This window comes from Aotus nancymaae, unplaced genomic scaffold, assembly GCF_030222135.1.
Source record: "Aotus nancymaae isolate 86718 unplaced genomic scaffold, 86718_ANA_hifiasm-v0.15.2.pri h1tg000111l, whole genome shotgun sequence".
Lineage (NCBI taxonomy): Eukaryota > Metazoa > Chordata > Mammalia > Primates > Aotidae > Aotus > Aotus nancymaae.
In genome coordinates this window covers 519,545-807,902 of record NW_026988526.1, presented here as the reverse complement: position 1 = coordinate 807,902, position 288,358 = coordinate 519,545, and the positions used below count along the sequence as shown (strand labels likewise).

The 288,358-nt window shown below is 49.1% G+C and overlaps 3 protein-coding genes across 6 annotated transcripts; 2 read left to right on the top strand and 1 right to left on the bottom strand.

The window, feature by feature from the left end:
* Positions 1 to 64,126: 64,126 nt before the first annotated feature.
* On the top strand, positions 64,127 to 283,271 carry DHRSX (dehydrogenase/reductase X-linked). 2 transcript variants are annotated; one of them, XM_064370950.1, is made up of 10 exons: positions 64,127 to 64,235; positions 108,622 to 108,729; positions 119,260 to 119,328; positions 211,888 to 211,989; positions 224,667 to 224,874; positions 249,422 to 249,629; positions 270,578 to 271,609; positions 272,491 to 273,529; positions 274,679 to 276,655; positions 281,408 to 283,271. In XM_064370950.1, the coding sequence occupies exons 1-7, from the start codon at positions 64,127 to 64,129 to the stop codon at positions 270,782 to 270,784; spliced, it is 1,011 nt and encodes a 336-aa protein (XP_064227020.1). In that variant the 3' UTR covers positions 270,785 to 271,609; positions 272,491 to 273,529; positions 274,679 to 276,655; positions 281,408 to 283,271. The 2 variants fall into 2 exon arrangements, with proteins under 2 accessions (XP_064227020.1, XP_064227021.1); XM_064370951.1 differs by lacking the exons at positions 64,127 to 64,235; positions 108,622 to 108,729; positions 119,260 to 119,328; ... (1 more) ...; positions 274,679 to 276,655; positions 281,408 to 283,271 and adding exons at positions 194,681 to 194,758; positions 241,407 to 241,502 and having other exon boundaries at positions 270,578 to 271,081.
* Positions 64,719 to 79,962, top strand: ZBED1 (zinc finger BED-type containing 1). Its single transcript, XM_064370949.1, has 2 exons — positions 64,719 to 64,742; positions 75,434 to 79,962. Exon 2 carries the CDS (start codon positions 75,488 to 75,490, stop codon positions 77,591 to 77,593), a length of 2,106 nt encoding a protein of 701 aa, XP_064227019.1. The 5' UTR covers positions 64,719 to 64,742; positions 75,434 to 75,487; the 3' UTR covers positions 77,594 to 79,962.
* Positions 282,934 to 286,857, bottom strand: LOC110568173 (putative protein FAM47C). Of its 3 annotated transcripts, none has more exons than XM_064370947.1 (4): positions 286,066 to 286,857; positions 284,984 to 285,243; positions 284,085 to 284,401; positions 282,934 to 283,892 (listed from the first exon to the last, which is right to left on the bottom strand). In XM_064370947.1, exons 1-4 carry the CDS (start codon positions 286,828 to 286,830, stop codon positions 283,255 to 283,257), a joined length of 1,980 nt encoding a protein of 659 aa, XP_064227017.1. In that variant the 5' UTR covers positions 286,831 to 286,857; the 3' UTR covers positions 282,934 to 283,254. The 3 variants fall into 3 exon arrangements, with proteins under 3 accessions (XP_064227017.1, XP_064227018.1, XP_064227016.1); XM_064370948.1 differs by lacking the exon at positions 284,984 to 285,243 and adding an exon at positions 285,488 to 285,711 and having other exon boundaries at positions 282,934 to 284,422; positions 285,781 to 286,209; positions 286,246 to 286,857; XM_064370946.1 differs by having other exon boundaries at positions 284,085 to 284,252; positions 284,454 to 286,857.
* Positions 286,858 to 288,358: the final 1,501 nt, after the last annotated feature.

The window sequence follows — 288,358 nt, the reverse complement described above, 5'->3', positions numbered from 1 at the left end:
ACGTTTCTACTCCCCACAGCGCAGGTCAAATGCAAAGCCATCATCCTGTGACTTGTTCCCTCTGGCCCTTCCTCCTGCTCCCTGGACCCCAAGCAAGACGGCCTGAGTGTTATGTTTATGCCTTTGGGTGTATTTTCAGGTTTTCCCGGGACCTCCCAGAATCACTATGTCGGAAAGCAATCCAGGGATGCCTTCGTGAAGGTGGCACCGCCAACCCTAAGGCCACCCTCTGTGCCTCTCAGATTACCCCAGCTTGTTGGCCGTCTGACTCCATCTGTTGAGCGTCAGTCTCACAGAAAGACACAGTAATGGGTGGAGACCTATCCATTCCTTTTGTTTGTTTTTGTTTTGAGATGAAATCTAGCTATGTCTGGTAGGCTGGAGTGCAGTGGCATAATCTCAGCTCACTGCAATCTCTGCCTCCTGAATTCAAGTGATTCTCCTGCCTCAGCCTCCCGAGTAGCTGGAATTACAGGTGTGCGCCACCACATCCAGCTAATTTTTGTATTTTTAGTAGAGACAGGGTTTCACCATGTTGGCCAGGCTGGTCTTGAACTCCTGGCCTCAGGTGATCTGCCCGCCTTGGTCTCCCAAAGTGCTGGGATTATAGGGATTATAGACGTGAGCCATGGTGCCCAACCCCCACCCATTCTTAAAGATAAGATTTATGGAGTTACAAGTTGGGGAAAGAGCAGATGGAAAGCTGGAACACCTGGTTTGAACTGGCAAGGATTAGGCTCCTTGAGAAAGCTGAATTGCCTGGGACTGGTTCCTGGGGTTAGTAAAGTGTCATCATCATGATTACTTTGGGAGATCAACCCATTCTCTTACCAACAGTAGCAATTCAGGAGGTGGTAGATGGCATTCAGAACCTAACATTTGAGATACTCAAGTGAATGAAAGCCCTTTTTTTTCTGAGATGGAGTTTCACCTTTGTTGCCCAGGCTGGAGTGCAGTGTGTGATCTCAGCTCACTGCAACCTCTGCTTCCTGGTTTCAGTTCATTCACCCGCCTCAGCCTCCCAAGTAGCTGGGATTACAGGCATGCACCATCATCTCCGGCTAATTTTTTTATTCTTAGGAGAGACAGGGTTTCGCCATGTTGGCCAGGCTGGTCTTGAACTCCCGACCTCAGCTGATCCACTGGCCTCAGCCTCACAAAGTGCTGGGATGACAGGCGTGAGCCACCGTGCCCGGCCGGAAAGCGCTTTTCAGTAGGCTTTGAATTCTTTGAGAAAGTATCAAGGAATCCCCTGTGGCCCCAGCCGTCGTCCCAAGTGCTCAGAATAACTATCTAGTCACTTCTCAGTTGCTCCAATTGATTTCCTGGAATAAGGACAGGTCCCAAGGGGCACTGAATCTGCCTTGATGAAGAGTCTTCCTGCCGCTGTCTGAGGTGGAGGGGCTGGGGTTGAATGGGGTGGGAGGTGGAGTGGCAGCCTGCCCAGCCCGGTGTCCGTGGAGATCATGGGGCTTCTGGGAACACACCCATATGGCTGTAGCCCCACCTGGCACTCCACTGAGGTACCCGGAGCCCTGTTTCTGCATTTTCCCTGAATGACCCAGGATTTCAGGGTCCAGAACAACTCTTCCCGTTAGAAATACAATATGGGCCTGGCATGGTGGCTCATGCCTATAATTGCAGCACTTTGGGAGGCTGAGGAGGGTGGATTACCTGAGGTCAGGAGCTCAGGACCAGCCTGGCCAACATGGTGAAACTCCACATCTACTAAAAAATAATTAAAAAAAAATTAGCCCTGCGTGGTGGTGGGCACTTGTAATCCTAGCTACTTGGGAGGCTGAGACAGGAACATTGCTTGAACCCGGGAGGCGGAGGTTACAGTGAGCCGAGATCACGCCACTGCACTATTCTAGCCTGGGTGACAAGAGCAAAATTCCATCTCAAAAAAAAAAGAAAAGAAAGAAATACAATATGAGCTGGACAAGGTGGCTCATGCCTATAATCCCATCACTTTGGGAGGCCAAGGTCGGTGGATCACTTAAGGCCGGGAGTTCAAGACCAGCCTGGCCAACATGGTGAAACCCCGTCTCTACTAAAAATACAAAACTTAACTGGGCATGGTGGCATGTGCCTGTAATCCCAGCTACTCGGGAGACCGAAGCATGAGAACCGCTTGAACTCGGAAGGCAGAGGCTGCAGTGAGCCGAGATCTCACCATGGCACTCCAGCCTGGGTGACAGACTGAGACTTTATCTCAAAAATAAAATAAAATAAAATATGATCCACATAAGCAGTTGAAAACTCTTTGTTAAATACATTAACAAAGGAGTAAAATTAAAATGGTGAAATCAATTTGAATAATACATTTAGTCACTATATCAAAAGTCTCCTTTTAACAGGTATATAAATATATATTTACATAAATGTATAAATGCATATTTTATGTATTTTTTAAATTTATTAAATCTGTACAAATTTTATTACAATATATTTATATGCAAATATGTGTATTAATAACTATATAAAAGTCTCATTTTAACATGTATGTATATTTTTATATTTACTTAAATATATGAAGTTAGTTTGAATATTTTAAAATTAATTAAATATGTACAAATTTTATTAAAATGTTTTCATATATTTAATCACTATATCAAATAGTCTAATTTATATATATATATTTATATTTACAGAAACATAAATTTATAGCTTACGTGTATTTTTCATTGTATTAAATTTGTACAGAATTTTATTATAATATATTTATATATAAACATACTTGTTTTATCACTATATAAAAAGTCTCATTTCAGAATGTATATTTATATAAATAGAAAAATTCATATTTTATTTATTTTTTTAATGTTAAATGTGTACACATTTTATTAGGATATATTTCTTACTGGGCACGGTGGCTCACGCCTATAATCCCAGCACTTTGGGAGGCTGAGGCGAGTGGATCACCTGAGGTCGGGAGTTCGAGACCAGCCTGGCCAACATGAAGAAACCCATCTGTACTAAAAATACAAAAAATTAGCTGTAATCTCAGTTACTCAGGAGACTGAGGCAGGAGAATCACTTGAACCCAGGAGACGGAGGTTGCAGGGAGCTGAGATCACGCCACTGCCCTCCAGCCTGGGCAACAAGAGCAAACCTCCGTTTCAAAAAATATATATATATTTCTGTATAAACATATATTTATAAATGTCATAAATGAATATGCATATTTCATAAGCATATAAAATACTTATATACATATACACATAATTTATTTCAAATTTATATTTTTGAAATATATGTGTAAATATGTTTAGAATTGTATATATAAGTAGCTAGAATTATTTAGAATTGTATATATTGTTATTTACAGTATATTAGAATTGTATATATGGTTATTTAGAATAGATTTTGGAATTGTACATATGGTTATTTAGAATAGATTTAGAATTGTACATACAATAGATTTAGAGTTGTATATATCATTATTTCGAGTAGATTTAGAATTGTATATATCGTTATTTACAATGTATTAGAATTGCATGTGTAGTTATTTAGAATAGATTTAGAATTGTATATATAGTTATTTAGAATAGATTTAGAACTGTATATATCGTTCTTTAGAATAGATTTAGAATTGTATATATAGTTATTTAGAATGTATTAGAATTGCACATATAGTTATAAGATAGTGTGCATTCTTTTCTCACACCAGTTCTTCAAACCCAGTGTGTATTGTACACTTACAGCACATGTCAGTTCAGATGAACCTACATCCTTTGGGTGTTTTTCACCCCCAAATCTCCTGTTAAATTAGCATCCCCGGCATTGCAGGAGAGGCCTGGTGGGAGGCATTTTGGTCACGGGAACAGAGTCCTCATGAGTGACTTGCTGCTGTCCTCATGGTAATGAGTGAGTTCTCACAGTATCAGTTCGTGCAAGAGCTGACGTTTTGTTTTGTTTAAGATGGAGTCTCGCTCTGTCACCCAGGCTGGAGTGCAGTGGCACAATCTTGGCTCACCACAACCTCCGCCTCCCTGGGTTAAGCGATTCTCCTGCCTCAGCCTCACGAGTGGCTGGGACTACAGGCGCGCGCCACCATGCCTGGCTAATTTTTGTATCTTTAGGAGAGACAGGGTTTCTCCATGTTGGCCAGGATGATCTCGATCTCCTGACCTCCTGACCTCCTGATCCACCCGCTTTGGCCTCCCAAAGTGCTGGGATTACAGACATGAGCCACCACGCCCGGCCGTAAGGAAGCTTTACAAAGGAACTTTTGTACTTCCCACAGTCCTGTGGACTGAACAGGAAGCATGGTGTTGAGGAGAACGGGTCAGGTATTTTGTCAAGGTGTCCCTCTGTTGGGATTTGTCTGCAGCTTTTCTCGTGGTGAGACTAGGGTGGTTGGTTTTGGGGTGGAGGGCTGCAGAGATGAACAGTCATTCCTGTTACATCATACTGAGATACAGACCGTCAGCCTGTCCTATGACTGTGGACACTGGCCATCGTGATCAGTGCTGAGGTGGTGTTTGTCAGATTCCTCCGATATGAAGTCATTATTCTCCCTCATCATGCTCTTTCAAAGGGAGTCCGTACATGCAACCCACACGTAAAGAAATGGGGAGTTATATTTCATCAAATATCTATGTAAGGCCGGGTGAGGTGGCTCACGCCTGTAATCCTAGTACCTTGGGAGGCCGAGGCAGGTGAATCATGATGTCAGGAGATCGAGACCATCCTGGCTAACATGGTGAAACCCCATCTTTACTAAAAACATAAAAAATTAGCCAGGTGTCGTGGTGGGTGCCTGTAATCCCCGCTACTCGGGAAGCTAAGCCAGGAGAATCACTTGAACCCGGGAGGCAGAGGTTGCAGTGAGCCAAGATCGCGCCACTGCACTCCAGCCTCGGTGACAGAGCGACAGTCTGTCTCAAAAAAAAAGAAAAAAAATGTACATAAATTATTTGGAACTCTTGTGCATGGTGGACTTGACCCTCCTTCACTTACGTATTTATTCAATGATTGATTGCTTTGGTTACCATCTAATATTTTATTTGATTGCCTAGACTGGGAGGTTGAGGTGGGAGGATCTCTTGAGTCCACGAGTTCAAGACGAGCCTGGGAAACTTAACAAGACAAAAAATAAAAATAAAAAATTATCCGCTTCGTGGCACATACCTGTAGCACTAACTAACAACTCAGGAGGCTGAGGCAGAAGAATTGCTTAAGCCCAGGTGTTCAAGATGACAGTCAGGTATGGTCCCCGCACTGTGCTCCAGCCTGGGTAACCGGGCCAGAACCCCTCTCTAAAAAAGTTAAACAGTGCAAGAGTTTTATTGCTATGATTGTGCCCATGCGCTCCAGCCTGGGTAACAGGGGTACACCCTGTCTCTAAAGACAGCAGAGGATGGGGGGAGGGCTGCAATCCTTCAGATCGCCATTCGTTTTTTTTTCTTCCTCTTTTTTTTCCCTTCTCTTTGCATCTGCTTAGGTCCCCTAAGGCGCTGGAGAACGCTGGCGGCTGTGGAGTCTCAGGTGCCAGCCGGGGAGCTGTGAGCCCACCCGCTGGTAAGCCAGCACCCACAGGCCAGGACTGTGGCGTGGAGGGATGGATCTCTGAAGGTCACTGCTCCGCCCCGCTCTGAAGACCGTCCACCAGCATGTCAACCCAGCTGCCCTGCGGGGGTTGAAGGGTGGGAGGACTGTCAGTCAGGATTAAGGCCATCTCCCCTGCCCGTCACTCCTTCTGCCAAGCCATCACCGGGCAGCCGGGACTCACGGGCAGCATCACCTCCGGGGCCATGCTGGCATCTGTAACCTCCATCCACCCTCGAGGTCCCATCCAGCCAGCTCTGCCCACCTGCCTGGCCCAGTCTGTTGTGAAGTTTTCACGCTCCTTCCTCTTATGCAGAGTCGGAATTCACAGGGGTTGCCATGCCGACAGGTATGCCAGTGGAAGCGTTGACTCTCATTACCGGCTAGACCCATCCAGAGGACAAATCAGCTTCAGATTATGCCATCGTTAAAGTAGGTGCACCTGGGGGGGTGCAGTCCACGCCATCAACCTGATACAGACTCCGTCCCCTGCGAGATCGCTTCCTTGAGTGCAGAGCAGATCCATATTCCTCTCCTGCCTGCTGCAGGAGAGGAGAAGTCACGTCCTGGAAGAACAGCGTTGCCCTTCAGATATAGACGAGACACTCTGCACCCAGAACAAGAGTCCCGGAAACTTCCAGAAGCAAATCTCACACTCGTGACCATCAGACTCTACCCGATGCCTAACGCACCTTCTCAAATCTCATCACCTGTGACAGCCACAACGCCCAGTCCAGCGGCCGCGAAGGACTCTCCGCTGTGTTTCTTCTGCTTCCTTTGACACACGAGAGTGAAGGGTGAGGATGAAGGCGGGCCGTGCACTGGTCTCTCTGAATGCCCTGGGCAGACGGCAGCCCTGGACGCCCGCTCCCCATCCTGTCCATACGCGCCCTGGTGAGCGTTTTCTGGAAGCTCCCATTATTCCGTGTTTGCAGGTGTGATGTGGTTGTCATAGCTTACGCCTCCTCTGTCTGCAGAGAGGCCACAAAGACAGAGCTGAGAAATTATGGCTATTCCAGAAAATAAAATATTTTTTGAAACGACACGGCACAGGTGTGGCTCTTTGTGTCATTGTGAAAACAGAACCCTCAATACTGTTAGCTTGGTAGCATTTGCATGACAGACAGAGTATCCGCTGGCCCTGCAGAGAAGTGCAGGTGGAAACGCGTTCATCACCTGAGGTTGGTGCATTTTTTTTTTTTTTTTTTGGAGACGGAGTCTCGCTCTGTCGCCCAGGCTGGAGTTCAGTGGTACGATCTCAGCTCCCTGCAACCTCTGCCTCCTGGGTTCAACTGAGCCTCCCGAGTAGCTGGGATGACAAGCTCCCGCTATCACGCCTGGCTAGTTTTTGTATTTTTAGTAGCGATGGGGTTTCACCATGTTGGCCAGTCTGGTCTCAAACTCATGACCTCAGGTGATCCGCCCACCTCAACCTCCCAAAGTGCTGGGATGACAGGTGTGAGCAACTGCGCGTGGCCTATGCCTGCATCTATAGAATGACATGCCTCTCACGTGTTCTCTATAGGTGTGGGAAGGGATGCTTTCTCTTAACAACTAAAAAAGGGACTGTCAGAGCTCCCATGATGATTTCAACACCCAAGCTCTTCTGAGGTCATTTTCCTAAAGGAGGTCTGCTTTCTCCGTGTCTGAGAAGGACTCGGGAAGTATTCTCACCCTATACACAGAGGAACACCACACTTCACCCTCGCAGGTCTCAGCTTTCCCTGGGCAGGGTCTCAACGTGGGAGCCCGATCACAAGGCGGAAAAACCCATCTTTTTCTTTCTTTCTTTCTTTTTTTTTTCTTTTAAGACGGGGTTTCACCATGTTGGTCAGGCTGGTCTTGAACTCCCAACCTTAGGTGATCCGCCCACCTTGGCCTCCAAAGTGCTTGGATTACAGGCATGAGCCACCACGCCCGGCCTCTAAGTACAATCTTAATTGCACTTGTGATTAAAAAATAACATGCTCTTGTTTTTGTGGGTTTTTTTTTTTTTTTTTTTTGAGTTAGAATCTCACTGTGTCACCGAGGCTGGAGTGCAGTGATGTGATCTCGGCTCACTGCAACCTCCACCCCCTGGGTGGAGGTTGCAATACTGAGCATCACTCACTGTTTAATCTCAGTCTAGTTTCCAACAACTGCAACACATTCCACACCAGAAATTCAGAAAATAAAGAAGTAATATTTATACTCTAGTGTTGACAAGTGTTTGGATGGGTCTGGAGTACTTTAAACACTAAATATTGCTCATTCTGTGCTCCCTGGAAGATCGCATGCATTTCTTTACAGAAATAAAAATAGATCTTTATATTAATATCTTTGGTTTTAGAATGTCCACCCTAATGTGTTTTTTTTCTTTTTTATTATTGCATTTTAGGTTTTGGGGTACATGTGAAAAACATGCAAGATTGTTGCATAGGTGCATGAGTGGCATCACTGGTCATTAGAGAAATGCAAATCAAAACTACATTGAGATACCATCTCACTCCAGTTAGAATGGCAATCATTAAAAAATCTGGAGACAACAGATGCTGGAGAGGATGTGGAGAAACAGGAACACTTTTACACTTTTGCTGGGAGTGTAAATTAGTTCAACCATTGTGGAAGACAGTGTGGCGATTCCTAATGTGTTTTTTTTTTTTTTTTTTTGCCAGTGCCAGTAAGTTGAAATAGCCAATTGTCCTGGGTGAAATTAGTCATTTAGTACCACTGAGGCAGAGGGATGTTGAAAAGACATTTTAGCACCTAGATGCTAGGTGATTTCAGCGTCACCTATCACCTTTGGCAAGCACTGACCTTCAGACTTCTCTTTTTAAACCTGAGCCCCCAAGCCCTCTGGGCAAACTCACTTCTCCCAGTGCGTAGTGCAGCTACTGTCTTATCCTCCAGATAAATCCACAGGGAGCCACAAACACCAACTTTGCCTCTACCAAGAACGAGTTCTAAAGGCATCGACTTAGCAAGACTCCCTTTTTTGTTTCTTTCTTTATTTTGGAAATGGTCTCTCTGTGTGACCCAGGCTGGAGTGTAGTGGCACAATGCAGACTCCACCGCCGGGCTCAGCTTACGCTTTCAGCTCAGCCACCAAGTCTGAGGCTCAGCTAATCTGTTTTCTTCCTTCCTTTCTTTCCCTTCCTTCCTTCCTTCCTCCCTCCCTCCCTCCCTCCTTCTCTGTCTCTTTCCTTCTTTCCCTCTCTCTTTTTTTTTTTTTTTTTTAAGGTTTTTTTGTTTTGCTTTGTTTTGTTTTGTTTTTGAGACGGAGTTTAGCGCTTGTTACCCAGGCTGGACTGCAATGGCGCGATCTCGGCTCACCGCAACCTCCGCCTCCTGGGTTCAGGCAATTCTCCTGCCTCAGTCTCCCGACTAGCTTGGATTACAGGAACCTGCCACCACGCCCAGCTAATTATTGTATTTTTAATAGACATGGGGTTTCACCATCTTGGCCAGGCTGGTCTTGAACTCCTGACCTCGTGATCCACCTGCCTCAGGCTCCCAAAGTGCTGGGATTACAGACGTGAGCCACCACACCCAGCTCCCTTTCTGATCTTAATGTGGACCACTCAGGGATCTTGTCAACTACAGAATCTGCTTCCTCAGCTCCAGTGGTACCAAGGCACCCTGTTTCTAACCAGTTCCCAGGTGGTGCGGACGTTGCTGGTCTCAACATCACACTTTTAGCTACAAGGTCAAAGGTGCTTTTCAGCACTGTGATCTATACCTTTTTTTTTCTTTTGAGACAGAGTCTTGCTCTGTCGCCCAGGCTGGAGTGCAGTGGCGTGATCGTGGTTCACTACAAACTTCATCTCCTGGGTTGAGGTGATTCTCCTGCCTCAGTCTCTGAAGTAGCTAGGATTACAGGTGCCCGCCACCATGCCTGGCTAACTTTTGTATTTTTAGTAGAGATGGGCTTTCACCCTGTTGGCCACGGTGGTCTCGAACTCATGACCCCTGACCTCAAGTGATCCACCCACCTCAGCCTCCCCAAGCGCTGGGATTACAGGTGTGTGAGTCACTGCACCCGGCCAGTTTTTTTTTTTTTTTTGGAGACAGTCTCGCTCTGTCACCCAGGCTGGAGTTCAATGGCACAATCACGGCTCACTGTAAACTCTGCCTCCCGAGTTCAAGTGATTCTCCTGCCTCAGCCTCCTGACTAGCTGGGATTACAGATGTCCGCCACCATGCCCGGCTAATTTTTGTATTTTTAGTAGAGACAGGCTTTTTCCATGTTGACCAGGCTGGTCTTGAACTCCTGACTTCAAGTGATCCACCTGCCTCAGCCTCCCAAAGTGCTGGGATTACAGGCATGAGCCACCGCACCCGGCTGGTTTTTATCATTTTAAGTGTACTTATTTCTCCAGGATTTCTTAGGTCTGGCATCTCTGGAAACTTCAATGGCAGAGTCTTAACTCATTCATAAAGAGCCAGGAGTTTGTCAAGTTCCTAGAAAACACTGATGGTTGCCGGGTGCAGTGGCTCATGCTTGTAATCCCAGCACTTTGGGAGGCCAAGGTGGGTGGATCACAAGGTCAGGAGTTCGGGACCAGCTGGTCAAGATGTTGAAACCTCGTCTCTACTAAAAATACAAAAATTAGCTGGGTGCGGTGGCGGGCACCTGTAATCCCAGCTACTCAGGAGGCTGAGGCAGGAGAATCGCTTGAACCTGGGAGGCAGAGCTTGGAGTGAGCTGAGATCACGCCATTGCACTCCAGCCTGGGTGACAGAGTGAGACTCCGTCTCAAAAAAAAAAAAAAAAAAAAAAAAGAAAAGAAAAGAAAACACTGATGGTTTTCCTCAATTACTTTATAATTTATGCATAAGCGGGTGTGCCAGTCTTCCCTGTTAACCTCTAACTGTATGTAGGTCCTGACAAGTAAAATGATTAGAAAACTAATCATTAGAGTTTTGCCTTGGCTGAAGTCTAAAATCCTCAGAGTGTGTAGTTAAGTTCAAAAATTTGGCCGGGTGCAGTGGCTCACACCTGTAATCCCAGCACTTTGGGAGGCCAAGGCAGGCAGATCACTGGAAGTCAGGAGTTCAAGACCAGCCTGGCCAACGTGGTGAAACCCCATCCCTATTAAAAATAACAAAAATTAACCAGGCGTGGTGGCAGGCGTCTGTAATGCCAGCTACTCTGGAAGTTGAGCCAGGAGAATTGCTTCAACCCGGGAGGCGGAGGTTGCAGTGAGCTCAGGTTGTACCACAGCACTCCAGCCTGAGTGACGGAGCAAGACTCCATCTCAAAAAAGCAAAAACAAGGCGGGCGCAGTGGCTCGCACCTGTAATCCCAGCACTTTGGGAGGCCGAGGTGGGTGTAAGGCTGGGTGCATCACCGAGAGCTCGGACACACCCCCTACACTCGCGGGGAGCTCAGACACGCCCCCCCTCCCTCACGGAGAGCTCGGACACACCCCCTACCCTTGCGGGGACCTCGGACACGTCCCCCTCCCTTGCGGGGAGCTCAGACATGCCCCCACTCCTTTGCGGGGCGCTCAGACACGCCCCCCTCCCTCGCGGAGAGCTCGGACACACCTCCTTCCCTAGCCGGGACCTCGGACACACCTCTCCCCTGCCCCCTCAGGAACCCGGGAAAAAAAGCCCTGTCAGGACCTACCTGAGAGCATTTTGTCCCATCCAGGCCCCACTCCGTGCCTGCCATTTTGTCCTATCCGGGCCCCACTCCGTACCTGCCATTTTGTCTTCCTGCCTACCATTTTGTCCTATCCAGGCCCCACTCCGTACCTGCCATTTTGTCCTATCTGGGCCCCACTCCGTACCTGCCATCTTGTCTTCCTGCCTACCATTTTGTCCTATCCAGGCCCCACTCCGTACCTGCCATTTTGTCCTATCTGGGCCCCACTCCGTGCCTGCCATTTTGTCCTATCCAGGCCCCACTCCGTACCTGCCATTTTCTCCTATCCAGGCCCCACTCCGTACCTGCCATTTTGTCCTATCCGGGCCCCACTCCGTGCCTGCCATTTTCTCCTATCCAGGCCCCACTCCATACCTGCCATTTTCTCCTATCCAGGCCCCACTCCATACCTGCCATTTTGTCCTATCCGGGCCCCACTCCGTACCTGCCATTTTGTCCTATCCGGGCCCCACTCCGTGCCTGCCATTTTGTCCTATCCGGGCCCCACTCCGTGCCTGCCATTTTGCCCTATCCGGGCCCCACTCCGTGCCTGCCATTTTGTCCTATCCGGGCCCCACTCCGTACCTGCCATTTTGTCCTATCCGGGCCCCACTCCGTGCCTGCCATTTTGCCCTATCCGGGCCCCACTCCGTGCCTGCCATTTTGCCCTATCCGGGCCCCACTCCGTGCCTGCCATTTTGCCCTATCCGGGCCCCACTCCGTGCCTGCCATTTTGTCCTATCCGGGCCCCACTCCGTGCCTGCCATTTTGCCCTATCCGGGCCCCACTCCATACCTGCCATTTTGCCCTATCCGGGCCCCACTCCGTACCTGCCATTTTGTCTTCCTGCTTACCATTTTGTCCTATCTGGGCCCCGCTCCGTACCTGCCATTTTGTCCTATCCGGGCCCCACTCCGTGACTGCCATTTTCTCCTATCCGGGCCCCACTCCGTGCCTGCCATTTTGTCCTATCCGGGCCCCACTCCGTACCTGCCATTTTGTCCTATCCGGGCCCCACTCCGTACCTGCCATTTTGTCTTCCTGCCTACCATTTTGTCCTATCCAGGCCCCACTCCGTACCTGCCATTTTGTCCTATCTGGGCCCCACTCCGTGTCTGCCATTTTGTCCTATCCGGGCCCCACTCCGTGCCTGCCATTTTGCCCTATCCGGGCCCCACTCCGTGCCTGCCATTTTGCCCTATCCGGGCCCCACTCCGTGCCTGCCATTTTGCCCTATCCGGGCCCCACTCCGTGCCTGCCATTTTGTCCTATCCGGGCCCCACTCCATACCTGCCATTTTGCCCTATCCGGGCCCCACTCCGTACCTGCCATTTTGTCTTCCTGCTTACCATTTTGTCCTATCTGGGCCCCGCTCCGTACCTGCCATTTTGTCCTATCCGGGCCCCACTCCGTGACTGCCATTTTCTCCTATCCAGGCCCCACTCCATACCTGCCATTTTGTCCTATCCGGGCCCCACTCCGTACCTGCCATTTTGTCTTCCTGCCTACCATTTTGTCCTATCCAGGCCCCACTCCATACCTGCCATTTTGTCCTATCCGGGCCCCACTCCGTACCTGCCATTTTGTCCTATCCGGGCCCCACTCCGTGCCTGCCATTTTGTCCTATCCGGGCCCCACTCCGTGCCTGCCATTTTGCCCTATCCGGGCCCCACTCCGTGCCTGCCATTTTGCCCTATCCGGGCCCCACTCCGTGCCTGCCATTTTGCCCTATCCGGGCCCCACTCCGTGCCTGCCATTTTGTCCTATCCGGGCCCCACTCCGTGCCTGCCATTTTGTCCTATCCGGGCCCCACTCCGTGCCTGCCATTTTGTCTTCCTGCCTACCATTTTGTCCTATCTGGGCCCCACTCCGTGCCTGCCATTTTGTCCTATCCGGGCCCCACTCCGTGCCTGCCATTTTGTCCTATCCGGGCCCCACTCCGTACCTGCCATTTTGTCTTCCTGCCTACCATTTTGTCCTATCCGGGCCCCACTCCGTACCTGCCATTTTGTCTTCCTGCTTACCATATCCAGGCCCCACTCCGTACCTGCCATTTTGTCCTATCCAGGCCCCACTCCGTACCTGCCATTTTGTCCTATCCGGGCCCCACTCCGTGCCTGCCATTTTGTCCTATCTGGGCCCCACTCCATGCCTGCCATTTTGTCCTATCCGGGCCCCACTCCGTGCCTGCCATTTTGTCCTATCCGGGCCCCACTCCGTACCTGCCATTTTGTCTTCCTGCCTACCATTTTGTCCTATCCGGGCCCCACTCCGTACCTGCCATTTTGTCTTCCTGCTTACCATATCCAGGCCCCACTCCGTACCTGCCATTTTGTCCTATCCAGGCCCCACTCCGTACCTGCCATTTTGTCCTATCCGGGCCCCACTCCGTGCCTGCCATTTTGTCCTATCCGGGCCCCACTCCATGCCTGCCATTTTGTCCTATCCGGGCCCCACTCCGTGCCTGCCATTTTGTCCTATCCGGGCCCCACTCCGTGCCTGCCATTTTGTCCTATCCGGGCCCCACTCTGTACCCGCCATTTTGTCCTATCCAGGCCCCACTCCGTACCTGCCATTTTGTCTTCCTGCTTACCATATCCAGGCCCCACTCCGTGCCTGCCATTTTGTCCTATCCGGGCCCCACTCCGTGCCTGCCATTTTGTCCTATCTGGGCCCCACTCTGTGCCTGCCATTTTGTCCTATCCGGGCCCCACTCCGTGCCTGCCATTTTGTCCTATCCGGGCCCCACTCCGTGCCTGCCATTTTGTCCTATCCGGGCCCCACTCCGTGCCTGCCATTTTGTCCTATCCGGGCCCCACTCCGTGCCTGCCATTTTGTCCTATCCGGGCCCCACTCCGTGCCTGCCATTTTGTCCTATCCGGGCCCCACTCTGTACCCGCCATTTTGTCCTATCCAGGCCCCACTCCGTACCTGCCATTTTGTCTTCCTGCTTACCATATCCAGGCCCCACTCCGTGCCTGCCATTTTGTCCTATCCGGGCCCCACTCCGTGCCTGCCATTTTGTCCTATCTGGGCCCCACTCTGTGCCTGCCATTTTGTCCTATCCGGGCCCCACTCCGTACCTGCCATTTTGTCCTATCCGGGCCCCACTCCGTACCTGCCATTTTGTCCTATCTGGGCCCCACTCCATACCTGCCATTTTGTCTTCCTGCTTACCGTTTTGTCCTACCTGGGCCCCACTCCCTGCCTACCATTTTGTCCTATGTGGGCCCCACTCCCTGCCATTTTGTTCCATCCGGGCCCCACTCCCCACCATTTTGTCTCACTCACCTTGGGCACAGCTAATCAAACGCCTCCACTCCCTATAAACCCCCGTGCCTGAGGGGAGTCCCCACGACTTCTCCAGCACTTTCTGTCGGGCCGAAGATCCTCACCCAGGCACCTGAATAAATTCCCTTGCATTGGATTATTTTCGTGCTGGCCTCAGTTTCTTCGTTTTATCCTCGGCGAGAACAGACCTTACAGTGGGGGGATCAGAAGGTCAAAAGATCGAGACCAGCCTGGCCAACATGGTGAAACTTTGTCTCTACTAAAAATACAAAAATTAGCCTGGCGTAGTGGTGTGTGTCTATGGCGTGCCAGTTCCTTGGGAGGCTGAGGCAGGACAATCACTTGAACCTGGGAGGCGGAGGTTGCAGTGAGCCAAGATCGCGCCAATGCAGTGCAGCCTGGCGACAGAGGATGACTCAGGTCTCAAAAATACACAACAGCCGGGTGCGGTGGCTTACGCCTATAATCCCAGTACTTTGGGAGGCCAAGGCGGGTGGATCAGGAGGTCAAGAGATCGAGACCAGCCTGGCCAACATGGAGAAACCCCATCTCTACTAACACAAAAAATTAGCTGGGCATGGTGGCGCATAGCCGGTAATCCCAGCTACTCGGGAGGCTGAGGCAGGAGAATTGCCTGAACCCCGGATGTGGAGCTTGCGGTGAGCCGAGATCGCACCATTGCACTCCAGCCTGGGTAACGAGAGCGAAACTCCATCTCAAAAAAAAAAAAACAACAACACAACAACAACAAACAAACAAGCAAAAAAGAAAGCCACTTGTTGAGAAAGCAGTTTGTCTTCTGGTTTAATTTTTTTTACAATAACATACAGCCTCTCATTCCATAAATAAAAATAAGCCTCATTTTTATTTATATGGCAAACTCAGATAACGCAGCACTTGGCGTGTGAAACATTTCACCCATACACGTACGAAACTCAAATCTTGTGTTTCACGGAGGGTGAGGGCATATTTATACTGCACCATCCACTTCCTTGGAGAAGGCTTAGACTCTTGCGCCAAGTGGTTGTAACTAGTACATTTTATTTTATTTTATTTATTTATTTATTTATTTTGAGACGGAGTTTCGCTCTTGTTACCCAGGCTGGAGTGCAATGGCGCGATCTCGGCTCACAGCAACCTCCGCCTCCTGGGTTCAGGCGATTCTCCTGCCTCAGCCTCCTGAGTAGCTGGGATTACAGGCGCGCACCACCATGCCCAGCTAATTTTTGTATTTTTAGTAGAGACGGGGTTTCACCATGTTGACCAGGATGGTCTCGATCTCTTGACCTCGTGATCCACCCGCCTCGGCCTCCCAAAGTGCTGGGATTACAGGCTTGAGCCACCGTGCCCGGCCCTATTTTATTTTTTTACAATATCATACAGCCTCTCATTCCCTAAATACAAATAAGTGCCTTAAAAAGCATCTTGCTACGTGCCGTGCTCATTCCTATAATCCCAGTACTTTGGAAGCTGAGATGGGAGGATCGTTTGAGCCCAGAGGTTCAACGTGAGGCTGCGCAGCATAGTGACACCCCATCTCTACCAAAAAATACCAAAATTAGCCGGGTGTGGTCGTGCACACCTGTCGTCCCAGCTACTTGGGAGGCTGAGATGCGAGGATCACCTGAGCCTGGGAAGTGGAGGCTGCAGGGAACCCTGATCACGCCAGTGCACTCCAGCTCTGCAGCCTAGGTGACAGAGGGAGACCCTGTCACAGAAAAAAAAAGCAAGGAAAAGGATCTTGCACAAACTTCCAATGCACGAAACGGCGGTGCATGAAGCCTGTCTGTGAGCTTATCACGAAGCCGTGCATAGCTTCATAGCCGGCTCCCACTGCTCTCTCTGACCCTTTTGCATAAGTCTAATTGCATGTGTGTCCTTCAGAGCTGCCCGGGGCCACCACTTCCTCAGCCTTCAGCATTTTTCCAGGAAACACTCAACCTCTTTCCGAGGGTCCCCCTGGACTCTGTGTGCACGTCTTCCAGCATGTGAGCTGCTTGACGTGTACTTGTGTGGGAAGTAGAAAACTCGATTTTTAAAGTTTCCTTTCCTGTTAAAGAATAAATCAGCTGGGCGTGGCGGCTCACACCTGTAATCCCAGCACTTTGGGAGGCCGAGGCGGGTGGATCACGAGGTCAAGAGATCGAGACCATCCTGGTCAACATGGTGAAACCCCGTCTCTACTAAAAATATAAAAAATTAGCTGGGCATGGTGGTGTGTGCCTGTAATCCCAGCTACTCAGGAGGCTGAGGCAGGAGAATTGCCTGAACCCAGGAGGCGGAGGTTGCGGTGAGCTGAGATCGCGCCATTGCACTCTGGCCTGGGTAACAAGAGCGAAACTCCATCTCAAAAAAAAAAAAGAATAAATCAGCCGGGCGTGTTGGCTCACGCCTGTAATCCCAGCACTTTGGAGGCCAAGGTGAGCGGATCACCTGAGGTAGGGAGTTCAAGACCAGCCCGACCAACATGGTGAAACCCGGTCTTTATTAAATTAAAAAAAAAAAAGAATAAATCATCAGTGTGCAAACAAGTCTACTAAGCCGTATCCTATGCAGCTGTTAGATGTACCATGCTTACAGGCACGTAGTACATTCTATGGCCTTGTACTTTAACCAAAATAACTGTGCTGGACGTGCTCACAGGCGTGTCCCAATTCTCTATTGCTTTTACCTGGTAAGAAGAGTTTTAAGTTATTAGCCAATCAGGTTTTAGTTTAGATGGTGAGGTCTGGCTCCGGCCCACGGAGATCAGACACGGCAGGAAGGACGACCCCAAATGCGTCAGGGATAAGTGTGTGTGTTTTCCTTTGTTCATTGTACTCTCGTGGCACGATGGCTAGTGACAGTCTCTTTACTGCAGTCGAGGAAGTAAAAATTGTAACGTGTTAATTATGATAATATGTATTGGAAACAGATGCTCGGTGCCCCAAAGAAAAATCAGCACTGAGACAAAGGATGTTTCAGCAACGCAGTTTTTACTTCCCGCACTTTTCTAAGGAGCTGCTTCTCTCCTTTCTTATGTCTCTTAAACTTTCCAGTCCTTAATCCACCTACAGGTGTCTGTGTCCCGAATTCTTTCTGGTGGCCAGACAACGAACCCCATGGTTTATATACCCCAGACAATGTAGCTGTTTCATCCTGAGGACAGTCACGTGCAAAGCAAGGTGGTGATACCTGCATTTGCCCAGCGGCTCTGCAACCAATCCACTCAGGACCTAGAAGAGAGCGTATTCAATCTGAGACCCTCCATGCTGCACAGCTGTCTGATGAGAGGGCTTACTGGACAATCGGGATAAAGTATGGTCAGAGGCGTTGTTGGAAATAGATGCTCAGTGCTGCAAAGAAAACTCAGCACTGAGACAAAGGATCTTTCAGCCATGCAATTTATACTTCCTGGGCTGCAGGGAGGGGACCCTCACTCGCCATCGTGCCACCAGAGTGCAATGAACAAAGGAAAACACACACATTTATCCCTGACGCATGTGGGGTCGTCCTTCCTGCCGTGTCTGATCTCCGTGGGCTGGAGCCAGACCTCACCATCTAAACTAAAACCCGACCGGCTGACAACTTAAAACTTTTCTAAACAGGTAAAAGTCATGGAGAGCTGGGACACGCCTGTGAGCACGTCCAGCACTGATATCTTGGTGAAAGTACAAGGACGTAGAATGTACTATGTGCCTGTGAACGCGGCGTGTCTAACAGCTACTTAGGATGGGCCTTCACAAAGTTATCAGCACACTTATTCTTCAACAATAAAAGAAACTTTAAAAAGGAACTTTTCTACTTCCCACAGGTGTTTGAACCAGAGCAACTCCATCTTGAATAGGGGCTGGGTAAACGGACGCTGAGACCTACCGGGCTGCATTCCCAGGTGGTCAAGGCATCGTAAGTCACAGGATGGGATAGGAGGTTGGCATAAGATACAGGTCATGATGACCTTGCTGATAAAACAGCCTGCAGTACAGAAGGTGGATGAACCCCCCCCAAAGCAAGGTGGTCCTCACTGCTGCACTCCCACCAGCGCCATGACAGTTACAAATGCCATGGCAACGTGAGGAAGTTACCCTATATGGTCTAAAAAGGGAAGGCATGAACAATCCACCCCTTGTTTAGCATATCATCAAGAAATAACTATAAACATGGGCAAGCAGCAGCCCTCGGGGCTGCTCTGCTGTGGAGTAGTCATTCTTTTATTCCTTTATTTTCGTAAGAAACTTGCTTTCACTCTGGGCACAGTGGCTCACGCCCGTAATCCCAGCACTTTGGGAGGCCGAGCCAGGAGGATCCCCTGAGGTCAAGAGTTTGAGACCAGTGTGGCCAATATGGTGAAATCCCCGTCTCTACTAAAAATACAAAAATTAACTGGGTGTGATGGTGGGCACCTGTAATCCCAGCTACTGGGGAAGCTGAGGCAGGAGAATCACTTGAATCTGGGAGGCAGAAGTTGCAGTGAGCCAAGATTGCTCCATTGCACTCCAGACTGGGTGATGAGCAAAACTCCGTCCCAAAAAAAAAAAAAAAAAAAAAGACTCACCTGTGGGAGTGGGCCTCACCCAATCCATGAGGGCCCAAGTGTTGGAAAAAGATAGCGCAGGGAAAACTTCCTTTGTGTTTTTGAGCTGGGACCTCCAGCTCCTCCTGCTCTGGGAGAGCAGAGCTCTTGGACTCCAGGACAGACGTGAGCAGAGCCTTCCACACCCACCCTCAGGCCTTCAGATCCCAACCGTGTCACACCATCCATTTCCCTGGTTCTCCAGCTTCCAGATGGCAGGTCATGAAATTTCTCAGCCTCCATAATCACGTGGCCCAGAATGAAGCCCATCTTCCCTGGTTCTTGTCTCAGTCCGTTCTGCCTTGTGATGGCATTTGCATTTGCTCCCACAAGTGAATCAGATTTCCAGTGGTAATCTCCGACATTGGAGGAAGGGCATGGTGGGAGGATTCCCCGCTTGCTGTTTGTGGATAGCGGGTGAGTTCACATGACATCTAGCTGTTTAAAAGTGTGTCCCACCTCCCACTTCACTCTGTCTCTTCTGCTCCAGCCGTGCAAGAAATGTCTCCTTCTTCCGCCATGATCGTAAGTTTCCTGGCACCTCCCCAGCCATGCCCCTTGGATACCCTGCAGAACCAGGAGCCAATTAAACTTCTTCTCTCTGTACATTACCCAATTTCAGGTAGGTTTTTGTTTTTGTTTTTGAGACGGAGTCTTGCCCTGTTGCCCAGGCTGGAGTGCAGTAGTGCTATCTCAGCTCACTGCAGCCTCCGCCTCCCAGGTTCAAGCAATTCTTCAGTCTCAGCCTCCTGAATTGTTGGGATTAAAGGCACCCACCAGCACCCCTGGCTGATTTTTGTATTTTTGGTAGAGACAGAGTTTCACCATGTTGATCAGGCTGGTCTTGAACTCCTGACCTCAAGATCCGCCTGCCTTGGCAGCAGTGGTCCCCAAACTTCTTGGCACCAGGGACTGGTTTCATGGAAGACAATTTTCCCATGGACCAGGGTAGGGGCAGATGGTTTCAGGATGATTCAAGCATGTTGCATGTATTGTGTACTTTAGTTCTGTTATTATTACATTGTAACATATAATGAAATAATTCTACAACTCACCATCATGTAGAATCAATGGGAGCCCTGAGCTCATTTTCCTGCAACTAGATGGTCCCATCTGGGGGTGATGGGAGACAGTGACAGATCATCAGGCATTAGATTCTCGTAAGGCGCAGGCAACTTAGATCTCTTGTATGGACCGTTCGCAGTAGGGTTTGTGCTCCTATGAGAATCTAATGAGACAGTGACAGATCACCAGGCATTAGATTTTCATAAGGAGCGTGAGAACCCAATCTCTCACATGCACGGCTCACAGTAGGGTTTGCACTCCTATGAGACTCTAATGAGACAGTGACAGATCATCAGGCATTAGATTCTCATAAGGCGCAGGCAACTTAGATCTCTTATATGGACCGTTCACAGTAGGCTTTGTGCTCCTATGAGAATCTAATGAGACAGTGACAGATCACCAGGCATTAGATTTTCATAAGGAGCGTGAAACCGGATCTCTCACATGCACGGCTCACAGTAGGGTTTGCGCTCCTATGAGAATCTAATGCCACCGCTGATCTGCCCAGAGGCAAAGCTCAGGCGCTGATGACAGTGATGGGAAGCAGCTGTAAATACAGAGGAAGCTTCACTCACTCCTGCCAGGCGGCCCAGTTCCTAACAGGCCACAGACTGGTTCCAGTCTGCAGCTCGGAGTTGGAGACCCGTGGTCTATGCAAGTCTTCCTGGGGGCACTGAACACAATCAGATTGCGCTCCAGCTGCTGTGGCCACAGTGCCCTTGAACAAATCACTTGTGGGGACTAAGGATTTCCCTCCCAAGTCCCTTGCTTGTCATCCTTCTCTGCCTTGTCCACCTTGACATACAGGTGTGCTAGAAGTAGCTGGTATGGGCTCATGAGAGCAGACAGGGCATATCTCTTCCCAAATCCACATTCCATAATCTCACCTGAGCGCCTTGAAATCAACCAGAAGAGGAAAATTTACACCAGAGAACCTGGCATAGGCTGTGACCAGGCTTTCTTTTTTTCCACAGAATTCATTGTTAAAACTTTTACCAGAACACTAATGGTATGCGGCCCCATAGGAGAAAGAAAAAAGTTGGTTCAAATATATGCATTTAAAATTAATACAAAAAATGTACTGAAATGATGAACCACTCTTCAAAGGGGAACTATGAAATTCTAAGGAATAAGTGATTTCTATAACCAGGTAGGAAAAAGAATGTAGCTTTCTGTGAAGTTCCCAGCACCCTGGCAAAGCTTCCTGTTGGTGACATCTGCAAAATTCAGCACAGTGCTATCCAGAGATGCATAAGAATTGCAAGCTGGAGGCTCCATCCCAGGCAGCTTTTAACTGAGAAAACTTCTGTGTGCAAAAATGTGGGGCTAGCAGAAGCACCAACTTCTCTGTTACTAAAAAAAAAAAAAAAAAAAACAACCAGAAGGTGGAAATGTTTTGCAAACACCTGACTGCCTTATCAAGCTGAAACAGACCTTTTGCAGCACGAGGAAACATTGGTTTATTTCCAAGGTATTTTTTTCCTTTTTGGACACACACAAAAAAATCCTTCAGCTGAAGGTAAATGCATTTTGAGCATTTGGAATCAAAGTGAGATTTTGATGCCAAATTTTTTGGGGGAGTGAGAATGGACACATGATGAGTAACGTAATTATATTCAATAATTTTTCTCTTATTATCAATTTCTTTTAAAACATACATGTCAAACAAACTAAAACCACTACTAAAATTATGGCTTAGAGGTTATTTATTTATTAGTTTATTTAGAGATGAAGTCTTGCTCACTCACCCAGGCTGAGCGTGATCTCAGCTCACCGCAACCTCCGCCTCCCATGTTCAAGCGATTCTCCTGCCTCAGCCTCCCAACTAGCTGGGACCACAGGCATGCGCCACCACACCCGGCTAATTTTTGTATTTTTCATGGAAACGGGGGTTTTGCCATGTTGACCAGGCTGGTCTCAAACTCCTGACCTCAGGTGGTCTGCCCACCTCAGTCTTCCAAAGTGCTAGAATTACAGACGTCAGCCACTGCCCCCAGCCTGGAGGCTATTTTTAAAACATTTAAATTGAGGAAAGATGGTGAGTACAGACGCTTACGCATTGAGGTATTCCCATGAACGAATGTTTATTATCTGTGCAAAAGAACACAAGCATGTTAATGACATTAACATGTGGGAATTAAACAGGAACATCCGGTGAAAGAAAGAAAACGCAAGTGTCTGGGCTAGTCGTCTATCGAAAATGAAGTTCCATAAACGCCAACACATGTGAAAAACATCACATCAGGTTAAGTAAGAAGGCAGGCCGGGTGCGGTGGCTGACGCCTGTAATCCCAGAACTTTGGAAGTCTGAAGCAGATGGATCACCTGAGGTCAGGAGTTCAAGATCAGCCTGGCTAACACGGTTAAACCCCATTTCTACTAAAAATACAAAAATTAGCTGGGTTGGGTGGCGGGCGCCTGAGGCGGAAGCAGGAGAATTGCTTGAACATGGAAGCTGCATGTGCAGTGAGCCGAGATCACACCACTGGGAAGCTGAGGCGGGAGGATCACCTGAGGCCAGGAGTTCAAGACCAGCCTGGGCAACATGGCAAAACCTCATCTCCACTAAAAAAGTACAAAAAATTTGCCAGGTGTGGTGGTGGGTGCCTGTCATCCCAGATATTTGGGAGGCTGAGACATGAGAATCGCTTGAACCCTAGAGGTGGAGATTGCAGTGAGCTGAGATTGCACCATCACACTTCAGCCTGGGCAACAGAGTCAGACTCAGAAGAAAAAACAATCAGCTGGGTGTGGTGGCTCGCACCTGAAATCCCAGCAGTTTGACAGGCTGAAGCAGGCAGATCACCTGAGGTCAGGAGTTCAAGACCAGCCTGGGCAATGTGGTGAAACCCCACCTCTACTAAAAATACAAAAATTAGCAGGGCGTGGTGATGTGCTCCTGTAATCCCAGCTACTCAGGAGGCTGAGGCAGAAGAATCACTTGAACCTGGGAAGTGGAGGTTGCAGTGAGCCTAGATCACGCCATTACACTCCAGCCTGGGGGACAGAGCAAGACTTCATCTCAAAAAAAAAAAAAAAAAAATTATCCCAGTATATCTGGACTCCCCATATTTTAAAATAACTTAAAACTCATCTGAAGCTATAAGAAAAAGGAAATATCCATGAGTTGCTCTCAGAGTGAGAAAAATATAGATTTCTTTCAGCTCCCATTTTAATTTACTTTAAGGCATAGACGTCTGAGTCAATCTAAAATATCATTTTTCAATTCTAATGAAAGGATCTTGTAAATAATTCAAACCTGTGACGAATAAAAATGGGGCTGGCTTTGAGAATGAATACATACCAGCAGCTATCACAAATCTACAATTTAAATTACATTTTAGGAGCCATTATCAGTGTTCAAATTCCATGACTAATTGAACAAGGATGAAGCCACAGCTCCCTAACAGGTGACTGGAGAAAGGAAACTGAAATTAGACAGGTACCACAGCGCATCCAATGCGGAGAATTAAAAGTCTGTGGTGTAGCAGAAGACAAAGGAATTAAAACTAAAATAACAACAGAAAGAAAATGTGTAATTATCCTCTGAATTTTGCTATTTTTGCTCTTCTCTCTGCACTCCTTGGGGATGATATCTATAACATAAAATGTATGGTAATGAGGCTGGGCACAGTGGCTCACGTCTGCCATCCTAGCACTTTGGGAGTCCGAGGCAGGTGAACCACAAGGTCACGAGTTCAAGACCAGCCTGACCAACATGGTGAAAAACCATCTCTATTAAAAATACAAAACTTAGCCGGGCTTGGTAGCGGGTGCCTGTAATCCCAGCTACTCAGGAGGCTGAGGCAGGAGAATCGCCTGAACCCAGGAGGCAGAGGTCACAGTGAACTGACACCATGTGGTTGCACTCCAGCCTGGGTGACAGAGCGATTCCATCTCCAAAAAAAAGTGTATGATACTGAAACAGCAAACTTTTAGCTGCATGTGGTGTCACGTACTTGTAGACCTAGCTACTTGGGAGGCCAAGGTGGGAGGATTGCTTGAGCCCAGGAGTCCTAGACCAGCCTGGGCAACATAGGGAGACCCTGTCTCTACAAAAATAAAAATAAAAATTAGCAGGGTATAATGCAGACGCCTGTAGTCTCAGCTACTTGGGAAGCAGAGGCAGGAGGAGTATTCATGTCCGGGAGATTAAGAATGCAGCAGGCTACGATTGCACCACTGCACTCCACACGGGCAGCAAAGCAAGACCTTGTTTTAACAAATGAGCAACCGAAAAAAAAAAGAAAAAATAAAAGAAAAATATAAATGTTCCCTGTCCAAAAAAATGAAGGCCAGATTCATGCAGGTCTCCCTTCTCCCCATCTCCCCCTCTTCCCCTTCCCCCCTCCCCACCTCCCCCTCTCCCCCTCCCCCCTCCCCCAGCTCCCTTCCCCCTCCTCCTCTTTCCCCTCCCCCCCTCCCTCCCCCTCTCCCCCTCTCCCTCTCTCTTTCTTTCTTTCTTAAAAGAGTCTTGCTCTGTTGCCCAGGCTTGAGTACAGTGGCATGATCTCGGCTCACTGCAACCTCCTCCTCCCAGGTTCAAGTGATTCTCCCACCTCAGCCTCCCGCGTAGCTGGGACTACAGGTGCGCATCACCACGCCTGACTAGTTTTTGTATTTTTAGTGGAGACAGGATTTCAGCATGTTGGCCAGGGTGGTCTTGAACTCCTGACCTGAAGTAATCCTCCCCCCTCAGCCTCCCAAAGTGCTGAGATTATAGGTGGAAGCCACCACGGTCAGGCTCATGCAGGTAATTTTGGTTGGTGCGTGTTGGAAATAGATGCTCGGTGTCACAAAGTAAAATTAGCATTGAGACAAAGGATTTTTTAGCCATGCAATTTTTACTTCCTGAACTGCAGGAAGGGGACCCTAACTAGCCATTGTGCCATGAGAGTACAATGTACAAAGGAAAACACACACATTTATCCCTGACGCATTTGGGGTCGTCCTTCCTGCTGTGTCTGATCTCTGTTGGCTGGAGGCAGACCTCTCACAGTCTAAACTAAAACCTAATTGGCTGACAACTTAAAACTTTTCTAAACAGGTAAAAGTGATAAAGAGCTGGGACACGCCTGTGAGCACATCCAGCACAGATATCTTGGTTAAAGTACAAGGACATAGAATATACCACGTGCCTGTAAGCATGGCGTGTCTAACAGCTACATAGGATAGGGCTTCACAAAGTTATTAGCACACTTATTCTTTAACAAGAAAGAAAGCTTTGAAAAAGAAGACAGTGTGGTGATTCCTCAAGGATCTAGAAATAGAAATACCATTTGGCCCAGCGATCCCATTATGGGGTATATACCAAAAGGATTATAGATCGTTCTACTATAAGGACACATGCACACGAATGTTCATTGCAGCACTGTTTACAATAGCAAAGATCTGGAACCAACCCAAATGCCCATCGATGATAGACTGGACAGGGAAAATGTGGCACATATACACCGTGGAATACTATGCAGCCATCAAAAAGGATGAGTTCATGTCCTTTGCAGGGACATGGATGAAGCTAGAAACCACGATTCTCAGCAAAGTGACCCAAGAACAGAAAACCAAACACCGCATGTTCTCACTCATAGGTGGGTGTTGAACAATGAGAACACACGGACACTGGGAGGGGAGCATTACACACTGGGGCCTGTAGGGGGGTGGGGGGCTAGGGGAAGGATAGCAGGGGGTGGGGGGCTAGGGGAGGGATAGCAGGGGGTGGGGGGCTAGGGGAGGGATAGCAGGGGGTGGGGGGATTGGGGAGGGATAGCAGGGGGTGGGGGGATTGGGGAAGGATAGCAGGGGGTGGGGGGATTGGGGACGGATAGCAGGGGGTGGGGGGCTAGGGGAGGGATAGCAGGGGGTGGGGGGCTAGGGGAGGGATAGCAGGGGGTGGGGAGCTAGGGGAGGGATAGCAGGGGGTGGGGGGATTGGGGAGGGATAGCAGGGGGTGGGGGGATTGGGGACGGATAGCAGGGGGTGGGGGGATTGGGGAAGGATAGCAGGGGGTGGGGGGATTGGGGAGGGATAGCAGGGGGTGGGGGGATTGGGGAGGGAGAGCGTTAGGAGACATAGCTAATGTGGATGACAGGGGGGATGGGTGCAGGAAACCACCATGGCACGTGTATACCTGTGTAACAACCCTGCACGATCTGCACATGCACCGCAGAACGTAAAGTATAATAATAAGAAAAAGTTTAAGAAAGGAACTTTTCTACCTCGCACAGTGTGTATATAAAAAGGTGCCAAGTGCAAAAGCACTGACAATGTGTGTGCTGCAGAGGGTGAGGCTGAGGCCTGACTGCTACGGAGGCCTTCTCCTTTCTGGGTCTGCTCGGCCTTGTTTCGGCCTGGAGCACACACAGCCCCTCCTGCAGCCCGGTTCCCAGCCTACACCTGAAGCTGATGAGAACCAGGCTCTCCCGATCTCTGCTCTAGAGTAGGAAGCATTATATTTGGACTCAGGTGGACTGAACTCTTCATGCTAACGCTAATCCGTTTGCACTTGTTGTTCAAACCCTGCATTTGTGTGTGTGTGTGTGTGTGTGTGTTTGTGAGCGTGTGTGTCCACAGTATTTTTCCAGTTGCAACACCGAACCCCTGCAGTGTAGCGGCGCCATCTCGGCTCACTGCAACCTCCGCCTCCCGGGTTCAAGCGATTCTCCTGCCTCAGCCGCTCAAGTGGCTGGGATTACAGGTGCCCGCCACCACACCTGGCTAAGTTTCGTGGCCAGGCTGGTCTCGAACTCCTGACCTCAAGTGATCCACTTGCTTCGGCCTCCCAAAGCGCTGGGATTGCAGGCGTGAGCCGCCGCCTCGGCTCTCTACATTCTTTTCATTGAAGCGATGTCTTCCCTTGAATAAGGCCACCTATTCCGAGCAGCGATTTCTAAACCAACAAAAAAGACAACAAGGAGAAAGTAGCCACAAGTGTTAAAGAGACGACAAGCCCCATCTTTTGTGCTGCAGAGGAGTCTCCATCGGCCTGGGCACGAGGGTCTGAGGCGCCGTCACACACGCATCGCCACGGGCAGAGTTCTGGGGTGGAACATTCACCCACACCCGCGTTGGCAGTGATGTCACCTGGAGAACGGACAGCCCAACTCCGGAAGGAGGCCGGATTTCATGAGCTTTGCTGCAAAAGACTGACGTGGAGGAAGCCAGCGGACTTCAGTGGTTGCCTGAGACGTTTGCAGCAAGCACACTGTCCAGCGAACCTGGCGGTGAGCAGGGCGGGCCAGCACCGTACAGCAACCATGTGGCAGAACCCTCGCTTCTTCCGGGAGGATTTAATCTTACCGGAGAGTAAAGCATTGAGCTTTCTAGGGCCACACCCGCTAACACGACGCTCCAGAAAACCCCACCATCATCTATGCAACCTCTACTAATACACAATAAAACAGCCCAAGCCTCCTTTACAAAATTACCTACGAGGGGCATGGAGGCAGCAAACCACCATGGCATGTGTATACCTACGTAACCATCCTGCACGATCTGCACATGTACCCCATAACGTAAACCAAAATAAAAAAATAAAAAACAAAATCCTACCTGCTGGCAGGCGTGGCGGCTCACGCCTGTCATCCCAGCGCTTTGGGAGGCCGAGGCGGGCAGGTCACCTGAGGTCAGGAGTTCAAGATCAGCCTGGCCAACATGGTGAAACCCTCACCTCTACTAAAAATATACAAATTAGTTAGGTGTGGTGGCGGATGCCTGTAATCCCAGCTACTCAGGAGGTTGAGGCAGGAGAATTGCTTGAACCCAGGAGACAAGAGATTGTGGTGAGCTGAGATGGCGGCATGGCACTCTGTCCTGAGAGACAGAGAGAGACTCTGTGTAAAGACGAAATGATACAAAGCCTGCCTGCAATTCAACCCCTGCTTTTGTGTTAGTTATCTCTGGCTGTGGAACAAAGCACCCAGAACGCAGAGGCCGAAACAACACTCCTAATCTCACAGTCCCTGCGAGTCAGCAATGTGCGCTCCGCTGAGTCGGGTCTCTCTGCATGAAGGTTTCCCTTCAGGGCGTGCCAAGGAGTGAGCCAACCAGCAAGTCACACCCTGCGTCTTATGTAACACCGTCATGAAACTGACGTCCTCTGACTATCACTGCATGTTATTTTTATTTTTATTTATTTATTTATTTATTTATTTATTTTGGGACGGAGTTTCGCTCTCGTTACCCAGGCTGGAGTGCAATGGCGCGATCTCGGCTCACCACAACCTCCGCCTCCTGGGTTCAGGCGATTCTCCTGCCTCAGCCTCCTGAGTAGCTGGGATCACAGGCACGCGCCACCATGCCCAGCTAATTTTTTGTATTAGTAGAGACGGGGTTTCACCATGTTGACCAGGATGGTCTGGATCTCTTGACCTCGTGATCCACCCGCCTCGGCCTCCCAAAGTGCTGGGATTACAGGCTTGAGCCACCGCGCCCGGCCCCTCACCTCCTCTTCTTATAAGCAACCCCAGTGCTATATAAAAATCTCTCTGCAAACCCCAGCACTCTGGGAGGCTGAGGCAGGTGGATCACCTGAGATTGGGAGTTTGAGACCAACCTGACCAACGTGGAGAAACCCCGTTTCTACTAAAAATACAATATTAGCCAGGTGTGGTGGCACATGCCTGTAATCCCAGCTACTTGGGAGGCTGAGGCAGGAGACTCTCTTGAACCTGGGAGGCGGAGGTTGTGGTGATGTGAGATAGTGCCATTGCACTCCGGCCTGGGCAGCAAGAGCAAAAGCCCATCTCAAAAAAAAAAAAAAAAAAAATCTCTCTGCGGTTCTAACATCAAGCCTTCTAATAGCCAACCGTTTCTGGAGATGATCACAACTCTCAGCTGCGACAGTTGACTCCACATGGATTAGAGGAAATGCGTCCAGCTTGCTTTGTTTTTTAGTAAGTCTTTTAAACAATGGTGCCTGAAAGCACAGTCCATAATTAATACATTGTTTAATTTCCCTTTATGTTGGTTTTTTTTTTTTGAGATGGAGTTTTGCTCTTGTTTCTCAGACTGGAGTGCAATGGCACACTTCCGGCTCACTGCAACTTCTGCCTTCTGGGTTCACGATTCTCCTGCCTCAGCCACCAAGTAGCCGGAATTACAGGCATGCGCCACCATGCCCAGCTAATTTTGTATTTTAGGAGAGGCGGGGTTTCTCTGTGTTGGTCAGGCTGGTCTCGAAATTGTGACCTTGTGATCCGCCCACCTTGGCCTCCCAAAGTGCTGGGATTACAGGTGCGAGCCACCGCGCCCGGCCTGTTTTTTGGTTTTTGAGACAGTCTCAGTCTGTCGCCCAGTCTGGAGTGCAGTGGCACAACCTCAGCTCACTACAACCTTCGCCTCCCGGGTCCAAGCAATTCTCTTGCATCAGCCGCCTGAGTAGCTGGGTCCACAGGGCTGCACCACCATGCCCAGCTAATTTTTTGTATTTTTGTAGTGATGCGGTTTTGCCACGTTGGCCAGGCTGGTCTTGAACTCCTGACCTCAGGTAATCTAGTTGCCTTGGCCTCCCAAAGTGCTGGAATTACAGGCGTGAGCCACCACAGCCAGCCCCCTTAATGCTGGTTTCATGCATGGCCATGAGCTAGCAGGACAGCTTTGTGAAACGGTAGAGAGAGTCAGCCTAAAATCTAGCCAGCTAGCAGCTCTTTGGCTGAATTGAATTTGGTGTGACTCCCCGCTCTGACAGCTCACCAAGGTTTCAGTAGCAAAAACGATGAGTTGCCTGAGTATAAAAATAAATCAGAAAAGCCACACACCTGCACGTTGTGTACATTCAGGTCAAATATTTATACAGACGGAAGCTGAGTTCCTAACTTCAGGTGCAGCGCAGTCTCTGCTACTTAAAAAAGAAACGCTGAGTGGAAATTTAAAAAAAAAGGGTTAGTGCTCCCATTGTGTAACAAAGAGGCATTGTGGAAAATTGCAGCTGGAACAGCAGAGCTGATCTAAGACGCAGTGAGAAGCAGGCCTGCAGAGACAAAGGCTAGACGGCGTCTGGACGTTGTGTGAAACAATTCCATCCAGATGAATGCAGGGTTACCTGGTTACCAGCGCGGGTGAGAAAGGACTGGGACTTTTAAGGGATAAATACCCGTAAAACAAAAATTCCTAAATGACGAAGCAGATTATGTACGAGAAAAACACAGATGATAAAGGAAAATGAACCAGAATGAGGAAAGGGAAAGATAGGAATGTTGGTAGAGAAATAAAAAGATGTCACCCCAGAGGAAATTTGAGGGATTGGAAGCAATCGGTGTCTTCTACAAGAATTACTTTTTCTACTAAGAAAGGGAGAATGGGCCAGGCGCGGTGGCTCACGCCTGTCATCCCAGCACTTTGGGAGGCTGAGGCGAGTGCATCACGAGGTCAGGAGTTCAAGACCAGCCTGGCCAAGATGGTGAAACCCTGCCTATACTAAAATACAAAAATTAGCTGGGCGTGGTGGCGGGCGCCTGTCATCCCAGGTACTCGGGAGGAGCCTGAGGCAGAGAATCGCTTGAACCCAGGAGGCGGAGGTTGCAGTGAGCCAAGACCGTGCCACTGCAGTCCAGCGTGAGCGACAGAGTGAGACTCAGTCTCAGAAAAAAAGGGAGAATGAAGGAAAGAACAGACTCTGTTGCTGTGTCAAAGAATCTCACTGTGATTGAGTTTATTATAGTCTAAGCTTCGCATTATGAGAGTTTCACAAATTGAATTCTTAGCGCATCCAGAAGGCGTCGCATCATTAAAGTCCTCATAGATAGCACAGCAACCGGAGCCCTGATAGAGATAGTACAAGCAGATGATTTATAATCAGCTTTTCAAATGTCACCTCGTTCTAGGGAAGTAGATTTCGTTTTTTCTAAAGACTTTACTAGGTCAGAGTAATTTTAAATGTCTCTCCACTTACTCTACACCCAAAGTAGGCTCAGTTTTCTCCACACGTAGAGGTCCTTTGAACAGTGAAAATGCCCTCACCGAACTGGGAGTATTGTCAGAAATAACAACACAAAATAAAACCCTGGCATCAGCATTTCAAAATAATTTTGTGAACTGTATTTTTCAGAGCAAAGGGCATGGTGAAGGTGTCACCAGGCAAAGGCCAGCATCAAGTTGTGGGTTTTTTTTAAAGGATTTAATTTATGAGTTCTCATGATTTTGGGGGTTGGCTAAGTAGTTCTGCTTTCTTTGTTTTGTTTTGTTTTTTTGAGACGGAGTCTCTCTCGCTCTGTCACCAGGCTGGAGTGCAATGGCGTGATCTCGGCTCACTGCAACCTCCGCTTCCTGGGTTCAAGCGATCCTCCTGCCTCAGCCTCCCGAGTAGCTGGGACTACAGGCACCCACCACCACACCCAGCTAATTTTTGTATTTTTAGTAGAGATGGGTTTCACCATGTTGGCCAAGATGGTCACAATCTCTTCACCTCATGATCCGCCCACCTCGGACTCCCAAAGTGCTGGGATTACAGGCATCAGCCACTGCGCTTGGCTAAAATTCTTTTATTTTTATTTTATTTTATTTTATTTTATTTTATTTTATTTTATTTTTTGAGACGGAGTCTCACTCTTGTTGCCCAGGCTGGAGTGCCATGGCGTGATGTTGGCTCACTGCAACCTCCGCTTCCCAGGTTCAAGCGATCCTCCTGCCTCAGCCTCCTGAGTAGCTGGGATTACAGGCACGCGCCACCATGCCCAGCTAATTTTTTGTATTTTTAGTAGAGACGGGTTTCACCATGTTAGCCATGATGGTCTTGATCTCCTGAGCTTGTGATCCGCCCACCTCGGCCTCCCAAAGTGCTGGCATTACAGGCATGAGCCACCGCGCCCGGCCAAAATGCAGTTTCAACTACGTCCTTTCATCAGAAAGTTTTTAAAAAGGCACTTGACGTGATGAATCAGCAGCATCATCCGGTCTTCAGGAGGCGAATAATACTCCGAAAAGATGTTCTGCTTCTAAGTGAAGCCTGCGTTTCAGGAAAGATGTGCGTGTTCTGCTGCTGTTCTTCAACAGAAGGAGGTCCAGTAACCAGAAGCAGATTTTAGGGTGCCGAAATATTTCTGCAGAGACCGTGCGAGCCACAGAACTTGTGAAAACTATGTATTGTGCTATCTCACGTCCAACATTGGAGCTAAGTTCCACGATTGAGTCACACAGTGAAAAACCTGGTGGTCTCTTTAGCACCCAGGTGGGAAAATCTCATCAGCAAATGACGGTTTAGGTGTTTGATGGGTGGGACGAACCCTGGCCGTGAAGGAACACATCAAATGTGACAGAGCTGCGCAGGTGGCCTATTATTTTAAAAATAGAAGGATTTAAATGCACAAAAACAAAAGACAAAAAAACAAAACTCTAGTTTTAACTTGCAGTTTTAGCTGAAAGGGAAGGACATGTAAAGAAGGCTGATTTGTGTAATCCCAGCACTTCGGGAGGCCAAGGCGGGTGGATCACGAGGTCAAGAGATCGAGACCATCCTGGTCAACATGGTGAAACCCGGTCGCTACTGAAAATACAAAAAAATTAGCTGGGCATGGTGGCGCGTGCCTGTAATCCCAGCTACTCAGGAGGCTGAGGCAGGAGAATTGCCTGAACCCAGGAGGCGGAGGTTGTGGTGAGCCGAGATCGCGCCATTGCACTCCAGGCTGGATAACAAGAGTGAAATTCCGTCTCAAAAAAAAAAAAAAAAAAAAAAAATCTAGTTTTAACCTGCAGTTTTAGCTGAAAGGGAAGGACATGTAAAGAAGGCTGATTTGGCAACCAGATCTCATATAAATTGGCTCCCCTCTGTGTCCCCCCAAAAATAAATAAAACAGAACGGGAAATACACTAAGATGAATAATGTATTTGTTCAATGTTTAAAACATGTCCAGCCCTTCACGAACATGCCCTACGGATGTAGTTCAAATAATTAACCGAAGGATAAGAAGTCACACAGCATGTGAGACGGACAGACGCAGGACACAGAGATAAAATCTAGCCATGTAATGGGCATTCTCTCTGCGGAAACGTCCTGGCCTTGCAGGGGTGACGTCTGCTCCGTGGGGAAAGGTGAAATGACAGCAGGCTCCCTTCAAAATTCCCGTGGAGGTTTAATCCCCAATCCAACCGTATTAAGAGGTGGTGCCTCCAGGAAGTGATTAAGTCATGAGGTCTCTGGGTTAATGGACGGGATTAGCGCTCGGGAAAGAAGCTGGAGGGAAGAGGCCGGGCTCTGAGGCTACGTGAGGACTGAGCTACACGGTGCCAGACTTGGAAACAAAGAGAGAGACAGGCCCCACGAGTGACTCATCTCTCACACCTTGATCTTGGATTTCCAGGGTCCAGCACGGTGACCCATAAATGCCTTGGTTTGTAAGCCACCCAGTCAATGATCGTCTGCCGTTTACAAGCCACCAAGTCTATGATATTTTTGTTACAGTAGCGCAGACGGGTGATGGAATCAGGGCCCACCTTAATCCAGAGTGTTCTTGTTTTCATGTAATTAATGGTATTTACAAGGACTCTGTTTTCCTCTTTTTTTTTTTTTCTTTTTTTTTTAAGACGGAGTTTCGCTCTTGTTACCCAGGCTGGAGCACAATGGCGCAATCTCAGCTCACCGCAACCTCCGTCTCCTGGGTTCAAGCGATTCTCCTGCCTCAGCCTCCCGAGTAGCTGGGACTACAGGCGCGCACCACCATGCCCAGCTAATTTTTGTATTTTTAGTAGAGACGGGGTTTCACCATGTTGACCAGGATGGTCTCGATCTCTTGACCTCGTGATCCACCCGTCTCGGCCTCTCAAAGTGCTGGGATTATAGACGTGAGCCACCGCGCCCGGCCCAGGAGTCTGTTTTCAAAGAAAGTCACACTCATAGGTTCCGAGGGTTATCATTTTTCTGTATCTTTCAGGGAGAGGGGCTATAATTGAACCCAGAATCAGTTCATGCATCACATATTTAATTACCAGCCTAGCACCGGTGGCTCATGCCTGTAATCCCAGGACTTTGGGAGTCTGAGGTGGGTGGATGTGCTAACGCCAGGAGTTCGAGACCAGCCTGGTCAACATGGCGAAACTCCATCTCTACTAAAAATACAAAAATTAGCTGTGCGTGGTGGTGGGTCTACCTCCTGTGGTCAAGTGATTCTCCTGCCTCAGTCTCCTGAGTAGCTGGGACTACAGGTGTGCACCACCATGCCCAGCTAATTTTTTGTATTTGTAGTAGAGACAGGGTTTCACCCTATTGGCCAGGTTGGTCCCGAACTCCTGACCTCATGATCCACCTGCCTCAGCCTCCCAAAGTGCTGGGATTACAGGCATGAGCCACCACACCCGGCCAGAAGTTGCATGTCCTTTCATGCTGATCCTGTTAGCATTCAGGTCAACAATGCACAGCCTCAAATATAGATTTCGAACATGTTTTTAGGAGAATTTCCTTGTGTCTTACAATTCCCGGGAGACGTTATTTACCTGTTTAGAGTAGAAACTTTCTGTTTCATTACCAATTCTTCTGCAAAGGCTGGTTCAGGCTGCAGCAAGCCCTGTTCCAAGAGCAGTAATCACCACTTTAAAATAATTTCTTTAGTTAGTTAGTTGAGATGGAGTTTCAATCTTGTCGCCCAGGCTGGAGTGCAATGGCGCAATCTCAGCTCACTACAACCTTTGCCTACCAGGCTCAAGCGACTCTCCTACCTCAGCCCCTTCCGAGTAGCTGAGATTACAGGCACGTGCTGCCACACCCGGCTAATTTTGTATTTTTAGTAGGCACAGAGTTTCTCCATGTTGGTCAGGCTGGTCTCGAACGCCCGACCTCAGGTGATCCACCTGCCTCAGCCTCAGAAAGTGCTTGGGTGATAGGTGTCGGCCACCGCACCAGGCTATTTTTTTCAACTTTTATTTTAGAGTCAGTGGGTACCTGTGCAGGTTCGTTACAAAGGTGTATTGTGTGAGGCTGAGATCTGGAGTACGGATGAAACCATCACCCAGGTGGCGAGCGCGGTACCCAAAACATCGTTTTTTCAACCCTCATCTTCCTAGTCTCTTCCCCGCTGTATTCCGCAGTGACTACCGTTCTCACGTACATGCCCACCTGTACCCAATGCTTAGCCCCCCACGTATAAATGAGAATATATGGTATTTGGCTTTTCACCGAGGACCAGGTTGGTTGAGGAGACCCCCACCCAGGCAGCGCTGAAGGCGATGACAGGCAGACACCCAGATAAAATGGCCAAATGTGTCTATTGGGGGGCAAGCAGCCCTCAGAGCTGAGGGTCTCAGGGGCTGACGGCATTCCAGGCTGAAGGCCCCCAGCAGATTCTGACCCACGTATTCTCTGTGAACAGGTGATTCTTATTAATAAACAGGTGTTCTGTACTTACTCATAACTCAAAAATACGGCCGGGCGCGGTGGCTCACGCCTGTAATCCCAGCACTTTGGGAGGGCGAGGCGGGTGGATCACGAGGTCGAGAGATCGAGACCATCCTGGTCAACATGGTGAAACGCCGTCTCTACTAAAAATATAAAAAATTAGCTGGGCATGATGGCGCGTGCCTGTAGTCCCAGGTACTCAGGAGGCTGAGGCAGGAGAATTGCCTGAACCCAGGAGGCGGAGGTTGCAGTGAGCCGAGATCGCGCCATTGCACTCCAGCCTGGGTAACAAGAGCGAAACTCCGTCTCAAAAAAAAAAAAAAATACACCAGGTAGGCAGCTGTTACCTGCCTACCACTCATTGCCAGCCAAAAGTTATTTTCCACAAGGGAGCCTCTGGGGCAGGGTAAGCAATGTTTTCTGTTTCTGCGGTAATTGACTTGGCATCATGAACTCCGGCTCTATCCAGGCTGCTGCAAAAGACACGGTTTTACTCCTTTTTCCCCATTCTAGTAAATTTTCAAGAGTTATGTCAGTTGTAGCCAAAGCTTGCAGGCAACGTCTACAGTGACGTTGATCCTGAGGGCCGCTCTGTCTGACTTTACACTTTGACAGAAACATTTGGAAAGGAGTATTAATTAAACTCACCAGTAGGTGGGGCGCGGTGCCTCACGCCTGTCAGCCCAGCACTGTGGGAGGCTGAGGCGGGCGGATTGCTTGAGGTCAGGAGTTCGAGACCAGCCTGGCCAACAAGGCAAAACCCTGTCTCTACTAAAAATACAAAAATCAGGCCGGGTGTGGTGGCTCACGCCTGTAATCCCAGCACTTTGCGAGGCCGAGTGGGTGGATCACCTGAGGTCAGGAGTTTGAGACCAGCCTGGCCAACATGGTGAAACCCCATCTCTTAAAAAAAAAATACAAAAATTAGCTGGGCGTGATGGCACATGCCTGTAATCCCAGCTACTCGGGAGGCTGAGGTAGGAGAATAGTTTGAACCTGGGAGGCGGAGGTTGCAGTGAGCTGAGATTACACCACTGCATTCCAGTCTGGGTGACAGAGTGACTCTCAAAAAAAACCTAAATAAAAAAAAATAAATAAATAAAACTAAACTCACCAAGAGTGATGAGTCCTTAATCATGGAGAAAAGCCTGGGTTTTCTTTCTCTGTTTGGTAATTTTACCCTGAAAATCACCAGTGATGATACTGCTCTCAATACAAAGCTTTGCCTAACGCGGCTTAACTAAACGACTTCGCTGTGTTGACGTGGAAACGTAAGTTTATAGATTTTTTTAGAAGAAAAATTATAAAAGAAAACCATTGATAAGATTGGTGTCCCGGGCAAGTTAAGATATATGAAAAGATAAAAAAGATATAAAAAGATACACTAACTCATAATGCATGGGAGAATGTTTGCCAGACCGGTTCACAAGAATCTTCCAATCCTTGGGCTGAACATGGATTTAAAACTTGGAAAGGGCCGGGCTCGGTGGCTCACACCTGTCATCCCAGCACTTTGGGAGGCTGAGGCAGGTGGATCACAAGGTCGGGAGGTCAAGACCATCCTGGCCAACATGGTGAAACCCCATCTCTACTAAAATACAAAAAACTAGCTGGGTGTGGTGGCGTGTGTCTGTAGCTACTCAGGAGGCTGAGGCATGAAAATCGCTTGAACCCGGGAGGCAGAGGTTGCAGTGGGCTGAGATCTCACCATTGCACTCCAGCCTGGTGACAGAGCAAGACTCCATCTCAAAAACAAAAACAAACAACTTGGAAAAAATTTTTTAAAAAAGATTCAGACATTATTTGCAGCTATCAATGCCATGGCCATTTTTGAATAAAGTAGGGCAGAAGTTATATGTAAACAGAACTTCTTTCATGACTGAAGAGGCTCAGGAGAAAACACCTTAGCTTCCAGCTGGATGTCTGAAATTAGGCTGAGAATTGTGGTGTGAACCTTCCCCACCATTCTCACATGGAGAATTCAAATCTTTGATCATGTGATACTTCCAGAAAAGGGGAGACCAGATTTAATTTGTACAAAGATTAATAATAGAGTCTAGACATACGTGAGGCCAATAAACATATGAAAAAATGCTCATCATCACTGGTCATTAGAGAAATGCAAATCAAAACTACATTGAGATACCATCTCACCCCAGTTAGAATGGCGATCATTACAAAATCTGGAGACAACAGATGCTGGAGAGGATGCGGAGAAACAGAACACTTTTACACTGTTGGTGGGAGTGTAAATTAGTTCAACCATTGTGGAAGACAGTGTGGCGATTCCTCAAGGACCTAGAATTAGAAATTCCATTTGACCCAGCAATCCCATTACTGGGTATATATCCAAAGGATTATAAATCGTTCTACTATAAGGACACATGCACACGAATGTTCATTGCAGCACAGTTTACAATAGCAAAGACCTGGAACCAACCCAAATGCCCATCGATGATAGACTGGACAGGGAAAATATGGCACATATACACCATGGAATATTATGCAGCCATCAAAAACTATGAGTTTGTGTCCTTTGTAGGGACCTGGATGAATCTGGAAACCATCATTCTCAGCAAACTGACACAAGAACAGAAAATCAAACACCGCATGTTCTCACTCATAGGCGGGTGTTGAACAATGAGAACACGTGGACACAGGGAGGGGAGCATCACACACTGGGGTCTGTTGGGGGGAAATAGGGGAGGGACAGCGGCGAGTGGGGAGTTGGGGAGAGATAGCATGGGGAGAAATGCCAGATATAGGTGAAGGGGAGGAAGGCAGCAAATCACACTGCCAAGTGTGTACCTATGCAACAATCTTGCATGTTCTTCACAAGTACCCCAAAACCTAAAATACAATAAAATATATATATATATATATTTAGTCTGAGGAAAAATATATAGTCTGAGGAAAGTTGACGCGTATTCAAAAACACATTCACTCCTTAAATGTGTGTGTGTGTGTCTGTGTGTGTATATGCATTCGTGTGCATCTTGTGTTTTGGGGGTGATATGATTCGGCTGTGTCCCCACCCAAATCTCATCTTGAATTGTGGCTCCCATAATTCCCATGTGTTGTGGGAGGGACCCGGTGGGCGTTAACTGAATCACATTGTTCTCATGTAGTCAACAGGTCTCCTGAAATCTGAGGGTTTTATGAGCCGTTTTTGCTTTCACTTGCCTCTCATTTCCTTTCTTGTGTGTGCCATGTAGGACACACCTTTCGCCTTCTGCCATGAGGGTGAGGCCTCCCCAGCCATGTGGAACTGTGAGTCCATTCAAACTTTTTTTCTTTATAAATCACCCAGACTCTCCTGGGCACCGTGGTTTGTGCCTGTCATCCCAGCACTTTGGGAGGCTGAGGCAGGCGGATCACCTGAGGTTGGGAGTTTGAGACCAGCTTGGCCAACATGGTGAAACCCCATCTCAACTAAAAAGTACAAAAATTGGCTGGGTGTGGTGGTGTATGCCTGTAACCCCAGCTACTAGGGAGGCTGAGGCAGGAGAATTGCTTGAATCCGAGAGGCGGAGGTTGCAATAAGCCAAGATCATGCCAGTGCATTTTAGCCTGGGGGACAGAAGGAGACCCTCAAAAAAAAATTAGAATGAAAAATAAATTACACAGTCTCAGGTATGTCTTTATCAGCAGGGTGAAAATGGATTAGTACCTGAGTGAAGGTAAAGGATCCTGAAATGTAACATGTATTAATTATGACAATATGTGTTGCAAACACACGCTCGCTGCCCCAAAGAAAAATCAGCCCTGAGACAGAGGATCTTTCAGCAACACAGTTTTTACTTTCTGGACTGCAGGGAGGGGACACTCACTAGCCATTGTGCCACGAGAGTACAATGAACAAAGGAACACACACACATTTATCCCTGACGCGTGTGGGGTCGTCCTTCCTGCCGTGTCTGATCTCCGTGGGCCGGAGCCAGATCTCACCATCTAAACTAAAACCTGACTGGCTAATAACTTTTCTAAACAGGTAAAAGCAATGGAGAGCTGGGACATGCCCCTGTGAGCACGTCCAGCACAGGTATCTTGGGTAAAGTACAAGGACACAGAATGTACTGTGTGCCTGTAAGTGTGGTGTGTCTAACAGCTACAGAGGATAGGGCTTCACAAAGTTATTAGCACACTTATGATTTATTATTTAACAAGAAAGAAACTTTAAAAAGGAACTTTTCTACTTCCCACATCCTGCCTGAGTCCCCCTCTGTCTCAAAAAAAAAAAAAAATAGCGAGGAAGAGAATAAACAGTTCTGCAAACCACGGTAGCTAAATCAAGAAGTGAGGCACTGTTCCTGCTGTCCGATGCCATGCCTCTCAGGGGGATGGTTCACGTGGCCAGCTGGCAGCCGTGTTCTGATTCCCATTCATTTGAAACCTTAATGGGTCATTGTGACGAGACTTTAAGGGCTGAGGGAGAAGTAGAGTCTGGAGAATCACTTGAACCCGGGAGGCAGAGTTTGCAGTGAGCCGAGATCGTGCCACTGCACTCCGGCCTGGCTGAAAAATAAATTACCCAGTCTCAGGTGCATCTTTATCAGCAGTGTGAAAATGGACTAATACATGGAGGGAAGTAAATACGCTGAAATATAATATGTATTAATTATAATAATATATAAATAAAACATAAGGTGCCTGATGTCAATCACGTTTAAGTGTAGCACGCGGTGACTTGAATTACATTCACGCTGTTGTGAAACCATCAGTATTTTCCAAGTATTTTTCATGTAACGATCCAAGGGGCAAAAAATATGCTTGCTTTCTAAAAACATATTTGGACGAATGCTCTTAGAGAGAATGCCAACAAATCTTTCCAGAAACGATGAAATCTCGTTGGCGTCCGCTAACGTTGAGGGCCTCAGGAAGCAAACACTGCTGTGTGCTGTGTTCGCCACAGACCCTGGGTGTTTTTTTCAGGTCCTAAGTCTGCCTGGCCGTCAGACATCTCCGCTAAATGAATGAACGCTCCCCGTCCTTGCCTCCCTCAGTCCCTTCTGTTTTTCCTTTGTTACATACTAATTAGGGTTCTTTGTTCCCCTATTAAAATGTTTCAGTGGTACAAAAGCGTGGCACGTCTCCTCATATATCCGCTATCACTTTTTCCTTTTGTGTCTCTGAGTCACTTTGTACGTTTCTCCAACCTTCTCGGCCCAGGGGAGAGCAGAAGGGGGAATGGCGAGGCAGGGAGGCTGAGGCTGATGCCCAGACACTGCATGTATGAGGTTCTCTTGCCTTCTGGATTGTGGGGATCGCTCCAGCGTAGAGACCCCTAAGTGTCTCTGCCATAATGGAGTTTGAGCCCAGACACATTTCTCCCCTCCTGGATGCAGTCGAGCTAAGGGAAAGAAGGAAGTGCAAGAAGTTTGATTTTGCAGAAGTTTGTTTCTGGTTCACTGATCTAACAGTTTCGCTGGGTGAAGGCTGTGTGGTTTCACTGCACACTGTATTTCTTGAAGTTTCTGTTCTGGGCTAGTTTTTATGACTCTGTTACCAGGTACTCACTGAAGCTTGTGACTATTCGTATGACATTTGAAATTGTTACCTTTAAGATTTATACCTTGGTTTGACTGTTGTAAGATGCGATCTTGTTTCTGTGTTTTTGATTATCAGATAAGTAGAAAAGGTCACCTGTTTGTTTTATGACTTCTTGATCAATCTCTATGACAGTTGATTGTATGCTTCTCCTTTTACTAGTTTTAACTGGAACCCCAGGCTTGCGATGTTGTAACTTTCCCTTCCCTTTGTTGTAGTAACCTCACTAAGAGACTTGACGTCAGCCACTGCAGGCTGAAGGGTATATAATGAGACCCTGTGCACAAAATAAATCGCTGACGTGGGCAGTCCTCGTCAGTCCTCCAGACCCCATACTGTTCTGTCATTCTTTTCTTCCGTGCACTCTCTCTTCCAGGTATTGGGACCCTCTTGCTGGTCAAGAGACCCCCGGCAGACGTGCCATTCTCACGGACCACAACACTGGATGTCTTTTTTGGGTCTGATCCTGGGGAATCCCCACCGAGGTTGGAGACAGGAGGAGAGTAAAGTCGGAGTGATTTAGCCCTGGGTTCCGTCTGACATTGGCTTTCTCCTTTTGTTTCGTTTTGTTTTGTTTTTTGAGACGGCATCTTGCTCTGTTGCCCAGGCTGGAGTGCAGTGGCACAATCTCAGCTCACGGTCACCTCTGCTTCCCGGGTTCAAGTGATTCTCTTGTCTCAGCCTCCCGAGTAACTGGGACTACAGGCACCCACCACCATGCCTGGCTAATTTTCCTTTTTTTTTTATTTTAGTATAGAGATGGGGTTTCACCGTGTTGGCCAGGATGGTCTCGATCTCCTGACCTCGTGATCCACCCGCCTTGGCCTTCCAATGTGCTGGGATGACAGGTGTGAGCTGCCGCGCCTGGCCTGGCTTTCTCCTGTTATGCAATGTCCCAGCACCTGTCAGGTGGCCTTGGTCGTGGAGTTCTTCCTCACTGGGTTCTGCCCTCTGCCTCTTTCTTTTGCCATCATTCTCTGAGTTGAGGGCGAGCTCTCCTGTTTCTGAGCCTGCAGCTTCTGCCCCATCTCTGGATGCTTTCTGCAACCTCCTGGCTAGACTCAGGCAAAGAGTCTCTTTATTAAACCCTCCTTCTGTGCTCAGCTTCCCTGCACCACCCGCTTCCTGATACACTTTGGCGATCACTGCAACTTAACGGGAAGCTCACCGTCTTAGTCTGTTTTCACGCTGCTGATAAAGACATACCTGAGGAGACGGAGTGATTAATCATGAAAAGGAGCTGTTTTTTTTTTATTATTATTGTACTTTAAGCTCTGGGGCACACGTGCACATCCCACAGGGTTGTTGCATAGGTACACACATGCCATGGTGGTTTGCAGTCTCCGTCCCCCTGTTGCCTACATCAGGCATTTCTCCCAGTGTTTTCCGTCCCTAGCCCCCCAACCCCCAACCTACTCCAGTGTGTGATGTTCCCCTCCCTGTGCCCACGTGTTCTCATTGTTCAATGCCCGCCTATGAGTGAGAACATGCGGTGTTTGGTTTTCTGTTCTTGTGTCAGTTTGCTGAGAATGATGGTTTCCAGGTTCATCCATGTCCCTACAAAGGACATGAACTCATCGTTTTTGATGGCTGCATAGTATTCCATGGTGTATATGTGCCACATTTTCCCTGTCCAGTCTATCGTCGATGGGCATTTGGGTTGGTTCTAGGTCTTTGCTGTTGTAAACTGTGCTGCAATGAACATTCCTGTGCATGTGTCCTTATAGTAGAATGATGTATAATCCTGTGGATATATGCCCAGTAATGGGATTGCTAGGTCAAATGGAATTTCTATTTCTAGGTCCTTGAGGAATCGCCACACTGTCTTCCACAATGGTTGAACTGATTTACACTCCCACCGACAGTGTAAAATGTTCCTGAAAAAGAGGGTTGATGCACTCACAGTTTCATGTGACTGGGAGGCCTCACAGTCATGGTGGAAGGTGAAGGGCATGTTTTACACGGCGGCAGTCAAGAGAGAATGAGACCCAAGTGAAAGGGGGTGCCCCCGATAAAACCGTCAGATCTCTGGAGACTCATCCACTCCCACAAGAGCAGTATGGAAACCACACCGACGATTCAATTATCTTCCACCTGGTGCCTCCCACACCTCCCGGGAATTATGGGAGCTGTAATTCAGGATGAGATTCGGGTGGGGACACACTCAAACTGTATCGCCGACACTCTTCCATGGCCTCAAACTCCAAAGGATTTCTCCAATATGTGTCTATTCTTCCCAAGTCAAATCCAAACGCACTACCTGTGAGGCACACAGTCACCTAACTAGACTTAACTAAATGGCCTTTGTTGACTTATGTATTTATGGATTTCTAGAAAATTTTTTAAACTGCTGGGCGCGGTGGCTCACGCCTGTAATCCCAGCACTTTGGGAGGCCGAGGTGGGCGGATCACAAGGTCAAGAGATAGAGACCTTCCTGGCCAACATGGTGAAACCCCATCTCTACTAAAAATACAAAAATTAGCAGGGCATGGTGGCACGTGCCTGTAATCCCAGCTACTCAGGAGGCTGAGGCAGGAGAATTGTCTGAACCCAGGAGGCGGAGGTTGCAGTGAGCCGAGATTGCACCACTGCACTCCAGCCTGGTGACAGAGCAAGACATTGTCTCAAAAAAAAAAGTTTTGAAAGAAAAAAATATATATTCCTTTATATAAATATATTCTATAGTGTTATTTGACAAATATATATATATATTTTAAAGGAAATATATATATTTAAAGGAATATATATACATATATATGTATATATATATGGCACTATGGAAGGTAACCTAGGCATGGATGTGTGATGAAATATGATGAAATATAAGAAAATAATAACTGATTAAATATAAGAAAAAAATAACTCAGGCTGGGTGCACTGGCTCATGCCTGTAACCCCAGTGCTTTGGGAGGCCAAGGTCAGAAGATTGCTTGAGGCCAGGAGTTCGAGGCCAGCCTGGGCAACATAGTGAGACCTGTGACCCTTGTCTTTACAAAAAAATAAAAAAAAAATTAGCCGAGCACTGTGAGTGCGTCCTATAGTTCCAGTACTCAGGAGGCTGAGCTGGAAACAGGCTGAGCCTGGGGGTTTAAGGCTGCAGTGAGCAATGATGGTCCACTGAACTCCAGCTTGGTGATGGAGAAAGACCCTGTCAGCAAAGAAGCAAGGTGGGAAGGCAGGAAGGCAGGAAGGAGGGAGGGAGGGAAGGAAGGAAGGAAAGAAGGAAGAAAGGAAGGAGGGGTAGTGGGGAGGAGGAGGGAAGGCAGGAAGGCAGGAAGGAAGGAAGGAAACGAGGGAGGGAGGGAGGGAAGAAAGGAAGGAGGGAGGGGAGAGGGAGAAAGGGAGGGAGGGAAGGAAGGAAGGAGGGAGGGGAGTGGGAGATAGAAAGGGAGGGAGGGAAGAAAGGAAGGAAGGAAACAAGGAAGGAAGGAAAGAAGAGAGAGAGGGGAATGAAGTAAGGAAGGAGGGAGGGAGAGAAAGAAGGAAAGAAGGAAGGAGAGAGAAAGAGAGAGAGAGGGAGAAGGAAGGAAGGAAGAGAGGGAGGGAGGGAGAAGGAAAGGTGAGGCAGGAGAGGAAAGGGGAGGGAAGGGAAGATGAGCCCACAGCGTCTGCAGGAATAACTCAGACACTGCATGTAAGATGCCAGTAAAAGTGCTACGTACCACATTTTATTTTTAATGGGAAAATAACTACTAGAGTTATTCAACCAATTCTGAAGTGAAACAGTGACAGAGGGAGGGTGACATGGGAGCCAGGAGGGTGCGAAGACGCAGAGTCTCCACAGACCCGTGCTGCAGAGATTGCATTTGCATTATGACAATTGCATTCGGTTTTTAAAAGAACGATGTTAGAATGCAGGGATATTTTAAACGCCGGGTGATGTGTGATGCTTCTCCTATAAACTCGGTCTCACAGGAAAGCGTCTTAGCCTTCTGTGGCGTTTAGAGTGATGCAGACAGCAGCGTTTCTGCAGACAGACTCAATCTGGGGCACTGCTGCACTGAGCGAAAGATGAACTGACAGGTCGTGTCTGTATAACAATCTCCTTGGGCGAAGTCGTGAATAGGGACGTGTGGAGCCAACATCAGGCCTTCTGGGGCCCTGTCATCCTGCCGGCCGCTACAATGTTACAGATTCCCGTGCACAGAGTTAGAAGGCACCGAGGAGATCGTTCCAGGGTTTTCGTTTCTTTGTTTTTTGTTTTTGTTTTTGGAGACAGAGTCTGGCTCTTGTCACTCGGGCTACAGAGCAACAGCACGACCTCGGCTCACTGCAACGTCCACCTCCCGGGTTCAAGCCATCCTCCTGCCTCAGCCTCCCTGGACTAGCTGGGACTACAGGTGTGCACCACCACACCCAACTAATTTTTGTATTTTAAGTAGAGACGGGATTTCACCACGTTGGCCAGGCTGGTCTCAAACTTCTGACCCCAGGTGACACACTCACCGCAGCCTCCCAAAGTGCTGGGAGGACAGGCGTCAGCCACCACGCCAGGCCATTTGAGGGGTTTTTAATCAGTGCTTTATTGAGAGGAGCTTGAATCTCAATGCTGATTCTTTACCGGAGTGCAATTGGACATGTAATGTAGACTTCAGACTTTTTTTGTTTGTGTGTTTCAGAATCATTTCAGATTTACGGAAAACTTTTAAACATAGCAGAAGGAGTTCTTTTTTTATTATACTTTGAGTTCTGGGGTACATGTGCAGATCGTGCGGGTGTGTTACATAGGTCTACACGTGCCATGGTGGTTTGCTGCCTCCATCATCCCGTCACCTACATTAGGAACTTATGCCGCCATCATAAACATCTTCTACTGGCATGGTGCGTATGTGGTAATTCACCAAGCACTACTGATACATTACTATTAATCAGCCCATACCCTATTCAGATTTCTATTTTTTTTTTTTTTTTTTTGAGACGGAGTTTCGCTGTTGTTACCCAGGCTGGAGTGCAATGGCGCGATCTCAGCTCACTGCAACATCCGCCTCCTGGGTTCAGGCAATTCTCCCGCCTCGGCCTCCTGAGTAGCTGGGATTACAGGCACGCGCCACCATGCCCAGCTAATTTTTTTGTATTTTTAGTAGAGACGGGGTTTCACCATGTTGACCAGGATGGTCTCGATCTCTTGACCTCGTGATCCACCCGCCTCAGCCTCCCAAAGCGCTGGGATGACAGGCGTGAGCCACCGCGCCCGGCCCTTTCAGATTTCTTTAATTTTTTTTTTTCCTCCAATGTTTAGGATACCATCCAGGGGCTGTCAGTCAAGAAAGATTAGGAGACAAGTCTCCATCATTTTAGGAAATGTATTTGCCAAAGTTAAGGACGCACACCTGTGACACGGCCTCATGAGCTCCCGAGGGAAGGAGGGACGGAGAGAGGGATACAGAGAAAGAAGGGAGGAAGGGAGGAAGGAGTGAGGGAGGGAGGAAGGAAGGAAGGAAGGAGGGAGGGAGGGAAGGAAGGAAAGAGGGAGGGGAGGGAGGGATGGAGGGAGGGAGGGAGGAAGGAAGGAGGGAGGGAGGGAGGAAGAAGAGAGAGAGGGAGAAAGGGAGGGAAGGAAAGAAGCTGTGTGCTAGGTGGTTGGGGCACAGCTTGCTTTTATAGATTTTAGGGAGACAGGAGACATCAATCAACATATGTTAGAAGGACATTGGTTCTGTCCAAAAAGGCGGGACAACTGGAAGCAGGGAGGGGCCTTCCAGTTCAGAGGTCGGTGAGAAGCAAATGATTTCCTTCTTCTGAGTTTCTGATTTGCCTTTCCAACGGAGGCCATGAGAATATGCATGTATCCCAGTGCGCAGCGGGGTGACCTTGAAGAGAATGGGAGGCAGGTTGCCCGGAGCAGTTCCCAGCTTGGAGGGAGCCAAGATATTTTCCTTTCACCGGCCCCCCGGGGCGTTCAGTTATCAAGTCCACTTGGGGTTCTCTTCGCTGGGACAGTTTTCCACACTTGTCTTGGTTTAGATGAATGACCTTGACAGCTTTGAAAAGCACTGGTCAAGTCTTTTGAGGGAAAATCCTTTATTGGGATTTTTCTGACGTTTTCTTCATGATTAGATGGGTGTTGAGCGTACGGTGGCTCACGCCTGTAATCCCAGCACTTTGGGACGCTGAGGCGGGTGGATCACAAGGTCAAGAATTTGAGACCATCCTGGCCAACATGCTGAAACCCCGTCTCTACTAAAAATACAAAAACTACCCGGGCATGCTGGCACGTGCCTATAACCCCAGCTACTCAGGAGGCTGAGGCAGGAGAATCGCTTGAACCTGGGAGGCGGAGTTTGCAGCAAGACGAGATCATGCCACTGCACTCCAGCCCGGGTGACAGAGTGAGACTCTGTCTCAAAAAAAAAAAAAAGAAATGCTCTTAATTCTTGAATCTTACTTCCAGTCATTAAAGAATAGTGTGGTCAGGACGGGTGTGGTGGCTCACGCCTATAATCCCAGCACTTTGGGAGGCCGAGGCGGGTGGATCACGAGGTCAAGAGATCGAGACCATCCTGGTGAACAAGGTGAAACCCCGTCTCTACTAAAAATACAAAAAATTAGCTGGGCATGGTGGTGCGCGCCTGTAGTCCCAGCTACTCGGGAGGCTGAGGCAGGAGAATTGCCTGAACCCAGGAGGCAGAGGTTGCGGTGAGCCGAGATCGCGCTATCGCACTCCAGTCTGGGTAACAACAGCGAAACTCCATCAAAAAAATAGTGTGGTCAGAACATCCAGCAGATCACAAGGATAAACTCTGGATGAAGTCTTAAAAAACAAGTTGAAGACCCTTGGACTATGACCCCAAACAGGCAGAAACGTGAGCAGAGGAAGTCTTTGATAAATAGGGAACTGCCCCGTGGAAATCAGCCTTGACGCAGCGTTTCTGCAGGGGGTTCCCAAAGCCAGTTATTTCTGGGGAAGTGAGACCTTCTGCAGGTTTACCAGCCTGGAGAATCATGACAGAGCTGGCAGCTGCCAGAGACCCTGCAACAGGAAGAGGACATTTTTGTTTCTTGAGAGGGAGTCTCACTCTGTCACCAGGCTGGAGTGCAGTGGCGCAATCTCGGCTCACTGAAACCTCCACCTCGCAGATTCCGTACACTCTCCTGCCTCAGCACCCCTGAGTAGCTGGGACTACAGATGTGTGCCACCACGCCGGCTAATTTTTTATGTTTTTAGTAGAGTTGGGCTTCACTGTGTTAGCCAGGATGGTCTCGATCTCCTGACCTTGTGACTCGTCCACCTCGGCCTCCCAAAGCGCTGGGATTACAGGCGTGAGCCACTGTGCCCGAGAGGAGGAAATTTTTAAAAGGAGAATACCCAAACTCTGCGTTTGAGTGCTGCCCAGGAAAAAACGCGCAATGTTCATATTCATGTTCACAGCTCTTCGCAGTCTCAACAAATTCAGGCAGAATATGTCCATCATGATTCCTGTTATTTCCTCAGAAAAACTGATCAGAGGCCACATAATTATGAAGACTTTTCTGGCACACACAATAAAAGTGGAGGTCAAGTGTCCCAGGAAAAGAAGATAAAAAAAGCATTCAAGCTTGGTGATGATGATGATGGTGGCAGTGATGGTGGTGATGGTGATGATGATGGTGACAGTCATGGTGATGGTGATGGTGGTGAGGATGATGGTGATTGTGATGGTGAGGATGGTGACGGTGATTGTGAGGACGATGATGGTGAGAACGGTGATGATAATGGTGACAGTGAGGATGATGCTGATGATGGTGAGGATGATTGATGGTGAAGATGAGGATGGTGAGGATGGTGATGGTGAGGATGATGGTGATGATGACGGTGATGGTGATGGTGAGGGTGATGATGGTGAGGATGACGATGGTGATGGTGATGGTGTGATGGTGATGGTGATGGTGAGGAGAATGATGATGATGGTGATGATGAGGATGATTGATGGTGAGGATGATGATGATGGTAGTGAGGATGGTGATGGTGATGATGTGATGGTGATGGTGATGGTGATGATGATGACGGTGATGGTGATGGTGAGGGTGATGATGGCGAGGATGACGATGGTGATGGTGATGGTGTGATGGTGATGGTGATGATGTGATGGTGATGGTGACGGTGATGGTGATGATGTGATGGTGATGGTGATGGTGATGATGGTGATGGTGATGATGATGGTGATGGTGATGGTGATGATGGTGATGGCGATGATGTGATGGTGATGGTGATGGTGAGGATGGTGATGGTGATGATGTGATGGTGATGGTGATGATGTGATGGTGATGGTGATGGTGATGGTGAGGATGATGATGATGATGGTGATGGTGATGATGTGATGGTGATGGTGAGGATGACGATGATGATGGTGATGGTGTGATGGTGATGGTGATGATGTGATGGTGACGGTGACGGTGACGGTGATGGTGATGATGTGATGGTGATGGTGATGGTGATGATGGTGATGATGTGATGGTGATGGTGATGGTGATGGTGAGGATGATGATGATGATGGTGATGGTGATGATGTGATGGTGATGGTGAGGATGATGATGATGGTGATGGTGAGGATGATGATGGTGATGGTGATGATGTGATGATGATGGTGATGGTGAGGATGGTGATGGTGATGGTGATGATGTGATGATGATGGTGATGGTGAGGATGGTGATGGTGATGGTGACAGTAAGGATGATGCTGATGATGGTGAAGATGATGATGGTGAAGATGAGGATGGTGAGGATGATGATGATGGTGATGGTGAGGGTGATGGTGAGGATGATTATGATGATGGTGGTGGTGATGATGTGATGCTGATGGTGACGGTGAGGATGATGATGGTGAGGATGATGATGATGGTGGTGAGGATGGTGATAATGATGGTGATGGTGATGATGATAGTGAGGATGAGGTTGGTGAGGATGGTGATGATGGTGGTGAGGATGGTGATGGTGATGGTGATAATGATGGTGATGGTGATGATGATAGTGAGGATGATAGTGAGGATGAGGTTGGTGAGGATGGTGATGATGGTGGTGAGGATGGTGATGGTGATGGTGATGATGATGAGTTCAGGAGTTCGAGACCAGCCTTACTAACATGGTGAAACCCCATCTCTACTAAAAATACAAAAATTAGCTGGGTGCGGTGGTGCATGCCTGTAATCCCAGCTACTTGGGAGACTGAGGCAGGAAAATCACTTGAACCTGGGAGGCAAATGTTGCAGTGAGTGGAGATTCTGCCACTGCACTCCAGCCTGGGCAACACAGTGAGACTTTGTCTCGAAAAAGTGAAAAAAGAGAAAAGGGAAGGGAAGGGGAGGGGAGGGAAGGGAAAGGGAGGGGAGGGAAGGGGAGGGGAGGGGAGGGGAGGGGAGGGAGAGATAGAACACAGATAGGATTTTTAAATTGGAGACCAGAATGCCCCCTGAGAAATGAAAGTGAGTTCATCATTCAGACAACAATGTTTAAAGAGAAAGAACTGGGAAAGCCTAGAAGACTTAGAATGTGAGAATAAGGTACTCCCTCCATCCTTAGAATCCCGACAGGAGGAGATGATGTCTGAAAACTTAGCACTTTCTGGATTTTATACATTGAACAGATGGGAACGTAAAGCAAACGAAAACCTGTTTTTCCACCCTGATGCTTTTCCAGAACATGTAGTTGAATAGGCTCTGTGGTGGACAAGCATGCAACGCAGAAAGGAAACAGGAAGCTGGGCCGGGCGTGGTGGCTCACGCCTGTCATCCCAGCACTTTGGGAGGCCGAGGCAGGTGGAGCACGAGGTCAGGAGTTCGAGACCAGCCTGGCCAATACGGTGAAACCTCGTCTCTACTAAAAAAATACAAAAATTAGCTGGGCATGGTGGCGCGTGCCTGTAATCCCAGCTACTCAGGAGGCTGAGGCAGGAGAATTGCCTGAACCCGGGAGGCGGAGGTTGCGGTGAGCCGAGATCGTGCCATTGCACTCCAGCCTGGGTAACAAGAGCGAAACTCCGTCTCAAAAAAGAAAAAAAAAAATACAAAAATACAAAAACTAGCCGGGCATGGTGGCACGTGCCTGTAGTCCCAGCTACTGGGCAGGCTGAGGCTGAAGAATTGCTTGAACCCGGGAGGTGGAAGTTGCAGTGAGCCAAGATAGCGCCACTACACTCCAGCCTGGGTGACAGGGCCAGACTCCATCTCAAGAAAAAAAAAAAGAAAACAGAAACCTCAGGCTGGGTGTGGTGGCTCATGCCTGTAATCCTAGCACTTTGGGAGGCAAAGGTGGGAGGATCGCTTGAGGCCAGGAGTTTGAGACCAGCCTGGGCAACATAGCAAGACCCCATCTCGAAAGAAAGAAAAGAAAGAGAAAGGAAGGAAGAAAGGAAGGAAGGAAGGAGGAGGAAGGAGGAAGAAGAGAGAAAGGGAAAAAAAGAAAGAGAAATAAATAAATCAATAAATTAATCTGACCTTCTAGAGTAGAGCTGAAAGAAAAAGTCATCATTAGCTGTTAAACGTACAGTTTCTTTTTTTGTTTTTTGTTCTTTTTTTTTTCTGAGATGAAGTTTTGCTCTTGTCGCCGGGGCTGGAGTGTAATGGCACGATCTTGGCTCACTGCAACCTCCACCTCCGGGGTTCAGACAATTCTCCTGCTTCAGCGTCCTGAGTAGCTGGGATTACAGGTGCCCGCCACCACATCTGCCTAATTTTTTGTATTTTTAGTAGAGACAGGGTTTCATCATGTTGGCCAGGCTGGTCTCAAACTCCTGATGTCAGGTGATCCACCCACCTCGGCCTCCCAAAGTGCAGGGATTACAGGTGTGAGCTGTCACCCCTGGCCTTAAAGTACACTTTCAATGAAAGCATACAGATAGGTGTATGTGGGGTTTGGTGACCGGCAGGCCTCTGAATCTCAGGAAGCTTCCCGCTCTGAAGGAAGAACAGCACAGCCAGCCTGCCTTCTCTGCATCTGCTCTTACTGTCTTTCTGCTGCTTACAATGAAAGAGAATTAAAGTGGATAACAGATTTAGAAACAGATTTCAAAGGCACCGTCTCTTTCATGCCTCCCACTGCTCCGCCCAGACACTTCAGCTGTAAACATTCTGCGAGTGCCCACATCGCTGAAAAGACTGCAGCTGCTTCCAAAACTAAGGATCTGAAAAGGTCAAAAACAAAACCCAGAATACCCTGCAATGCTCACTGTGTGGAATTTGCTAAGCAGAATTGTGCAGAGCTTTTGACAGACACCGCTTCAGAAGACTGACCATTCTTGTCTCAAGTTCAGAGTAGGAACAGCAGGAGAGCCTGAGGCTGAAGAGAAGCGTTTCTTTTTTGTTGTGTTTTGTTCTTGTTTTCGTTTTTGAGACAGGTTCTCGCTCTGTGGCTCAGGCTGGAGTGGAGTGACACTGTTATGACCTCCCCGGTCAAACGCTTCTCCCACCTCCGCTTCTCAAGTGGCTGGGACCACAGGTGCATGCCACCACGCCTGGCTAATTTCTTTTTGTATTTTTCAGAGACAGAGTTCCATTCTGTTACTCAAGCTGGTCTTGAGCTGCTGAGCCCAAGTGAGCTTTCCACCTCGGCTTCCCAAACTGCGGGGAAAACAGGCATGAGCCACCGCACTCGGCCTGAAACCGAAACATTGATAATCATTTTTATCCTCCCCATGCAAATCTGGGCCCTAACGAGCATGCTTTTTTTTTTTTTTTTTTTTTTGAGACGGAGTTTCGCTCTTGTTACCCAGGCTGGAGTGCAATGGCGCGATCTCGGCTCACCGCAACCTCTGCCTCCTGGGTTCAGGCAATTCTCCTGCCTCAGCCTCCTGAGTAGATGGGATTACAGATACGCGCCACCATGGCCAGCTAATTTTTGTATTTTTAGTAGAGACGGGGTTTCACCATGTTGACCAGGATGGTCTTGATCTCTTGACCTCGTGATCCACCCGCCTCGGCCTCCCAAATCCCAAAGTGCTGGGATTACAGGCTTGAGCCACTGCGCCCGGCCTACGAGCATGCTTTTTATGCACCGATCATGAAGTCACACCACAGTCAATGGCTTTGCACATGCAGCTGCCATTCTATGATGGTGGCCTCATGGTAAAATTAGGTTTGTTTGCTGGAATGAAGAATGGGAAAAAGTCAAGGAAAACACTCCATGTTCTCACTCATGTATGTGAGAGCTTAAAAAATTCAACTCATGGGGCCGGGCGCGGTGGTTCATGCCGGCAATCCCAGCACTTTGGGAGGTCGAGGCAAGTGGTTAGGAGTTCGAGATCAGCGTGACCAACATGGTGAAACCCCGTCTCTACTAAAAATACAAAAATTAGCCGGGTGTGGTGGTGCGCACCTGTAATCCCAGCTACTCAGGAGGCTGAGGCAGGAGAATCTCTTGAACCCAGGGGACAGAGGTTGCAGTGAGCTGAGATCGTGCCACTGCACTCCAGCCTGGGCAAAAGAGCAAAACTCTGTCTCAAAAACAATAAATGAATAACTCAAAGTTATCCCTCTACTCATGTGAGACACTTGCATACCTGCCTGCTTCCTTACCCTATTCTTGTAAATTGTGTATTCAGTTAAAGGCTAGTCAGAAACTCAAAGGAATGCAACCATTTGTGTCTTAACCCGTGAGCTGGAACCCCGCTCCCTGCCTCGAGCTGTCCTGCATTCCCGGACAGGACCCATGTACATCTTACATATACTGACCGATGTCTCATGCCTCCTCAACCAAGCAGTGCCGCAAGCACCTTGGGTACATGCCATCAGGACTGCCGGAGCCTGCGTCTCAGCGGCGTGTCCTCAACCTTGGCAAAAGAAACTTTCTAAATTGATGGAGTCTTGTCTCAGGTCCTTTTTTGGTTTTCACATGTAGAATAATTAAAAATGCAAAATTAAAACAAAACAAAACTCAGAAGGCTGTCGGCAGCACTGCCGCGTGTCTGCGAGATCCTGAGGTCCTGTTTTGGAAATGACATCAGCCTCAGCATCCCCCCAACCCCCCGCACGACAGAGAGGTGCTGAGAGTTTGGTTGGTGCGGCGGTGGTGGGGTGGGAAGCGAGGCTGCTGCACTTTCTCCGTGCCCTATCTATTCGTACACTCCCCATGAGTTCTTGCGGGCAAATGAGCCATCCTGGCTCCAAACTTTGTTGGGTTTTGTTTTTGTTTGTTTTGAGACGGAGTTTCATTCTTGTTGCCAGGCTGGAGTGCAACGGCACGATTTTGGCTCACCGCAACCTCCGCTTCCCGGGTTCAAGCGATTCTGCTGCGTCAGCCTCCCGAGTAGCTGGGACTACAGGCGCCCGCCACCGCACCCGGCTAATTTTTGTATTCTTAGTAGAGACGGGGTTTCTCCATGTTGGCCAGGCTGGTCTCAAACTCCCGACCTCAGGTGATTTGCCTGCCTCAGCCTCCCAAAGCGCGGGATTACAGGCGTGAGCCGCTGCGCCCGGCTGCTGCTTCTGCTTCTGTTTTGTGCGTGTGGTCGACCGGGTTTTGCTCTGTTGTCCAGGCTGCAATGGTACCATCACGGCTCAAGCCGTCCTCCCACCTGAGCCTCAAGCGATCCCCCTGCCCTCGGCCTCCCAGACTGCTGGGATTATAGATGTGAGCCGCTGTACCACGCTGGAGCTCTGCGTCTGAAAGAACTCCCTCTAGAATTCAGAGTTAGAAACAGCAGTGCACCTTCAGCATCAGAAGGAACGCCCCCAGTTGGTGAATTTCTCCCTCCCTTGTTATAGAGTCCTTAAGAAACTGAGCTGGGGCCAGGTGTGGCGGTTCATGCTTCTAATTCTAACACTTCAGGACGAGGAGGTAGGTGGATCACCTGAGCTTGGGAGTCTGAGACCAGCCTGGCCAACATGGTGAAAACCCATCTCTACTCAAAATACAAAAATTAGCTGGGCGTGGTGGTGGGCACCTGTAATCCCATCTACTCGGGAGGCTGAGATAGGAGAATCGCTTGAACTGGGGGTGGCGGGGAGGGGGGAGGGGCGCACAGGTTGCAGTGAGCTGAGATGGTGCCACTGCACTCCAGCCTGGGTCATAGAGCAAGACTCCATCTCAGAGAGAGAGAGAGAGAGAGAGGGAGAGAGAGAGACTTGAGAACTGTTCATGTCCAGAGCTAGTGGGGACTACCAGCCAGACACAGAAGGGGAATGAAGAAGCCTGCGTCCCCCACCCTCGGGGGGACCAGCCCACATATCCTATAATAACCAGGAAGGTTCCTTTCCAGGCTGCTAGATTTCCAGGAGAATCTCAAGGGAGGGAGGCACTGAGCTATCAGGAATTTTTAGTGGCCTGAACTTTGGCCCCACAGGTTCTATTTAACAGGACAAGATTCCCTAGAGAAACCTCAGGCTGTGTCTGTTTGGAATGTGGCGGACATCACTGACGTCCTCCTGGGTGACGAAGGGCTGAGAGGAACTGACCAGCTCACCCTACGGTGATGTTTTAGGGTCAGGTCCGCTGAAGGGCCACACTGAGGGAATCTTTGCCTCTTCTGCTAAAAAAATATACCAGACATGGTGGCTCATGCCTGTAACTGAAGCTCTTTGGGAGGCTGAGGCAGGAGGATTGCTTAAGCCTGGGAATTTGAGACCAGCCTGGGCAACATAGTAAGATCCCATTTCTGCCAAAAACAAACAAAAAAACAGCGAGGCATAGTGATGTGCACCTGTGGTCCTAGCCACTTGACAGACCGCGGCAGGAAGATATTTGGGGCCCGGCGCGGTGGCTCACACCTGTAATCCCACCACTTTGGGAGGCTGAGGCAGGTGGATCACAAGGCCAGGAGCTTGAGACCAGCCTGGCCAACATGGTGAAACCGTGTTTCTGCTAAAAATACAAAAATTAGCCGGGCACAGTGGCAGACACCTGTAATACCAGCTACTTGGGAGACTGAGGGAGGAGAATTGCTTGAACTAGGGAGGCGGAGGCTGCAGTGACCTGAGATCATGCCACTGCACTCCAGCCTGGCGACAGAGCAAGACTTGCTCTCAAAACAATAAAAAAACAAACAAACAAAAAACAGATGCTTTGAACCCCGGAGGCGGAGGCTGCAGTGAGCCGAGATCGCACCACTGCACTCCAGCCTGAGCAACAGACTGAGACCTCATATATCTTACGACTGTGCTGCTAAAAAGACGCATTTTCTGGACTGTGTGCATGATTTATATTCATTATTGTTATTATATATATATTATTTTCTGATTTGAGGGACATTCACAGAAAGCATTGTTGCAGACTCTGAAGAGTTTCAGGAGCTCCTGACACTCGGCTTAGGATGCGTGGTGGGGAAGTTGGCCCTGGGTCAACCAGAAGTTCGAAGGACAAGGCTCTGACGCCGGCAATACCCTTCTCTCTTCCAGTAGGGGTAAGTCCCTCTACAGAGCACCTCCCGCCCGTGCTGTCTGTTGGAAATAGATGCTCAGTGCTGCAAAGAAGAATCAGCACTGAGACAAAGGATCTTTCAGCAATGCAATTTTTACTTCCTGGACTACAGGAAGGGGACCCTCGCTAGCCATCTTGCCACGAGAGTACAAAGAATAAAGGAAAACACACAAATTTGGGGTTTTACCATGGGTGATAGAGTGAGACTCTGTCTCAAGAAAAAAAAGAACACAGGAAAGTTTTAGTTTATTAGAAACTATTCAATTATAGGCTGGTGCAGTGGCTCATGCCGGTAATCCCAGCACTTTGGGAGGCTGAGGCAGGCGGATCACGAGGTCAGGAGTTCGAGACCAGCCTGGCCAACATGGTGAAATCCCATCTCTACTAAAAATACAAAAATCAGCTGTGCATGCTAGTGCATGCTGCAATCCCAGCTACCCGGGAGGCTGAGAGAGGAGAATCGCTTGAACCCTGGAGGTGGAGGTGGCAGTGAACTGAGATTGCTCCACTGCACTCCAGCCTGGGCAACAGAGCGAGACTCCATCTCAAAAACAAACAAACAAAGAACCTATTCTATTACAGAGGTGTAATATGTGGTGTTTGTTTTAAACTTCGCTTGCATAGGGGTCTGTCTTATCTGTGTAGAAGCTAGGTTATGGTCCATGCAGGTAAGCTGACGGGGTGACATGCATTCGTTTGTTCATTTACAAAGAGCCACCCTTTGCATTTTCGTGGCCAAGCACGTCAAGGCATGACTGTAATTATCTTTGAAAGCACACATGGTCAGGCGATATGGTGATATCCAGACATTCTGCTGTCGTCTGTGTACGTGTGTTTGCCCTGGAAGGCATTATTAAGCCATTTCTTCTGTCGTAAACATCTCATGACCACAGGCTGTGGCTGCCAAGGAATGTGACTTCCTGGATTTTAAGACGGAGTTGATTAAAATGGTGTCGCTCTGGCTCTCCGAGCTCCTGCCTCTAAACACAGCAGATGCTATGATCTGTGTGGAGTCTCGGATGCCAGGTCTGGCGTCCTCTGGGGGACTGGGTGTGGGACTGGGAGGGTTGTGGTGGGGTGAAGGTCAGGGTGTGTCCTTGTGGGTCATAGTGTGAGTCTGGGTGGGGGGTCCATGTGGGGTTTCAGCCTTGGCCCTTGTGAGGGTCTGGGTGGGGGGTCCATGTGGGGTTTCAGCCTTGGCCCTCGTGAGGGTCTGGGTGGGGGGTCCATGTGGGGTTCAGCCTGTCCCTGGTAAGTCTGGGTGGGTGACACTTGTGGGGTTCAGCCTGTCCCTGGTAAGTCTGGGTGGGTGACACTTGTGGGGTTCAGCCTGTCCCTGGTAAGTCTGGGTGGGGGACACTTGCGGGGTTCAGCCTGTCCCTGGTAAGGGTCTGGGTGGGGGGCCCTTGCGGGGTTCAGCCTGTCTCTGGTAAGTCCGGGTGGGGGACACTTGTGGGGTTCGGCCTGTCCCTGGTAAGGGTCCGGGTGGAGGGCCCTTGTGGGGTTCGGCCTGTCCCTGGTAAGGGTCCGGGTGGGGGGGCCCTTGCGGGGTTCGGCCTGTCCCTGGTAAGGGTCCGGGTGGGGGGCCCTTGCGGGGTTCGGCCTGTCCCTGGTAAGGGTCCGGGTGGGGGACACTTGCGGGGTTCGGCCTGTCCCTGGTAAGGGTCCGGGTGGGGGACACTTGCGGGGTTCGGCCTGTCCCTGGTAAGGGTCCGGGTGGGGGACACTTGCGGGGTTCGGCCTGTCCCTGGTAAGGGTCCGGGTGGGGGACACTTGCGGGGTTCGGCCTGTCCCTGGTAAGGGTCCGGGTGGGGGGCCCTTGCGGGGTTCGGCCTGTCCCTGGTAAGGGTCCGGGTGGGGGGCCCTTGCGGGGTTCGGCCTGTCCCTGGTAAGGGTCCGGGTGGGGGACACTTGCGGGGTTCGGCCTGTCCCTGGTAAGGGTCTGGGTGGGGGGCCCTTGCGGGGTTCGGCCTGTCCCTGGTAAGGGTCTGTGTGGGGGGCCCTTGCGGGGTTCGGCCTGTCCCTGGTAAGGGTCTGGGTGGGGGGCCCTGTCCCTGGTAAGGGTCCGGGTGGGGGACACTTGCGGGGTTTGGCCTGTCCCTGGTAAGGGTCCGGGTGGGGGGCCCTTGCGGGGTTCGGCCTGTCCCTGGTAAGGGTCCGGGTGGGGGGCCCTTGCGGGGTTCGGCCTGTCCCTGGTAAGGGTCCGGGTGGGGGGCCCTTGCGGGGTTCGGCCTGTCCCTGGTAAGGGTCCGGGTGGGGGGCCCTTGCGGGGTTCGGCCTGTCCCTGGTAAGGGTCCGGGTGGGGGGCCCTTGCGGGGTTCGGCCTGTCCCTGGTAAGGGTCCGGGTGGGGGGCCCTTGCGGGGTTCGGCCTGTCCCTGGTAAGGGTCCGGGTGGGGGGCCCTTGCGGGGTTCGGCCTGTCCCTGGTAAGGGTCCGGGTGGGGGGCCCTTGCGGGGTTCGGCCTGTCCCTGGTAAGGGTCCGGGTGGGGGGCCCTTGCGGGGTTCGGCCTGTCCCTGGTAAGGGTCCGGGTGGGGGGCCCTTGCGGGGTTCGGCCTGTCCCTGGTAAGGGTCCGGGTGGGGGGCCCTTGCGGGGTTCGGCCTGTCCCTGGTAAGGGTCCGGGTGGGGGACACTTGTGGGGTTCAGCCTGTCCCTGGTAAGGGTTGGGTGGGGGGCCCTTGTGGGGTTCAGCCTGTCCCTGGTAAGGGTCTGGGTGGGGGTTCTGTGGTGCTCTGGGGTTCCCTAAGGGAGTCCAGGTAAGTCTGGTTGTCTGGGGTTCCCATCCAAGGTCTGAGTACAGGTCTGCTGTCCCAGTAGGGATCAGGGTGGCGAAGGGGGTTGTTGGTGGTCCCTGAGGTAGTCTGGAGTTCTCTGCAGGGGCCGGGGTGGGGGTCTGCAGTCCCTGCAGGATTGCAGGCGGCAGGGCAGTGTAGGGATGGGTTTGGTGGGTGGGGTCTGTGGCGTGGCAGGAATTGAGGTGGGGTCTGTGGTCTCAGTAGGAACTGGGGTGTGTGGTCTGTTGTCTCTGGAGGAAGTGGGGTGTGGGTTGCATGGTCCTTGCATTTGTCCAGAGTCCTCTGTGGGAGTCCTGCCCCACAGTCCTGGTGTGGGTCTGGGTGGGGACCCACGATTCTGGCTAAGGTCCAGCTGGGGGAGTGTGGAGCCCGTAGTGGTCCTGGTCCCCTGCGGGCTCCGGGTGGGGGATCTTGGTCCCACGGTAGAGGTCCTGGCTGGGGTCTGAATGAGGTTCCATGGTCTTGGCTAGGGTGTGGGGTCCTGGCTGGGGTGTGGGGTCTTGGGGAGGTGGTCCCAGCTGGAGTCTGTAGTCCTGGGGGGTGTCCTGACCGGGGTCTGTGGTCTCGTGGGGTGCTGGCTGGGGTCTGTGGTCCTGGGGTTAGGGGGTGTGGCCTGTGGTGCTGGGGAGTTTCTGGTGGAGGCGGAGGTCCTGGGAGGGGGCCCCAGTAGCGGTCTATGATCTTGAGAGGAGTCCTGGTGGTGGGGGCCCCAGTGGAGGTCTGTGGTCCTTGTCGGGGGTGGGGGGAGGCTGGGGAGGATCTGTGGTCCTAGGGAGTCCTGGTGAAGGTCTGTGGTCCTGGAGGGGGTCCCAGTAGGAGCCTGTGACCCTGGTGGGGGTCCCAGTGGAGGTCTGGGGTTCTGGTGGGGTTCTTGGAGGGGGCCTGTGGTCTGGGGTACCCCAGTGGGGGAATCTGTGGTCTTGGATGTGGTCCCAGCAGGGTTCTGGGTCCTAGCGGGGGGATTCCTGGGAGGAGTCTGTGGATCTGGGTTGGGTGCTGGCCGGGATCTGTGGTCCAGGGGGATCATGGCAGAGGTCTGTGGTCTTGGGGGTGTCCTGGTCGGGTTTTGTCATCCTGATGGAGTCCTGGTGGGTGGAGGTCTGTGATACTGGGGTGGTCCTGTCTGGGGTTTGTGGTCCCTGGTGGGGTCTAGCTGGGTTTGGTGGTCCTGTGGTGGTGGGGGTCCCTGCTGGGGTCTGTGGTCCTGCAGAAGTCCTGGCTGGGTCTGTGGGTCTGGTGGGAGCGTGTGTGGGGTCCCTGCTGGGGTCTGTAGTCCTGCAGAAGTCCTGGCCGGGGTCTGTGGTCCTGGGGGGGTCCTGGCTGGGGTCTGTGGTCCTGTAGGGGGGTCCTGGCCGGGGTCTGTGGTCCTGGTGGGAGTGTGTGTGGGGTCCCTGCTGGGGTCTGTGGTCCTTGGGGGAGGGTCCTGGCTGGGGTCAGTATTCCTGTTGGGGGTCCTGGCTGGGGTGTGTAGTCCTGAGGGGGGTCCTTGTGGGGGTCTGTGGTCCTGGTGGGGGTTCCTGATGGGGTCTGCGGTCCTGTAGAGAGGTTCTGGCTGGGGCCTGTGGTCCTGGGGGGGGTCCTGGCTGGGGTCTGTGGTCCTATAGGGAGGTCCTGGCTGGGGTCCGTGGTCCTGCGGGGTGCTGGCTGGGGTGTGTGGTCCTGGGGGGTCCTATCTGGGGTGTGTGGTCCTGGGGGGTCCTGGCTGGGGTCTGTGGTCCTGGAGGGGTCCTACCTGGGGTCTGTGGTCCTGGGGGGTCCCGGCTGGGGTCTGTGGGCCTGGGGGGGGGTCCCAGCTGGGGTGTGTGGTCCTGGAGGGGGGTCCCGGCTGGGGTGTGTGGTACTGGGGGGGGTCCCGGCTGGGGTGTGTGGTCCTGGGGGGGTCCCGGCTGGGGTGTGTGGTCCTGGGGGGGTCCCGGCTGGGGTGTGTGGTCCTGGGGGGGGTCCCGGCTCGGGTGTGTGGTCCTGGGGGTCCCGGCTGGGGTGTGTGGTCCTGGGGGGTCCCGGCTGGGGTGTGTGGTCCTGGGGGGGGGTCCTGGCTGGGGTCTGTGGTCCTGGGGGGTCCTGGCTGGGATATGTGGTCCTGCGGGGTCCTGGCTGGGGTCAGTGGTCCTGGGGTGTCCTATCTGGGATCTGTTGTCCTGGCTGGGGTGTGTAGTCCTTCCCGGCTGGGGTGTGTGGTCCTGGGGGGTCCTGGCTGGGGTGTGTGGTCCTGGGGGGTCCTGGCTGGGGTATGTGGTCCCGGGGGGGTCCTGGCTGGGGTGTGTGGTCCTGTAGGGAGGTCCTGGCTGGGATCTGTGGTCCCGGGGGGTCCTGGCTGGGGTGTGTGGTCCTGGGGGGTCCTGGCTGGGGTGTGTGGTCCTGGGGGGTCCTGGCTGGGGTGTGTGGTCCTGGGGGGTCCTGGCTGGGGTCTGGAGGGCTGTAGGGAGGTCCTGGCTGGGGTGTGTGGTCCTGCGGGGTCCTATCTGGGGTGTGTGGTCCTGGGGGGTCCTGGCTGGGGTGTGGGGTGCTGTAGGGAGGTCCTGGCTGGGGTGTGTGGTCCTTGCTGGCTGGGGTGTGTGGTTCTGCGGGGTCCTATCTGGAGTGTGTGGTCCTGGGGGGTACTGGCTGGGGTCTGGGGTGCTGTAGGGAGGTCCTGGTTGGGGTGTGTGGTCCTTGCTGGCTGGGGTGTGTTGTCCTGCAAGGTCCTATCTGGGGTGTGTGGTCCTGGGGGTTCCTGGCTGGGGTCTGTGGGCCTGGGGGTTCCTGGCTGGGGTGTGCGGTCCTGGGGGGTCTTATCTGGGGTCTGTGGTCCTGCGGGGGTCCTGGCTGGGATCTGTGGTCCTGAGGGGTCCTGGCTGGTGTCTGTGGTCCTGGGGGGTCCTGGCTGGGGTGTGTGGTCCTGGGGGGGGTCCTGGCTGGGGTGTGTGGTCCTGGGGGGGGTCCTATCTGGGGTGTGTCGTCCTGGGGGGTCCTGGCTGGGGTGTGTGGTCCTGGGGGGTCTTATCTGGGGTGTGTGGTCCTGCAGGGTCCTGGCTGGGATCTGTGGTCCTGGGGGGTCCTATCTGGGGTCTGTGGTCCTGCGGGGTCCTGGCTGGGGTCTGTGGTCCTGGGGGGTCCTGGCTGGGGTGTGCGGTCCTGTAGGGAGGTCCTGGCTGGGATCTGTGGTCCTGGGGGGTCCTGGCTGGGGTCTGTGGTCCTGCGGGGTTCTGGCTGGGGTATGTGGTCCTGCGGGGTCCTGGCTGGGGTGTGTGGTCCTGGGGGATCCTGGCTGGGGTCTGGGGTGCTGTAGGGAGGTCCTGGCAGGGGTGTGTGGTCCTTGCTGGCTGGGGTGTGTGGTCCTGCAAGGTCCTATCTGGGGTGTGTGGTCCTGGGGGTTCCTGGCTGGGGTGTGTGGTCCTGGGGGGTCCTATCTGGGGTCTGTGGTCCTGCGGGGTCCTGGCTGGGGTCTGTGGGCCTGGGGGTTCCTGGCTGGGGTGTGCAGTCCTGAGAGGTCTTATCTGGGGTCTGCGGTCCTGCGGGGTCCTGGCTGGGATCTGTGGTCCTGGGGGGTCCTGGCTGGGGTGTGTGGTCCTGGGGGGGGGTCTTGGCTGGTGTGTGTGGCCTTGGGGGGGTCCTGGCTGGGGTCTGTGGTCCTGGGGGGTCCTATCTGGGGTCTGTGGTCCTGCGGGGTCCTGGCTGGGGTCTGTGGGCCTGGGGGGTCCTGGCTGGGGTGTGTGGTCCTGCGGGGTCCTGGCTGGGGTCTGTGGTCCTGGGGGGTCCTGGCTGGGGTGTGTGGTCCTGGGGGGTCCTGGCTGGGGTGTGTGGTCCTGGGGGGTCCTGGCTGGGGTGTGTGGTCCTGGGGGGTCCTGGCTGGGGTGTGTGGTCCTGGGGGGTCCTGGTTGGGGTGTGTGGTCCTGGGGGGTCCTGGCTGGGGTGTGTGGTCCTGCGGGGTCCTGGCTGGGGTGTGTGGTCCTGGGGGGTCCTGGCTGGGGTGTGTGGTCCTGGGGGGTCCTGGCTGGGGTGTGTGGTCCTGGGGGGGTCCTGGCTGGGGTCTGTGGTCCTGGGGGGTCCTATCTGAGGTCTGTGGTCCTGCGGGGTCCTGGCTGGGGTCTGTGGGCCTGGGGGGTCCTGGCTGGGGTGTGTGGTCCTGCGGGGTCCTGGCTGGGATCTGCGGTCCTGGGGGGTCCTATCTGGGGTCTGTGGTCCTGCGGGGTCCTGGCTGGGGTGTGTGGTCCTGGGGGGTCCTGGCTGGGGTGTGTGGTCCTGGGGGGTCCTGGCTGGGGTGTGTGGTCCTGGGGGGTCCTGGCTGGGGTGTGTGGTCCTGCGGGGTCCTGGCTGGGGTGTGTGGTCCTGGGGGGTCCTATCTGGGGTGTGTGGTCCTGGGGGGTCCTGGCTGGGGTCTGTGGTCCTGGAGGGTCCCGGCTGGGGTCTGTGGTACTGGATGGGTCCTACCTGGGGTCTGTGGTCCTGGGGGGTCCCGGCTGGGGTCTGTGGGCCTGGGGGGGTCCCGGCTGGGGTGTGTGGTCCTGGAGGGGGGTCCCGGCTGGGGTGTGTGGTCCTGGAGGGGGGTCCCGGCTGGGGTGTGTGGTCCTGGGGGGGTCCCGGCTGGGGTGTGTGGTCCTGGGGGGGTCCCGGCTGGGGTGTGTGGTCCTGGGGGGGGTCCCGGCTGGGGTGTGTGGTCCTGGGGGGGGTCCCGGCTCGGGTGTGTGGTCCTGGGGGGGTACCGGCTGGGGTGTGTGGTCCTGGGAGGTCCCGGCTGGGGTGTGTGGTCCTGGGGGGGTCCTGGCTGGGGTGTGTGGTCCTGGGGGGTCCTGACTGGGGTCTGTGGTCCTGCGGGGTCCTGGCTGAGGTCTGTGAATCTAGGGGGGATTCCAGGCTGGGGTCAGTGTTCCGCGCGGGATCCCCTGTTCCGCAGGCGTGCGGCGAGGCAGCGGGCCCGGGCGGGGGGTGGGGTGGGGGTCCCCGCCGGCCGGGACGGTCCGGGGGCGGTCCGGGGGCGGTCCGGGACGCGCGCATTTCCGCCGTCCGTCCGGGCGGGCGCAGAGTCCCGCGGGCGGCGCGGAAACGGCGGCGGCGCCGCTGCCAGGGCAGCCATGTCGCCATTGTCTGCGGCGCGGGCGGCCCTGCGGGTCTACGCGGCCGGCGCCGTCGTGATCCTGGAGCAGCTGCTGCGGCGCTGCCGCGGGGGCTTCCCGGAGCCAGGTCAGCGGGGAGGGGAGGGGCGGGGCGGGGGTCGGGGCTCCGGGGACCCGGGGGGCGCGGGGCGGAGGGGCGCGGGGGCTCCGCGTGACCTTGGCGAGGCTGAGGCGCGGCCGGTCCAGTGGGGGCGCTCCCGGAAGTGGGTCCGGGCGGGGGTCGCGGTGGGGTCGCGGGCCGGGGTCCGGGGTGGGGGGGGCGTGTGCGCCTGGGACCTTCCGGCCCCGCGCTTCCGGTCCCCCCTCCGTGGCTCCCCCGCGCTCCCCGCGCGCTTCCCTCCGCGCGCGCGTGGCCTTCCCGCCCGCCCCGGGCCGGGCTCCCACCGAGAAACCCCCGCGCGACCCCACCCCGTACCCCGACACTGCCTGGGCATGGCCGGGGCCTGCACACCCCGCGCCCCACAACTCACGCGGCTCCGCCCGCCGCCCGTAGTCGGCCGGTGACCGCGCGCCCCTCAGGCCCAGGACGGGAGGAGTGAACGACCCGGGGACCTCCACCCCCCGCCGCCCCAGGGTAAGTGAGGACGGGCCGTTCACCCGAGGGGGTGGCTTCGCGGGCACCGGGGAGCCACGGAGGTCTGGGGGGGAGCGCAGGCCCGTTAAGCGGCAACTTCGTTTGTGACTGACTGTGTAAACATCTCCTAGTCACTCCAACTTTGCAGGACCCGTTCGCTGTCTCAGCACGTCAGTGAGGCCCTTACTGTGTTTCGTCTATGCAGATTATTCAGAGATTTACATGTTCACAATTTACTTATTTTTTTTTAATAGAGATGTAGATTATTCAGAGATTTACTTGTTCAGAATTTATTTATTTTTTTAAATAGACACAGGGTTTCACCATGTCGGCCAGGCTGGTCTCGAACTCCTGACCTCAGGTGATCCACCTGTCTCGGCCTCCCAAAGTGCTGGGAAGACAGGCGTGAGCCACTGCGCCCGGCCCAGAATTTATTAAAAAAAAAAAAAAAAAAATTTTTTTCTTTTTTTCTTCTTTTTTGAGACGGAGTTTCGCTCCTGTTACCCAGGCTGGAGTGCAATGGCGCTATCTCGGCTCACCGCAACCTCCGCCTCCTGGGTTCAGGCAATTCTCCTGCCTCAGCCTCCTGAGTAGCTGGGATTACAGGCACGCGCCACCATGCCCAGCTGATTTTTGTATTTTTAGTAGAGACGGGGTTTCACCATGTTGACCAGCATGGTCTCGATCTCTTGACCTCGTGATCCACCCGCCTCAGCCTCCCAAAGTGCTGGGATTACAGGCGTGAGCCACCGCGCCCGGCCAAAAAAAAAAATTTTTTTTTAACACAAGAAGTACACACAAAGCCTTGCTGTGTTGCCCAGGCTACTGTGGAACTCCTGGGCCCAAGAGGTCCTCTTGCCTCGGCCTCCCGAAGTGCCAGGATTACAGGTGTGAGCTACCACACCCATCTAATGTTTCAAAATTTTTTCTGGACATAGGGTCTTGCTCTGCTGCCAAAGCTCGTCTGAACTTGGTCGGCTGAAGCAATCCTCCTGCCTGGCTCTTCAAAGTGGTGGGATTACAGACGTGAGCCACCACGTCTAGCCGATGTTTTAAATTTTTCATAGAGTTGGCGTCTCACCTTTTTGCCCAGGCTGGTCTCGAACCCGTGGCCTCCAGCAATCCTCCAGCCTAGGCCTCCCAAACTGCTGGGATTACAGACAGGAGCCACTTGGCCCATATTCTCAACTGACACCAGCAACCTGTAAGCAATTATTTGTGAATTGGTATCAAGGGAATGATAATTCTATATTAGGTTAAATGAGACTTTCTTTCAAAAGTAACAGTTTTCCAAAACGGAGCGGTCAGAGGGTAGTGTGGTGGAGCTGTACATTGTAGCGAGTGCCTTCAATGTCCTGCCTAAGAAGACAGCTGTTATTTCAGCTTGTGCTGATAGAAGGTTTCATGGCAAGTCAGGAGGCCTCTGGGAGACTCAGGGTTAGCCAGGTGGAAGAGCATACCTTGTTGTGAAATGACTTTTGACTTGTGCTATGTACGCACAGAGCGAACCCCCTGGGGTTCCAGGGCCACACTTTGAGAAGTGTGCCTGTAATGGATTGATTGATTAATTGATTGATTGTTTTTTTTTTTTTTGAGACAGAGTCTCTCTGTCACCCAGGCTAGAATGCAGTGACGCGATCTCGGCTCACTGCAACCTCTGCCTCCTGGGTTGTAGTGATTCTCATGCCTCAGCCTCCCGAGTAGCTGGGACTAAAAGCGCATGCCACCGCGGCAGGCTGATTTTTGTATTTGTAGTAGAGCCGGGATTTCACCATATTGGCCAGACTGATCTCGAATGCCTGACCTCAAGTGATGCGCCCGCCTTGGCCTCCCTAAAGTGCTGGCAGGGGATGTTTTTAAATGAGGCTCACTCTCTCCCGCCTCTGTAGCTAGAGAAAAAGAGCTTTAAGTTTTCTGCGAGCTAAGCTTTTGTTTTTCTGCCAGACTGGCCTTCAGTAACCCAGTTAGCATAATTAGAACTGCAGAGAAGGAGTGTAAAGGAATTGTACTCAGGCCTGGGGAGGTTGGGAGAGCGCGTCTGTTTGAAGGAAGTAATCATTTGCAAGTGAAGGGTTTACAGCGGGGGAACAATTTTGCGGATTATGTTTATCTGGGCGGTTTTGCTTACAGAAAGGTCCCTTTAAACGTCCTTCGCGGCCTGTGTGTGCCCTGGCGAAGAGGCAGCATTACACTGAGAGTCCTGGCCCCTGCGGCAGCCCACCGAAGTGCTGGCCTGTGAAAAGCTTGCTCTTTGTGCACGGGAAAGGAGGGCTGCAGGCTTCTTTTTTTCCCTCTCGGTTTACTGATTAAACAGTTGTTAAAGCTGCTGGTGAGTGAGGTCACGTGTCTGCCAGGGGACTCTGTACCCTGGGAGTGTCGGAACAGAATGGCCTTCTCTAAAGATTAACTTTCGTAGCTTGCCCTGATCCTGTCGCTTCCTGTGTATGGATTAAAAATAATTTTCGATACTGGTGGAGGAATGGCCTTCTCCTCTGTCTGCGGGTGGCTGGCTTGCTAAACGGCATTTTCCATTTGCTTCTGACTGGTAGGCTTCGCTGCTGACCAGGAAACGAACTTTGTCCAGGGCATTTGAGCTAAAGCTGTTTGAATATTCAGGAGGGCCAATTTCCCCACCGCAGACTGGAAGCCGTGGCAGTTTTTTCGTAGAATTTCCAAATGGAGTGGGATCTTAGCTATCTTATGACTTACACTGTTTGAGAAGGAAGAAATTGCCGGTGGAATCCACTCCTGAATGGTGTTTTCTTACAGCCCTCGTGGAAAAACCAGATAATTACCAATTAATCATTGATATTGGTCATGCCTTTACAAAGGGGGTTGAGAAGCAAATCCAGAATTCCTCTAAGAGGGTCTGTCTCTGTGTTTCTAAGACTATCCACGTGGCCCATTCAGTAACGTGTATCTCTCTGTTGTTGGGATTTTAAAATAGGTGATTTAATCAGTGTATTTAATATCCTAATATGGCATCAACACTTGTACGTCGACATGGCCTGAAACCCGTTGAAAATGCTCGCATTGAGTAAAGCACGTCTCTCCCCACCAGTGTTAATCACAGGGTGAACTGTTTAGGAGTTACATTTTCTCTGCCGCATCAATGCGTTTTGAAAAGCAGAGAAAATTGTTGATGCCTGTTGTGAAGTCCAGTTCCAGCACTCCACAGAATTTTTATTAAAAATCCTAGTGTGGGCCACAGAATATTCCTTCAGGTTCTGGGATGGAAGACGTAAATGCTGTGCCACGGGAGTGAGTATTTACAGAAACTATGCCAACTGGCCCACTTCTAAAGCTTTTTATAGAAGTCCTAGTTTTCAGACTTTTTTTTTTTTAACCTATAAAGGGAAAGTTAATTCTTGTTGGTTTTATGAATAGTGAACAGTGGCTACTAGAGATGAGGTAGAAGTAAAAACAGTTTTCCAACTTCTTTTTTTTTTTTTGACATGGAGTTTCACTCTTGTTGCCCAGGCTGGAGTGCAATGGCGTGATCTCGGCTCACCGCAACCTCCGCCTCCCGGGTTCAAGCGATTTTCCTGCTTCAGCCTCCCGAGTAGCTGGGATTACAGGCATGCACCACCACACTGGCTCATTTTATATTTTTAGTAGAGATGGGCTTTTACCATGTTAGCCAGGCTGGTCTCGAACTCTTGACCTTAGGTGATCTGGTCGCCTCAGCCTCCCAAACTGCTGGGATGACAGGCGTGAGCCACCTCACCTGGCCTCCAATATCTTGATTATAGAATCCTTTTCAAAAAAATGAGACAGCAGACAGTTTTTGTGGGTTATAACAGTCAGTAAGTCATCCTGTGAAGACATTAAAAAAGAAATTTAAAACATATTTAATACTTTATTTAAAAGTAATGGTAACAGGCCAATTACCTGTTACTACCAAAAAATGTATGTATATATTTATTTTTTATATATTTTATTTTTATAAAATATATATTTTTAGAACAATTTATATTTTTATATATAAAATATGAATAAGTTATCTTTATATAATTTAGAGGTAAATTAAAACAATTTGTATTTTTCTGTGAGTATATATACATGTGTACATTTATGGGGTATGGTGTGATGCTTTGCTGTATGTTTGCATTGTGGAAAATTAAATCAAGCTAACATCCATCACCTGCTATTTTTCTTTTGTGGGAACATTTAAAATCTCTTTCAGTCATTTTATGTTTTTTGTTTCCATCGGTTATTGGGGAACAACAGGCCATGTTTGGTTACATGAGTGAGTTTTTCGGTGATTCCTGAGAGTTTGGTGCGCCCGTCACCCGAGCAGTAAACACTGCACACAAGACATTGAAAATCTCTTTGAGCTATTTTGACACGTGATATGCTATTAAGCACAGCCGCCATGCTGTGCAGCGGGTCACTAAAACTTACTTCTCCTGTCTAACAGGACCTTGCTACCTTTTGACTGCATAGTGTATGTTTTTTAAATAAAAAATGACTGTAATTTCCAAAATAACAAAAACTTAGGGAGAAGCGTGGCGGAGCTGTAGGGCTTTGTCGGCCTCATGCACGAAGGGCCAGGAGGCGGCTGGCTCCTTCACGCTGGTCCCCTGTGACGTGGCGTTCTGGTGGGAGTCAGGTGAGGCACGTCCGCTGGCCTCTCTCATGGATGTGCAGTTGGGAAGGTGAAATCGCTGGCCCCCCGAGAGCGTTTTGGGCAGCGACCCTGGGGATGCTGGACTGTCCTTGAAGAATGAGGCGGTGAGAGGCTGGTTTGCAGCAATACCTTTCTTCATAGCCCCACGTGCACGGAAGCTCTGCGAGGGAGGAAGGGGAAAGGAGGGAGCGTCCTCACAGCCTCGCTTGTTACCTGGGTTCAGGTGGAGCCCACCTGCTGTGTGGACGGTTCTTTCCCTGGGAGTGCCGTGGATTCCAGCTGCAGCAGGGCAGGAGACGGTGTGGGAAGGAGCATCCCGTACCTCCATCCCGGAGTCACTCCGGTAGGGATTCGGGAATCTCTGCTCTCAGTACAAAACTTCACGCCAAATAATCGCAGTGATCATCATCATCATGTTAAAATGCAGACCTTTCTTCCAGTTCCTGGGACCTTTTAACCTAAATAACAACAATACTAATATCAGTAACAGAATATAAACCTTTGTTCATGGCACTGCAGCCTCCTTCGGCCCCGTAATAATAATAACGATAGAACATAAACCTTTCCCCAGGTCCTCGGGGACCACTTTCAGCCAAATAACAACAATAATATTAATAATAACAGGATGTAAACCCTTGTTCCCGGCCGGGCACAGTGGCTGGTGCCTGTCATCCCAGCCCTTTGGGAGGCTGAGGTGGGCAGATCACCTGAAGTCGGGAGTCCGAGACCAGCCTGGCCAACATGGCAAAACCCTGTGTCTACTCAAAATACCAAAATAAGCGGGGCATGGTGGCATGTGCCTGTAATCCCAGCTACTCGGGAGGCTGAGGCAGGAGGATCGCTTGAGCCCGGGAGGTGGAGGTTGCAGTGAGCCAAGATCATGCCACTGCACTCCAGCCTAGGTAACAAAGCGAGACTCTGTCTCAAAAAAACAAAACATTTCTTCACAATCCTGGGACCTGTTTCAGACCAATAATACTGACAGTGATAATCATTATAATGATAATACAGTATAACCTGTTCTTCTAGGCACTGGGACCTGTTTCAGCCAAATAATAATGATGACAACAATAATAATAGAACATAAACCTTTGACTCAAGTACCAGAACCTTTTTCAGAGAAATAATAATAAAATATAACCCTTTGTTCCTTTAAAAAGGATGCTGTTGGCCTGGCACAGTGGCTTACGCCTGTAATCCCAGCTCTTTGGGAGGCTGAGGCGAGCGGATCACCTGAGGTCAGGAGTCGGAGACCATCCTGGCCAACACGGTGAAATCCCATCTCTCCTAAAAATACAGAAAATCAGCCTGGCATGCTGGCACACCTGTAGTCCCAGCTACTCAGGAGGCTGACGCAGCCGGATCACTTGAACCCAGGAGGTAGAGGCTGCAGTGAGCCGAGATCGCACCACTGCACTCCAGCCTGGTCACAGAGCAAGACTCCATCTCAAAAAAAAAGTAATAATAATAGAATAAAAACCTTCACTCCAGGTTCCAGAACCTTTCAGTCTAATAATAATAGAATGTAAATTTTTCTTCCAGGTGTTGGGACCTCTTCCAGACTAACAATAATAATAATAATAATAATAATATAAACCTTTCTTATGGGTCCTGGGACCTCTCAGTCACAAAATAATAGGATATAAGCTTTTGTTCCAGGAACGGGGACCTCTTTGTAACAATAATAATTACAATATAAACCTTTGTTGCTGGTCCTGGGACCCCTTCCAGCCTAGTAGTAATAATAATAATACTGGAAGATAAATCTTTCAGGTTTCAGAACCTATTTCAGCCACATAATAATAATAATAGAGGTTGGGCACTGTGGCTCATGCCTGTAACCCCAGCACTTTAAGAGGCTGAGGTGGTGGGTGGACTACCTGAGGTCGGAGTTCGAGACCAGCCTGGCCAACATGGTGAAGCCATGTGTCTACTAAAAATACAAAAATTAGCCAGGCGTGGTGGCGGGCACCTGTAACCCCAGCAACTCGGGAGGCTGAGGCAGGAGAATCTCTTGAACCCGGGAGGTGGAGGTTGCAGTGAGCAGAGATCACACCGCTGCACTTCAGCCTGGGTGACAGAGCGAGACTCCGTCTCAAAAAAATAAAAAATAAAAATAATAGAATGTAAACTTTCGTTTAACATCGTGTGACCTCTTTCAGCCTCGTCGCACAAATAATACTAATGGAGTGTCAAGCTTTTTCTCCCAAGTAGCAAAACCTGCTTCAGCCACTCAATAATAAGATGATGGTGATGGTGATGTTGGAGGCTGTGGTACGGCTCTGGCCTGTCAGTCAGGTTGGAGTGACAAGGGATCGTTTCCAAGCGACACCGAGGCCTCTCGAGAGCTTTTCCATCTCCCTTGACTGTGGTCTAGGGGCTCCAGCCTGAGTCGGCCGCAGAAGACGCAGCTTGGGGGCTCCACATTTTCTGGAAGTCCCGGTTGTGACATTCGTTCTGCTGGCTTGCTACCTCAGAACACGCCAGGGTGCTGGCATTGGTCAGAGGAACCCCATCGTCGCAGCCCGCTCCTGGGAAGCGGTGCTGCTGGGCTGTGACGATGCCCAGCTCACCCGGCACTTGCTGCTTTCTTCCTAGAAAGCACAGGGCAGGCCGCGAGTGCACTTGAAGATGGGGAGCTGTTCTAACACCTCCAGTCATCATTTGGGGCAGAATCCACCTTCATAACATACTAGACGCTCCCCTCGTCTCCCAGCTGCTGGGGGCTCCGGCATCCCTGGGCTTGTGGCCACATCACTTCATAACACCTTGCTGTAAAAAAGTACCAGAAACCAGAAGGCTTCAAACCGGAGTTTCACGGCTGCGCTCCCTCAGGAGGGTCGTGGGGAGGATGCTTCCTGCCTCTCCCAGCTCCTGGGGGCTCCAGCATCCCTGGGCTGTGTCCGCCTCCTCTGTGTGTCTGAGTCTTAAGACCCCCCGTCTCTCCTTCTCAGGATGTGTTCAGTTCCTTCTAGAGGGTCTAGAGGAGGGTCCCTCCTACCTCTCCCAGCTCCCGGGGGCTCCAGCATCCCTGGGCTTGTGGACGCGTCACTCCACTCTCTGCCTGGCCGCCTTCTCTGTGTGTCTGAGTCTTAAGACTCCCTGTCTGTCCTTCTCAGGATGTGGACAGGTGTTTCTGGGGGCTAGTCTTGGGTCCACTGTAATTGTGTTCAGTTCCCTCTGAAGGGTCTAGAGGAGGGTCCCTCCTGCCTCTCCCAGCTCCTGGGGGCTCCAGCATCCCCGGGCTTGTGGGTGCATCACTGTAGTCTCTGTCTCCACGTGGCCTTGTCCTCTGTGTCTGTGTCCTCTTCTGCCTCTTAGGACACCTGTCCCTGTATTTAGGGCTCACCCGAACCCCAGATGATCTCATGTCCAGATCCGTAACTAATTAGAGCCACAACATTTCTTACAACCAAGTAACATCTCATTCCGGGTCCTGGGCTTTAGGCTGTGGACAGATCTTTCTCTGGCCGCTGTTCAGTCCACCATGATTTTATCCAGTTCCCTCTGGAGGCTCTGGGGGAGGATCCTTCCCGCTTCTCGCAGTTCCTGCGGGCTCCAACATCCCCTGGCTTGTGGCCACAGCACTCCAGTCTCTGCCTCCACGTGCCCTTCTCCTCTGTGTCTGCGTCTCCTCTTCTGTTTCCTATTAAGCACACTGGTCACTGCATTTAGGACCACCCTAATTAAGCATAGTCTCATGTTAAGATCCTTGCCTTAATTATTAATACATCTGCAAAGACCCTTTTCACAAACAAAATCCCGTTCACAAGCGCCGGGTGGATACAGATTCTCTTTGGCGGCGGAGGACGTTCTTCAACCCGCTGCGGTCACTACTGACATGTGCCTCCTTGTACTGGCTACATCCTGACACTGACAGTGCCTTGCTGGAGGGTTTCGCTGTTTACCCTCCTGAGCGCTGTATTGGAGACTTGCAGGTACACTCACATCTTTTCACAAAGCCCAGCTGCCATTTTGGGCAACCCAGTCACACAGGTGGCCCCTGAGTGCCAGCCGGAAGGGCCTGGGTATGTGAGCATTCTCCGTCCACAGGAACCCTGGGGGCTGGCTTCTGGGCCACCTAAGCCAGTTTCTGCACACAATGGGCATGGTGAGGGGTTCCAGGGATTGAGAAATCCATGCTCCTTCAGACTATGCTTACAGATTGAGGAGGACCCCCTGCTAAAAACAAAGCCTGCCATGTTCCACACGGCTTCATTTTAAAACGTACAGTTTGGAAGAATGAGATGCCTCTGAGCCATAGGAAAGCCAGCTTCATCCAGATGGAGGTCCTGTGTGGCCCCTTTAATGCAGTTAATGAAGCTCAGGTGGTGTTGCACAGAGATTCTTGCTGTGATGGTTGGCCGTGGGGGGTCTGCCTGGCTGCTGTGGACTCTCCTATGTAGGCAGCATCCCTGAAAAAGATGTATGCAGCTTACCAGGTGCGGTGGCTCATGCCTGTATTCCCAGCACTTTGGGAGGCTGAGGCGGGCGGATCACCTGAGGTCTGGAGTTTGAGACCAGCCTGACCAACATGGAGAAACCCCGTCTCTACTAAAAATACAAAATTAACCGGGCATGGTGGTGTCTGCCTGTAATCCCAGCTACTCGGGAGGCTGAGGCAGGACAATCGCTTGAACCTGGGGGGTGGAGGTGCAGTGAGCCGAGATCGTGTCACTGCACTGCAGCCTGGGCAATGAGAGCGAAACTCCATCTAAAAAAAAAAAAAACCAGTAAGATCTATGCAGCTTCACCATGGCGCGGGTGCTTGGCGAAGCTCTTAGAACTGGAACAATAAGCCCCTGCCATGAAAAACGCACGGCCAGGCTGGCTGCAGTGGCTCACTCCTGTAATCCCAGCACTTTGGGAGACTGAGGTGGGTGGATCACCTGAAGTCGGGAGTTCGAGACCAGCCTGGCCAACATGGTGAAACCTCATCTCTACTAAAAATACAAAAACCCATCTCTACTGAAACTACAAAAACCCCGTCTCTACTAAAACTACAAAAATTAGCTGGGCATGATGGCGCATGCCTGTAGTTCCAGCTACTCGGGAGGTTGAGGCAGGAGAATTGCTTGAACCTGGGAGTCAGAGGTTGCAGTGAGCCAAGATTGCACAATTGCACTCCGGCCTCTGTGACGGAGCAAGACTCCGTCTTAAAAAAAAAAAAAAAAAAAAAAAAGTCACTGCCATGTACACCCCCGCAAAAAACACCATGCTCACTGGGAAGCCCGTATTGTCCACACGTGCAGAGTGGCTGCATCAGACTGATGTGGAAGAAAGAGCGTGCTCCTCCACCGCTTTGCAAAAGTGACCCGCCAGGTGCTGAGACGCTGAGTGTATGATAAATTAGATTGTTTGCTGGGAGCACTGGCAAGGAAAACTGAGCCAGGCCCCCCGAGGCAGAAATCTGCTCAGGGGAAAACTCCTGAAATAGTACACAGCACGTGCCTATCACACACCCTTTACGCTAGTTCTTTTTTTTTTTTAAAGATGGGGTTTCACCATGATGGCCAGGCTGGTCTTGAACTCCTGACCTTAGGTGATCCACCCACCTCAGCCTCCCAAAGTGCTAGGATTACAGGCGTGACGCACCGCGCCTGGCTACACTAGTTCTTAAGCGCGGGATGTGTGACCCTGCCCCCGTGGCTCCCTTCTGGAGGATGCTTTCTGGCTTGTCTGATCAGCGGTGAGCGGTTACCAGCTGCCTACCTGGGTTATCTTGGTTCTGTGAGAAGACACAGGACAACCTGTTCTGGGAGAATAAACACGTGCTCGAGACCCTCAGCCCGGAATGCTGTCGGCCCCTGTTGGCCCCCTGGATAGTCTCACTTTGCTGTTCTGTCTGGGTGTCTGCTTCTTAATGCCACATCACCGCCGGGGTGGGCATGGCGAGGGCTGAGCTGGGCTTGGTAGCAGCGAGGAAGGTCCACCTGTCGGTCCCAGTGCCTTTTGCTTGAAAGCGGAGCTGCCCCGGCGCCCCGGCTGCCACCCCGGCAGGGCTCCCGCGCGTGGCTGGGTGCCTTCTTACACTGTGTTTGTCTTGGCCCGTTCCCGGCAGGTCCCCACGAATGAGCGGCAGTCCGGGCGGCAGGCTGCGGCGGGCGGAGAAGCCATGGAGAATAATAAAGGGCTGGAGAGCTCGCAGGCGGACCTGAAGCTGGTGGCGCACCCGCGCGCCAAGAGCAAGGTGTGGAAGTACTTCGGCTTCGACACCGACGCGGAGGGATGCATCCTGCAGTGGAAGAAGATCTACTGCCGCATCTGCATGGCCCAGATCGCCTACTCCGGGAACACCTCCAACCTGTCCTACCACCTGGAGAAGAACCACCCCGAGGAATTCTGCGAGTTCGTCAAGAGCAACACGGAGCAGATGCGCGAGGCCTTCGCCACCGCCTTCTCCAAGCTCAAGCCCGAGGCGTCCCAGCCGCCCGGGCCCGACGCGCTGGCCACCAAGGGTGCCCACGGCCAGGACAGCAAGAAGCAGCAGGAGCTGACGGCCGCCGTGCTGGGCCTCATCTGCGAGGGGCTGTACCCGGCCTCCATCGTGGACGAGCCCACCTTCAAGGTGCTGCTCAAGACGGCCGACCCCCGCTACGAGCTCCCCAGCCGCAAGTACATCTCCAGCAAGGCCATCCCTGAGAAGTACGGCGCCGTCCGCGAGGCGGTGCTCAAGGAGCTGGCCGAGGCCACCTGGTGCGGCATCTCCACGGACATGTGGAGGAGCGACAACCAGAACCGCACCTACGTGACGCTGGGCGCGCACTTCCTTGGCGCGGGCCCCGCCGGCTGCCTCTCCGTGGGCTCGCGCTGCCTTAAGACGTTCGAGGTGCCCGAGGAGAACACGGCGGAGACCATCACGCGCGTGCTCTACGAGGCCTTCATCGAGTGGGGCATCGGCGACAAGGTGTTCGGCGCCACCACTGACTACGGCAAGGACATCGTGAAGGCCTGCTCGCTGCTGGACGTGGCGGTGCACATGCCCTGCCTGGGCCAGGCCTTCCACGCCGCCATCCAGCAGGCCTTCCGGCTCCCGAAGCTGGGCGCGCTGCTGGCGCGCTGCCGGAGGCTGGTTGAGTACTTCCAGCAGTCGGCCGTGGCCATGTACATGCTGTACCAGAAGCAGAAGCAGCAGAACGCGCCGCCCTGCATGCTGCTCAGCAACCGCGTGTCCTGGTGGGGCAGCACGCTGGCCATGCTGCAGCGCCTCAGGGAGCAGCAGTTCGCCATCGCGGGCGTGCTGGTGGAGGACACCAACAGCCACCACCTCATGCTGGAGGCGGGCGAGTGGGCCACCATCGACGCGCTGGTGCAGCTGCTGCAGCCCTTCAAGCAGGTGGCGGAGATGCTGTCGGCCTCCCGGTACCCGACCATCAGCATGGTCAAGCCGCTGCTGCACATGCTCCTCAACACCACGCTCAACGTCAAGGACACGGACGCCAAGGAGCTCAGCATGGCCAAGGAGGTCATCGCCAAGGAGCTCTCCAAGACCTACCAGGAGGCCCCCGAGATCGACATGTTCCTCAACGTGGCCACCTTCCTGGACCCACGCTACAAGCGGCTGCCCTTCCTCTCCGCCTTCGAGCGGCAGCAGGTGGAGAACCGCGTGCTGGAGGAGGCCAAGGGCCTGCTGGACAAGCTCAAGGATGGCGGCGGCGGGGGCGGCTACCGCCCGGCGGAGGACAAGGTCCTCCCGGCCGCGGCCCCCGAGGAGCCGCCCGTGAAGAAGCTCATGCGTGCGTCCACGCCGCCGCCCACCAGCGTCATCAACAGCATGCTGGCGGAGATCTTCTGCCAGGCGGGCGGCGTGGAGGACCAGGAGGAGTGGCACGCGCAGGTGCTGGAGGAGCTCAGCAACTTCAAGTCGCAGAAGGTGCTGGGCCTCAACGAGGACCCTCTCAAGTGGTGGTCCGACCGCCTGGCCCTGTTCCCCCTGCTGCCCAAGGTGCTGCAGAAGTACTGGTGTGTGGCGGCCACGCGCGTGGCGCCCGAGCGTCTCTTTGGCTCCGCCGCCAACGTGGTCAGCGCCAAGAGGAACCGGCTGGCCCCCGCGCACGTGGACGAGCAGGTGTTTCTGTACGAGAACTCCCGTGGCGGGGCGGAGGCGGAGCCTGAGGACCAGGACGAGGGGGAGTGGGGCCTGGACCAGGAGCAGGTGTTCCCCCTGGGGGACGGCGTCAGCAGCGGCTTCTTTGGCATCAGGGACAGCAACTTTCTGTAGCGACGACCCCTCTTGTGCTACAGGTCAGCCCCGCAGGAGCCCGCTGGATGCTTTGCTGTACATACCCACCCGGATGGCTCGGTTTTGAACCTCAGAGACCATCCACCCTCTTTGATGCCTAGATGGGAAGGCAGAAAAAGGAAAGAGATGCCAGAAGTGAGAGAGGGCCGGGCTCAGTGGCTCACGCCTGTAATCCCAGCGCTTTGGGAGGCCAAAGCGGGCGGATCACCTGAGGTCAGCAGTTCGAGACCAGAGAATCGCTTGAACCCGGGAGGCGGAGGTTGTGGTGAGCCGAGATCGCTCCACTACACTCCAGCCTGGGCGACAAGAGCAAGACTCTGTCTCAAAAAGGAAAAAGCACGCGAGAGGCAGCTTTGCAGTGGTCTGCTTTCCTCACCTGTTCCCAGGGCCCTCCCGACTTCTGCTTGGGAATTGCCAGCGCTACTACTGGCTTGCCACGGAGCCTGGAGGAGGGGTTCCTTCACAGACACTCAAGGCATCGTACACCATTTCCCTTTCAGCTCCTCCCTGCGAGGGTTTCTGAGAAATGCGGGAACATCCTGGGAGGCGTGGAAGGAGCCTTTCAGCACCATCATCCGAAGGGACTTCTGCGAGCTCCTCCGAATCAGTGCATTCATGTTTACATCCTCACGGAAGCCGGGGCCTCTCCGGTCTGAGAAACGGGGAGGAGACCTTTTAGCCAAAATGCCCTTCTTGAAAAGAGAGACCTTTTTTTTTTAACGTTCGGTTAAACACATCACAGATGATCACAAGAATGCAGTCAATTATCAGAAAGCAAACAAACAGAGAAAAAAAAAATAAGAGGTGTGGAACACCTTGTGTGTTGCTCGGGTCGCTGGCAGACACTCTGTTCCTTCTCTCTGCCAAAATTCACCTTGTGGAGTTGGCCCCTGAAAACTGGTCTGGGGTGGTGGCTCACGCTGAGGTCAGGAGTTTGAGACCAGCCTGGCCAATGCCGTGAAACCCCGTCTCTACTAAAAAATACAAAAATTAGCCGGGCGTGGTGGCGGGTGTCTGTCATCCCAGCTACTCGGGAAGCTGAGGCCGGAGAATCGCTTGAACCTGGGAGGCGGAGGCTGCATTGAGCCGAGATTGCGCCACTGCACTCCAGCCTGGGTGACAAGAGTGAAACTGTGTGGCCGATGGGTCCTGAGGTTGTATCTTCTGTGTCTCAGCCCTAAGAGTCCAGTTCCCCCGTGCAGCCAGCTTTTCCACACAGACAGGGGTGTTTCTGATCTTATTCCCGGAGAGGACTGTTGAATTTTCTCTTTTAAAACTCGCTGCCATCGGGGAAAAGGATTTTGAAATATTGCCACCGCAGTTTCTCTGTGGCTGGACTATTCTAAGTGGCTTTCACTTATTCAGGGAAACACAGACATTTGCCAAGACTGACAACTACTTTTTAACCAGGGGGCAGGGTGGTGGGGGACACTTCCACGGAGTGACCGGCCCGTTACACCACGAAGCTTCGTGTGTCGCTTGGATTCCACGGGCTGTGGGTTCTCTGCCTCTGTGACGACAAGCTGGGTCTGGGCAGGTCGGGGTGCAGGAGGGATGACCCCAGTCAACTCCAGCCCGTGTTCTGCTGAGACCCCAAGAGCCCTGGGCCTCAGACGATGAAGCAGGAAGTCCCTGTGTGTTCCCGTCTGGCGGCTTCTCAGGGCCGCGGCATTTTATCCTGACGTCCTGGGCGGGTGTGTCTGCAGAAAGTTGTGTTTGGGGGAAACGCACGTAACCCGGCTTGCTTGTTATGGGAAGCGGTTCCCCTGCGAACCTGCCGCCCTCTGCTCCGGGTATTCTCAGCAGAAGGGCACTGGAGGCTCACAGTGGGGCCGGCTTTGGGGTTGGCTTCTGCTGTGCCCCGAAGCTGGACACACCGCCCCTGTGGCGGTAGGGCTCTATTCTGTAGCATCAGCAACCTTCCCTTCACGTTTTCCAGATCATTCGCTTCTCATCACTCACGGGAGGATGCGCGCTGTTCCGGCCCTGTCTTCATTTTCGTTTTTAAGCCATTGTTCCCTCCTGAACGGTCGCCTCTTATTTAACGCTTATAACTTGGACCGTTCAATACACCAGAGAAATAAATCTGCTCCCAATCTACCCGTCTGCCACGCATCCGTCTGCACTGCAGTGGCCCTGACGCCCCGACCCTGGGAGACAAGGGAGGTTTTAATTTGCTTTATCTTTTATTTTGTTGTCTTCGTTCAAAGCAGTTTTTTCCAGGGCCCCTACAGTCAGTCCTGAGGTCCCTGTTCTCGTCTGTAAATCCTCCAGTTGCGACGTGCTTTCGGGTTGTTTTCGCATCAGAATATCTGAGTGAATAAAGCTGGTTCCTGTTGAAACCGTTCTTTGGGAGCGGAGATTTTTGTGGGTTCCTTCACTTAGTGGGTGGTTTTATAAACGGAGGCCCCGCTTTCCCTCTCCCCTCCAGACTGTTTATCTCCCCAGTCTTCCTGCCTCCCTCATCGCCTCTCATCCTCTCTCCCTTCCCTCCTCCTCCCCTCCAACCCTCCCTTCTTCAGCAAACCAATCGTTCCCTCCCTTCTCTCCTCCCCTCCCTCCCTTCTCTCCTTCCCTCCCTCCCTTCCCACCTCTCCCTTCCTCCCCTCTCACTCCCTCCCTTCTTTCCTTCCCTCCCTTCTCTCCCTCCTCCTTTCCTTCCCTGAGTTGTCTCTCTCCCTCCCTGCCTTCCTTCCTTCCCTCCCTTCCCTCCATTCCTTCCCTTCTCCCTTTTTCTCCTTCTCTCCCTTCCTTTGCTTCCTCCTTTCCTTCCCTTCCTTCCCTCCCTCCCCCTCTCTCCCTCCCTTTGTTCCCTCCTTTCCTTCCCACCCTTCTCTCCTTCCTTCCTTCCCTTCTTTCCCTCCCTCCCCTTCTCCCTCCTTCCCTTCCCTCAGTTCTCCCTCCCTCCCCTCCTTTCACTCCCTTCCTTTTTTCTTCCTTCTTCCCTCCTTTCCCTTCCCTTCCCTTCATCTCTCCTTCCTTTCATCCTTCTTCCTCTCTCCTTTCTTCATCTCTCCTTCCTTCTCTTCATTTCTTGCCCCTCCATCCTTCCCTCCCTGCCTGCCTCTATCCCTCTCCCTCCCTCCTTTTGCCCCTGCCTCCCTCCCTCCTTCCATCCCTCCCTCCTTCCTTCCCTCTCTCCAGCTTGTGCTCCCTCCTAAGAAAACACTGGACCCCGAGAAACCCAGGCAGGCAGGATGCCCGTGTCCGCGCAGACCTTCTCTTCCTGCTGCTGGCTGACTGCCCATCCTTGGGCATCATTAAAATGCCCAGCTTCTTTTTCTTGCACGTTTTGGGCCGAAACGGGTTCATCTTCAGTCCTCATAACAGAGCGTTTGCATCGCCGTGCTGATTTAAGTGGGACGTGCTGACACGTTTCTCCCATGAGGAAGAGTCCCGGCGGCTGAGGATTTCTTGCAGGGACAGTTCCTTAAAGACTGAGTTCTCTGCTGCGGCCCGGGCCAGGCTCCTTCCTCGCAGGGCCGGCTTGTTTCGGTCTGGTTCTGTTTTCACACTTGGAGCCGGCTGTGCAGCCCTAACTGTGAGCTGGATTTTTTTTTTTCGTCTTTGCAGAATTGACTGTTTCAAATGCTTTCCCCAGCAGGCCTCTGAAGGGCGAGGAAAACACCAGCGTGGGGTAGAGTGAGAAGGGTCTCACATGTTTTAGCACAGGACCGGCTGGTGGGGAGGAGCCTGCCGGGCGTGTTGGTGGCACCGACATCTCGGGGGTGAAGTACCGAGACCAGCCTGGCAAACAAGACCCCCACCCAGGCGGCGCTGACGGCAGTGACAGGCAGACAGCCAGACGGAACAGCAAAGGGAACGACCGGGGCGGGGCCCACGGCCTTCCCAGCTGAGAGCGCCAGGGGCTGAGGGCCTCGAGCAGGCTCTGACCCACTCCTTCATCCTCTGAGCAGCTGATCATTATTACCAAACGGGTGTTCGGTGTTTTCTCATCACACAAAAGTGGAGCAGGTAGGCAGCTGTGGCCAGTCAGCACTGATCACACACAAACTATCCTCCACCAGGGACCACGGGGGCAGGGCCACGCGTCCCGAGCTTAAAGAACTGTTTTAACCGGTGTGTGATGTTTCCACATCGTCCGGCCGCTTTACAGTGCCACAGGTTCTTTTCTACTTGGGGGGCGGGCGGCTGGGTTCTCCTTGCCATCCTCCTTCCCAGCAAACAATGTATTTAGCGGTCACAGCCTCAGCATTTCTCCACAGTGAAGTGCATTTGCGATGAGCCCACGGGAGGCCCACAGCGCGGTCGGCCCCGTCTTTCTCCGACCTTCCTTCTTGCACGGCGTCCGAGTCTCAGAAGCGCTGGGAGTTCAGCCCTGGGCTGGGTGCATTCCCAACCTCACAGCGCATCAAGTCTGACCCCCCACCAGGGGTGCTGGAACAGACAGGGAGATCTCAGAGGCAGGTGCTGGGCAAGCGTGTCTGGGTGGCGGGCAGGGAATGGGCTTGGGTCCTGTGGGTCCCTGAGCCATCTGGCTCTTCTCCCCCTTGCCTGACGCACCCATCCTCACATCCCCATGGTTGCAATTCACATCCAACCTGAGTGAGGGCTATGGAGGGGCTGTGTGGGATGGGGGTAGCCTGCTGCTCAGAGGCAGACAGACTGTAGTCCCTGGCATAGAAAAATAAATTGGCCCCGGCTGATTTTTTGTATTTTTAGTAGAGAAATTAGGGGCTCTAATTTTGTAAAAATACAAAAAATTAGCCGGGCGTGGCAGCACCTGCCTGTAATCCCAGCTACTCTGAAGGCTGAGGCAGGAGAATGGCTTGAACCTGGGAGGCGGAGGTTGCCGTGAGCCCAGATCACGCCATTGCACTCCAGCTTGGGTGACACAGCAAGACTCGGTCTAAATGATAATAAATTAGTGTATGTCCTGTCCCAGTGAGTCGTCCTCCGTCAGGTGGGACTCAAAGTAGACTTTTGTCAGATAAACTCCCCGCGTCTCTGCCTGGGGAACAGAGAATGCAGGCTCTCCCTGGGCCGGCCGCAGACGAGAACAGCAGGTTTGCCTAACCTCTCTCATATTTTCGCAAACTGCATGGCTTCCTTTCTCGGTGGCTTCCAGGACGCTTTAAGGTTTCGGGGCTTTGAGGCGGGTTCCGTCCTAGCTGCGGCTGCCTGGGGTTTTCTGTTGCAGTCAGACGCGGGGAGTTCCCCGATGGTGCCGGTAAGGGACCGGAGAGGAAATGTTTTTGGATCTCTGGACGATGTAGTCTGGGTCTCAACAGCTTAGCTCTGCTGCTGTGTCTAAAACCATCCATCGTCAGGCGCGGCGGCTCACGCCTGTAATCTCAGAGCTTTCGGAGGCTGAGGCAGGAGGATCACCTGAGGTCAGGAGTTCCAGACCAGCCTGGCCAATGTAGTGAAACCCTGTTTCTACTAAAAAATACAAAAAGTAGCCGGGCATGGTGGCAGGCACCCGTAATCCCAGGCACTAGTAAGGCTGAGGCGGACGTTGCAGTGAGCTGAGATTGCACCACTGCACTCCAGCCTGGGTGACAGAGCAAGACTCTGTCTCAAAAAACACCAAAAGAGCTGGGCGCGGTGGCTCACTCTTGTAATCCTAGCACTTTGGGTCCTCGAGGCTGGCAGATCACAAGGTCAAGAGATCGAGACCATCCTGGCCAACATGGGGAAATTCCATCTCTACTAAAAACACAAAAATTAGCCAGGCGTAGTGGCGGGTGCCTGTAATCCCAGCTACTGGGGAGGCTGAGGCAGGAGAATCGCTGGAACCCGGGAAGCAGAGGTTACAGTGAGCTGAGATCGTGCCATTGTACTCCAGCCTGGGTGACAGAGCGAGACTCTGTCTCAAAATAAATAAATAAAAATTGAAGCCGTAAAACATGCTTAGATGGTGTATTCCAATCCTACTTCATGGACACTGAATTTTATATACATGTCGTGTCAATATTCTTGCTCTGTTGACTTTTTTTTCCGTACGTATAGAAAATGTACAAAAAAAATTCCTGAACATGAACAGTGTTCTTGGCAAGCTCTTCCAAAAATAAGAGCTGGAGTTTGCTGAAACTGCTGTACTTTTTTTTTTTTTTCCTTTTCTCTTGAGGCTGTAATTGGAATCCACTTGTTCATCCTGATTCGAGAAGCAGTTGAGCTGTAACACTGGGGACTCTGTGCTGCTTTAGGTGACACGCGTGAGGTTTCTGTCACTGTCATCCAGTCAACTGTGTTAACATCATCACAGATGAGCAGAGGGGCATTTGCGTCTTCTCAGAATTGGTTATTAGAACAGCAGCGTCACCAGGTGCTGTGTCTCTCACGCCTGTCATCCCAGCACTTTGGGAGGCCAAGGCGGGTGGATTTCATGAGCCCGGGAGTCTGAGGCCAGCCTGGGTAACGTGGCCAAACCCCACCCCTACTAAAAATACAGTAGCCAGGCAGTGCAGCGTGTCCTGTAGTCATACTTACTCACAGGCTGAGGTGGGAGGATCACTTAAGCCTGGGAGTTGGAGGCTGCAGTGAGCCATGATTGCAGCACCGCACTCCAGCCTGGGCAACAGAGCAGGAGTTGCTGTCTCTAAAATAATAATAATAAAAATTAGCCAAACACGGTGGCATGTGTGTGGTCACAGCTACCTGGGAGGCTGAGGTGGGAGGATCACTGGAGGCCGGGAAGTCCAGGCTGCAGTGAGCTGAGATTGCACCATTTTGGTCCAGCCTGGGCAAACGAGTGAGACCCTGTCTGGAGATGAATCAGTCAATCGATCAATAAGTTCATGATTCGGCAAAGTGATGCTTCTTGCGCTAGGCTTTCAGTTGGGTTCTCTGAGGAGATTTCAGTTGGGTTCTTGTGCGTTCCTACCCTGGGGTGAGGTCACTGGACTCCTGTTTTATCTGCATCTGCCTTGAGAGGCAGGAACTCGGAGAATGTACCAAACGGCCAGTTACTGCAGGATTTCTAGAATTTCCATCGCTTCCAAAACCGGACCCACAAGCTGAGAATGATGCTTAGGCTTTAAAAGTTGTTGGTTTCTTCATTACATGTCCTGTTTCTTGGGGGGAAAATCAGAAGAATGATAAAAAGTTTCATGATACAAAAATGATTTGAGGCCGGGCGCAGAGGCTCACACCTGTAATCCCAGCACTCTGGGAGGCTGGGGAGGGAGGATCACTTGAGCCTAAGAGTTTGAGATCAGCCTGGGCAACAGCGAGATCCTGTGCCTACAAAAGAAAAATGAAAAAATAGACCGGCTGTGGTGGCTCCCGCTTGTAATCCCAGCACTGTGGGAAGCTAAGTCAGTAGCATGACTTCAGCTCAGCGGTTTGAGAGCAGCCTGGTCAACACAGTGAGCCCCTGTCTCTAGTCATGATTAAAAAAAAAATTAGCTGGACGTGGTGGTGTGTGTTTGTAGTCCCAGCTACACAGGAGGCTGAGGTGGGAGGATCAATCACTTGAGCCTGGGAATTGAAGGCTGCGGTGAAACGCTTAAAAAAGCAAAAAGCCAGACATGGTGGCACACGTGTGTGGTCACAGCTGCGTGCGAGGCTGAGGCTGAAGGATTGCTTGAGGCCACAGAGGTGGAGGCTGCAGTGAGCTACGATCACTGCACTCCAGGCTGGGCAACAGCTTGGACAAGACCCTGTCTCAACCAAAATACATTTAAAAAGATAGGACTTTTCTTTATATTTTTTAGTTTACTTTAAGTTCTGGGGCACATGTGCAGAACGTGCAGGTTTGTTACACAGGTGTACACGTGCCATAATGGTTTGCTGCATCCGTCCCCCCGTCATCTACATTAGATATGTCTCCTAATGCTCTCCTTCCCCAATCCCCCACCTCCTGCTATCCCTCCCCTAGCCCCCCACCTGCTGACAGATGCCAGTGTGTGGAAATTTCTATATGAAAATCGCTGTCCCCTGGAACGTCCCATTTCTTCCCAGCTGGGCTGTTTGTGGAGTTCCGAGGGGAGGCGTCTCAGCGCAGCTCACGTGCCCTCAGGAGGACGTGCCCTGCCATAGTGTCTGTTAGGGGACATCCTGCTCTCAGCAGCCCCCCTGAGCAGGCCTGGGCCTCCGAGTCATAACTGGGAATACTCACCGCATAGTGACGGGACCTCGTGTGCTCATTGGAAACGCATCCCTTCTGGTCCAGGATGCAGTGTCCATGCATCTTTTTTTGTTTTCTGCTTTTTTGAGACATTTCACTCTTGTTGCCCAGGCTGCAGTGCAATGACATGATCTTGGCTCACTGCAACGTCCGCCTCCCGGGTTCAAGCGCTTCTCCTGCCTCAGCCTCCCAAGTATCTGGGATTACAGGCGCCTGCCACCATGCCTGGCTAATTTTTGTATTTTTAGTAGAGACGGGGTTTCATCATATTGATCAGGCTGGTCTTGAACTCCTGACCTCAGGTGATGCACCTGCCTTGGCCTCTCCAAGTGCTGGGATTACAGGCGTGAGGCAGCGCGCTGGCCAGTGTGGATACGTCTTGAGCACGTGGCTGGAATTCCTTTCCTTGGGAACTTGCAGCCCCTTGCGTCCTGGTCATATAAACTGTGTTAAGAAGAGACACTGCTAAATATGCCCTAGCAACTCGGGCGTATGTTGCTTTCTGCCCGGAAATGTGACTCATTTTTATAGAAAATTTATTTTTTAGCAAAATGCAATGTGATGTTTTGATGCAAATACACATTGTACAGTGATTAAATCAAGCTAATTACCATATAACAAGCTAATTAACACTAATTAACATATTAACAATCAAGCTAATTATCATATTACCAAAACCCTAACTCTAACTGATATCACCTCACTTTTTGTTGTGGTGAGACTATGTAAAATCTTTTAGTCATTTTGAAAGATGCGACGTATTAACTATAGTCACTGTGTGGTGTGATACAACTCTGAATGTATTTCTTTTATCTAGCTGACAAAATTTAAATTTAATGAAACTTTATTTTTTTGAGAATGTCTCACCCCATCACCCTGGCTGGAGTGCAGCGTCACGTTCATAGCTTACGGGAGACTCCAAGTCCCGGCTCAGGTGATCCTCCCGCCTCGGCCTCCCAGGTAGCTACGACTACAGGTGTGCATCACCATACCCGATTAATTTTAACATTTTTTGTAGAGATGGGGGTCTTGCTCTGTTGTCCAGGCTGGTCTTGATTTCCTTGGCTTAAGGGATCCTCCTGCCTCAGCGTCCCAAGCAGCTGGGATACAGGTCCACGCTTCCACACCCAGCTAATTTTTTGAATGTTTTTTAAGAGATGGGGTTTCATTATATTGCCCAGGCTGCTCTCAGACTCCAGGCCTCCACTGATCCTCCTTCCTCAGCCTTCCATAGCATTCTGATCACAGGCACGAGCCACTGCTCCTGGCCTCCAGCTGAAATTTCGTGTTCTTTGACAAACACTCTGGCGTTCTTACCTGGCAACCACCATTCTACTCTCTGCTCTTATGCATTCAGCCTTTTTAGATTCTACGTGTGAGATGATGCGGTATTTGGGTATTTGTCTCTCCATGCCTGGTTCATTTCACTTCACATTGTGTGTTCCAGTCTCATCCGTGTTGCTGCACATGGCAGGACTTCCGTTTTCATGGCTGCATACTATTCCATGGTGTCTGTGTCACATTTTCTTGATGTACTCATCTGTTCATGGACACGTGGCTTGATTCCAATCTTGGAAACTGAGAGTAGTGCTGCAGTGCACGGGGGGTGCAGGTGTCCCATTGATGGACTGGCTTCCTTTGGGTACACACCCAGCGGTGGGATGACCCGTGGCCACATTCTAAGGCAACATCTTCAGTGCCTACATGGTGGCGGTCCCTTGGCTGCATTCCTAGGGAATGTCATCAGTGTATACACAGGGGTGGTCCCTTGGCCACATGCTTAGGGAACATCTTTAGTGCGGTCCCTTGGCCAGGTTCTTAAGGAACGTCTTCAGTGTGTACACAGTGGCAGTTTCTTGGCCATATGCTTAGGGAATGTCTTCAGTGTGTACATGGTAGCAGTCCCTTAGCTACATTATTAGGGAATACCTTCAGTGTGTACATGGTGGCGTTCCCTTGGCTGCATTCTTAGGGAACGTCTTCAGTGTGTACACGGTGGTGGTCCCTAGGCAACATCCTTAGAGAACGTCTTCAGTGTCTACATGATGGCAGTCCCTTAGCTACATTAAAGGGAATGTCTTCAGTGTGTAAATGGTGACTGTCCCTTAGCCACATCCTTAGGGAATATCTTCAGTGTACACATGGTGGCGGTCCCTTGGCCATATGCTTAGGGACCATCTTCAATGTGTGCACAGTGGTGGTCCCTTGGCCACATTCTAAGGGAACATCTTCAGTGCCTACATGGTGGCGGTCCCTTGGCTGCATTCCTAGGGAATGTCATCAGTGTATACACAGGGGTGGTCCCTTGGCCACATGCTTAGGGAACGTCTTTCGTGCGGTCCCTTGGCCACGTTCTTAGAGAATGTCTTCAGTGCGTACACAGTGGCAGTTTCTTGGCCACATACTGAGAGAACGTCTTCAGTGAGGTCCCTTGGCCACTTTCTCAGTGACCGTCTTCAGTGCTTACATGGTGGCCATCCTGTAGCCACATTCTTAGTGAACATCTTCAGTGTGTACAGATGGCGATTCCTTGGCTGCATTCTTAGGGAATGGCTTCAGTGTGTACATGGCATCGGTCCCTTGGCCATATCCTTAGGGAACGTCTTCAGTGCGCAAATGGTGGCAGTCCCTTGGCCATACGCTTAGGGAATGTCTTCAGTGCATTCCCTTGGCCACATTTTTAGGGAACATCTAAACTGTGGTGGTGTTGGCGTACTTAATGGCGGTCCCTTGGCCACATGCTTAGGGAACATCTTCAGTGTGGTCCCTTGGCCACATTGTTAGGGAACGTGTTTAGTTCATACATGGTGGCAGTCCCTTGGCCGCATTCTTAGGGAACGTGTTAAGTGTGTACATGGTGGTGGTCCCTCGGACATCTCCTGGGTTCAGGTGATTCTCCTGCCTCAGACTCCTGAGTAGCTGGGATTACAGGTGCCCGCCACCATGCCCAGCTAATTTTTTTTTTTAATTAGAGATGGTATTTCTCCATGTTGGTCAGGCTGGTCTCGAGCTCTTCTTTAACCATCTCATCTTCTCTCAAACGAGTTATTCTCACTATTGGGAAGGACTTCTGTGGAAAGCATTGCTTCCAGGTGAACGTAACTGCACAGCCTGTGATACAACTTAAAAATAAGAGCAGAGGCCGGGCGTGGTGGCTCACACCTGTAATCCCTGCACTTTGGGAGGCCGAGGTGGGCGGATCACGAGCTCAGGAGATGGAGACCATCCAGGCCAACATGGTGAAGCCCCGTCTCTACTAAGAATACAAAAATTAGCCGGGCGTGGTGGCAGGCGCCTGTAATCCCAGCTACTCGGGAGGCTGAGGCAGGGTAGTCGCTTGAACCCGGGAGGTGGAGGTTGCAGCAAGCCGAGATCATGCCACTGCACTCCAGCCTGGGCGACAGAGTGAGACTCAGTCTCTAAATAAGTAAATAAATAAATAAGCAGAGCCCGAATGGTTCCATTGCTTGACCCATCATCTCTGCTGTCACCAGGTTGGGTGACAGGGCTAGCGTGTCACGAAAGCCAGAACTCCCCTTGGAAAATGTGTAGAGAGCAAACATCACCGGCCAAGTATGCTGTTTTGCGTGGTACCTTGACTGGAGTTGTTTGTCTTTGGTTTTCCGTAAGAATCTTGGGCTATCTGCCCAGGAATTAGAACCCCGGCCTAAAGTAAGTTTGAGGGCCGGGCATGGTGGCTGATGCCTGTAATCTCAGGACTTTGGGAGGCTGATGTGGGAGGAGAATCCCTTGAGCCCAGGAGTTTAAAAGCAGCATGGGCAGCACAGTGAGACCCCCATCTATATAAATAATTTTAAAAAATTAGCTGTGCGTGGTGGTGCGCATCTGGTCCCAGGTACTCGGGAGGCTGAGATGGGAGGATCACTTGGGAGGGGAGGCTGCAGTGAGCCATGATCGCACCACTGCACTGCAGCTTGGGTGACAGAGCCAGACCCTGCATCAAAGAAATGCAAATAAAAAGTAAAATGAGATTGAGAATAAAGAAATAAAAAGTAAATTAAATACAATTAAACACAAATAAAAAGTAAAATGAGGTAATACTCACCCTCTGCATTGACACGCACAGGAAGTCGCTGGGTTATCAGAGGTGAGAACGCCCGTGTGTGTGATGACAGATGGCGCATTGAGGGAAGCACTCCTTAAGCTGTGTTTCCTTAGGGAAAGAGGCGATCGTGTTCCCTGTTAGCGCAGAACCCTTCAGCCCCCACAAATGCCTTTGGAAAGGGAATACTCCTGAGAGCTTCTGCGTGGCCATTGACAAGCAACGCTTTTCATGTCAGATGTCTGCGTTTCCAGAAGATGCTGCTTGATTACAATTCCTGGTGTTCTTGTTTCTAGGAAATCGTGGCTGGGTTTTCCTAGAAAATAATGCGGGGATTTGGGCACATCCATGCTGGGAAGGGGATTATCGCAGGCACAGGATGCACACACATGTTGTTTACCGGCCAGCATGTCACCACTCATGACGCTGATGACCAGTGCGTTGCGTATGTACTGAGCTGTATTATTCATACCTGGGTGTAACTGAATACACACACACACACACAATAGGTATTATAGCATACAATGTAATTATATATAATATATGATTTGCATATTATATATAATAATATATAGTATATACATTATATATATCATAGATACATTATATAATATGAAATCTTTTTTATTGCATTTTAGGTTATGAGGTACACGTGAAGAACATGCAGGATTGTTGCATAGGTACACACATGGCAGTGTGATTTGCCGCCTTCCTCCCCATCACCTATATCTGGCATTTCTGCCCATGCTATCTGTCCCCAACTACTCACCCCCCGCTGTCCCTCCCCTATTTCCCCCCAACAGACCCCAATGTGTGATGCTCCCCTCCCTGTGTCCATGTGTTCTCACTCTTCAACACCCGCCTATGAGTGAGAACATGTGGTGTTTGATTTTCTGTTCTTGTGTCAGTTTGCTGAGAATGATGGTTTCCAGGTTCATCCATGTCCCTCCAAAGGACACAAACTCATCGTTTTTATGGATGAACAATATTCCGTGGCGTATGTGTGCCACATTTTCCCTGTCCAGTCTATCATCGATGGGCATTTGGGTTGGTTCCAGGTTACTGAATAAGTGTGTGGACGTACAGCGGGGCTTGGTCGCTCACCTGCAGTTGGCTCCCTGATAGCAGCCAGCGACCATCCCTAGCCCGCGTGAATCGCTGAACCAGGCGTGAGAGTGGATTTCTCTCCCGTCATTGAGTCGGGTCTGCAGGCCGGGCCTCCGCAGGTGGTGATCCATGTCCCAGCTGTGAACTGTGCACGCGGAGGACCTACGCTGCGCGCTCCTTACGAGAATCTAATGCCGGATGCCGTCACCCTGCTCCCCTCACCCCCAGATGGGACCGTCCGGTTGCAGGAAAACAAGCTCAGGGTTCCCCCTGAATCTACATCATGGCCAGTTTCATAATTACTTCATTCTATATTATAGTGTAATAATTTTTTAATTTATTCAATTTATTAGACTGTAAGTTCTGGGGTACATGTGCAGATCGTGCAGGTTTGTTACATAGGTACACACATGCCATGGTGGTTTGCTGCATCAATCCCCCCGTCATCTACATTAGGTATTTATCCTGATGCTCTCCCTCCCCTAGCCCCCCACCCCCTGCTATCCCTCCCCTAATTCCCCCTCCACACCCTGACAGGCCCCGGTGTGTGATGTTCCCCTCCCTGTGTCCCACTTATGAATGAGAACATGCGGTGTTTGATTTTCTGTTCCTGTGTTAGTTTGCTGAGAATGACGGTTTCCAGCTTCATCCATGTCCCTGCAAAGGACATGAACTCATCCTTTTTCATGGCGGCATAGTATTCCATGGTGTACATGTGCCACATTTTCTTTATCATCCAGTCTGCCATTGGTGGGCATTTGGGCTGGTTCCAAGTCTTTGCTAGTATGATAACCCTTTATCACTGTTTGTTGCATCTATTTGAATCTTCTCTCTTTTCCTTTCTATTAGTCTGGCTCGTGGTCTATGTATTTTGTTGAGCTTTTCAAAAAAGCAGCTCCTGGATTTATTGCAGGGTTTTTTGTGTCTCTGTCCCCTTCAGTTCTGCTTTGATCGTAGTAATTTCTTGTCTTCTGCTGGCTTTTGAGTTTCTTTGATCTCGCTCCTGTAGCTCTTTAAATTGTGACATTACAATGTAATAATAATACAAACAGGAAACCATCATTCTCAGCAAACTGACACAAGAACAGAAACCAAATGCCGCACGTTCTCACTCATACGTGGGTGTTGAACAATGAGAACACACGGACACAGGGAGGGGAGCATCACACACTGGGGCCTGTTGAGTGGGGGGCTGGGGGAGGGATAGCAGGGGGTGGGGGCTAGGGGAGGGATAGCAGGGGGTGGGGGACTGGGGAGGGATAGCAGGGGGTGGGGGGGTAGGGGAGGGATAGCGGGGGGTTGGGGGGATTGGGGAGGGAGAGCATTAGGAGAAATACCTAATGTAGATGACGGGGTGATGGATGCAGCAAACCACCATGGCACGTGTATACCTCTGTAACAAACCCGCACAATCTCCATATGTACCCTGGAACTTATAGTTTAAAAAATACAAATAAAGTGCACACTAAGTAGAATGCCCTTGAATGAACCCACAGTCACCCCCACCCCACATCCATGGGAAAACTGTCTTCCATGAAACTGGTTCCTGGTGTCAAAACGCGGAGGAGCGCTGGACAAAGGAACTTGGCAGAGTGTGGTTTGAAGGTCTTTGTGGACGCTTTGCTGTCAACCTTACTTTAAGATGAATGCGTATATCTATCTATCTATGTATATCCACACTGTAATGTGTGAGTATATGAAGCTGCAGCTCTCTCTCCCTCCTCCTCTGCAGTCCAGTAGTTCTGGATCTTTCTCTTTCTGAAATGAATGACCATTCACTTTTTCCCCCATGGTTATGTACCACGACAGAGGCTTGTGAAGCATCAGAAATGCATCATCTCAGGTTCGGCTGGAATGGTTGCTATATATTGTTCCGTCAGCCCCTTTTCACGAATTGCACTTTTCTTTTTGAGATGGAGTCTCGCTGTCTCGTCAGGCTGGAGTGCAGTGCTGCGATGTCGGCTCACCACAACCTCTGCCTCCTGGGTTCAAGCGATTTTACTGCCTCAGCCTCCCAAGTAGCTGGGATTACAGGCGCCAGACACCACGCCTGGCTAATTTTTCTATCTTTAGCAGAGACGAGGTTTGTCCATGCTGGTCAGGCTGGTCTTGAACTCCTGATCTCAAGTGGTCTGCCCGCCTCGGCCTCCCAAAGTGCTGGGATTACAGGTGTGAGCCACCGCGCCCAGGTAATTGGTCTTTCATTTAAATGATGAATACCAGAATCTCCAACGCTCCAGCTCCTTGCCCTGCTGTCCATGACGACGTAAGCTTTGCCTCCATTTAAATAGCTGTATTGAGAAATAATTCACACAGCATACCATCATTCACCCATGAAATTACGGAATTCAGTGGTTTCGAGATATTTGCAGAGTTAGTCAAGCACCGCCACTATGTACCCTCTGGGACGATTTTATCAACCTCAGAGGAAGCCGTGTACCCCTTAAGCAGTGAGTAGTCTGTCTGCATTCCTCTAGCCCCTCTGTCCTGACAAACACAAATCTGGTTTCAGTCTCCATGGATTTGTATCACTCAAATATTTCTCTTTTTTTGGAGGCAGTTTCGCTCTTGTCGCCCAGGCTGGAGTGCAGTGACGCAATCTCGGCTCACCGCAACCTCTGCCTCCCGGGTTCAAGCGATTCTCCTGCCTCAGCCTCCTGAGTAGCTGGGATGACAGGCATGCGCCCCCAGGCCTGGCTATTTTGTATTTTTAAGTAGAGACAGGGTTTCTCCACGTTGATCAGGCTGGTCTCGGGTGTCTCAACTCCTGACCTCAGGTCATTCACCCGCCTCAGCCTCCCAAAGTGCTGGGATTACAGGCGTGAGCCACCATGCCTGGGTCACCTGGATATCCCACAGTCTGTGGCCTTTTGTGTGTGTGCCTTCTTTACTGAGCATGATGTTTTCACGGTTCATCCGTGTTGCGGCCTGTGATGGAATTCCGTTCCGTGTTTTAGCTGCCTACGCTTACGTGTTACGGATCGACCACGTAGGATGAATACATTGTGTGTGTCCGTTCATTAGTTGACAGACTTCTCCTGTGTTATGAATAATGCTGTTCACAGTGTCCGTGTGTGAGTATTTCAGTAGAGACCGGTTTTTTCTTTTTCTTTCCGAAATGGACTGTTGCTCTGTTGCCCAGGCGGGAATGCAGTGGCACAATCTTGGCTCACTACAACCTCCACCTCCGGGGTTCAAGTGATTCTCCTGCCTCAGCCTCCCAAGTAGCTGGGATGGCAGGTGTGCGCCACCACACCTGGCTAATTTTTGTATTTTTACTAGAGATGGGGTTTTAGTAGGTTGGCCAGGCTGGTCTCGAACTCCTGACCTAGTGATCTGCCCGCCTCTGCCTCCCAAAGTGCTGGGATCACAGACGTGAGCCACCCGGCCCGACCGAGCATCTTTGCCATTGCCGACTTTAAGGAGGGAAGTTGAAGAGTAACATCCCCTTGTTTGTTATTGGAGAATGTTAACAAGCAACTGAATGAGTGAAGGAATGAATATATGACCCACATGCTTTTAGAAAACATCTGAGGCAGAGTATATATTTCTCCACAGGGAAGAAATTCTAGACATAAAAGCAAAGTCCCGAAACCTCTCTGATGGAGGGGATGACGGTGCTGCCTGTAGCTGGATGACAGATTCATGCCTGTGATTCCAGCTATTTGGGAGGCCAAGGTGGAAGGATCCCTTGAGGCCAGGAGTTTGACATCAGTTTGGCAACACACTGAGACCCCATCTCTGCAAAAATAAAAATAAATCAGTGGGGTGTAGTGACACACACTTGTAGTCGCAGCTACTTGGGGGACTGAGGCAGGAGGATCACTTGAGAACAGGAGTTTGAGATCAGCCTGAGCAACGGAGCAAGACCCTGTCTCTACAAAAATTTCTTAAGAAAAACTGGCAGACATGGTGGCACACGCCTGTAGTCCCAGCCACCTAGGAGGCTGAGGCAGGAGGATTGCTTGAGTCTGTGAGGTTGAGGCTGCAGTGACCTGTCTTCACCACTGCACTCAAGCCTGGGTGACAGAGCAAGACCCTGTCTCTCATAATAATTATAATTTGGTGCAAAAGTAATTGGACTTTTGCCATTTACTGTTGCACGAAACTAATAATAAATCGATACCTGTGCCTGCATCCACTGCAGCTTGAAACAGTGGACAAACCTTGCCCACAGCCCTCAGTATTTCATAAAAGGACCAGGCGATGGGAAGATGAGTTCAAACAGGAATCAGAAAACACAGATATTTTCAAAACAACTCGACTACGGTCAAGAAGGATAGGACTTCGGTTTTTCTTTTTCTTTATTTTTTTTGGGGGACAGAATATCGCTTCTTGCCCAGGCTGGAGTGCAGTGGCAATCTTGGCTTACCACAACCTCCGCCTCCTGGGTTTAAGTGATTCTCCTGCCTGAGCCTCCCAAGTAGCTGGGATTACAGGCATGCACCACCACGGCCATCTAATTTTTTTGTATTTTTTAGTAGAGATGGGGTTTCTCCATGTTGGTTAGGCTAGTCTCAAACTTCCAACCTCAGGTGATCCGCCCGCCTCGGCCTCCCAAAGTGCTGGGATTACAGACATGAGCCACTGTGCCGGGCCCCTGTGTTTCATATTTTTAAAGAATAATATGCCCCTAATGCTCTCCCTCCCCCATCCCCCCACCCCCGACAGGCCCTGGTGTGTGATGTTCCCCTCCCTGTGTCTGTATGTTCTCATTGTTCAACATCCACTTATGAGTGAGAACATGCGGTGTTTGGTTTTCTGTTCTTCTGTCAGTTTGCTGAGAATGATGGTTTCCAGCTTCATCCATGTCCCTGCAAAGGACACGGACTCATCCTTTTTTATGGCTGCATAGTATTCCACGGGTTCTCATTGTTCAACTCCCACTTATGAGTGAGAACATGCGCTGTTTGCTTTTCTGTTCTTGTGTCAGTTTACTGAGGATGATGGTTTCCAGATTCATCCATGTTTTTACTTTGAGATGATTGTGGATTTACAAGCAGTGGTCAGAAATGCGAAAGAATCTTGTGTCTGCTTTCATCAGTTTTCTGCCAGCGATAGCATCTTGCAAAACAATAATACAACATCGCAAGGAGGATATTGACATGCAGGCAATGACCCATCGATCTTACTGTTTTAGTTTTGTGCATGTGTGTTTTCGTATGGAGGTCTGCAATTTCCTGGCGTGTGCAGCTGTGTGAGTCCAGCACCATCATCAGCACACAGAACGTTTCTTTCAACTTCCTGTTGTTTTATTTTTAGATGGAATCTTGTTCTGCCCCTCAGACTGGAGTGCAGTGGTTCGATCTCCGCTCACTGCAACCTCCGCCGCCCGCGCTCAAGCGATTCCCCTGTTTCAGCCCCCCGAGTAGCTGGGACTACAGGCACATACCACCACGCCCAGCTGATGTTTTGTATTTTAGTAGAGATGGGGTTTCAGGATGTTGGCCAGGTCGATCTTCCAACCTCGCGATCCGCCCGCCCCGGCCTCCCAAAGTGCTGGGGTTACAGGCGTGAGCCACCGCAGCCGCCCACATTCCCATTTCTCTGTCTGCACCAACCTACATCCTCCCTCAACCTCCTGTCCGTCCCCGAACCCCTGAGAATTACTGGTCTGTTCTCTATTTCTGTAACTTTTCTCATTTCAGGAATGCCATATAAATGGAGTCATACAGAGAGTAACTCCTTTCAAATCCTAGATTTCTTTTTCCCCCACTGGCTCAAAACAATTCCCTAGAGATCCATCCAAGTTGTTGCTGAGAACAATAAGACGTTTCCTTTTATATAACACCTGCAAAAAGCCTTTTACACAATGGCAATCAAACTATTGCCGTTTTGAGTGTAAACAAGGCAGCCTCAAGTGGCTTTCGTGTGTATCTTAGCTTGTGTGTGGGAGTGTATCTGTGCAGTTAATTCTTCAAAGTGGAATTACTGAGCCGAAAGGAACGTGTGTATACATTTTCTTTTTCCTGTTTTTTTTTTTCTTTTTTAAAAAGGGACAGGGTCTTGCTCTGTCACCCAGCCTGTTGTCATAGCTCACTGCAGCCTCAACTTCCTGGGCTCAAGTGATCCTTCCCTTTCAGCCTCCAGAGTGACTGGGACCGCAGGCAAGCACAACCACGTCTGGCTAATTTATTTTTATTTTTGTAGAGATAGGGTCTTGCTATGTTGCCCAGGCTGGGCCTGCCCCTAGCCTCCAGTGATCCTCCCTCCTTGGCCTCCCAAAGTGCTGGGATTACAGGCCTAGGCTACTCCTCCTGACTGCATGTAACCTTTCAGGAGTCACGTTGAACTTATCTCTTAAGATAATACAGTCTTGCTGGGTGCATTTGAACTGAGCCTCCCAAAGTGCTAGGATTACAGGCGTCAGTCACTGCGTTTGACCCCATTGATTATTTTTCTTGTGCTGGGAACATTTCAAATCTTCTAGCTACTTTGAAATGTAGAATATATTCTTGTTGACTATCATCACTGCACTGTGCTGTCAGACACGAGAAGTTATTTCTTTGTTTTCTTTTTTTTTTTTTTTTTGAGATGAGGTTTCACTCTTTCTGCCCCAACTGGAGTGTGATGGAAAGATCTCGGCTCACCGCAACCTCTGCTTTCCGGGTTTAAGCAGTTCTCCTGCCTCAGCTTCCTGAGTAGCTGGGATTACAGGTGTGCACCACCACACCCGGCTATTTTTGTATTTTTAGTAGAGACGGAGTTTCTCCATGTTGGCCAGGCTGGTCTCGAACTCCCGACCTCAGGTGATCCACCCACCTCAGCCTCCCAAAGTGCTGGGATGACAGGCGTGAGCCACCGTGCCCAGCTTAGAAGTCATGTCTTGGCTCTAACTGTGTGTGTGCAGCCATCAACCAACTTCTTGTCACCCTCTCCACCTGCCTCTCAGCCTCTCATAGCTATCATTTTATTGCGGTTGTATCTTTGTTTTGAGACAGGGTCTCACTATGTTGTCTAGGCTGGAGTGCAGAGGCGCAATCATAGCTCTCTGCAGACTCAATCTCCTGGGCTCAAGCGATCCCCCCATCTCAGCCCCCTTAGCAGTTGGGGCTATAGGTACTCCTACCACGCCTGGCTCATTGTTTTGAATTTTTGCTAGAGATGGGGTCTTGCTATGTTGCACACACTGCTCTCTAACTCCTGAGCTCAAGCAATCCTTCCTCCTCAGCCTTCCAAAGTGCTGGGATCACAGGCATGAACGTTCTGGGGTTCGTGCAGATCGTGCAGGATTGCTGCATAGGTACATACATGGCAAGGTGGTTTGCTGCCTCCATCTCCTGGTCACCTGTATCTGGCATTTATCCATGTTATCCCTCCCCAACCTCCCCACCCCCTACTGTCCCTCCCCAACCCCCCGAACAGACCCCAGTGTGTGATGCTCCCCTCCCTGTGTCCATGTGTTGTCATTGTTCGACACCCGCCTGTGAGTGAGAACATGCGGTGTTTGATTTTCTGTTCTTGTGTCAGTTTGCTGAGAATGATGGTTTCCAGATTCATCCATGTCCCTACAAAGGACATGAACTCATCCTTTTTTATAGCTGCATACTATTCCATGGTGTCTAGCCACCACATGTTCTTTGCGCAGTCTAGCACTGGTGGGCATTTGGGTGGATTCTCTGTCGTGCTGTTGTGAACCGTGTCACTATCCTTGCAGCCTGCTACACATCCAGCCGCTGTTCAGACAGGAGCAGCTGGCACAGGGTTTCCAGTCACGGCGGGTGCAGCTGAGTTCAAGTTGCATCCAGTACTGAACCCAAAGAGAACTCGTTTCTTGACGTCAGGGGCAGAGGGACTGGCCATCTATGAGTCTGTGATGAACACATGATGAAAAGATGAAAAGGGGCCAGGTGCGGTAGCTCACGCCTGTCATCCCAGCACTTTGGGAAGTCAAGGCGGGCGGATCACCTGACGTCAGGAGTTCGAGACCAGCCTGGCCAACATGAATAAACCTCATCTCTGCTAAAAATACAAAAATTAGGCAGGAGTAGTGGTGGGGGCCTGTAGTCCCAGCTACCTGGGAGGCTGAGGCAGGAAAATCGCTTGAACCAGGGAGGCGGAGGTTGCAGTGAGCTGAGATCGTGCCATTGCACTCTAGCCTGGGCGACAGAGCAAAGCTCCATCTCAAAAAAAAAAAAAAGAAAAGGCGTAAAGGATGGGAGAAAGGTGGGTGAGGGGGACAGTCCAGGTGATTGAGAGCAATCACATCTGTGTGCAACTGGACTTTGAGGGGAGCTGGAGGGGGCTGGGATGGATTTTTAGTGCGACAGAGTCATGGAGACGAAGTGTCGGGGAGAGAGTGCACGTGACCCATCCAGCCTCTGACGGAGCTCCGCCTCCCCAGTCCTGGTGTGTGTTTGTGTGCATGTGTGTGTGTGTGCATTCATGCCTTGGCTTGTGTGTGTGTTCATCAGGGTGTTAGGGTCTTCATAAAAGGTTAATTGGAGTCGTAACCCCCAGTAACCTGTGAATATGACCTTATTTGATAGTAAGTTCACTGCAGATGATCAAGGAAAGGTCACTAGGGCGGAGCCTACTTCCACATGACTAGTGTCCTTATAAGAAGAGGGTATTGGCCAGGTGCGGTGGCTCAGGCCTGTAATCCCAGCACTTTGAGAGGCCGAGGCGGGTGGATCATGAGGTCAAGAGATCGAGACCATCCTGGTCAACATGGTGAAATCCTGTCTCTACTAAAAATACAAAAAATTAGCTGGGCATGGTGGCGCGTGCCTGTGATCCCAGCTACTCAGGAGGCTGAGGCAGGAGAATTGCCTGAACCCGGGAGGCGGAGGTTGCGGTGAGCCGAGATCGTGCCATTGCACTCCAGCCTGGGTAACAGGAGCGAAACTCCGTCTCAAAAAAAAAAAAAAAAAAAAAAAAAAAAGAAGGGGTTATTGGCCAGGTGCGGTGGCTCATGCCTTTCATTCCAGCAGTTTGGAAGGCTGCTATGGTTAGGCTACGTGATCCCACGCAAATATCAGCTGGAATTCATCTCCACATGTCCAGAGAAGGACCTGGGAGGCGGAGGTTGTGGTGAGCTGAGATCGTGCCACTGTACTCCAGCCTGAGCAACAGAGTGAGACTCCGTCTCAAAAAAAAAAAAAAAATTTAATTAAAAAATCTAGTGAAAATACCAGTATGAAACACCAGTCTGGCATTAAATAACACAAACGATTGCCTCTTAAAAGTTACACGTTCCTTAATTGTCAGTCATTACTGCATTACACAGAACTTTCTTGTCAAATTAATATGAAATATCTTGTTTATGCAGATTTAAAGATGTGTTTGGAAAGCTGTGCTGACTGAGAAAATGGTTAATTATAAAAGGATAGTAATTTATGTCCACTTAGGTTTAGAAAATACACAAAACCACGGAGAAGGACGTTAAAGTTATTCTTCTGTCCTCTGCAAAATGTTCTGCCATCATCTTAAAATATTTCCTGTTTCTGGGATTCCAATTATGTATAATATGAGATTATTTGATACTGTCCAACTCCTGGAAGCTCTGTTTTTATTTTTTAACTCTTCTTTTATTTATTTATTTTGAGACAGGGTCTTCTTCTGTCACCCAGGCTTGAGTGCAGTGGTACAATCATAGATACTGCAGCCTTGAACTCCTGGGCTCAAGTGATCCTCCCACCTCAGCCTCCCGAGTGGTGGCAGATTCAGTGTCTGCTGGGGACCTGCTTCCCGGTTCGTAGATGGCGCCTTCTTGCTGTGTCCTTTCATGGTGGAAGGGGTGAGGGAGCTCTCTTGGGTCCCTTTCATAAGGGCAGTAATTCCCAGCTAGAGGCTCCACCCTCCTGACCTCATCACCTTCCAAAGCCCCACCTCCCAACACCATCACCTTGGATTTAAAAAATATATATTAAAAATATAATTTTATATATTTTATAAAATTTTATAATTTATATATTTGTAATATATAATGAATATAATTTTATATATTTTATTAAAGTTTATTAAATATATATAATACATATATAATGTAAATAATATATAATTATAATGCATGTATTATATATACATATATATCTTTATATAATATATCAAATACACATATTTTATATTAAAATTTTATGAAATATATTTTAAATTTATAGAACTCAAAATTTATAAAATATATAAAATTTATTTCAATTATATATTTTAAATTATATAAATATATAAAATTTTTTATATATATCATATATGATACATAAATATATAAATTTATATAATTTAAAAAATATAAATGTATAAAATATATAAATTTATATAATTTAAAATATATAAAATATATTTTAAATTTATATATTATAAAATATATTTAATATATATATAAAATTTTATATATGTAAAGAAGAAATATGTTTTTTTTGGCTTAGAGTGCCGTGCACCGATTTTCTGGGTAGCATGTATGCTGTGAAATGGGGATGTTTGGGAACCTGCGTTCTGGTCCATCATGTGTTAACTGTGAAGTTTGCCTCCTTGCCTTGCTTTGAGATGACAGATGAGGACTAACCATGTGCTCAAGATCACAAGGTCAGGTGTTCGAGACCAGCCTGGCCAACATGGCGAAACCTCGTTTTTACTAAAAATACAAAAAAAAAAAAAAAATTAGCTGGGCTTGGTGATGGGCACCTGTAGTCCCAGCTACTCGGGAAGCTGAGGCAGGAGAATTCCTTGAACCCAGGAGATGGAGGTTGCAGTGAGCCGAGATCATGCCATTGCATTCCAGCCTGGGTGGCAAGAGCAAGCCTCCATCTCAAAAAAACCCAAAGAAACAAAACAAAAAAAAAACAGATCAAGCTTTCGCCTGCTTTTTCTGCTTTTTGTTTTTGACACTCAGAGCTGTGACATGTTTCATCCATGTAAAGATGTGAGCGTGCAGCGGTCCTCACGTTACACAGACGACCTTTCCCGGAGCATACAACGCATCCCAGACACGTTCCCCCGCCTTTTAACCAGGGACAAATGGAGGCTAAGTGGGTGAGGGGTGAAAGCATAGTTTGGATCACGAACCGTGGGAAGTCAGCGTCTTGTTTGCCACATTGTGGGATCCCCTCTGCCCTCCTATCTCTTAGATAACTGAGTCCTCAAGATCTCATATCTGTACAAAGAAGGTTGAGTTTGATCTAATGTTGCTGCCTGCAGTGGCACTCTGGAAAGATTTGTCGAAATCTTAGTAGCCACAAATACATTGGAGGAGAACAGCCTTTTTATTAATGTAGAACATCTTCCCAGGAAGTAAACTCGGGAAGGTAGCAGTTCCTTCTAGCAGAATCGGTTCCATCGTGTGCAGGTGCCATGGATATTCTGAAGGACCATTGCTTTGTGGTTCTATGTAGATTAGTGTAGTGCCAGCCTTGCGTGTGGCTTTTCTGATGGTCTGGAAACCAGGGACGTGAAAGGCACGATCGTCATGGTCTCTGGGGAGGTGTCTCTGTTCCAGCAGCATCCTCTGCCATTTTCTATGTAGGGTTATTTCTTCATTATATTAGCAAGCATTTCGGTGTGGACGTAAGTTACCATCCTTTCATGGTGTCTGAGGAGCCATCCCTGTTCCAGCAGCATCCTCTGCCATTTTCTATGCAGGGTTATTTCTTCATTATATTAGCAAGCATTTCGGTGTGGACGTAAGTTACCATCCTTTCATGGTGTCCGAGGAGCCATCCCTGTTCCAGCAGCATCCTCTGCCATTTTCTATGCAGGGTTATTTCTTCATTACATTAGCAAGCATTTCGGTGTGGACGTAAATTACCATCCTTTCATGGTGTCCGAGGAGCCATCCCTGTTCCAGCAGCATCCTCTGCCGTTTTCTTTGTAGGGTTATCTCTCCGTTCCATGAGCAAGCATGGTGTGCTCATGGGTGTCACCTCAGCAGACACTGATGATACCTCCGCTTATTGGAAACATGTTATAACAAGCGGATCCACTCAGGTCTCTGGCTAGGACATGGAAATTTTCACATGAGCTTCCGCCGCGCTGGCCGTCCTATGATACCTCACGGCGTGGAGGGAGCATGCCCCTGCTGAAGCTGGTACAATGAGTCATCTTGGGTTCACACTGGCAGTGTACCTCGTATCTTGAGGGTAGATTCCTAGAAGTGATTTTGCCGGATCACAGGATGAATACATGTGTCACTGTGACAGATGTTGGTCGACTTACTCCCATAGGGATTCTGCCATTTTGCCTTCCCGCCCACAATGTCTGTGAGTGCCCGATCTTCACAGACTTATCAGAGAAACTTCATGCCAGTGCTTTGGAATTTTTCTCAGTCTCATAAGAGATAATGCTTCATACCATCTGACCCAGCAATCCTGTGACTGGGTGTATACCCAAAGGATTATAAATCATTGTATTATGAAGACACATGCACACGTGTGTTTATTGCAGCACTATTTGCAGTAGCAAAGACTTGGAACCAACCCAAATGCCCATCAAGGATAGACTGGATAAAGAAAATGTGGCACATAGACGCCATGGAGTACTATGCAGCCATAAAAAAGGATGAGTTCATGTCCTTTGCAGGGACATGGATGAAGCTGGAAACCATCCTTCTCAGCAAACTGGCACAGGAACATAAAAGCAAACACTGCATGTTCTCACTCATACGTGGGTGTTGAACAATGAAAACACACAGACACAGGGGAGCATCACACACTGGGGCCTGTCGGAGGGTGGGGGACTAGGGGAGGGTTAGCAGGGGGTGGGGGGATTGGGGAGGGATAGCATTAAGAGAAGTACCTAATGTAGATGACGGGTTGATGGATGCAGCAAACCACCATGACACGTGTGTACCTGTGTAACACACCTGCACATTCATCTCAAAACTTAAAAAGTATTTCAGTACAGTCTGAATGAGCCTGCCTCTTTTTAGATAGAAAGGAGAACATATGTGTGAGGGCCATTTGAGTCTGTTCTGTATATAAACTGATATGTTTACCCTTTTCTCTGTAGCATATTTGGGGTTTGTCTGGGGTTGAACTTTTTAGTTATCTGAAAACTAGGTGTTAATATTTCTGACAGAAGTTGCATATTTTCTCCCAGCTCATTATTTGTTTTACTTTGCTTATGGAGATTTGTTTTGTTTTTTACCATGTTTTTTAGATAGTGTCTTGTTCTGTCACTCAGGCTGGAGTGCAGTGGCATGATCTTGGCTCACTGCAGCCTCCATTTCTTGGGCTCAAATGATCTCCCATCTCAGCCACCCAACTTGCTAGGACTACAGGCACACACCACCACGCCTGGTGAATTTTTAAATTTTTTTTTTGTAGACGTGAGGTCTGTCTGTGTTTCCCAGGCTGGTCTTGAGCTTCTGGCCTAAAGTGATCCTCCCACGTCAGCCTCCCAAAGTGCTGGGATTACAGGTGTGAGCCACTGCCCCCGGCCTGTTGTTTTTATCATGTGATTTTTTAAAAATGCTGACATTTATCTAACCATCTTTCTGAATTTTGGCTTCAGAAGCCTTTCCTTTCTGCGGAGGTTAAAGTATTCATGTTTTCTTATACTGTTCTCTGGTTTAACGTTGTCTTTGCTTGGAGTTCATTCTGAAGCATGCTGTGAGGTCTGGATCTAATTTTATCTCTTTCCTAATGTGCCTTCGGGTTGCCCGACACCGCTTATTAAAACGCCCATCTTTGCCGTTTTTGTCATATACTAAATTTCCTCATGCAGTTGGCCTATTTCTGGAAATTCTACCCTGTCCCTTGCTCCGTTAACGCCTTCAGCACGTCCCATCTAATTACAGAGGCTTTTGCACATGTTTTAAGGCCTGGTGTGTTCTCAGTCTTTGTCTGTATCAGAATTTTCCTCTTTGACACCCCATTTGCAAGTCTTTTCCCTACAGGAATTTTAGAATCGATTCGTCCAGTTTGCATACAAAATTCTGCGAGCCATTTTTATTAGATCGTATCAAATTTGCCTGTCGACTTGGGTGATTTGGAGACTTTGAGGGTTGTTAGATCTTTTTATCACCCCTGTAACTTATTTTAGATTCGGGGGTAGATATGCAGGTTTGTGCCCTGGGTACGTTGCGTGACGCTGAGGTGTGCAGTGCGAAGGATCCCGTCACCCAGGTAGTGAGCACAGCGCCTGACAGGTTTCCAACCCTCACCCCATCCCCTCCTCACCCACTGTATTTCTCTGTGTATGTGGTTCCTGTGAGGGTCCTTGGGTTCTTGCCAAGTTTAAAATGAAGGAACTGAGGCCAGCACAAGAAGGTCTAATGCGAATTTATTCAGCTCCGGGGCGAGGTTCTGTGGTCCGACAGGAGGGGCCAGAGAAGTCGTTTGGACTCCTCTCAGACGTGGGCCTTTATAGGAAGTGGAGGCATTTGATTGGTTGTGGGAGAGCAGGGCGTGGGCGGGGCAAGCTTGCTATTGGCAGGTAGGCAGGGTTTGAATGCTATTGGGTAGATTTACAAGACTCGACTGCTATTGCGTAGATTTACAAGACTCGAATGCCATTGGGTAGATTTACAAGACTCGAATGCTATTGGGTAGATTTATAAGACTCGACTGCTATTGGGTAGATTTACAAGACTCGAATGACATTGGGTAGATTTACAAGACTTGAATGCTATTGGGTAGATTTACAAGACTCGACTGCTATTGGGTAGATTTACAAGACTCGACTGCTATTGGGTAGATTTATAAGACTCGAAATGCCATTGGGTAGATTTACAAGACTCGAATGCTATTGGGTAGATTTACAAGACTCTAATGCTATTGGGTAGATTTACAAGACTCGAATGCCATTGGGTAGATTTACAAGACTCGAATGCCATTGGGTAGATTTACAAGACTCGACTGCTATTGGGTAGATTTACAAGACTCGAATGCTATTGGGTAGATTTACAAGACTCGAATGCTATTGGGTAGATTTACAAAACTTTTTTTGCATTTTGGTGGGGTTCTTCAATGGCTGGCTAGGTGCCGAGTGCAGAGCCTAGTGTCGAGTGCAGAAGTGGGCATGGAGTAATGACGTGGTTTCCAGGCATGGATGGGGCATGTCCGGGCTCCCGGAGAGGGAGGGGGTATGGGTGTGTCCGAGCTCCTGGGTGGTGGGGGGGGGGGTGTGTCGAGCTCACGGCGAGGCAACTGGCCTTACAGTTCCCATCTTTATGTCCATGTGTATTTGACGTTGAGGTCCCAGTAATAAGTGAGAACATGTGGCATTCATTTTCTTGGTTCTGTGTTAATTCGTTACGATGATGGTCTCCATGTGCATCTATACGGCTGCCAAGCCCACGATCCCGTCCTTTTTAATGGCTGCGTAGTATTCCACGGTATAGATGCCCCACATTTCCCTCTGTCATTTGACACAGTGATGCCATTACTGGGTATATTCCCAAAGGAAATAAGTCATTCTATGAAAAAGACACATGTACTGCCTGTTCATCACAGCACGATTCAGAATAGCAAAGACACTGAGTCAAACCAGGCTTCTGTCAACTCTGGATTGGACAAAGTTTGGGTCTTTTGTTTTTGTTTTGAGACAGTCTCGCTCTGTCACCCAGGCTGGAGTGCAGTGACACGATCTCAGCTCACAGCAGCCTCTGTCTACCAGGTTCAAGCGATTCTTCTGCCTCCGCCTCCCGAGTAGCAGGGACTACAGTCATGTGTCACCCACGCCCGGCTAATTTTTGTATTTTTAGTAGAGATGGGGTTTCTCTGTGTTGGTCAGGCTGCACTTGAACTCCTGACCTCAGGCGATCCACCTGCCTCGGCCTCCCAAAGTGCTGGGATGACAGGCGTGAGCCGCCGTGCCCGGCCGCTTTTTTGTTTGTGTGTTTGTTTGAGCTGGAGTCTCACTGCATTGCCCGGGCTGCGGTGCACGTGCCGTGGTGCAGTCACAGCTCACTGCGTGTTTTCAGACCCCACGGCACCTCCAGGGCACCACCGTGGTGCCATGACATTCTCACCAGGTCCAAGGGTGTCTTTCCATTGGCTCAGCTCTACTTGTCTTTATGGAGGGGCTCGTTTCCTGAGGCAGGTTTTGCATGCTCTCGATTACCAAGTCTCATTTTCTGTTCCTGTTGTTCCTATGTTACGAGGAGGACTGTCTCTCGTCATGCCTTTTTCTGCCGTGTGTTGTTTTTGTATTTATGGAAGCTGTTGATATTTGCCTCTGAATTCCCTGTGTGGCTGCCTTCTGGAAGTCTCTTCCTGGATTTGTTTGATGCTGATTTTGTTAGGTTTTTCCTGGCATACCGTCATATCATCTGCAAAACGTATTTTCGCTCTCCCTCCACAGTTCTTTGGGAGGCCAAGGCGGGAGGATCACTCAGGCCTCGGGGATTAAGACTGGTTTTGGCAGCACAGCAAAGCCCCATTTTTTACAAAAACAAAATAGTAAAAAATTACCCGGGTGTGGTGGCTCACACCTGTAGTCCCAGCTGCTGGTGAGGGTGAGGAAGAAGGATCACTTGAGCCCCGGAGGTTGAGTCCGCCTGCAGTGAGCCGTGAGCTTTCTTCTGAAGCTTATTCATGACTGGAAGGGGTGAGATCTGGAAAGTTCTAGATTATTGCCAAACACATCTGTGTATTTAGAGTGGATGGTATCGCATCCAGGAGAACCAAAGCTCCTTGAGGCAGAGAACATGTTTATGTGGATCTATGTGTTTCCCTGTTTGCTGGGCAGAGTGTGGGTGCTGCCACACGTATTTATAAAACAAGAAGAGAAGGGTGGAAGATGGACGGAAGGAGGAAGAAAGGAAGGAAAGAAGGAGGGAAGAAAGGAGAGGAAAGAGCGGAAGAAGGAAGGAAAGACTGAGAGAAGGAAATAACGGAAGGAAAAGTGAGAGAAAGAAGTAAAGATGAAGGAAAGAGGGAAAGGAAGGAGTGAAATAAAGAGGAAAAGAAGGAGGGAGGGACGAAGGGAAGAAGGAAGGAAAAATAGAAGGAAAGACAGAGGGAAGGGCTGAAGGAAGGAAAAACGGAAGGAAGGAAGGAGGAAGGAAGGAAAGAGAGAAGGAATGGAGAACAAATGGAAGGAAGAAAAGCAATACAAATCCCCCTCAAAATGTGGCTCCCTTATCTTACCCAGAAGTTCAAGTGAGATCTCTCTACACCTGCGGTGCCAGCAGCTATGAAGCAACCTGTAGGAACCACGTCTTTTACTTCGTGTTCTGGTGCTCGACTTCCAGGCCTTGTCATCCCTAGGGAGACTGCCCCTCCCACAGCTAGCGAACCCCACAACCCGCTTATGAGCCTGTCTTTCCTATGCAAACCCACCGATGCAGAGCCCACACCCCAACTGTCTTCATTGGGGTTGCATCCTCCACCTCACTGTCGACCTGCCCTCATCGGCCACTTTCTCCACAGCAGCGTCCTCCTCTGTCGGGTCCGCCATACGTAAATCATGAGGAGGTCTGCGTTTTCAAACACAAATGAACAAACGTGTCCTGCTCAGCGCTGCCCTGACAGCAGAGGTTATTTCAGGATTAGCGTATCCGTTCCACCCACCTTTCTGCAGCTCACATTCACAGCGGATTCCAGAACCTGCCAGGGACTCGCAGGGATTGACAGGGACTTCAGGAGGTGTTTTTTTTTTTTTTTTTCTGCACTGTCATTACTTGGGGCTAATCCACCTTAATACGTTCATGCATCCCCAGCCTGTGGGAATTCAAGGGGAACGGGAGCAGAAATAATTGAACTATCACTCCCTTTGGCATCGTGGGTCTCTTGAGGCTGAATTCCTACAAATATGTGCTTTGCTTTTAAATCTTACTTGGACCGTTTTTTTCTTCTTCTTTTTCAGTTTTTGCCCCACAAGGAGACCGTGTCGCTATCGTGACGGGCGGGACAGATGGCATCGGCTACTCCACAGCGAAGCATCTGGCAAGACTCGGCATGCATGTGATCATAGGTGAGGACTTTTACACTTAATCATGGTTTTTTTGTTTGGTTGGGTGTTTTCTGAGACAGGGTCTCACTCTGTCACCCAGGCTGGACTGCAGCCGTGTGATCTCAGCTCACTGCAACCTCCGCCTCCTGGGTTCAAGCAATTCTCCCACTGCAGCCTCCTGAGTAGCTGGGTTTACAGACATGCACCACTCCGCCCGGCTGATTGTTGTATTTTTCATAGAGATGGTGTTTCAGTATGCTGGCCAGGCTGGTCTTGAACTCCTGAGCTCAAGCCATCTGCCTGCCTCGGCCTCCCAGATTGCTGGGATGACAGGTGTGAGCCACCACACCGGGCAGTTAGCTGTGCTGTATACCTCATGCAAACGACTTGCTTGCTCATTTAGAGATGTATGCAAACGTTGACTTACATATAACAATTCAGATCCAGGAAAGTCATCAGGGTGATATTTAAGACCCGGAAAACACAGGCAGGGGTAGTACCCGCTTGGGAATAGATGCATGCTCTGCTTCTGTATTGATGCTGTGTTGTTTTCACAGGATTTACTGGGGAGAAAATCACGACATATCTTTATTAGCTTCCTAGTGGGGGGCTCTAACGAAGTATCTCAAGGAGACTGGAGGTCGTTTAAAAAGCCAAAATTTATGTTTCACGATTCTGGAGGTTGAATTCACAGTGTGGGCAGGGCTGTCTCCTCCTGAGGCCTCGCTCCTGGGCTTGGAGGCGCCGTCTTCTCCCCGCGTCCTCACAGGGCTGTCTCTCTGTGCATGTCTGTGTCCTCATATGCCCTTCTTATAAGGGCCCCAGTTCTGTTAGATCAGGGCCCAGCTAGTGACCTCATTTCACCTTGGTCACCACTTCACAAACCCTATTTCCAAACACAGTCACATTCTGAGGTCCTGGGGTTAAGGACTTCAGTTTGAGAATTTTGTTCAAACACAAGCTCGTAACAGAATCTGAACAGTTCTGTGGCATTCTTGCCTTCTCTGCCCCCATGCCCTATAGATGCTCAGTGTTTGACTGCTGCTCTTCTTTCTGAACATCTCTAAAAGCTCTTCGTGATCTCTGACTCCTCTTTAAGCGTGACCTCTTCAGGTCTTCCTTCAACTGGGAAAATGAGGACAGTTGAGGTAACCCATTCTACGTTGCTCCGCGTTCCCGGTCAGTTGCACGGCTGGGGAAGTTTAAATCGCCTAGCTTTAAAGCAGGAGTGGCAGGAAGCAGACCTCCCCAACACCGAGCTGAGGAAGGAAGTGGCTTTTTATTCCGCCGGGAGCTGCGGGAGGGCTAAAGCCTCATTCACCGAGCTTCCCGAGAAGGAGCTTCTTTCTCCGTTTATAGGCTTACAACGCCGAAGGGGAAACTGAGGCAAAACTATGTCATTGTCCACTGGCTGGGCGTCAGACCTCACAATCTTTTGGCTTCATTGACTTGCTAGTTTATATGCAGCGTGACCGGGAACAGGCAGGGGAGGGGGCTTACAGAGACAACACAAAGGCAGTAAATTACTAGCTGGCAGAGGCGTTTCCAGGAGCGGGTGTGGGTCGTGCAGACGTGGAGGACGTGACCCAGCGCCGGGCTCCGGCTGGTTCTTTCAAGGCTTATAGATAGCAGAGATGCTGAGAACCAAAAAGCCAGTCCTCTTCCCAGTCTTTGGGCCTCTTCGTGCCCTGGTCAGTGGTGTCAGCAAGTCTCCTGACCACGGATTCAAGCTCTTCGGTATTTTATTTCTTTTTCACCGTCCTTCCCATCCGGAGTGGAGGGGAGGGAGGAGGTGGAGACCAGGAAGCTGGAGGATGCGAGGGGGTCTCTCCCTAAATGATGTGTGGAGGTGACCTTTGAAACATAAAAGCTTTAATGTGTCTTATGCCCACTCTCGACACCATCTGCATTTCATTCATACATACATTTCATACATACATTCATTTCAGACAGGATGCTGCTCCATCAGTGACACCATCTGCATTTCATTCATTCATTCATTCATTTCAGACAGGATGCTGCTCCATCAGCGACACCATCTGCATTTCATTCATTCATTCATACATACATACATTCATTTCAGACAGGATGCTCCTCCATCGGTGACACCATCTGCATTTCATTCATTCATTCATTCATTTCAGACAGGATGCTGCTCCAGCGACACCATCTGCATTTCATTCATTCATTCATTTCAGACAGGATGCTGCTCCAGCGACACCATCTGCATTTCATTCATTCATTCATTTCAGACAGGATGCTGCTCCATCAGCGGGACCATCTGCATTTCATTCATTCATTCATTTCAGACAGGACGCTGCTCCATCAGCGGCACAATCTGCATTTCTTTCATTCATTCATTCATTTCAGACAGGATGCTGCTACCTCAGTGACACCATCTGCATTTCATTCATTCATTCATTCATTCATTGATACATTCATTTCAACAGGATGCTGCTCCATCAGCGACACCATCTGCATTTCATTCATTCATTCATTTCAGACAGGATGCTGCTCCGTCAGTGACACCATCTGCATTTAATTCATTCATTCATTCATTTCAGACAGGATGCTGCTCCATCAGCGGCACCATCTGCATTTCATTCATTCATTCATTCATTCGTTTCAGACAGGATGCTGCTCCATCAGTGACACCATCTGCATTTCATTCATTCATTCATTTCAGACAGGATGCTGCTCCATCAGCGACACCATCTGCATTTCATTCATTCATTCATTTCAGACAGGATGCTGCTCCGTCAGTGACACCATCTGCATTTCATTCATTCATTCATTCATTTCAGACAGGATGCTGCTCCATCAGCGGCACCATCTGCATTTCATTCATTCATTCATTCATTCGTTTCAGACAGGATGCTGATCCATCAGTGACACCATCTGCATTTCATTCATTCATTCATTTCAGACAGGATGCTGCTCCATCAGTGACACCATCTGCATTTCATTCATTCATTCATTCATACATACATTCATTTCAGGATGCTGCTCCATCAGTGACACCATCTGCATTTCATTCATTCATTCATTCATTTCAGACAGGATGCTGCTCCATCAGTGACACCATCTGCATTTCATTCATTCATTCATTCATACATACATTCATTTCAGGATGCTGCTCCATCAGTGACACCATCTGCATTTCATTCATTCATTCATTTCAGACAGGATGCTGCTCCGTCAGTGACACCATCTGCATTTCATTCATTCATTCATTCATTTCAGACAGGATGCTGCTCCATCAGCGGCACCATCTGCATTTCATTCATTCATTCATTCATTTCAGACAGGATGCTGCTCCATCAGTGACACCATCTGCATTTCATTCATTCATTCATTTCAGACAGGATGCTGCTCCATCAGTGACACCATCTGCATTTCATTCATTCATTCATTTCAGACAGGATGCTGCTCCGTCAGTGACACCATCTGCATTTCATTCATTCATTCATTCATTCGTTTCAGACAGGATGCTGATCCATCAGTGACACCATCTGCATTTCATTCATTCATTCATTTCAGACAGGATGCTGCTCCATCAGTGACACCATCTGCATTTCATTCATTCATTCATTCATACATACATTCATTTCAGGATGCTGCTCCATCAGTGACACCATCTGCATTTTATTCATTCATTCATTCATTTCAGACAGGATGCTGCTCCATCAGCGACACCATCTGCATTTCATTCATTCATTCATTTCAGACAGGATGCTGCTCCATCAGCGGCACCATCTGCATTTCATTCATTCATTCATTCATTCGTTTCAGACAGGATGCTGATCCATCAGTGACACCATCTGCATTTCATTCATTCATTCATTTCAGACAGGATGCTGCTCCATCAGTGACACCATCTGCATTTCATTCATTCATTCATTCATACATACATTCATTTCAGGATGCTGCTCCATCAGTGACACCATCTGCATTTCATTCATTCATTCATTTCAGACAGGATGCTGCTCCGTCAGTGACACCATCTGCATTTCATTCATTCATTCATTCATTTCAGACAGGATGCTGCTCCATCAGCGGCACCATCTGCATTTCATTCATTCATTCATTCATTTCAGACAGGATGCTGCTCCATCAGTGACACCATCTGCATTTCATTCATTCATTCATTTCAGACAGGATGCTGCTCCATCAGTGACACCATCTGCATTTCATTCATTCATTCATTTCAGACAGGATGCTGCTCCGTCAGTGACACCATCTGCATTTCATTCATTCATTCATTCATTTCAGACAGGATGCTGCTCCATCAGTGACACCATCTGCATTTCATTCATTCATTCATTCATACATACATTCATTTCAGGATGCTGCTCCATCAGTGACACCATCTGCATTTCATTCATTCATTCATTTCAGACAGGATGCTGCTCCGTCAGTGACACCATCTGCATTTCATTCATTCATTCATTCATTTCAGACAGGATGCTGCTCCATCAGCGGCACCATCTGCATTTCATTCATTCATTCATTCATTTCAGACAGGATGCTGCTCCATCAGTGACACCATCTGCATTTCATTCATTCATTCATTTCAGACAGGATGCTGCTCCATCAGCGACACCATCTGCATTTCATTCATTCATTCATTTCAGACAGGATGCTGCTCCGTCAGTGACACCATCTGCATTTCATTCATTCATTCATTCATTCGTTTCAGACAGGATGCTGATCCATCAGTGACACCATCTGCATTTCATTCATTCATTCATTTCAGACAGGATGCTGCTCCATCAGTGACACCATCTGCATTTCATTCATTCATTCATTTCAGACAGGATGCTGCTCCATCAGCGACACCATCTGCATTTCATTCATTCATTCATTTCAGACAGGATGCTCCTCCATCAGTGACACCATCTGCATTTCATTCATTCATTCATTTCAGACAGGATGCTGCTCCATCAGCGGCACCGTCTGCATTTCATTCATTCATTCATTCATTCATTTCAGACAGGATGCTGCTCCATCAGTGACACCATCTGCATTTCATTCATTCATTCATTCATTTCAGACAGGATGCTGCTCCATCAGTGACACCATCTGCATTTCATTCATTCATTCATTTCAGACAGGACGCTGCTCCATCAGCGGCACCATCTGCATTTCATTCATTCATTCATTCATTCATTTCAGACAGGATGCTGCTCCATCAGCGGCACCATCTGCATTTCATTCATTCATTCATTCATTCATTTCAGACAGGACGCTGCTCCATCAGTGACACCATCTGCATTTCATTCATTCATTCATTTCAGACAGGATGCTGCTCCATCAGCGGCACCATCTGCATTCATTCATTCGTTTCAGACAGGATGCTGCTCCATCAGCGGCACCATCTGCATTTCATTCATTCATTCATTCATTTCAGACAGGATGCTGCTCCATCAGTGACACCATCTGCATTTCATTCATTCATTCATTTCAGACAGGATGCTGCTCCATCAGCGGCACCATCTGCATTTCATTCATTCATTCATTCATTCATTTCAGACAGGATGCTGCTCCATCAGCGGCACCATCTGCATTTCATTCATTCATTCATTCATTTCAGACAGGACGCTGATCCATCAGTGACACCATCTGCATTTCATTCATTCATTCATTCATTTCAGACAGGATGCTGCTCCATCAGTGACACCATCTGCATTTCATTCATTCATTCATTTCAGACAGGATGCTGCTCCATCAGCGGCACCATCTGCATTTATTCATTCATTCGTTTCAGACAGGATGCTGCTCCATCAGCGGCACCATCTGCATTTCATTCATTCATTCATTCATTCATTTCAGACAGGATGCTGCTCCATCAGTGACACCATCTGCATTTCATTCATTCATTCATTTCAGACAGGATGCTGCTCCATCAGCGGCACCATCTGCATTTCATTCATTCATTTCAGACAGGATGCTGCTCCATCAGCGGCACCATCTGCATTTCATTCATTCATTCATTCATTCATTTCAGATAGGATGCTGCTCCGTCAGCGACACCATCTGCATTTCATTCATTCATTCATTCTTTCATTCATTTCAGACAGGATGCTGCTCCTTCAGCCCAGACTGGAGTGCAGTCATATAATCATAGCTCACTGCAACCTCAGGCTCCTGGGCTCAAGCAATCCTCCTGCCCCAGCCTCACGAGCCACTGCTGCTACAGGTGTGCACCGCCATGCCAAGCTCATTTTATTTATTTATTATTGTTATTTCCTTGAGACAGAGTCTTGCTCTGTCACCCAGGCTGAAGTACAGTGGTGCCATCTCGGCTTGCTGCAATCTCTCCCTCTCAGATTCAAGCAACTCTCATGCCTCAGCCTACCGAATAGCTGGGACTACAGGCATGCACCACCATGCCCAGCTGATTTTTGTATTTTTAGTAGAGACAGATTTCGCCATTTTGGCCAGGCTGGTGTCGCACTACTGACCTCAGGTGATCTACCTGCCTCAGCCTCCCAAAGTGCTGGGATGACAGGCATGAGCCACCATGCCCAGCCCCAGCTATTAAAAAAAATTATTTTGGTGGCTGGACATGGTGGCTCACGCCTTTAATACTACCACTTTGAGAAGTCAAGGCAGGTAGATCACTTGAGGTTAGGGGTTCGAGACCAGCCTGGCCAACGTGGCGAAGCCCCAACTTTACTAAAAATACAAAAGTTAGCCAGTCTTGGTGGTGGGCGCCTGTAGTCCCAGCTCCTCGGGTGCAGATACAGGGTTTCACTATGTTGCCCAGGCTTGTCTTGAACTCCTGGGTTGAAGTGATACTCCCACCTTGGCCTCCCAAAGTGCTGGGATTACAAGTGTGAGCCACTGTGCCTGGCCACCCTTTGCTTTTAACCATAGCTTTTACGGTGTCTGCTTTTATAAACATCATACTGTAGGTCTGGTTTTATTTATTTATTTTTTGGAGACAGAGTCTCGCTCTGTCGCCCAGGCTGGAGTACAATGCTGCGATCTCAGGTCACTGCAACCTCCACCTCCCAGGTTGAAGAGATTCTCCTGCCTCAGCCTCCTGAGTAGCTGGGATTACAGGCACGTGCCACCATGCCTGGGTAATTTTTGTATTTTTAGAAGACACAGGGTTTCATCATGTTGCTCAGGCTGGTCTCGAACTCCTGACCTTGTCATCTGCCCACCTCGGCCTCCCAAAGTGCTGGGATTACAGGCGTGACCCACTGTGCCTGGCTAATGTCTGGTTTTAGATATGCAGGATCATATTCACTTAAAATTTTCCAAAAACAGTGCCCACTATTGATTAAGTCTGTCTTTCTCCCATCCCTTCTTTTCCTTGTTGTAATTTATGGAAAGCTGATCATGGAGCATGAACAGTGCTCGGGACTGGACATTTCAAGACAAATTTGTCTCAGTTGTTCCTTATCTTCCTGTTCAGGACAGAGCCTTTTCTGGGCCTGGAACACCTTTGCAACAGCCAAAAAGCCTCAAGCCTAAGAGCATGATTCTGAGCGAGGAGCCTTTCTGGGCCTTGAGGGGCTGGACCTCTCAGTGCCTCATTGCGTAGGCTAAAAGTCCTCACATTATGAATCGGTTCAGGTGACATGCAGATAGAAGATATAAGGAAAGAACGAGATTGCCACGTCATCGCAGGCATTAAATCTATACCAGAAAACTGATCTACACATGCATTTAAATACCTGCTGTGATTCTGAGCCTCGTGTGTGTAAACACCTGCTGTGGTTCTGAGCCTCGTGTGTGTAAACAGCTGCTGTGGTTCTGAGCCTCGTGTGTGTAAACACCTGCTGTGGTTCTGAGCCTCGTGTGTGTAAACAGCTGCTGTGGTTCTGAGCCTCGTGTGTGTAAACACCTGCCTTGGTTCTGAGCCTCGTGTGTGTAAACACCTGCTGTGGTTCTGAGCCTCGTGTGTGTAAACAGCTGCTGTGGTTCTGAGCCTCGTGTGTGTAAACACCTGCTGTGGTTCTGAGCCTCGTGTGTGTAAACACCTGCTGTGGTTCTGAGCCTCGTGTGTGTAAACAGCTGCTGTGGTTCTGAGCCTCGTGTGTGTAAATACCTGCTGTGATTCTGAGCCTCGTGTGTGTAAACACCTGCTGTGGTTCTGAGCCTCGTGTGTGTAAACAGCTGCTGTGGTTCTGAGCCTCGTGTGTGTAAACAGCTGCTGTGGTTCTGAGCCTCGTGTGTGTAAACACCTGCTGTGGTTCTGAGCCTCGTGTGTGTAAACAGCTGCTGTGGTTCTGAGCCTCGTGTGTGTAAACACCTGCTGTGGTTCTGAGCCTCGTGTGTGTAAACAGCTGCTGTGGTTCTGAGCCTCGTGTGTGTAAACAGCTGCTGTGGTTCTGAGCCTCGTGTGTGTAAACAGCTGCTGTGGTTCTGAGCCTCGTGTGTGTAAACAGCTGCTGTGGTTCTGAGCCTCGTGTGTGTAAACACCTGCTGTGGTTCTGAGCCTCGTGTGTGTAAACAGCTGCTGTGGTTCTGAGCCTCGTGTGTGTAAACAGCTGCTGTGGTTCTGAGCCTCGTGTGTGTAAACAGCTGCTGTGGTTCTGAGCCTCGTGTGTGTAAACAGCTGCTGTGGTTCTGAGCCTCGTGTGTGTAAACAGCTGCTGTGGTTCTGAGCCTCGTGTGTGTAAACACCTGCTGTGGTTCTGAGCCTCGTGTGTGTAAACAGCTGCTGTGGTTCTGAGCCTCGTGTGTGTAAACAGCTGCTGTGGTTCTGAGCCTCGTGTGTGTAAACACCTGCTGTGGTTCTGAGCCTCGTGTGTTTAAATAGCTGCTGTGGTTCCGACTGTCATGCATTTAAATACCCCTCTCTCAATGCTGTCCCATGACTCACCCGAAAATGGAGTTTTGGGCTTGGCTCACCCTGGAAATCCGCTGACACCACATGATGCCAGCATGTTAATGAGTGATGAGGCCAAAGGAGGAAGAATTTGCCAAGCTCTTTTCCCCTAAAGAGCTGCCCCTTTTGACACACCTTACAGTCTGACCTCTCTGGTCAAAGACATTTGAAAAAATAATGACGACAAAATAAAACCATACTGTTGTGTTCAATGCATGTTCACTTTCTAAGCCATTAAAGAAACCAGGCCGAGCGTGGCGGCTCATGCCTGTCATCCCAGCACTTTGGGAGGCAGAGGCGGGTGGATTACCTGAGGTCTGAGTTCGAGGCCAGCCTGGGCAACATAGTGAAACCCAGTCTCTACTAAAAATACATATATATGTGTGTGTGTGTATGTGTGTGTACTTTTAGTATATATATGTATTTATATGTACTAAAAATAAATACATATGTATATATATAAAATTATACTAAAAATACATATATGTATATATTTACATATTTATATAAAATAGAAATATGTAAATATTTATATTAAATATAAATATGTAATTACTTATATAAATATATGTGTTATATATATTATATATAATATATAATATATATTTATATTTATAACAAATATATTTATATTTATATTTATATATATAACAAATATATAAAAATATATAAATATATATATTTACATTTTTATATAAATATGTAAGTATATATTTATACATATTTATATAAATATATGCATATATATGTGTATATGCAATATATATGTAGTATATACTACGTTATATATATTATATAATATAGACACATGTAGTATGTTATATGTATATACATCTATAATTTTATAAATATATATAATTAAATATATATACATACACATATATACATATACATACAAGTGTGTATATATACACATAAAAGATTAGCCAAGTGTAATGGCAAGCACCTTAATCCCAGGTACTCGGGAGGCTGAGGCAGCAGAATCACTTGAACTGGGGAGGCGGAGGCTGCAGTGAGCTGAGATCACGCCACCGCCCTCCAGCCTGGGTGACAGAGTGAGACTCTATCCAAAACCACAAAAACAAAGAAAAAACCTCATTGATGTTCTTTCACCCCGGATTTCCTAGTCTGTATTTGAGCTGTAACACAGCCTCTAGGCAAAACACCTGTTGGCATCCATCTAAAGGCGTGTTCCTGAAACCACAGTTGCAGAATGTCACGGCGCTGCGGAGAGCGGAATAAGCAATCCTTAGCGCGAAGCAGGAGCCGTGGCGTGTGGTCACATTCGTGGCACAGTCTGCCAGTGTACACAGCGGTGTTCCCAGAGCAAAAGCCCCTCGAAAATGCTCTTTGCATCCTCACGTTTTAATGCACATTTTAACGCTGACGCTCTTCTTGGTTCTCACGTGCAAATGATGACAGCAGGGGTCCCGCGTCACTGTCATTATTTAAAAGTAGAATGTCAAGTGCATTTGCACTTTTTGCCCATGCAAGCTTAAGAAAACGGGTCTTCAATGGATAGCTTTATTCTGGCAAAATGCCTGTCAAACGCTAGGACAAAGGGAAAACCCATCAAAGACACATTTCACAATGGTGTTATACCTCCCTCAAAAACCTCTCCCTCTCTCTTTTTTTTTTTTTTTTTGCAGTTAACAGTTTCTGGATGACTCTACCAGTCACCGTACCTTTTCCTTTTTTCCTTTTAGCTGGAAATAACGACGGCAAAGCCGAGGAAGTTGTGAGAAAAATAAAAGAAGAAACGCTGAACGTCAAAGGTATCGCGAGATGCCGCGGTGGGTTTTTCTCTTGGGACACGTGGTTTGAGCGGTTCGTGGCCGAGTTTCTGTCGTGTGCCAAGCGGCATTCGGGAGAGATGTGTCGGGTTTTCGCACTCTTGTTTCGGGGATTTCTAGTCCCACCGCGCAGAAGGAAATGGTAAAGGCGAGGCGATGAGGCATTGCTCAGCTCCGATGCCTGCTGGGAAAAGCGTGTTGGGATGTGCTGGTGGCTTGCACTCTTACTCAAATGTGTGTTCCGCGCGGATCAGGACGCATTTTACTTTCTCGTTGACCTCAGGCAACCTGCTGGGAGATGCCTGTGCGGGTTGGGACTTCTGGACTTAAGACACATCAAACCAGGAGCGTGTTTGCCCTAAGATGCTCGACAGGTAGCTAGAGCAAGTTCTGGTGTCCTCCTTCTTCCTGTTCAAACTGCGGAAGGGAAGGTGTGCACACGACTTCCTAGTCTAGGATCCTTGCAGATTCTAAATGCCGTTTCCTTGTATGTATTGGTTATTTTTCATGTGTATACGTTTAGGGAGTACAAGCAGAGCTTTGTTACGTGGGTGGATAACGCGGTGGTGAGGTCTGGGCTTTAGTGTGACTGGCACTGAATGATGTATGCTGTACCTGACAGTAATTTCTTTTTCTCTTTGCTTTCTTTTCTTTTCCTTTTTTTTTCTTTTTTGAGAGAGTTTCACTGTTGTTGCCCAGGCTAGAGTGCAAATGGCATGATAACAGCTCACTGCAACCTCCACCTCCCAGGTTCAAGCAATTCTCCTGCCTCAGCCTCCTGAGTAGCTGGGACTACAGGTGCCCACCACCATGCCTGGTTGATTTTTATATTTTTAGTAGAGACTGGGTTTCACTATATTGGCCAGACTGGTCTCTAGCTCCTGACCTCAGGTGATCTGCCCACCTCGGCCTCCCAAAGTCCTGGGATGACAGGCGTGAGCCACCGCGCCTGGCCCCAACAGGTAATTTCTTATCCCTTGCCCCTCTTCCACCCTCCCACCCTTCAGTCTCCAATGTCTCTTATTCTACTCTGTCCATGTGGGCGCATTATTTAGCTATCACTTATCAGTAATAACACTGGTATTTGACTTTGTGTTTCTGAGTTATTTCACTCAGGATGATGGCCTCCAGTTCCGTCCATGTTGCTGGGGAAGAGTGGATTTCCTTTTACATGGCTGCGTAGTATTCCATTGCATATGGATACTACACTTTCTTTATCCTTTCATCTGTCGTCGGACAGCTAAGTGGTTTCCATGTCTTGGCTCCTGTGAATCGTTCTGCAGTGTACATAGGCGTGCCGGTGTCTCTTTCACACACTGACTTCATCTGCTTTGAGTCCATGCTGAGTAGTGGGATTGCTGGATTATTTACTGCTCTGATTTTTAGTTATCTGGGGAACCGCCATAGTGCTTTTCACACTCGCTGTCCTAGTCGACATTCCCACCAGCGGTGTATGAGGGCCCCTTTCTCTACAGCCTCCTGACACTTATGATCAAGTATAAAGATCATCATTCTGGGCAAGCACCGTGACTCACACCTGTCATCCCAGCGCTCTGGGAGACTGAGGCGAGCAGACACCTGAGGTTTGGAGTTGGAGGCCAGCCTGACCAACATAGTGAAACCCCGTCTCTCCTAAAAATACAAAAAGTAGCCGGGCGTGGTGGCGGGCGCCTGTAATCCCAGCTACTCGGGAGGCAGGAGAATTGCTTGAACCTGGGAGGTGGAGGTTGCAGTGAGCTGAGATTGCACCATTGCACTCCAGCCTGGGTGACAGAGGGAGACTCCTTCTCAAAAACAAAACAAAAACAGAAATATCATTCTGGCAATCTCCATTTTAACTGGTGTGAGATGATAAGTCCTGGTGGTTTTGATCTGCAGTTCCCTGATGGTTCGTGATGCTGAGTACCTTTTCATAGAAACACCTTTTTACACACCCGTTGGGCCACACACATGCTAAGTACGTTTCTGAGCAATGTCTGTGTCTGCTACCTTATGCTAAAAAAAATGCATGTCACCTCTTCGGCTGTTTGAATTTGAGATGGTGTATTGAGAATTCCGCAAAGCAGGGGATGGGTGTACTTGAATTCTTAATTTTTTTCTTCCACATGATAAAATTTAATTTATTTGTTATTTTATTTTTTAATTTATTATGCTTTAAGTTCTGGGGTCCATGTGCAGATCGTGCAGGTTTCTTACATAGGCATACACGTGCCATGGTGGTTTGCTGCGTCCATCACCCCATCATCTACATTAGGTATTTCTCCTAATGCTCTCCCTCCCCAATCCCCCCACCCCCTGCTCTCCCTCTCCTAGCCCCCCAGCCCCCGACAGGCCCCAGCGTGCGATGTTCCCCTCCCTGTGTCCATGTGTTCTCATTGTTCAACACCCACTTATGAGTGATTCTTTGTTTGTTTTTTGAGATAGAGTCTTACTCTGTCGCCCAGGCTGGAGTACCGTGGTATCATCTTGGCTCACTGCAACCTCGGCCTCCCAGGCCCAAGTGACCCTCCTGCCTCAGCCTCCCCAGTAGCTGTGAACACAGGTGTGCAGCCACAGACTCAGCTAATTTTTGTAGAGTTGGGGTTTCGCCTTGTTGCCAAGGCTGGTCTTGAACTCCTGGGCTGAAGCGGCCGTCCATTCACCTTTGCCTCCCCAAGTGCTGGGATCACAGGCATGAGCCAGTGTGCGTGGCCTGTTTTGATTCTTTGTCGTAAGCCGTGCGAGTGAAATGAACCCTGCCCAGAGCTGAGCCTGGTCACCGCCTTTGCACACGTCTCCTCCTGGTCTACCTGAAGCTGCTGTGAAATACCTGTTTTCTCTGCCAAGGGCGGGGGTGTGTTGGAATGTCATGCCAGCATTGCAGGATCTCTTTGATTTCCAGGAACACACACGTAGGGGTTTCCCCTCAGCCAGAGCCCAGCCCAGTGTACAATATCAGCAAGTTGCAACGGGCTGGTGAGACATTTCCTTCTCATTAGGATCTCCCTTGGGGCAAAAGGATTGGTTTTGTGACAGTAAATCCCGTCCCCCGCCGTCCCCCGCCATCCCCCGCCGTCCCCCGCCGTCCCCCGCCGTCCCCCGCCGTCCCCCGCCGTCCCCCGCCGTCCCCCGCCGTCCCCCGCCACGTTGGCCCTACGTCATTTGCAGCAGTTCAAAGGAGTGGCATTTTCTTTTTCCTTTTTTTTTTTGAGATGGAGTCTCACTCTGTCGCCAGGCTGGAGTGCACTTGTGCGATCTCAGCTCACTGCAACCTCCGCCTCCTGGGTTCAAGTGATCCTCCTGCGTCAGCCTCCCGAGTAGCTGAGATGTGCGCCACCACGCCCGGCTAATTTTTATTTTTATTTTTAGTAGACACGGGGTTTCACTACGTTGGCCAGGATGGTCTCGATCTCCTGACCTCGTGATCTGCCCACCTTGGCTTCCCAAAGTGCTGGGATTACAGGCGTGAGCCACCGTGCACGGCCCGGAGTGGCATTTTCTAACACAGTGAATCCCAAAGTGCCTTCTTGGGGCCTGTAACATCAGCATCTCTGGAGAGCAGATGAGAAATGCAAGCTCCCAGGTACCACCTGTGAACCAGGGCCTCTGGGGGTGGGGGTGGGGCCTTGGCATCTGCATTCTTCTGAGGCCATTAAAGGATTTCCAGCACCTTCAAGTGGCAGATTTACTGCTGTCCTAAATGCATTCAACCATCAATATGGAACCCAAAGAGAAGGTTCTGGAAACTGACACATGAGGCATTCTTTTCTCATGACTTTCTGCTTTTAATCTGAATGGCTTCAAAACTATATAAAGAATACTTCACAAAAACTCACATATGTGACCCACCTAACCAAAATGACAGGCAAGAAACAATGATTTATAATCACACATTAATTTTATCAGATCCCAAAAATGTTTCAGATTTGGACAACATACATTTTGACCAATAACTAATATATATATATTTTGAGACAGAGTTTCACTCTTGTCGCCCAGGCTGGAGTGCAGTGGCATGATCTCAGCTCACTGCAACGTCCACCTGCCAGGTTTAAGCGATTCTCCTGCCTCAGCCTCCCGAGTAGCTGGGATTACAGACTCCCACGACCATGCCCGGCTACTTTTTTGTATTTTTAGTAGAGACGGGGTTTCGCCAGGGTAGCCAGGATGGTCTGGAACTCTTGCTGTCAGCTGAACCGCCTGCCTCGGCCTCCCAGATTGCTGGGATGACAGGCGTGAGCCACTGAGTCCGGCTGCAGTAACAAATGATTGCTGTTTTTTTTGGGAAAGTTTGTGTAGAATATTCCATCATCAATTCTTTGAAATGCAGTTTTTGTGGACGAGTAGCATAAGGAAGACAGGGTTTGTCCACACCATTAAACAAATTTCGTTTCCTTTTTTGCATATTGATACTGGTGGCTTTAAGTTTAATCTTGTAGAAAAGAACGGTTTGGGCTCTCTGTAGCTGTTTAAAAGGTTTACAAATCTTGCAAGAGGTTGGGAAGATGTGGCGTGTGGTGGAGATGCTTAATAACTACAAAAAATAGATAGAATGGGTAAGATCTAGTATTTGGTAGCACAAAAGGGTGACCACAGTCAGCAATACTTCATATCCATTCAAAACTAAAAGTGGCCGGGTGTGGTGGCTCACGCCTCTCATCCCAGCACTGTGGGAGGCCGAGGCAGCCAGATCACTCGAGGTCGGGAGTTTGAGACCAGCCTGGTCAACATGATGAAATCCCGTCTCTACTAAAAACACAAAAATTAGTGGGGCATGGTGGCAGTCGCCTGTAATCCCACCTACTCAGGAGACTGAGGCAGGAGAATCACTTGAACCCGGGAGGCGGAGGTGGCGGTGAGCCACAATCCACGCCAGTGCCCTCCAGCCTGAGCGACACAGCGAGACTCCATCTCAAAAAATAAATAAATAAATATATAAATAAGAAAATGTTAACAGGTTTGTTGTCCCTGGCATGCTCACTCCTGGGGCCTTCCCCTCGACTGAGTCTGCCTCCAGCCTCAGGAGCTCCCAGACCAGGCCTCCAGCCACACTGCAGAGTCCGCCCGCTGCCTGTGAGTGCGCTCTGTAGCCCACAGCACCTTGTAGGCACCTCTGCTCCTGCAGGCTTGCACGTCCCTGCCCCGCCGAGACCCGGGCACGTCCACCCCAGACCCAGCCAGACCTTGCTCTAAACTGTGCTGGTCCCTGGGCCTGCCTGCACCTGCTGCAACTCTGATTATTTATTTATTTATTATACTTTAAGTTCTGGGGCACACGTGCAGAACGTGCAGGATTGTTACACAGGTATACACGTGCTGTGCTGGTTTGCTGCGTCCATCACCCCATCATCTACGTGAAGTATTTCTCCTAATGCTCTCTCTCCCCTAGCCCCCCACCCCCTGCTCTCCCTCCCCTAGCCCCCCACCCCCTGACAGGCCCCGGTGTGTGACGTTCCCCTCCATGTGTTCTCATTGTTCAACTCCCACTTATGAGTGAGAACACGCGGTGTTTAATTTTCTGTTCTTGTGTCAGTTTGCTGAGAATGATGGTTTCCGATTTCATCCGTGTTCTTGCAAAGGACATGAACTCATCCTTTTTCATGGCTGCATAGTATTCCATGGTGTCCATGTGCCACATTTTCTTCATCCAGTCTATCAGTGATGGGCATTTGGGTTGGTTCCAAGTCTTTGCTATTGTGAACAGTGCCACAATGAACATACGTGTGCATGTGTCTTTATAATAGAATGATTTGTAATCCTTTGGGTATATACCCAGTAATGGGATTGCTGGGGCAAATGTTATTTCTGGTTCTGCGTCCTTGAGGAATCGCCACAGTGTCTTCCACAATGGTTGAACTAATTTACACTCACACCAACCATGTAAAAGCATTCCTATTTCTCCCCATCCTCTCCAGCATCTGTTGTCTCCAGATTTTTTGATGATCTCCGTTCCCTACCACCCCCAGTGACCCAGCGAGGACAGAGGGGGATGAGTGTGCTGCTTCGTTCTTGCTCTGCTGGGATCCCTGCGTCAGGTAACCATGGCTCAGCCACGTAGATCTGTATTTAAGCAAGTCAGCACGCGTCCTGGTGCCAGGAACACAGGTTGCTGTTGACTGTCAGGCATGCAGGTGTTTCCACACGCTGACACCTCCTGCCTTGCCTGCTGTCAGCTCTCTCTCCTGCGTACCTGGGTGAATTCTCTGACCTGCGCACGTTCTTGTTCTTTCTGCCTTTGAAGTCTTGGTCCACAGAGATCCCAGCCTGGGCGGGGCAGGGGGAGCTAAGTGCCCACAGGAGGACGGCTAAGTGAGCTCTGGGAATTACACATGCGCGATTGTTTCCAGGAATGTGGGCGATACGGCTCGTTTCCCAAGCCAGGGATTTTCCAGGGAAGCGTTTTCACTCCTGATCATTCAGCCACCGTGCCCACACCTTCCTGGCTCCTGGGCAATTACCTGCTGATGCAAGCTGTCTTACCTAGAACAAACAGTCTCATTCATGTACCGAAACTCCTCCAAATAGAAATGAATCAAACCCCAGCAACTCAATGAAAACAAACACACGAAGCATAGTTGTGTTCACATGAACTCAGATGAGATAACCACTTAAGCACTCTTTTTTTATTATTATACTTTTAAGTTCTGGGGCACATGTGCAGATCATTCAGGATCGTTACATAGGTATACACGTGCCATGGTGGTTTGCTGTATCCATCACCCCATCATCTACATTAGTTATTTCTCCTAATGCTCTCCCTCCCCCATCCCGCAACCCCCTGCTATCCCTCCCCTAGCACCCCCACAGGCCACAGAATGTGATGCTCCCCTCCCTGTGTCCGTGTGTTCTCATTGTTCAACACCCACCTATGAGTGAGAATATGCGGTGTTTGGTTTTCTGATCTCGTGTCAGTTTGCTGAGAATGACGGTTTCCAGCTTCATCCATGTCCCTGCAAAGGACATGAACTTATCCTTTTTGATGGCTACGTACTATTCCATGGTGTCCATGTGCCACATTTTCCTTACCCGGTCTATCATTTAAGCACTCTTAAAAGTGCTGAAGGGATGTCCATTCTGTTTTGCAGCCCATACGCATCACGGTGGAATCCCGCTGATCCTAAATCCTGAGAGAGATCAGAGTAGACGTGTGCTGTGTGTCTTCCTTGGAAGGTGGAAGGCATCCTCATGTCCTGTAATGATTGTGTAACTTGAATCACAAAGCCATCTTCTGATTCATTTAGCTTCCCAGCCAGGCGCAGTGGCTTATGCCTGTAATCCCAGCACTTTGGGAGGCCCTGGTGGGCAGATAGCTTGAGGTCAAGAGTTTGAGACCAGCCTGGCCAACATGGTGAAACCCCATCTCTACCAAAAATACAAAAATTAGCTGGGCATAGTGGCGGGCATCTGTAATCCCAGCTACTCGGATGTGTTAAGACAGGAGAATGACTTGAGCCCGGGAGGCGGAGGTTGTGGTGAGCTGAGATCGCCCCACTGCCCTCCACCCTGGGCGACAGAGCGAAACTTCATCTTTAAAAAAAAACCTTCCCAAATATTATTCTGGCAGGAGCTTGTGCTGTCTTCGTCGGGAAGAGGGACTAGCTGTTTGCATCATGTGCTTTTACCCTGTTATTAGTTCAAATTCGTTTTCAATAAAAGCAGTCACTGCCCAGCGCTTTGTGTGTCTCAGAAGGTAAGTGGTGCATGCTGCCCAGAGAGGCACTTTTACCCTGGACACAGATCTCTGTGAGCCATCATTTTGGCTTATCCAATTACCTATAAAACACTTGAATGTGTCATGAAAACAGAATACTGTGAAATCAGTATGAGGCTTGATAACAGGCAATCAAGGTAATTTAGTAGCTTGAACACATACGGACAAATGCCTGTTGTCAGTAAGAGAGCTCTTTGTGACCCGTTCACGCGCAAGAGAAGACAGTTGTCATTTTGGAAATACCCGCCCTCCCCATCGCCTGTCCACGCTCAAGTCAGAGCTTTGCGGGAGCAGAGATGGACTGCGTGCAGAGGTACCTTCTGAGTCTCTGATGATTCAGTGCCTCCAACACGGTGGCTCCCAAGACACTTACATCAGTGCCTGTTTTATAGGCTCACACATTACCCATGAATGGCACATATGTTCTTCATGACGACATACAAGAGTCTCTGCGTAGGCGTCTACTGGTCTTTATCATCAGACAGAGACAGAACTCCAAGCAGGAATGGAGACCGCTCTCGGGGCAGAGACACCCAGAACTTTCCTTCTCTCTGTAGACTTTCGGATTGCGTAGGATGATTCTGAAGGAGCTTGGGAAACGTGGAAAAATGACGGTGTGAGTGCTGATGGCATGGCATTCTCCCCACACCCCTGGGTCTCGTTTTTTAATGTACAGAATTCTTGAGATGTGATGTTAGTGCACAGAGCCTTTGAAACACGATGTCTCTGCTGAAGTTGGAATCACAGCACTCGACATCAGTTTGTTCGCCAGCAACGAATTATGTTTATCTCCAAGAGAAGTTTTAGCCGTGTTGTGCTTGTGGATTCAGGTTCAGCAAATATTCAAAACGACCTTTGTGTTTTTTTGTTTTGTTTTCTCATTTTTTTCTTTTCTGTTTTTTTGAGACAGAGTCTCTGTCTGTCTCCCAGGCTCCGCTCACGGCAACCTCTGCGTCCTGGGTTCAAGTGATTCTCCTGCCTCAGCCTCCCTAGTGGCGGGGACTACAGGTGTGCGCCACCACGCCTGGCTAATTTCTTTGTATTTTCTGTAGAGACGGGGTTGTACCATGTTAGCCAGGATGGTCTCAATCTGCTGACCTCGTGATCCACCCACGTCAGCCTCCCAAAGTGATGGGATTACAGGTGCCTGGCCCATTGTTTTGTTTGTTTTTAGAGACAAGGTCTTGCTCTGTGACCCAGTCTAGGGTGCAGTGATGTGGTTGTAGCTCACCGCAGCCTCCAACTCCTGGGTACAAACCATGGTCCCACCTCAGCCTCCCAAGTAGCTGGGACCACAAGCACGCACCACTGCACATGGCTAATTTTGTCCTTTAAATTTTTACTACACACAAAAGAAGACATACATGAGGCCAACAAACATATGAAAAAATGTTCATCATCATTGGTCATTAGAGAAATGCAAATCAAAACAACCTGAGATACCATCTCACGCCAGTTAGAACAGCGATCATTAAAAAATCTGGAGACAACAGATGCTGGAGAGGATGTGGAGAAATAGGAACACTTTTACACTGTTGGTGGGAGTGTAAATTATTTCAACCATTGTGGAAGACAGTGTGGCAATTCCTCAAAGACCTAGAAATAGAAATTCCATTTGACCCAGCAATCCCATTACTGGGTATATATCCAAAGGATTATAAATCGTTCTACTATAAAGACACATGCACACGAATGTTCATTGCAGCACAGTTTACAATAGCAAAGACCTGGAACCAATCCAAATGCCATCCATGATAGACTAGACAGGGAAAATGTGGCACACATACACCATGGAATATTATGCAGCCGTGAAAAAGAGATGAGTTCGTGTCCTTTGTAGGGACATAGATGAACCTGGAAACCATCATTGTCAGCAAACTCACACAAGAACAGAAAACCAAACACAGTATGTTCTCACTCATAAGTGGGTGTTGAACTATGAGAACACACGGAGACAGGGAGGGGAACATCACACACTGGGGCCTGTTGGGGAGTGGGGGCCTAGGGGAGGGAGAGCAGGGGGTGGGGGGATTGGGGAGGGAGAGCATTAGAGATATCTAATGTAGATGACAGGAGGATGGATGCAGCAAACCGCCATGGCACGTGTATAGCTATAAAAAATAATTTCTCAAGAAATAATTGTTTTCATTACTGCGTACATTATTTTCCTCCCACTCGTAATTTATGGGATATTTTCACTCTTCTCCCTATTATTGGTGATTTTTTCCGCATCTTATGCCTCGTTTTTTTTTTTTTTTATTTATTTATAGAGTAGAATCATCACAGGGGGAGATTCATTTTGTCTAGTTCTTTTGCAGACATTTCAAGGTATTTCATACCATCAGGCTAGAGGATTAGACGTCATCCACATGTTGTAGCCCGTAAAATCTAGTCCTGAGATATGACATTCATCATATTCCTCTCCTGGGGGAAGGGAAGTAACGTTCAGTCGATGTATGATATAAATATGTGTGTCGTTAGGAAGTTTTTTTTTCTAATCAGATGTCACGTACTGTGTAATGATAGTTCAGACATTTCTGTAAGGATTCAGATACAGAATGAGGACTCGGCAGCTGCAGGGAGACACACAGCGTCGCACTGCCATTGTCTAGTACTCCATGCTGGATGGTGTTTTGTTTTTTTCTTTAAGACAGTCTCACCGTGTGGCCCAGGCTGCAGTGCAGTGGCACGATCTCCGCTCACTGCAACCTCCTTTTCCCGGGTTCAAGCGATTCTCATGCCTCAGCCTCCGGAGTAGCTGGGATTACAGGAATGTGCCACCACGCCCTGCTAATTTTTGTATTTTTAGTAGATATGGGGTTTCACCGTGCTGGCCAGGATGGGCTCGATCTCCTGACCTTGTGGTCTATGCACCTCAGCCTCCTAAAGTGCTGGGATTACAGGGGTGAGCCACCGCACCTGGCCTGTATTGTGGTTTTATGTACTAGGCAGAAACTCATTGATAGACAGATAGATAGATAGACAGACAGATAGATACATAGATGATAAAGAGAGAGATGGATGTCTAGGCAGGTAGATACATAGATAGATAGATGATAGATAGATGATAGATAGATGATAGATAGATGATAGATAATAGATGATAGATGATAGATAGATACATAGGTACATAGATGATAAAGAGATAGATGGATGGCTAGGTAGGTAGATAGATGATAGATAGATGATGGAAAGGTGATAAATAATAGATGATAGATGATAGATACATAGATAGATACATAGATACATAGATGATAAAGAGATGGATGGCTAGGTAGGTATATAGATGATAGATAGATAGATGATAGGTAGATAGATGATAGATAGACAGATGATAGATAGATACATAGATGATAAAGAGAGATGGATGTCTAGGCAGGTAGATACATAGATAGATAGATAGATGATAGATAATAGATGATAGATGATAGATAGATACATAGATACATAGATGATAAAGAGATAGATGATAGATAGATGATGGATAGATGATAGATAATAGATGATAGATGATAGATACATAGATACATAGATGATAAAGAGATAGATGGATGGCTAGGTAGGTAGATAGATAGATGATAGATACATACATAGATGATGGATGGATGGCTAGGTAAGTAGATACATAGGTAGATGATAGATACATGATAGATAGATGAACAGGCCCCAGTGTGTGATGCTCCCCTCCCTGTCTCTGTGTGTTCTCATTTTTCAACACCCACTTATGAGTCAGAACATAGAGTGTTTGGTTTTCTGTTCTTGTGTCAGTTTGCTGAGAATGATGGTTTCCAGGTTCATCCACGTCCCTGCAAAGGATATGAATTCATTCTTTTATATAGCTGCATAGTATTCCATGTGTATATGTGCCACATTTTCCCTGTCGCATCTCTCATTGATGGACATTTGGGTTGGTTCCAGGTCTTTGCTATTGTATACAGTGCTTCTGTGAACATACATGTGCATGTGTCTTTATAATAGAACGATTTATAATCCTTTGGATATATACCCAGTCATGGGATTGCTAGGTCAAATGGAATTTCTATTTCTACGTCCTTTAGGAATCGCCACACTGTCTTCCACAATGACTGAACTAATTTACACTCCCACCAACAGTGTAAAAGTGTTCCTATTTCTCCACATCCTCTCCAGCATCTGTTGTCTCCAGATTTTTTAATGATTGCCATTCTAACTGGCGTGAGATGGTATCTCAGGTAGTTTTGATTTGCATTTCTCTAATGACCAGTGCTGATGAACATTTTTTCATATGTTTCTTGGCCGCATAAATGTCGTCTTTTGAAAAGTGCCTGTTCATGTCCTTCGCCCACTGGGCAGGGACTTTCTAGTAGGATTTTGGTGTCCTGAGCCCCGTGTCTGTCATTTCTGGGATTGCACCTCTTAATTTCAGCTGCCTTAGCAGCCTCCAGCTCTGACCTTTGACTCCTTGCACCATGGATTTGCCAATTCCTGACTGAGCTGCCCCTGTGTGCCTTGTAACTGGAGAAGAATCCTTGGGGGAGTGAGAGGGAGGACAGGAGATCAACGAGGAGTGCCTTTGGTAAGGCAGGGGGTGGCTGTGCTCTCGGTAAGGCAGGGGGTGGCTGTGCCCTCCTTCTCTACTGAGCTCCTGCAGGGACCAGGGAAACTCAGCCCTGTAGTGTCAGATCCAGAGGGAGGGAGATAAAGAGAGAGAGAGGCCTGGAGAGAGATAAGGGACAGAGAGAAGTAGATAGAGAGAAGGAGGGAGGGAGGGAGACGCAGAGAAACAAGGAGAGGGAGAAGCAGAGGGAGAGAGGCAGAGAGAGGGGGAGAGAGAGGCAGGGAGAGAGAGAGAAGCAGAGGGAGAGAGGCAGAGAGAGGGACAGAGGCGGAGAGGGGGAGAGAGAGACAGGGAGAGAGAGGCAGGGGGAGAGAGAGAAACAGAGAGAGAGAGGGACAGAGGCAGAGAGAGGGGGAGAGAGAGAGAGAAGCAGAGGGAGAGAGAGGGACAGAGGCGGAGAGAGGGGGAGAGAGAGACAGGGAGAGAGAGAGAAGCAGAGGGAGAGAGGCAGAGAGAGGGACAGAGGCGGAGAGAGAGGGAAAGAGAGAGAAGCAGAGGCAGAGATGCAGAGAGAGGGACAGGCGGAGAGAGGGACAGAGGCAGAGAGAGGGACAGAGGGGGAGAGATAGACAGGGAGAGAGAGAGAAGCAGAGGGAGAGAGGCAGAGAGAGGGACAGAGGCAGAGAGAGGGGGAGAGAGAGACAGGGAGAGAGAGAAGCAGAGGGAGAGAGGGACAGGGAGAGAGAGAGAAGCAGAGGGAGAGAGAGGGACAGAGGCAGAGGGGGAGAGAGAGACAGGGAGAGAGAGAAGCAGAGGGAGAGAGGCAGAGAGAGGGACAGAGGCGGAGAGAGAGGGAAAGAGAGAGAAGCAGAGGCAGAGATGCAAAGAGAGGGACAGGCGGAGAGAGGGACAGAGGCAGAGAGAGGGACAGAGGCGGAGAGGGGGAGAGAGACGGAGAGAGAGAGAAGCAGAGAGAGGGACAGGCAGAGAGAGGGACAGAGGCGGAGAGAGGGGGAGAGAGAGACAGGGAGAGAGAGAGAAGCAGAGGGAGAGAGGCAGAGAGAGGGACAGAGGCGGAGAGAGAGGGAAAGAGAGAGAAGCAGAGGCAGAGATGCAGAGAGAGGGACAGGCGGAGAGAGGGACAGAGGCAGAGAGAGGGACAGAGGGGGAGAGAGAGACAGGGAGAGAGAGAGAAGCAGAGGGAGAGAGGCAGAGAGAGGGACAGAGGCGGAGAGAGAGACAGGGAGAGAGAGAGAAGCAGAGGGAGAGAGGGACAGAGGCAGAGAGGGGGAGAGAGAGACAGGGAGAGAGAGAGAAGCAGAGGGAGAGAGGGACAGAGGCGGAGAGGGTGAGAGAGAGACAGGGAGAGAGAGAAGCATAGGGAGAGAGGCAGAGAGAGGGACAGAGGCGGAGAGAGAGGGAAAGAGAGAGAAGCAGAGGCAGAGATGCAAAGAGAGGGACAGGCAGAGAGAGGGACAGAGGCAGAGAGAGGGACAGAGGCGGAGAGAGGGGGAGAGAGACGGAGAGAGAGAGAAGCAGAGAGAGGGACAGGCAGAGAGAGGGACAGAGGCGGAGAGAGGGGGAGAGAGAGACAGGGAGAGAGAGAGAAGCAGAGGGAGAGAGGCAGAGAGAGGGACAGAGGCGGAGAGAGAGGGGGAGAGAGAGAAGCAGAGGCAGAGATGCAGAGAGAGGGACAGGCGGAGAGAGGGACAGGCGGAGAGAGGGACAGAGGCGGAGATAGGGACAGAGGCGGAGAGAGGGGGAGAGAGACGGAGAGAGAGAGAGGCAGAGAGAGGGACAGGCAGAGAGAGGGACAGAGGCGGAGAGAGGGGGAGAGAGAGACGGAGAGAGAGAGAAGCAGAGAGACAAGGAGAGACAGGGAGACTGAGGAGCAGAGGGAGAGAAGGAGACAGAGGCAAAGAGAGAGAAGAGGCAGAGACAGGGAGAGAGAGACGGAGACACAGAAACAGGGAGAGGGAGAGGGAGAGATGCAGAGAGGGTGCGAGAGTGAGAGAGACGAAGGGGAAAAGCAAAAACAGGGAAAGAGGCCAGGCCGGAGGAGAAGCAGAGAGGGCAACAGAAAAGGAGGGGGAGAAGGAGGGGGAAGGAGGGACAGAGGGACGTGGGGGAGGGAGAAATGAGGGGCAGACAGAGAAAGAGGCAGAGGAGGAAGAGGGGAGACAGAAAAAGAGAAGGGCACGTGGGGGGAAGGAGAAGGGGGGAGAGGAGAGAGAGCAGTGCTTGGTGTTGGAAATAATGGTAATGACAGTAATAACTCACACAGCTCCCAATACTGTCTATACGCTGGGTAACGGGAGGGAGGGAGAGACTGTGTGTGTGTGTGTGTGTGTGAGAGAGAGGGTGTGTGTGTGAGAGACTGGGTGTGTGTGTGTCTGAGACATGGTGTGTGTGGGTGTGTAAGAGGCTGTGTGTGTGAGAGTGTGTGAGACTGGGTGTGTGTATCTGTGAGAGATGGTGTGTGTGGGTGTGTGAGAGGGTGCCTGTGAGTGTGTGTGAGACTGGGTGTGTGAGACGGTGTGTGTGGATGTGTGAGGGTGTGTGTGAGAGAGTGTGTGAGACTGGGTGTGTGTGTCTCTGAGAGACGGTGTGTGGGTGTGTGAGGGGGGTGTGTGAGAGTGTGTGAGACTGGGTGTGTGTCTGTGAGAGATGGTGTGTGGGTGTGTGAGAGGGTGTGTGTGAGAGTGAGACTGGGTGTGTGTCTGTGAGAGATGGTGTGTGTGGGTGTGTGAGGGTGTGTGTGTGAGTGTGTGAGACTGGGTGTGTGTATCTGTGTGAGAGATGTGTGTGGGTGTGTGAGAGGGTGCCTGTGAGTGTGTGTGAGACTGGGTGTGTGAGACGGTGTGTGTGGATGTGTGAGAGAGTGTGTGAGACTGGGTGTGTGTGTCTCTGTGAGAGATGGTGTGTGGGTGTGTGAGGGTGTGTGTGAGAGTGTGTGAGATTGTGTGTGTGAGAGACGGTGTGTGGGTGTGTGAAGGGGGTGTGTGAGACTGTGAGACTGTGTGTGTGTCTGAGAGGCAGTGTGTGGGTGTGTGAGAGGGTGTGTGTGAGAGTGTGTGAGACTGGGTGTGTGTGTCTGTGAGAGATGGTGTGTGGGGGTGTGTGAGGGTGTGTGTGTGAGTGTGTGTGAGACTGGGTGTGTGGGTGTGTGTGTCAGTGTGAGATGGTGTGTGTGGGTGTGTGAGAGGGTGTGTGTGAGAAACATACTGGCTGTGTGTCTGTGAGATGGTGTGTGGGTGTGTGAGGGTGTGTGTGTGAGTGTGAGACGGTGTGTGAGATGGTGTGTGTGGGTGTGTGAGAGGGTGTGTGTGAGTGTGTGTGAGACTTGGTGTGTGGGTGTGTGTCAGTGAGAATGTGTGTGGGTGTGAGGGTGCGTGTGTGATGGGGTGTGTGTGGGTGTGAGAGAGAGACTGGCTGAGTGTGAGAGATAGTGTGTGTGTCTGTGTGAGAATGGGTGTGTGTGTGTGAGACAGAGAGACTGTGTAGGTGTGTCTGTGTGTGAGAGACTGTGTGTGGGTGTGTGAGAGGGTGTGTGTATGTGTCTGTGAGAGAGACACTGTGTGGGTGTGAGAGACACTGTGTGTGGGTGTGTGTCCGTGTGTGTATGAGAGACTGTCGGTGTGGGTGTGTCTGTGTGTGTGTGTGAGAGAGACTGGGTGTGTGTGTGAGACAGACTGGGGGGGTGCGAGAGACACTGTGTATGGGTGTGTCCGTGTGTGTGAGAGAGACTGGGTGTGTGTGTCTGGGTGTGTGTGAGACAGACTGTGAGGGTGTGTGAAAGACTGTGTATGGGTGTGTCCGTGTGTGTGAGAGACTGTCAGTGTGGGTGTGTCTGTGTGGGTGTGTGTGAGAGACTGTGTGTGGGTGTGTGGGTGTCTGCATGTGTGTGAGAGAGAGACTGTCGGTGTGGGTGTCTGTGTGTGAGACTGGGGGTGTGTGTGAGAGACTGTATGTATGTGTGGCTGTGTGTGAGAGAGAGGAAGGGAGGGAGACAGACACAGGGAGTAACACAGCTTTGGACACTGTATACGTGTGATGAGAGAGAGAGAGGCACAGAGAGACAGAGACACAGAGAAACAGAGAGAAAAAGAGACAGAGACACATAAAAGGTGGGAGACAGGGGGAGGGAGGGAGGCAGGCGAGAAGGCGGGATGAGAAGGGGGAGAGAGAGACACACACAGAAGAGGGGGAGAGGAGATGGAGAGGGGAGGGCGCGCAGTGCTTGGTGTTGGAAATAAGGATGATGACAGTGATGGCTCTCGTGGCCTGCATCCTCCCTGTGTGCCGGGTCAAGCTTTCGTCTCTTTCCCGGTGCTAAACTACTCAGTCCCGTCCCGGGAGGTCGGTCCTGTGACCATCCCCGTTTACAAGCGAGGAAACTAGGGGTCCCAGGCTTCAGGGAAGGGCCTCCACACCGCGCGGTGACTGAGATGGAAGCTCAGAGCCTGGGAAGGAACCTGGGAACACAGAAGCCTTCGTAGGCCCGAGGAGAGAGCGAGGGAGGCGGCGACTGGGAAGGACGAGGGGACGGGAGCAGAGGAGGAGAGGAGACACCTCAGCCATGGGAATTGGTGGCTGTGGACCATCAAGGCTCTTTGAGGGGCACGAGCTTGGGCAGGTGCCTGGTGCCTTCTGGCGTCCCCTGTCCCCAGGAGCATTGGTTAGAAGCCCGCCTGCCCTGACAATGCCTTTCCCAGAAAGCCCTGCCCTGGGAACCATGCTGCTTTCACTTAGAAATATGCATGCTGGCCGGGCATGGTGGCTCACGCCTCTAATCCCAACACTTTGGGAGGCCGAGGCGGGTGAATCACCTGAGATCAGGAGTTTGAGACCAGCCTGGCCAACATGGTGAAACCCCATCTCTACTAAAAATACAAAAATTAGCCAGCTGTGGTGGTGGGCGCCTATAATCCGAGCTACTCAGGGGGCTGATGCAGTAAAATCCGTTGAACCCAGGAGGCGGAGGTTGCGGTGAGCTGAGATCAAATCATTGCACTCCAGCGTGGACAACAGGGGTGAAACACTGTCTCAAAAAAAAAAAAGGAAAATAAATAAATAAATATGCATTGGCCAGGCGCAGTGACTCACACCTGTAAATCCCAGCACTTTGGGAGGCTGAGGTGGGTGGATCATTTCGGGTCAGGAGGTCCACACCACTGTGGCAAATATGGTGAAACCCCGTCTGTAGTAAAAATATGAAAATTAGCCGGGAGTGGTGGTGGACGCCTGTAGTCCCAGCTACTTGGGAGGCTGAGGAGGAGAATCGCTTGAATCCGAGAGGCAGAGGTTGCGCCGTTGCACTCCAGCCTGAGCAAGAGGAGCGAAACTCTGTTTCAAAAAAAAGAAATAAGCATTGGCCAAGCACAGTGGCTGACGCCTGTAATCCCAGCACTTTAGGGGACCGAATCATTTGAGGTCAGGAGTTTGAGACCAGCCTGACCAACATGGTGAAACGCCATCTCTACTAAAAATATGAAAACTAGTCAGGAGTGGAGGTGGGAGCCTGTAATTCCAGCTACTCGGGAGGCCGAGGAGGAGAAATGCTTGAACCCGGGAGGGGAGGTGGAGGTTGTAGTGAGCTGAGATCGCGCCACTGCACTCCAGCCTGGGTGACAGAGCGAGACTCCATCTCAAAAAAAAAAAAAAAGTATTTAAGTTTCCTTTCCATCTTTTCAGGGCTCGATAGCTTATTTAGGTTTGCTACCCAGTATTGATCTTCACTAACGAGCAAAGCCGCCTTTTCACGGGACTTGAAATACTTGAGAATTAACAATAAGCACAAATGAAGGAGAGTTGCAGTTCAGAACCTCATCGGTGTTGGGTCTCCAAGTCCTCGGCTCAGGCGATCCTCGTGCCTCAGCCTCCGAAAGTGCTGGGCTGACAGGCACAGGGGGCCACAGTGCGCAGCTGCTGTTTGAAAACTCAGACTCTCATGTTTCCCTAAAAGAGTTTTAGGGTTAGGGCTGGAGTTAGGGGTGCTCTGACTGGAGTGTTCCAGCAAGTCCTGGAACTGACCTCTGGCCACATCACCCCCTGCAGTGGAATGAGCGACACTGAAATAGATTGTTCGTGAATGCACGATTGCAGGAGCCATTCACACATCCTTCTGCAGCACCGTGACATCCTTCAGCCACGCTTCTGCTCACTGTTAAGCACCCTCTGAATGAACAGACCCCTGAGCAACATGGCTGTGTATTCACCTGGGGGCAGGCGGGCTGTGTCTGAAAAGACAGGCAGCGTAGGGCGGCGGGATAGGAGCTGGTTTTATAGGTTTGGGGTGGGCAGTGGAAAGTCACCGAAGTCACAGTTCAGGGCAGTTTTTGCAAGCTGAGGGGGTGTTGCTGGAGTGGGGGGGGGTGTCACAAGGTCCAAGGTCCAGTGTCACAAGGTTGGCTTATCAGTTGAGGCAGAACAGTGGTGGAATGTCATCAAGGTTGTTAATCAGGCAGTGCAGGAGCTAGCCATTCTTCTTTTATTGCCAGGGGGAGGGGTATGTGTCACAAGGTTGGCTTACCAGTTGAGGCAGAACAACGGGGGAATGTCATCACGGTCGGTTAATCAGGCACTGAAGGAGCTACCCATTCTTTTGTTGCCAGAGCAGAGAGTTGTGTGTCACAATGTCCAAGGTCCAGAGTCACAAGGTTGGCTTATCAGTTGAGGCAGGAACAATGTCAGAGCTAGCCATTGTTTTTCTTCTTTTCTGGAGGTGTACCTGTGGGTCATGGGGGTCGCCATGGCTTGACTAGGATGTAGCCTATGGTGCACCCAGTTCAAAGACCCTTGTACTCACCTGCAAGGCTCTGCCAGTGAGCCCTCTTACAAAACGCATCTCTTTTTTGCAATCCTCCAAACCCTGAATTTATCAGGCTGTTTGCACATGTATCTATTTGTGTGTGTGTGTGCGCTCTGAGTGTTATAAGTAGAATTTTCAATGCTGCAAAAGAAGTAGCAGTCGGATATAAATTTCCTCAGCAAGGCGGTTTACTGCTCGAGTAGGGTGCAGCTCACAGACAGAGCAATGGTGACCGCACACCTGGACAGGGAAGGGAAGGTGTTCTTACTCCTGACGAAGGTCGCCGACCCTACTGCTGTGTCGTTCCCCTGCTGGCTAGGGTTAGCCTACAGAGTCCAGTCTGATTCCGACTGGTTATTTTAAAGGCAGCAGAGGTACGAGCCAGAGGCGGGGGAGTGGGTAGTTTGGCGGGAAGGACAGGGCAGGTGACAGCAGGTGACTGGAGCAGGTGACCGGGATGAGTCAGGGCAGGGCAGGGGACCCGGGGGAAGAGAGGTGAACGACTGATTAGAACTGGTGGGAAAGGTTGTTAAACTACAAGGAAGTTAAACTTTAAAATAGAGAATTTAAGAGAGATGAATATACTGACATACCGATCCTTTTTTTGTTTTTTTGAGACGGAGTCTCTGGCTCACTGCAACCTGCACCTCCCGGATTCGAGCGATTCTCTTGCCTCAGCCGCCCACGTCGCTGGGATTACAGGCGCCTGCCACCACACCTGGCTAATTTTGTATTTTAAGTAGAGACGTGGTTTCTCCATGTTGGTCAGACTGGTCTCGAACTCCCAACCCCAGGTGATGTGCCCTCCTCGGCCTTCCAAAGCGCTGGGATGACAGGTGTGAGCCACCGCACCCGGCCGTTCTGATGCTTTGTAGAGAAACTTGGAGTTTGGCGTACCTAACAGGAGGATGCTGGCCCTTTTTAATCTTCTTCCATGACAGGACGAGGCCGAGGGCTTCCCCTCGCCTCCGACTTGCCGGCACACCAGGGGGATGTTTCATAAGCGATAGCATATGATCCGCTTTGCAAATCTGCCGCTGCACATGGTTCAATCCCGCCCGTCAGGAGGACTGGGGTTGTTTTACAAGTTAATTACCCGAAAGATTGCCAGTGGGTTTAGAGGCGCACCTTGTACGCGCTGCACTATTGAACAGATAAGAAATAATGAGTGTTGTTTAAACGGGGAAAAAAATGTCGCTGTCAGCAGAGGGAGATAGCTGTGCCTTGCCTGGCTGTCTTATTACTGCCTTTTTTTTTTTTTTTTTTTTTTGAGAACTGACGTAGAGAAACAAGGTGTATGTCGTAAGAGCATTTCTGCCATCGGAGCTCAGGGAGCGTGTGTAAAAATGAGTATTCACGGCCAGGCGCGGTGGCTCACGCCTGTCATCCCAGCACTTTGGGAGGCCGAGGTGGGTGGATCACAAGGTTAGGAGTTGAAGACTGGCCTGGCCAAGATGTTGAAACGCTGTATCTACTAAAAATGCAAAAATTAGCTTGGCGCAGTGGCAGGCGCCTGTAATCCCAGCTACTCGGGAGGCTGACGCAGGAGAATTGCTCGAACTTGAAGGGTGGAGGTGGAGATCGCACCACTGCACTCCAGCCTCGGCGACAGACTGAGACTCTGTGTCAAAAAAAAAAAAAATTATTCACAGCCCCTTTTACACTGTGTCTCGAGAGGTGAGTGCCAGGGCCGGGCGCGGTGGCTCACGCCTGGAATGCCAGCATGTGGGGAGAGTGAGGCAGGAAGATAGTTTGAGGCCAGGTGTTCGAGAGCAGTCTGGGTGCCGTAGTGAGACTCAGTCTCTACAAAATATTAACAAATCGGCCTGGCCTGGGGGTGTGCAGCTGTGGTCCCAGCTACTCAGAATAGGACCTCATCTGGAAATAGGGTCTTTCAGATGCAATTAACCGAAGGCTCTCAAGACGAAATTATCTTGCATTTAGGGTGGGTCCCCAGTGCAATGACGAGTGTCCTTATAAGAACAGGAGACTGGCCGGGCGCGGTGGCTCACGCCTGTCATCCCAGAACTTTCGGAGGCCGAGGCGGGCGGATCACCCGAGGTCAGGAGTTCGAGACCAGCCTGGCCAATGTGGCGAAACCCCATCTCTACTAAAAATACAAAAAATGAGTTGGGTGTGGTGGTGTGCACCTGTAATCCCAGCTACTCGGGGAGACTGAGGCAGTAGAATCACTTGATCCCAGGAGGCGGAGGTTGCAGTGAGCCGAGATGGCGCCACTGCATTCCAGCCTGGGCAACACAGCGAGACTCCATCTCAGAAAATAAAATAAAAATAAATAAACAAAAATTGCCCTCAAATCGGAAATGCTCAACAACCCGTCCCTTCCCGTATCTGAAAAAGCCAGATCGCTGAGATACAGAGAAGCATAAAATAAAACACAAGGCGAGATAACACATATCCCTTGAGCATCCTTGTACTACAGTACGGCTGAGTGAATGGTGTGTGAGAATTGATAACACTCGTTAGTTGATAGAAGTACACATGTTTTAGGTCTGGGGGTGGCGTATATCCAGCATGCCAAGCACTCAGCCTGTGGGGTATCATCCATCTGCAGTGCCCTCCCTGTGTCCTGCTCCTAAGACCCTGGATGGAAACGGAGCTGGATCCTGTACCTACCTGCCCATCCCCTCCCAAGCGCTGCCATCACCACCTTCATCACAAAACAGAGCCCAGATTCAGCCGAGGGCATGAGCTGATGCCGTCGTTGTCTTTCAGAAGGGAACTTCCTGCTGCCTCTGACCCAGCCCTGGGATGGGGTGTGGGGGGGTCCTCTCCACAGTCTTTCCGTCTCGTTCCCCCAGTGGGCTGCCGCCAGAGCACCCACCTGGGGCCAGGTGAGAGAAGGGAGGAGGGAGAGCAGCTGACCCCTACCTGGCTGGTTGCCCTGTGTCCCGGTAACCTGGAAGGTGGTTAGAGCTGATTCTCATGACGGAAGTGTGGCTGCCAGGGACCGGCTGAGTGGCTTCTCACGCTCTGGTCCCTGTACTCATCTTGTGGGGCTGCTGACCCTTACAGAGTCCCACAGACCAGGCGGCTTAAACAGGACGTATTCATTCTCTGACAGTCATAGAGGGTAGGTGTCTGTGATGGAGGGGTCGGTGGGCTTGCTTTCTCTCTCCTGGGCTGGGAGACGCCGTCTCCTCTCCGTGTCCTCACAGGGTCGCCCCTGTGTGTGTGTCTGTATCCTCACCTCCTCTTGTTATAAAAAGCCAGTCCCATTGGATCAGAGACCCTCCGGTGACCTCATTTTACCTTAATCTGCTCTTTAAAGACCCCATCTGCAAATACAGTCACATTCTGAAGTCCTAGGGGTGAGGACCTCCATGTATGAATTTGGGGCGCACAAAATTCAGCCTATAACCAATGCTTCTCTCCAAGCATCCACCTGCAGACTTTCCTGCAACCCCCAGAAAGCTTGTGTCACCTCAGCATCTTCCCACGGGGTTCCCTCAATGCCTCCCAATGGCTCCTTTGAGTCGGACCAAGGACAGCCCCACAGCAGTGACTTCTGTTTTGTCTGCTCTCGCCCTCCCCACAAGCCCTGGGGCTGTCGGTCCCCACAGAACCTCTGATCCTGCAGCTGTGAGCAGTGGCTTCCTCAGCAGTGAGCCAGGCACCTGCACTCCATGCCTCCCTTGCACAGAACAAGATTTAGGTTCTGGGGGTTTCTGGGGGAATCCCGTTTTATGCAGGGGAGGGTGGAGGCTCAGAGCAGGGAAGGCTTTTTCTTTTCAGGCTGCTGTGTAGAACTCCACCCCCGTAATCTGCTCCAGGCACGCTCTGGAACTGGCTAAGGTCCTAGGTCGGGGGATACGCCCCGCACCCCACTATTTCCTCTGTAAACCTCTGCCCTTGCAATGGGTTCTGTGATGGTCTGCACTGAGTGTCACCTTGATTGGATTGAAGGATGCAAAGTATCAATCCTGGGTGTGTCTGTGAGGGTGCTCCCGAAGGAGATGAACGTTTGACTCAGGGCCTGGGAAAGGCCGAGCCACCCTTCATCTGCGTAGGCACCGTCTCAGCAGCAGCAGCAGAGCTCTAGAATATAAGCAGGCAGAAAAACGTGAAAAGACTAGACTGGCCTCGCCTCCCAGCCTCCATCTGTCTCCGCCTGGAGGCTCCCTGCCCTCAAACATCAGACTCCAAGTTCTTCAGTTTTGGGGCTCAGCCTGCAGACGGCCTATTGTGGGGCCTTGTGATCGTCTGAGTTCATACTTAATAAACTCCACTTTATAGCAATCTGTCTATCCTGTCCCTCTAGAGAACCCTGACCAACACAGGGTCCATCGCTCACCCCCTACATCTGTAACCCTGCAGCTGCCTCAGGTGATACTGAAGCTGGAAGAGCTTCTTGTTTAATTTTATTAAGTGTGCAATTTCCCAGGGCCCAAACTCATGTTGATTTCAAAACTGTCCTTCGCATGCAGACTGGGTTGCAATTCATAGCAGGTGACAGAAATGTTTTATAAATAATATCCACGGAAATGGACGGTGTCACCGTCTGCAGAATGTAGCCAAAATATTCACAAGATTTCCATCACTCTAAGTTCTTGTGGTACTAAGAAATGGAAAACCAGGCCAGGCGTGGTGGCTCCCACCTGTAATCCCAGCACTGTGGGAGGCTGAGGTGGGTGGATCACCTTAGGTCAGGAGTTTGAGACCAGCCAGGCCAACGTGGTAAAACCCCATTTCTACTAAAAATACAAAAATGAACTGGGCGTGATGGTGCGTGCCTGTAATCCCAGCTACTCAGGAAATGGAGGCAGGAGAATCCCTTGAACCTGGGAGGCGGAGGTTGCAGTAAGCTGAGATCATGCTACTGCACTGCAGTCTGGGTGACAGAGCAGGACTCTGTCTCAAAGAAAATAAAAAATAAATAAATAAATAAATGAAAAAGCAAATGATGACTGAGCCTCTAAGAAATAAAACTAGGAACCAGGAATGTGAAAGTAATGACATTGTACAGAAATAAAATACAAAAGGAAAGTTAGCAGGGAAGTAAAATACAAGCATCAATCACAGTTTCCTCATAAAAAAACGAAAGAATCACATCCCACCAGTTATTCATGCTTCTTTCCACACACACAAGAAGCAAGAACCGATTAGCATGAATTGGAACAAGAAAGCAGAAATAACACGTAATAAAAATGTTTCCAACTTGCACAAGAAAAGTAATTTATTCTTAACTCTCAGCTAATATATCTGATTACCTCCTCCTGGGCAAAGGATGTCTCATTGCAAAAAAATTACAATTTCGCTAAATTAATGCAGATGGAATTACAGATCACAAAGAAAATAACATGCTGAGATTTCAACAGTCAGAACCTTCCACCAAGCGTCCCTAATGAATTATTCATTATCTAGCCAGGTGCGGTGGCTTATGCCTGGCCTGTAATTCCAGCACTTTGGGAGGCTGAGGTGGGTGGATCACCTGAGGTGAGGGGTTTGATACCAGCCTGGCCAACATGGTAAAACCCCATCTCTATTAAAATTACACAAATAGGCTGGGCGCAGTGGCTCATACCTGTAATCCCAGCACTTTGGGAGGCCAAGGAGGGCAGATCACGAGGTCAAGAGATCGAGACCATCCTGGCCAACATGGTGAAACCCCGTCTCTACTGAAATACACAAATTAGCTGGGCATGGTGGCGCGCACCTGTAGTCCCAGCTACTCAGGAGGCTGAGGCAGGAGAATTGCTTGGACCCAGGAAGCGGAGGTTGCAGTGAGCCGAGATCACGCCACTGCACTCTAGCCTAGCGCCTGGCAACAGAATGAGACTCTGCTCAAAAAAATAATCACAGAAATTAGCTGGACATAGTAGCATGGGTACCTGTAATCCCAGCTACTTGGGAGGCTGAGGCCAGAGAATTGCTTGAACCTGGGAGGCAGGGGTTGCAGTGAGCTGAGATCGAGCCACTGTACTCCAACCTCGGTGACAGAGAGACACTCTGTCTCTCATACACACACACAAATAAGTAGGTAAATAAATAATTGATTTTCTTTCTTAAAAAAATTATTTATTATACTTTAAGTTCTGAGGTACATGTCCAGAGCATGCAGGATTGTTGCATAGGTATACGTGTGCCGTTGTGGTTTGCTCCATCCATCACCCTGTCATCAACATTAGCTATTTCTCCTAATGCTATCCCTCCCCTAACCCCCCGCCCCGCTATCCCTCCCCTAGGCCCCCTCCCTCCGACAGGTCCTGGTGTGTACTTTTTCCAAACCATGAAGCACAATCTAGACCAAGGGTCTGGAAACTTAACTCTGTGATACATCTGGCCCTTCGTTTATTTTTGTAATTAAAGTTTTATTGAAACACAGACATAGACATTCATTTACTTATTGCCTATGACTCTTTTTGCCCTAGGTACACAGGTTTGGAGAGTTACAGAAACCATATGGCCCACAAATTCTAAGATGTATAGTATTTGGCCATTTATACAAAAATGTACTCTTCAATGTGACCAGATCCGCCAACCTATCTCTGAGTTAAATACTGTTTTATTCCCAAGGGAACACTTTTCAAAGCAATATCATCAGCTAGTTTTACTCATCACCCTAGATAATGAAAATCTAGATTAATCTTATCCATTGAAGAGCCTTGCAGGTTAAAAAAAAAATTACCTGTGACTCAGTTACACCTCATCTGCTTGTAGATCAAAGCAGGTAACAGTGACGCATTTGGGATGATTCAACATCCCTTAATTAGTCAACCCCTAAAGGAATTCACCTCACAGCAGCAGCTGGAATGCTGCTATGCCCAAGTCACAAATTGAATGGACAGCAAATGGATTTTCCCTCCTTCAGCTGATTGATTGGTTCTGGCTGCCAGCACCCTGAGATGAGAATGATCCTGCAGCAAGGATGGTCATCAATTAGTGATGCCTGCTGTGGCTATGGAATGAGAATAACGGTCTGTGTGCTGGATTCTTTCCATTCTTGGCGGTTCTGTCCTAAACGACGAGAAAACATGCACCTCTCAAAGCAGCCACAGTCGTCACCAGGCACCATCACAGCTCTCTGGCTGATTCGTGGATGAACTTCCACATTCAAATGTGAATTTCCAATGGCACATTTGTGTTTATTTCCCTAAATGATGATGATGGTGATGGTGGTGATGGGACTTGGTTGGTGGGCACTTAGCAAATGTATATTTTTTAAGTTCAACCCAATAAGCTTGCTTCTTGCCTGTGAGGAATTTATATTCCAGCTGGAGTGACGAATTAATCCAATAACCATCCACTTATCTGAGCGAGCACAATTGTGATAAATGCTCTTCAGAAATGTCCTTGAAGCAGCTGTCTTGAAAGGTTCAGTTCCATCATCTCCCATGAGATGAGGCTTCACCCTCTGCGTTTGCTTTTCCCAAGACTCACACTCCTGTGTGGGTTCCTCTTTCTTGAATGTTTCTTTTATGCTGTTTTCCCCCGTGTTTCCTCCTCGCATCTCACACTGTGCACCCTTCCTTGGGTGCTGCATCCACGTCCGTGTTCTCCAAAACTCCACCCTGCTAGTTCTCACTGATGTATTTGTCTCCAAACCCCTGGCTCCTACACCTCTCTGCTTCCACAGCAAATCCAGGAATGTACTTGGCGGTTTCCTCCTCTGCTTAGGTCAGTGGTGCTACCATCCTCTCAGCTGTGTAGACTCCATCCTAGAACGTCTGAGATGATTTTCTTCACCTTGCCATTCCTCTCCCTGGTGGTCACGGAGATCTCTGTAGAGCACTGACATACTTATCAAAAACGCTCATTCACTTTCTCTATCACATCCGGCCCTTCACTTGTTTTTGTAATTAAAGTTTTATTGAAACACAGACATAGACATTCATTTACTTATTGCCTATGACTGTTTTTGCCCTAGGTACACAGGTTTGGAGAGTTACAGAGACTGTATGTCCCACAAATTCTAAGATGTGTAGTACTTGCTTGCACATCTCAGACCTACAGCAGGTCACACCTGTCCCTTACCTGCCTCATAACACTGCTTCCTGGCTAGTCTCTCGGCTTCTAGGTTTCCCTCCCTGGACTGTCTACAGTGCAGTCAGAGAGATCCTGCTGAGTCAGACTATTGTCTTACCTGCTTAAACCCATATGGGCAGAATGCCTTTCATGCCTCCACCTCTCTACTACAGCTTTGCACACGTATTCCCTGCTTCTTGAACATTCTTCTCATCCTGTGCCTCCTGCCCATCCAAGTCCCTTTCACGCTAGTGTTCCCAGGTTTCACAGCACGCTGTAAAGCAGTGGTCTTGGAGCCAGGCGCCTCCCACTCCTTGCTCCCTTGGTGCTCTTAATTTCTTCAATCACCAACCTCACACATTTGTTTAACTGTGCACTGATTTCCCCAGCCCCAGCATGCTCCATGGCACATCACTGGGATATAAAAGGTACTGGCCAAAAGAATCAAATACTGGAAAACATTTTGCACAGTGTGGGATCTCAATGAATGACAGCTGCTACGATGATGATGATGGTGATGATGGTGATTCTGATGGGGATGATGGTTTGATGATGATGGCATTGATGATGATGGTGATAATTATGGTGATGGTGATGTAAGAATGACTGTGACGATGGTGACCATGACTGATGATGATGGTGATGGTGATGATGATGGTTATAATGTGATGATGGTGATGATAATGATGATGGTGATGGTGGTGATGATGGTGATGGGATAATGTGATGATGGTGGTGATGATGGTGATGATGGTGATGATAGGGTGGTGATGATGGTGATAATGTGATGATGATGTGTTTATGATGGTGATGGTGGTGATGGTGATGATGGTGTTGATGGTGATGATGGTGATGATAGGGTGGTGATGATGGTGATAATGTGATGATGATGTGTTTATGATGGTGATGGTGGTGATGGTGTTGATGGTGATGATGGTGTTGATGGTGATGATGGTGATGATAGGGTGGTGATGATGGTGATAATGTGATGATGTGTTTATGATGGTGGTGGTGGTGATGGTGGTGATGGTGTTGATGGTGATGATGGTGATGATAGGGTGGTGATGATGGTGATAATGTGATGATGATGTGTTTATGATGGTGATGATGATGGTGATAGTGATGATGGTGATAATGTGATGATGATGTGTTTATGATGGTGGTGATGGTGGTGATGATGGTAAGAATGATGGTGATTATGGTGATAGTGATGAGGATGATGATGGTGTTGATGGTGAGGATGATGGTGATTATGGTGATAGTGATGATGATGATGGTGATGGTGATGGTGAGGATGATGATGATGATGTGTTTATGATGGTGATGGTGGTGATGGTGGTGATGGTGATGATGGTGATGATGGTGTTGATGGTGATGATGGTGATGATAGGGTGGTGATGGTGATAATGTGATGATGTGTTTATGATGGTGGTGATGGTGGTGATGGTGTTGATGGTGATGATAATGGTAAGAATGATGGTGATTATGGTGATAGTGGTGAAAAATTGATGGTGATGATGATGGTGATTATGGTGATAGTGATGAGGATGATGATGGTGGTGTTGATGGTGAGGATGATGGTGATTATGGTGATAGTGATGATGATGATGGTGATGGTGATAATGATGACGGCGATCATGGTGAGAATGATGGTGATTATAGTGATAGAGATGATGGTGGTGGTGATGGTGATGGTGATGATGATGGTGATAATTAATATGGTGATGGCAGTGATGATGGTGGTGATCACGGTGATCGCAATGATGATGTAAACGGTAATGATCGCTACTCTGTTACCCATCACAGTTGTGATCACACGGAATCACAGGTTTTTGTAGTTGCCACACAGAGAAATGTATGGGCTCCCTAAGGATGCCAGCTGTCTGCTGACACTGACTGCTACATTTGTCTTCATTTCCCTAAAATATGCTTTTTTTCCACTGCGACATGGGGGAGAGTCGTTAAATCTGTGGCTTTTCTGAATCCTGTGTTGTAACTGTATTTCATTGAAGATAATCATGCAACTGAATGTTGGGATAACCTAATCACAGCTGTCTGACCTTGGACTTGATATTTTTCTAACTTTTAAGACTTTTCTCTTGAGATGAATTGTTACAACTTTTGCACAAACTGAGAGCATGGACATTTTCTGCGACACTACCAAGAAATGAGCTAATTCATGTTCCTATTCATTTCATTGTTATCTTTGTCACTTGGTAATAACACTTCTGGTAAGAAATATTATCTGAAATCACCTTTGTGACTTCGTGGACTTGCTTCTGCAAAGAGCATTCATCAGGCATTCACAGGCAATGTTGTAGCTGGTGCTTTGTATTGATTAAAAGATTGCTCAAGGCAATGTAAAACAAGAAGTTCCTCAGTCACTTTGCAACTTTATCACATAAGCTGCAGTGGTAAGCCCACCCCTCTATTCTTCTTGTAGCCGGATGTTCACATTTAAAATGCTGGTTTTTAATGTTTTTTCTCAGTGAAACCAGTTGCATTACAGGTAACTTTTGCATGTGGACACATAGACAGGACACCTCCCTTAAGGAAGTGCAAGTCACAGAGAATCAATTTTCTCTTCATTTTCCCTAAGGAACAGACAGTCCTAGCACTGTAAAGGAATTCCAGGGGAACACTTTGTTCCTCCTTTTTCTGAAATCGGTTTTGTTCAAATCGGAATTACGTGAGTCCTAATGAGCCAATACCTTCTGTTATATCTCCTTCTTTCACAACCTGAAGAAAATGTCCTGCAGGAAAGAAAACTTTGCTTACATTTGTTAGTCTTATTTCAAATTCATGTAGCTCATCACCAATTCTTTTTTTTTTTTTGGTATGGCACATATTGTTTAATTTTGCGTGTAACTTCTCTCTTTTTTTTTTAAATTGTATTAGGTTTTGGGGTGCATGTGAAGAACATGCAGGATTGTTGCATAGGTGCACACATGGCAGTGTGATTTGCCGCCTTCCTCCCCATCACCTATATCTGGCATTTCTCCCCATGCTCTCTCTCCCCAACTCCCCACCCCCCGCTATCCCTCCCCTATTTCCCCCTGACAGACCCCAGTGTATGATGCTTCCCTCCCTGTGTCCGTGTGTTCTTATTGTTCAACACCCACCTATGAGTGAGAACATGCGGTGTTTCATTTTGTGTTCTTCTGTCAGTTTGCTGAGAATGATGGTTTCCAGGTTCATCCATGTCCCTACAAAGGACACGAACTCATCGTTTTTTATGGCTGCATAGTATTTGTCACCAATTCTTTTCCTTTGGGGATGTGACTGCTGTAATACCATGTAAAGGTAGCAACTAAGACATTCGTCTGGGATGGTGATGATGATACTGATAATTATCCTGGTAATGATGATAGTGATGCCGGTGATGATGCTGGTAATGATGGCGGTGGTGGTCAAGGTGGAGACAGTGATCATGATGAAAATGGTAATGATTGCTGCTCACAGATTCTGTGAAAGCACCAACTCCTTTCCCTGAAACAGTCTTGCTGTACTTGACTGTGGACTGTTCTGTGTCCTTCCTCCCAAGTCTTTGCTGTTTGTACCCCCTCCTTCTGGTGGGTAGGTTGTCCAGGTCTGACACCCTCAGCTCTGTTGCCCTTCCATAGCTAACAACAGCCGTAACATGCAAACACTCAGAGATCCTGCTGTCAGCTCCCTTTGCTCAGCCAAGCAAAGACTGTGCTTGTGGGAGCCCAGAAAGAGGGAATACTTCTCCAGAGAGTAGGCGGTACATTTCTGGATATTTTAATTAAGCCAGATGAGTCTAGGCAGGCCCACAGGACCTCTTCAGGCATCTTCCTGTCCCTGGTTTGCACTATGCAAAGCCATGGGTCACATGAAAAGAATGCTCCCCACCCCAGCCCTCCCATAGAGCAGACTCCTACAAAGCCACATAGGTTGGAAAAATGCCACGCTTTAGTTTCATGTTACCTCCCTGCAGATTTGCACATCCAGGCTCTGCTTTTAAAATAATCATGCACCTGTCAGCCTGGTGGTTTTCAGGAAAATCCCTGTCACCGCATGTGTCTTGCTGGCTTTTCTTTGGTTGTGGCTTCTTCCTGAGAACTGTGATGCCACGGCCTGCCGCTCTTATAACAAAGGCACTTTCAGTCACTCAACCTGTGGCTTTTAGAGAACTTACAGTGCCCTCGGGGAAATACACTGATGTCCATTTTGCTTATGCCTCTTTTGCCTCTTCCTTTTTATACTCATCCCTTATCCATCGCCCACATGAACTTTAGAAGCTCTGAACACAGTGTCTTTGTCTGCCTGGGCTGCTGTAGTACGATACTTCACACTAGATAATTTATAAACAGAAGATATGTATGGCTCAGAGTTCTGGAGGCTGGAAGGTCAAGATCAAGGCAGATTCAGTGTCTGCCTGGGCTGCTGTAGTACGATACTTCACACTAAATAACTTATAAACATAAGATATGTATGGCTCAGAATTCTGGAGGCTGCAAGTTCAAGATCAAGGCATGGCAGATTCAGTATCTGCTGGGATCCCACCTCCTGGTTCACAGACGGCACCTTCTCCCTGTGTCCTCACATGGCATTAGGGTTGAGGGAGCTCTCTGGGGTCCCTTTCATAAGGAGACTCATCTCATGGTGATAGGGTTAGGGGAGCTCTCTGGGACACTCATCTCATTCCTGAGTTTCCATCTTCATGACCTCATCGCGTCCCAAAGGCTCCATCTCTTAACACCATCAACTTGCAGATTATGTCTCAAGATAGGGATTTCAGGCTGGGCTCGGTGGCTCACGCCTATAATCCCAGCACTTTGGGAGGCTGAGGCAGGTGGATCACCTGAGGTCAGGAATTCGAGACCAGCCTGGGCAACATAGTGAAACCCCATCTCTACTAAATGTACAAAAATTAGCCAGGCGTGGTGGCGCATGCCTATAATCCCAGCTACTGGGGTGACTGAGGCAGGAGAATTGCTTGAACCCAGGAGGTGGAGTTTGCACTGAGCCGAAATCACACCATTGTGCAGCAGCCTGGGTGACAAAGTGAGACTGTCTCGAAAAAGCAAGAACCAAAACAAAACAATAATAACAAAAAAAATATAGGGATTTAGGGAGGAAATGGATATTGACACCATAGCAGATGGTGGCTTTGAGTCTTTGATTTTGGGACGACATGGATATTGACACCATAGCAGATGGTGGCTTTGAGTCTTTGATTTTGGGAGGAAATGGATATTGACACCATAGCAGATGGTGGCTTTGAGTCTTTGATTTAGGGAGGAAATGGATATTGACACCATAGCAGATGGTGGTTTTGAGTCTTTGATTTTGGGACGACATGGATATTGACACCATAGCAGATGGTGGCCTTGAGTCTTTGATTTTGGGAGGAAATGGATATTGACACCATAGCAGATGGTGGCCTTGAGTCTTTGATTTTGGGAGGAAATGGATATTGGCACCATAGCAGATGGTGGCCTTGAGTCTTTGATTTAGGGAGGAAATGGATATTGACACCATAGCAGATGGTGGCCTTGAGTCTTTGATTTTGGGAGGAAATGGATATTGACACCATAGCAGATGGTGGCCTTGAGTCTTTGATTTAGGGACGACATGGATATTGACACCATAGCAGATGGTGGCCTTGAGTCTTTGATTTAGGGAGGAAATGGATATTGGCACCATAGCAGATGGTGGCCTTGAGTCTTTGATTTTGGGAGGAAATGGATATTGACACCATAGCAGATGGTGGCCTTGAGTCTTTGATTTTGGGAGGAAATGGATATTGACACCATAGCAGATGGTGGCCTTGAGTCTTTGATTTAGGGAGGAAATGGATATTGACACCATAGCAGATGGTAGCCTTGAGTCTTTGATTTAGGGACGACATGGATATTGACACCATAGCAGATGGTAGCCTTGAGTCTTTGATTTAGGGACGACATGGATATTGACACCATAGCAGATGGTGGCCTTGAGTCTTTGATTTAGGGACGACATGGATATTGACACCATAGCAGATGGTGGCTTTGAGTCTTTGATTTTGGGAGGAAATGGATATTGACACCATAGCAGATGGTGGCCTTGAGTCTTTGATTTTGGGACGACATGGATATTGACACCATAGTAGATGGTGGCCTTGAGTCTTTGATTTTGGGAGGAAATGGATATTGGCACCATAGCAGATGGTGGCTTTGAGTCTTTGATTTTGGGAGGAAATGGATATTGACACCATAGCAGATGGTGGCCTTGAGTCTTTGATTTTGGGAGGAAATGGATATTGACACCATAGCAGATGGTGGCCTTGAGTCTTTGATTTTGGGAGGAAATGGATATTGACACCATAGCAGATGGTGGCCTTGAGTCTTTGATTTTGGGACGACATGGATATTGAGATCATAGCAGATGGTGGCCTTGAGTCTTTGATTTTACATGTGTGGCATGAATTCCTGGTGCTGATGAACGAAGGTGGACCACGCTGCCCTCCTGGAGCTGCACTGTGTCCTGGGGAGACTCTTGTGTGGATGTTTGTGCCGTTGTATCATGAACTATCTTCCCACCAGCTGGCCCTGTCCATCAGTGCCTCATGCCTGCTTCCTGTCTCTCTAGGTCATCTCTCTCTCCTGTGGTCCTACCATCTGACTGGGGTTAACATGGAATCTTTTTTTCTTCTCTTATCTTTTTTTTTTTTTTTTTTTTTGAGACAGAGTCTTTCCCTGTCACCAGGCTGGAGTGCAGTGGTCAGGCTGGTCTCGAACTCCTGACCTCAGCTGATCCACCTGCCTCTGCCTCCCAAAGTGCTGGAATTACAGGCGTGAGCCACTGCACCTGCCCCAGCTGGATTTTTAGAGGTGCTTACGCTGCCCTCCTATGGCAGAGGATGATAACCAGCCTTAAAAGCTGTGGAGAAGTAGAAATTGCACCTACTGCATAATCTTGACCATGGTAACACACCTTTGTTGAATGATGAAGATGAGGCAGGGATTTTGCCTGTTCCAAAGGCCACTCCTGTAGATGTGTGTGCCATATACTTGGCCATGAAAGCCAGCTGTGGGCAGGAGTTGGTGTTCTGAGTCATACTGTGTGCTGGTGCCCAGTGAAGCTGTGGGCGTGAGGGTGACTGGGCAGGCTGGTCCTGTCTAGAGGACACTGGGTGGGGAGGTCCTCCTGTCTCAGCATCCTGAGTAGCTGGGACCACAGGCATAAGCCACCACGCTCAGATAGGAATTTTTTTTGTAGAGAAGGGGTCTTACATGTGGCCCAAGTGGGTCTCAAACTCCTGGGTTTTCAAGCTATCCTCTAGCCTCAGACATTGACATGTCACATAACATAGTATCAGTTTCCATCCCCTATGACATTACATGTCAGCTCCTGACCACCAGACCTGTAAAGGAACCCACCTGTGTGGTTTTAAGCCACTACATATGTCAACATTCATCATAGCAGCTGTATTAGTCCTTGTCACACTGCTATAAAGAAATACCTCAGGTTGGGCATGGTGGCTCTTGCCTGTAATCCCAGCACTTTGGAAGGCTGAGGCAAGTGGATCACCTGAGGCCAGGAGTTTGAGACCAGCCTGGCCAAAATCGTGAAATCGTGTCTCTATTAAAAATGCAAAAATTAGCTGGGTGTGGTGGCACATGCCTGTAATCCCAGCCACTTTGGAGGCTGAGGCAGGAGAATCGCTTGAATCCAGGAAGCAGAAGTTGTAGTGAGCTGAGATCACACCATTGCACATCAGCCTGGGCAACAGAGTGAGACTCCATCTCAGAAAAAAAAAGAAAAAGAAAATAATCAGAACTACCTCATGACTGAGGGCTGTAATCCCAGCACGTTGGGAGGCCACATCAGGAGGATAAGTTGAAGTCAGGAGCGTGAGACCAGCCTGGCAATGTAGCAAGACCCTGTCTCTACACACAAAAGAAGCCAGGTATGGTGATGCATACCTGTAGTCTGGTGAGACTGAATAATATATGAAGAAGAGAGGCTTAATTGGCTCACAGTTCCACAGACTACAGGAAGCATGGCTGGGAGGCCTCAGGAAACTTAAAATCCTGGCGGAAGGTAAAGGTGAAGCCGGCACATCTTCACATGGCAGCAGGAAGGAGAAGAGAGCAAGCGGGGAATGCCGCCCACTTTTAAACCATCAGACCTCGTGAGAGATCACTCGCTGTTATGAGGACAGCGAGGGGGAAATCCGCTCCCATGATCCAGCCACCTGCCACCAGATCCCTCCCCCAACATTGGGAATTACAATTCGACGCGAGATTTGGGTGGGGACACAGCCAAACCGTATCAGGAGCAACAGTAAACTCATGCATGATGTACAGACATCTCTCCTGAACCAGCCCTGCTAGACTCAGCAGGACACGCAGAGACCATCTTTCCCTGTGTGCCTTCAACATACTGTGCTGGGACAAGTCCTAACGCGTGTGATGGATTATACTGGTCGCTGGGAATGACTGCAAGGAAAACCGAGCTGCCCCCGCAAGCGGAAAACTGCTCAGGGCGTTCTAAACTAGTAAACAGTATATGTGTATCATACGCCAGTTAAGCCGGTTCTTTAAACACGGGATCTGTAACCCTGCCCACATTGCTCCCTCGTGAAGAAGCATTTTAGTTACCGGTGGTAAGCAGGCACCAGCCGCCTGCCTAGTTTATCTTTGTTCTGTGAAATAACACGGAACACCTGCCGGTTAATAATAATCACCTGCTAAGAGAGACTAACTACGTGGGTCAGAGTCTGCTGGAGGCTCTCAGCTCGGGATGCTGTCACCTCCCTGATCCTGCTTTGCATTGTACTTTTGTGTTTGTTTCTTAATTCCCGCAGCGCCTCCTGGGTTGGGGTCTCCACAACCGAGCTGATCTCGGCCATACTGCTTCCATATCACCTGTTTCTAAGGTTTTGTAGTTCCATGAGAGAATACAGCTAGTTTTTTTTTTTTTTTTTTTTTTAGACATCCTGTTCTGCAATGCAGTCTTTTAGCAGGAAATCCAGGATTTCAGCATCAATGGAAAAGACAGACCTTGGGTCTTTGGGTGACAGATCTGTCACTCCTGCTAGCTGTGATGATGAGTGTATTCAGCCAGTTAATTACCCTCATAATTGTCTTAATTGCTTTTGTTCTGCAGATATCCCTCTGTGTTCATTAGCTTTGCAATCACGATTGAGCCCAGTTTGACTGAAGAAAGCCTGCGATTCCAGCATACATCACGTTTGTTTTGGCAGAAGAGCTTTCTCTCTGAACCTGGCCTTAATGCGTTGTGAGCGCCCCCACACCTACAGGGCCATTCAGGAGCTCTCCTGGGTAGAATAACACACAAAAACCTCCACTTCCAGCCCACACAGGTCACTAATTTTATTCACAGAAATAAATTCCAGTTGAGCAGAAACGTCTTTTATGGCGGAATGTTCAGTCATCACCGATCATCCGTTGGCCTGTTTAAGATGATTTTCAAGGCGCTGGACTGTCCATCCTCATTCACAGATAACTCAGGCAGGCTCAGATTAATTAACCCTTCGTTTGTTTGCCATATAGGACTAATTAGCCGTCATCCATCTACAGGGAGTCAGATGTCACTGGCACAGTTATCAAGGACAGGGACGTGGCAGGCTTATCACGTAGAAGGAAGGATTCGTGGCCTTGGTGATAGATGGTCTGATGTAGTTGTAAGGTATTTCTCCTCTCTTTGCTTCATTTCCTTCTTTGCTTGCCACGCATTCATTTACAGTGGAGTCTGAAGTCACGTGAGGGTTAATGGCATGTGAAGGCCCTCATGTAACTTTTCACCCCCAAAAACTTAATTAACAGCTTGCTGTTGTCTGGAAGCCTTTCCTACAACTAGACGGCCCCATCTGGGGGTAATGGGAGACAATGACAGACCTTGAGGCAGGTAATTATTGCACCAGACACAAAGAATATGGTAATATTCTTACAATGAAGTAAGCTAGAGTCTGGGCATGGTGGCTCAAGCCTGTAATCCCAGCACTTTGGGAGGCTGAGGCGGGTGGATCACCTGAGGTCAGGAGTTTGTGACCAGCCTGACCAACATGGAGAAATCCCTGTCTCTACTAAAAATACAAAAAAATTAGCCAGGCGTCCTGGTGGGTGCCTGTAATCCCAGCTACTCAGGAGGGTGAGGTTGGAGAATCACTTGAACCTGGGAGGAGGAGGTTATGGTGAGCTGAGATTGCACCATTGCACTCCAGCCTGGGCAACAAGACTGAAACTCCATCTCAAAAAAGAAGTAAGCTGGAGGAAAAAAAATATAGTATATATTATATGCTATATTCTTAAAGTAAGATAAAAAATATAAAATATTTTATATACTATATTCTTACAATAAAGTAAGCTAGAGAAAAACATAGAATATATTATATACTATATTCTTACAATAAAGTAAGTTAGAGAAAAAATAGTATATATTATATACTATATTATAATAAAGTAAGTTAGAGAAAAAATAGTATATATTATATACTATATTCTTACAATAAAGTAAGTTAGAGAAAAAATAGTATATATTATATACTATATTATAATAAAGTAAGTTAGAGAAAAAATAGTCTATATTATATACTATATTCTTACAATAAAGTAAGTTAGAGAAAAAATAGTATATATTATATACTATATTATAACAAAGTAAGTTAGAGAAAAAATAGTCTATATTATATACTATATTCTTACAATAAAGTAAGTTAGAGAAAAAATAGTATATATTATATACTATATTCTTACAATAAATTAAGTTAGAGAAAAAATAGTATATATTATATACTATATTCTTGCAATAAAGTAAGTTAGAGAAAAATATATATATTAGAATATATACTATAATCTTATAAAGTAAGGTAGAAAAAACATATATTGTTACAATAAAGTAAGCTAGAGAAAAATATAGCATATGCTATATAGTATATTCTTACAATAAAGCTAGAGAAAAATATATATTATATATTCTTACAATAAAGTAAGCTATGATTTTTCTTATAAAGATGAGAAAATATCTTTACTGTTCATCAGGTGGAAGTGATCATCATAAAAGTCTTCATCCTCCTCATCTTCACGTTGAGGAGGCTGAGGAGCAGGAGGAAGAGGAGGGGGAGTCTTGGGGCAGAGGCGGAAGAAAATTGGACACCCATGTAGTTGAAGCCCATGTTGTTTGAAAGTCCACTGGAATAGACGAGGCAATATTTTAGTCTAGGCTGGGGGTGGTGGCTCACACTTGTAATCCCAGCACTTTGGGAGGCCAAGGTGGGTGGTTCACGAGGTCAGGAGTTTGAGACCGGCCCGTCTAACACAGTGAAGCCGCGTCTCGATTGAAAATACAAAAATTAGCCAGGCGTGGTGGTGGGCGCCTGTAATTCCAGCTACTCGGGAGGCTGAGGCAGGAGAATCGCTTGAACCCGGGAGGCGGAGTTTGCAGTGAGCCGAGATTGCATCACTGCACTCCAGCCTGGGTGACAGAGCTAGATTCCATCTCTAAATAAATAAACAAATAAGTAAGTCGGTCTCCTGGAGCTGCTGCAACACAATTCTGCAAACCAGCCAGCTGAAAGCGACAGAATTCAAATCTCTGACAGTTCTGGACACCAGAAGTCCACCGTCAAGGCAGGCTGAGCCCCTGGTCGTGAAAGAGTACAGCCCGTCTCAAAGATGGCAGGAGTGCAGAAAGCCCACACATCCAGGTGGGAAAACTGCCTCCCGGTCACTAAGTACATTGTCCAATCTCCAGCCAGACTGTACTGCAGCAGACACGGAGTATAAACGTCTGTGCACGCTGTGATTGTGAAATGCCTTTCATCCTTTTTTTATATTCAGATGTATTTTCCATATGGAATTCTTTTGATAAGTGATCTATAATTTAATGATTACGATATGTATTTTTGATTACTACATATTCTTACTTTAAAAAATTTTTTAAATTTATTATACTTTAAGTTCTGCGGTCCATGTGCAGATTGTGTAGGTTTGTGACAGGTATACACGTGCCATGGTGGTGCTTTGCTGCATTCATCCCCCTGTCATTTACATTAGCTGTTTCTCCTAATGCTCTCCCCCTCATGTCCCCACCCCCAGCTATCCCTCCCCTAACCCTCCTGCCCACCAAAAGCACAGGCCCCGGTGTGTGATGTTCCCCTTCCTGTGTCCGTGTCTTCTCACTGTTCAACTCCCACTTATGAGTGAGAACATGAGGTGTTTGGTTTTCTGTTCTTGTGTCAGTTTGCTTAGAATGATGGTTTCCAGCTTCATCTGTGTCCCTGCAAAGGACACGAACCCATCCTTTTTTATGGCTGCATAGTATTCCATGGTGTAGATGTGCCTCATTTTCCTTGTCCAGTCTATCATTGATGGGCATTTGGGTTGGTTCCAGGTCTTTGCTATCATAAACAGTGCCACTATGAACATACCTGTGCATGTGTCTTTATAATAGAATGATTTATAATCCTTTGGATATGTAGGCATTAATGGAATTGCTGGGTCAAACAGGTATTTGTATATTTCTAGTTCTAGATCCTTGAAGAATCTTTTTTTTTTTTCTTTTTGAGACAGAGTTTCACTCTTGTTGCCAAGGCTGTAGTGTAATGGCAATTACGAAGCGCCAGCCTTTTCTGCAAGAAGAAGAAGGCTTCCTTTTTCCACGCAGTCCATGACACCCAAGAGCAAAACCCACTTCACAGGTGCAGTGTGCATAGAGTGCTTTCACTTGTTATCAGAAGTGAATTCTTTGTGTCGCGTGCGATCATTACCCGCTGGAGGTTTGCGCACGCATCTGCTGACTGGCAGGTTGTATTCGCACCTGCTGTGTCTGCTTTCTGCACTCCAGGGATTCCCTTTGAGATGGGCCCATCCTTCCATGAGAGGGTGGTCTGCTTGCCCTGTATTTGAAGCATTGTTTGAAGAATACAGGATGGTTTATTTGTTTATTTATTTGAGGTAGAGTCTCGCTCTGTCACCAGGCTGGAGTGCAGTGGCTCGATTTCAGCTCACTGCAACCTCCGCCTCCCGGGTTCAAGCGATTCTCCTGCCTCAGCCTCCCAAGCAGCTGGGACTGCAGGCATGTGACACCACACCCAGATAATTTTTTTGTATTTTTAGTAGAGATAGGGTTTCATCATATTGACCAGGCTGGCCTTGAACTCCTGACTTCATGATCCACATGTCTCAGCCTCCCAAAGTGCTGGGATTACAGGCATGTGCCACCGTGGTTTATTTTTATTTTTGTTTATTTATTTATTTTAAAGGCAGGTTCTCACTCTGTCGCCCATGCTGGGGCGTAGTGGTGCGATCTGACTCACTGCAGCCTCCACCTCCTGGAATCAGGCGATCCTCGCACCTCAGCCTCCCGAATAGCTATATGCCACCATCACCCAGCTCTTTTTTTATTTTTTGTAGAGAGAGGGTCTCAATCTGTTGCCCTGGGTGGTCTTGAACGCCTGGGCTCAAGGGATCCTCCCACCACAGCCTCCCAAAGTGCTGGGATTACAGGCCTGAGCCTGGCCTCGCCGGGATCTGTTTTGAGAAGGGTTCGTTTGTCTTTAAACAGAACCGCACGTTCGTATTTCAGAGCCAACTCTTCTCTCAACTATGCAAATCCGCCAGGCACAGTCGCAGGCTCATGGAGTCCCAGCGATTCCGGAGGCTGAGACAGAAGGATCCTGTGAGCGCAGGAGTTCCAGATCAGCCTGGGCAACATAGTCAGACCCCATCTCTTTAGAACAATGCTCATTATATGGCGGTTGCGGGCCATGGCCTGAGCTGGGCCGGGGACTGCAGGGCAGACGTGCAGGAGCAGAGGTCTGTTCTGTCCTCATTCCATGCAGAACTCTCTCTCACACTTGCTACGCTAAGATGCTGCAGGGGCTGGCATTATGCCACAATACCATTGCTTTTTTATCTTCCCTCCTGTGGCCGCTCGTTCCCGCACTCTCTCACCTGTATGTCATATTTTTTAATAATCCTCCTCCTGAGCTCCCTTCTTGCCATCTACTGCTGTCAGCATCTCACCTCTATTTCCCGGCCAGATGACGCCTCCTCCAGGAAGCCCGCCTGGGTTTCCTGTTGGCTGGCAAACCCTACGTGGGTGTGACCCGCCCCTACCGCATCAGGTACGCAGGAGCCCTTGAAGTATCGCATGTCAGCAGCCCTGCCCTGAAAGCTCCAGCTCCAGACACAACGCCTTCCCCTTTTCTCCAACCTGATAATCTATCACTCCAGGGTGACTCAGTTGAGCTGTGCTGCAATCCCTCAGCTCATCTTTGGAGCAGGTGTGGTTTGCATGGGCTGCAAAGGGGTTCCTGCTTGTAAAGGCATGAGAGCTGGGAGGCTAGAGTCCCCCTAATTCTGGCGTGGAGAGAATTGAGGCCCCAGAGGAAATGTGGGAGGTGTTTTAGTGGAAAAGCTCGTTTTCAAATGTCAGCTGTGGGAAGTAGAAAAGTTCCTCTTTAAAGTTTCCTTTCTTGTTAAAGAATAAGCGTGCTAATAACTTTGTGAAGCCCCATCCTACATAGCTGTTAAAAAAAAAACACACTGTGCTCACAGGCACGTAATACATTCTACGTCCTTGTACTTTTACTGAGATATCAGTGCTGGACGTGCTCACAGGCATGTCCCAGCTCTCCATGGCTTTCACCAGTTTAGAAAAGTTTTAAGTTGTCAGCCAATCCAGTTTTAGTTTAGATGGTGAGGTCTGGCTCCAGCCCACGGAGATCAGACACGGCAGGAAGGACGACCCCAAATGCGTCAGGGATAAGTGTGTGTGTTTTCCTTTGTTCATTGTACTCTTTTTTTTTTTTTTGGGAAGGGGGCATGGGCTGGAGGAGGGAAATAATTGGTGGTCAGTCTTTTTTTTTTTTTTTTTTGAAAGAAGGAAAGAAAGAAAAAAATGAAGAGGAAGAAAAATGAAGAGAAAGAGAGAGAGAGAATGGGAGCATTGCTTTCTTGCCCAGGCTAGAATGCAGTTTAGTAATGGGTATTGAAAACCTCTTTTATGCCAATAATTATACTTAATGTAGACAGGAAGGAACAAGGGAAGAAAATAACAAACAAGCAGCCAACCAATATTTCATTTAAACCTATGAAATGCTATGTGATTACTGAGGAGTGATTTACTTCCAATTATGTAGTCACTTTTGGAATAGGTGTGAGGTGGTAATGTATGTTTTGTGTATTTGAAGTGGAGAGTTCTATAAATCTTTATTAAGTTTACTTGTTCCGGGTCTGAGTTCAAGTCCTGGATGTCCTTGTTAATTTTCTGTCTGGTTGATCTATAGAATCGTTAGCTCTTCTTGTTACATTGATCCTTTTGCCATTATGTAATGTCCTTCTTTGCCTCTTTAGCTCTTTGTTGCTTTAAAGTCTACTTTATCAGAGGCGAGAATTGCATTTCCTGCTTTTTGTGTATTTGTGTATTTTTACTCTCTGTTTGGTTGATAAATCTTCCTCCTTCTCTTTGTTTTGAGTCTTTGTGTATCGTTGCATGTGAGATGGGTCTGGATACAGCATACCGATGGGTTTTGGCTTTTTATCCAATTAGAATATATATATAGGTTTAATACTAGCATTTGATGCTAGCTGGCTGTTTTGCCCATTAGTTAGTGTAAATTTTTCATTGTGTTAATGCTCTTTGCTTATTGATATATTTTTGGAAAGGCTGATATTGGTTGTTCCTTTATATGTATAGTGCTTCTTTCAGAAGCTCTTGTAAAGCAGGCCTGGTGGTGGTGAAGTCTCTAAGTACTTGTTTGTTCACAAAAGATTTAATTTTTCCTTCGATTATAAAGCTTAGTTTGGCGGGATAGGAAATTCTGGGTTGAAAGTTCTTTTCTTTAAGGATGTTAAATATTGGTCCCCACTCTTTTCTGGCTTGTAGGGTTTCTGCTGAGAGATCTGCTGTAAGTCTGATAGGTTTCCCTTTATGGGTAACCTGACCTTTCTCTCTGGCTGCCCTTAGTATTTTCTCCTTCATTTCATCCTAATAAATCTGGCAATTATGTGCCTTGGGGTTGGTCTTCTTGAAGAATATCTTTGTGGTGTTCTCTGTATTACTTGGAGTTGAATATTACCCTGCCTTGCTAGGTTGGGAAAGTTTTCCTGAATGATATCCTGAAGAGTATTTTCCAACTTGGATTCATTCTCTTTGTCACATTCAGGTACACCTATCAAACGTAAATTAGGTCTTTTCACATAGTCCCATATTTCCTGGAGACTTTGCTCATTCCTTTTCATCCTTTTTTCTCCTATCTTGTCTTCTTGTTTCATTTCACCGAGCTGGTCCTCGACTTCTGATATCCTTTCTTCTACTTGATCAATTCGACTGTTTAAACTTGTGCATGCTTCGCGAAGTTCTCGTGTTGTGTTTTTCAGCTCCATCAATTCACTTATATTCTTCTCTAAATTGTGCATTCTCGTTAACATTTCGTCAAACCTTTTTTCAAGGTTCTTAGTTTCTTTGCATTGGGTTAGAACAAGTTCTTTTAATTCACAGAAGTTTCTTATCACCCACATTTTGAAACCTGCTGCTGTTATTGGAACACACTTGTTCTCCATTAAGCCTTGTTCTGTTACTGATGAGGAATTGCGATCCCCTGTAGAGGGAGAGGCATTCTGATTTTGAGTTTTCTCTGCCTTTTTACGCTGGTTTCTTCCCTTCATTATATATTTATCTGTCTGTTGTCTTTGTAATTACCGACTTTCTAACTAGGTCTCTGAGCAGACGTCCAACTTGTTGATTCCCAGCGCCGAAATCTGAGCAGTCCACTGCGCCGGCCAAAACAGCGGTGTTAAGATTGATGGTGCTTTTCTGCCCAGGAATCTCCAGACTGTGCACCAAGAACTGCTGCGCTAAGGCGCCAGGAAAACTGCCGCGCCGGCCACAAGAGTCGCCCTGGCGACCCGTGGGGCTCCTCTGCTGGGAATCTCCCGGTCCGTGAGCAACAAATATTCGTCTGAAAGTGTGGCGTCCTCTCGTTCTCTGCGCTTTCACTGGGAGCTAGGTGCCCGAGCTGCTAGTCATCAGCCATCTTGGATCTCTCTCCCTCTAGCGTACTCTTGTGGCACGACGGCTAGTGATAGTACCTCTCCTGCAGCCCAGGAAGTAAAAACTGCATTGCTGAAACATCCTCAGTGTCAGTGCTGATTTTTTTTTTCTTCCGGCACCAGGCATCTATTTCCAGCATCTGTTTGCAACACCAGCCTTGCTTCAGAACACAGCGTGGTTTCTGCAGGAGTCGTTTCTTTGGAAAGGTCTATAAGTCTATAACAATGTCTTGGCTGTTTCCACCCAGATCGCAGCCTGAATTATAATAATCCCCACCTGTCAAGGGTGGGGCCACGTGGAGAAAATTAAATCCTGGGGGCAGGTATTCGCAGACTGTTTTCGTGATAGTAAGTTCTCACGAGATCTGATGTGCCTTTGGAGACAATCACATGGTGCCCCATTCCACAGCTGCCATTTTTGGGAAGGTGAGCTCGGTTCACCTATGCCCGCTCAAAAGCTCTTTGGAGAGTGAGCACGTTGGGAAGCAGGTGTCCTCACTCATGAACTCTGACCTCATGCTGGAAAAGACAGCCTCGGGGTCTCTGTTGCACCTTTAAACTACAGAATCCCAGCACTTTGGGAGGCCGAGGTGGGCAGATCACTTGAGGTCAGGAGTTGGAGACCAGCCTGGCCAACATGGTGGAACCCCGTCTCTACTAAAAATACAAAAATTAGCTGCGGCTGGGTGGGGTGGCTCAAGCCTGTAATCCTGGCACTTTGGGAGGCTGAGGCAGGCAGATCACTTGAGGTTGAAGAGGGAGACCCAAGCATCTTAGATCAACTTCTCTCTTTCATATGTGATTCCTAAAACTGTAAACTGAAACCTTTTCAGATGTAATTCCTGAGACTGGAAACCGAAACCCTTGTCATATGTGTAAGGCCAGTTGCCTCGCCGGGAGCTCTGACGCATACCCCCGGCCTTTTGTCCGAAAGCTCAGACACGCTCGGGCATGTTCCCTTCTCCCTTTCTCACACAGCCTGGCTTTCCCTTAAAGAACCCAGTATGCAAGTGGGGTCTTGTTATTCTAGCCAATAGTAGCCAAGTCTTTCTAGCCAATAGCAGCCGAGTAATTCTAACCAATAGCAGCCAAGTCCTGTATGCAAACAAAGGCTTGTAACCTTACCCAATAGTAGTCCTGCTCTCCCATAACCAACTGAGCTCCTCCACTCCCTATAAAACCCCACGTCTGAGAGGAGTCCGTGTGACTTCTCCGGCCCCTCCTGTCGGACCGCAGAGCCTCGCCCGGGAGCCTGAATAAACCCTTCGTATTGGATCTTCTTGTGTGGGCCTCAGTTTCTTTTTTCTAAACTTAGCAAGAACCCAAGAACAAACCTTACAATATGTAGTTCCTGAGACTGTAAACGGAGACCCTTTTCATATGCGATTCCTGAGACTGTAAACGGAGACCCTTTTCATATGTAGTTCCTGAGACTGTAAACGGAGACCCTTTTCATTTGTGATTCCTGAGACTGTAAACGGAGACCCTTTTCATATGTAGTTCCTGAGACTGTAAACGGAGACCCTTTTCATTTGTGATTCCTGAGACTGTAAACGGAGACCCTTTTCATATGTGATTCCTGAGACTGTAAACGGAGACCCTTTTCATATGTAGTTCCTGAGACTGTAAACGGAGACCCTTTTCATATGTGATTCCTGAGACTGTAAACGGAGACCCTTTTCATATGTAGTTCCTGAGACTGTAAACGGAGACCCTTTTCATATGTGATTCCTGAGACTGTAAACGGAGACCCTTTTCATATGTAGTTCCTGAGACTGTAAACGGAGACCCTTTTCATATGTAGTTCCTGAGACTGTAAACGGAGACCCTTTTCATATGTAGTTCCTGAGACTGTAAACGGAGACCCTTTTCATATGTGGTTCCTGAGACTGTAAACGGAGACCTTTTTCATATGTAGTTCCTGAGACTGTAAACCGAGACCCTTTTCATATGTGGTTCCTGAGACTGTAAACGGAGACCCTTTTCATATGCAAAGCTATAAACCTAAGATTCTTCCCACGTGTAACATCTAAAGTATAAACTATATAAAGGAAGAACCTTCCGTTGTTAGGGGAGCTGGGTTTTGGACAGATTACCACCCAAGGCTTCCAGCCGAATAAACCCTCCTTCCTCCTGTATTTGGTGTTTGAGAGCTCCGTTTCCTGCAGCCGCTCCTGCTATACAAGGTCAGGAGTTGGAGACCAGCCTGGCCAACGTGGTGAAACCCCATCTCTACTAAAAATACAAAAAATCAGCCAGGTGTGGTGGTGCAAGTCTATAGTCCCAGCTACTTGGGAGGCTGAGGCAGGACAATCGTTTGAACCTGGGAGGTGGAGATTGCAGTGAGCAGAGATGGTGCTTAGCTGTCTCCAAAAAACAAACAACACGCAAGCGAACAAAAGCACAGGAGAGGAGAGTCCCATAGCCCCCACGAACACCTCCCACAGACATCTACTGCAGCTGCATCCTGTTGACGCACCAGATGACCTCAGGAGAAGTCTGATTCCAGTGAAGCTCTTGAACATCAGTTCATTTGCTTATTATTTTTTCTCTCTCCTCCAATTAGTGGTGACAGTTTGGCTAGAATCACAGTAGTCAGTCGCTACAGTGCCAGTGTGGGGATCACCCATCTTCAGACAGGATTTCTGTTGTTTGCTCCACATCAGCTCAGCCTCTGTCTCCGAACATCCAGTGCTGGCCGGGGGAGGTCTTAACCGCAGAAGCAAAACTCTTAAACCCATTTAGAAGCGAACCTAGCCAGGTGTGGTGGCTCACGCCTGTAATCCCAGCCCTCTGGGAGGCAGAGGCGGGCAGATCACCTGAGGTCAGGAGTTCGAGACCACCCTGACCAACATGGAGAAACCCCGTCTCTACTAAAAATACAAAAAATTAGCCGAGCATGGTAGTGCATGTCTGTAATCCTAGCTACTTGGGAGGCTGAGGCAGGAGAATTGCTTGAACCCGGGAGGCGGAGATTGTGGTGAGCCGAGTTCGCGCCATTGCACTCCAGCCTTGGCAACAAGAGTGAAACTCTGTCTCAAAAGAAAAAAAAAAAGTGAACCAGTTTCTCACTTGGTAGGGTAATGAAGGCTTGTGAATGAAGGGTATGGTAGCTTTGCTTCCATAGGGCAGAAAAGAGACGGCCTGAAAGTCAGAAGGATTTCACTTAAATTACACAAAATGCCTTTTCAAAGGCATTTTGAAAAGACTTGTAGTTTCAAAATATTCTTTGCTTTTAAGACAGTCTTTTTCCGTCCCCCGGGCTGGAGGTCAGTGGCAGGATCTTGGCTCACTGCAACCTCCGCCTCCCAGGTTCAAGCGATTCTCCTGCCTCCCGAGTAGCTGGGATTACAGGCGCCCACCACCCGGCTAATTTTTGTATTTTTAGTAGAGATAGGGTGTCACCACATTGGCCAGGCTGGTCTCAAACTCCTGACCTAAAGTGATTCACCCTCCTTGGCCTCCCAAAGTGTGTGGATTACAGACATGAGCCACTGCACCCGACCTCAAAATATTCTTAATAAATAAATACCCATAAGACTTTGATCACAACCATTGAGCTTTCTCATTGGCTAGCAATTGTTTGAACTTCAATGTCCCTTATAAAAATATTTCATTATAAAATATTTCACGCATTTGAAAGAGGCAGGAATAATTTGAACAGCAGTTGTATACCCACCATCCATTTGTATCAAATCATAACATTTTGCTCAATTGGTTATAAATTATGTATGTGTGTTTGTGTGTCTGAGTGTGTATGAAATAAGACATTTCAGAGACTGCTGTGCTCCTGGCTATCCCCCTCCAATTATTTTGTTATTACATAAAAAATGACTTCATAACTTAGGTCAGTAGGAGGCCTTTAAAATATTTTCCATGCATCTTTGTCCTTGTTTATTTTCTCTAGAAGAGAAAAACGTATTTTCCCTGTTCTTATTTTCAATTCCCAAATGAAGCTTCAATGTAAAACTAATTATCTGAGAACACAGCATCTCTCTCTCTCTTTTTTTTTTTTTTAAATGGAGTCTTGCTCCTGTCGCCCGGGCTGGAGTGCAATGGCACGATCTCGGCTCACTGCAACATCTGCCTCCCGGTTCAATTGTATTTTCAGTAGAGACGGGTTTCACTATGTTGATCAGGCTGGTTTCGAACTCCTGACCTCGTGATCCGCCCTCCTCGGCCTCTCAGTGTACTGGGATTACAGGCGTGAGCCACCTTGCCTGGCTGATTTTTTCGTATTTTTAGTAGAGACAGGATTTCACCATGTTGGCCAGGCTTTTTTTATTTTTATTTTTAAATAAACCATGTAGACTTATTATTGAGATTAAGAAACGAGCAGTGGCTTGCGCACAGAGGTAAGAGCTGTGTGATTTTGTGGAGCCAGCTGCAGGGTGCGTAGGCAAACTATACTGAGTCTGGATTCTGATATTCTGCAGAAAAGCGATGAGCTACGTACATCTCAATGTTGGATCACGATGTATGTCTAGTACCCACTGAAATCTCCTGCATGTGGAATTATGAAGGTGGCATAGATTTTTTTTTTTTTTTTTTTTTTGGAGATAGAGTCTCGCTCTGTCACCCAGGCTGGAGTGCAGTGGCACAATCTTGGCTCACTGCAACCTCCGCCTCCTGGGTTCAAGCAATTCTGCCTCGGCCTCCCAAGTGCCTGAGGCTACAAGTGTTGGCCACCATGCCCAGCTAATTTTTTTCTATTGTGTTAGCAGAGACGGGGTTTCACCATGTTGCCCAGCCTGGTCTTAAACTCCTGAGCTCAGACAATCCGCTCGCCTCGGCCTCCCAAAGTGCTAGGATTACAGGCATGAGCCACCATGCCTGGCCAAAGGTGGCATAGATTATAATGACAGACATGTTGATGGCAACAAAAATAATATAACTGATTTTCTTCGATGGCCCAACTAAGATTTCCATTTCTCTACACCAGGGCTTGTGAAGCTTGGAGGTATCTATCTGTCTGTCTGTCTGTCTGTCTATCTACGTATCTATGTATCTATGTACCTATCTATGTATCTATCATCCATCCACCTATTTATGTATGTATCTATGTATGTGTCCATCCATCTGTCCGTCTGTCTGTCTGTCATCTATCTGTCACTTCCTCATCTATGAAATGGGAATAGTAATGCCTGCCTCAGAAATTGACAAATGAGATCTAATTAAACTAAAGAGCTTCTGCACAGCAAAAGAAACTATCACCACTCTCTCTGGGAGGTGTTTTTTTTTTTGTTTTTTTTTTTTGAGACGGAGTCTCACTCTGTCAGAAAGGCTGGAGTGCAGTGGTGTAATCTCGGCTCACCGCAACCTCGGCCTCACGGGTTCAAGCAATTCTGCCTCAGCCTCCGGAGTAGCTGGGACTACAGGCATGCACCACTATGCCTAGCTAATTTTTGTATTTTTTTTTTTTTTTTTAGAGATGTGCTTTAACCATATTGGCCAGGCTGGTCTTGAACTCCTGACCTCGTGATCTGCCCGCCTCGGCCTCTCAAAGTGCTGGGATGACAGGTGTGAGCCACTGCGCCCGGCAGGGCCTTTGGCATTGTAAATGGAAGCATGTGTTGCAGATCGGCACGTCTCCTTGGGAAGAAAATTAAAGGACTAATTGAAGAAAGAATGAGAAACGCTGAATCCACAGTAATGCAACCACACTCTGTAACTAATTTTTGAAGGAAAGAAAAGGAAGGGCTTTGCCGATGGTGAACCTCTCCAGCATTTTCACTAGATATTTGCATTTTCTGTCTCTTCCGTTAAAAGTGCGTCTAATCAGACCATCAATCAAAACTGCTTGTCCAGACATCTTTGTAGAGTTTGAATCCTGCTACATTCTGTGTAGGAGGGAGACCTTGCCACCAAGACAGGGCAGGCCTTGCTGTGTGCTCACAGGGACACATTATCCAGGCTGAACTGATGGAAGCTCCAGCTCTCTGGATCCTTCTTTGTCTCTCTTACATTCTGTTATAAAGACACATACACACATATGTTCATTGTGGCACTGTTCACAATAGCCAAGACTTGGAACCAACCCAAATGCCCATCAGAGATAGACTTGATAAGGAAAATGTGGCACATAGATACCATGGAATACTACGCAGCCATCAAAAAGGATGAGTTCATGTCCTTTGCAGGGACATGGATGAAACTAGAAACCGTCATTCTCAGCAAACTGACACAAGAACAGAAAACCAAACACTGCATGTTCTCACTCATAAGTGGGCGTTGAATAGTGAGAACACACGGACACAGGGAGGGGAACATCACACACTGGGGTCTGTCAGGGGCTAGGGGAGGGATAGCATTAGGAGAAATACCTGATGTAAATGACGGGGGGATGGATGCAGCAAACCACCATGGCACGTGTGTACATATGTAACAATCCTGCACGATCTGCACATGGACCCCAGAACTTACAGTGTAATAAAAAAATAGATATTATATATAAATTTGTATAGATTTATCCTTATATAAATACGTATTTCTTATATTAAAAAAAAATACTTGGGCAGTTTCTCCCCCCGTTAAGAATTCAATCTTTAATACCAATAAGAAAATTGTGGCAGGGCGCGGTGGCCCACGTCTGTAATCCCAGCACTTTGGGAGGCCGAGGCAGGTGGATCACCTGAGGTTGGGAGTTCGAGACCAACATGACCAACATGGAGAAACCCCATCTCTACTGAAAATACAAAAATTAGCTAGGCACGGTCGTGCACGCCTGTAATCCTGACTACTTGGGAGGCTGAGGGAGGAGAATCGCTTGAACCCAGGAGGCAGAGGTTACGGTAAGCCAAGATCGCGCCACTGCACTCCAGCCTGGGCAGCAAGAATGAACCTCTGTCTCAAAGAAAAATGAGGGATTTCAAAGAACCTTGATAAACCACAGAATTAGGTCTGTATAAGACCTTTGTAAGCAGTTGTGGATTCTATGGTTTGTACCTGTTGTAACTGGTGTTGAACAAGGAGCATCCCGGCATGTAGTATTTGGTTTTCTGTTCCTGCACTGATTTGCTGAGGATAACGCCTTCTGCCTCCATCCATGGCCTTGTGAAGGACCTGTTCTTGTTCTTTCTTATGGCTGCATAGCATTCCATGGTGTGTATGTACCACACTTTTATGATCATTGTAGTGTTAGTGATAGCCTTTTGAAAACTTTTATTTTAATGTATATGGAAGGTGTCCCCTCTTAAAATGTTGCATTTTCTCTGACCGAAGCCAGCACTCCATCCAGCCTGTGGTAGTAGCCAACAGGACTGTGAGAACTGGTTGCTCTTATCGTCACTAGTATCAGAGAGTAAAAAGCATTTCCTCATTCCCCAGCTCCAGCTCTGCTTCCTCTGAAAGCATCCTGACGTTTCTTGCTTCGGATATTTATTTGGCGTTTAGTCATCACGTATCTAACTCTGGCAGTGAGGGGGCAGAATTCTAAGTTCTTGGCATTGATCTGGGTCTGAGTATCTGCCCACGTCAGGCAGTGTTTGCATGGCAGCTCCTCCAAGAGTGCAGTGACAGTGAGTCACAGAGGTAGGAACGTTCCCACCGAGCTTGCTGATAACCTGCTGCCTCAGCTTCCTGGATTACAGACCCTTCAGTGATTCCAGAGGTGGATGCGGATACCCAAGAAATGGTGTGTGGCGTGTTTGTGGCCCTTACAGCCCTCTTGCATACTGCATCCGTCCCTCTTGTTAAATGTTTAATGAGATGTTGAATAAACGTTAATATGTCGTATATCTTTCTTCTTTGACTCTATGTCATTCTTCTTTTTGCTGGGGGTGGCCACGGTGGTTCTTTGGCACCCATGAAACCGTCACGCCTCATCACCCCAGCCCCCTGGAAATTTTGATTCTTCTAGTTGAAACTTTCATAATTGTTTAAAAAACGTTTAAGTTCAGGGATACACGTGCGGGCTTGTGTCATAGGTGAACTCGTGTCGTGGAGGTTTGTGGTATGGATTACTTCATCACTAGGTATTGAGCCTAGTACACGTTAGTTGTTTTTCCTGATCCTCTCCCTCCTCCCCCTCCACCTCCTGATAGGCCTCGGTGTGTGCTGTTTCCCTCCATGCATCTGTGTGTTCTCATCATTCAGCTCCCACTTATATGTGAGAACATGTAGTATTTGGTTTTCTGTTTCTATATTGATTTGCTGAGGATAACAGCTTCCACCTCCATCCACGTCCCTGCAAAGGACCTGACCTTGTTCTTTTTTATGGCTGCATAGTATTCCATGGTGTGTATGTATCACACTTTCTTCATCCAGTCTAACACCGATGGGCATTTGCTATGGTGAATAGTGCTGTGTCTTTATGATAGAATGATTGATAGTCCTTTGGGTATATACCCAGAAATGGGATTGCTGAGTTGAATGCTATTTCTGTTTTTAGGTCTTTGAGGAATCGCCACACTGTCTTCCACAATGTTTGAACTAATTTACATTCCCACCAACGGTGTACAGCTGTTCCCTTTTGTCTGCCTCTGTTTTTTTTTTGTTTTTTGGTTTTGCCAGCATCTGTTGTGTTTTGACGTCGTAATAATAGCCGTTCTGACTGGTGTGAGACGGATCTCATTCTGGTTTTGACTTGCAGGTCTGCAGTGATAAGCGATGCTGAATGGTTTTCATGTGCTCCTTGACTGCGTGTGTGTCTTCTTTTGAGAAGTGTCTGTTCACGTCCTTTGCCTGAAGTGGCAAAGGGTGTGCTTTTAATGGGGTGGTTTTTTTTTCTTGTAAATTTGTTTAAGTTCCTTATAAATGCTGGATATTAAACCTTTGTCGGATGCATAGTGTGCAGAAATTTTCTCCCATTCTCTAGGTCGTCTGTTTACTCTGTTGATAGATTCCTTTGCTGCACAGAAGCTCTTTGAAACTTTCATAAATGGCCGGGCAGGGTGCCTCACGCCTCTAATCCCAGCACTTTAGGAGGCTGAGGCAGGTGGATCATCTGAGGTCAGGAGTTTGAGACCAGCCTGGCCAACATGGTGAAACCATGTTTCTACTAAAAATACAAAAATTAGCCGGGCATGGTGTCAGGTGCCTGTAATCCCAGCTACTGGTGAGGCTGAGGCAGGAGAACTGCTTGAACCTGGAAGGCGGAGGTTGCTGTGAGCCGAGATCGTGCCATTGCACTCCAGCCTGGCCACAGAGCGAGACTCCATCTGAAAAATAAATAAATAAATATAAAATCAGCATGTTATAGATTTGATGCTTTTATCTCATTGCCCTGTTCTGAGTATGCAGGCATCCCCACAGGGATGTACACCTGCTTCTCTGTTTTCCATTCATAACCACAGTCCTGCAGGCCAACCCTCCGTCCCACACACACGGCTGTCTCTCCCTATGAATGGGGTATTGATTTGCCTGGAAATCTCAGCTTCCTGCAGTGTGTGTGTCCAGGCACATTTCTAGAGAAACAAGCAATGACTCTTTATTAGTATTACTTTTTTAATTTCCTGAGTCCCCAAGTGTTTGAGACAAATCTTCTTTTCCTACTTCAGGTCTAGAGTTTTTTGTTCAAATCCTCTGTAGTTCATGACTCTATAGCTGTTTCTTTTATTTTTTTGAGACCGAGTTTTGCTCTTGTTGCCCAGGCTGGAGTGCAATGGCGTGATCTCAACTCACCGCAACCTCCACCTGCCTCAGCCTCCCGAGTAGCTGGGATTACAGGTGTGTACCACCACGCCAGGCTAATTTTGTATATACATATTTTTTTTTTAGAAGAGACGGGGTTTCTCCATGTTGGTCAGGCTGGTCTCGAACTCGTGACCTTAGGTGAGCTACCTGCCTCGCTCCCCCAAAGTGCTGGGATTAGAAGTTGAGCCACTGCGCCCGGCCTGTCTCTTTATTCCTTACTGAAATCTGACACTGACAAAAAGCTGTTTCCACCTCATTTGCTTTCCCATTGTCAGATGTCCTTTTCTTCTCCCCTCCTTTGATGCTTTTAGGATTTTCTCTTGATCTTTAAATCTCCACAGTTTTATCAGAATGAGGTTGACGGACATACGGACATTGAAAAATAAATTGTATGGCTGACTATACGTCTTATCGGGGCAGATCTGGGTGTTTATCTCAGGGATTTTTTTCTTTTCTTTGTATGAAATATTTCCGTTGACAGTTGACCCTTGGAAAACACAGGGGTTCGGGATACCAACCCCCCACACGGTCAAAAATCCATGCATGACATTTTTTTGTTTTGAGATGGAGTTTCAGTCTGGGCACCCAGGCTGATGCAATGGAGTGATCTCGGCTCACTGCAACCTCCGCCTCCGGGTTCAAGCGATTCTCCTGCCTCAGCCTCCCAAGTAACTGAGATTAATTACAAGCACATGCCACCACGCCCGGCTATTTCTTGTATTTTTAGTAGAGACAGGGTTTAACTATCTGGTCAGGCTGGTCTCGAACTTGCAACCTCAGGTGATACGCACACCTCACCCTTCCAAAGTGCTGGGATTACAGGTGTGAGCCACTGTGCCTCTCCCATATGTAACTTTCAATTCTCCAGAAACCTAACTACAAATAGCCTTCTGTTTACAGGAAGCCTTGCCAATAACATGAACAGGTGATTAACTCGTTTGTATTTTGTATGTTCTGTGGACTGTATACTGTATTCCTAGAGCAAAGTAAGCCTCAGAAAAGAAAAATGTTAGCAAGAGAATCATAAGGAAGAGAAACTGTTTCTATTCATCAAGTGGAAGGGGGATCATCCTCCAGGTCTTCATCCTCCTCATCTTCACATTGAGGAGGCTGAGGAAGAGGAGGAGGAAGAGGAGACGTTGGCCTTGCTTGCTTTTATTTTTTTTGAGACAGTTTTGCTCTTGTGGCCAAGCCTGGAGTGCAATGGTGTGATCTTGGCTCATTGCAACGTCTGCCTCCCGGGTTCAAGCCAATCTCCTGCCTCAGCCTCCCGTGTAGCTGGGATTACAGGGGTGCACCAACATACCCTGCTAATTTTGTATTTTTAGTAGAGATGGGCTTTCTCTACCAGGCTGGTCTCGAACTCCCGACCTCAGATGATCCGCCCACCTCGGCCTCCCGAAGTGCTGGGGTTACAGGTGTGAACCGCCGAGCCCGGCCGGCCTTGCTTTCTCAGGGGTGGCGGAGACGGAAGAAATTCCACATCTAAGGGACCCGTGCAGTCCAGACCTGTGCTGTTGAAGCTCCGGCTACATTTCCGTGTCTCTTCCTCAGTTCTTGTCCTCAGAGATACCAACATTAGATACTGCCTCTCCACTACTTTTTCCTTCTCTTTCATGGTTTTTTCTCCAGGTCATCATCATCTTCTATATGCTATGTGCTTCCACGAGCCTGCCCTCGGCACCCCTGCGATGATTCTCCACATTTTTTTTTTTTTTGAGACATAGTCTTGCTGTGTCGCCCAGGCTGGAGTGCCGTGGTGCGATCTTGGCTCACCGCAACCTCTGCCTCCAGGGTTCCAGCGATTCTCCTGCCTCAGCCTCCCAGGTAGCTGGGACCGTATACAGGCGCGCACCACGACGCCCGGCTGCATTTTGTATTTTTAGTAGAGACGGCATTTCACCATGTTGGCCCGGATGCTCTAAAACTCCTGACTTCACGTGATCTGCCCACCCTGCCTCCCACAGTGCTGGGATTACAGCTGTCAGCCATAGCGCCCGGCCAATTCTCCTCATTCTTGATTCTGATCTTCACTCTGTCTAGTGTTGTCACGGTTGTCTAGAACATGATGTTACAATGTCTCCCACTTGATTCCAGCACCTTCTAATCTTATCACATTACTCCATTAACCCTTTGCTCAACGTTTAATATATTTGCTCTTAATTTTTTTTCTATCTGATATGAACATATTAGGTTGGTGCAGGAGTAATTGCTGTTTTGCCATTAAAAGTAATGTCAGGGTTGGCCGCGCTCGGTGGCTCACGCCTGTAATCCCAGCACTTTGGGAGGCTGAGGCAGGCGGATCACCTGAGGTCGGGAGTTCAAGACCAGCCTGCCCAACATGGGAAGTGCTGTCTCTGCTGAGGTTGCAGTGAGCCAAGATCATGCCATTGCACTCCAGCCTGGGCAACAAGAGCGAAACTCCGTGTCAAATAAAAAAGTAATGGCAGGGTCTTCTTTTTTATTTTTTTCCTTTTTTTTTTTTCTTAGACAGGGTCTAGCTCTGCCACACAGTCTGGAGTGCAGTGGCACCATCTTGGCTCACTACAACCTTAGCCTCCCTGGCATAAGACATCCTCCCGCCTCAGCCTCCCGAGTAGCTGTGACTACAGGCATGCACCGCAACTCAGCGCTCATTTTTGTATTTTGTGTAGAGACAGGGTCTCACAATGTTGCCTAGGCTGATCTCGAACTCCTGAGCTCAAGCAATCCGCCCTCCTAGGCTTCCCGAAATGCTGGTATTCCAGGCGTGAGCCGTCGCGCCCGGCCTGATAACATTTTGACTCCGGGCGTGTCTTTTATAGCCTGTATGTTTGTGTTCTCTTTGCAACCCGTTTCTTGCTGCAGTTGAGACGGTGAAAGATGAGTGGTGTAGACTCCTTCTGCCTTGACCAACATAAATCTCCCTTTTAACGGATGCTCCCCATTTCTTCTCTATGTAGTATTACTTTTTTGGTTTTTGTGTGTGCGTGTGCTTGCCTATCGTTCTCATGGGTCCCAAGATGAATATTTTCCGTCACTATGGGCACTGATTTTAATGCCCACTCTTTGCCCCTGGACGACGCGGCTCACTTCCCTCTTCCTCCTTTCCCCGTGGACCTCAGAAATGGCCACACATCTCTGGTTTTGAGTCCTTTGTTTTATCTGTCCAGTTCTGTTTGTTCCTCCACCTCCCGGGTTCAAGCGATTCTCCTGCTTCAGCCTCTCAAGTAGCTGAGACTACAGGCGCGCACCACCACACCCAGCTAATTTTTGTATTTTCAGTAGAGACAGGGTTTCCCATGTTGGTCAGCCTGGTCTCGATCTCTTGACCTCGTGATCCTCCCAAAGTGCTGACGTGACAGGTGTGAGCCACTGCGTCCAGCTTGGTTTCAGACTCTTGTTCTTGGGTCTGGCCAAAACTTTGGTGGCTCACATGTACTCTTACAGTTTTGTTTTTTTCTTTTGAGACAAAGTCTCACTCTGTCACCCAAGCTGGAGTGTAGTGGTGCAATCTCAGCTCACTGCAACCTCCGCCTCCCGGATTCAAGCGGTTCTCCTGCCTCAGCCTCCCAAGCAGCTAGGCTGACAGGTGCCTGCCACCACACCCAGCTAATTGTAATATTTTTAGCAGAGACGGGTTTCACTGTGTTAGCCAGGTGGGTCTCACAATTCTTTTTTTTTTTAATTGTACTTTAAGCCCTGGGGTACATGTGCACGTCCTGGAGGGTTGTTACAACGTAGGTACACACATGCCATGGTGATTTGCAGTCTCCGTCCCCTCATCGCCTACATCAGGCATTTCTCCCAGTGTTTTCTCTCCCCAGCCTGTTTTGTAACTCTTTCAAGTATTACCCAATAGATGAATGATCTGTTAGCTCCTGGAGCTCCCTCCCCTCTCCTCCCCTCCCCTCCCCTCCCCTCTCCTCCCCTCCCCTCCCCTCCCCTCCCCTCCCCTCCCGTCTCCTCCCATCTCCTCCCCTCCCCTCTCCTCCCGTCTCCTCCCATCTCCTCCCCTCTCCTCCCCTCTCCTCTCCTCCCCTCTCCCTTCCCCTCCCCCTTCCCTCCCCCTCCCCTGCCCTCCCCTGCTCTCCCCTGCTCTCTCCTGCCTTCCCTTCCCCTTTCTCCTGTACAACTTCATTTAGGGTAAATGAGGCCAGCACCTGAGTTTCCCAGGCCCCTTTGCCTTCTCTCTGGGGCTGAGACAGGGTCTGGTGTATTGCCCAGGCTGAAGTACAGCAGTGCAGTTTTGATTCACTGCAGCTTCTCCCTCCTGGACTCAAGCAATCTTCCTCCCTCAGCCCCTCGAGTCGCTAAGAGTGTAGGCACGTGCTACCATACCCTGCTAATATTTGTGTTTTTTGCAGAGATGGAGTCTTGCCATATTGGTCAGGCTGGTCTCAAACTCCGAAGCTCAAGCAGTCTGCGTGCTGTGGCTTCCCAAAGTGATGGGACAGCCGGCATGAGCCGCCACGTCCAGCCTGCTTTTGCACTCTTGTTCATGGGTCTGGCCAACCTTTGGTGGTTCGGATGGACTCTTACGGATTTTTTTTTTTTTGAGACAAAGTCTCACTCTGTCACCCAGGCTGGAGTGCAGTGGCATGATCTTGGCTCACTGCAACCTCCGCCTCCTGGGTTCCAGCAATTCTTCTGCCTCAGCCTCCTGAGTAGCTGGGACTGCAGGCACCCACCAGCACGCCAGGCTAATTTTTGTATTTTTAGTAGACACGGGGTTTCAGCATGTTGGCCAGGCTGGTCTCGAACTCCTGACCTCGTGATCCACCCGTCCTCAGCCTCCCAAATTGCTGCAATGACATGCGTGAGCCACTGCGCCCGGTCAGACTCTTATAGACCTTAAGGGGTATCGGAGTTCTGTGGCTTGAGGCGAACTGCTGTTCTCAATTCCCAGGCTGCTCCCTAAAGCCCTTCATCCACTGCAGTGGGTCTTGTAGGTCCGTTTTCGTGGCCACAGGAGCCTTTGCCTGTACGTGTAGCAATCACCGTGAGATTCAACACAGCTCCGCAGTATCTCGCCCCAAACAGTTTCCACCCTGATAAGTTGCAGCGAAGGCCGCCCACAGCTGTGTCTGCAGAAACCTGTGGGTACAAAGACGTGTCAGGGCATGTGTAACAGCGGGGTTGATCCCGCATACCAGAAATCCGAAGAACCTGATGGAATTGTCCCGCGGTGAGTTGTGATTGAACGCAGTGATACTAAGCTCGCAGGCCCTCAGCGCTGCAAGCAGGAAGGCGTTCTGACACCTCTGTTGATGAAGCTTCTCAGATGGCTCATCTCTTTAGAGACAGCCTCGTAGGAGTTTTACTTTAAACATGATGTGCTCTGGTGACGGCTGTTTCTATGAGTCATTGCCTGAGGCTGTAGTGAAGGAAACAGATACAAGCCAGTTTGCTTCTTTGCAAATGCCCAACCAAACTGTGCATTTTACGCGGAACACCTTAGGATATCATTTATTTTCCTCCAGAGTTGTGTCATGGTTTAGGGTTCACTGTACCTCCGAGAGCCATCAGCTAAGGCTCCTGCTGGTAGAGAATATGGAAGGACAGCTGATTTCCCTGTCAATGCTGGCATCACGCTGGGATTGTGGTAGCCCAAGGGCGCTTTTAGGGTACAAAAATGCACAGCTATTTCTTGAAAAAACAAATGTCCCCTGTGACTCGAGAGAGAGCTCAGCCACCAACCAAGAAGCAGAGAAAGGAGGAGGCTAGCGGGAATGGGTGTCATCTTGGAGAAGAAGCTGGGGTATCAGCCTCCTGCCCTGCTGACCACCTCCTCATTATCGAGGGTAGGGAGCGCTCTCAGTGTGGCGGTCTCACCCAGGTGGTCCAGGATTCCAGCCTGGGAGAGCCAGGGAGCCAAATCCCACAGCATCTGTCTGTTCTGCAGCTGGGCAGGAAGTCAGGGCTGGTCCCAAAGCGTCATCCGCACACCGGAGTGCGTGGCACGGCCCTCCCCATGTCCAGCACCCTGGCCGTTCACTGAACGATGTCTTCGTGTGTGTGTGTGTGTGTGTGTGTGTGTGTGTGTGTGTGTGTGTTTGAGACAGAGTCTTGCTCTGTTGTCCAGGCTGGAGTGCAGTAGCATGGTCTCAGCTCACTGCAACCTCCGCCTCCTGGGTTCCAGCAATTCTCCTGCCTCGGCCTCCTAAGGGGACTACAGGTGCACGCCACCACACCCGGCTAATTTATTTTTGTATGTTTAGTAGAGACGGGGTTTCAGTATGTTGGCCAGGCTGGTCTCGAACTCCTGACCTCATGATCCGCCCACCTCGGCCTCCCAAAGTGCTGGGATGACAGGCGTGAGCCACGGCGCCCGGCAATTTTTTTTTTTGAGACTGAGTCTCGCTCTGTCGCCCAGGCTGGAGTGCAGTAGCATGGTCTCAGCTCACTGCAACCTCCGCCTCTGGGTTCAAGCGATTCTCCCGCCTCAGTCTCCTGAGTAGTTGGGACCACAGGTGCACGCCACCACACCCGGCTAATTTGTTTTCGTATTTTTAGTAGTGACGAGGTTTCACTATGTTGGCCAGGCCGGTCTCAAACTCCTGACCTCATGATCCGCCCACCTCAGCCTCCCAAAGTGCTGGGGTGACAGGCATGAGCCACCGCGCCCGGCCTAATGGTGTCTTCTTCTTCCCGTTGGGTGGCCTGGGCTGCTTTCTCCATCCCAGAGTCCCGACGTCAGCAAGGAAGTGCTCCATCTTTAGCTGACTCGTGACCTCTCTGAGGTCGACACGTGCCAGAGCTCATGTTATTAAGGCATATTTAGAAGCAGTGATTTTCACTTACAGACTTAGTCCACAAGTTACAAGCACTCTGATGTACTCATCAACGCAGATATGGAAAGGGGGCCAGTCTCGTTTTGAATGACATGATGTAGCTGAACATATGCAAAATTGCCTTTGACTTTCTTCTTCATTTTTTTTTATTATTATTGTACTTTAAGTTCTGGGGTACATGTGTAGAACATGCAGGTTTGTTACTTGAGTATACCTGTGCCATGGTGGTTTGCTGCACCCATCAACCCATCAGCTAGGTTTTGAGCCCCGCATGCATTAGGCATTTCTCTTAATGCTCTCCCTTCCCTTGTCCCCCACCCCTCCCAACAGGCCCCGATGTGTGATGTCCCCCTCCCTGTGTCCCTGTGTTCTCATTGTTCAACCCCCACTTATGAGTGAGAACATGCGGTGTTTGGTTTTCTCTTCCTGTATCAGTTTGCTGAGAATGACGGTTTCCAGCTTCATCCATGTCCCTGCAAAGGAAATGAACTCATCCTTTTTCATGACTGCATAGTATTCCATGGTGTTGGTGTGCCTCGTTTTCTTTATCCAGTCTATCATGGATGGGCATTTGGGTTGGTTCCAAGTCTTTGCTATTGTGCATAGAACTACAGTAAATGTATGTGTTGATATGTTTAGTTTATATGGTCAGAACACAACGTGAGAGCTACCCTCTTGACAAAGTGTTATGTGTGTCATATGGTGTTGTTAACTCTAGACACACCTGCTGTGTTGCATACAGCTGTACACCAGGCTGCAAAAGTGATTCGTGTCATCTACTGAAGCGTGATGCTCATGAAACAACACCTCCCAACCTCCCCATATCCCTGTCCTTCATTTCCTCATAAGCATCATTCTAGTCTCTGCTTCTGTGAATTTGAGTGTTTTAGATTCTGCATGTCAGGGAAATCATCCAGGATTTGTCCATCTGTGCTTGGTGTGTTTCACATAACATTGTCCAGATCCATCCATGTTGTAGCAAATGACAGAATTCCCTTCTTTTTAAAGGCTGCATACTATTCCATTGTGTGTATGTACCGCGTTTTCTTTGTTTGTTTGAGATGGAGTCTTGCTCTGTCACCCACGGTGGAGTGCGATGGCGTGATCTCGGCTCACTGCAACCTCTGCCTCCCGGGTTCAAGTGATTCTCATGCCTGAGCCCTCCTTTGTAGCTGAGATTACAGGTGCCCGTCAGCACGCCCGGCTCATTTTTGTACCTCTTAGAAGCTAGGGTGTTTTGCCATGTTGGCTAGGGTGGTCTTGAACTCCTGACTGCAAGTGATCACCTGCCTCGGCCTCCCAAAGTGCTGGGATTACAGGCATGAGCCACAGTGCCTGGCCGCACTGGATTTTCTTAGAAAACAACCAAGATATAGAATAAACACTTGGGTTTATTGCAGCGCTATTTAGAATAAACGCTTGGTTAATTGCAGCGCTATTTAGAATAATCTAGATTATCCAAGATATAGAATAATCTAGGTTATTCTAAATAGCGCTGCAATTAATGTGGTGGTGCAGATGCCCGTCATATGCCGATTTCTCGTTTGGATAAATACCTAGAAGCGTGCTTCCTGCATCACAGAGTAGTTCTCCTTTTAATTTTTGGAGGAGCCGCCATACTGTGTACCGTGGTCACCCATTTCTGCAGGAAACAGGGGCAGAGGAACCCGAGTTCCGCTTCCTCCGCCTCCCACCTGTGCAGAAAGAGACCCACAGGGGCTTTGCGCCTCCTTTCCTTGCAAGGGGAGAAAGTAATAGTAGAACCAGCATCGGGCTGCTTTTCATTCTGACTTCTTCCATTTTCATTCTTTGCTTCTTTCTGTGCAGTGTCTGCTGGTGCCTCTTTCTCATCTCTGAGAGGTAACCCCCCTTTCCATCCTTTGGAGACTTTCTGTCTGTTTTCTTTTGAAAGCAAGTAAATAAAACCCACACACGCAGAGAATAGGAACACAGGCATCAAAACCCAGGCTGCGAGGGAATGACCCCACCCAGAGAATGAACAAACGGATCAAAACTCTGGCCGCAAGCACCTGACCCCAGCTTGATCCGGCGTAAGCAGGAGAGCCTTTGCTTTTATGTTTAATCTGCCCTGAGCTTACTGATCACTTTCTTCTCAGAGGCCAGAACACAGAGCCCAAGCTTTCCAGGATGCCGGCTTCTTACCACTGGGGTCTCGTCTTCCTGCAGAGAAGCGTGACTCTCCTACGCAACCTTCTTCTCTCTTCCCTCTGCCTTGCTTTCCCTCTAATACTAACAGACTCTTTTTTTCTTTTTGTGTGGACTATCCCAAGCCAGGGTTCTCATTGGCCTGGCTTGAGTCCCTTGCCTGACTCCAGGCTTGGCTTGGGCCTGCACAGGGATTTCCAGACACCAACGCTCCCAGAACCCATGGGTATAGGGGGTTTGTGCAGGCAGCCGCTCTCTAATCAAGCAGATATGGAGGGGTGGTTCATTAAGTGGGCAGAACAGTGGTTCTCCACAAGCGGGGTGTTCCCACCAGGGAGCCTACAGGCCACCTGCACAAGGGTGGTACCATTTTACATGTCCCATCCATAACATCGATGGGTCCCTATGCTGCCAGATGCTGCGTTACAGCAACTGAAAAGCAAAATGGCATGAAATGCCTGGGAAAATGTGCAAGTCTTTACGTATGTTATGCTTTGGCTCTGTCCACATCCAAATCTCTGTCTTATGTTATTTTATTTTTGGAGACGGAGTCTCGCTCTGTCACCCAGGCTGGAGTGCAGTGGCACAATCTCGGCTCCCTGCAGCCTCCCTGGGTTCCAGTGATTCTCCTACCTCAGTCTCCCAGGTAGCTGGGATTACAGGTGCCTGCCACCACACCTGGCTAATTTTTGTATTTTTAGTAGAGTTGGTGTTTTGCCCTATTGGCCAGGCTGGTCTTGAACTCCTGATCTCAGGTGATCCACCAGCCTGGGTCTCCCAAAGTGTTGGGATTGCAGGTGTGAGCCACCGTGCCAGGGTCCATCTCATCTTGTATTCCCACGTGTTGTGGAAGGGACCACTGTGAGGTAATTGAATCATGGGGGCACGTCTCTCCCATGCTGTTCTCGTGATAATAAGGAAGTCTCACAAGATCTGATGGTTAGTATCTGGGGGACTTTTCCTGCAGACACACCGTTCTCTTGCTAGCCGCCATGTGAGATGTGCCTTTCCCCTTCCGTCTTCCGCCATGATTGTGACGCTTCCCCAGCCACACGGAACTGTAAGTCCAGTGAAACTTTCCTTTTATAAATTGCCCCATCTCAGGTGTGTCTTTATCCCCAGCATGAAAACAGACTCCTACAACGTCCCTACAAACAGGAATGAAAAAAGGGAGGAGACCCTGGTAGTCAGCTCATAGTTTACTTAGATTTACTGTGAGAAGCAGCTACAGGGAGGGTTTACAAAGGCAGTGAGAAGGAGTTGGGTTATTTTCAGGAGACTAAGCTTGACAGCAGCTTCAGAGTGCCTTGTGGGAGGGGAGGATAGAAACAAGAAAATCAGGTGGGTGGAAAATACACTTATGTGCAGACACATGGTGCCAGCTTGCAATGTGGAAACAGAAGAGAAAAACCGCCCTCAGCAATATTTGAGCACCTGTTAAATCCTGGATGGCCTATTACATTTTTACAGATGCTGTTCCTAAGAGTCAGGGGAAGATGGTACAATTTTTTTTATTTTCAGACGGAGTCTTTCTCTGTCACCCAGGCCGGAGTGCAGTGGTGCAATCTCAGCTCACTGCAACCTCCGCCTCTCGGGTTTAACCGATTCTCCTGCCTCAGCCACCACAGTAGCTGGGATTACAGGTGCACCACTATGCCCGGCTAATTTTTGTACCTTTAGTACAGATGGGTTTCACGATGTTGGTCAAGCTGGTCTTGAACTCCTGACCTCGTGATCTGCCTGTCTCAGCCTCCCAAAGTGCTGAGATTACATGCATGAGTCACTGTGCCTGGCCAAGATGGTACCTTAACAACTTAGACGCATCTCAAATGCACTTCTGCTGCTGTGCGCCCAGATGCCGTGGGGTGAAATGCCTGGTTTTGCCTTTAGAGGTGGAAATATTATCAGAAAATACATGTATTTGACTTGAATTTTAGAGAGTGAGTGGAAATTCATCAGGTCTTCAAGGAGGCAAAGACCTTTCCTGGATGAAATCCCTCCTTGGTGTTCACCTAAAACTTACTAATTTCTTACAGAACAAGGATACCAAGGGAGGTGGGAGCCACGGAACCAGGGAACTGTGTGTATGAGTCAGGATGCTGCAGAGAAATAGTACCAATAAGATGCATGTATTGATACAAAGCACATTTGTTTTATTTATTTTTTTTATTGCATTTTAGGTTTTGGGGTACATGTGAAGAACATGTAGGATTGTTGCATAGGTACACACGTGGCAGTGTGATTTGCTGCCTTTCTCCCCTTCACCTATATCTGGCATTTCTCCCCATGCTATCTCTCCCCAACTCCCCACCCCTCGCTGTCCCTCCCCTCTTTCCCCTGCAACAGACCTCTGTGTGATGCTCCCCTCCCCGTGTCCATTATTTTAAGGAATTTTGCTCACATGATAATGGAGGCTGGCAAGTCCCAAGATGCATGGGGTAGACCAGCCAGCTAGGGACCGAGGGAGGAGCTGATGTAATGGAGTCTGAAGTCCATCTGTTGGCAGAATCGCTTCCTACTCAGGGAACATCAGTCTTCTGTTCCATTCAAACCGTCAACTGATTAGACCAGGCCCACCCACCATATGAAAGACAAATTACTCAGAGTCTACGGATTTAGATTTTTTTTGGGTGGGGGCAGGCAAAGCTTCACTCTTGCTGCCCAGGCTGGAGTGCAGTGGTGCGATCTCAGCTCACTGCAACCTCTGCCTCCCGAGTTGGAGCAATTCTCCTGCCTCAGCCTCCCAAGTAGCTGGGATGACAGGAACAAGCCTCACTCTTCACAACCTCATTATACAGCCTCACGTCTGAGTAGCACCGTTCAGATTTGAGTGACACTTATCTTCCTATCTCCAGCTAATTAGGTATCATCATCTCCAGCTTAAGACCCGTCTAGTCGGGGCACATTTTCTAGCCCCTGCGGCTCAAGTGTCTAAACAGCAATTGTAGATTTCCCTAAATCAGAGTTTCTCTCCTGTGCAGCAATCAATTCGTAGCCTTGGAGATGCACTCTCTCCTTCATTTCACAAAAAAAGAAAAACTTGTTTGAAGCAAGATTAAAACTGAATTTCCTATTAGCAGTAATTTTATATCATTACTTGCCCTGCTTCTCTGCCCTCAGTGAATGGAAGATAATGATATGAAATCTCCTGGAAATAAAAATGAGAGTGATTCTCAGAGCTGAATAATAGTACTTGTGTGAGAGAATATATAACGGAAGCTTGAAGCGTACATCGGTCCTGAATCTGGGATGACCCCGTCCTGACGTCCTTAACTCAAACACACCTTCCACGATCGTGTGTTCACATAAGTTCACATTCACAGGTTTGTTTTTTCCACAGAGCATTATGTGTGAAGCACAATCTCAGGTACGAACGCGACTGAAACACAGTCCCTGCCTACGAGAATAGAACCTCCTGTGCCCTTGGAGAATGGGAAAACTGTAATTACGGTGTTACAGAGCACAGATGATGGAAGTTAAAGTCACTCTGGAAAGAAGGCTGTAGAATATCACGAGTGACTGTATGAAACTTAGGAGCCGGGGGTCACCCCAGGTTGGAGATGATGTTTGAGTCATCCCCTGAACATTTACACGATTCCTGCCACGTCCAAGCGTGCCGACGGATGCCAGAGAGGCTGCGTGGCACCAAAGGAACAAGGTCTGTTTTCTCGTAGAGCTGATATTTGCATGGACAAAGAAAACAAGACACAGCTACAGATCAACACAGTAAAGAAAAGAAAACAGACAGTAGCTGGGCTGAGGAAGTCTCTCTAAGTGCCTGACACTTGCGTCGACGTGAATATTAACAAGAAGCCAGCCATGACAAGGTGTAGGCACAGCTCCTTCCAGGCCAGGGAATAGTAATGGCAAGGAGTGCTCACACGTGATGAGCTGGGATTCTACAAGGTGGACGTGTGAGATACTGTGCCTGCTGCTCCATGGGCAGTGGGGAGACCAGCAGAACGTGATGGGCGGACAGGCAGGGGTCATGCCCCGAAGGCCACGTGGGCTCTGCTACCCTGAATCAAGTTCTTGCGGGGCTCAGGACGTGAGCGTATCATCACGGAGAAGACGTTTGCTTTTCTGGTTTTACGTAGAAATAGCGGTAAAAAGTTACCTTAAGGAGAGTTTGATTCTGCTGGTCTCGGTTTGAATTATGTCTACTTACTTGATAGTAACTCAACTGCAAACAAAATGTTACCGATTGTATTCACGATAGATACGGAGATGTTAGAAACTCACTAGCTTTGGTTGCACTCACCTACACGCCAAAATGACGTTTGGTGGACTTTTGCATCGTGACGGTTCTCTGAAGATACCACTCAATATCTCGAAACGGAAGACAGATTCTGTGACCTGAGAAACTGTGGCAGAACCTCCTCTATTTCATAGGAACAAGATTTTTTCCCAGCCCGACTGCATTACTACAAGAGATCATTGCAAAGTCAAACAACATGGCAACTTGCCCAAGGCTGTTTCAAAATATAGACATTATTATGTTTTTTAAGTTTTGTTTTTTTTTAGATGGAGTCTTGCTCTGTTGCCCAGGCTGGAGTGCAGTGGTGTGATCTTCGCTCACTGCAACCTCCTCCTCTCAGGTTTAAGCGATTCTGCTGCCTCAGCTTCCTGAGTAGCTGGGATTAAAGGTGCGTACCACTTTGCCCTGCTACTTTTTGTATTTTTAGTAGAGACGGGGTTCCACCATGTTGGTCAGGCTGGACTCAAACTCCTGACCTTGTGATCCGCCCACCTCGGCCTCCCAAAGTGCTGGGATTACAGGCACGAGCCACCACGCCCGGCTAATTTTTGTATTTTTAGTAGAGACTGGGTTTCACCATGTTGGTCAGGCTGGTCTTGAACCCTGACTTGGTGATCCACCCACCTCAGCCTCCAAAAATGCTGGGATTACAGGCTCAAGCCACCACGCCCAGCTACTTTGTATATTTTTAGTAGAAACGCAGTTTCACCCTGTTGGTCAGGCTGGACTTGAACTCCTGACTTTGTGATCCACCCCGCTGCAGTCTTTTTGTAAAACGGTGCTTACCGCAGAGTACGTTCTGAATACGCATTAGACGACAATGACAAGGAGATTTCCCGAGTTTTTGATTGATCACATTCCTGGCCAGATCAGATGGATATTCAAGTCCTCAGCGCGCCATTTGCAGTCTTGCAACTCCTGCTTTGGCTATCTGGAAGAAATCTTATCAGATATTCTCACTAAAACTCAATGGGTGAAAATCCCAGGATCTTGCTTGTTGCCTAAGACGAAGACTCTGGGCAAATACCTGGCAGGGTGGCTTGAGGCTGTATTGGGGTGGGGTACTGCTAGGTGGTCGGTCATGCCCCAGAGAGAGGTAGCTGGGTGCAAAACATAAATGCTGTTTGCAATGCACTCTCGTGGCTTCTCTGCCCACGTGTGGATATCCACGTGTTTGGCAGAATCTGTTTTCTTAGAATCCCAGCTGACACAGAGCAACTCATGCTCGCATGCCGTCACCCAGCCAGTGGTTCATTTGGACAATTAACAACCTCAGTTCAAGAGCACTGTGAAAATATCACTGCACACACTACATAGCTTTTGACAGTCCCTTCCTGGCATATTTCTCCAGCGTAATGTCGGCTCATCGACTTTCTTATGAGCTACCCCCACCCTTGAGCATTATGGGGGCCATTGAGTCCGTCCGTGTTCTGTTCTTCCCTCCCTTTCAGCAATGTGACCATCACCTTTCCAAGAACCTTCTTCTTTGCTTCTCCTGACAAATGCATCATCCTTCTGAGCAACAAAGGAGAGATGGGCGAAGTTAATAATGTAGTTACTGAGCACCATTCAACGTAGTGAACGATGACTGTTGGAAATAGACTCTCGGTGCCACAAAGAAAAATCAGCACTGAGACAAAGGGTCTTTCAGCAGCACGATTTTACTTCCTGGACTGCACGAAGGGTGCCCTCACTAGCTATCATGCCACAAGAGTACAAAGAACAAAGGAAATACACACAGATTTATTCCTTATGTGTGTCGGGTCGTCCTTCCTGCTGTGTCTGATCTCCGTGGGCTGGAGCCAGACCTCACCATCTAAACTAAAACCCGACTGGCTGACAACTTAAAACTTTTCTAAACAGGTGAAAGCCATGGAGAGCTGGGACATGCCTGTGAGCACATCCAGCACTGATATCTCAGTGAAAGTACAAGGACGTAGAATGTACTACATGCCTGTGAGCACGGCGTGTCTAACAGCTACATAGGATGGGGCTTCACAAAGAGTTATTAGCACAATTGCCCTTTAACAAGAAAGGAAACTTTAAAAGGAACTTTTCTACTTCCTGCAGTGAGCAATAAACTGAGAGCGTTTCATGGTGTGTCCATAAAAATCCCAACCGTAGACATTATTGTTTTTTAAAGCATACTTTGTTACTAAACAATACTAACAATTATCTGAACGTTTCGCATGTCAAAACCTTATTCCTGATTGTTGCTGGCTGCAGACTGATCAGCGTGTTGGTTGCTGAGGGTGGAAGTGGCTTTGGCAATTCCTTGAAATAGACAACAATGAAGTTGCTGACATCAATTGACTCTTTGTATCTTGAAAGATTTTTCTGTATCAATTAACGCTGTTTGATAGGATTTTACCCAGAATAGAATTTGATAGAATTTCAGAATTTGAGTCAGTCCTGTCAAAATCTGCTGGTGCTTTATCAACTATTTTATAGAATATTCTGAATCTCTTATTGTCATTTCAACAGACTTCATATCGCCTTTCTCTGCTGGGTCTGGGCAGAGTCATTTGAAAACCTCCTTGTTAGAGACAGAATGCTTGTTCCTAGGTTCCGCAAGGAAAAAAATAGCATTCAGACAAAAAATTTTCTTAGCAAGGCAATTTTGCTTTCTTATACATATAAATACAATTTTACTTTATATATATATAAATACGGCCAGGTGTGGTGACGCACGCCTGTAATCCCAGCACTTTGGGAGGCCAAGGTGGGCGGATCACCTGAGGTCAGGAATTCGAGACCAGCCTGGCCAACGTGGAGAAACCCCATCTCTATTTATAAAAATTAAAAATTAAAAAAATATATATATATAAAAATACAACTCCACCACCTGTGCTATCCAACAGGCATAAACATGAAGTTTCATAAATATATATATTGCATTGTTTGTATAATTACTTGTATAATGCAATATATATATTTATGAAAGGCATATATTACATTATTTGTGCAAATATATTATACAAATAATGCAATATATATTTGTATATTTTATAATGCAACAAATATTTATAAATATGTATAAATATATAATGCAATATATAAATAAATGTTAATATATACAATGCAATATCATAAATAAATATATAATGTATTATGTAAATATATATTGCATTATAGAAATATATATATTTTTTCTTCATTAAAGGGCAATTGAAGAGACAAAGAGAATGTGTCTCTCTTAGCAGGTGTCATCCTCAAGTAGAACTCATGCTCCTTTGTGCAGAGATTCCAGTTATTCAGATAACTGTAATGCTTTGAGGAAAGCCACCCCAACGTGTAAAACACAGATCACTCTTCTGGGGGCGTGGCAGATGTTGGGGTCTCCTGTAACACCACCTAAAGCTGTTGGGGTACTTCGCAACACCCCCGAGGAAAGGAGCAGTGATGGAACTCCTGTTGTGTTAGTTACCTCGGGCCGCCAGAGCAAAATGCTACAGGCTGGGCAGCTGAAACAGCAGACACTGACTCCCCCACAGTCCTGGAGGCTGGGGGTCTGAGATCCAGTGTGGGCAGGGCTGGCTCCTCCTGAGGCCTCTCTCCTGGGCTTGGAGACACCGTCTTCTCCCTGTGTCCTCACAGGGTCCTCCCTCTGTGCGTGTCTGTGTACTCACCTCCTCTTCTTATAAGCACCCCAGTCGTCTTGGATTAGGGTCAGCCTAGTGACTTTCTTTTACCTTAATCACCTCTTTCAAACACGGTGACATTCTGAGGTCCCGGGTGTTAGGGCTTTAACATAGGGATTTGGAAGAAGGACAGAAATCAGCCTATCGCAGCTGTGGGTTCTAACACCCCAGTGACTTGTGCTAAGATAGGCTTTCCTTGCGTTTCTCCAACCAGATGCTCTGGCTGGTCTTTTATCTCCGCCCCCGCCAACGGTATTTTATTTGCTTTTTGCATAACCCTTTTGTCAGAAAACATAGTTTTATCGTTCAACACCATGGTAAAGTTGTAGGGCATGGAGGTTATTACGAAAGAAAGATCTCGCTCTCTCCTGTACTTCCCTCTCCTCCCCTCCAATCTGTTCTCCTCTCCTTCCTTCTCTTCCCCTCTCCCTCATCCCTTTCCTAATAATTCAGATTTTCATTAAGCTATGGCTGATGCCTGGTCCCTTCTGGCAGGCAAGGAAAGGAGCCATCCTGTGGACAGGCATAATTGGATGACGGGGGGATGGGTGCAGCAAACCACCATGACACGTGTGTACCTGTGTAACACACCTGCACGTTCTGCACACGCACCCAGAACTGAAAGTGTAATCATAGAATAAAATAACGCATGTGTGGGGCGTTCCCTGTGTCACCTTTTGGATTTTCCCACAGAGCTTTGTCAAACTGCTCTGTGCTCTGAGATGCACAGGCCAGTACAGAGAGGCATGAAGTTGGCTACATTCATTCTTCAATTCGCTTTTATGGGAGGGGTATCTTGAGTCTAGTGCTGTGATCATGAGGCCAACTGATCAGGGTGACCGGGAAGGCTTGTGGCCTTACAATAAAGTGATGCTCACGGGTACCACACAGGCCACCACTGCAGCTTTCCTGGCTTTGTTTATTCTTAAGTTGATCGCGATGGCTTCTTTTCTTTTTTGTTTTTTTTCAGATGGAGTTTTGCTCTTGTCGCCCAGAGTGGAGTGCGGTGACGCGATCTTGGCTCACCGCAACCTCTGCCTCCCGGGTTTAAGCGATTCTACTGCCTCAGCCTCCTGAGTAGCTGGGATTACAGGGACACGCCGTCACACCTGGCTAATTGATATTTTTAGGAGAGGCGGGGTTTCTCCATGTTTGTCAGGCTGGTCTCGAACTCCCGACCTCAGGTGATCCACCTGCCTTGGAGTCCCAAAGTGCTGGGATTACACGTGTGAGCCACCGCGCCCGGCCAGTGATGGCTTCTTTCTGTGTCGGCCTCCCTTGTGGCTTCTCATTTCTGTGGTTGGAGTACTGTGAGCCTAACAGACAGAGAGCATATCTGCGGTCACTCTTTCCTCGTTTGCTTCAATCGAGTCCCACGCGTCTTTCAAATGCATTCAGAGAGGCGCTTCTCCAGTGAAGGAGTCGGTCCCGTGTCGCAGCTTTCGTGCTTGGAAACTTGACAGAACGGCTGAGCACGCTGCTACGGCATCGCTCGTGCAGGAAAAGTGTTGTCAGGCAGCAAGAGTGAAACTTCATCTCCAAAAAGAAAAAAGAAAGAGAGCTAAGAGAAACTGAAATTCAGCTCGGCGTGCTGGCTCATGCCTGCAATCCCAGCACTTTGGGAGGCCAAGGGGGATGGGGGTGGATCACCTGAGGCCAGGTGTTCGAGACCAGCCTGGCCAATATGGCAAAACCCCGTCTCTACTAAAAATACAAAAAATTATCCAGATGTGGTGGCGGGTGCCTGTAATCTCAGCTACTTGTGAGGCTGAGGCAGAAGAATCGCTTGAACCCAGAAGGTGGAGGTTGCTGTGAGCCGAGATTGTGCCACTGCACTCCAGCCTGGTGACAAGGGTGAAACTCTGCCTCAGAAAATATAGAAAGAAAGAAAGGGAGGAGAGGAATGGAGAGGGGAGGGGTGGGGAAGGGAGAGGAGGTGAGGGAAGAAGAGAGGAGAGGGAAAAAAAGAAAAGGAAAGAAAGAGAGGGGGAGGGAGAGGGGAGGAAGGAAGAGAAGAAAAGAAAAAGAGAAAGAAAGAAAGTGAAATCTAAGAGTTTCTTTCCCCCATGTTACTTTGACTGTGCTAAGTAGTTTACCTTGAGGGCAGATAGAGCACAGATTGCTTCGGGCATATTCCAAAATGCTACTTTCTCCCTAGGAACTTACTTTTCCTCAATAGCACACCTCCGGATATTTCTTGGATCTCTACCCAGGGAAGCTGGCGGAGCTCCTAGAGGTAAAATTTGTGAAAGGGCAGGGTCCCTTCTAAGATGGGCCCCCAGGACTTCGTTCGTTCCTTCCTTCCCTCCTTCCCTCCTTCCCTCCTTCCTTCCTTCCCTCCTTCCTCCCTTCCTCCCTTGCTCCCTTCCTCCCTCCCTCCCTCCCTCCCTCCCTTCCTTCCTATTAGGTTTTGGGGTACATGTGCAGATCATGCAGGATCGTTAAATGGGTATACACGTACCGTGGTCGTTTACTGCCTCCATCCCCCTGTCACCTGCATTAGGGATTTCTCCTAATGTTAGCCCTCCCCAATCCCCCAACCCCCTGCTCTCCCTCCCCAATCCCCCCACCCCCTGCTCTCCTTCCCCAATGTCCCACCCTGTGCTGTCCCCACAAGTCCCCATCCCTTGCTCTCCCTCCCCTAGCCTCCCACCCCCTGCTCTTCCTCCCCTAGCCCCCAACCCTGCTGTCCCCCAAGTACTCCACCCCCTGCTATCCCTCCCCTAGCGCCCCCACCCCACAACAGACCGCAGTGTGTGATGCTCCCCTCCCTGTGTCCCTGTGTTCTCACTGTTCAGCACCCACTTATGAGTGAGAACATGCAGTGTTTGGTTTTCTGTTCTTGCGTCAGTTTGCTGAGAATGATGGCTTCCAGTTTCATTCATGTCCCTACAAAGGACATGAATTCATCCATTTTTATGGCTGCATAGTATTCCATGGTGTCTATGTGCCGTGTTTTCCTTGTCCAGTCTATTGTGGATGGGCCTTTGGGTTGGTTCCAAGTCTTTGCTATCGTGAGCAGCGCCGCAATGAACATCTGATGGTTTCCAGCTTCATCCATGTCCCTTAGACTTGTCCACGGTCAGATTGCAGCTGTTCAGTAATGACCCTGCCAATGTGTCCATCACAGCCGGCTCCAGCAGGAACTCCCAGTCCAGCAGAATGCCATGCACCACCTGTCTGTCTGTCTGTCTAGTCTTCAGGCAGCATTTTGTCCTGTGGTTTCTATTTTCTGATGGATCAGAGAGTTGTTGATTTTCAGTGCGTTCCGCTTTGTGGCTGTTGTGAGGATGGGAGCCAGTGTGCAGACTCTCTACACATCAGTGAAGCGGCTGTATTGTCTGGGGTTTATCTCCTGGTGTTCACCGGGCACCAGGAAAACTTAGGGCAAATGCACACAAGACACTGCACGTGCTGGCTCACGCCTGTCATCCCAGCACTTTGGGAGGCTGACGTAGGCGGATCTCCAGAGGTCGGGAGTTTGAGACCAGCCTGACCAACATAGAGAAATGCCGTCTCTACTAAAACTACAAAATTAGCCGGATGTGGTGGTGGGCGCCTGTAATCCCAGCTACGTAGCAGGCTCAGGCAGGAGACTCGCTTGAACCCAGGAGGCGGAGGTCATGGTGAGCTGAGATCACACCACTGTACTCCAGCCTGGACAACAAGAGCTGAACTCCATCTAAAAAAGGACTTAACTCAAATAGCCAAATACCATGTGTTCCCCAATAACTTACAGAAAAATAAAATTAAAAATCAAAAAGGACACCAAAGGAAAAATAAAATTAAAAACCAGAAGGACAGCCAGAGCTGACAAATTTTGAAAAATCATAGAGAAAGTATATTTACTATTTATTAAGTGGAAGAGGGTCATCATAAAGGTCTTCATCCTCATCGCCTTCACTTTGGGTATCCTGAAGAGGAGGATGAAGAGGAGGGCTTGGTCTTGCTGTCTCAGGGGTGGCAGAGGTGGAAGAAAATTCCCATAGAATTGGACCCATGCAGTTCAAACCCATGTTGGTCAAGCGTCAACTGCACCATAGATGGGGTGGTTTACATAATGGAAATTTATGTCCCGATAGTACTGGAGGCAGAAATCCTTCCACCCAGGTGCCAGCATGGTTGGGTTCTGAAGAGTCTCCTCTTCTTGGTTTATGGATGGCCTCACATGGCAGAGAGAGAGAAAGAGGGAGCACCAGGGAGCGAGCATGTATGTCCTGGTGTTTCCTCTTAAAAGGGCACTAATCCTATTGTAAGGGCCTCACCCTCATGACCTGATCTAAACATCATCATCTCCCAAAGGCTCCATCTCCAAATACCCTCCCATGTGGCATTAGAGTTTCAACCCACAAATCTCGAGGTGACACCGTTCATTCCATAGTAGGGGCTCTCACACGCAGACAGGGACACCTGTTCACCTCCCATCTTGGGCTGACGTTGAGTTGTGAATGCCTCTGGGCATTTAAATATTGCATGAAACCTTCCGTGTCCTGTCTGCAGTTGAGCAAGTGTCTGTAAACGTAAGCTGCTGGGCTAAATCGGATTGTCATCGCCCGTCGAGCTGTCTGGCAGGAGTGCTATAATCTGTCCAAACATTTATTTATATCAATGCTTCCATCCCCTCGGCATGAAGACATACTTAGGCTGTGTCAATTGATGGCCACACCGTAAGCCCAGGGATGGCAGCGGACACGTCCTGGCTGGCGTCTTGGACTTACCCTCTTCATCTTGAGACCTGGATTCTGCACCTGTTCCTCACTGAGACGATCTCACAGGACGATCCAGGAAGCTGCCTTGCAGGGACTGTGTGTGACTGTGTAGGTAGGGGTTGCCACGTCCACCCGCATCGTTGACTTTCAGGAGTACACTCGAAAAGCATGCAAACTCACGGTAAGCATGGGCTCATGTTTCTGAGCACAGCAGTTACGGGAAAACTCTTCTGCGTGGGGTTAAAGTCAAGCAAATACAAGCAAGACTGACTCGCAGATACAAAATCCTGTTTGTTTTTGTGAACTTGCTTAAAAGTATAAGTTCTGAGATATACGTGCAGAACGTGCAGGTTTGTTACACAGGTATACACGCGCCATGGTGGTTTGCTGCATCCGTTACACCATCATCTATATTAGGTATTTCTCCTAATGCTGTCCCTCCCCTAGCAACCCCCATCCCCCAGCAGGCCCTGGTGTGTGATGCTCCCCTCCCTGTGTCCATGTGTTCTCATTGTTCAACACCCACTTATGAGTGAGAACATGCAGTGTTTGGTTTTCTGTTCTTGTGTCAGTTTGCTGAGAATGATGGTTTCCAGCTTCATCCATGTCCCTGCAAAGGACACGAACTCATCCTTTTTGATGGCTGCATAGTATTCCTTGGTGTTGGTGTGCCACATTTTCCTTGTCCAGTCTATCACTGATGGGCATTTGGGTTGGTTCCAAGACTTTGCTATTGTGAACAGTGCCGCAGACAACATATATGTGCTTGTGTCTTTGGAGTAGAATAATTTATAATCCTTTGGGTATATATCCAGTCATGGGATTGCTGGGTCAAATGACATTTCTAGTTCTAGATCCTTGAGGAAACGTTTCTTTTAGGTTTGGGGGTACGTGCAGGTTTGTGGTAGATAAATCCGTGTCACCAGGGTTTGTTGTACAGATGATTTCATCACCCAGGTGTTAAGCCCAGGACCCGATACTTATCTTCATTGCTCCTCTCCCTCCTCACACCCTCTCTTCCGCTCCCCTCCCTGCCCCTTCTTTTTTCTTTACCTTTTTCCCTGCCTATGCTTTGCTCTGAAGAGCAGTCTATTTGCAGTGCAAATACGTGGAAAGATATTCTAAAACAGACGGCAGTTGGCGCCTCACATGAAGGAAATCCAGAACCCTGAGAGGCCCCAGGGGGACTTTGCTCCAGGCAGGATGAGGCGTCCTGCGTCTGTTCATGACACAGCCGTGCCCACGGCAGGCAGCCCGTTTCTCCAGGGAAGTGCCAGTTTGCCGTGTTCATCTGTCACGGAGCACAGCTCTGCTCACTCTGAACTTGACGAGAACTTTGCTTCCTGGCTGATGGGTTGGCGGAAGGTCTTTGTGCTAGAGGTCAAAGACTCAGTCAACGATACCGTCATTTCTCCATGAAAATATTGCTCAATTTTCAGCAGTCCCCTGGATTACTTACGGAACGATTAGTAATTAATTAGTAAATTACTTAATTAGTAAATAAAATTAGTAAATTAATTAGTAACTAATTAGTAATTAGTTCTAAATTAGTAAAATTAAGAACCAAAAAGGACACCAAACCGAGTTTTGGAAACTCATAAAGAAAAGAGGATATATTTACTACTTATTGAGTGGAAGTAGATGGTCAGTGTTAGTTGCGTCCAATACCACTGAATATTAAACCCATTTAGTAAAGAGAACTTCCAAACAGGCTTCACGTGGGCAACATGGCTCTTTATTCACCCGGTTGCAGGTGGGCTGAGGCCGAAAAGGGTGTCAGCGAAGCGTGCTGGCATAGGAGTTGGTTTTATAGGTTTGCGGAGGGGGCAGTGGTGTTACATAGTAAGATTAGTTACAATGGTGGGGTTAGGGGCAAACCGTATACGTTACCATAAGTCTTGTTACAATGGTGGGTGGGGTAAGGCGTAAGACCAGTTAAGCTGGTAGGGTGGGTCACAGGGATATTCAGAGAGCAAGAACACTTAAGATGGCAGGGTGGGGTGAGGAGTATTCACATTATCATAACAACAGTTAAGATGGCAGGCTGGGGAGAGAGGCTTAATGTCCGGGTAAGCTTCCCTGGGCGATTAGGGATAATGGAGAATGCAGGGGTCAGGGGGTGGGGGCAATCAGCTGAGGCAGGCAGGACTTCAGACTTTCTGGGTCCATCCAGGATTGCACATGCAGGCCTGAGTGTCATAAAGGTCGTCATCCTCCTTGTCTTGACTCAGGTACCCTGAAGAGGAGAATGAACACGAGGTGTTGGTCTTGCTGTCTCTGAACGTCCGTGTCCCTGGCTGGTTGTTCTTGTCTTGTTTCTGTACATTTCTGTACCTACCTCCCAGTGGAGGCTCTTTCAGAAATGAGTCATCAGGAAATTTCTTGTGGGCCCCAGAATCTTTACCCTAGAACAGAGTTATGTGTCAGAAACCATTTTGCTCGGCCGGGCGTGGTGGCTCACGCCTGTAATCCAAGCACTTTGGAGGCCAAGACGGGTGGATCACCTGAGGTCGGGGAGTTCAAGACCAGCCTGACCAACATGGTGAAACCTCGTGTTAAAAAAAAAAGGAAGAAACCGTTTTGCTCACAGTTTCAGCAAAGGTGGAGGGTCTGGGAGTGCACGTCCCAGTCACAAAATGCAGTTGACATTTGAACCGTAATATCCGAGGGAAGTGGAATAAACGTGCCACACACTGAATTCCAAATTAAGAGTTCTTTGAGACGGCTAATGCTCAAAGGTCTCTCAAAGGAAGGGGCTTGATTTCCAGAGGGAGTCAAGGAATGCGCCACACTCTGAGAATGAATTATGAGTCCTTTATTAAGCCGGAGACCAAGAGTGTCTAATGTCCCAAATTCTCTCGGCCCCAAAGAAAAAGTCAGGTGGTCTTTTATGCACTAGTTTTAATAGGAAGGGGGGAACCTAGCTGACAGAAAGTTCTCACAAAGGCAGAGTAAGCAAAAAGTTAAAAAGAAAAACTGATACACAAGAAATAAAACAGTGCCAGGTGTGAGGAGTGCAGCTTGCATGGAAGACATACAACTTACAGATAAGGGGGCTCCGGGCGCTCACTGCAGCTGCGTTTCCAGGCTCTGCCGATTCCACTTCGCCCACACTTCGCCCAGCCTCTTATCAACAAAGGCATTCCTGGGTGCCCAGAGTCAGCCTGACCTTGCTTTACCCTACAGTTACATACTTAGTGGGGAGAAGGTTACTAGAATGCAGAAGCCAAGATGGCATCTGTCAGGCTCAGAAAGGCTAACAAGCCTGAACAGCTTTTAGTCAGGAAAAGGAGAGTTCCTTTCAGCTGGCAAAAAGCAGGGTGTCACAATACCTTGATTTAGATAGGGGAGTGGAGCCTAGGTGCAGCGGTATTTTACAGAAGCAGAGCAGGCAAGTGAGCTAGTAACCTGGGGGGAGGAGGTTCCCAGGATGCTTGGTTGCTAAGGGTGTTTCCAAACAGTCACCAAGGGTGTTCAAAGGGAGTTAGGCCCAGTAGCAGGTGCGCTGGCAGAGCAGGACGCAGTTACATTGGTTACACGGTGGGGTGAGCACAGCGTCAGCGTGGCCCGGTTATGCCCCCAAAGGGGCTGAGGTAGGGAGGGGGAAGCTCGGTTGGAATCCACAGCTAAGATGGAGTCAGTGGTGCTAGCCCAGGGTAGGTTATTACAGAACAACATGGGGGTTGGGTACCGACTTCCATGTAGTTGAAAATATATGTATAACTTCTCATGCCCCCAGACCTTCACTGCTAGTAGTCGGCTGTTGACCAGAGGCTTCATCCATAACATGAACAGTCGATTCATACATATTTTGTATCTTACATGGATTGTTTTGTTTTGAGCTGGAGTTTTGCTCTTGTCACCCAGGCTGGAGTGAATGGTGTGATCTCAGCTCACTGCAACCTCCACCTCCTGGGTTCAAGCAATTCTCCTGGCTCAGCCTTCCAAGTAGCTGGGATTACAGGTGTTTACCACCCTGCCCAGCTCACTTTTGTGTTTTTAGTAGAGACGAGGTTTCACCATGTTAGCCAGGCTGGTCTTGAACTCCTGACCTCAGGTGGTCTGCCCACCTCGGCCTCCCAAAGTGCTGGGATTATAGGCATGAGCCGCCACGCCTAATCCTTTTTGCTGGTTTTAAAGAAGCAAACTCCCATGTGACAAGGAGCTGAGGCTGTCTCATTAAGCAGAGACCTACCATTATCTGACAGCCAAAATGAAAATTAGACTAGGCTGAGTATGGTGGCTCATGCCTGTAATCCCAGCACTTTGGGAAGCCAAGGTGGGTGGATCACCTGAGGTCAGGAGTTCGAGACCAGCCTGACCAACATGGTGAAACCCCGTCTGTACTAAAAATACTAAAATTAGCTGGGCGTGGTGGTAGGCACCTATAATCCCAGTTTATCAGAGGCTGAGGCAAGAGAATCTCTTGAATATGTGAGGCGGGGGTCGCAGTGAGCCAAGATTGTGCCACTGCACTCCAGCCTGGGCAACAGAGTGAGACTCTGCCTCAAAAAAAAAAAAAAAAAAAAAAATAGAGAAAGTGAGACTCAATTCCACAACCACAAAAGTTGCATTTCGCCTCCAAATTCAACATGTGTGGAGGAGTATCCTAAGCTGAAGCTGTCATCCCAGGGCTCATGTCCTCAGGACCTCCTGAGGGCTCTGTCATCAGCCATGGTCACTCATATATGGCTCAGAATAAATCTCTTAAAATATTTTACAGAGTTTGATGCTTTTCGTCAACAATCATAAGTTGTTATATGTACAGTTTTGGTGCCGGAAAAGAAGTAGCCCTCGAGTATAAATTCCCTCAGCAAGGCAGTTTACTTCTGTAGGAGGATGCAGTTTACAGATGGAATAATGACCGGGGCGCACCTGGACCGGGGAGGGGGAGGGGTTCCTGTTCCTGATAGAGTTCGCCTCTGCTGCTGCATGGTGCCCCTGTTGGGTATGGTAGACTGCACAGTCTAAGCTGCTTCTGGTTGGCTGTTTTAGAAAGACCAGGGGTATGATGAGCCAGAGTGGCGGGGTGGGTAGTTTTGTGGGAAGGACAGTCACAGGCAGGTCACAGGAGGTGACCAGGGGTGATTCAGGTCAAAGCAGGCCACCGGGGTAGGTGACCAGCATGAGTCAGAACAGAACAGACCTGAACTACTGATCAGAACTGGTGAAAAAAGGCTGTTTGCTGAAACCACAAGGAAGTTGACTTTAAAATGGAAAATTAAATACTGAGAGAGCCGAACAGACTGACATATCGATTCTACGAAGAGAAACTTGGGGTTCACTGCATCTAACATAAGTCAATACGTGGAAGTTACACGTTGGTTTGGCCTCAAAAGGGATATCTCGAAGCTGCGCCGGGGGGTACGGTTGCTTACTGGAACCAGTTGGGTTCAAACACTTTCGGATTTGCAATTGGTTTTCCAGGTGTAGTTTTGTCTAAAGACTTGCGGTCATCAGAAAAAGTACGTTGGGTGTGGACCAGAGCAGAGCCTCCTTCAAGACCCTCAGGAAGAAATGCCGGACAGGGAACAGGGGTCAGAGCTCAGTCCCTAGCTGTCCTGCATCTGAGGTCTCCCTGCCAGAGGACTCCATAGGATAGAGAGACCTGAGTTTCTGCAAACTAACTCAGGGACAGCTGCTATGACATTATCTTCAGTTTCTTGAGGAACCAAACTCGTCTGACTCTAACTTCCTTGGCTTTTTTTTTAATTTTTTCCCCCTGAGATGGAGTCTCACCCTGTCACCCAGGCTGGAGTGCAGTGCTGCGATCTCCGCTCACCGCAACCTCCACCTCCCAGGTTCCAGCAATCCTCCTGCCTCAGCCTCCCGAGTAGCTGGGATTACAGGCGCCCTCCAGCACGCCCGGCTACTTTTTGTATTTTTAGTAGAGATGGGGTTTCACCATGTTGGCCAGGCTGGTCTGAAACTCCTGACTTCGTGATCCGCCCACCTCAGCCTCCCAGTGCTGGGATGACAGGCGGTGCCCGGTCCCCTGGCTTTTGTTTTAACCTGCTGTTATCTTCTTGTATAGCAAGTTGCCCATTGACTTCTCCCAGCCTGGAATTTCCCTCCTGGAAAGAGCTCCAGATTTCCCTAATTTCCATGCTGGGTGTGGGGTGGGTGGAGTTTCCTGGTAAGCCCCTACCATGGGTCCCTGCCCCGTGTCAGTTCCTCAGGCTTTCTCTTTAGCACCTTTAGCAGACAGATACAATCACACCTTACAGGGCTTGGAGCATGGGCGGTGGTGGTGGGGATTCTGTTGCAGTGGGGTTTTTCCCAGTTTTTCCATTTCGGGCTCAGGAGAGTTACTCTTCAAGCATTGAAAGTTGGAGAGAGGAGCAAACGGATTGTTAGAAATTATTATTATTATTTTTTTTGACGGAGGTTTGTGTAAGGTCTGTTCTCGCCGAGTTTAAACTGAAGAAACTGAGGTCAGCACAAGAAGATCTGATGCGAAGGAATTTATTCAGGCTCCCGGACGAGGTTCTGCGGTCCGACAGGAGGGCTGGAGAAGTCGCATGGAGTCCTCTCAGACAGGGGGTTTTTTAGGGAGTGAAACAGCTCGATTGGTTGTGGGAGACTGCTATTGGGTAAGTTACAAGCCTTTACCTAGGACTTGGCTTGTTGTTGGTTGGAATTACTCGGCTGCTATTGGCTGTTAAGACTCGGCTGCTATTGGCTGTTAAGACTTGGCTGCTATTGGTTATTAAGACTCGGCTGCTATTGGTTGTTAAGACGCTAGGGTTACCACACCTTGTTTGCATACTGGGCTCTTTTAAGGGAAGGTCAGGCTGTGTGAGCATGGGAGAAGGGAAAAAGCCTGAGCATGTCTGAGCTTGTTTGAGCTCGTCCGGGCTTGTCCGAGCTTTTGAAAAGAAGGTGGGGGGTCTGCGTCCATGCTCCTGGCGAGGCAACCAGCCTTACAGTTTGCTCTTGTCAGCTAGGTTGGCGTGCAGTGACACAATCTTGGCTCATTGCAACCTGCGCTTCCCAGATTCAAGAGATTCTCCTGCCTCAGCCTCCGGAGTAGCTAGGATTACAGGTGCCCACCACCACACCTGGCTAATATTGGTATTTTTAGTCCACCATGTTGGCCAGGCTGGTCTCGAACTCCTGACCTAAGGTGATCCACCCGTCTCGGCCTCCCAAAGTGCTGGGATTACAGGCGTGAGCTACCACAAGCAGCTAGAAATTAAATTTTAACTGGTTTCCAGTGTACCCAAAGACCAGACAGGTAGACCCTTCTTAACTTCTTTTTGATGTTCCCAATGTATAAACAATTAAGTGCATTAAATCCAAGCTAATTAGAAACCTATGCCGCTAGGCCGGGCATGGTGGCTCACACCTGTAATCCCAGCACTTTGGGAGGCCGAGGTGGGTGGGTCATGAGTTCAGGAGGTGGAGAACATACTTGCTAACAAGGTAAAACCCCATCTCTACTAAAAAAAAAAAAAAAAAAAAAAAAATTAGCCTGGCATGGTGGTGGATGCCTCTAGTCCCGGCTACTCAGGAGGCTGAAGCAGGAGGATCGCTGGAACCCGGGAGGCGGACGTTGCCGTGAACCGGGATCGCACCACTGCCCTCCAGCCTGGGTGACTGAGTGACACTGCATGTCAAAAACAAAAACAAAAAAACAAAGTAAACAACAACAAGAAGAAAAAGCAAACAGAAACGTGTGCTGCTCGTCCGAGCTAGGCTGAGGTTCGCTGTAGCCCAGTCCTGTGGGTGGATGATGGAAATGCATTCCCCGGAGGACCATTTCCTTCCTTGGAGACAGAATTGCTCTTTAAAGCTTTTTTCACAAGTGTCGTTTCCACAGCAACGCAAAGATTGACTTGTCGCCAAGAGCCCGTCTCGGGCCCTCTAAAGCTGGGCTTGCGACTTCTCCTCTGCAAGCACTTTGGGGCACCTGCCCTTTGCCTCGGGGGTAGGTCAAGGGCGCTTTCATTTAATTTTCCTTCCTAGAATAGACCTGGGAGTCAGAAAACAATTTTAATCATCAGTGTTGTACAGTTTTGACAACAGTACCTCCAGGGTTTATCCTGAAGCTGGTTTCCGAGGGCAGCCGCGTATCCCACGAGATTTCTGCTAACTTGAGATGTCTCTCCTAGTCACGTATCCAAAGTGCTCCTCGGGCAGAGGCGGGCCATCAGAGGAACGGAATGCAAAGAAAGCCTTCACTCACTGAATGTTATCACAGCTCGCGGGGATCTCTCTCTCTCTTTCTCTCTCTGTATGCCTGTCTGTGTCTCTCTCCCTCTGTGTCCCTCTGTCTCTCTCTGTCTCAGCCTCTCTGTCTATCTCTGTCATTCTATTCTTCTCTATCTCTGTCACTTTCTCTGTCTCCTGTTTGCTTTCTCTCCCTCTGTGTCTGCCTGACCCCCTCTCTCTCCCTCTCCCTCCCTCCCTCTCTCTCTCTCTCTCTCTCTCTTTTTGAGATAGAGTCTTGCTCCTCTTGCTCAGGCTGGAGTGCAGTGGCGTGATCCTGCCTCACTGCAACCTCCACCTCCGGGGTTCCAGCGATGCTCCCGCCTCAGCCTCCCAAGGAGCTAGGATTATCGGTGCCCGCCACCACGCCCGGCGAATGTTTGTAGTTTTAGTAGAGACAGGGTCTCATAATGTTGGCCAGGCTGGTCTTGAACTCCTGACCTCAGGTGATCCACCCGGCTCGGCTTCCCAAAGTATTTGGGTTACAGGTGTCAGCCACTGACCCCAGCCTCTCTCTTACCCTGTCTTTCTCTATCTTCATCTCTCTCTTTCTTTGTGTGTGTGTGTGTCTCTCTCTCTGGCGCACTCTGTCTCTTTCAGTCTCTGTTTCTGTGCTTCTATTTCTGTGTCACAATCTCCGTCTCTGTGTCTGTCTCATTCTCCCCTATGTATTTCTCTCTCTTCCATTCTTTCCCTGTCAGTTTCCCTCTTTTGTTCTTTGTGTCTCCCTCTGTCTCTTCCCGTCTCTCTCTTTCATGCACGCACACACACAGACACACACAAATTCTCCCTCTCTCACACACAACACACACACATGCACACACAGACACACAGATTCTCCCTCTCTGACACAACACACACACATGTACACACAGACACACAGATTCTCCCTCTCACACACACACACGCACACACAGATTCTCCCTCACACAATACACACACATGCACACACACACAGATTTTCCCTCTCTCACACATAACACACACACATGCACACACACAGATTCTCCCTCACACACAACACACACATGCACACACACAAACACATACAGATTCTCCCTCTTTCTCACACACAACACACACGCACACACAGACACATAGATTCTCCTTCTCTCACATGCAACACCCACATGCATACACACAAACACAGATTCTCCCTCTCACACACACGCACACACAGACACAGATTCTCCCTCTCACACAACACACACACTTGTACACACACACACACAGATTCTCCCTCTCACACACACAACACACATGCACACATAGACACACATTCTCCTCACACAACACACACATGCACACAAACAGATTCTCCCTCTCACACACAACACACACACATGCACACACAGACACAGATTCTCCCTCTCACACACACAACACATACACATGCACACACACAGACACAGATTCTTCCTCTCACACACACACATGCACACACACACAGACATACACAGATTCTCCCTCTCCCTCACAGACACAACACACACACAGAATAATGTCACTCCATCCTCTTTCACCGTAGGTCTTAGCGGCAGGTGGATATCTGCCTCATACAAACAAAATAGGATTTCAGGTCTCCAGAGAGGAGCTCCATACCTACGTAGTGACGAGGAGATACTGACATTTCACCTTCCTTTTTAAATTGAGAATAGAAACGAGAGAGGCAGGGAGTGAAACCCATCTGCCCTACTTCTTAATTCCGGCAGTTCCTGCAGCCCTGTTCCTTCCCTGTGGAATGCAGAGAGCGCAGAGGCCGTCATGACCTTCCTCCCTGCCCAGGAGTTTGCCTGGGGTGGCTCCAAGAACGGGGCTTCCTGTGTACCAGGACAGAAAGTGTACCAGGACGGCTCTTGCTGCCCTCAAGTGCGGGAAGAAGTGTCCACTGGCTGCCTGGATCACAGAGGTTCTGGCTTCCTAGTGTAATCGGATTCTCAGCTTGGGCTCCGGGCTCAGGTCCTTGGCTTCCCTTGCTCGAAGAATCCAGCAGAGAGCCTTGCACCCCACGCAGAGAGCCTTGCCCCCCACACAGAGAGCCTTGCCCCCACTCAGAGAGCCTTGCTCCCACACAAAGAGCCTTACCCACACGGTGAGTGTTCCAGCTGCCAACAACAGTTCACGGACCAAGAGTGAGCAGTGATGAGGTTTATCAACCAAGCGAAAGTCAAAGCTTCCAGGTTATGGAAGGGGACGCGAGGGGGTCGCCACTGATAGTCAGAGCTGCTGGGCTTATGTCCCCAAGCAATTCTGAGTTGCTGAGTGTTTGCCCCTAGTCTCATGTGGGGAGGAGGCTTGTGACCACGAGTCACCTACTGAGTGTTTGCCCCTAGTCCTGTGTGGAGAAGGGGCTTGTAACCATGAATACCTATTGAGTTTTTGCCCCTAGTCCTGTGTGTGGAGGGAGCTTGTGACCACGAGTCACCTACTGAGTGTTTGCCCCTAGTCCCGTGTGCGGAGGGGGCTTGTGACCACGAGTCAGCTACTGAGTGTTTGCCCCTAGTCCCGTGTGTGGAGGGGGCTTGTGACCACGAGTCACCTACTGAGTGTTTGCCCCTAGTCCCGTGTGTGGAGGGGGCTTGTGACCACGAGTCAGCTACTGAGTGTTTGCCCCTAGTCCCGTGTGTGGAGGGGGCTTGTGACCACGAGTCAGCTACTGAGTGTTTGCCCCTAGTCCTGTGTGTGGAGGTGGCTTGTGACCACGAGTCAGCTACTCAGTGTTTGCCCCTAGTCCTGTGTGCGGAGGGGGCTTGTGACCATGAGTCACCTACTGAATGTTTGCCCCTAGTCCTGTGTGCGGAGGGGGTTGTGACCATGAGTCACCTACTGAGTGTTTGCCCCTAGTCCTGTGTGTGGAGGGGGCTTGTGACCACGAGTCACCTACTGAGTGTTTGCCCCTAGTCCTGTGTGTGGAGGGGGCTTGTGACCACGAGTCATCTACAAATATTTTCTTTAAGTTTGCAATTTTATGATTTCTTTCTTCTGTATAATGTTACTCATCAAGCAATTCCTGTTTTCCCAGCAAATTTCTTCTGCTACCTTTTTTTTTTCAGAATTTCTATCAGAACAACATAAATTTCACAAAACAAATCACCTCAGACTCTTTGTCCAACCAGTCTGTATCAGGGAACCTACCTGTTCGTTCAAAGTCTAAAAAAATGTTCTAAGGTTTTCTAATTTTCTCTGCCCCCATCTACCCTTTCTTCAACCCATTCGTTCGTTATTTTCTTGTATTTTTCTTATAACCATTGGTCTGATTAGACCTAATTTCCTTGGTTAAATTGTGATAATTAATATCTCTCCGAAAATTATTTCCTTGAGATTTTCACATCTTACTTACAAATGTAACGTATTATTGGGATACTAAGAAACAGAAACCTCTCATTTTAAGCCATTTTCATACAGCACAGGGTTTCCTATTTGTAATTTTCGTGTCCAGCCTCATTAAATATATTATTCTCAGTCTTTTCTGGGACCTTGTTTCTGCTCCCTCCCTCCCTCCCTCCGTTCCTTCCTTCCTTCCTTTTTCCCTCCCTCCCTCCCTCCTTCCCTCCTGCTTCCCTCCCTCCCTCCCTCCTTCCTCCTTCCCTCCCTCCTTTCTTCCCCTACAATGTTGGTTCTTTTCATTTCTCCCCGTCTATCTAGGAGTTCTTGAAATGGAATATTGTGTTACTCTGAAGAAAACGCTTTGGAAAATGCCACATCACATCTTAACTTCACGTCAATGCAGGATCGGGTTCATGATTTTCCAGTTAGCCCCGCTGGGTTACAGGGTCGGTCACACAGATGCAAACCGTGTCCTCACAGGTGATGACCTCGTCCCTCCATTCATGTTTGACACTTGAACCATTACTGTCTGTGTGACTAGGGCCCTCTCTTTGCTTGTTTGGCCAATAAATGTGAATGTTTTAACAACAATAATTCCTCCCGTTTAATGCTCTGTGTGTTCACCATCGAGACACACATGTCACTTTTTTCACCTGCTCTGCGCGTGGTCTTCCAGGAGGAGGCCAGCGTTTTGGTTTTATATCATCGCCAGTAACTGGGGTACGGCTGTCGGCTGAAGCTCTGCCCGTTGGTTCTTTTCTCTTCTTGGCATATGCACAACTGGTATACACCATCCTGTTCCATGAGCGACTTGGCAGACACTCCCAAATGCTGTCACTTCCATTTCTCTAAATTATCTAAATAGGATGAAAGAATCCTTTTTTTTTTAAATTGCATTTTAGGTTCTGGGGTGCATGTAAAGAACATGGAAGATTGTTGCATAGGTACACACGTGGCAGTGTGATTTGCCGCCTTCCTCCCCATCACCTATATCTGGCATTTCTCCCCATGCTATCTCTCTTTTTTTTTTTTTTTGAGACGGAGTCTTGCTCTGTCACCCAGGCTGGAGTGCAACGGCGTGATCTCGGCTCACTGCAACCTCCAACTCCTGGGTTCAAGCAGTTCTCCTGCCTCAGCCTCCTGAGTAGCTGGGAATACAGGCACGTGCCACCATGCCAGGCTAATTTTTGTATTTTTGGTAGAGACAGGGCTTCACTGTGTCAGCCGGAATGGTCTGGAACTCCTGACCTCGCGATCCGCCCACCTTGGCCTCCCAAACTGCTGGGATTATAGGCGTGAGCCACTGCGCCCAGTCCTGAATGAAGGTGTCCTTGAAGGACCTCCAGGTGGAATGAAAAGACACTCCCAAGTCTTCTTGAGATTCCCTGTGTTAGGTTCCCTGGCTCCCTCTCACGGACCCCCGGGGGAAGGGGTGCAGCTTCTGCAGGGGCTGGGTTCCAGCTGAGTGCAGCCACGAAGCTCCGAGCAAGTGTGATTTCCTGTGTCCTGTGAGCACACCACCCTGACATCGTGCTGCAATGGGCGTGAAGCCTCATACTCTTATTATTATTATTTTTTCTTGTTTGTTTCTGTTTGTTTTGTTACTATAAGTTCTGGGGTCCATGTGCAGAACGTATAGGTGTGTTACATAGGTACACACGTGCCGTGGTGGTTTGCTGCACCCGTCAACCCATCATCTACTTTAGATATTTCTCCTAATGCTTTCCCTCCCCAATCTCCCCACCCCCTGCTATCCCCCCCAACCCCCCGACATGCCCCGATGTGTGATGTTCTTGCATTCTCGCTGTTCAACTCCCACTCATGAGTGAGAACATGCGGTGTTTGGTTTTCTGTTCTTGTGTCAGTTTGCTGAGAATGATGGTTTCCAGCTTCATCCATGTTCCTGCAATGGACGTGAACTCATCCTTTTTCATGGCTGCATAGTATTCCATGGTATCTACAAGCACACTTTCTTTATCTAGTCTGTCATTGATGGGCATTTGGGTTGGCTCCAAGTCTTTGCTATTGTGAACAGTGCCATAATACGGCCTTGGATTCTCCTGCCGCAGTCTCCTGAGTAGCTGGGATTACAGGCGCCCACCACCACACCCAGCTAGTTTTTCTACTTTTAGTAGAGATGGGGTTTCACCATCTTGCCAGGCTGGTCTTGAACTCCTGACCTCGTGATCTACCAGCCTCGACCTCCCTAAGTGCTGGCATTACAGGCGTGAACCACCATGCCCGGTGGCTCAGGGTTTTCCTGTTTCTCACATCCCCACGAGTATTTCTGGGGGAAATGACAGCGGAGTATCAGGAATTCCTATCCAGATGGAAGTGTGCTCAGAAGCAGCGCTTCCAAACTGTGGCAAAACTGCCTCTCCCCAATCTGCAGGAGATTGATAACTGCCGTAGATACAGTAAAAATGAATTAGTAAAAAAAAAAAAAAAAAAATGCTTTTAAGAAATTTAAGAAACATGCAAACCAGAAGCTCCCGATGTCTTTTTTAAGCCATTGGACTGAGCACAGCTTACGTGACTGTCTTTGCTTTTTCTTAAGTTTCTAAACATTGACTTGCAATTTCTGAGCATGGCTCATCACACACAGTTTGCAGTAACAGTTCACGGGGCAGCAGCCGTCTGTACGCTCTACCGCGAGGGACTCTGATTCAGAAGCCTGCAGACCATCATTCCATCTGGTGTTTTACTTTTTTACTTGTATTTTTGAGACGGAGTCTGGCTGTGTCGCCCAGGCTGGAGTGCAGTGGTGTGATCTCAGCTCACTGCAACCTCTACCTCCAAGGTTCCGGCGATTCTCCTGCCTCAGCCTCCCAAGTAGCTGGGATTTCAGGTGGCTGCCACCACGCCTGGCTAATTTTTGCATATTTAGCAGACACAGGCTTTCACCATGTTGGGCAGGCTGATGTCAAGCCCCTGACCTCAAGTGATCCACCTGCCTTGGCCTCCCAAAGTGCTGGGATGACAGGCGTGAGCCAGTCCCCCCGCAGTCCCCAGCCCCACAGCTGTATTTCTCTAAGGAAAATACTGGAAGTGCCCATTTCCTTTTCCTTGATGGTCTGGTGAGTTGGCACAGACAGGTTTCATTCTCCATGAGGAAGATGCTTATATTATCTTAAAACACACCTGCCAAGAGGAGGTGGAAGGATGTGCTTCAAACATTGGACTTTGCCTGCTACCTTGGGCTGACTGGTGGGTGTTATGGTATTTCAGGTGCACTAGATCAGCCAGACACAACGAAACCTAAACGCTGTGTCTCAGCCCGAGGTCTGTGCTGCAGAAAGCATCATCTCTCATGATCAAGGGCCCATGCTCACCTCTGTTCTGGGGTCCTGGAACCCCAGGGATCGATCGGAGTGTGGTACCAACAGCTAGGTGAGGCTGGGTGCGGGGGCTCACGCCTGTCATCCCAGCACTTTGGGAGGCCTAGGCAGTCAGGTCACAAGGTCAGGAGTTTGAGACCACCCTGGCCAACATGGTGAAACACCCCATCTCTACTAAAAACACAAAAATTAGCCTGGTGTGGTGGTGCACACCTGTAATTGGAGCTACTCAGGAGGCTGAGGTAGGAGAATCACTTGAACCAACGTATTATACTTTAAGTTCTGAGATACATGTGCAGAACGTGCAGGTTTGTTACATAGGTATACATGTGCCATGGTGGTGGTTTACTGCATACATCCCCCCGTCATCTACATTAGGTATTTATCCTAATGCTCTCCCTCCCCAATCTCCCCACCCGCTGCCACCCCTCCCCAGCCCCCTACCCCTCAGGCCCCGGTGCGTGATGCTCCCCTCCCTGTGTCCATATGTTCTCATTGTTCAACACTCACTTATGAGTGAGAACATGTGGCGTTTGATTTTCTGTTCTTGTGTCCGTTTGCTGAGAATGATGGTTTCTAGTTTCATCCATGTCCCTGGAAAGGACATGAACTCATCCTTTTTTATGGCTGCATAGTATTCCCTGGCATATATGTGCCACATTTTCTTTATCCAGTCTATCCTTGATGGGCATTTGGGTTGGTTCCAAGTCTTTGCTATTATGAATGGTTCAACAGAGTCTCAATCTGTCCCCCAGGCTGGAGTGAAGTGGTTTGATCTCAGGTCACTGCAAACTCCACCTCCCAAGTTTAAGCAATTCTCCTGCCTCAGCCTCCCGAGGAGCGGATTACAGACACCCGACACTGCGCCCAGCTAATTTTTGTAATTTTAGTAGACACAGGGTTTCACCATGTTGGCCAGGCTAGTCTTGAACTCCTGACCTTGTGATCCACCCACCTTGGCCTCCCAAAGTGCTGGGATTATAGGCGTGAACCACCGTGCCTGGCCACAAAACGTCTTTAAGAGAATTGAACACATCGCTTTCAGAGATGCAGACCAAATGGGAATTGAGAGAGGAGCTAAACAGTGGACTGGACATGCCGGATACAATGCACATAAACATACCTCTCTGCCTGTGTGATGTCACAAAGGCGTCCCTGCATCTTTCATGCTCTAAAAGACTTATCTCTGGCTGGACACAGCAGCTCACACCTTCAATCCATCCCTTTGGGAGGCTGACGTGGGAAGCTCACGCCAGATACAATGCACATAAACGTACCTCTCTGCCTGTGTGATGTCACAAAGGTCTTCCTGTGTCTTTCACTCTCTAAAAGACTTATCTCTGGCCGGACACAGCAGCTCACACCTGCAATCCATCCCTCTGGGAGGCTGACGTGGGGGCTCACCTGAGCTCAGGCGTTCGACAGCAGGGGAACATAGCGAGACCCTGTCTCTAGAAACAAAAATGTAATAAAATATAAAGTGCCCTCTTTTATTATTCTACTGCAGAAGAAGGAAGTCCTCGCTTCTGAGTCGTTCTGCGCTTCTGTTACATATGCCGTGTAACAAAGTAACAGACTCGGAGGCGTGGGAAGGGCTCATGCTTACTGTCCCACAGCTTCTGTGCGTCCGGAATCTGGCAAGAGTAACTGGCTTCTCTCTTCTGGGTCTCAGTAGCCTACAACCAAAGTGTCACCCGGTCTGGGGTCCTCCCGGGACCTCAGGATCTTCTTCAAAGTTCACATGGTTATAGGCAGAAATGCAATTCCTCAGAGCTGTAGATCTGGGGTTCTGAGTATCGCTCTGGCTTTTGGACAGGGGCTGTTCTCAGCTCTTAGAGAGGCCATGCCCAGGTTCTGGCCCCAACGCGCCCTCAGGAAACCTCGGCTCACGTCAAGGCCAGGAGGAGAATGACATGTCCCACGTGCACTCAAGGGAAGGGGATTATGCCAGAATGTGACTCATTGATGGTCTCCCTAGGGTATGATGTCCTCATTGTACCCTGCTGACATGTCCAGTTAACTGTTACTTCTGGCCAGATGCAGTGGCTTATGCCTGTAATCCCAGCATTTTGGGAGGCCGAGGCGGGTGGATCACCCGAGGACAGGAGTTTGAGATCATCCTGGCCAACACGATGAAACCCCATCTCTACTGAAAAAAAAATCAGCTGTGCATGGTAGCATGTGCCTGTAATCCCACCTACCCAGGAGGCTGAGGCGGGAGAACCGCTGAAACCCAGGGGGCAGAGGCTGCAGTGAGCTGAGATTGTGCCACTGCACGCAGCCTGGGTGACAGAGCGAGAGTCTGTCTCAACAAGAAAAGAAAAAGAAGTGTCACTTCCTAGGTCAGACTGAAGTTGACCTGTTTGGAAATTCTGTTAATCTCTGCAATAGGTTTGAAGATAACCAGATACCCTTTTTCTGTGTGTTTTTCCAGTGGAATTTTTATACTGTGACCTGGCTTCGATGGCGTCCATCTGGCGCTTTGTCCAGAAGTTCAAGATGAAGAAGATTCCTCTGCATGTGCTGGTTAACAATGGTGAGTCCTGGTGAAATGGCTGCATCCCCGAGGGTGATGTGGATGCAAGCGTGCACTCTAACTTCCATGCGAGAGACGCGTGTGAGCAGGACAGGATTGCCGTGGTGGTGACTGGACAGACCTGCTATTTCCAGTCACTGCTTCCTTTCGCCCATAGCTCTGGAGGAGGGTCACGCATATCAGCATGTGACTTTCAAATAATGGTAAACGTGGTAACGTGTTGTATGGAATTGACACGTTGACTGGTCCGCTTTGACTGAAGTGTATTATGCACATGCTAAGGGCTGGTGTTTTCCCAAATGCTGTCTTACAAAATCATCCCCACACTCCCCAAGAGTCGGTCAATACTGTTTATCTTCTGATTTTACCCGTCACCCTGATCCCCTACTACAGCCATTTTTTTTTTTTTAATAAAAGTTACACGGACCCCTCCACACTGAACAGGTACAGTTACTGACATCTCCAAACTAAGTAAATACATATAACCAAAGCTCAGAAATGCACCAAAAACACATGTGTGCTAGTACAATTTAACACGTCACGTTCAGAACTGGAGACAAAATGGAAATTTAGAGAGGAAATGAATCGTGAAATTAATACAGTGGATAGAACAGACGTGAGTCAAACAGTGAGCCCGAAGACAAAGCACATTCCTTTCAAATACATGAAATATTTATCAAATTATTGATAAATATTTGTCAATATCAAATTATTGATAAATATTTGTCAATTTTATCAAATTATTGATAAATATCTGATATTTATCAATATCAAATTATTGACAAATTATTGACCAATAATTTATCAAATTATTGACAAATTATTGACCAATAATTTATCAAATTATTGACAAATTATTGACCAATAATTTATCAAATTATTGACAAATATTTTTATTGATAATATTTGGTAATATTGATAAATATTTTATTGATCAATAATTTATGAAATTATTGATAAATATTACATGGCAGAGAAAAAAAGTCACCAAAATGGCCTTGTGATTATCCATGTAATTACTCAATTACCCACATAGACCGTTAAAGATTTTTATTTTTTTTTCTTTTTTGAGACGGAGTTTCGCTCTCGTTACCCAGGCTGGAGTGCAATGGCGTGATCTCGGCTCACCGCAACCTCCGCCTCCTGGGTTCAGGCAATTCTCCTGCCTCAGCCTCCTGAGTAGCTGGGATTACAGGCACGTGCCACCGTGCCCAGCTAATTTTTTGTATTTTTAGTAGCATCAGGGTTTCACCGTGTTGACCAGGATGGTCTCGATCTCTTGACCTCGTGATCCACCCGCCTCGGCCTCCCAAAGTGCTGGGATTACAGGCGTGAGCCACCGCGCCTGGCCCTAAAGATTCTTAATCAATTCTGCAAAACCCCTTTTGCTATCTAAGGCACCATTGTCACTAGGATATGGATGTGTGTAAGGAGGGAGAGAGCGCTGTTCCTTCCAGGAAAGTTGTAATACTTGTCTGTTTCCAGCTGCTAAGATGTGGCACTTTCCATTTAATGTTTTTCTCTTTTTGTCTTGATGTGTTTTGTCTTTTTCTATAACATTAATGGGATCGGAGCACACGGGGAATAGCATATGAGCAACTTTGAGTCTACAGTTTTGTCTCCCACATGGCGATTAGGACGTGGACATCTTTGGGGCCATTATTCTGTGTCCCACATGGGTACTAGGACGTGGACATCTTTGGGGCCATTATTCTGTCTCCCACATGGGTACTAGGACGTGGACATCTTTGGGGCCATTATTCTGTCTCCCACGTGGGGACTAGGACGTGGACATCTTTGGGGCCATTATTCTGTCTCCCACGCGGGGACTAGGACGTGGACATCTTTGGGGCCATTATTCTGTCTCCCACGCGGGGACTAGGACGTGGACATCTTTGGGGCCATTATTCTGTCTCCCACATGGGGAGTAGGAAGTGCACATCTTTGGGGTCATTATTCTGTCTCCCACGCGGGGACTAGGACGTGGATATCTTTGGGGTAATTATTCTGTCTCCCACATGGGGACATCTTTAGGGCCACTATTCTGTCTCCCACATGGGGACTAGGACGTGGTTATCTTTGGGGTCATTATTCTGTCTCCCACGTGGGTATTAGGATGTGGACATCTTTGGGGCCATTGTTCTGTCTCCCATGTGGGGATCAGGATGTGGACATCTCTGGGGCCATTATTCTGTCTCCCACATGGGATTAGGATGTGGACATCTTTGTGGCCATTATTCTATCTCCCACGTGGGAATTAGCACGTGGACATCTTTGGGGCCATTATTCTGTCTCCCACGTGGGGATCAGGACGTGGACATCTTTGGGGCCATTATTCTGTCTCCCACGTGGGGATCAGGATGTGGACATCTTTGGGGTCATTATTCTGTCTCCCACATGGGATTAGGATGTGGACATCTTTGTGGCCATTATTCTGTCTCCCACGTGGGAATTAGCACGTGGACATCTTTGGGGCCATTATTCTGTCTCCCACGTGGGGATCAGGACGTGGACATCTTTGGGGCCATTATTCTGTCTCCCACGTGGGGATTAGGATGTGGACATCTTTGGGGTCATTATTCTGCCTCCCACATGGGATTAGGATGTGGACATCTTTGGGGCCATTATTCTGTCTCCCACGTGGGGATCAGGACGTGGACATCTTTGGGGCCATTATTCTGTCTCCCACGTGGGGATCAGGATGTGGACATCTTTGGGGTCATTATTCTGTCTCCCACATGGGATTAGGATGTGGACATCTTTGGGGCCATTATTCTGTCTCCCATGTGGGGATTAGGACATGGACATCTTTGGGTTCATTATTCTGTCTCCCACATGGGGATTACGATGTGGACATCTCTGGGGTCATTATTCTGTCTCCCACATGGGATTAGGACGTGGACATCTTTGGGGCCATTATTCTCTTTCCCACATGAATCATGTGGACCTGGACATTGTTGGGGATGCAGCAGTGGAGGAAGTGTTTACGGTGTGCCTACATAAAGTGGTTTAAGGAATGTATGAAAGAAATCAGGAACAATAAACTCCGGGAGGCCTCTGGGGACGAAGTCCTCTCTATTGCCAGCATGTTCCCAGGAGCAGAGTGACCTAAACTCGGGGCCTTCACCACCACCATTACAAGTGATGGTCCCCTGATCCCACTTTCATTCTGAATCTTTTTCTCATTCCTTTGTCGCCACTGATCTCGGGGTACCCATGGGTGGGGTGTGCGGCTGGTTCCCTACAGACATCCTGGGGTGTGCATTATTTAAGCTGCCATCCCCACCTGCTCTGCACCTCACATACCTTAGTTGCAGGAAAAATACAATAATAAAGAAGATTCCTGATCTCGTGGAAACCATAGTCTCAAAGGAAGCAAGCTCAGTAATTACTCTGTGAAACGTCCCGCCTTAGAAAACACACCCCTTGCAGTGTGAGAGCACGGTCACAGAAAATACGGAGAAGACTGCATCAGGGCGCAGCGCTCCCTGGAATTTCCCAGCCTGTGCTACTCAGAACCGCATTTCCAGGAGATGATAATGGGCATCCGTTTGTTACAAGAAGGTGGCTGGAAATCACACGTGGCGCTTTCTTCCTTGTATCCTTTTTTTCTACATCTTTCAGGAGGTCAGCCTGGCTGCGGCTTCCCTGGGCTCCCTGGAGGTTTACGTGGCTGGCTAAGTACATCCACATTTATCACGTCCCTGGGGTCATTGCTGAGAGGAGCTCAGTTGCAGAGGATCTTGATTTTTTTTTTTTTTTTTTTGAGATGGAGTCTTGCTCTCTCTCCAGGCAGGAGTGCAGTGGCGCGATCTCGGCACACTGCAACCTCCGCCTTCCAGGTTCAAGCAACTCCCCTGCCTCAGCCCCCTGAGTAGCTGCGACTACAGATGCCCACCACCATGCCCAGCTAATGTTTTCTATTTTAGTACAGTCAGGGTTTTACCATGTTGGCCAGGATGGTCTCGATCTCCTGACCTTGTGATCCATCGGTCTTGGCCTCCTGAAGGGCTGGGATTACAGGCATGAGCCACCTCGCCCAGCCCAACCTCTCTGGGTTCACGCAGAAGCTTCCAGAAAAGAGCTGGAGACTCCACTCCTGGAGGCTGTGTTGAATACCCATGGCACGCTCTCCACAAGAAGACAGAAAAGCAGAGAGGGGGTGTCTCATTGACGAATCCTCTTGATTCTCTTGGAAAGGAAGCAGAAGCACGGAGCTCCCTGAGGCCCATGGGCTTGGACGGGGCCTCCTGAGACACTCAGGGTGGATGGAAGCCACAGGACTAGGAGTTCCTCACACCAAAAGTAGGCAGGATGGCACAGTCAACGCTGGGAACGGACGCATCACCAGCCCGTCTCCTGGAGGCTTGGGCCAGGTGAACCTTGATTTAGAGAAGAAGTCAAGGAGTTTTGTCACTTGTTGCATGACTTGGTTTATGCATGAGAATTCATCCTCGTTGTATGCAGATGAGAAGGCTGGATTCTACACAGTCAACACTGGGAATGGATTCATCACCAGCGTGGAGAAGGAGTGAAGGATTTTTCTCATTGGTTTGTGCGTCAGAATTCATCTTCGTGGTGTGCAGATGAGACTGCTGGATTCTCTGTTTGCAATATTGCTGGTGTGCAAATGAGATTGCTGGATTCTCTGCGATATTGCTGGTGTCAACATCTGTGCATAGTTTCCACTTACAGGCAGCCTCGGAAGGACTCTGGCAGTGGTACTTTTAGTGTCTAAGAAGCTAGCAGAGGGTCTGCAGATTTCCCCTGAACCAGGGCTCTCTGACCTCTAGGTCATCGTGCATGGGAGGACCCCACCCGCACAGCAGGAGGTGACTGGCAGATAAGAAAGCAAAGCTTCCTCTGTACTGACAGCCGCTCCCCATTGCTCTCATCAGCACCTGAACTCCACCTCCCGTCAGATCAGCAGCAGCATTTGATTCTCACAGGAGCACAAACACTACTGTGAACTGTGCGTGCGAGGGATCCAGGTTGTGCCCTCATTATGAGAATCCAATGCTTGATGCTCTGTCACTGTCTCCCATCACCCCCATATGGGACTGTCTAGTCAGGAAAACAAGCTCAGGGCTCCCAGTGACTCTACATGACGGTCAGTTGCAGAATTATTTTATTATTTAGTGCAATGTAATAATGAAAGACATAAAATGCACAATCAATATCATGCCCCTGAATCATTCTGGAACCATCCACGACCCCCCACCTCCACCATCTCTCGTCACAAAATTGTCTTTCACTGACCGAGCACAGTGGATCACGCCTGCAATCCCAGCACTTTGGGAGGCCCAGATGGTCAGATCACGAGGTCAGGAGTTCGAGAGCAGCTTGGTCAACATGGCAAAACTCCGTCTCTACTGAAAATATGAAAATTAGCTGGGCGTGGTGGTGCGTGCCTGTAATCCCAGCTACTCAGGAGGCTGAGGCAGTAGAATCACTTGAATAATCCAGGAGGTGGAGGTTGCAACCACCCAAGATCATGCCACTGCACTTCAGCCTGGGTGACAGAGCCAGACTCCATCTCAAAAAAAAAAAAAAATGTCTTTCACAAAACTGGTGCCTGGTGCCAAAAAGGTTGGGACCCACTGCCCTAAACTATGTCCCCAGAATCTTCCCTCCAGAACTCCTACTAATCAATCACGTACCTCGAGCCTCGTGGAAAACAGCCCCAGCTGAGCCCCACCACAGGGACTTCGAAGGCAAGAAGGAACCGCACTTTGTGCTTTTCTTGTTTCACCGTAGAGAGCAGTCAGGGTTTTGCAAACATTAAATGATTCAGACGGAGAATAGTTTTTTTTTCACTTGCTAGTGGGTTGAGATAGAACCCGACCGCCTCTGTCTGGCTGCCGTGGGAGGCTCAGAGGGAAAGTGATGATTTATCACGCGCAAGAATAAATCAATAAGAGACCTCCCGCACAGACGGTATTTATGGTTTATTCACTTCAAAACTGTATTTATCTAGCTTCCCATCCCATGTCTGAAAATTGATAGATTTTTAATAACTGCAGAGGATTTATAGATTTGTCCTGGTCAGACGTCTTCCCATAACTCGAATGGATGTATTTCTTTCCGAGATAAAGAATTACTAAGCATTATTTTTCCTGCCACCAAAGAAACACGTCCATGGTACAGGGTGACCCTGAAAACCAACAGTGATTGATTTTTGCTTGGCCAGAGACCTTCAGGCTCTGTTTTTGGTACAGTTCTTCATTTACTCATTCACTCATTCATTCATAAATTCATTCAAATGAATGAATTAATGAATTTGAATGAATGAATGAATGCAAAGGAATGAATTCAAAGGAATGAATGAATGCAAATGATGAATTCAAAGGAATGAACAAATGAATTCAAACGAATGAATGTATATGAAGGAATGAATTCAAAGGAATGAGTGAATTCAAAGGAACGAGTGATTCAAAGGAATGAATGAATTCAAAGGAACGAATGAATCCAAAGGAATGAATGAATTCAAAGGCATGAACAAAGAAATGAATGAATGCAAATGAGTGAATTTGAAGGAATGAATTCAAATTAATTCAAAGGAATGAATTCAAAAAGTAATGAATTCAAAGGAATGAATGAATTCGAAGGAAGGAAGGAATTCAAAGGAACTAATGAATTCGAAGGAATGAATGAATTCAAATGAGTGACTGAATAAATTCAAATGAATGAGTGAATTCAAATGAGTGAATGAATTCAAATGAGTGAATAAATGAATTCAAAGGAATGAACGAATTCAAAGGAACGAACGAATTCAAAGGAATGGATGAATGAATTCAAAGGAGAGGATTAATTCAAATGATGTCAGTGAATGAATGAAATCAAATGAATGAATGAATCTGATGAGTTCATTCAGATGAGTAAATGGGCACAGAGCACCTAGAAGCCCCATGAGAGTTAAGGAAGTCTCTTTCAGGGGAGGCCCAGGCGTGCAGGTTGGCGTCCACATAAGACTGAGGTGCAATGGAGCCCGTGCTCACTGAAGACCCACTTTCTGCTGGGCAGACAGCTGAGCCGACGTCTCCTGTGTTATTAGGCACCTGGCATCTGCCATGTGAATCAGGCTGTGCCGTCATCTGCTCGCTCTCTCGGGAAGACAGAAAGCGTCGCCTCACTGCCCGTGCGTTCGCCAGCGGGTCCTCGCGTCTGCACAGGGTAGACCAGTGACTCTGAGTGCCTTCTGTTTGCTTGTCTTCCTTGGGTAGAGCAGGTTTCTGCTGCGTAATGACTTCCTCTGCCTCTCCGGTGGCGTCTCTTCTGAGCAGAAGGCATTTGGATGTTCTTTTAGTGTTGGTGGTGGTGGCACCAGGGGGCTGTTCCCTGCCAGGGAAGGGTGGATGATCAGGATGCCCATCCTGTCGCCTCTGTCCCTGGACTGGCTGCATCCTTCCCATGGCCCTGCTGAGATTCTAGGGAGTGGGTGGACAAGCAGCGCTTTCTCAGTTACTCACATGCTTTTCTCCTCTCTCTTTCTGTGTGTCTGTAAGTCTGCCTCTCTCTGTGACTCTTTCTCTCTCCTCCTCTCTCTGTGACTCTGTCATTCTCTTTTTCCACGTCTACCCTGTCTCAGTTTTCCTCTCCCTTTCGGTTTTTCTCTCTGTCCGTCTCTCTCTCCTCAAGCCCCCTCCCTCACCCCCTTCTTCTGTCTGTTCTGCTCTCTCAGCCTCTCTTCTGCTCCCTCCCCCACTGCCTTCTCTCTTCTCTCTCTCCCTTTCTCCCTCTCCTTTTCCTCCCTCCCTCTTTCTCCCTTCTTCTCTCCTTCCCTTCTCTTCTCTCTCTCCCTTTGTTCCATCTCTTTCTCTGTCTCCCTCTCTTCCCTGCCCTCCCTCTCTCTACCCGCTCCCTCTCTTCCCTGCCCTCCCTCTCTCTACCCGCTCCCTCTCTTCCCTGCCCTCCCTCTCTCTCCCCGCTCCCTCTCTGTTCTGCCCTCCCTCTCTCTCCCCGCTCCCTCTCTTCCCTGCCTTCCCTCTCTCTCCCCGCTCCCTCTCTGTCCTGCCCTCCCTCTCTCTCCCTGCTCCCTCTCTGTTCTGCCCTCCCTCTCTCTCCCCACTCCCTCTCTTCCCTGCCCTCCCTCTCTCTCCCCGCTCCCTCTCTGTCCTGCCCTCCCTCTCTCTCCCCGCTCCCTCTCTGTCCTGCCCTCCCTCTCTCTCCCCGCTCCCTCTCTGTTCTGCCCTCCCTCTCTCTCCCCACTCCCTCTCTGTCTGTCTGTCTCTGTCTGTTCTCTCTCACTGTCCTTTCATCCCCACCACTCTCCTTTCTCCTCCCAGCAGAGAACTCTCCCTTACCCTCCCCTGTTCGAGACACGCCTCACCCGGGTTCACTGCTTGAGACACAACATGTGATTCTCACCATGAGTGTCCAATCCCCCATAAAATGCCATCAGGTGCACAGGTCACTGAACGGCAATTCATTCTTCATCTCCCACCTTGCAGTTGGCAGAGAGAGCTGCTGAGATTCCCTGCTTGCCCCTAACAGGGATGCATCCCATACGCCAACGTGGTCACCGTGTTTCTTCATTCCTTAGAAAAACCGCAATCAAACATCGGTGTATTTGCTAACAATTAAACATTGAGCACCAGAATCTCGGAAGTCACCACTAAAGAATGTATCCACGTAACCAAAACCCACCAGTTTCCCAAAAACTATTGAAGTTTTTTAAAACGGGCAAATTATTGTTCTTATTGTCATTTTATTTTATTTTATTGACACAGACCCTCGCTCCGTCACCCAGGATGGAGTACAGTGGCGCGATCTCTTCTCACTGCAACCTCCGCCTCCCGGAAAAAAAAACCAGGCGAATGAAATGTATGGTGTCAGAAGCTAGAGTCGTAGTTACCTTAGGGGAATGTGATAATTAATTTTGGGTTAAAAAACGGCTTCCGGGGTGCAGATGTGGGAGGCGGTTACCTGAGAGGGAAGACTGCTTGCTTTGGCCAGTAACATTTCCCTAATGATCTGTGCACCTTTTTTTTTTTTTTTAAGTGGAGTCTGGCTCTGTCACCCAGTGGCGTGATCTTTGCTCACCACAACCTCCACCTCCCGGATTCAAGCAATTCTCCTCCCTCAGGCTCCCGAGTAGCTGGGACTACAGGTGCGCACCACCATGCCCTGCTAACATTTTGTATTTTTAGTCGAAACGGGATTTCACCATGTTGGTCAGGCTGGTCTCGAACTCCTGACCTTGTGAGCCACCCGCCTCGGCCTCCCAAAGTGCTGGGATTGCAGACATGAGCCACCGTGCCCGGCCAGTTCACCGTTTTTATACGTTCCTTTGATTTAAAAATAAAACAAAATTGACAAAAATAAATTTTTTTGTAAATATCTTATAAATATATATTTATAAAATAAATATTTTATGAATAAATAAAAATTGTAGATGCAGAAAAAAACATGATAATGGAAAATTTAAAACACACAAAAGCCCATAGGCTCTGAATTTGCGGTGGATTCTGTAGCTACTCCTCAGTTGTGCGTTTCTGACTTCGTCTCATCCGTCCCTCCTCAGGGCCGCTATCATTGCTTCTGAGGCCACGGTCATGGCCTCCAAACAGGCACCGAGGCACCCATCCAGTCTCTCTAGCTGGCACCAAGCTGGTCTTTCATAGGAAGGGGAAAATTAATACATAAAGCCATTGGCAAAGAACTCAACAACAAAACAATTCTCGTTCAGAAACAGCTCAGACTTTGGAGTTGGATGTGCTGACTAGAAAGATCTTGACGACGCTGTGCTTTAAAGTACGCGTGTATGGCCGGGCATGGTGGCTCACACCCGTAATCCCAGCTCTTTGGGAGGCCGCGGTGGACGGATCACTTGGGGTCAGGAGTTTGAGACCAGACTGGCCAACATGGAGAAACCCCATCTGTACTAAAAAGTAGCTGGGCGTGGTGGTGCATGCCTGTAATCCCATCTACTGGGGAGGCTGAGACAGGATAATTTCTTGAACCTGGGAGAAGGAGGTTGCTGTGAGCCGAGATTGCGCCGTTGCACTCCAGCCTGGGCAATAAGAGCTAAACTCCGTCTCAACAACAACAAAAAAGATGGAAAGAACAGACAGAAATTCATGACTGCACGTTCTTACTTACACCTGGAAAGTACACACCAGGCACTCACGGACACAAAGATGGGAAGAACAGGCCGGGCATATTGGCTCACGCCTATCATCCCAGCACTTTTGGAGGCCGAGGCGGGTGAATCACCTGAGGTCGGGAATTCGAGAGCAGTCTGGCCAACAAGATGAAACCCATCTCTTCTGAAAATACAAAAAATTAGTTGTGCACGGTGGCACACACCTGTAATCCCAGCTACTCAGGAGGTTGAGGCAGGAGAATCGCCTGAACCCTGGAGGAGGAGGTTGCGGTGAGCCGAGATCATACCATTGCACTCCAGCCTGGGCAACAAGAGCCAAATTCCATCTCAAAATTAAATAAATATATAATATATACATAGACTATATGCAAATACACATGTGAACGTGTATACACTTGTATATACATATGAATATGTGTGTATACATGCAAAGCCATAGGCACATTTGTATATAACATACATGTAAAAGAAAGGTACAAATTTACAGACATTTGAAAATGCATCTGTGCATGCAGAGACATGAACACACACATGTACAAGCAAACATCCGTCTCTATAAGTGTATAGCTTTCAATGAATTGTGCATATATTCAGTTATACACCCACATGGCAGTGTAAACACGTTCACAAATACATATGCATATGTCTGAGTATGTGTGCCTGCATTTACATGTACAGTATATGTGCAGGTACAGAATTCCTGACACACAACGTGCATATGTGTACATATCTACATCATGCATGGACATATATATATACGTATGTATATACACACATTTGCATTACTATCCAAGCAAGCTGGTCTGCTCTCAGTACAAGACAATATGGTTCATGCGTGTTTCTAGAACGAGTCATCTTTGAGGTCATGTCCCCACGGCAAGGACATCAGGGCAGACACTCGGGCAGGCTTTGCCTGACAGGGGTGGGGCGTTCTGTGTCTGGGAGATAGAATCTGTCAAGCACAGAGCCTCCAGTGGTAATTATGTTTATAGAATCAAGACCAGCGGGGCTGCCCTGTGATCCGTGGTGAGGACCGGCCGTGTTTATATTGAGGTCAGCATTTCCCAGAGGACATCTGAGCAATTTGTCTGTGGGACACTCTGAAGAGGCAGTGCCATAGCAGCAATTCTTTTTTTTTTTTAATCAAATTTGTTCTATTTTTTTATTATACTTTAAGTTCTGGGGTGCATGTGCGGATCATGCAGGTTCGTTACATAGGTATACACGTGCCATGGTGGTTTGCTGCATCCATCCCCCCTGTCATCTACATTAGGTATTTCTCCTAATGCTCTCCCCCTCCCTAATCCCCCACCCCCTGCTATCCCTCCCCTAGCCCTCACCTCCCCGACAGACCCCAGTGTGTGATGCTCCCCTCCCTGTGTCCATGTGTTCTCGTTGTTCAACTCCCACTTATGAGTGAGAACATGCGGTGTTTGGTTTTCTGTTCTTGTGTCAGTTTGCTGAGAATGATGGTTTGCAGTATCATCCATGTCCCTGCAAAGGACACGGACTCATCCTTTTTCATGGCTGCATAGTATTCCATGGTGTCTATGTGCCACATTTTCTTTATCCAGCCTATCACTGATGGGCATTTGGGTTGGTTCCAAGTCTTTGCTGTTGTGAACAGTGCTGCAATATTCTTGTCCAGATTTTTATTTTTGGCGACAGGATCTCTGTCGCCCAGGCTGCAGTGCAGTGGCTCAATCTCAGCTCACTGCAACCTCCGCCTCTTGGGCTCAAGCAATCCTCCCACCTCAGCCTCCCGAGTAGCTGGGACTACAGGCAAGCACCACCACAGCCAGCTAACTTTTTGCATTTTTGGTACAGAAAGTGTTTCAATATGTTGCCCAGGCTGGTCTCAAACTCCTGACCTCAAGCGATCTGCCCTCCTCACCTGCCCAAAGGCTGGGATTACATGTGTGAGCCACCACACCCAGCCGCCCAGAATTATTAATTGTCCAGGGGAACCCATTTGGTGACTTGGAAGATTCTCACTCTGTGTGTATGTGTTACTGTATTATCATTCTGGCTTTTTTTTTCTTTTTTTGAGACAGAGTTTTGCGCTTGTTGCCGAGGCTGCATTGCAATGGTGCGATCTCAGCTCGCCGCACCCTCCGCCTCCTGGATTCAAGCTATTCTCCTGCCTCAGCCTCCCAAGTAGCTGGGATTACAGGCACATGCCACCCATGCCCGGCTAATTTTTGTATTTTTAAAGTAGAGATGGGTTTCTCCATGTTGGTCAGGCTGGTCTCGAACTCCCAACCTCAGGTGATCCACCCACCTTAGAAAGTGCTGGATACAGGCATGAGCCCCTGCACCCTGCTGTGGCTATTATTTTTAAACTCAAGGCATAGAGATGCAGAGATGGAAAGCAGGGAGGGACTTCAGTGATCTTCTAGAATGTTCCTCACCATATGGAAAGCAGGAAACAGGCTCAGGAGGAAGACATGGCAGCCAGCTCTAGACCCCACCCTCTGACGTCTTGGGGCATTTGTGCGTCCCGGGAATCCGTCAGTGAGATTTCTCCACTGTCTCCCCAGTCTAACTCCCTCTGATATTCCGTCTTGTGCAGCTGGGGTGATGATGGTCCCTCAGAGGAAAACCAGAGATGGATTCGAGGAACATTTCGGCCTGAACTACCTGGGGCACTTCCTGCTGACCAACCTTCTCCTGGATACCCTGAGAGAGTCCGGGTCCCCTGGCCACAGTGCGAGGGTGGTCACTGTCTCCTCCGCCACCCATTACGTCGCTGAGCTGAACATGGACGACCTTCAGAGCAGGTGGGTGCACCGTGTGAACAGTCATAACAGCGTCTGTCCAGGGGGGGTTAAAGGTTATTGGTCCCCTGTGTCTGTGGGGCACGGTGCTGCCTGCATCTGCTGGACAGCGGTGCTCTGGGGACGGTGCTCCCTGTGTCTGCTAGGCAGTGGTGCTCCCTGCGTCTGCTGGACAGCGGTGCTCTGGGGACGGTGCTCCCCGTGTCTGCTGGGCAGTGGTGCTCCCTGCATGTGCTGGACACAGGTGCTCTGGGGACGGTGCTCCCTGTGTCTGCTGGGCAGTGGTGCTCCCTGCATGTGCTGGACACAGGTGCTCTGGGGACGGTGCTCCCTGTGTCTGCTGGGCAGTGGTGCTCCCTGCATGTGCTGGACAGCAGTGCTCTGGGGACGGTGCTCCCTGTGTCTGCTGGGTAGTGGTGCTCCCTGCGTCTGCTAGGCACAGGTGCTCTGGGGACGGTGCTCCCTGCATGTGCTGGACAGTGGTGCTCTGGGGACGGTGCTCCCTGTGTCTGCCTGGCAGTGGTGCTCCCTGCATGTGCTGGACAGCAGTGCTCTGGGGACGGTGCTCCCTGTGTCTGCTGGGCAGTGGTGCTCCCTGCATGTGCTGGACAGCAGTGCTCTGGGGATGGTGCTCCCTGTGTCTGCTGGGCAGTGGTGCTCCCTGCATGTGCTGGACACTGGTGCTCTGGGGACGGTGCTCCCTGTGTCTGCTGGGTAGTGGTGCTCCCCTGCATCTGCTGGACAGCAGTGCTCTGGGGACGGTGCTCCCTGTGTCTGCTGGGCAGTGGTGCTCCCTGCATCTGCTGGACAGCGGTGCTCTGGGGACGGTGCTCCCTGTGTCTGCTGGGTAGTGGTGCTCCCTGCGTCTGCTAGGCACAGGTGCTCTGGGGACGGTGCTCCCTGCATGTGCTGGACAGCGGTGCTCTGGGGACAGTGCTCCCTGTGTCTGCCTGGCAGTGGTGCTCCCTGCATGTGCTGGACACTGGTGCTCTGGGGACGGTGCTCCCTGTGTCTGCTGGGCAGTGTTGCTCCCTGCATGTGCTGGACAGCGGTGCTCTGGGGATGGTGCTCCCTGTGTCTGCTGGGTAGTGGTGCTCCCTGTGTCTGCTAGGCACAGGTGCTCTGGGGATGGTGCTCCCTGCATGTGCTGGACACTGGTGCTCTTGGGACGGTGCTCCCTGTGTCTGCCGGACACTGGTGCTCTGGGGATAGTGCTCCCTGTGTCTGCTGGGTAGTAGTGCTCCCTGCGTCTGCTAGGCACAGGTGCTCTGGGGACGGTGCTCCCTGCATCTGCTAGACACCAGTGCTCTGGGGAGAGTGCTCCCTGTGTCTGCCGGGCAGTGATGCTCCCTGCATCTGCTAGGCACAGGTGCTCTCAGCGCAATGCTCCCTACGTCTGCAGGGCAGAGGTGCTGAGTGTGGTGCTCCATGCATCCTTGCCATCAGCACTCCCTGCAGGACGTCGTAGACCTCCCACCTCGGGCTCCATGCTGAAGGATTTAGCTGGGACCCCCTAGCAAGAAGAACAGCCCTGCCATGCCCGGCTTCCCTAACCCCAGGCCTGAGGCAGGGCTGGGCGCGTGGGGGGCAAGCGTTCTGTGACGTCCGCTCGGGGCTCCAGGCATGTGTGTGCTGCCTGCTGTACAGGAGGGCCTGGGAGGAGGGAGAAGGGGTGTCCGCACAGCCAGCACCACGTGCTGCAGACAGGAGTCTCTGAGCAATGCACGGAGTGGGACGGGAAACCCGGGGCATGTGGGATGCGGAACATGGGGCATGTGGGACGGGGAACCCGGGGAATGTGGGACGGGGAACACTGGGAATGTGGGACGCGGAACATGGGGCATGTGGGACGGGGAACCCGGGGAATAAGGGAAGGGGAACCCCGGGGAATAAGGGAAGGGGAACCCCGGGGAATAAGGGAAGGGGAACCCCGGGAATGCGGGACGCGGAACCCGGGGAATGTGGGACGGGGAACCCCGGGGATGCGGGAAGGGGAACCCGAGGAATGCGAAATGCGGGACGGGGAACTCGAGGAATGCGGGAAGGGGAACCCCCGGAATGCCAAACGCAGAACCCCGGGGATGCGGGAAGGGCAACTCGGGGAATGCGGGAAGGGGAACTCGGGGGAATGTGGGATGCAGAACCTGGGGCATGTGGGACGGGGAACACGGGGAACCCGGGGCATGTGGGACGGGGAACCTGGGGCATGTGGGACGGGGAACCTGGGGCATGTGGGACGGGGAACACGGGGAACCCGGGGCATGTGGGACGGGGAACCCGGGGCATGTGGGACGGGGAACATGGGGAACCCGGGGCATGTGGGACGGGGAACGCGGGGAACCCGGGGCATGTGGGATGGGGAACACGGGGAACCCGGGGCATGTGGGACGGGGAACACGGGGAACCTGGGGCATGTGGGACGGGGAACACGGGGAACCCGGGGCATGTGGGTCGGGGAACCTGGGGCATGTGGGACGGGGAACACGGGGAACCTGGGGCATGTGGGACAGGGAACACGGGGAACCCGGGGCATGTGGGACGGGGAACACGGGGAACCCGGGGCATGTGGGTCGGGGAACCTGGGGCATGTGGGACGGGGAACACGGGGAACCTGGGGCATGTGGGACGGGGAACACGGGGAACCCGGGGCATGTGGGACGGGGAACACGGGGAACCCGGGGCATGTGGGACGGGGAACCTGGGGCATGTGGGACGGGGAACACGGGGAACCCGGGGCATGTGGGACAGGGAACACGGGGAACCTGGGGCATGTGGGACGGGGAACACGGGGAACCCGGGGCATGTGGGTCGGGGAACCTGGGGCATGTGGGACGGGGAACACGGGGAACCTGGGGCATGTGGGACGGGGAACACGGGGAACCCGGGGCATGTGGGACGGGGAACCTGGGGCATGTGGGACGGGGAACACGGGGAACCCGGGGCATGTGGGACAGGGAACACGGGGAACCTGGGGCATGTGGGACGGGGAACACGGGGAACCCGGGGCATGTGGGTCAGGGAACCTGGGGCATGTGGGATGGGGAACACGGGGAACCCGGGGCATGCGGGATGGGGAACCTGGGGCATGTGGGACGGGGAACACGGGGAACCCGGGGCATGTGGGACGGGGAACCTGGGGCATGTGGGACGGGGAACCCGGGGAACCCGGGGCATGTGGGACGGGGAACCCGGGGCATGTGGGACGGGGAACCTGGGGCATGTGGGACGGGGAACACGGGGAACCCGGGGCATGTGGGACGGGGAACCTGGGGCATGTGGGACGGGGAACACGGGGAACCCAGGGCATGTGGGACGGGGAACGCTGGGAACCCGGGGCATGTGGGATGGGGAACACGGGGAACCCGGGGCATGCGGGATGGGGAACCTGGGGCATGTGGGACGGGGAACACGGGGAACCTGGGGCATGTGGGACGGGGAACACGGGGAACCTGGGGCATGTGGGTCGGGGAACATGGGGAACCCGGGGCATGTGGGACGGGGAACCTGGGGCATGTGGGACGGGGAACACGGGGAACCCGGGGCATGTGGGACGGGGAACACGGGGAACCTGGGGCATGTGGGACGGGGAACACGGGGAACCCGGGGCATGCGGGATGGGGAACCTGGGGCATGTGGGACGGGGAACACGGGGCATGTGGGACGGGGAACATGGGGAACCCGGGGCATGTGGGACGGGGAACACGGGGAACCCGGGGCATGCGGGATGGGGAACCTGCGGTATGTGGGACGAGGAACACCGGGAACCTGGGGCATGTGGGACGGGGAACACGGGGAACCTGGGGCATGCGGGATGGGGAACCCGGGGCATGTGGGTCGGGGAACCTGGGGCATGTGGGACGGGGAACATGGGGAACCCGGGGCATGTGGGACGGGGAACACGGGGAACCCGGGGCATGTGGGACGGGGAACACGGGGAACCCGGGGCATGTGGGTCGGGGAACACGGGGAACCTGGGGCATATGGGTCAGGGAACCTGGGGCATGTGGGACGGGGAACATGGGGAACCCGGGGCATGTGGGACGGGGAACACGAGGAACCCGGGGCATGTGGGACGGGGAACGTGGGGCATGTGGGACGGGGAACACGGGGAACCCAGGGCATGTGGGACAGGGAACACGGGGAACCTGGGGCATGTGGGTCAGGGAACCCGGGGCATGTGGGACAGGGAACACGGGGAACCCGGGGCATGTGGGACAGGGAACACGGGGAACCCGGGGCATGTGGGACAGGGAACACGGGGAACCCGGGGCATGTGGGACAGGGAACACGGGGAACCCGGGGCATGTGGGACAGGGAACACGGGGAACCCGGGGCATGTGGGACAGGGAACACGGGGAACCCGGGGCATGTGGGACAGGGAACACGGGGAACCCGGGGCATGTGGGACAGGGAACACGGGGAACCCGGGGCATGTGGGACAGGGAACACGGGGAACCCGGGGCATGTGGGACAGGGAACACGGGGAACCCGGGGCATGTGGGACAGGGGACACGGGGAACCCGGGGCATGTGGGACAGGGAACACGGGGAACCTGGGGCATGCGGGATGGGGAACCCGGGGCATGTGGCACGGGGAACACGGGGAACCCGGGGCATGTGGGACAAGGAACACGGGGAACCCGGGGCATGTGGGTCGGGGAACCCGGGGAACCCGGGGCATGTGGGTCGGGGAGCCCCTGGGAATGTGGGACGGGGAACCCGGGGAATGCGAGAAGGGGAATCCCGGGAATGTGGGAAGCGGAACCCGGGGCATGTGGAAAGGGGAACCCCGGAAATGTGGGACGGGGAACCTGGGGAATGTGGGAAGGGGAACCCCGGGAATGTCCGATGCGGGACCCGGGGCATGTGACCTGCTTGTCAGGTATTCCTGCTCGCCAAAGACAACAGCAACACCCCTTCCTCCTACCGTGTTGTCTGTCATTCCGGGAGCTCACTTTGGGGCTGATATTCTGTATCAGAACAATCTCTGTGTCATTTATTTTTTTTTGAGGCAGAGTCTAACTGTGTCGCCCAGTCCAGAGTGCAATGGCGCCATCTCGGCTCACTGCAACCTCTGCCTCCCGGGTTCAAGCGATTCTCCTGCCTCAGCCTCCCGAGTAGCTGGAACACAGGTGCACGCCACCACGCCCGGCTAATTTTTGTAGTTTTAGTAGAGACGGGGTTTCTCCGTGTTGGCCAGGCTGATATCGAGCTCCTGACCTCAGGTGATCCTCCCCTTTCGGCCTCCCAAAGTGCTGGGGTGATAGGCCTGAGTCACCGCGCCCGGCCACAATCTCTGCTTTAAATAATGAAGATGAGCAGATCAGATCCAGAACAACCCCACCCAACAGAAATGACAGGTACTTTCTAAAGAATTTACATGTTACAAAGCAAATTCATGCACTTAATAGAAATTGAGCATCATCATCACATAAGAAACCTGAGAAAGCTTTTATGACCATGTGCAATTAATAGGAGGGTTGTTATTCCTATAAAAGCACCTAGATATTAAAGAAAGGCTTTGATAGCATTGCTCATATGCCATTAACTCTTTTTTTTCTCTTTGAGATGAAGTTTTGCTCTATTGCCCAGGCTGGAGTGTAGTGGTGCGATCTCAGCTCACTGCAACCTCCGCCTCCCGGTTTCCAGGAATTCTCCCACCTCAGTCTCCCAAGTAGCTGGGATTATAGGCACCCAGCACCATGCCTGGCTAATTTTTGTATTTTTACTAGAGACAGGGTTTCATCATGTGGACCAGGCTGATTTCAAACTCCTGAACTCGAATGATCTGCCTGCCTTGGCCTCCTAAAGTGCTGGGATTACAGGTTTGAGCCACCGCCCCCAGCCGCCATTAACTCTTTATATATATATGTTATATATAATTATATATTATATAATTATTATTTATTATATAATGTTATATAATAATTATATATAATATATAAAATTATATATATTATTATATAGATACAATTTTATTGCACTTTTGGTTTTGGGGTACATGTGAAGAACATGCAAGATTGTTGCATAGGTACACACATGACAATGTGGTTTGCTGCCTTCGTCCCCATCACCTATATCTGGCATTTCTCCCCATGTTATCCGTCCCCATCTCCTCACCCCTGCTGTTCCTCCCCTATTTCCCCCTGCCCACAGACCCCAGTGTGTGATGCTCCCCTCCCTGTGTCCATGTGTTCTCATTGTTCAACACCCACCTATGAGTGAGAACATGTGGTGTTTGATTTTCTGTTCTTGTGTCAGTTTGCTGAGAATGATGGTTTCCAGCTTCGTCCATGTCCCTAAAAAGGACACGAACTCATCGTTTTTGATGGCTGCATAGTATTCCATGGTGTATATGTGCCACATTTTCCCTGTCCAGTCTATCATTGATGGGCATTTGGGTTGGTTCCAAGTCTGCTATTGTAAACAGTGCTGCAATGAACATTCATGTGCATGTGTCCTTATAATAGAACGATTTATAATCCTTTGGATATATACCCAGTAATGGGATTGCTGGGTCAAATGGAATTTCTATTTCTAGCATCCTAACTCCAAATACCTCTGACTGGGACCTAGTTTAGCAATAGGGTCTTTGCAGATGTAATTAAGATGAGGTCATTATAGCAGACCCTTGAACTAATAGAATGGGTGTCCTTCCAAGAAGTAGAAAATTTAGAGACAGAGACACTGAGGAGAAGGCCACCTGGTGACAGAGACAGAGACTGGAGTGCTGTGGCCACAAGCCCAGGGATGCTGGAGCCCCCAGAGCTCGGAGAGGCCAGAAGGATCCTCCCCTCCACCCTTACGGATACCCCAGAGTAACGTTCAATCGCACCTCTAGGCACCCCATGCTCCAGTCAAGTGAACACATAGTATGAACTATTCCAACCTCCTTCTCGATATAAGAGGGCCCCTACAGGCAATGACAGGTGTCCTTGTAAGAGACAGAAGAAGAGACACAGACGCTGAAGGAGAAGGCCATCCATCCCTAGAGGATCTGGGAGGCAGGAAGCATGTCTGGGTCTCAGTCCCTCTTCTGGTACAACAACAGTCCTATCACATTAGAGCCCATATTGGTGACCTCATTTTACCCGAATTACCTCTTTAAACATCCTAACCCTCTGAGGTCCTCAGGGCTCGGGCTTTAACCTATGAATTTGAGAGATGACAGTGTTGGAAATAGATGCTCAGTGCTGCAAAGAAAATCAGCCCTGAGACAGAGGATCTTTCAGCCACGCGGTTTTTACTTCCTGGGCTGCGGGGAGGGGACCCTCACTGGCCATCTTGCAACAAGAGTATAATGAACAAAGGAAAACACATTTATCCCTGACGCATTAGGGGTTGTCCTTCCTGCCATGTCTGATCTCCGTGGGCCGGAGCCAGACCTCACCATGTAAAGTAAAACCCGACCAGCTGACAACTTAAAACTTTTCTAAACAGGTGAAAGCCATGGAGAGCTGGGACACGCCTGTGAGCATGTCCAGCACTGATATCTCAGTGAAAGTACAAGGACACAGAATGTACTATGTGCCTGTCAGCACGGCGTGTCTAACAGCTACATAGGATAGGGCTTCACAAAGGGTTATTAGCACACTCATTCTTTAACAAGAAAGGAAACTTTAAAAAGGAACTTTTCTAGTTCCCACAACAGGATTCAGTACAGGAAAGAGACTTTGCAGGTGTAATCAAGTGAAGATGAGGTTATTAGGGTGGACCCCACTGCAATGACTGGTGTCTTTATAGCAAGAGGAGATGAGACACAGACCCAGAGGGGAGGCCCACATAGAGATGTTTACAGAGACTGGAGTGATGGGGCCACAAGCCCAGGGATGCCTGCAGCCCTCAGGAACTGGGAAAGGCAGGAAGGACCCTCCCCTAGACCCTCCAGATAGAGCACGGTCCTGTCCACTCCTTAATTTTAGACTTCTGGTCTTTAGAAGTCGTCCCTTCACTGGATGAATTTCTGTGACTTTGAAGCAGGCAGTCTGTGGTCATTTGTTCGGAAAATCCCGAGAAAGTAATACAGATTGCGAAGCAGATCAAGGAACTTCAGAGCCAGAGGGCTGGAGCCTCAGAGCCAGCTCTAACAATCTTTAACTGTGTGATCTTGCCCGAGTGGCTGAACCTTTCTAGGTCTTTTTATTCTGCAGTCTCTGCCTCCATCTCCATGTGCCTTCTCTTCTGTGTCTGTGTCTCCTCTTCTGTCTCTCTCTCTCTCCTTTTTTTTTTTTTTTTTTAAGGTGGAGTCTTGCTGTGTCGCCCAGGCTGGAGTGCAGTGGTGCAATCTTGGCTCACTGCAACCTCCGACTTCCAGGTTCAAGCGATTCTCCTGCCTCAGCCTCCCGAGTAGCTGGGATTACAGGTGACCGTCACCCACCCCCCAGCTAATTTTTTTGTTTTGTATTTTCAGTAGAGTCTGGGTTTCATCATGTTGGCCAGGCTGGTCTCGAACCCCTGACCTCAGGTGATCCTCCCACTTTGACTTCCCAAAGGGCTAGGATTACAGGTGTGAGCCACCATGCCCCTCTTCTGTGTTGTAGAAGGACACCTCCACTGGACTTATGACCCAGGTCAATCCAGAATGCTCTCATCTCTACTTGAATACATCTGCAGAAAACCCCATATCAGTCTGTTCTCACACTGCTAATAAGGGCGTGCCTGAGACTGGGTAATTTATCAAAGAAAGGGGTTTCATGGACTCACAGTTCCACATGGCTGGGGAGGCCTCAGTCACGGTGGAAGGCGAAGGAGGAGCAAGTCACATCTTCCATGGCAGCAGGCAAGAGAGAGTGTGTGCAGGGAAGCCCCTTTATATAACCATCAGACCTCATGAGACTTACTCACGACCACAAGAACAGTATAGAGGAAACCACCTTCGTGATTCTGTTGTTTCCCACCGGGTCCCCCCCACAGTGGGTGAATTATGGGAGCTACAGTTCAAGATGAGATTTGGGTGGGGACATGGCCAAACTCCATGAGACCTCATTCTCATTAAGGTCCCATTCAGAGGTACCAGTGGTTAGGAATTTCTCCCTATTTTTTTTTTTTCTTTTCTGAGATGAAGTCTCACGTCATCCAGGCTGGAGTGCAGTGGCTTGATCTCAGCTCACCGCAACCTCAGCCTCCCAGGTTGAAGAGATTCTCCTGCCTCAGCCTCCTGAGTAGTTGGGACTACAGGTGCGCACCAGCACGCCCGCCTAATTTCTTTGTATTGTTAGTAGACACAGGGTTTCACTATGCTGGTCTCGAACTCCTGACCTCAGGCGATCTGCCTGCCTCGGCCTCCCAAAGTGCTGGGATTACAGGCTTGGACCACCACACCTGGCCACTTCCACCAATTTTTTGAGACGTGAAACCCCCATTGCTTTTCTTTTCCTGGTCTCTTCTTTTGCTTTCCAGACTGATTATGTAAAATGAATCCTGATGACAGCCACTTACCTGAGCCTCGATTCATTTCTGCTTGATTACTCTGCGGAGGATGATGAGTGTTACCAGATGTCTCCTCTGAGCTTTCGGGGAACTGTTTTTTGGTGACAGCACAGAGTCTTTCTAAATATGCTCCTGTCTCATAGTTTGTAGCTTTGGAGTGACCTCTTTTATTTTTTTCTTTTAATTGTACTTTAAGTTCTGGGGTACATGTGCTGATCTTACAGGGTTGCTGCACAGGTGCACACGTGCCATGGTGGTTTGCTGTCTCCATCCCCTGTCGCCTACATCAGGCATTTCTCCCCATGTTATCCCTCTCCAACCTCCCTGCTGTCCCCCCCAGCCCCCCACCCCCCAACCGACCCCACAGTGTGATGCTCCCCTCCCTGTGTCCATATGATCTCATTGTTCAACACTCGCATATGAGTGAGAACATGCGGTGTTTGGTTTTCTGTTCTTGTGTCAGTTTGCTGAGAATGATGGTTTCCAGCTTCATCCATGTCCCTGCAAATGACGTGAACTCACCCTTTTTGATGGCTGCATAGTATTCCATGGTGTCTATGTGCCACATTTTCTTTATCCATTCTATCATTGATGGGCGTTTGGGTTGGTTCCAGGTCTTTGCTGTTGTAAATAGTGCCACAATGAACATACGTGTGCATGTGTCTTTGTAGTAGAATGATTTACAGTCCTTCGGGTGTATAGCAGTCATGGGATTACGGGGTCAAATGGAATCTCTAGGTCCTTGAGGAATCTCCACACTGTCTTCCACAATGGTTGAACTAATTTATTGGAGTGACGTCTTAAAGGAGGTTTCCTTTAACATTGCTTTCCTGGGGCTGCCGTAATAAAATATCATGGACCCAGTGGCTCAAACAGCAGACATTGATTCTCCCACATTCCTGGAGGCTGGAGGTGTGAGATCCAGTGTGGGCAGGGCCGGCTTCTCCTGAGGCCTCTCTCCTGGGCTTGGAGACACCGTCTTCTCCCCATGTCCTCCCAGGGTCGTCCCTCTGTGCATGTCTGTGTCCTCACCTCCTCTTCTTATGGGATGTCTGAGTCCATTTCAGACCGCTATCACAGAACACCATACAGAGGGAGTCTTGCTCTGTCACCCAGACTGGAGTGCAATGGCACGATCTCAGCTCACTGCAACTTCTGCCTCCTGGTTCAAGAGATTCTCCTGCCTCAGCCTCTCGAGTAGGTGGGACTACAGGCGCGTGCCACCAGGTGCTGCTATTTTTTGTATTTTTAGTAGAGACAGGGTTTCACCATGCTGGGCAAGCTGGTCTCGAACTCCTGACCCCAGGTGATCCGCCCACGTTGTTCAGTTGAATAGAGAGTGTACTGTTTCTTTACTGCATGCCCCAAAAAGAAAAAACAAACAAAAAAAACAGGAAGCAAGCATGTGCCATGGCACACTGCTAATTTTTTTTTGTATTTTTAGTAGAGACAGGGTTTCAGCATGTTGGCCAGGCCAGTCTCGAACTCCTGACCCCAGGTGATCCGCCCGCGTTGTTCAGTTGAATAGAGAGTGCACTGTTTCTTTACTGCATGCCCCAAAAAGAAAAAACAAACAAAAAAAACAGGAAGCAAGCATGTGCCATGGCACACTGCTAATTTTTTTTTGTATTTTTAGTAGAGACAGGGTCTCACCATGTTGGCCAGGCTGGTCTCAAACTCCCGACCTCAGCTGATCTGCCCGCCTTAGCCCCCCAAAGTGCTGAAATTACAGGTGTGAGCCAGGGCGCCTGGCCAGCAGGCCTTTAATTCTATCATTTTGTTTAAGCTTTACCGAAAGGGTTGACACAGTTGAGAATAGGGCTTTCACATGACTCTCTCCTAGACCAGCAAAATCAGTGTCAACAGGGAATGTGTTTGAAGCGGAGATGCTCGCATTCTCAGGCCATACCCAACATCTGCTGAACCCACATTTTGGAGAGCAGGGGCTGATGAAGAGATGGTCTTCAGGGAATTCTGATGCATGCTAAAATGTGAGAAACACTCCAATTTAAAATATGCCACTTATGTTTTGTATGAAGGATGTGGTTGCTGGCTTTCACCTGATAAAATCACTGCCAGTAATTAGTGTTAATTGCCAAAATTGATTTACTGGCTTGGAAAATTACCGTTCTTGTGAAGGAATAAATCACGGTATTGTCACGTATTCCAAAAATCCAAGAGATTTTTCACACATGAGAGAACCTGTGTCCTCCACTGGGCTCATCCCCATGGTGAAATAAATTTCAGTGGGAAGCATTTTGGGAGGCCGAGGCGGGCGGATCACCTGAGGTCAGCAGTTCGAGACTGGCCTGGCCAACATGGTGAAACCCCATCTCTACTAAAAATACAAAAATTAGCCGGGCGTGGTGGCCGGCATCTGTAATCCCAGCTGCTGGGGAGGCTGAGGCAGGAGAATCACTTGAACCCAGGAGGCAGAGGTTGCAGCCAGCCAAAATCGTGCCATTGCACTCTGGCCTGTGTGACAGAGCAAGATTCCATCTCAAAAAAAAAAAAAAAAAGGAATGGAATAGGTGGACAAAATATATTGAGAATTGTTTGTAACTAATGCAACTGACTCTTTAGGAAATGAGTAGCTTGGTTAAAAAGTTAAGTTATGGCCAGCTCTGGTGTCTGACACCTATGATCCCAGCACTTCGGGAGGCCGAGGCAGGCAGATCGCCTGAGGTCAGCAGTTGAGACCAGCCTGGCCAACATGGTGAAACCCTGTCTCTACTAAAATAAAAAAAATCATTAGCCAGGCATGATGGTGGGTGCCTATAATCCCAGCTACTTGGGAGGTTGAGACGGGAGAACCACTTGAACCTGGGAGATGGTGGTTTCAGTGAGCCGAGATCACGCCGCCGCTCTCCAGCCTGGGCGTCTGAGCAAGACTCCATCTCGGAAAAAAAAGAAAGTTATATTTCGGGGTCAGGGATAAACATGTGTGGATTATTTCCGTTAATGTTATTTCTAGTTTGTTGACCACCAAATGCATTTTCCCGTGAAGAAATGACAGTAAAGAGTATCTCTGCACAAGGTCCATCAATTGTACGAAGTGCCAGGACGGCCTGTTGCCATATTGGTAGGAAACAAACACTCCTGTTTTCACAGTAGCTCCAATTACAAGCAGAAAAAAGTTCAACATATCAACTATTCATTATTTAATTTATTGATGAGTAGAGGAGGAATTGCTTTTCTTTTTTTTTTTTTTGGGTAAACGGTCTTGCTCCGTCACCCAAGCTGCAGTGCAGTGGCATTATTTGCTCACTGCAGCCTCGACCTCCCCGGCTCAAATTATCCTCCTACCTCGGCTTCCCATGTAGCTGCTGCTACCGGTGTGTGCCACCGTGCCCACCTATTTTTTTTTTTTTTAATTTTCTTTGTAGAGACAGGATCTCGCTGTGTTGCGCAGGCTGGTCTTGAACTCCTGGCCTCAAGCGATCCTCCCGCCTAGCTTCTCTAGTCACTGGGATCGTATGCTTTACTTCATCATCTAGATTGGGTCTCACCCTCACAGTTTCGGAACTTCAGGTCCGTGTTTGATCTGTGTGCAGTGCACCTGCTGCCATTTGACTCGGTCCCTTCTGCTACAGTCATTCAACCATGAATGAAGAGTGTCTGTAGGTACCGTCTGTACTTCCTCCCAGGCACAAGCTATTGAAAACAAAGTTCCAGAAGAGGCGACAGATCACTTGAGGTCAGGAGTTTGAGAACAGTGTGGCCAACATGGCGAAACCCCATCTCTACAAAAAATCAGCCAGGCTTGCTGGCGGACGCCTGCAACCCCAGCTACTTGGGAGGTTGAGACATGAGAATCGCTTGAGCCAGGGAGGGGAGGTTGCAGTGTGCCAAGATCGAGCCACTCCACTCCAGCCCAGCCTGAGTGACAGCGCAAGACAACCTCTCAAAAACAAAAAAACAAAGGGACACATATCTCCCAACATATCTTCTAATCTTTAAGATTCCTCTCCTGTGAGACCCTTAAATTTGTTATATTTTATTTTATTTGAGATGGAGTTTTGCTCTTGGGATACATCAGGCACCCAGGCTGGAGTGCAGTGGCATGATCTCAGCTCACTGCAACCTCTGCCTCCCGTATTCAAGCAATTCTCCTGTCTCAGCCTCCCGAGTGGTTGGAATTACAGGCACCACCACCACGCATGGCTAATATTTGTATTTTTTTGTAGAGACGTGTTTTCACCATGTTGATCAGGCTGGTCTTGAACTCGTGATCTCAAATGATCCACCCACCTCAGCTTTCCAAAATGGTGGGATTACAGGCATGAGCCCCCGCATCTAGTCATGATAGATTCTTTATCTATTTAAGAAATTCTTTATTTCACTCTGATGTCCCTTTAAAGACTCAGTGATGGAGGTGTTATAGGTATGGGCGTGCCTCTCCGTGAACGTGGCTGTTTTGAGTTTCTGAACTTAGGTAACTTTGAGCCACTTGTTTATTATTTTATTCCTAAACATGTCTTCACATCCGGTGAAACTGCCGTGTATAGACTGTGTTGTGAAACGCGTTTTGAGTGTGCTATCCAGTACCGATTCAGATTTCACTAAAGGTTTAACACGTTTCCCTGTGTTGTGAGATACACATCAGACAGCTGACACACTCACTATGTGTCTATTAGCCAAAGTATCAGGGGGTTTGAATGAGGCTACAATTTACAAGATACATGCCATGTCCCAGGTTGTCTTGTCTTTTTTCTTTTAGCAGAAAACTCAAAGAAGTCTCTTTGTTCACAGTGTGTTCTGAGTTGGGTTGATAGTTGTCAGGAATGTTACATGTAGGCGATAGTTGTCAGGAATGTTACACGTGGGCGATAGTTGTCAGGAATGTTACATGTAGGTGATAGTTGTCAGGAATGTTACCTGTAGGCAACAGTTGTCAGGAATGTTGCGTGTAGGCGACAGTTGTCAGGAATGTTACACGTGGGCGACAGTCGTCAGGAATGTTACACGTGGGCGATAGTTGTCAGGAATGTTACACGTGGGCGACAGTCGTCAGGAATGTTACACGTGGGCGACAGTCGTCAGGAATGTTACACGTGGGCGACAGTCGTCAGGAATGTTACACGTGGGCGACAGTCGTCAGGAATGTTACACGTGGGCGACAGTTGTCAGGCATGTTACATGTAGGCGACAGTCGTCAGGAATGTTACATGTAGGCGACAGTTGTCAGGAATGTTACACGTAGGTGACAGTTGTCAGGCATGTTACATGTAGGTGATAGTTGTCAGGAATGTTACATGTAGGCGACAGTTGTCAGGAATGTTACACGTGGGCGACAGTTGTCAGGCATGTTACATGTAGGCGACAGTCGTCAGGAATGTTACATGTAGGTGACAGTTGTCAGGAATGTTACACGTAGGTGACAGTTGTCAGGCATGTTACATGTAGGTGATAGTTGTCAGGAATGTTACGTGTAGGCGACAGTTGTCAGGAATGTTACATGTAGGCGACAGTTGTCAGGAATGTTACGTGTAGGCGACAGTTGTCAGGAATGTTACGTGTAGGCGACAGTTGTCAGGAATGTTACCTGTAGGCGACAGTTGTCAGGAATGTTGCGTGTAGGCGACAGTTGTCAGGAATGTTGCGTGTAGGCGACAGTTGTCAGGAATGTTGCGTGTAGGCGACAGTTGTCAGGAATGTTGCGTGTAGGCGACAGTTGTCAGGAATGTTACACGTAGGTGACAGTTGTCAGGAATGTTACACGTAGGCGACAGTCGTCAGTAATGTTACACGTAGGTGACAGTTGTCAGGAATGTTGCATGTAGGCGACAGTTGTCAGGAATGTTACACGTAGGTGACAGTTGTCAGGAATGTTACACGTAGGCGACAGTCGTCAGTAATGTTACACGTAGGTGACAGTTGTCAGGAATGTTGCATGTAGGCGACAGTTGTCAGGAATGTTACACGTAGGTGACAGTTGTCAGGAATGTTACACGTGGGCGACAGTTGTCAGGAATGTTACACGTAGGCGACAGTCGTCAGTAATGTTACGTGTAGGCGACAGTTGTCAGGAATGTTGCGTGTAGGCGACAGTTGTCAGGAATGTTGCGTGTAGGCGACAGTTGTCAGGAATGTTACACGTAGGTGACAGTTGTCAGGAATGTTACACATAGGCGACAGTTGTCAGGAATGTTACACGTAGGCGACAGTCGTCAGTAATGTTACGTGTAGGCGATAGTTGTCAGGAATGTTGCGTGTAGGCGACAGTTGTCAGGAATGTTACACGTAGGTGACAGTTGTCAGGAATGTTACACGTGGGCGACAGTTGTCAGGAATGTTACGTGTGGGCGACAGTCGTCAGTAATGTTACGTGTAGGCGACAGTTGTCAGGAATGTTACATGTAGGCGACAGTTGTCAGGAATGTTACGTGTAGGCGACAGTTGTCAGGAATGTTACGTGTAGGCGACAGTTGTCAGTAATGTTACGTGTAGGCGACAGTTGTCAGGAATGTTACATGTAGGCGACAGTTGTCAGGAATGTTACATGTAGGCGACAGTCGTCAGGAATGTTACGTGTAGGCGACAGTTGTCAGGAATGTTACGTGTAGGCGACAGTTGTCAGTAATGTTACGTGTAGGCGACAGTCGTCAGGAATGTTACACGTAGGCGACAGTCGTCAGGAATGTTACACGTGGGCGACAGTTGTCAGGAATGTTACACGTAGGCGACAGTCGTCAGGAATGTTACGTGTAGGCGACAGTCGTCAGGAATGTTACGTGTTGATGGTAGTTATCAAGTATGTTAAATGTAGGTGATAGTTATCAAGTATGTTAAATGTAGATATCCTAGAAAGAATATAATAGAGTTGTTTGTCCTCTCAAAGGGAAAATTCAATATAGACACGAAGGGTTGTCATAAATGTGTTAGATGCCAGCCACAGTTGCTCATTGAAACAGTGATTGCCATCAGGTTTAATGAGCACTGGAAAAATACCTATGTTCAACTAGGTCATGAGTAGTGGACTGAGTTTCCATAATTGCGTTTGCAGTGTGATTACCCACCAGTCTCCTGCAATGGAAGTGCATTGCAATGCAACGTGTTCATAGGAAGTTAACATAAAACCATTCAATTGTCTCTGCTTCTACACAGCTGCCTCTCAGAGTGGATAAATAATCCATACAAATCCTGCCTGTGGATCCGTATGAAAGTACGCCGCTTACAGAGGCTGGCTGGTGAGGCACCGAGGTATTACTTGTGTGTATCCTACATTACCAGCACAGTAACATAGAAGCAGCTCCTTTCCTATCATCAGCACTCAGAGTCGGCTCTGTCTTCATTTCTTTCTTTCTTTTTACTTTTATTTTTCAGACAGAGTCTCGCCATGTCACCAGGCGGCAGTGCAGTGGCGTGATATCGGCTCACTGTAACCTCCACCTCCTGGGTTCAAGCGATTCTCCTGCCTCAGCCTCCCTGGTAGCTGGGATTACAGGCACGCACCACCACACTCAGCTGATTTTTGTATTTTTAGTAGAGACAGCGTTTCACCACGTTGCCCAGGCTGGTCTCGAACTCCTGACCTCGTGATCCGCCCGCCTCAGCCTCCCAAAGTGCTGCGATTCCGGGTGTGAGTCACCGCGCCCGGCCCATTCTTTCCCATTTCTGGTGTGGATATGGCTTTATTCCTAACTTCCACCCCAGGGAATGTCTCCTGAAACTACGTGCCCTCTTGAATTTATTTCTTCACCTGCTACAGAGAAATTTGTTGACTTTCCGCCTCCCCTACAGTGTATTTTTAAACAATGTTAGTTCTCTCTTCTCCACGCTACCGCGTAAAGCCATAATTACACAAGCCATCCATTTACTCTGGAGAAATCCGCCTTTGGATGGTGCATGCTCTGCTTTTTAAAGTAACCATTCCTCTTGCCCATCAATCAGTCCCGCAGATTGAGAAGCAAATGCTGGTACGTGACAGTTAAAAGACGCTCGTGCCAGCAGGAAAGCCAGTCTCTGCCTCCCTGCTCTTAATGACTCCCTGTTTCCCCAGTTTTCCATTTCCCTGGGGTGAGAAGATCAGAGAAGTTTGCCTTAAAAAGGTATCTCGACAGTAATTGGGGGTTTGCAGTTTATCTTGGATCAAAGAGGGGACTTGAGCTCTGAACGGCTCCATTTTCTTGTCTTAATTCTTCTAGTCTCTTAATTTTTTTTTTCCCAAACAGAGTCTCGCTCTGCCACACAGACTGGAATGCAGTGGTGTGATCTCAGCTCACTGTAACCTCCACCTCCCGGGTTCAAATGATTCTCCTGCCTCAGCCTCCCAAGTAGGTGGTGTGACAGGCACCTGCCACCAAGCCCGTCTAATTTTTGTATTTTTAGTAGAGACAGGATTTCTCCATATTGGCCAGGCTGGTCTCGAACTCCTGACCTCAAGTGATCCATGCACCTCAGCCTCCCAAAGTGCTTCGATTACAGACGTGAGCTACCGTGCCAGGCCAGGGAATTTCTTTATGGCCGGTTTTTATCTACTCAGGGTGGAGGGAAAGTTAGAGTTCTGTTGTTAGGGTTTATGGCTGGCATTGTGGTAAAGGCGTTTTGCTTTCTAGGACTGACCCTGGGAAAGAGGGATTCTAGTTTCTGTGACATCCTTGGGGCGAAGTGGGTCTGAGAGACGGGTGGGTGGGAGAAGGTCAGAGAGGAAGGTTTGCTTCTGAGGCTGCTTATAATCCCTTTATTTTAGGGTGTCCTTTTCTGAGACCCAACATAGGCATAAATTATTGGTTTCGTTCATTGGCTTTATGAAAAATTAAATACATTAACATAGAGGCCATCTAAGTTTTTTATATAGTTTCCCATCTGCTCTGTAGTCGTAACGTTCTGCTTTTCATCTGGGAAATGTGGTGTATATTGAACATTTTATAACAGGAAGAGGACAAAGCAGCACCAGGGCCAGCCGCTCACGTCTCTCATCCCAGCACTTCGGGAAGCCAGGTGGGCAGATCACCTAAGGTCAGGAGTTCGAGACCAGCCTGGCTATCCTGATGAAGCCCCGTGTCTACTATAAACGCAAAAATCATCTGGGTGTGGTGGCAGGTGCCTGTCATCCCAGCTACTCAGGAGGCTGAGGCAGGAGAATGGCGGGAACCCTGGAGGCGGAGGTTGCGGTGAGCCGAGATCGCACCACTGCACTCCAGCCTGGGCGACAGAGTGAGACTCTGTGTCAAATAAAAACAACAAGAAGAACAGCAAAAAGCAAGCACCGCCAGGCTGTGTCCCCCCGTGATTTCACTTCTGTGTGTAGCGTTCTCATCTGCTTCTCATTTGCTCTGATCTTTGTGGTTTTCTTTTACGTGTTTTCCACGGGAAAGCGTTGTGGTTCTTCTTTGCCAAACCCTTAGGTCAAAGTGTAGTTCGTTTATTTCAGTTTTCTATTCTTAGTTAGGAAGAGCCTTTGTGGGTAAGATGCACTGGATTTTCACTGACGCTTTTTCTGGAACGCGTACAATGACTGTGTTTCCTTTTACTCTTTTGAATGTGTTAGACATTCTTTTACACTGTTTGATGTAGTCTTTGTTTATTTAGCATAAATATCATGCTGATATTCAAAATACACGTGAGATGGTTTTGTGAACCCTGACAATTTGAGACAGGACTCAGTTATTTTAGAAAGTTTATTTTGCCAAATTTAAGGACGCACGCTCGTGACATAGCCTCAGGAGACCCTGACGATACGTGTTTCAGTTGGTCAGGGCAGAGCTTGGTTTTATTACTTGAGGGAGATGTGAGACACCAATTAATATACGTATGAAGTACATTGGAGCGGATGCGGCCTGGCCAACATGGAGAAACCCCATCTCAGGCCGGACGTGGTGGCTCAAGCCTGTAATCCCAGCACTGTGGGAGGCCGAGACGGGTGGATCACCTGAGGTCAGGAGTTCGAGACCAGCCTGGCCAATGTGGAGAAACCCCGTCTCAGGCCGGATGTGATGGCTCACACCTGTAATCCCACACTTTGGGAGGCCGAGCTGGGTGGGTCACCTGAGGGCAGGAGTTCAAGACCAGCCTGGCCAACATACTGAAACCCCATTTCCACTAAAAATACAAAAAATTAGCCAGGCGTGGTGGTGGGCACCTATACTCCCAGCTACTGGGGAGACTGAGGCAGGAGCATCACTTGAAACCAGGAGGTGGAGGTTGCAGAGAGCTGAGACTGTGCCTTGCACCAGCCTGGGCAACAAGAGCAAAACTCCGTCTCAGAAAAAAAAGGAAATACGGTCATTGAAAGACAGGGACAATTGGGGCAGGGAGGGGGCTTCCATGTCACAGCTGGTGAGATACAAATGGTTGCATTCTTTTTTTTTTTTTTTTTTTCCGAGATGGAGTCTTGCTCTGTTGCCCAGGCTGGAGTGCCGTGGTGCGATCTCGGCTCACCGCAACCTCTGCTTCCCTTGTTCAAGCGATTCTCCTGCCTCAGCCTCCAGAGTAGCTGGGATTACAGGCGTGCACCACCACGCCTGGCCAATTTTTTGTATTTTTAGTAGAGACAGGGTTTCACCATGTTGGCCAGGCTGCTCTTGATCTCCTGACCTCATGATCTGCCCGCCTCGGCCTCCCAAAGTGCTGGGATGACAGGCACGACGCCCAGCCAATGGTTGCATTCTTTTGGGTTTCTGAGTAGTGTTTCCAAAGGAGGCCATCAGACATGCATCTATCCCAGTGAACACAGCGCTGACTGAACGGAATGGAAGGCAGCTTTGCCTTGAGCACGTCCCAGCCTGACTGTGTTTTTAGCTTTTTGATTTTGGGGACCGAGGATACTTTCCTTTCACTGCTTCCTTTAGGATACATAGACCATGTGCTTAATTCAGAAAATTAAAATGTATTTATATATATATGTATATATATCTAAAAGAAGCAAGAGCTATGAACCTTCAGCCACCTTGAAATATTGTTAAGGTAATTGTATAGCAACGTGATTGCCACTGTGCCTGACAAAATAAAAACTGTTTCTGGCCAGCCAGGGCGCGGTGGCTCACGCCTCTAATCCAGTACTTTGGGAGGCCGAGGCAGGTGGATCACCTCAGGTCAGGAGTTCGAGGCCAGCCCGACCAACATAGTGAAACCCTATCTCTACTAAAAATACAAAAAGCCGGGCATGGTGGCGGGTACCTGTAATCCCAGCTACTCGGGAGGCTGAGGCAGGAGGATCACTTGAACCCAGGAGGCGGAGGTTGCGGTGAGCCGAGATCGCGCCACTGCACTCCAGCCTTGGCAACAGAGTGAGACTCCATCTCAAAAAAAAAAAAATAAGTATTTCTAAGGCATCAATATAAAAGGTGGAACATATTTACGGGGGCATAATTGGAAACAGCCAGTTTTCTAAGCTTCTGGTGATTGAGCTTATGAGGGACAGAGAGAGAGGGGGACATTTCTCACTGTATTATGGTTATTGTATCGATTTTTATCACTATGTCCTGTGATACTAAAACGTTTCTCTAAGCTGCTTGAACCAAGGTGCAAAGAGTTTAACGCGTGCTTAGCATACTGAAGACCTTGCAATACATGTAATGAAAATTCTTCGTAGCTTGGCAAATTTGCAAAATTGCTTGTGCGAATCTGTTTTAAGATTTGAGACTCATCACGAAGACCACATGTGGCCGGGCGCAATGGCTCATTCCCGTAATGGAACACTTCAGGAGGTCGGGGCGGGTGGATCACCTGGGGTCAGGAGTTCGAGACCAGCCTGGCCAACATAGTGAAACCCTGTCTCTACTAAAAATACAAAAAAATCAGCTAGGTGTGGTGGCACGTGCCTGTAATCCCAGCTACTCTGGAGACTGAGGCACGAGAATTGCTTGAACTCGGGAGGCAGAGGTTGTGCCACTGCATTCCAGCCTAGGTGAGAATCTAAAAGAAAAAGACCACAGGTGACTCATGCCTGTCATCTCAGCACTTTGGGAGACTGAGGTGGGTGGATACTTTGAGGTCAGGGGTTCGAGAACAGCCCGACCAACATGGTAAAACTCCCATCTCTACTAAAAATACGAAAAATTAGCTGTGTATGGTGGCGGGCACCTGTAGTCCTGGCTACTCGGGATGCTGAGGAATGAAAATCGCTTGAACGCGGCAGGTGGAGGTTGCAATGAGCCAAGATCATGCCACTGCACTCCAGCCTGGGTGACAGAGTGAGACCTTGTTCCAAAAAAACAGGCCAGGCACGGTGGCTCATGCCTGTAATCCCAGCACTTTGGGAGGCTGAGGCGGGTGGGTAACGTGAGGTCAGGAGTTGGAGATCAGCCTGCCAACATGGCAAAACTCCCGTCTCTGCTAAAAATACAAAAGAAATAGCTGGGTGTGGTGGTGGGCACCTGTAGTCCTGGGCCACGCAGGAGGCTGAGGCAGGAGAATCGCTTGAACCGGGCAGGTGGTGGTTGCGGTGAGCCGAGATCACGCCACTGCACTCCAGCCTGGGTGACACAGTGAGACCCTGTTTCAAAAAAAAACAAAACAGGCCAGGTGCAGTGGCTCACGCCTGCAATCCCAGCACTTTGGGAGGCCAAAGCAGGCAGATCACGAGGTCAAGAGGCAGAGACCATCTTGGCCAACATGGTGAAAGCTTGCCTCTACTAAATATACAAAAATTAGCCGGGCATGGTGGCCGGTGCCTGTAATCCCAGCTCCTCAGGACGCTGAGGCAGGAGTATCGCTGGAACCCGGGAGGCGGAGGCTGCAGTGAGCTGAGATCACACCACTGCACTTCAGCCTGGTGAGAGAGAGAGACTCCGTCTCAAAAACAAACAGTAACAAAGGAGACCAGATGAGCAAGTAGCATTCGACGGATGGTGGGAGGACCAGTCACGTGTGGCATCCAACCGCATATGCATTTGCGCTGAAATGTGTCGAATGCTTGATCGGGTGAATCACATCCATGATTTTTCTCATATTATAAAAAATAATGATTGAGGTTGAAAGGATAAGGGAAAAACAGCCAGGAGGGCACATCAATCCCCGCCCCCAAAAAAACTGATGAGCTACGTTAATATCAGAGAAAATCAACTTTAAGGGAAAAAAGAAAAACTGCTGTTCCTTTTATTAAGCAAATGGGCTTCCTGCTTCATGTCCACAGGGGCGAAGACCGAGGCACCGGCTTTTCAGAAAGAGTTTCTTTTTTTCCGATATTTCTTTTATTGCAAGGCTGGAGAGCAAAAACACAGAGGTCAGGCTCAGATCTGTCTCCTGGACTTGGGGCCGGAGACAAGTCTTGTTCTGTTTTTCTCCTTTTGGAATCAGGGTTTCACTCTGTTGCCCAGGCTCGAGGGCCGTGCAGTGAACCTGGCTCACTGCCGCGCCGATCTTGTGGGCTCAAGCAGTCCTCTTACCTCACCATCCGCAGGAACCGGGACCACAAATACTTGCTCCCACACCCAGCTAATTTTTAAAATAATTTTTTGTAGAGATGGGGTCTTGCTATGCTGCCCAAGCTGGTCTCAAACTTCTGAGGTCAATGGGTCCTCCTGCCTTGGCCTCCCAAAGTGCTGGGAATACAGGCCTGAGAATCACTTGAGGCCAGGAGTTCAAGGCCAGCCGGGTTAACATAAACTAGACCCCATCTCTACAAAAAAATTAAAATTAGCCGGGCGTGGTGATACGCACCTGTTTTCCCAGCTGACCTGGAGGCTGAGGCAGGAAGATCACTTGAGCCCCAGAGTTTGAGGCTACAGTGAGCTATGACTGCAGCACTATACTCCTGCCTGGGCAAGGGGGAGACGCTGTCTTGAAAACAACAAAATTTATATCACATGTGCCATGTAAATGTGTACAATTATTGTATATTGATAATAATTAGAACTTCAAATATTTAAAAAATTTAAAATCCCCTTTCAAAAATTCGTAACGTAGTCCTGGCACTGTTGCTCATGCCTGTAACCCCAGCACTTTGGGAGGTCAAAGTCAGATCCCCTGAGGTCAGGAGTTCGAGACCAGCCTGGGTAACCTGGTGAAACCTCACGTCTACTAAAAATACAAAAATCAGTCTGGCGTGGTGGCGAGTGCCTGTACTCCCAGCTACTCATGAGGCTGAGGGAAGAGAATTGCTTGAACACAGGAGGCGGAGGTTGCGGTGAGCCAAGATTGCACCTTTGCACTGCAGCCTGGGCAACAGAGTGAGATTCTGTCTCAAAAAAAAAATAATAACACAAATTAACATCTCTGGCCGGGCACGGTGGCTCATGCCTGCAATCCCAGAACTTTGGGAGGCTGAGGCAGGTAGATCACGAAGTCTGGAGTTCAAGACCAGCCTAGCTAACCTGGTGAAACCCCGGCTCTACTAAAAATACAAAAATTAGCTGGATGTGGTGGCACACGCCTGTAATCCCAGGTACTCTGGAGGCTGAGGCAAGAGAATCGCTTGAACACTGGAAGCAGAGGTTGCAGTGAACCAAGGTCATGCCACTGCACTCCAGCTTGGGTGACAGAGCGAGACTCTGTCTCAAAAAAAAAAAAAAAAAAACTAAAATAATTTAACATCTCTGGCAGGCTGAGGCAGGCAGATCATGAGGTCAGGAGTTCGAGACTAGCCTGGCTAACGTAGTGAAACCCTGTCTCTACTAAAAATACAAAAATTAGCTGGGGGTGGTGGCGCGTGCCTGTAATCCCAGCTACTCAGGAGGCTGCGGCAGGAGAATTGCTTGAATCTGGGAGGAGGAGGTTCCAGTAAGCCAAGATCACGCCACTGCACTCCAGCCTGGGCGACAGAACGAGACTCCGTCTCAAAAAAATAGAATAAAAAAAAAGGAATAAAGAATGGTTGCTCTGTAGTCAGAGCAGCCCCAAGGGCTGCTGCTTGCCCATTTTTATGGTTATTTCCTGATGATATGCTAAACAAGGGGTGGATTATTCATGACTGGGTGGACAGAGTAAGTCTCAAAAAAAAAAATTAGTAACATAATTTAACATCTCTGACCCCGATACAATTAAGGGATGCGTTTGTAATAGATGAACTAGAAAAATCCACATGCGTTGCAAAACTGGCCAACAGCCTGTGCGATCACACACGGGTCCAGGGGAGGTGGCTGCCCGTAGACGTGGCCGAAGCCACGGGTGCCGTCAGGATGAAGCATTCAGGCGTGAATGCCGTCAGCCTCTTACACCTTGTCCTGTTTGCCCTGAAGGGCGTGCTACTCACCCCACGGAGCCTACGCCCAGAGCAAGCTGGCCCTCGTCCTCTTCACCTACCACCTGCAGCGGCTGCTGGCGGCTGCGGGGAGCCACGTGACGGCCAACGTTGTGGACCCCGGCGTGGTCGACACGGACCTCTACAGACATGTGTTCTGGGGTACACGTCTGGTGAAGAAGCTTCTCGGCTGGCTGCTTTTCAAGGTAAGGCGCTTCAGCTTCTGTGCTTTCACGGCTACACCTGAAGCTGTTTACAGGAAACAGGAGCTCCCCATGCAGACCCCAAGAGAGGGTTCTTGGATCTCATGCAAGAAATAATTCAGAGGAGTCTGCAGTGCAAAATGAAAGCAAGTTTATCAAGAAAATAATAGGCGAGGCGTGGTGGCTCATGCCTGTCATCCCAGCACTTTGGGAGGCGAAGGTGGGTGGATGATGAGGTCGGGAGTTCAAGACCAGCCTGGCCAGCATGGCGAAACCCCTTCTCTGCTAAAAATACAAAAATTAGCCAGGCGTGGTGGCAGGTGCCTGTAAGCCCAGCTGTTCAGGAGGCCGAGGCAGAGAATTGCTTGAACCCGGGAGGTAGAGGTTGCAGTGAGCTGAGATCGCATCACTGCACTTGAGTCTGGGTGACAGAGCAAGACTCGGTCTCAAAAAAAAAAAGAGATAAAATAAGTGAATAAAGAATGGTGATTCCAGGGACAGAGCAGCCCCAAGGGCAGCTGGTTGCCCATGTTTATGGTTGTTCCTTGATGAAATGCTACACAAGGGGTGGGTTCGTCGTGCCTCCCGTTTTTAGACCATACAGGGGGCTTCCTGACGTCGCCACAGCATTTGCAAACTGTCACGGCTCTGGTGAGAGCGCAGCAGTGAGGATGACCGGAGGTCCCTGTTGTCGCAATCTTGGTTCTGCTGGGTTCTGGCCGGCTCCGTTACTGCAGGCTGTTTTCTCAGCAAGGTCTTTATTGCCTGAACCTTGTGCCCAGCTCCTGTCTCATCCTGTGCCTTAGAATGCCTTCACCATCTGGGAACGGAGCCCAGTAGGACTCAGCCTCAGTTTACCCAGCCCCTACTGAAGACGGAGTCACTCTGGCTCACACACCTCTGACACAGCCACTTCCAGGCAGCGTGTGTGGGGTGCTGGCTGCATAGATTCAGGGATTTATTTGTGCATTCTCACCCCAAAACCCTGACTGTCTGCAAGCTCAGTGGGTGACCGTCTGTCACGCTGTAGTGGCCATAAATGAATCTTCTTGGGAGCTGGAGACCTTTGGCGACGCTGTGGTAGGGGCCAACAGAAAAATGCCCCCCTTTGCCCTCCAAAGGTTTGCCGAAAAATCAACTCACAAAATACAGTTTCCCTTATTCCACGATGAATAAAGGAAAGGTCATGAAAATGTATTCTCATACATGGAGGAGAAAGACAGAGGGATCGCCCTGTCACACTGGGGGGTATGTACTCTTCTTTTTAGGGGACAGGGAGTGGGGAATTGGGGTGAATTTAAGGGAACAGTAAATGGTTTTTAAGGGAAGTGAATGGGGTTGGAAGAATGTACAGTGACCCGTGACAGATGCGGTTGAACCCACAGAACAGACAGTGGTTTCTGAGGCATTTGTACGCAGCTGTTGACAGACGCCAGTCTTCCCTCCTGTGTTTTTAGACCTGACGTCGCCACGGCATTTGCAAACTGTCACGGCTCTTAATATTTTTGCCACCACCCTGAGTGAATTCCCACAGAGGGGGAGGTCAGAGAGATGTTGAAACCCCATTTCTACTAAACATACAAAAAATTAGCCAGATGTGGTGGTGGGTGTATGCAATCCCAGCTACTCGGGAAGCCGAGGCAGGAGAATCACTGGAACCAGCGAGGTGGAGGTTGCAGTGAGCCGAGGTTGTGCCACTGCACTCCAGCCCGGGCAGTAAGCCTTGTCCTTCAGTCGAGAAGGACAAAGCACCAGACTTTGGGGTGTTGGTGTTTTAAGACCCAACAACTGAACGGCCCACATTTCTGCAGTGATCTTTGTTGTCCTGATACGTTATCTTCTTACGCAGGGCAATGACTCATACCCCAGCTATTCCCTTCAGTTTTTTGGATGTCCTTCTTTTGTCTGTTTGATTTTGAGATGGAGTCTTGCTCTGTCATCCAGGCTGGAGTGCAGTGGCGTGATCTTGGCTCACTGCAACCTCCACCTCCTGAATTCAAGCTTTCTTTTCTTTTTTCTTTTCTCCTTTCTTTTCTCCCCTCCCCTCCCCTCCCCTGCCCTCGCCTCCCCTCCCCTTTCTCTTCTCTTCTTTTTTGCCTTCCCCTCCCCTCCCCTCCCCACCCCTCCCCTCCCCTTCTCTTCTCTTCTCCCTTCCCCTCCGGTCCCCTGCCCTCCTCGTCTCCTCTCTTTTCCCTTCCTTCCCTCCTTCCTTCCTTCCTTTCTTTTTCCTCCCTTCCTTCCCTCCTTCCTTTCTTCCCTTCTTCCTTCCTTTCTTTTTCCTCCCTCCCTTCATCCCTCCCTCCCTCCCTCCCTCCCTTCCTTCCTTCCTTCTTTGACAGAGTTTTGCTCTTGTCACTCAGGCTGGGATGCAGTGGCGCTGTCTCAGCTCACTGCAACCTCCGCCTCCTGGGTTCAAGCAATTCTCCTGCCTCAGCCTCTCGAGTAGCTGGGATTACAGGCGTGTCCCACCATGCCTGGCTAGTTTTTGTATTTTTAGTAAAGACAGGGTTTCACCACATTGGCCAGGCTGGTCTTGAACTCCTGACCTCAAGCGACCTGCCAACCTCGGTCTCCCAAAGTGCTAGGATGACAGTCAAGAGTCACTGTGCCCGTCCCCATTGAGGTGTTTTGCAGTGATACTTATCTGGGAGCTATGGATTTACTTTCTTTCCTGTCTATCTCAAGCTGGGATACAGAAGTTTTAATGATTTGTTTACAAAAGAAAAGAAAGAAACTTGAGAAGTTTTTCTGTTTTTCCCATTACATTGCAGAACCATCTAATTATCATTTTTAAAAGTGTGTGCTTTTGAAACACTGCCACGGTTCGCCTTCGAAACCGCGTGGGCCGGGGAATTTTCGGAAGAGCGATCCTCACTCAGCTTTCCACATTTCTTGAACGTGTATTGCTTTGTTGAAGTTTTCCACCTCTTTGTGAGTCAGTTTAGACTGCTTTTCTCTTTACATAACTGCTTCATCAAGGTTTGGAATTGATGACCGTGGCTACAAATTCCCTTTTCTTCCCATTGGACTGCCTGGCTGTGCTCTTATGAAATCAGCTGTCCGCCGCCAGCCTGGACTTTTCTAAGGGATTAATTACCTCACTTATTTTGCAGTTTGCTTTCTTACCAATTTTTCTTTGAATCTCTAATTCCTCAAGCAAACAAATTTCAAAATATTAGTTTTTTTGGGGTTTTCTTGAGACGAAGTTTCACTCTTGTTTTCCAGGCTGGAGTGCAGTGGCGCAATCTCAGTGCACTGCAGCCTCCACATCCTGGGTTCAAGCGATTCTCCTGCCTCAGCCTCCTGAGTACCTGGGACTACAGGCATGTGCAACCATGCCTGGCTGATTTTTGTATTTTTAGTAGAGACAGGGTTTCACCACGTTGACCAGGCTGGTCTTGAACTCCTGACCGCAGGTGATCCACCTCCCTCCACCTCCTGAAGTGCTGAGATTACAGGTGTGAGCCACTGTGCCTGACGAAGTATTAGTTCTTTTAAGCACTGTTTTCACTAACAAAACACTGACACTTGCACACATCCAGTCCTTATAAAATCCCGTGAATTCCTCAGAATGACTTCAGTATCTGAGGACAGCATTGCCTTTCTTTTTTCTTTTAAATTTGTTCTAGGCTAGGTCTCACTCTGTATCCCCGGCTGCAGCGTATTTTTTTATACAGACGAGATCTCACTCTTCACTCAGGATGCTCTCATGTGCTGGGATTACGACTCAGTCACTTGCTGAAGCCTCGAAATCCGGGCTTCAAGCGATTCTCCCACCTCGGCCTCCCAGAGTGCGGGGGTTACAGGCATGCGCCACCATCGTTGGCCTTGATTTTATTTTTTTTCTAAATATTCAACAATCAAAGTGGAATTCTAGCCTCATGAATCATTCTTTAATCCTTTGATCATCATCTGCAAATTTGGATTAAAAACAACAACGGGGCATTGAGTCATAGTGCCTTTATGTAAGAGAAAACGTTATGGAAACTTGAAAATTATAAAGCAGAAGAATATGCATTAGCATGGAAATGAAATAAAAATCATGTAAGAATTTTAAAGAAAAGTCTATGTAGCAGTGGTAGCTATGATGCTGTCTTTATAAAGATAATTCTGTACTGCTGTATATGTATTATTTCCTAGTGTGTATGCATGCATGCATTGTATATTAACACTTGGAAGACTAGCCAGGCACGGTGTCTCATGCCATTAATCCCAGCACTTTGGGAGGCCAAGGTGGGTGGATCACTTGAGATCAGGAGTTCGAGACCAGCCTGGCCAACGTGATGAAACCCCGTCTCTACTAAAAATACAAAAAATTAGCCAGGCATGATGGCAGGTGCCTCTAATCCCAGCTACTCAGGAGGCTGAGGCAGGAGAATCGCTTGAACTGGTGAGGCGGAGGTTGCAGTGAGCCGAGACTGTGCCATTGCACTCCATCCTGGGCAACAAAGATGAAACCCCATCTCAACAAGAAAATAAAATAAAAAGACTCGGAGGACCTGCCTAGTGAACCCTGGGGAGAATCTGTGTGATGCACAAGTCTTTCTGTCCCTATTTTTTTTTTCTTTTTGGAGACAGTCTTGCTCTGTTGCCCAGGCTGTAGTGCAATGGGAAAATCTCAGCTCACTGCAACCTCTGCCTTTTGAGTAGTTGGGATTACAGGAGCATACCATCACGATCAGCTAATTTTTGTATTTTTAGTAGAGGTCATCTCACCAGCTGGCTTATTTATTTATTGATAATGGGTCTACTTCTGATCATGGTAATGTGATTCACTGATCTCTTCTAAGAAACTGGAATTCAGATGAAGTGGTCTAGTACAGGAGGCAGACCCAGGAGATAGACCGAATCGTGTATTCTAAAGATGTCCACATCCTAATCTCCATGTTCTAGACAGAATAATGTCCCCAAAGATGTTCATGTCCTAATTCCCATGTGACAGACAGAATAATGACCCCAAAGATGTCCACGTCTGAATCCCCATATGGGAGACAGAATAATGGCCCCAAAGATGTCCACATCCTGATCCCATGTGGCAGACAGAATAATGGCCCCAAAGATATCCACATCCTAATACCCATGTGACAGAGGGAATAATGGCTCCCAAAGATGTCCACGTCCTAATCCCCATGTGGGAGACAGAATAATGGCCCCAAAGATGTCCACGTCCTAATCCCCATGTGGGAGACAGAATAATGGCCCCAAAGATGTCCACGTCCTGATCCCCACGTGGGAGACAGAATAATGGCCCCAAAGATGTCCTCATCCTAATCCCCACTTGGCAGACAGAATAATGGCCCCAAAGATGTCCTCATCCTAATCCCCATGTGGGAGACAGAATAATGGCCCCAGAGATGTCCACGTCCTAATCCCCACAGTTTGTGAACAGGGAACTTCCTTGGCAAAGGGAGTTTTTAAAAGTAGATTTCGGGGCACAAGTGCAGGCTGGCTACGTGGCTGTGTGGTGTGGTGATGTTGTCTGGGCTTTCAATGTAACCACCATCCAAACAGTTTACATTATACCCATTTGGTAACTGGGGACTTTGCAGATTTGCTTGAATTGGAGATCTTGGGATGGGGACATCATGCACTCTCATCATAAGTAGGAGACAGGAAAATCAGAGCCATAGAAAGAGAAGTCAGAATCTGAGGTGACATGGCTCCTGGCTTTCAAGATGCAGTAAGAGGCCAGGCGCCAACAGGAACAGCCCCTGGAGGCTGGGCAAGGCAAGGAAAAGGGTTTTTCCTGGAAGCCTCCAGAAGGAACCGGCCCTGCTGACACCACAGTTTCACCCCTGTGACATCCAGTTTTTTATTTCTAACCTCTAGACTTTAAGAGGACACACGTGTGCTGTTTTAACCCACCGAGCGTGTGCTGGCTTGTTACACAGCCCCAGTACATGCATGCACTCCCTTGACGTGAGTCTTGGCTAAGGGCATGGTTTCACTGGTCCTTTGGGGCTGGAGGCGGTGCACTGGAAGAGGAGGAGACCATTTTTGCAAAGCCTAAAGTGGGCCTGACTGGTTGGATATGGAAAGGGGTAGAGAGTTTGAGGTTTCTGATTCAGGTCATTTGAAGGAGTGATAGTGTCTGTCCAAGACATGGAGGAATGGGGAAATGCCCCAGTGGGGACTTGGGGAAGGTTGACTTTGAGGGGTCTCTACTTAGATATGCCCACAGTGCTACCATGAATGTGAATCTGCAAATGAGTGGAGAATGGGGATGGAGACTACAGCTTCAAAGATGGAGGCAGGGAGGGAGGTGCAGAAAGCATGTACATGGATACAGCTGTGTGCAGGGATCAGAGCTGTGTGGGTGAGTGAAGGCAGGGAGGGAGGTGCTGATTGCATGTACATGGATACAGCTGTGTGCAGGGATCAGAGCTGTGTGGGTGAGTGAAGGCAGGGAGGGAGGTGCAGAATGCATGTCCATGGAGCCAGCTGTGTGCAGGGATCAGGGCTGTGTGGGTGAGTGAAGGCAGGGAGGGAGGTGCTGATTGCATGTACATGGATACAGCTGTGTGCAGGGATCAGAGCTGTGTGCGTGAGTGAAGGCAGGGAGGGAGGTGCAGAAAGCATGTACATGGATACAGCTGTGTGCAGGGATCAGAGCTGTGTGCATGGGTGAAGGCAGGGAGGGAGGTGCTGATTGCATGTACATGGATACAGCTGTGTGCAGGGATCAGAGCTGTGTGGGTGAGTGAAGGCAGGGAGGGAGGTGCTGATTGCACATACATGGATACAGCTGTGTGCAGGGATCAGAGCTGTGTGCATGGGTGAAGGCAGGGAGGGAGGTGCAGAATGCATGTACATGGATACAGCTGTGTGCAGGGATCAGAGCTGTGTGGGTGAGTGAAGGCAGGGAGGGAGGTGCTGATTGCATGTACATGGATACAGCTGTGTGCATGGATCAGGGCTGTGTGCATGGAAGAAGGCAGGGAGGGAGGTGCTGATTGCATGTACATGGATACAGCTGTGTGCAGGGATCAGAGCTGTGTAGGTGAGTGAAGGCAGGGAGGGAGGTGCTGATTGCACATACATGGATACAGCTGTGTGCATGGATCAGAGCTGTGTGCATGGGTGAAGGCAGGGAGGGAGGTGCAGAAAGCATGTACATGGATACAGCTGTGTGCAGGGATCAGAGCTGTGTGGGTGAGTGAAGGCAGGGAGGGAGGTGCTGATTGCATGTACATGGATACAGCTGTGTGCAGGGATCAGAGCTGTGTGGGTGAGTGAAGGCAGGGAGGGAGGTGCTGATTGCATGTACATGGATACAGCTGTGTGCAGGGATCAGAGCTGTGTAGGTGAGTGAAGGCAGGGAGGGAGGTGCTGATTGCACATACATGGATACAGCTGTGTGCATGGATCAGAGCTGTGTGCATGGGTGAAGGCAGGGAGGGAGGTGCAGAAAGCATGTACATGGATACAGCTGTGTGCAGGGATCAGAGCTGTGTGGGTGAGTGAAGGCAGGGAGGGAGGTGCTGATTGCATGTACATGGATACAGCTGTGTGCAGGGATCAGAGCTGTGTGGGTGAGTGAAGGCAGGGAGGGAGGTGCTGATTGCATGTACATGGATACAGCTGTGTGCAGGGATCAGAGCTGTGTGCGTGGGTGGAGGCAGGGAGGGAGGTGCTGAATGCATGTCCATGGAGCCAGCTGTGTGCATGGATCAGGGCTGTGTGCATGGAAGAAGGCAGGGAGGGAGGTGCTGAATGCATGTGCATGAGCCTAGCTGTGTGCATGGATCAGCGCTGTGTGCATGGGTGGAGGCAGGGAGGGAGGTGCTGAATGCATGTGCATGGGCCTAGCTGTGTGCGTGGATCAGGGCTGTGTGCATGGGTGGAGGCAGGGAGGGAGGTGCTGAATGCATGTACTTGGGCCTAGCTGTGTGCGTGGATCAGGGCTGTGTCCATGGGTGGAGGCAGGGAGGGAGGTGCTGAATGCATGCTCATGGACACAGCCGTGTGCATGGACCAGGGCTCATGATACCAGAGCAGAGAACGAAGGGTGATGATGAGGATAGTGTCCCTAAAGAACCAGGATGTGGCTGTTTCCTGCAGCTACTGCCTTCTCCACTCCTTCCCTGCCATGCCTCTCATTTTTCTAATTTGTTAATTCGGGATAATAATATCACGTAAGATTGTTGTGAGCACTGCTGACAGAATCTATGGGAAAGCACTTTCACGGCTGTAAAGCCCTATGTAATTATGTAATTAGGAGCCATTCATTCCTCTGTCTGACTGCATTGCTTCTGGCTCTATTTAGTGTGCTTGAAACTCCATCTTCTGTGCTATTTTGCACGTGTTTCATCTTGTTTCTTTCCTGCACTTGTGCGTGACCATCCACCCAGTGCCCATGCCTGTGGGAAGCTGCAAGGCAGCATGGGTTATTTCTAAGAGTGTCTTCCTTTGCCCCAAGAGCTGGCAATATGTGGGTGAGCATTTAACATTCACTGCACTGAAAGAAGTTGAAATGGTTCCCATAGGACTGAAGAGTGGCTTTACGCAGATTATACTACGTTTCTGCACCGTCTCCCCGGAACCCCAGCGGGCATCTGGCACTTCAAAGATTCCCTTTCCTTTGAACACATGCACATGTGTGTTTATTGCGACACTATTCACCATAGCAAAGACTTGGAACGAACCCAAATGCCCATCAATAACAGACTGGATAAAGAAAACGTGGCACACAGACACCATGGAATACTAGGCAGCCATAAAAAAGGATGAGTTCATGTCCTTTGCAGGGACATGGATGAAGCTGGAAACCATCATTCTCAGCAAATGGACACGAGAACAGAAAACCAAACACCGCATGTTCTCACTCATAAGTGGGAGTTGAACAATGAGAACACACGGACACAGGGAGGGGAGCATCACACACTGGGGCCTGGGGGGTAGGGGGATTGGGGAGGGAGAGCAGGGGTGGGGGGATTGGGGACGGAGAACATTAGGAGAAATACCTAATGTAGATGATGTGGGGATGGATGCAGAAAAGCACCATGGCACGTGTATACCTGTGTAACAATCCTGCACACTCTGCACATGCACCCCAGAACTTAAAGTATAATAAACGTTTTTTTTAAAAAAGGGAACACACTGCATTCTTGGAATTGAGCTCACATTTATACACCTTCTGTCCTCTTGCCAGTCGCTTACGATTGTCATTGTTTTTTAAAGCTGTAGATAAAGCAGGATGTGTTATTTAAGCCACGGGGAGCATGATTTACAGGACCGCGTTGTGTATTCACAAGGCAGCTTTCATTTCCCTGCAGAAGCCCCCACCCAGGAAGCGCACTCCATCATTCTGAGAACCTGTGGAAGACAGCGCCTATCAATCACAGCTGCGGAGTGGCGGGGCGGGTCATTAAATTCTGCAGGGAACCGGCAGCTCCTTGGTCTAGACAAGAGCTTGGCTGGATAGGGAGTGTTTTAGTCTTTGTGGGCGGCCTCTAGTCTCTTTGGCATACTTCTTTATTTTTCTAAAAAAATTTATTTATTATACTTTTAAGTTCTGGGGTAGATGTGCAGAGCGTGCTGGATTGTTACACAGGTATACACGTGCCATGGTGGTTTGCTGCATCCATCACCCCATCATCTACATTAGGTATTTCTCCTAATGCTCTCCCTCCCCTATCCCCCCACCCCCTGCTCTCCCTCCCCTATCCCCTCACCCCCTGCTATCCCTCCCCTAGACCCCCACCCCCTGCTATCCCTCCCCTAGCCCCCACCCCCTGCTATCCCTCCCCATCCCCCCACCCCCTGCTATCCCTCCCCTAGACCCCCACCCCCTGCTATCCCTCCCCAGCTCCCCACCCCTGCTATCCCTCCCCTAGCCCCCCAACCCCCTGCTATCCCTCCCCTATCCCCCCACCCCCTGCTATCCCTCCCCTATCCCCCCACCCCCTGCTATCCCTCCCCTATCCCCCCACCCCCTGCTATCCGTCCCGTAGCCCCCCACCCCCTGCTATCCCTCCCCTAGCCCTCCACCCCCCAACAGACCCCAGTGTGTGATGCTCCCCTCCCTGCGTTCCTGTGTTCTCTTTGTTCAGCTCCCACCTATGAGTGAGAACATGCAGTGTTTGATTTTCTGTTCTTGTGTCAGTTTGCTGAGAAGGATGGCTTCCAGCTTCATCCGTGTCCCTGCAGAGGACATGAACTCATCCTTTTTCATGGCTGCATAGTATTCCATGGTGTGTATGTGCCACATTTTCTTTGTCCAGTCTATCATCTGTGAGCATTTGGGTTGGTTTCAAGTCTTTGCTATTGTAAACAGTCCCACAATAAGCATACGTGTGCATGTGTCTTTATAACAGAACGATTTATAATCCTTTGTGTATATACCCAGTTATGGAATTGCTGGGTCAAACGGTATTTCTAGTTCTAGATCCTTGAGGAATCTTTTTTTTTTTTTTTGGAGACAGAGTTTCACTCTTGTTGCCGAGGCTGGAGTGTACTGGCACAACCTCGGCTCACCGCAACCTCTGCCTCCCGGGTTCAAGCAATTGTCTCTCTGTGTGCATGGATCAGGGCTGTGTGCATGAAGGAAGGCTGGGAGGGAGGTGCTGAATGAGTGTGCATGGAGCCAGCTGTGTGCATGGATCAGGGATGCGAGCTTGGATGAGATACAGGTTTTTGCATGGGTCAGGGCTGTGTGCATGGAGGAAGGCAGGGAAGGAGGTGCTGAATGCCTGTGCATGGATCTAGCTGTGTGCATGGATCTAGCTGTGTGCATGGATCAGGGCTGTGTGCTGAAGTGATTCTCCTGCTTCAGCCTCCCAGGTAGGTGGGATTACAAGTACCTGCCACCACACCCAGCTAATTTTTTTTTTTTTTTTTTTTTTTGTATTTTTAGTAGAGACAGAGTTCCCCATGTTGGCCAGGCTGGTCTCAAACTCCTAACCTCAGGTGATCCACCCGCCTCGGCCTCCCAAAGTGCTGGGATTACAGGCTTGAGCTACCGCACCCGACCTGTCTTTAAATTTTTTAACGCACTTTAAGAATATAAAAACCATTCTTAGCTAATAGCCTGTACAAAAACAGGTACACGCTGACTTTTGCCCATGAGATATGGTTTCCAGAGCTGTATAGGAAGCCAGAATTAGTGACACTCCCAGCGTGGCCTCTGAGACCAGCAGCCTCTGGGAGCTCATTGGAAATGCAGATTCTCAGACCTCCTAACACCTGCCAAGTCGGGAACGCCAGGGGTGCAGCTGTTTTCACAAGACCTCTGGCTGATTCTCTTGTGTGCTAAGTGTGAGGAACCCTGAACCCAGGACTGCAGGGGACGGAGCCCAGTTCTGGGCATGGGGAGAAAAGGTCTCTTGGCCGGGTGCAGCGGCTCACACCTGTAATCCCAGCACTTTGGGAGGTTGGGGCGTGTGGATCACGAGGTCAAGAGACCAAGACCATCCTGGCCAACATGGTGAAACTCTGTCTCTACTAAAAATACAAAAATTAGCTGGGTGTGGTGGTGGGTGCCTATACTCCCAGCTACTCAGGAGGCTGAGGCAGGAGAATCGCTTGAACCCGGGAGGTGGAGGTCGCAGTGAGCCGAGATTGTGCCATTGCACTCCAGCCTGGTGAGGGAGCGAGACTCCGTCTGAAAAGAAAGAGGAGAAGAGGAGGAAGTTCGCCCTCAGTAACTCCATATGAGTTCTCCATAGAAGTCCTGAAGGAGGTTGTGTTGCTTTAGGTGACGTTGGTATCGCTGTTTTTTAAACAAGTGAATAAAAGTTCACTCAGGACTCCCCAGACTCACACAACTGAACAAGAGTCATTTAGATTCAGAGTAACACTTGGAGAAACAGAAGAGCAGAGTGTGAAACTTGTCTAGTTTTTTGGGAGAGTCTGGATTCTACCGGAAATTAATGGTAGAGGGGCAGAGAGAGAGGAGGAGGAGGAGGAGGGAGGGAAGGGGGAAGTTTGGAGGAGGAAGAGAAGGAGAACCGGAAGAGAGGGATAGAAAGAGAAAAAGGTGGTGGAGAAGGAAGAAGTGAAGGAGGAGGACGAGTAGATGGAGGAGGAGGAAAAAGGAATAAAGAAAAGAACAGGAGAAAAAAAGAAAGAGGAGGAGAGAAGAAGGGAGAGAGGGATAGAGAGAGGAATACAGAATAAGGGGAAGAGAGGAGGAGAAGATGGAGGAGGAAGAAGAAAAAGAATAAGATGAGAAAGGAGAAGGAGGAGGAAGAGGGAGAAGGAGAAAAGATGGAGGAAGAAGAGAGAAGAAGAGAGAGGAAGAGGAGGAAGAAAGGAGTGACAGAGGGAGAGGAGGAGGCAGGTTCTCTGCAGCTCAGAGGTGATGTCACCTGCATCAATTCTTGCTACACGGTGGAAACGCCATGGAAATCACAGAACTGGGATCTCGAGTCACTGCAACCTCAACATCCCAGGTTCAAGCGATTCTCCTGCTTCAGACTCCAGAGTACCTAGGACTACAGGTGCGCACCACCATGCCCGGCTGGTTTTTTGTATTTCGGCAGAGACGGGTTTCACCGTGTTGGACAGGATGGTCTCGATCTCCTGACCTCGCGATCCGCCCTCCTCGGCCTCCCAAAGTGCTGGAGCTGCAGTCATGAGCCACTGCCCGCGGCCTCTTCTTTTCATCCCTTCCTTCCTCCCTTCCTCCTGCCTCTCTCTCTTTTCTCTTTCCCTCTCTTTCTTCTCCCTCCTTCTCTCCTTCCCCACTCTCCTTTCTTGTCTCTTTCCTTTCTCTCTCCTTTCTTCCTTCCTTCTCTTTTTTCTTGCTCTCTGACCCAGCCCGTAGCCCATGACGCTGAGTTGCTCCCAGCAGGTGCAGGATTCTGTGCAGACACGTCCGTCCCCTCCCTGCCTGGTTCTCAGCACGGGCTGGCAGGGACAGTTGTGGGCGCAGGGCTGGCTGGGGTGCAGGTGCAGTGTGCTCCAGCTGCACTTTCTGGAGAGACATTTTCATGATGTCAGGAAGGAAAGGGGCTGCCTTTGCAGGGCAGACCGAGGCCTGCCTTGCCAGCAGGAGGAAGGCTGACTCCAATCCTTATTCTGCGGCAGCTGTGAGACAAGTCCCAGAGCTCACATCACCCTCTAACCAAAGTGACTCTGAGGATGATGGGAGACACTTTGCTGCCTCCGCTCCCTGTCACGCTCTCTGTGCTGCCCTAACACAAGAAATTGCTTCCATGGTCTGAGCGGGGTTTTTCTCTTGTTTGTTTGTTTGTTGTTGTTTTGAGACGGAGTCTCGCTCTGTCGCCCAGGCTGGACTGCAGTGGTGCGATCTCAGCTCACTGCAACCTCTGCCCCCCGAGTGCAGGCGATTCTCCTCCCTCAGCCTCCCGAGTAGCTGGGATTACAGCCACACACCACCACACCCAGCTGATTTTTCTATGTTTAGCAGAGATGCGGTTTCACCATGTTGGCCATGGTCTCAAACTCCTGACCTCAGGTTATCCACCTGCCTCGGCCTCCCAAAGCGCTGAGGTGACAGGCATGAGCTACCTCGCCCGGCAACATATTAGTTTTTTTAAGCTCTAAGTTTTCACTTGTGAGACGCCAAGAGTTGCGTACATTCAGTCCTGGAGGGATGGAGACAGCAAACCACCGTGCAAGAATCCTGCAAGGTCTGCACACGTGCCCTGGAACTTAAAGTACAATTAAAAAACCTCCCCAGCAGAAGTGACTCTGAGGCCAACGGGAGACACTTTCCTGCTTCCCCTTTCTGCCACAGCGCTTGTGCTGCCTTAGCATAAACTGCAGCCATGTCTGCACGTCTGGGTGCTTTTCTTCTTTTCTTTTTTTAACACAGTCTCACTTTGTCGCCCAGGCTGGACTGCAGTGGCGTGATCTCGGCTCATTGCGACTTCCGCCTCCTGGGTGTGGGGTGCGCAAGGCAACGTCTTGAAGCTTACGTACGTGGCATTTGAGGCCAGGGCCTGGGAGGTTACTGAGGCACTGTGTGTGTGTTATTTGTGCATGGGTGTGAAGCTCCCGGACTCTGAAAGCAGGACGGGGAGTGGAGCGTGTGGAACACTGAAAGCAGCCTCCTGAGAATGCAATTTGAGTGTGGACAAGGTCACAGGTGCCTCAGCAGCCCACCTCAAGTGACCATCTAGTGGACGTTCATAGTTAACACGAGCCCTTTCAATAAGTACTTGGCGGATTGCAAATTTCTGCACATTGATTTTCTGTCCTGAGACTTTGCTGAAGTTGCTTATCAGTTTCAGGAGATTTTGGGCTGAGACGATGGGGTCTTCTAAATATACAATCATGTCTGCAAATAGAGACAATTTGGCTGCTTCTTTTCCTAGTTGAATTCCCTTTATTTCTTTTTCTTGCCTGATTGCTCTGGCTAGACCTTCCTATTGAATAGGAGTGGTGAGAGACAGCGTCCTTGTGCCAGATTTCAAAGGGAATGCTTCCAGCTTTTGCCCGTCTGACACAAGAACAGAAAACCAAACACCGCATGTTATCAGTCATAGGCAAATGTTGAACAATTAGAACATGTGAACACAAGGAGGGGAGCATCACACACTGTGGACAGTTGGGGGGCTAGGGGAGGGACAGCATGGGATGGGGAGGGGGGGAGGGATAACACGGGGAGAAATACCAGACGTGGGTGATGGGGGAATGCAGGCAGCAAACCACTTTGCCATGTGTGTACCTATGCAACAATCCTGCATGATCTGCACATGTACCCCAGAACCTAAAGTACAATAAATAAATAATATTAGGCGGACGGATGCTGGGGCAGACTCTCAGGAGAGCAACACTGAGCCCCACTCAGCTGGAACTGTCTGACTTCTTCATTCTTGGGGTTCGCTACAAGCTATAAGCTCCACCTCCCAGGTTCAAGCAACTCTCCTGCCTCAGCCTCCTGAGTAGCTGGGACTACAGGTGCCCGCCACCATGCCCAGCTAATTTTTGTACTTTTAGTAAAGACGGGGATTCACCATGTTGGCCAGGCTGGTCTCGAACTCCTGACCTCAGGTGATCCGCCCACCTCGACCTCCCAAAGTGCTGGGAGGACAGGCGTGAGCTGCCGCACCCGGCCAGTCTGGGTGTTTTCTTGGGGGAAAAATGTCGCGAAGGTCTATGCTGCTCCAAGGTCTGCTTTGCAGAACATGGCATCTCTGGCAGGAACCTGGCATTCGTGAACAGTCCCCTGAACAGGGAGGGCTTGCTTGCAATAGACTCATGTGGCAGACGGAGTGAGCTGTGGAAGCAACAGGAAACTGAGATGACTGTGGAGGGGAACCCCAGTAATCGCTCGTGCACCTGAAATATCTCCCCTCCCTGACTCTGGAGGTAGCGGATACGTGTGGGGATAATTGCCTGTTTCCTGGTAAAGAGGTTTTCTTGACATAAGCACACAGCAGCCTGTGCCTATCACAGCAGACTAGAAGTCACCTGGGCTTTGTCTCAGTCTGCCAGGGCCACCAACATGAAGTCCCATAGACTGGGTGGCTTAGAAACAACAGACATTGGTTCTCCCACAGTCCTGGAGGTCAGAAGTCTGAGATCCAGGTGTGGGCAGGGTTAGCTCCTCCTGAGGCCTCTCTCCTGGGCTTGCAGAAGCCATCTTCCCCCGTGTGTCTGTGTCCTCACCTCGTCTTCTTATGGGATGTCTGAGTCCATTTCAGGCTCCTATCACAGAATACCATAGACTGGGTGACTTAGAAGCAACAGACTCTGATTCTCCCACAGTCCTGGAGGCTGTGGGCAGGGCCGGTTCCTCCTGAGGCCTCTCTCCTTAGCTTGTAGATGCCAGCTTCTTCCTGCATCCTCACAGGGTCGTCCTGCTGCGTGTGTGTGTCTCACCTCCTCCTCTTGTGAGACGTGTTAGTCCATTTCAGGCTGCTGTCTCAGAATACTGTACACTGGGCAGCTTAGACAGCAGACACTGGTTCTCCCACAGTCCTGGAGGCTGGAAGTCTGAGATGCAGGTGTGGGCATGTATGTATATGAATGTGTGCATATGAATGTGTGCATCTGTGTGTTTGCATGTGAACATGAGCATCTGTGCATGTGGATGTGTGCATGTGAATGAGCATAAACATGTGTGCATGTGAGTGTGTACGCATGTGAATGTGTGCATGTGAATGAGTGTATGTGAGCATCTGTGCATGTGGATGTGTGCATGTGAATGAGTGCATGTCAATGTGTAAGCATGTGTGCCTGTGAATGAATGTGTGTGCATGTGAATGAGTGTGAGCATGTGGATGTGTGCATATGAATGAACATGAGCATGTGTGCATGTGAATGAGTGTGTGTGAATGTGAATGAGCATGTGTGCATGTGGAGTGTGCATGTGAATGTCAGCATGTCTGCATGTGAATGAGTGTGAGCATGTGTGAAGATGAATGTGTGTGTGAATGAGTGTATATGAGCATGTGTGCAGATGAGTGTGTGCATGTGAATGTGTGTGCATGTATGTATGCACATGAATGTGTGAGTATATGTGACCATATGTGGATGTGTGCATGTGAATGAGCATGAGCATGTGTGCATGTGAATGTGTGTTCATGTGAATGTGTGAGCATGTGATGAGTGTGCATGTGAGCACGTGTGCACATGAATGAATGTATGCATGTGAATGAGTGTGAGTATGAATGTGCAAGTGAGTGCATATGCATGACTCTGCATCCATATATGTGTGAATATGTATTTCTGTGCATGTGAGCATGTGAGTGCATATGAATGTATGTTTGCATGTCAGCATGTAAGTGAGGATGTGCACGTGAATGTGTGTGTGTGTGTGAATTTCTTACAGAAAAAAAATCCTCAAATAGAACTTCATGAAGTCATCCCCTCTGTGCCCCCAGAAATAGCAACATTTTCAGCACAATGCGCTGTCGTCTGGAAATCCCACGCTCATTTTCAACACACTGCAGGTGGTATCTTGTCCCCTTAAATGGATGTACTCATGCCACAGTTGAATATCCATAGCCCAAGAACTCTTATTCAGATAAGAGGAGTTTTCAAAATATGGTGGAAACCGAAGCTCCCCAGACGCAGCCCACAGGGGAGTCACAAGGAGGAATCCTCCCTTCAGAGACTGCCCAGTGTGTTCCACAATATAGACAGTGCTGGGGAAGTCAGGCGCGGTTACAGCTGCATCTGGAGGACACGGGTCTCTCTCGATGGAGGCATCGTACCACATGGTCAAAGCTCAGGTGAGGTATTTGGGGCAGGAGCCCCTGGATCCTCGTTATGAACGATGGCAGACTACAACACAAACTTGCTCCAGGAGCTGATTGAAGGATCTGTTTGCAAAGAAGGCACAGCACTAAATATCAAATGAGGCGGGTGAGCGTCTCAGGCAGCCGTGTGAAGCGTAAACGCTGAGTGCTGTGCACCCGGAGCCGTGGTCTCCCCTGGGGACGCAGGGTGGCCTCCATCCCGCCTCTCCGATCACTGTGTCCAGAGCAGCAGTGTGGGAAAGTGCGCCATGCTGGACTCAGAGCCGCGGTGCCTGCCGACCCTGCCTGTGTGGAAGTGGACCGGCCCCCAGAAGTGATGAGGAAGGAAGAAGAATCCTGGCTGTGGGGGCAGAACTTAGCCGCAAAGAGAGAAGCACTAAGCAGATGGATAAAACCTCTTCCTGCATTGAAGGCTGCCCCGGACAAAGACCTTCAGACACCGTGGTTGGCTTCGGTCGGCCCCCGCCTTCCCTCTTTCTTGCCTCCTCCTCTGTTCTTTCCTTCTTCCCTTCCTCTTTTTAACCTTTTCACCTCTACTTTTGGTCTTTAGATGCCCAGGGCAAGATAGGACACTGCAAGACCCAAGCCATGGGTTCCCGCATCTGCCCCTGAGGTGTTTTCTTTTTTTCTTCTTTTCTTTTTTTTTTTTGGAGACGGAGTCTTGCTCTCTCACCCAGCCTGGAGTGCAGTGGTGCGATCTCAGCTCACTGCAACCCCCGCCTGCAGGGTTCAAGCAATTCTCCTGCCTCAGCCTCCTGAGTAGCTGGGACTACAGCCTGCAAACAACAGACGTTGACTGCTGACCATTCTGCAGACTGGGAGTTCAAGATCAAGGAATGGAAGATTCCACGTCTCTCAGGGACCTGCTTCCTGATTCATAGATGGTGACCAGATTCTGCCACCACTGCCAGCTAATTTTTGTGTTTATAGTGGAGACGGGGTTTCTCCGTGTTGGACAAGATGGTCTCGATCCCTTGACCTCGTGATCCACCCTCCTCGGCCTCCCAAAGTGCTGGGATTACAGGCGTGAGCCACCACGCGCAACTTGAGATGTTTTCAGATACAATCTCTGTGTTTATCTGTTTTCATGCTTCTAATAAAGATGTGTCCATGACTGCGTAAGTTATCAAGTGAAAGAGGTTTAATGGACGCGCAGTTCCATGTGGCTGGGGACGCCTCGTAATCATGGCAGAAGGCAAAGGAGCAGCAAAGCCACGTCTTACAAGGCGGCCAGCAAGAGACAGTGTGTGAAGGGGAGCTCCCCTTTATAAAGCCATCAGATCGTCGGGCGCGGCGACGCATGCCTGTAGTCCCAGCTACTCAGGAGGCTGAGGTGGGAGGATCGCTTGAGCCCAGGAGTTCTGCGCTGTAGTGCGCTATGCCGATCGGGTGTCTGCACTAAGTTTGGCATCAATATGGTGACCTCCTGGGAGGGGGGACCACCAGGTTGCCTAAGGAGGGGTGAACCGGCCCCGGTTGGAAACGGAGCAGGTCAAACCACCCGTGCTGATCAGTACCGGGATCGCGCCTGTGAATAGCCACTGCATGCCAGCCTGGGCAACAGAGTGACACCCCGTCTCTAAAGAAAGAAAAAAGACACATTGGAATTTTGGGAGCTCCGATTCAAGATGAGGTTTGGTGCAGACATAGCCAACCGTATCAGACTCCAAATACCCCAGGACACTTGGGCTTTTGCAGAAAACCCCCAGGCACCCCGAGGCGATTTCCAGACAGGAGGTTATCATCTAGCTCGGTCCATCGCCTTTTACGCAGCAGAAGAGCAGAGGCAAGAGTCAGTGAGAAACAATCACAGGAGTTCAGTAGCTCTGTCCGTCTGCTGGGGTCCAGCCTTCCTGTTCCCATTGCTTCAAACCCGGAGGACAGGCTGGGGGCACACTGCAATCTCTATGATGGCTTTCTGTGCCATGCTAGCCGCTCCAGCCAACACCAGGAGGCAGTGAACTGAGAGCAACAGGATTTCTGAAGTCAGTGGGTCTCAGAGGCCACCGCACTCCAGGGAACATAACCAAGGCAGTATCTGCTCTTTATTCGTGGTTCTGTAAGAAGGAGGAGCTTCTAAAACTTGCAATTTCAGGAAGGCCAGCAATGCCCTGCTTGTACAATGAGGTGACTCCTGCTGCTTCCTAAATGTCTTCAAGCTGGGGCTGGCCACCAGAAACACCAACCATGTCATTGGGGGAGTGGAATTTGGGGCCAGCCTGACCTCCAGAGGAAAGAGGGACTGGAGGTTGAATCTGATAATGTGGACAATGACTGAATCAGTCATACCTATGCGGTGAGACCCCAGGATAAACTCTGGACTTCAAATGTCGTAGTCTGCTTGCGTGGCCATCACAAAACAGCATGGCCTGGGCAGTCTACAAACAGCACACACTGATGGTTCACAGTTCTGCAGGCTGAGAGTTCAAGATCAAGGCATGGCAGATTCCGTGTCCGGCAGGGACGTGCCTCCTGGTTCACAGGTGGTGACTTCTGTCTGTTCTCCCATGGCGGATATGTTGACCGGATTCCCAGAAGCTGATTACAAGAGATAGGCTCCTGAAACGTCTTCATCATGACAGTAAGACGTTAAGAGGGCGCTGTATGGTTTCTGGACTACTGTGTCCTAACCGTGAAGGCTCTCATATTCCACCGCTTCTAACTCCTCTGAGAGTCCCCCATTTCTTCCATCCCACTAACCATAATCAGAGGCCAACTCCCACTGCAGAAAACCGGGGTGTGGTGGTTCCAAGATTGACGCCTGCCACAAGGGTAAAATCCCCAGTCTGTGAAACATCTAATTCTGCCTCTCAAGTTCCTTTTTGAACGTCTGTTTTCCAGGAAGCCTATGATCACAGACCACAAACGCCTCAGTTCTCCGTTGTGGCATACCTTGCTGAATGGAAACCAAGAATGTTTTTTGATGTCGGGAAGTTTAATTGCTAAATATTGTTTATTAGATACGGAAGCAGCGTGCTCGCTCATCTGCTTGTAGTCAATTAATAGGCACCTCAGTCCAATAAAGAGTGGGTGAGTTAAAGACACACCAGGGATTTGAACATGCGTCTGCCTAGTGAGATAGTGAGACGCATTAACCCATCATTGGAATGCAAACCACTTGGGAGTGTTATTCTCGGTGCCTGTTCCAAAGAAACCCAGCAGCAGGGAAGCCGGGGCTCAGGCGCGTTACCCAGCCTCACTTTCTCTGCACGTTTCTCAGTGCAGGTCATAAGTATATTCCACCTCTCCCTGAAGCATCCCCGGGAGTCCTGAGAATCCTGTTTCCTGCTCAGAAATTTTGGTTTCTTTTTATTTTATTTTATTTTAGGTTCTGGGGTACATATGCAGATCATGCAGGATTGTTGCATAGGTACATACATAGCAAGGTGGTTTGCTGCCTCCATCCCCCCATCACCTATATCTGGCATTTCTCCCCATGTTATCCCTCTCCAACCTCCCCACCCCATGCTGTACCTCCCATAGCCCCCCCAAGAGACCCTGGAGTGTGATGCTCCCCTCCCTGTGTCCGTGTGTTCTCATTGTTCAGCTCCCGCCTATGAGTGAGAACATGCGGTGTTTGGTTTTCTGTTCTTGTGTCAGTTGACTGAGAATGATGGTTTCCAGATTCATCCATGTCCCTACAAAGGACACGAACTCATCCTTTTTCATGGCTGCATAGTATTCCATGGTGTATATGTGCCACGTTTTACCTGTCCAGTCCATCGTCAATGGGCATTTGAAATTTGACTCATGTTACTCCTCTTCTTCTTCCCACAGACCCCCGATGAAGGAGCACGGACCTCCGTCTACGCAGCAGTCACCCCAGAGCTGGAAGGAGTTGGAGGCCGTTACCTATACAACGAGAGAGAGATCAGGTCCCTCCCCGTCACCTATGACCAGAAACTGCAGCAGCAGCTCTGGTCTAAGAGCTGTGAGATGACGGGCATCCTCGATGTGACCTTGAGATACCCTGTGTCAGGATAGCTGCGGCCCTCAGAAGCACGCTGCCCCTCCCACTGGCTGGTGGGTCTGTGAAGACCGTGCTGTTTGTCTTTCTCACGCCCACCTGCCCATGGGGGTGGGGCTCTGCCTCTGGTTTTGAGACAGCTGCCTGAACTTCTGCAGGACTTCAAGAAGCCAAGGAAACATTGTGGGGTCGGGTGGGGCCGGCGGCGGGGAAGTGACCCCCAGAGGTGGTCCTCAGCCATTCAGCCGTAAACCTTGCAATTCCAAAGTGCCCGATGGTCACAGGTGCCTTAAAGCATTAAATCTTCCAACGTACATGTGCCGTTTATCTTGCTGTGTTAACTACAACTTCCAGAAAACTGGAGGGCCCATAGCAAAGACAGTGTCTGCTCTTTGCTCCTGGTTCTGAAGCAAGCAGGGGCTTCTAAAACTCCTGCAATCTCACGAAGGCTTACGACGCCCTGGTTGTACAATGAGGTGACTCCTGGTGCATCCTCAATGGCTTCAAGATGGGGGTGGCCCCAGAAACACCCACCATGTCATTAAGGGGGTGGAATTCCGGGCCAGCCCAACCTCCAGGGAGGAAAGAGAGAGCAAAAGTTCCAGGAGAGGGGACCTCTTTGAAGAGGCCACAATATCCTCCATGACACCTACCGGTATATGAGGTCTTCTCTTCCATTTTGTTCCCATGCTCACTGGTTTTTTTCCAGAGATCCAGCTGTGATTCACAGGTGTCAGACCTAGGGAGAGGTGTGAGTCTCGCTCACGACACCCTGTAGGACCAGCTGCACGTGGCCAGCAGCACCATCTGGTCAGCGTCACTCAAGGCTGGCTCCGTCACAGGTGAAGCGTGCCACTGTCACATCTGACAGTGTAAACCACTGCACAGCTACGGGGGGAGATTCGGAAGGGCAGGAACGAAGGGAAGGCCTGGGCACTGTCACCAGGGGATTATGTTCACAGCAGCAAAAATAGGGCACGGATGGGGGAACGATGTGAGATTCACTAGAACATGAGACAAGGAGAGGTCCGGAAGGTGGCATGGGATTCTGTAGACCGGGGACGAGGACAGGATTTGGACAGTGGTCACCATGGGATTCTGTAGACAGGGGACGAGGACAGGATTTGGACAGTGGTCACCGTGGGATTCTGTAGATGGGGACGAGGACAGGATTTGGACACTAGTCACCATGGGATTCTGTAGACGGGATGAGGACAGGATTTGGACAGTTGTCACCGTGGGATTCTATAGATGGGGACGAGGACAGGATTTGGACAGTGGTCACCGTGGAATTCTATAGACAGGGGATGAGGACAGGATTTGGACACTGGTCACCGTGGGATTCTGTAGAGGGGGACGAGGACAGGATTTGGACAGTGGTCACCGTGGGATTCTGTAGACAGGGACGAGGACAGGATTTGGACAGTGGTCACCGTGGGATGCTGTAGATGGGAACGAGGACAGGATTTGGACAGTGGTCACTGTGGGATTCTATAGATGGGGACAAGGACAGGATTTAGACAGTGGTCACTGTGGGATTCTATAGACGGGGACAAGGACAGGGATGAGATTCTGTAGACAAGGGACAGGGGCAGGACCCCGACAGTGGTCACCAAGGAGCCTAGCACTGGCTCTCCTGCTGCCCACTCACGTCAGTGCATGATACTGGAATAATAATAAGAATCATATTCAACGTAAAGTGCTGTCCCCTTTGTTTATTCAGGCACAGTCCAGTAGCACCTGCCTGGGTGGACATCTCTTCTTGACCCCTCCTGAATCTACAGGAACTCACCTGCACTCCACTCACCAGGAACGTTAACACCTTTCTTCATGATGCCCTGGCATAAGGTGAGTCATGGAGCAGGGTTAGGGGTTTCCTCTGTTGACTCTATAATGGATCAAATGGTAGCCCTCCAAAAGACATGCTCACGCCCTAACCCTCCGAACCTGTCAATATTCCTTTATTTGAAAAACAATGTTTGCAGATATAATTAAGAATTTTAAGATGGTTCATTGTGGATCATCCCAGTGAACGCGATGTAATCACGTGGGTTCTTATCAGAGACGAGCAGACGGAGATGAGGGAGATTTGAGTACAGAAGGCGAGATGTTCATACGACGGACGCAGAGACTCGAGTGATGCACCCACAAGCCAAGCAAGCCCTGGAGCCACCAGGAGCTGTGAGACACAGGAAGGCTTCTCCCTTCCCCTCCTCAGAGTGATCTCGGCCCTTCTGCATCTTGGCTTCAGACTTCTGGTCCCCAGAACGGGAAGAGAGCAAACCTCTCTTGTTTTAAGTCTCCAACAAATTGGTAGTCAGTTCTTACAGCAACCACAGGAAATGTCTACATCGTCTGATACTTCTGAAAGCCTCACACAGCCAGAGGGTACGTCCTTGGCATAGACGCTCAGTCTTAATCACCAGCCAGGCAAGGAAGGCTTGTTCCTTTCTCTGGTGTTAGGGAGATAGGTGTTGCATTCTCAAAGTTCAACATGGAGAAATCAAACATTTGCAATGCTTTCAAGAGAGTTCTGTGTGTACCCTACGAGCCTGCACTCCTTACGTGTGAGGCTGATGACCACTGGTTGGCTTATTAGCCATTCCCCTAAATGACAAAATCCCACTGACTACTCAAATCCAACGTTCGCTCCTGGCACACCTGTACCTTGGAATCACAATCAGCTGTGATTCCGGGATGGAATTTAAGCTCATTGCGGGAGAACGTGCCTCTTCCGTGACTGGTTGATTTTTCTCAGATGGGTAAGTTTGCCCTGTTAAGTAATTTAAATGAAAATAATAAATGTATTGTTTGACCTCTTTTGAAAAAAGGAATCAGTCATGCTCTGGGAATGTGTTTGTCACCACAGATGGTGATTTTCCTTTATAGAAAACCAGAATGCGTGGATTTCTGCTGTTCCTTTACAGATAACCAGGAATTCGATGTCATGGGCCCACTCGACAAGGGGCCTTCCTTGGTACAAAAGGATGAGAAATGTGGACTTTCTTCACTGGGATATTCACGTATCTAAGGGGATAGCTTAGTCATCACTTTAATCGCCAACATGGTGAAACCCTGTCACTACTCAAAATACAAAATTAGCCAGGCGTGGTGGCACATGCATGTAATGCCAGCTACTCGAGAGGCCGAGGCAGGAAGATCGTTTCAACTTGGGAGGCGGAGGTTGCGGTGAGCCGAGATCGCAGCATTGCACTCCAGCCTGGGAAACAAGATATCATCTAAATGATACGACTTAGACGCTCAGTATGCTGTGTGTTGAGGTCTGAGCTCTGCCCGAGAGCTCATTCTCTCTGCGTTGACGGTCCTGTGTGTTGAGATCTGAGCTCGGCCCGAGAGCTCATTCTCTCTGTGTTGACAGTCCTGTGTGTTGAGGTCTGAGCTCGGCCCGAGAGCTCATTCTCTCTGCGTTCACGGTCCTGTGTATTGAGGTCTGAGCTCGGCCCGAGAGCTCATTCTCTCTGCGTTCACAGTCCTGTCTGTTGAAGCGTGATCTCTGCTGTTTCCGGCAGAGCTGAGACCTCAACACACAGGACCGTGAACGCAGAGAGAATGAGTTCAGGCGCCTTCTGCATAAAGACGCAGACTCTGTGCAGGATGGCCGGTGAGATCTCGAGACCCTTTGTAGGAAAACCATGATGATACAACCAGGCTAAGAGGCAGGGAAGCAGCATCAAAAAAGGAGAGCTCTGCCAGAGGCGACAGGAAGGACCCTGCCCTAGAGCCTCCAGAAAAAACTGAATATAATTATAGTGACGTCAACAGCGGCCTCCAGAAGGATCTGTCTGTACTCTAATACCACAGTTAGATATCTGTCTGTATGCTAATTCCAGAGCCTGGGAATGAGACCTTATTTGGAAATAAGGATTTCTTTCTTTTTTTTTTTTTTGCAGTGGACCCCCGGGCCCAAACTCTCTTTTCTCTATGTTTATTTTTCTGTCTTTTATTTCTACAATTTCTCATCTCCACGCAGCAGAGAGGGGCTCTCAGAATCCTGTAGTTCTGGACCCCACAATGGCACCCAGACACACGTGTCTCTGTACAGGAATGCCTTCCTCCATTAAACCACGATCCAGGCGCGTGTTCATCCCAAAAGCATGTCCCAGCAGTCAGGACTCCGGGCCAAATCTTGCCTTCTAAAAGTACCTCCACCTCTGTACATCTGCACCTTATCCAACAGCATTTTGCAGCTTCAAGCCCTTGCAAGACATGCCAACTGCTTTTTTTTTTTTCTTTAAATGGATTCTCACCCTTTCAGTCAGGCTGGAGTGCAGTGGCACGATCTCCACTCACTGCAACCTCCACCTTGTGTGTTTAGTACAGATGGAGTTTTGCCATGTTGCCCAGGCTGGTCTCGAACTCCCAGCCTCAAGGGATCACCCTGCCTGTGCCACCCAAAGTGCTGTGATGACAGGTGTGAGCCACCGCACCCGGCCGCAGCTGCCCTTATCCTCAGAAAAGTCGTTCCAGGTACAGGCTCTGGGTGGGGAGATAGGATGTCTCCTGACCACGCTGACGGTCTTTATCGCTGAGTAAACAGACACTCTGGAAAATGAGACTCCACATTCCCCGAGCTGAGCAGATGAGCTCTGAGAGCAATTTCAATCTTGTAGGAGTCTGGCTTCAGATGGCTCCTCTATGTGTCACAGTGACCCTATGTCACCCTTCCTCCGAGGGAAACAGAACATGATTCTGGAGAAATCAGCATGTGCTGTTTGACACCTGACAGTGCAACTTCCTGGAGCCTGGAGACACCTCCTTACAGCCGGAAGAACTGCGTGGATTGCTGGGTGAGCGGAGGAGAATCCACGGTGTGGCTGCAGCTCCCGGGTTTGATATCTTTCTCTCCTTCCTTCCTTTTCTCTTTCTCTTTTTCTTCCTTCTTTCTCTTTCTTTTTCTTCCTTCCTTCTGCCCACCTTCCTTTCTTCCTTCCTTCCTCTTTCTTTCCTTTCCCTCCCTCCCCCTTCCTGCCTTCCTTGTTTCCTTCCTTCCTTCTCCCTTCCTTTCTTCTTTCTTTCCTTTCTTCTTTTCTTTCTTTCTTTCTCTATCCCTCCCTTTGTCCTTCTCTCTCTCTTTCTTTCTCCTTCTCTCTATCTCCGTATCTATATCTGTTTATGGATGGGTAGATAGATATAGGTAGATAAATAGATAATGCTAGATATATAAGTATCTAGTCACCCCACTACTAACATAGCATAGAGTAACTTGGCCTATGTGAAGACTTTTACATAAATGATATATTGGTGTGTGCAGTTGTAAAATGATCATTCTTAATGATATATGTCATTTCATCGTGTCACTATACAACCATTTTTTTTTTTTATTCTTTTGTTAATGGATAATTAGGCAGTTTTCGGTTTGGGGCAATTATCAATAGGGCTTTTAAGAATACACTTTAGTTGATCATACGTGGACACGTCCCTAAAGGGTGGAATGGCGAGCTCACAGAGAATGGATATGCTAAGCTTTGGTGTATAACGCCAAAGTATTTTCCAAAGTGGTTATATCGACTTCTACTCCCACCAGAAATATATAGGGGTTCCAGTTGCTCCACATCCTCACTCACACTTGGCATATTCTTTTTCATTTTAGACACTTTACTGGTTATTTAGTGAGTGTGTAGTGGAGAGAGGATTTATTTCAAGAAAGATTTAAATGTGCTGTGCTTGACCTGACCTCAATTCATGAGCGGAGGTTCAGGATCCCTAAGGAGAGCTTCACGTGTGTTTCCAAGGGTGTGAAGAACCGGAGGACAGGCGTGTGACTTACACCCGTGAACTCCAAAGGCAAGTTACATGGCTGGTCCTGCCCCTTATTTACGGTGGAGGAGAGATGGCTGCCCTGGGATCCAGCGCCTTGTCCAACAAAGGTGAGGCACCAGTGAAGGTTTTCCGGGGACCAAATATGACCTTGAGAAAGGGGTACAGTCTGGGGTTTTCATAGGATTTTTCCAGCACAGAGGACTGACTGGGGAAGCATAGGAACACCAACTGAAAGATAAACAGCTAAAAGTGCGGGGGGCAAGGATGAAATTGTATATAGACAGCTAGACACGAGGCATTACCCTCAGCAAAGGGTGGAAATGGGGATCCTCAGTAGGAAAATTGCTAAGCACTCCGTGAATGTATGCCATGCTGAGACAGCGGCATCGTGGAAAAATACTGTCCCCAGTCCCTTATCCAGTCATATAGGGATTAGCAAACAACTGAGACAGAACGCCAGTTCACATCCTTCTCCTGCTGGAGGCTTCCAGTACTCAAGCAGATCTGAGCTTGGGCAGGAGAAAAGTTTAACACTGAGTAATGTTGGCATTTGAAATAACATTCAATTAGAGTTGTCATTATGAAATGAAATCGAACTTGTTAATGCTTTGAAGAGATTAAAATATTTTTATTGGTTAAGAGAGACTGGAAAAACTAGGGAGCATGTCCAGAAGTTTAGCCAGGAACAGAGAACAGTTGTTACCCAGGTTAAGAATTACGGATGATAGAAACAAATAAGGAAGAATTTCATACGATATAGGTGATTGAGTTAGTGCTTACAAAAATAAAACACTCTGGCAACCTCAGTCTTGATTTCCCTTATAATATTCAGTCTTTCATAGATATAGTTTATAGGCAAGCGATAAACAGCAAGATTTTTGAAGTATGCATGAAAATTGCTGCAGTGCTTATGAATGGACAGTGATGATAGGAAGCCTGTGCCTTAATCTGCTTGTGCTCTGAAGGCGGGTTCGTTGAACTGTTCTGAGACCTATCAGTATGGATATACTCTACCCACAGCTGTGCCTTAATCTGCTTGTGCTCTGAAGGCGGGTTCGTTGAACTGTTCTGAGACCTATCAATATGGATATAGTCCTGCCACAGCTGTTACTGCAGCATGTGACCAATACAAAGGCTGGTGAAGTTTCTGTGGCACAAGTAAATTTCAATGAATGTTCGTACATAGAGTGAGAGCATTCCTCAAACTGCCACAGAATCAGCTCTTTCTCCACCACCAAAGTCTTTGTTCTCTAGTCTAGAGTGTTTTCTTTAACACAGCTGGTAAACCAACCTAGGCTTTTAGGAAATGGAGCAACAAAATTACCTAATCCTGTCGTAGAAGTCAAGAGGACATCCTCACCTCATAAAGAGGAATGCTTCCTCACCACCGCCCCTGCCCCCGCAAAAAGAGAAGAGATAAAACAAGTGAAGATGCTAATAGTCTTGCTTTGAGTTGGCATAATAAAAGACAAATAAAGAAACAACTTGATATAAAGAAAAATACCACTGAACCAGGAACCTAAGAGGTTTTCTGTTGCGCTCTCAGAAAACAGCCTGTACAGATCTTTCCAATATTTCTCCTCTCCCAGCAAATCCTATTCCTGTTATTAAGGATTCAATAAAACTGAGATTTAACTAGTCAAAACAATCTCGGGGTCCATAAGCAATATATGCCAACTCAACCTGTTGTATTTTGCTAAATCTGTTTGTTGACAAATGCTTAAAAAAAAAAAAGAATGGAATGCACAAAATTAAACTAAACGTAAATGTAGGTTTATTTGGTGTCCTCCCTCACTGGGTGCAGTCAGCATGTGGTCAAAAGTTCTAATTAGTATGTGCAGCCAACATTGCTATTATTAATTTGTTAACAACAGTCTAAGTAATGTTAAAGATTGATAAACTTAGTTACTCTTTCTTAATTTGGGCAAAGCAAGCTGACAGATTTTCCTTTGCCAACTAACATGTATAAATCCTCCATGGTTTTTTCCATCATAAGTGGATTTTTTCAAGTGAAATTGCAATTATTTAAACTCTTACCCTATCCTTCTTAATTAATTTTTCAAACTTGGAGGATGGCCTTTGCATCATTAGGAGATGCATTAATAGGCTTTTTTCCCACCATTATTGTATGCTATCTGCTATACACTATTTTTTCTGCCCACATTTTTTTGTTCTCTGCAGTCATGTCACCTGCCCTCTCTTAACCTTAAAAATACAGCTATACTAACAGTGTCTGCATCTTTTGTGTAGCTATGGTGTCAGATTGTAATTGCCAGACACAGACTTAGTCATTCTATTTACATAATGGGGGAAAATTCAGTTTATTAAATATTTCACATAACTATATACAACCTTTGCCAAACTGGAAACTTGGATATTTTCTGCTTAGTAATTTTTGGCTTTAAAAGTGTATTTTTTATTTTTTAATTTTGTAGTGATTTCTTAATTCTAGTATTCATAACCTAGAGATCAGACTGTTGTTTGCACATGATGTATGTAGTATCTCATGATATTCTGTTTTATATTTAAACATATTTTATTTTCCAAGAGCTGTTTTACAAACAGATGATGTATTGAAAAAAGTTGTTTTAAAACAACTGGCCAGCAGCAGTGGTTCACACGTATAATCTCAGCACTTGGGGAAGATGAGGAGGGAGGGTTGCTTGAGTCCAGGAGTTGGAGACCAGCCTGAGCAACATAGTGAGACCTCATCTCTACAAGAAAAATTTAAAAATTAGCCAGGCACGGTGGGGTGTGCCTGTGGTCCCTCCTTAATATCTACTTGGGTAACCACTTATAATTACCTGTTTAAAAATATCAAAACAAAAACTATGTGGACAGGAGATTCTAGAAGATTCTAGAAAGGAGATATATTTGTATTTACTTTTTGCAGATCCATTGACTGAATTTGTTCAGTTCATCTATTTCGAGGAATGTTGACACTATACTAAACTCTAAAGATACCGTATTGACTGAAACAGATAAAGCTCATGCCATTACAAAGTTTACTGTTTAGGGGACAGAGACTATCAAATTATCACATAAATAAGCACAGCTAGGAGCTACAATGAGTGCTACATAAAGGGAAACTAAGTTTGTTTTATAAAATTGTGCAAGGGGTCCGAATTTCAATTGAAAATTCAAGGAAGATCTTTCTGAGAAGTAATCGTGTATAGTGTGTCCTTAGTGATGAGAATAAGTCAGGCATGAAAAGAGCTAACAAGAACATGCACAAAAGCCCTGGGGTGAGAAGGTTGTTCGCGGGTTTGAGGAAATAAAAAGAAGGTCAAGAGTGAGTAGCAAAGGGAGAGTGGGGAAACGAAGTGCGAAGAATTTGTGGAAGAAGGCAGAAGTCCGCTCCCCAAAGGGCTTTATAAACATATTTACTATTTGAGACATTATTTAGGTATAATGGGAAGTGTGTGAAAATTTGGGGGAGAAGGCGTAATCTAGTTGACAGTTTTTTGTTTTTTGTTTTTTTTTTTTTGAGACGGAGTTTCGCTCTTGTTACCCAGGCTGGAGTGCAATGGCGCGATCTTGGCTCACCGCAACCTCCGCCTCCTGGGTTCAGGCAATTCTCCTGCCTCAGCCTCCTGAGTAGGTGGGATTACAGGCACCCGCCACCATGCCCAGCTAATTTTTTGTATTTTTAGTAGAGACGGGGTTTCACCATGTTGACCAGGATGGTCTCGATCTCTTGACCTCGTGATCCACCCGCCTCAGCCTCCCAAAGTGCTGGGATTACAGGCGTGAGCCACCGCGCCCGGCCTCTAGTTGACATTTTAAGAAAATCCTTCTGCAGTTTATTAAACATACATCCATCAGTAGCAATTGATGGCATCTATTTTCATAAATGTAGAAGAGCGTATGAAATTGGGGACATATTATACGAATCAGGTACAAGATAAAAGACTCCTTTTTAGAAAGAGTTAGGTGTCAGAAAACATATTCAATTTGTCCAATGGGAAATAAATTTCCTATTACAAGCATTAGAATTATAGAATACATTTTCTAGTAGACACTACATACATAAACTTTCTCATGTAGATAAAGTTTTCAAATGCTTGAAATGCCTTTTCCCATGTAATCATCAAATGGAATATCCTGTTTTAAATATTCTCACACAGCAAAGCAATGTCAGGTCATACAGATAGAATTTCACGGGACAAAATTATTCTAAGTTAAGTAAAAAATTGCAGGTCTAATTTATATTGGCTTTGCAGTCACATACTTCCTTATAGCTGGCTGTGCGACTGTCACAGTGAAGAAGAGACCTCCCTATGTTTGAAACTGTATTATCTGAAGCACTAAATTATATAAATCTTAGGTTCAGGTGTCACTACAGTGGCTGAGTGACAATGTACACAGCACTGCCAGCACGTAGTATGTTCTTGGCACCAACCACTCAGTGAATATGAGTAACTATATAATGGGTTCAATAGGTGCTTTTTCAATCAAATTTATACGTTTTAAGAAATAACCAAATTGGTGGCATGCATCTTATAATAAGGAGGAAATGACAGAGGGCCACTGTTTGCTAAAATTAGTTTTGTGCATAAAAGCAAAAATATGCCAGATTAACCTTATGCTAATATTCAGAAAATTTTCTGAAACCCTTGCTTCCCTTTTTTGTAAACTTTTGCATATTCCTAGCAGTGGGAAAGTATAAGTTTAAATTTGTTGCAGGTTGGTCTGTTCTCCCAGTATATTTTCTTCATTGCAAAACTATTACAGGGTCTTTAAAATGTGAATTATTACCATAATTCAGAGGAAGTTACGCTACCTTCCAACCAGTCTGACCTCTTAATAGCTTATTCACACGTGACGACCATGAAGTATGCTTTTTTTTTGTATTTTAGGAAATTGACTGGTATATTGTGCCTTTCTTTTCTGGATGTTGAAAACTTCACTTTGGAATGTTCCCAAACATAAAAGACAAGAAACATGAAGCACAATTGGTTGGAACCCTCCCTACAATTTTTCATAACATTGTTCCCTAATCTTTCAGAAAAGAAAAAAGGTTCATGTTTTCTTCCTATGAAATAAACAATTCTGGCCTTGATTATTACCTATCCTTATCCATACGCTTAGCCTATTCAGACACTCCATTAATTGAACTTTCCCTATAAATAAATCAAACAGGTTCCAATTTTAAAAATGATTCGAGTTATTTTTAGAATTTCCAGAGGGACCCACCAAGGGATTCCTATAATCCTAAAGCAGTTATTAGTGTTTTGTATTACAGAAAATTTTGTGTTTGCTCTGTGCCATCACAATGATCGACATTGTGAACAAGAGGATAAGATAGCCCATAGAACCTTCTTCCCAATCTCCTGAGGAAAATAAAACAGAGAAGTTGGCCTTTCTGAATTTGTTTTTTCTTTCTTTTCAGCTTAATTGAGGTATAATTGACTTTGTACTTGTAATATCACAATGAACTTATAAGCATACTCTAAACAAAGAGGCAAAATAATGTGCCTCATTTCTTGAACTGCACTGGCAGCTGTGATCCATTAGAAATTAATTGGGGAGGAAATGTGGGAAGGAGTTGGCTTAAGAGTTTTGGCTTAAGAGCTGCTCCTCTATCCAACTTTTTCCTGCTAGCAGGCTTTGATTTAAATGTATATACATTTCAAAATAGCCAACTCTGCAACATTTTCTCAAGAGTTACTCTCTGTTCTTTGTGCATGGGTTATTTTTCCTCATGTGTGCAGCAGTGTTTTGCAATTATTGGCCATCTTTTACTCCTGATTTCCCTTACAGAAGATTGATTAGCACAATCAGTCACTGGAAAGCAATTTTCATCACCAAAGGCAGCTTCTTTTCTGTCTTGTTTTTACTATGTGGGGAAGAACTATGCCTACCTTACTGTGGCAGTATAGTATTTGATGACACTTCACAATTTGAGAGTAATCCAGGATTTCTCTTTTATAACGAATTGAAAGTTATAAAAATTGTCAAGATTGCTACTGCAGGGATTACGTTTAGCCTCTGAAGATTGTTTTCTGCATGTGATAACCACAATGAATTAATGGTAGTTAAATCTTCATTTGTAATGGATCACAACTGCCAGTGCAGTTCAAGAAATGATGCATACTATTTTGTCTCTTTGTTTAGACTATGCTTATAAGTTCATTGTGCTATTACAAGTACAAAATCAATGTTGACTCTACAGCTAGTCCTAGGCAGACATTGTGGATTCTAAAGCTTTTATTGCTCTCCACAAAAATATATAAATGACTTTTTCCAACCTGTGCATTTAAGCCACTTTGTACAACTCTGTGTAACTTAAGAGTCAGTTATATGACATCTGGAGTAATATATATATATGAATAAAATATGTAAAACAATACCTGAAGTTCAGGAAACCAATTTGGCACCTACTGTGTTTATTCAAATAGAAACAAATATTTGCAAGACTCATTAAAGCAATTAAGAACAAAAATGTAGCAAATTAAATTAGGATGTATTGCTTTAATGGAAGTGCTGCATGGCACATGGTTTGATCAAACCCACGTCTCTTTGCTTAGACTTTTTCTCTTCTGTTTTCAAGTTGGTGAGAGATAGCATGGGGAGAAATGCCACATATAGGTGAAGGGGAGGAAGGCAGCAAATCACACTGCCACGTGTGCACCTATGCAACAATCTTGCGTGTTCTTCACATGTACCCCAAAACTTAAAATGCAATAATAATAATAAAAACCATCTAATTTTCTTGTGATACGTCTGTGTCCTCTTGCTTGTACTTGAAATATTTTGTTACACATTCCATAGGAGTCTTAACAGAGTCATATTTCCATCCCATCCTGGTAAACAGCCTTTCAATGATGGCAGGCATTTCATAGCCCTTGCTTAGAATGAAATCCTTAAAGGCGATTGGTCCATAAAGTTCGTCAAGAATGTCGGGTTCATCAGGCTTTTTAACTAAGAGCTTGGGGTCAACCAAAGGTTCATCACTTCTTAGCTTTCTCCACAACTTAGGCTTGAGGTACCACGCTCCATACCTCATCTTCACAGGTTGCGCAGTGTAAGAATTGGGTGCTTTCGGCGTCCTCCTGTTCCAGACTTGTTCCTGTGAGAAGAATTTGACCTCATCCTTTTCACTCAGCTCCATGCTGTACTTCAGCTCTGAGTGACACTCGTTTATCTTCTTTATCTTTTGGTCGTCATGGGTTGGTCTGCACTCGGGGGTAAACTCAAAGAGATCCCTGATGGATTCTTCATCAACTCCCATGTCTTCAGCCCACTTGAAGAAGTCACGGAGTTTTTCCGATGTGTATCTCAATTTAGGAGAAACCTGTGTGCTTGGTGTATCTTCCGGAAACAGTGCTTTTAGAAAGGACGCTTGAATATTGGGAGGCTCCGATAATTGCTGGGACACTGGAGCTTTGGGAGGCTCTGGGTGGAGATGAGACACTTCAGTCTCGGGAGGCTCTGGACGGAGACTGGACCCGCGACGAGTCTTGGGAGGCTCTGGACGGAGACGGGACCCCCGACTAGTCTTGGGGGGTTCCGGGTGGAGAATGGACATCTGACGAATCTTGGGAGGCTCCGGGCAGATACCGGACACCCGACGAGACTTGAGATGCTCAGGGCGGAGAGTGGACAACCGACGAGTCCTGGGAGCCTCCCGGTGGAGATGAGACACCCGACGAGCTTTGTGAGTCTCCGGGCAGAGATGGGACACTGGAGTTTCGGGAGGCTGCGGGAGGACTTCTCCAGAAGGGTATTTATCAGGCTTGGTGGGTTTCTCGTTTGCCTTCACCCGGGCCTCACAACGAGCCCATACGTCCTTCAGCTCCTTCTGGGGATCCAGCAGTTTCAGCATCTCTAGTAGGAGATGGGACACCACACTAGTGTCGGGAGGTTTCGGGCTGGAACAGGACCCCCAAGTCTTGGGAGGGTCTGGGTGGACATGAGACAGTTCAGTCTTGGGGGGTTCCAGGCGGAGACCAGACAATCGACGACTCTTGGGAGGCTCTGGGTGGACATGAGATACTCCAGTCTTGGGGAGTTCTGGACGGAGACTGGACAATCGACGATGCTTGGGAGGGTCTGGGTGGACATGAGACACTTCAGTCTTGGGGGGTTCCGGACAGAGACTGGACAATCGACGACTCTTGGGAGGCTCTGGGTGGACATGAGACACTCCAATCTCGGGAGGCTCTGGGTGGACATGGGGCACTTCAGTCTCGGGAGGCTCTGGGCAGAGACTGGACACCTGAGTCTTGGGAGGCTCTGGGCGGAGATGGGACACTCTAGTCTCAGGAGGCTCTGGGAGGAGATGGGGCACTCCAGTCTCGGGAGGCTCTGGGCAGAGACTGGACACCTGAGTCTTGGGAGGCTCTGGGCGGAGATGGGACACTCTAGTCTCGGGAGGCTCTGGGCAGAGACTGAACACCTGAGTCTTGGGAGGCTCTGGGCGGAGATGGGACACTCTAGTCTCGGGAGGCTCTGGGCAGAGATGGGGCACTCCAGTCTCGGGAGGCTCTGGGCAGAGACTGGACACCTGAGTCTTGGGAGGCTCTGGGCGGAGATGGGACACTCCAGTCTCGGGAGGCTCTGGGCAGAGACTGGACACCTGAGTCTCGGGAGGCTCTGGGCGGAGATGGGACACTCCAGTCTCAGGAGGCTCTGGGCGGAGATGGGACACTCCAGTCTCGGGAGGCTCTGGGCAGAGATGGGACACTCCAGTCTCAGGAGGCTCTGGGCAGAGATGGCACACTCCAGTCTCGGGAGGCTCTGGGCGGAGATGGGACACTCCAGTCTCGGGAGGCTCTGGGCAGAGACTGAACACCTGAGTCTTGGGAGGCTCTGGGCGGAGATGGGACACTCTAGTCTCAGGAGGCTCTGGGCGGAGATGGGACACCTGAGTCTTGGGAGGCTCTGGGTGGAGATGGGACACTCCAGTCTCGGGAGGCTCCGGGCAGAGACTGGACACCTGAGTCTCGGGAGGCTCTGGGCGGAGATGGGGCACTCTAGTCTCAGGAGGCTCTGGGCGGAGATGGGACACCTGAGTCTTGGGAGGCTCTGGGCGGAGATGGGACACTCCAGTCTCGGGAGGCTCCGGGCAGAGATGGGACACCTGAGTCTCGGGAGGCTCTGGGCGGAGATGGGACACTCCAGTCTCGGGAGGCTCTGGGCGGAGATGGGACACTCTAGTCTCGGGATGCTCCGGGCAGAGACTGGACACCTGAGTCTCAGGAGGCTCTGGGTGGAGATGGGACACTACAGTCTCGGGAGACTCTGGGAGGAGATGGGACACTCCAGTCTCGGAAGGCTCTGGGCAGAGACTGGACACCTGAGTCTCAGGAGGCTCTGGGCGGAGATGGGACACTCCAGTCTCGGGAGGCTCTGGGCAGAGACTGGACACCTGAGTCTCGGGAGGCTCTGGGCGGAGATGGGACATTCCAGTCTCGGGAGGCTCTGGGCGGAGACTGGACACCTGAGTCTCGGGAGGCTCTGGGCGGAGATGGGACACTCCAGTCTCGGGAGGCTCTGGGCGGAGACTGGACACCTGAGTCTCGGGAGGCTCTGGGCGGAGATGGGACACTCCAGTCTCGGGAGGCTCTGGGCGGAGACTGGACACCTGAGTCTCGGGAGGCTCTGGGCGGAGATGGGACACTCCAGTCTCGGGAGGCTCCGGGCAGAGACTGGACACCTGAGTCTTGGGAGGCTCTGGGTGGAGATGGGGCACCGTAGTCTCGGGAGGCCATGGGTAGAATTCCCCATGAGGGTATTTACCTGGCTCGGTGGGTTCCTCGGTTTCCTTCTCCAAGTCCTCACAACAAGCCCATGCGCCCTCCAGCTTCCTCTCAGGATCCAGCACTTTCAGCACCTGTCGTAGGAGATCTGGAGGCATATCTTCTACCAGATTGGGGTCCATGGCCAAGGACTGCTCAGACATAAGCTGGCCTTCCACTTCCTCTACGAACGCCTTACGTGTTAGCTGGGCTGGCGAGAGTTTGGAAAATAGGGCCGCTTTCTTGAGCAGCTTTTTCTGCCTGCTTTTGGGGTCAGCATGCCGACCTCTGCTAGAGATTTTGGGGAGTAAGAAGTCGTCCCGGCGACAAATGAGCGTATCTTCGGGAGACGGACAGCCGTAGCGGAAGTCGGCCATGCCCTCCTTCACAAATATCCAGTTCTCGGTGTCCATGGATGGCAGCTTCATGAGCCTGTGCCTGCGCTCCGCGAAGCACTTGGAAGGCCGCTTGTCACAGTACCAGGGCTTGGAGTCCATGCCCGGGGGCTTCGGCCGGTCCTGTGGCCTCTGGTCCCCCATGGTGGTCCTCTCTGGGCTGTCACCTCTCCTGCGTCAGCGGTTCGGGTTACCAGCTCTCTTGCTTCAGCGGTTCCTGATCCCTCCGGGGCTGCCACCTCTCCTGCTTCCCTGCGGCTCTGGGCGCTAGGAGACCGCGAGCCACACCCAGGTTCTTCCGGGAGGCGGGGCAGCTATGACGTCACAGGCGCAGCCCGGATTCTAACAGGTGTGTGGTGGGATCTCACTGTGGGTTTCGCCTGCATTTCCTAATGACCGCTGCTTTTGAGCATCTCTATATTTGCTGTTCAGTTTTTTCCCATTTTTAAGTTGTGTTGCTAGATATAGTTTTGAGAATCCTTGCTGTGTTCCAGATGTAACTCGGTTCTCAGATATATGATTTGCAAATTTTTCACTTCATCCCTGTCTGTCTTATCAGTGTCAAAGAGAAGATTTTTAAATTTGATCAAGTTTAATTTATCAATTTTCTTTTTTACAGATTTTGTTTCTTTTGATGTATCTATGAAAACTTTGCATGTCCTAAGGTGATAACGTTGGTTTTCATTTAAATCCGTTATAATTTTTGTAAACAGCACAAGATATAGATCAAAGTTTTTATTTAAAATATGTATCTGTTGCTTACGTATATCTGGTAATTTCGGAACTATTTTTGTAAAGACTATCTTTTCTCCATTTGGAAACTGGTAGAATATCAGTTGTCTATATTTCTTGAGGGTCAATTTCTGGGCAATCATTTCTCTTCCATTGATTTTTCTCTCACACAAATTTCACACTCTGTTGACTACTTTAGCTTTATAATAAATCTAGAAATTAGGCTGTATTAGTTTTTTAATACTGTTCTTTTTGGTTATTCTAGGTCCTTTGAATTTCTATAGAAATTTTTAAATCAGTTTGTCAATGTCTAAAAAAGTCCTATTGGGATTTTGATTAGGATTCTGTTGAATCTATAGATCAATTTGAGAATAATTGGCATATTAACAATAGGATGTTTTCTGACCACTGAGGAAGGTACATCTTTCCATTTTTTATGTGATTTTTCATTTTCTCAGGGATATTTTGTATTTTTTAGTGTATGTGTCTTTCACATCTTTTTTGCTCTAGTTTTTTTTCTAAATACGGTTTTTGATAGTATTATATGCAGTTTTTTATTGCAATTTCCAATTTTTTCTTGTTAGTATATATAAATATTGATTTTTGTATATCCATCTTATATACCATGGTATACAACCTTGGTAAACTCACTTACTAATTTTAGGGTCATTTTTGTAGCTTTCATTGAATTTTCTATGTATACAATAATATCATCTGTGAATAGCGATAGTTTCCTTCTTCCTTTCCAAGATAATCATCTTTATTATTCCTCAACCCCCACTGATGTAATGGATTGACTGAAAATGATGAGAGTGGAAATCTTTGTATTGTTTCTGATCTTAGGGTGGAAGTCATTCTGTATGGTGTGAACTGTAGCATTTTTGTACATACAATTTTTCCTTTTATTCATATTCTCAGACTTTGTGACAAATGCTTTGTA

Coding starts and splice junctions, on each gene's coding strand:
- DHRSX (XM_064370950.1), top strand. CDS start 64,127: ATGTCGCCATTGTCTGCGGCGCGGGCGGCCCTGCGGGTCTACGCGGCC. Junction 211,990..224,666: donor GCATGTGCTGGTTAACAATG/GTGAGTCCTGGT, acceptor CGTCTTGTGCAG/CTGGGGTGATGATGGTCCCT. Junction 224,875..249,421: donor ATGGACGACCTTCAGAGCAG/GTGGGTGCACCG, acceptor TTTGCCCTGAAG/GGCGTGCTACTCACCCCACG.
- ZBED1 (XM_064370949.1), top strand. CDS start 75,488: ATGGAGAATAATAAAGGGCTGGAGAGCTCGCAGGCGGACCTGAAGCTG.
- LOC110568173 (XM_064370946.1), bottom strand. CDS start 286,830: ATGGGGGACCAGAGGCCACAGGACCGGCCGAAGCCCCCGGGCATGGAC. Junction 284,253..284,453: donor ACTGTCTCATGTCCACCCAG/ACCCTCCCAAGA, acceptor AAGTCCTCCCGC/AGCCTCCCGAAACTCCAGTG. Junction 283,893..284,084: donor CCCGGAGCCTCCCAAGATTC/GTCAGATGTCCA, acceptor CCAATATTCAAG/CGTCCTTTCTAAAAGCACTG.